Here is a 288,358-nt window from a genome sequence, read left to right on the forward strand (position 1 = left end):
CTTTTAAAAGATCCCCTTCTCTCTTCCCAAAAGTAAGTACATATTTATGATTTATTGTAATATAGCTTTGATTGAAGTTTTTCTGTAATGCAAAATTTTTCTGTAAATGCAGTTTATTTACCTGCTCCTAATACTTTATACAAGTTCTTTTACCACTGGCTGTAAATTCAACATGCCTTCTGTAAAAGTACACAGTGAATTAATCTCACTCAGGATTGGCACCATTTCTTGCATGGTTCTCCCACTTTTACTATATTATTAGATGCAAGAAATCAGAAGTTTTGTTTGCCCCAAATGGGGGTAAAATACAGGAATATTCCTAAATGTGATTCAGAGATTCATCTAGCAAGTTCTGGAGGAAATATATTACTTTCCTCAGCTGTGGAGATAGAATGTTCCCAAACTCATTACTCTTAATTTTCTTGTAGTTATAAATGACAAAAAAAGTAATGCCATTTCTAAGGCTGTGTGGTCATCTGTGGGAACAGTATGTTCAGTTCCTTAACAGTGATGAAAGTACTTAAATAATGACAAATAAAAAAAAAAAGAGTCCTTTAGAGCTCTACCCTATGAAAAGAGCAAAGAAAAGAGTCTGAAAATCTCACTGTATTCAAAAGATATATTTGTTTGCTTGATTGTTTTTGTGTCCCTTTTTAAATACACTTTGCCGTTTTTCAACCTTTCATCCAACTGAATTGTAATTACCAGAAATATTGCTAATAGTTACACAACTTCCTAAAAAAGACAGTCAATGTACTCCTGTTTTTATATGAACATCAATCTAGTACAAAATGAACACTGTTAACAGAGAACATGAAGTCTACAAGGAGCACCAGGAGGAGAAAAAGGTATTTTAAAAGCAGATTTAATCTGTCTGTTCCAAACGCCACTGAAAGGTCACAAGTATTTAGCTTTTATAATCCAACCATGCAACTGAAAAATGCGGACAGAAGGGAAATTTTACAAAGAACAGGACCTTCTTTTTATCTTAATAAAGAGTTTTCCTTGTAGCTACTTTCCAGCCTGTAATTAATTATTTACCTTGTCCTTTACAGTGCAGGAAAAACAACCCCTTGCAATTTTCATTATCTAAAGAAATTACTGAGGTGACACAGTCACCTTGTGCCAGGGCTTCTCTTTCCCTGATACTGCCATACTTTTTCCCTTGAGCTGTGTTCCACTGCAGGGCACAGGAGTGCTAGCTGCTGACAGAGGTCATCATGGCTGCATTAGATAGAAAATCCATGTAGAGGTTTTCACTGTAACACAACTATTCACACAATATTCCTTTATGTATGATTATAGAGTTAAGCTATTGCATGCAACAAATGGACAGTTATGCAGTTTCTTGAGAAAATTTTCCAAATGCTCCTATTGTTTATTCATAGGCAGACAAATGTCTTAAATGTTCATAGAAAACTCCATAAGCACACAGGTGTCCACTTCAGTGAAAAAACAATTTTAGTACTGCAGATAAAATAAATTTTACACCATGCAAGCAGCCCAAACAGCAACTAATATAATCCAAAAAAATCTGATGTGTGAGTAGGCTTCTTCCTAGACCTGTTCCTATTCTTTATTGTAATTCACAGAATGAAAATGACATCCAATACTGTTCTTGCTGTTGAGATATTAGTTAAAAGAGGATTTGAAATGCATTTGATAATACAAAGGGAGGTGAGGGTAGAAAGGCCAGGTCTTCAGAAAGATGTGTAAGAAAATAATGTGGAGAAAATAATGGGGTGTACAAAGAGCAGAAATCAAACCCAGCAAGTTCTGTGATTCTGGTTGAAGTTACTTGCCTTTGGGTTGAAAGCATTGCTTTTGCTTTTTGTGCTACCATGTGCCTTTCAAGGCTAGTTTGCATATATGCAATGTTACAGAAAAAAAGGCTGAAATGGTAAGGATTTAATACTTCTAGTATGAAGCAATCAGAAGTTCATAAAAGGCCAGAACTAAGCTTAAGTTAATGCTTAAGCCTAGGCACCACAAAATCTTATTTTTTAGAAAAGTTTGCAGTTTTCCCACTTGTTTGTTTTTGGATTTGTTTTTCTTTTTCCAGTCAAGCACATAAAAGAGAATGTTTAAAGCGCATTGAATCTAAGGAAATGACCCTTCACATGTGTTCAGCTGTCTATGAGTAGGTATTCCTTTTATCCATAAGGTGCCAGGGAACACATCTACAGTAATTGGACACCTACATATGTCAATAGGTAGAAATTATATTTTCTAAAATGTAGTGAGTTAGATGCCTGACTACTACTGATTTCAAACTGCTGATCAGGCTAGCCCCTAGAGAAGAAGGCCAAAGGGGGGGAGGGAGGGTATGAAAGATTTTTCTTTAACTCCAGGATTAAGAAGAGAAGATGACCTTCAGTGTAAAGAACATGGAAAAATATTCTGGTCATTGCATTTTAGGTTCCCAACAGGAGACCTTTCCTGCAGGTCATTAGTTCATACCTCTCTGTACACAAATAAACCCTACAGACATTTCCTTTTACATTTCTCTCACACATTTCACTGTCAAGAGAAGAGAAAACAAGGTAACACTCTAAGTTTGCCTTTCATCTATCAAATTGTTTTACTATTCAGATCCTTTTTGCTCCTTTGAAAGTTCATATTGAAAAAGAATGGCATATACTGAGGTAAAAGTGTATATAAAAGAATGAGTTTACCAGCCTAGATTAACCTAAATTTTCTACTGATAAGAAACTGCATTTTCATTTTCATTAGAAGCTGGGTACATTTTACCAATCTGGATGTCAGTTAAGTATGTGAGAGAGTGCCACACTGGTCAAAATTGGATAAGACTGAGATGCTTGGTTATACGCAGAATTGAAAAGCAAGTAATATGAAAAGTACTTTGAAGAGGAGAAGAACAAGCTTGGGGAAGCTTTACAAGTAGATCTTTTCTAGAACTGGTCTTGAGGTTAATCTTTTTAATACACTATCTGATGTCCTTGCCACAAAGTGGAGGAGTGGGTTAATGAGATTCTCTGATTAAAAAGAATTGAAGTCATCATCCGTATAGAAAAGAATTGTAAATTCTCTTCCAGATAGGAAAAATTGGATGACCTTGAGAACAGTAATAATAGAAATGAAGTGAAATTCAATAGTTTGTGAACTTAAAGCTAAACAACAGGAATTGATGCCACAATCCAGAGGGTGAGTCTGAAATAGCAGAGGAAAAGAACATGGGTAAATGTATCTGTTACAGGATGACTTGAAATCATTGATGCGAAAAAGTTCTGAAAAACAGTAAACACAATCTAAAACTGCTTCAGACTTTACATTTTTGGGAAAGAAAGAGAATTTTTAATGTCACTATAAAAGACCTAAAGGTCTTACTCTCATCTTCAACACAGTTTATAGCAAGTATGGCCATTCTGGTTCAAGAGGAATTAACTCAAAATAAAACATAAAAAATTCAATCAAGAGTACTACAAAGCCTGTTTTAGGAGCTGGTATTAAATGAGTGCAGTCCTTTTAACCCTGGTAAAATGAAGACTAAAAAAGGGATATGATGGCACTCCTTAAATGCATCAGACAAATAAATAAATTGAAGGCAAGAAGCTACAGGATAATGTTGACACAGCAACAAATTAATATATTAATAATTAATAAAATTAGCATGGAAATTATAAGATCATTTCTAGCCAGAGAACAGTGAAATTATGGAACAAAATTTCAATGGAATTAGCAGGGAAAAAACCAATCTAGGCATTAAAAATTAACTTGATCAGCTTAATTAAAGGTTTTTATTATATGGTTGTCAATGATAGGAAAGGACTCGATTTACACACTCAGAATATCCTTTTCAGTAAACTCCAGTCTGATAAACTACTTGACCACTAGCTGATAATATTTTTTTTTTCAAAATATTGATTCACTACTATAGTCTTTTGGACCTATATAAGAAAATCTGACACCAGTCAAAACATATATTCAAAAGAATCCTAAAAACAACTGAAATTCAAACTAATACTACTAAAACAAACAGAACACTACCGTCCTCAGGGAGGGTATGAGATTACAAAATTGTGGAAAATTGTGATGGGTTGACCTTGGCTGGCTCCCTGGTGCCCATCAAACTGCTCTATCACTCTCCCTCCTTCACTGGACAGGAGCAGAAAAAAAACTATGACCAAAAGCTTGTGGGCTGACATAAGGACAGGAAAATCACTCAGCAATTAGCACCTAGACAAAACAAGGTCAGCTTGGGGAAAATTAACTGAATTTATTACCAGTGAAAATCAGAGTAGGATAATGAGAAGTAATATAAAACTTAAAAAAACCCCTTCCTCTCACCTGCTCCTCCTTCCTGGGCTTAACTTTATTCCCGTTTTGCTAACTCTTCCCCTTGAGCTGCACAGGGGGATGGGCAAGGGGGGTTGTGGTCAGTTCTTCACATATTGTCTCTGCCTCTCCCTCCCCTACAGGGGAGGATTCATCATACTCTTCCCCTGCTCCAGTGTGGGGTCCCTCCATGGCAGACAGTCCTCCACGGACTTCATGAAATCATAGAATCATAAAATGTGCTGAGTTGGAAGAAACGCAGTAGGATCATCGAGCCCAACTTTTGACCCTGTGCAGGATACCCCAAGAGTCACCCCATGTGCCTGCGAGTGTTGTCCAAATGCTTCTTGAACTCAGACAGGCTTGGTGCTGTGACCGCTTCTCTGGGGAGCCTGTTCCAGTGCCCAACCACTCTCGGGGTGGAGAAGCTTTTCCTGATATCCAACCTAAACTGCCACCATATTTGTCCCTCCGGTTCCCCTTGTGAAGATGTTGAAGACCACAGTGAAGTCTCCCTTCAATCTCCTCTTCTCCAAGCTGAACAAACCAAGTGACCTCAGCATCTATTCATAAGGCTTCCTCTAAAGACCCTTCACCATCCTCATGACCCTCCTTTGGATGTTCTCAAATAGCTTTATATCTGTCTTATATTGTGGTGAACAAAACTGCCCCAATATTTAAGGTGAGGCTGCCCCAGTGCAGAGCAGAGTGGGACAATCCCCTCCCTTAACCAGCTGGCGATGCTGTGCCTGATGCCCCCCAGGACACGATTGGTCCTCCCAGCTGCCAGGGTGCTGCTGACTCATATTCAACTTCCATTGACCAAGACCCCAGTTGCCTTTCTGCAGTGCTGCTCTGCAGCCTCTCATTCCCTAGTCTATACACACTTTCGGGATTACCCCTTCTTCTCCAGCTTCTCCAACATGGGTCCATCCCACAGGCTGCATTTCCTCACCAACTGCTCCGCTGTGAGTCCCTTCCGTGGTGTACAGTGTTTCAGGAATAGCCTGCTCCAGCCTGGGTGCCCTGCAGGGTCACAAGCCCTACCAGCAGCAAACCTGTTCCAGTGTGGGCTCTTTTCTCCACAGGCCCACAGGTCCTGCCAGCACCCCACTCCAGTGCTGGCTTCCCACAGGGTCACAGCTTCCTTCGGGTGTCCACCTGTTCTGGCATGGGGTCCATCATGGGCTGCGGGGTCGCAGCTGCCTCACCATGGTCTTCCTCACAGGCTGCAGGAGTATCTCTGCTTTCGCTCCTGGAGCACTTCTTGCCCCTCCTTCTGCGCTGTCCCTTCTGACTTCGGGGCTGTTTCTCTCACATATTCTCACTCCTGCGTGGTAACTTTTACCCTTCTTAGTGAACGATGCCCAGAGGCACCAGCACCGTCACTGATGGGCTCAGCCTTGGCCTATGGCAGGTCTATCTTGGAACCAGGTGGCATTGGCTCTGTTGGACACTGGGGAAGCTTCTGTCAGCTTCTCACAGAAGCTCCCCCTGTAGCTCCCCCCTACCAAAACATTGCCATGTAAACCAAGTACAGACCTATTAATATTTTTGTGTTCAAACACTGGGATCTAATTCCTATGAAATATAAACATGGATTTTTTTTTTTTTCACAGTAACATACAGCAATTAAAGATTGATACATTTCCATGGAAATATTCATAGCATGAATTTCTACTTGAACAGAAACAACTGTTTATGTCATGGCTCTCAAAATAGGTATACCACACATTAAATTGCATAAAGACTGACCAGTCAGCTTCAGAGAAAGTCCTCACTGGAATCCTCACTGACATATATAATAAGGAGGACATCAAATAACCAGATATGCAACACCTTTCAATTTTCACGGGAATAACAACAATCTAGGAGGTGTATTTAATCACCTGTGACAAACAGTAAATTTTACATTAATAATTACACTGACATTTAAGTGTTCACAGTTAGCTTTTAAGTTAATGTTCTCTGAGACATATACATGTATCTCTGTTGTAATTACAGAACATTTGCTTCATTTAATTGATGTTGTTAATCTAAAAGGTTATGTTTTAAAACATTTTCCCCTAAAATACATACTAGGAATGAATTATTGGCAAGATAGCAAAATTACTGTGAGAACTGTAAATCAACAGAGTGCCAAAGATACTGGACATTGATATTTATTTTAAGACAAAGTAACAGAAAGTTACCTCTGATGATGTCTAAGCATTCTAATAAGTGATCTGCTTTCAAAAGGTACATTCATGGAGGTGCTGCAGACAACTCCAAGGAAAACCAGGACTTCAAAGAAAAAAGTTAATTTGCCAGATATTTACTTTACTCAAATAGAATTGGATATAACTGTAATCAAAGCCAACTGTAAAATCATTTCACTATTTTTTCAATCTTACTTAGTTTAGACACTGAGTCATAGAAGGTTGATTTTCATCATGCTTTTTATAAGTCCTGTTCAAATTCAGTGGGATATAATTCCTAAACCAAGACTCAGTTAAAAATAAAATTTTGTAAATGTTGTATCAATAAATAGTACTTCACAGAAGCACAATCTGATAAGGTTGGAAGTGACCTCTGGCATCATTTAGTCCAATCTCTCTGCTGACACAGGGTCAACTAGAGCTTGTTGACCAAGACCATATCAGTTTTTTGCTATCTCCAAGGTGGTAAACTCCACAGCCCCTCAAGGCAACTTGTTCCAGTGCTTGGTCACCCTTAGAGTAAAAAATTGTTTCCTGATGTTCAGACAGAGCCTCCAGCATTTCTCTTTGTGCCCTTTGCCCTTTGTCCCGTCACTGGGCACCAGTGAAAAGAGTCTGGTTCTATCCTCTTTGTACTCTCCCTTACGGCATTTGTATACATTAGTAAGGTTCTCCTGAGCCTTTTGTTCTCTAGGCTGAACAATTCCAGCTAATTCAGTCTTTTTTTGCCTCTTAACTTTATGTGTGACCCTTCATTGGACTCTCTCAAATAAGTCTGTGTGTCTTGTACTGGGGAGCCCAGAACTGGACACAGTACTCCAGGTGTGACCTCACTAGCACCAAATAAAAGGCAATGATCACCCTCCTCAACTTGCTCTCAGTATTTCATTAGCTACTTTTGCTGCAGGGGCACATGCTGGCTTATGCTCAACTAGATGTCCACCGGGAACCCCAGAGCCATTTTCTACAAAGCTGTGTTCCATCTGATCAGCCCCCAGCATGCACTAGTGCCTAAGGTGATTGTTCCTCCCCAGGTGCAGAACTTTGCACTTCCCCTTGTTGAACTGCATGATTGATTATACTAATGCACCTCGGCTGTGTGTTGGATGGATTATATAAGAGATCAATTAAGGGTCAAGGTATGACTATGTCACTGTCACTGTCAGACTCCATTTTCTGTGTTAAGGTACAGAATAGGATACTTATATTACCAGCTATGAAATGAAGAGTTCCAAAATTAATAAACAGGGAAAGATTGTAGAGATTAGAAAGCCATTTCACATGAAGAGGAAGAGATGGATAAATCTCACTCTGTGAGTGAGATTCTCTCACTATGCTAGGCTGCATTTGTAACTTCAATTCAGCAGTAAGATTGTTTATTTCCCCTTATTTAGGCATTATTAACACTTTACAATTAAGATAAATCCTTACTGGATCAGATATTACAGTGTGAATTAAAAAAAAAAAAAAGATTCTGCTTTGTCTACCTAAACTGTGCTACCTTCTAAATGATATTAAATGCTACACATTTTTCTCTCCACAACGATTTAGCAGTGCTCACAAGCAGCCCCACCTACTGCTTACCAGCTTAGCAGATCTATATACTTTTCACTCTTAAACACACCCGAGATGTTTCTAACTTCTTCACTGGATCATTTCAGCAGTAAGGGGATACTGAAGTACAAAATACCTTAGTAGGTGTTCAATGAAGATTATAGGAAGAGCATAAGGCTTTATGCAAACAACACAGAAAAAGAGAACTCTTTTACAAAGAGCATTGAACATTATTATAAAAAATAAAATATTTAGATCGATTAAGTTATAGCACAGTGCTAAGTAAAACCTTGGTTGTTTTTCTGAGAAGGGGTCAGATAGTTAAATAGGAACCTGAATGAATATATAGGTAGAAAGGTTTTGACAAATAAATTCTAGAAACTGAATTGAAGAAAATGAATGAACATTCTATATTTAACTGTACTGTCAAAGCAAGATACTAAAAAAAATCACAAGCCAGGCACAATAAATCTTGATACTCTTTAAAAAAAAAAAAAAAGGAGAACTCATGAATTTTAAGACATCTTATAGATTGAATTATTTTTATTTCCCATCTGATATGAATGTAAGAATGATGATCTTGTTTTTTCTCCACAACCTGAAAGGCAAAGGGCTACATAAAATATTTAGAACAGATAGAATTGTGATCTCTCTACATATAAACTCTATTTTTATTTAAAACCTTAGTTTCCATGAACAAGCTAAGAATTTGGTCCAACAAATTTCTTCTAAGGGATAGAGCTTCGAATAAAACAGTGAAAAGCATGAGACTCAGGATCAAAACATAACAGACAGCACTAAGTAAAAAAAAATCCTTGCCTTTTTTTTGTGTGTGTACCACTACAGTATTAGAGTATTTAAAGGTTCTACTAAAGTCTAGTAAAGAATTTGCACAGAATATTTATTTTGTTCTTAATATCATATGAAAACAGGGGGTTTTTTTGAAAAATGTAACTGCTCTTAACAGCTGTTACAAGGACGAACTGACATAGAGCTTATAGGTAGTTTTTATTGTCCTCCTAGTGGGTTTTGGAGGAAAGGTGCAAGGCTTCTTCTTGGAAAACTACAATATTCAAAAAGATTGTGAGATACCTGTGCTGGGGGAAAAAAAAAAAAAGAAAGAAAAAAAAAAGAGAGAAAAACAGGTTGTTTTACTAAGGTCTTAGCATGCAATCTTTCAATTTTTTTCCTGAATAACCTAGCTCATCAAAGGTTCTGAACGACTTTTTCATCATGCCTTGCTCTTTTCTGGAAATAAAACTCAATGTGAAACAAACCTAGAGTCAAATCCAATTCTTTTTTTGTCTTCACTAGAAAGAGAAATCCATATTGTCAGATGGACATTTTTCCATTCCTTCTCTGTGAGGATTTCAATTTATTAATTAGATAAAACTGCAATGGAGATTATTTATTAATTGAATAACATAATCCTTTGAAAATAAGATACAGCTGACATTTAAAAATAAATAAGCAAAATTCTACTCTGTAAAGTCAAATGGTCTTTTCTTCCTAGTTGTGATGGTAATTGCATTTTTTGCTACGTGATTGTTCAGCATAACCTCTATGTGCACAAGTCCCAAAGAAACTGGTTTACATGCAGATCATCAACAAGTGAAGGAAATTGCTATAAACTCAGGAGATATTTTTCAACTATCCTGGAGAGGGCTCTATAGACGCTGCTGCACTCTTCTGAAACCATAGCCAGTAATTTATTACTCTGAAAAGAAAATGTGCCCTCCTTAAGTCATAGGTTGTCCTTTCACTATCTGTTCCTTGCCAGAAGCATTCATAAATACAGGAGTAGGCTTCACACACTGTGGAGATCTGGCACCAGTCTGATCTCTACAGATGAATTAGAAACAGTTAAGAACTGAGATTTTAGAGCTGTTTGGATTTAGGTATTGAGATAATTTTTTTGTAAACATCCCATTGTTTAGATTTATTTTTTCTTCTGGATAAGTAAGAACACTATAAAAGTGTGTTATTCACCTGAATAAACTTTAAATACTAGTCAAGCTTAAAATGGAAATGACACCTTTCATTTTAGCAAAGTTTTTCAAGTTCTTGACTGACCTTGCTCAGAAAACATGCCCTGTCATTTGATCCTAGTATGCAGCATCTTGGTTTAGATGACATTTATGATTTCTGGATGCTTACTATCAGCCATAGAAGCTCAATAACTATCTGGGTGCATTCTACTCCTGGACAGTGCCTTTCAGAAACAAACTTCAAGGCTAGATGACCTGCCCACATTCTTTGATGAGACTGCCTATAAGAAGGCTATGCTGCTTCTCTTTGTTCCATATCTATATCTTCCCTTTCTCTCCCACATTTTTACACCTAACCTGAAGTGGTATTGCCATATGACACTAATGCAAACAGTTCCGTTTCCCTTTCCTAGGTCTCAGTTTACAAACACAATTTGTTCTTTACTCAGCATATTCTCCTAGATTAAATGGTTTTCCTACTAGTCCTGATCTTTCCAAAGCAGCTGCTACATTTTAAATACCTATTATTGAACAAGCAGTCACTCTACCTTTCATTTTATCAGATGTGTGTTCTCTGGTGAGTTCACCATAGAGACCACACTGAATATGTTAATGTTCAAGATGCAGAGGAAAAGTCAGAAAATGTGGAAGTCTAAAAATGGCATAAACCCCCCTCTGTAGTTCCTTTAAGTACCAATTATCCATTACTGGATAGCTGTGAGGGATTTTGTTTAGGAGAGGTTACCAGTCAGCTGAAAAAGCAAAAGAAATCAGGCACAGTGAGAAGATGAAAAGGTTACAAAGCAAAGATGATGTGTAGAGTCTAAATAAGGAGTAAGAACGAGCTGGAAGTAAACCACATGTGTCAGGAACTGTTCAATCATTGCTGCAGGAAGGTTTTCAGGAAGGTGAAGTGGCTTAACTGTCCAGGTTTGGGCTATAGCTATAGTGCCTTTTTTTTGTTTTCTTTTTTTGTTTTGTTTTGATTTGGTTTGGGGATTTTTGTTTGTTTGTTTGTTCATTTTTTTATTATTTATTTTATTTATTTATTTTTGTTTTGTTTTGTTTTTTTTTCTTGGAAGCAACTTACAGGGATATCATTAAGGGGAGGAGGAAGTAGCATCCATCATGTGGTTCCAATAATTCCACAAATTCTCTCTGACTATTTTTCATACTATGCCTTATGTGACTTCATACATAATCCTTTTTAAAATTAAATTAGATATTTATAATACAAAAAAATGTATCAATAGACAGCATTGCAAAACTTAAGTGTTAAGTAATTTGTGCTAAGTAGGACTCTGTACTTACCAGTTTTAGTGTTCTTCCACAATATTAGAAAATTAATTAGTCATTTTTTCCCTTGAAAATATTGAGTTAATACTGCAAGGAATAATCAACATTTAAGAAAATTAGAGAATCTTTGTAAGTACATAGTGCTAATTTAAAACATCTACCAATAAAGCCTCTCAAAAGCCTTTGAGCACCACTAAATTTAGAATCTCTGAAGCCTTCCAGACTACAGAAATATAATTATTTCTGATTTTAAAACAAATTAAAACAAAGAGATTAATTGACATACCAAAGTCCCGAAGAAGTCTCAGGCTGGCATGGGGAAATTTAGGTCTCTCTTTTTTACTCCCTCTTCTTTGTCTTGGCTCTTGACTATCTTAAGGGTATGCAGTTCCCACATTCACATTTCTTATCTGCCTGAGTAAATTAAATGACTCCCAATTAGTGACACAAAAATGATCTAAGAATTTTCTTAATTGCCCATCCGTAGGATATAAGAGCTTCCCAGAAAATGAGACTTGCATAACTTAAAACCTAAATGAGCTACAGAGTCTTCAGCAATTCTTCCTACTATGCTCATAAGTAACTCTGTCTCGATTTCAGATTTCCTTTTCAGTAATTTCAATGTATGTGACAAAACAGACATTAGAGCATAAGGGCACAATAAAAAAAAACTCATATTGCTACCAGTCTTCATTTGACTTGTCCTCCCAACTGTGGAAATTGCCGTAGCTTTTCCCACTAAAAATACCTCTAAAGATGGTGAATTATTACAGATGATATGTTATATTTAATGCTGTAGCTCATGGCATTTTATGCAAAACCATGTTCTTAAAAGTTTACTGGACTTTGGAACTGTTGGAACCATACCAGTTATATGGATGATTAAGGATTATTTGGTAACTGATTCAGGAATAAAAAAAATATTAAAGTAATAAAATGCTAGATGCAAACCAAATACTATTTTATATAAGTTATGATCAGTTCTAATTAAGATCTCTCTTGGAAACTCACTGTTTTATATTGAAGTATCACAGCCTTTGAGCATCCTAATGCATTTTAATAGCAGTTTTTGCATTCATACTCTTTTTATTCATATATTCATACATAATCAACCTTTCTGCACTTACTCAGCACTTTTTGAGAATGATACTCTTTCATATTTTTTTTAAATGCTTTAAGTTCTTTTATTTTGAAGAACTAGCCTTACTTGCACCACATACTACTGTTTTTCTGCAATTATAATAATTCACAGGAACAGGTATATATTCATACCACTGAATCCCTAATTTAGTTCTGTAAATAGGCCAAGATAATTTGGAACTACAGAATCTTCAGGTTGTTATGAGGTAGCAAAGACCTGACTGGGTGGGTTTTCACTGACAGTACCATGTGTATTGTACAATTGATGTCTGTTCTTTCCAACTCATGTTTAATCAGAAACATTTGCTTGCTGCTAGCCTTCCACTGGAGGAGATGAGTAGTGGGAACTCAATTATTCAAAAGTCTTCAGGTCCCTAAGGACTAGAACCTGAACGCAGAAGTCACGATTTGCTGATCCAAGTCTTCCAGTTCTGGATATGAAGAGGTCAGGAAGGCTTTCTGAAAACACATCAAGTTTTCTACATGGGATCGGAAAGATTTACATGCTCAGACATCCACACAAGAGTTTAACACACAAATAATACATTGAAATTTCTTTTAAAAAGGAGAACAAATCTTTGACTGCACAAAGAAAACAATCATGGCTATATGTTTTATTCCATGCTAGTAGAACTAATTAATTCATACAGATACTATGGACAATGTTTCTCAAACCTTTGATACCCAAGGCACATGATTTTCTGTGTTAAAATTGATGTCATGAGATAGATGTCCCTGAGCAGCTTTGCCTCTGTCCAATACAGCTATGAACAGCTGCTGAATCTGTCATGCATGATATTCCACTCCCCAGGCTCCCTCACTCTTTCCAGGCTATTTAGACTGGTTGCAGGGTAGAATGCACTGACCATCACACTATACCTGTTGGAAATTTTTACCATAAGGCATCAGAAAAATAAATAAGAAAACATATTGAAAAAACTTTAACTTTTTATTTTATTCCCAAACTCAGAGAGAAATTCTGGTCATACTGAAAAGAAAAGGTACATATCTTTTTATCTCTCTTCTCAACTTCTACACAAAATGAGAAAAAAAATATAGCTTGAGCCTTACAGCCTCAAGGGAACATTTTCAATACAGGTCCAAGATTAATATGACATTCATAGTAGCAGAATTCCTGTATCTCTAACAGATACAGTGGGTGATTTATTAGATATAGTGAAGAATGAAGTGTATGCAGGGCAAGAGAAAGAATAGAACTATATGTGCAGATGCCAAAAATTACCAGGGTCTTTAGCTGCCCAGGAACTTCTCTGCAAAGCTGATATGAAAACTTTGTATTATATTCATTATCTGTGGATTTATCAGAGTGTGACTTGCATTCACTTCAGCACAAAATCAAATGTCAGTTTTAAATAACAGCCAGCCAGTCTGGGGTAGCTGCTTAAATAGAAAATGAGAAAAAAATAGCCAATCATTTTAATAACACTTTCCTTATTTTGCCATTTATGTTGCAAGGAAGCTGAAGAAACAATGCCATGAGTCAGTCCTTTCCACAGTCATCCAGCAACCTATTTCTGCAGAGCAGGCCTGTGAACTGCTGCAGTAAGTGGCTGTAACATGGAAAGCTCTGAGGTCCCAGTCTGAGCTTTATTCATGAGTGTGTGTTTGTACAGTACTCCACTGAGCAATGTTAAACAGAACTACTGTTCCCAGGGTTAAGATACAGGTGAACAAATCAAAAGTTATCTTATCTTGCAGTGACATGTCCCATCCATTTTCAAGGAGCATTAGCTGTTAATTTTCTGCTAATAATTCTTGGTGCAGAATTGTAAGGTACCTTGGGGCTGAATGTGGCAATAAAAATATGTGATGACAGAGAATAGAAATAAGGTTAAAAATAGAGAGACGGATAGATAGAAAAGTGTAGAATTAGAAAAGATCCTAATAAAAAAAAATATTACAATTAATAAAATTTAGAACGAAGCCACAGAAACCCACAGAAATACCCTTCTCTCCCCACAAAAAAAAAAAAAAAAAACACACAAGAACAGGAAAAAAACCAAACACATCTGCACCCACTAAACAAACAAACACACTGGGGGAGGAACAAAACAAAAGACCAAATCAATAAACTCCCATCTCTCTGCTATAACAAAGGCACCTGTTCTGCACTGAGCTGAATATAAGACTCCTAAAGCATCTGTGTTGGTGCATAAATCCATTAGAAACCAAATTTGTGATTGTTGACCTAGTCAGAGAGCACAAGGTAAGGTTTCAGGATTTTAGGGTGATCACAACAGAAATACATGATAATATGATAGCACACATTCAGTTTGCTTGCAAATACTGATTTAGGATAAGTGTTAAAGATTAACAACACCACCAATTCCTTTGTCTCCCTTCTAAACAATACTATTTAAAACTCCAAGTCCTTTTGTTCTCTCTGGACCCAGGATCCCTTCTTGCTGCCATAGAAATTGAAAAGGTGAACATTTACTAGCAGCAAAAATAAAACAGGATTTAATCTTAGGCACCTTTTAGAACTTCTGTTCAGTTTTTGGACCAGACCTCAGATTTTAAAACCTGGTTTGCTACTCTTTAAAATCCTTTGGACTTTGAAGAAGTTTAGTTTTAGGATGGAAAGCCTTCAAAATCTAACCTAACCTTTAGACTTGAAATATAATGTAAAGCAATTCAGAGAATATTTGTTTCTGTGTCATTTAATCCAAGAATATAACTTCTTTTATATTATTTTGATGTGAATACATTGTACTGTATGGAGATAGTGAAGGACATGAGGAAGCTACCTGGAGAATTTTTTGCCATCTCACTCCTCTTCAGGCAATTCTTTGGCAATGAGTTTCCTTTACTGTTTCTTGTCAAAGTACTGACAAAAGAACTCTGAACATAAATTGGTGGCAGTAGTTTAGTTAAATTATACTAAACATATTGATTAATGCTTCTGTCTGAGATCCTTGGAACCTTCTGAACCTTCTTTTGAAAGCTCAGCTGTACAGAATGCATTTGTTGCCAAAGTCAAATACACTTGTTTTGGTGCCTAAGTGGAGTGTAAAATTAAAGAAATGGTATTTTGGTCTTTTAAAACCAATACAATTTATAGAGAAGCTGGACTTTCTCTACAGATGTCGGAAGTCAGGAGGGTAGTCTGAGAAAATCCCTAACACATAGCTACACAACTATGGAGTGGGAGTACTCATTTTAAAATCAGTTTCTCTTGAGTTAAGAGTCCACTTATAAGCTGAGTTATTAACACCTTAGCAGCAAAACTAAGAAAACATCTTTTTTTTTTTTTTTTTTAGCAAGGACCACTGTAAACACATTATTCTTATCAATACACTACTATTTCCTACACAGGCTTCTTATTCACTTTGCTGTGTAATCATATGTAACAATCTTTGACTACAGTCTTTCTAGAATGATATAAGTTCTTTGTTCTACATCAAAAGTTTTGAGATGTTAATTTTTATGATAAAAAAATTAAGAGATATTTTAAGATAAATTGTCTTTTTTAAAAAAATTACCTTTAAAAATTCATTTATTTAGATAAAAACAGTAATGTGTTTTCTTAAATGCAAAGTACAGACAGAGAACTATTCATATTTCATTTTTGGTTTTCCAACTGTCTCATTTTGTAGCCTTGGAATTAACATTTAACTTTTCCATGATTGCACAGCATCATCTGTGTAACAAAGATAATGCTCATCAAGCCAGAGCAAGAGGTATTAAAATCTAAAGTGCCTGCTCTAAAGACTTGTTAAATGAATGGATATGTTTCCATCTATTTTAATGACTTTTACATCAATCTATTAATTCAGAGGATTACATTTTCATTAAATTTTAGAGAAAAAAAGTCAATAAATGGAAAACATTCCTTTGATCCACAGTTCCTCATACCATTTGTATTCTAAGCAATGCATCATTGTGATAATGCCTTACAGTGCTACTGCTTAGAAACAGGACTCTACCTGCTTTGCTTTCACCTTTTAGCATGGGAACTGAAAACATTATCTACAGAATAAATGGATAAACAATTATAAAATCTGAATGTTCTTTTTTAATATAAAATGTGTGGTCACTTCCATGGCTATCATGCTGAAGAGAAAATGTCAGTGTCATTATGGCATTTAATTTCATCAACAGTTAAAAGAAAAATCTCTAAGTTCCCAACTCATAACATTTTTTTTGCCTTGGTGATCAGTTGCACATGTCGACAAATATAAGAAACGAAAATGCATTGAAATCAAAACAGCTCACACCAGTGATCAAGTGGAAGTCATCCTCAACTGTCCAAGTGACCTAGTGGACCCTAAACCAGTTTAAACAATCAGTATATTGGATAATGAAAATAATTTTCAATGTGATATTCAATATTATGCCTCAGGGCATAACTTCATTTAGAATACGAATGTGTTTCATATGTCAGAGGGTAAAGCAGATGAGACTGGGAGAAGATTGGTCATTAATTTTGGAATACATGATTCTCCTATATTTGCTAAATTAATGTGGTTGCAATAAATCACAGTCTTGTGGGAAGTGGGATAAAAGTGAGTCAGAAGAGGCATAATTATCAGGCTGAGGTACTGACCAAACCCTCAATCAGATTGAATGATGCCTAAATGTCTTTTGGTTTATTAGTTGTTTAACAGGTTTCACATCCTTTCTAATTTTGTTTTTAATCAAGCTGTAGGAAAGAAAAAAAAAAAATAGATTTTTCATAGTCCAAATCAACTCTTGCCTTTAAAGCTGAAAAAAACCCCAGCAAACATATTCCATTTTCTTAAGAAACTTTTTCTCAAAGGTATCTTATTTAAATTTCTCTAAGTAATTGGCTGTTATAAAAATCACTGTTTAATACAAGTAGAAGAAGTAAATTGCTCTGTTTCATAAGCTGACAGCTGACTGCTGTTGATTCTGCATATTGGGGAACCGTGGTCAATGATGACTCTTAACAGAAAAAGGTCCTTGTAAATAGGCATTTCCAGCAAGAAAAAATTAATATCATGTTAAGCTTTCAGACATTTTACCATTTGGAAATGAGTCACTGAAGCATCTGGCATGAATTTCAGCACCTTTTAACCATTTATGCACTCATAATGTTGATACACACTTCTTTGTTTATGGTAGATATGAATACATTCATTGCTGCCTATGATGGGGAAGAAGGAATGGAGCTATCAGAATTAAATAAAAAAAATTAAAATGAAAAAAAGGCAACTGCAGAGCAACAGGCAAACTTAATGAAAATGCTACATTCATTTTTGGGAACACAGTATCTCAAAGCTTTGCCAAGGTGATGATTCATCATTTTTCAGAATGAAAAGAAGTTGAGGCAGCCAAGAGATGCCTGAAGAAATTACTGTAGTAAGACATTTTCACCTAATTGCTATTTTCCAGACTCCACAGTTTTGCCAATAACGACTTAGAGTCAAAGTTGAATTCATTGTTTGGGTTTAGCATAACCAAAGCACAGGGAGAACAATTTCATTACAAAAAGCTATCCTGATTCAAAAGGGAAGTTAAGTTCTCAGTTGAATTTTCACAGGCTACAAGCAACATGAGCATTTGGGAAGCATTTTGCCTACACTTCCTCCACCCCCACAGGATCCCTCACCCCTTCTGCAACACAAGCTAACTACCATCATCTGTAAATATGAAGAAGAATATATACTTATTAAAAACATTCATTATTTATGAACAAGAAAAAATCCATAAAAAAGTGAAACTGAGAGATCCACAGATAAATATTTTTTTTTAAAAACCACAAACCTTCCTTATTTTATTTTACAGTTATTTTCAATCAGAGCATGCTTGCAGATGTACTAAATAAAAGGGAATTTTGTGGTCCTTGACAATGAAAACATAGACTCCATTTTTTCTGCTTCTCTGTTTACTTCATTAAGGGTTACTGAAGTAATGATGTAAATAAATCCAGGATCAGACCTATTCTTTTGGCACTAACAAAATTTGCATGGCTGAACATTCAGAATTCTTGAACATGCAGTAAGTTTTCTGCAAGTCACATCAATTATTACCTGCTTCCTGACAATTTTATTTGTTGAATCATTTTTAATTTTTTTTTCTAATCAGAAAAACACTGGAGTGATAATCACAGTATTTTAATCACCTGGGAAATAATGAAATAGGAAGATCAAGAAGAATCTGACATGTGCAGACCAATGTAATTGTCTCCTAAAACAGCAGTAGGCCTTGCAGATAGGAAGAAACACTAGGTCTATAATGTATAGAGACCTGTCTTGGAATTATGGAAAAATCTTGTTAGCTTTTAGTATTTCCTTATTAAAATTTAAATTACATCGACCTAGGGTAAACTATGAATATACTGGCAGACAATATTGAAGTCTATTACATTGAAAAGTTTAAAAAAAGTCTTGATATATATATGGAATTCTGTATGTAAATAATGCTGTTTCCTGATTTGAGCAAGCACATGCAGTTAATTAAACACAGGGTGAAGAATGACCAGGCAGGCAGCAGACCAAGATTTGAGGTTATTTTCGATCACAGGTTGCACAAGTCAAATATTATACTACCACATAAATCAGAACAACCTGTAGAGCATTCTTTCCACTTTGCAACTTACCTGCTTCTCCTTGAATAGGACACCCTCAAAGTGGGTACGGTACCTTCTGATCTGTAGAATTCGGAGGAGTGCAACAAAAGATCAGAAGTCCAAGAAAGGATAGGTTAGGCAGTGGGTGTAAGTCTTGGAAAAAAGAGGGACTGAAGAGAACAGAAAAAAATTCAGTTATAGAAAAGGATTGTAAAGAAGGAAAGAATAATGTCCTTTCCCTCTGCTGGGGTTAGGTCTTAATTATCCAACTTTATACATTTCATTAAAACTGTTCCCTTAAACATGGTATATAATATAAAACCAAAAATGTTCCAAACAATGTTAAAATATTAATGTTGGAAAACCTTCTCAGGTATGAGACTTTGAAATGATTGAAGCAATCAGTCAGTAGGTCAGAAGCCAAACCGACCCAACAATTAAACTGCCCATTAAAAGGACATACATGAAAAGAAGATATTACTGAAACAAGGTTTCATCAAATTGAACAGAGATTCTCAAATTCAAAAGGCTGCATTTTCATTCTTTTATTTTTTTTTTTGTTTGTTTTGTTGTTGTTTTGGTTCTACATCTCTAGAACAGAAAAAGCAGTGTGGTTCAGTGACTCCTAATCTGTTTTCTACAGAGTACTTTTTCTCTCACTCTAAGGTAATGAGCAGTGATCAGAATGTGAATCTGTTGAATAAACAAAAAGTACTCTATCAAGATTTTTACTGTAGAAATACAGAAGTATTTTGTCTGCTGTTTTTATACTCTAAGATGGAAGAAACATGCACAGTCTAAAAATAACAGAAAAAAATAATGTCGCTGAAAGTTTGTTCAGTGCGCTAACTGGGAAATATTAGCTCAAGAGGGTTTTTCTGTGCTTGGTCCAGCCTCTCAGGAGGATCCTAAGTAAATAGTTGTGGTTAGCAGTAATTTCTTCAGAAGAGAATACATGTTTTAGTGAAACAAAGACAAAAGATGACACAGTGTGCTGGGCAAACCTGGCATGAACATTACTGAGTGAACAGCAATATTGGATGAAGTACAGACCAGTTCTGTGATTCTGAGTTCTTGTTGGACATCCCACCTGAGGAACAGCTTCAAAGATGTTAAATCACTTAAATAATGATTTATGTTAACAAAATCAACATACCAAGCCAATTTTTAGATTAAGCAGATTCAAAGAATTAAATTAGGATGAGTAAATCAATTTAGGAAAGGCTTTTACATTATCAAAACAAAGTAGCACCTCATTAATCAAATTTACCCTCTAGAAAAGGAATGGGAATATGCAACTCTGTGCATTCCTTTTTCACAGAAAAAAATAGCCTTTAGTCCCTCCCTCTTCTCTTTGTGCTTTAGGAGGGAAGATTGATCTCTGGTAACTCTGTGGGTGACACTATGCAAGTTCTATCATTTTCTGTGTCTGTAGTTATACTGAGAAAAATATAGGGTCATTGTAGTTAAGTATTTACACTATTACTGGAATAGGCAACTTTGATCAGCTGGCAAGTAGTCATAAAAACCATAATATATCAAAAGCCTACTACTACCTCTGAGGTTTTTATGGCCCATATAAGCATATTTAGGTGCATTAAAAATTAAGGAATCATAATATTACATTATTTATTTTTATTGATGAAAAAAATAAATATACTAACTATAATTAGTGCTCATATAATAACTAAATAAACTTAATGTCACAGTTAGAGCAAGTAGCCTGTGATCTAAATGTTATTGTTATATCTTTATAGAATACTACATCTTGGCTTTTGTTTCTTTATTCTTTAATATTTTTTTAGGAAAAAAACAAAACAACTGAAAAAAAGGCTTCAAGTAGCATGTTAAATTACAGCTTGATAGATGTTCATATTCCTATTTCAGAGAAATCCTCAGTCATCTGTTTGCCTTATGTTCAGAGTGATAGCTGAAAAGAAGTAGAGAATACACCTTAAATTAATTTACGCTGCTCTCATTTGCTGCCAGATTCTCTCATAACACCAAAGGTTTGTGACAATCATTAACACACAGCCCAAATGGCTATGCTTGTTTTACTATCCTGGAAAACAGGTCCTGAAAAAGAAAAACAGCATAATTCCCTCTGAAATAAAAACAAAGCATCCTGTCTGTGTTCACAGAATCAAAACGTTAAATGAGAACATGATTGTTCTCTCAACACGTAGCTTTTATGCAGCACATCCTTTTCTCCACCATCACTTATCTATTTCTTGAAGACTGCAACAGAGCAGTAAATGAAATGCCTAATACCAAAATTAGTGTCATGACTACTTTCACCTGTACCCAGAGAAACAGATTCCATTACATGACATTTTCATACACCAGCACCACTGTTTCTGTAGCTCTGGCTCCTGTAGAATTTCAGGCTTTGTTCCCCTTTCAGGGTGAAACTACACAGTCCACTGGAACACTATGTGAGAAGGCCTAGATTTACATCAAAATAAGCAGATAAATCTAATAAATGCACCATTGTACATGGGCCTAGGCTATCCTGTATATTCCACTGCAGATTATATACGTTCCAAATTTTGTTCAGATGTTTGTCAAAGATTTTTTTCTCACATTAAAGAAATATTCAGCCTAATAAATACAGAATTGTAGTGTGTTAGATTTGAAACATGTTTCCAAATAAGTCTGAGGCACCCAAAATTCAAGTATTAATCCTGTCAAAACCTAAATCCATTAAAAACAAATGGAAAAAGTAAAAGAAAATATATATAAGCTTACAGATAGGAGAAAATGCTAGGTGGCCTTTTACTGGTTTGTTTAATATTTTATTGTAAGACCATAAATTATACAAAGACATTTCGATGACAGAGGGAGTTTACATAAGTGCCTGACTACACCAGAGTTGATTTTTAACTTATAGAAGGCACCTGCCAGCATTTTTATGTCTCTAACTTTTTTTTTTTTGTTAAACTATTCATTAGAAGCGGATAAATATATTTAAGAAATGGAAGAATTGGTATGGTCATCTTTGCCTCACGAGCCAATGAATCTTTTTGATTTCCAAATTGAACTCAGCAGCGTCTACCTAATGTGCAACAAGTGTTTTAGAGGACAAACATTTTTACCTAATGATAATAACCTGTGATAGTGATCTCAAATTGTTTAATTGTTCTGATATTTAAACTATAAATGTTTAAATGATATTTAGAGAAAAGAAATTCTCAGATGGCTTACGAATTAGCTATGACCTTTATGCTATGCTAACACTTAAGTCACTATCAACCTGAGCTGAATCTGAAATGCCTCCTGCTAAACGAAGGCTTCTATGAAATTAATATATGTTTTTACAGAAAGGGGATTTAATTTTGCTTTGTTTTATTTTTATGCTAATATGACTGGTACCTTTTTGGGAAGCAAACAGAAGAATAAGAAGACAATCTCAGAGAATAAATTCCTGTAGTTTCACACTGCTTCTTCCAAATTAAAGCAACGCTTAGCTATATAGAATTGCACTATCATCACCAGGCAATATTTGTTCTCTCTACACAACTTCATTTTGAAATGAATAAAATATACCTCAGTACTCTTTTAGTGCTTCATTTGAAGTGGAAAACAATATTTATATGACCTGAAACAGATCTTCAAAGATTTATTAACTATAAACATTATCTTTCATAGACCTTGCAACTTGGATTGTTTGTATAAGACTTTACATCCACACAAATATGCCTTGAGGTAATAATCACAAATAAAAACGTTCTTATCAGAATGCCTTCATTCCCTGAAAAGACTAATTCCTGAGAGCAAAGAGAATGCTCAAGGTTATGTTGAATGCAGAAAACAAACAATACAGTTTCAGTTACAACTTACAATGATGGAATAACATTATTTGTAAGTTGTTCGTTCAGAGGGCTCAATAATAAAACATTTTAAAAGATAAAGATAAAATTGGCAATTATTATAGTATATTTCATATGAAATTCATAAAGTGTTAAAAATTGTCTTCAGAAGTCCCCTGCTGTTTATATTATGTAGATAGTACTTTAAGCATAAAAACAGTAAAAAGAAACTAACTGAAATTTCCACAGTCAACACAGAATTTATACTAAAAATTCTTCAAAGCTGTCAACTCCAAATTCTCCTTCAAAGCTACATACAAACCCCAAAACCAAACATATAAAAATGTGCGTCTAGAATGGGTGCAAGAATATTGTGACTTCAGTCTACAATGACATATTTGATTTTGCTAAACAACAAAACAGTTTGTTAGTTTTTCTAGGCAGGTAAATCCACGAATATGTAATTGAAATTACAATTCTGAATAACTGTGAGCAAACTGTAAGAATAAAACTTGGTATAAATATAATAATAGTAATAACAGTGTCAACAAAAACAACAGCAGAAGCAGCAGCAACAAGAACAACAACAACAACAATAATAATAATAGAACTGCTACTTTCAGATCTAAAATCAGGGTTCTAAGACCAGGATTCATTGGACCAAATTCAGTAGCCCACACCATGATGATCTCCCCATAAGTTAATTGTTTAAGCTGTTTGTACATTCAGCAGAGAGCACAAATATTCTCTAGGACATGATTCATCTAACCTATTTTATATGGCTACTTATCAGATGAGATGAATCATGTCCTTGTTTTTCTTAACCATTTCTAAAGGGCTCTAGGTAGCTCGCTCAGAAGTAGCCAGACGACATCAAACTGTGGACTGTGTCTCTTTCATCGAGTGTGCCCTGTAAAAAGGAATAATCTTTTTGGTCCATGAAGGTTAAAGCAAAACATCAGCACACATATTTGTTAAAAAGAGAGACATATAAAATGGTTGAAGAGGAAAAAAAATCTCACCACTTTGCTTTTGACATATGTTTGAAAATAGTAGTGGTAATAATACTGGAAATAATGACATAATATGACTTTTCCTTTCAACCCTGTCATAATATTCTCCATAAATATCATCATTAAAGAATGTAATTGCCAAATATGTAACTCTGATATGCACCTACACTCTGAGATGTGACATACCCACTGCAGCAGTGATATGATTTACAGGTTGATTATTATGAGTTTAAGTAGTTTTCAAAAGATATGATTGTAACCATATTGCTTTTGGTTTCTTGCATTCACTTCCTATGGTTTTGTGCGAAATGTTAAAAACATTGAAAGGACATTTCAAAAAACCTAAAAAGTCAGATCTCTACGTGGTACTATGTAGTGGATCAGCACTCTGAACACTGGCACAGAAATTGCTGAAATATTGCTTGATTAAAATCTTAGAAGCAGGTTACCTGATTATATAGAAGTAAATGGTACAAGCGCCTTGTTGTAAAAATATATTAGAAAAACATAAAGACATCTAATCAAGTGTACTGTGGCAAGCATTCATCAGGGTTAAATCATTTGCAGTGATCTAACATGTAAGATACCAGTGGCTAAAAAGACTGTACTTGTAAGTTTATTTCTGATGCTGTGGAAATGATATCAAATCAGAACAACCATACAGATGAAACATGAGGAGGTTCCAGCCTTATAAACAAACAAGGGAAGAAACAAACCAACAGCAAAAGCTGGAATCTGCATCATCATTAAAACCTAAAATAATACAAGTTGTGGTGAAGCCAATAAATTTGACAGCACAGTGGGCAAAATTATTCAAGAAAAATATTAAAAACATGGGATGCCTCTAAGATTTATCAAAGAAAGATTAAGGTAGAGACTGCAAGAGAGGTCTTGATGCATATAAAATCTTTTCTAGAAAGTAAAAAAAGTGTTGATAGTGTAAAAATGACACCCCCTAATTAGTTTAGATTGAAATAATACTCCCTAAATCTTCCACATAGTTGAATGGGGCCACTCATTACTACTGGCCTAGGAAAGCTATATAAACACTTCTTTTCCACTCTGACCTGGAATTTCATGTGTATAAACCAAATCATAGTTCAAATACCACATTTAAAAACTTCTGATGTCACTCACATCAAGTCTGGTATGTCCAGAGAAATTAAATCTATCACATTTAATAAGTAGAGAAAACCAATTACCTTATTTAAGAAAGATCACAGAATTACAGAATAATTTAAGTTGGAATGGACCTTTGGAGGTCATCTGTACCGGTTCCAAATCAAAGAACAGCTAACTTCAAAGTCAGAGAATATTCAGAGCTTTGTCCAGTTGAGTTTAAAGTACCTTCATAGATAAAATTATGAAATATTTTTAGAGAAACTGTTCCAATTTCTCATCATTCTTATTACAAAGAATTTATCCTCACATTTTTCTGGTGCACATATCTGCGGTAGTGGGTATAGGTTGCATCTTACTTTTTTCACATGTTCCTTGAAGATGAACTGCCACTTTATTGTTATCCCTTTTAACTTAATATATATGTCTTTGAACACTGCATTAATTTATATTGGGGAGAGCAGACCCAAGTATTTTATTTTCTCTTTACTCTCTTCCTATATAAAATTAGAGTTCTCTTCTTATTATATTTTCTTTTATACACATAGGTATTTTATATTTTCCATTTTCCACTAAAAAGTCAAAATTAATGTGTTTTTAACAAGTTTACTTTATCCCTACAGTATTGAGAGAACTTTGCTATTGAAGATTCCTACATTCCCCAGATAATCTTTATTATTTCCTAAGATCTCTCTGGATGAAGATATTTACCACACTTGTTTAGGAGTGTTTTTTTCCCCCTCTCTCTTATTTAGAATACAGACTTTGTGTAGGTTTAGCTGCTTTGATTTAAACTCAAAGCCTTCTCCACACTGAAGCCTACAACTACTAAATTGGGGTAACTTCATAAAAACACTTAATTAGAATTTACTCTTTTTAAACCGTAAAACATAAAGATCTCCCCTTCTACATTGTGTTAACCACTAATCTACATTCTTCTGCCACAGGCTAAAGGCTAAAGACTCATTTTGATATCAAACTTGTTGCATCTTTATACCAGCAATGCAAGAAATTACATTGTTCTGGTATATCAGTAGCCAAAATTTGGCATGACCATGAAGCAGCCAGAAATCCAAAGTGACTTCATTGATACACGAGTCAAACATGCAAAACCAACTACTGTGATAATCAATAATATTATGGTCATGTTATCCAGTTCTTGTAACTAATTGTTATTTTGGAAAACTAAAAATTGATCTAAACCAGTATCCTAATCTGTACCGCCAAGCATTGAAATTATTAGCTGATACCAGCAACAGCATCACATGCTAAAAGTTCCTTTGCTCTGATTCAAGAATTTTAATCAGCTAACTTAGAGATGTATTTATATGTACATCTCAATTCACATATTTTTCACTTAAATTAATTGAATTGAATAATTAGAATAATCTGATAAAAGTCTATTTCTGACTATTTCTGATAAGCAGATCTCATAATATAACTTCATATTTTACCAGAAACAGCTCTAATCCAATGCTACCTCATGTTGGTTAATGACTATTTAGAAAGAAATGACAGCAATTACTTCTAGTGAGTTATGCCCTACAGCATTAGCAGCCTTTCATTCCAATAAGTATCTCAGATTTCACAATCCCCTTATGACAGAATTTCTGATATGATTTGTTATTCTAATACTATTAGAGAAATCATATGACTAACTAGATCTCAGTCTGACCTCGGGAAGTCTACTGTAAATTTCTGAGCACAAACTCAGTACAATTTCTTATACCCATCCTTTCTCAAAGTAATTTTACTGAAAACTAATTTTTTTAATGCTGAAAGGCACAGACACTCTACCAGCCCTAAGAACGGGACATTTTCCATGACGGTCATGTTCAGTTAATTGACTAAAAACATTTCTAAAAAGTAGACATTCTCTCTCTTTTTGTTCCCAGATTTTTTGTATTTATTTTTATGTTTTGGGTTTGACTTTTTTTTTTTTAAGGGAAGTTGTCCAGATGTTAAGATTAAAGAACTGAAACGGGGGAGATAACTCAAATGCTGCATTTTCCTATGTATTGCACATATTTTATCTGCTTAAATTATACCTGCTTTACCTGTTTTGAATGAATAAACAATAAATCATATTCCCTATTTAATTATTATTTTATTTTTACCTCGAGGTATATTTTATAATGTACGAGAAAGTTGAGACAGAGAGATTATGGGAATATGCCCTTTTTAGCTTTAGAGTCACTTTGGCATGAAGCAACGCTTACTCCCTCTTGAGAGACTCAAGCATTTTACCAATGCAACTACTAAGCAATAAATATGCAAGTTAGAAGGAAGACTTGGATACAAGATCTAAAAAAACCCCCAGCAATATGGTGGCATTTATTTATTTTTTTAGCTGCGTGGGGTAGAATGCATCTTGCATACTTGAACACATATAATCTCAGAATTAAGTAATAAGTGACATCAAAGACTTTGTCATCAGTTAAAGGAAGTCATGCATCTGGAAAATATTTCCTGAGGCCTTGTAAATCTGCCACTAAAGGAAAGTACTCTGCAGATCACGGCCCTGTTTGTAAATTGGGCTTTCCATTCTATTTTTATTTATTCAAACATAGGAGAGAGGCAGAAAAAATACAGATTTTATTAAATGGAGGAGAAGCATATCTATGCCATATCTCTCATGTCAAAGATACAGCATCTTATAGCAGCCATCTAAGAGTTTACCAAGTCAGAGATACTCTTTAATCAGGACCTTCCAAGCACCCGCCCCACACTCAAACCATCTACTCAACACAAGCCGCCACGGCAGCCCTCAGAAACTGCCCTACCTCTATTTCTCTTCTGTATTTTCATTATTCTTTATTTTAAAAGTATGTTGAAGGTACAAGTCCTTAGAAGAAGAGGACACTTAGAGGAAACAAAAGGACAGAAAAGATCTACAGCCCTGGGACCACCTACATGGGCAACAACTCTACAATCTGTAAATGAGCAACTAGGTGCAACACCAAATACTGCTGTAGAAAGAAGGGCTATAGCTGCTGTAGTGGTGAGTTCCCGTCTCACATTCTCTGGATTCACATTTGTCATGGGTAACCTCTGCTGGAATCACACCGTTTTCTGTGTGTGGGATTATGACAGAGTGGATGGTCAATTAATCTGGAATTTTTAAGATATCTCTCTTCAGAGCCAGAACAGGTAAAACAGGATAGTTTTAGGGTCATATACCTAGTTAATTACTGAATACCATGAGTGTGAAGATCCCATAAGCTCACTAGGAAACCTGCTCCAAATTTTCACCCTTTACATTATAAAGAATTTTTCCTTTCTAATTCTAATCAGAATTTACTTTGTTTCACCTTGTATCCTCTGTCACTCATCATTTTGTGGTGTACCTCCGAAAATAATTTTATGATCTCCCAATAGGTAGGTTAAACAGCAATAAGATTCCTCCCTGCCCTTCTCAGACAAAGTGTGACCCATCTCATCTCTCTCACATTATTTTTTTTCATTTGTGGCTTTTTCTCAGAGCATCATTTAGGAAATCTCAAATAAAACTGTGTGTATCAGTCCATCAAAAGAAATGAGAAGACAGACGTGTTTGCTCATGCATGTTCCTTATTATTGCTGTCTATGGCTGGTCATTGCCATAAGGTGTCTTGAGGGGAGGGTTTCTGTCAGAGTTCAGTTTGACATCTGCAGCACAGTCTGATCCTCATGTGATTAGCATCAGGAGGTGGCTATTTTTTCATACAGTAGATGTGAATCCAACATCAGGAAGTGTTCTTTGACTGACAGCAGGTTTGGGCGATCCCTTCCCTCTGAGATGCTCATAATGCTAATGTCACTTTCTAAGCGTGACAGTTTAATCTTGTAGATTGTCACAACTCCACAGAGAAAACCAAATACTTTATTCCTACCGCTGAAAGTATGTGGAAGGGACCTATGCGATGCTACAACCATGCATGCATATGTGTCAGTGATCACTGGAATTATTCATACTTCTATTGTAATATATTAGTTATATCAATTAATATAAAAGTAAAATATCAGTTTCCTATTAGTTTTTTTTTCATTTCCAACACAATGTTTTTGCCTTACTGTACATATATTTAATAGCAACTCTACTTAAACAGTATATTACTGGCAATTATGGATATTAGAAGAAAAACATTATTTTCTAGGATATTTATTACATATTATAGAGGGTATTTTGTGGTTTGGCTTTTTAAACCTTTTCATCTATGTTCAGAATATAAGTTCATGTTTCAGTTGCAAGAAATAAAAAGGTTTATACATCTCTGCAAGGTATAAAGTTGCAGAACCAAACTTTCAAAGGGTATAGCAGTAAGTCAAGTGGTTACAAAAGCAGAGGTTACAATTCCCAGCAGCTGCAAATGAACACAGCACCATCATCACTCTGGGGATTATACTCATGTCTTCCACCAGACCTGGTTGAATAAATGCTGCAGGTTGTATTTCTTGCCCTTTAGTTTCATTTGTTTATTTGTACTAATATGAGGGAGATGGTCATAGAAACAGTATCAGTTTGCATTTAAAGAGTCAGTTTCAAAGCATTTTTGCCTTATCACAGACACAGAGACAGTGAAGAAGTACTTTCGATAAGCATAGTATTCATTAAGCAAAGGAAAAATATCATTGTTATTCAACCCAGAGCAGTGTTGTCGTTTGGAAACTTCAGGGAGATACAGTCAGAAGCACAGGAAGCTGGTAGGCTCAGCCACCTCATATAAAATCAATCCTAAATTATCCAGAAAGTTGTATGTACACTAAGAATGGAAATATGGAAATGGAGTTGTCCAGGAATACAATCTCACAGTTGTACAAGGAGGGACTCTGTAACAGCAGTCGTGCTTGGAAATGACCATCAAACTCAAAATTACAAATCTGATTCCCTACACCAAAGTCTGTGCTCACCTGCCTGTCCCCACCAGCTGAAGTTCAAATGGAGCTGCTGTCTGTCTTGTCCTATGAGTTAAGGACCTGTTGAAGGGCAGAGTACTAACATTACTGTAGTTACCTGTTATCCAGTAGCAAGTATCTCTATTACTATTTCATCAGCTGAAAGACAGAAATACACATTTATTTAAAAACACACCCAGTATTGTGTGCTTTGAAAAGTAAAATCCAACATTGTTACTGTGATTTACACAGGCTCATCAGGTTTAGTGTGAGGGGCTGGGGCTGACTGACACTGCAGTATGTCTTTAAAGAGTTACTTGCATACATGCTGTTCAAATGCACGTTGTTTACACCCAAAAGTTCAGTCAGAAAAGAGTTGTTGCAGGGGGTGAGATGCTGTCGGAGGACAGGGCACTGATGCTGCTGGTTGCACCAGTCAGCAGCCACAAGATAAGGGTGGTGGGGCTGCACCTCGTGGTTCCAGGCGGCTCCAAGACCAGTGAAACAAACTGCAAATGGTGGGTCAGGGGAGCGCAAGGAGGTCCTGCTCAGGTACAATCAGAAAAGTGGCAGCTGCAAGGGCAGAGACACTTCTAAGGGACCAGGGCAGGGACCCTCTGAAGGGCCACAGTGACCCACGTGTGAAACACTTCACCCTCCATGCTCTGGGGTGGGATGTAACTCAGCATAAGTCAGGCTTGCGGGTGACTCAGCTGCTGGCATTGGAAGGGTAGAAGTGAAAAACTGGAGACGTGGACTCGAGGAAAGCTGGTAGCATGAAAGTTACACACAGGAACCAAAACTGAGGAAGACAACCTGTTGATAAGATGATAGATTTGTCGAATAAGAACTGAGAGTAAACAATACTGAAGTAATTAATACAGAAGTGAAGAAAAATGGAACAGTAAAAAGTGTTAAGATGGAAAGTGGAATACTGATGCAACTGCAACAAGCCGTTTATTATCAGACACAAAAGCTGCTTTTAAGTGCTGGGATGATCTCAAAAATGCACGCCACGGATTCCTTTTTAGATATGTATGAGTCACTTTCCCAAAGCTCTTCTGCCCACCATTTTAATGACAGCTGCTGTGGTGCAGAGATACGCCTGTATCTCTGTTCTGTAGGACGCAGGCCCCAGCAGGGAGCGTGTCTGGCTGGTGACAGGCTGCTCCACCCGCCTGAGCGCAGCACCATCTAGTGAGCCTCGGCCGGCCCGCTCCTCTTTCTGCATGAAGGAGAGTTCTAAAAACGATATTCGTTAACCTTCAGCCCACAAAAACCTTTGGGGAGCACAGAGTCCTCTGAAACTTGAATTTAGGTGCAGGAATAAGACCTGTTCCAGGTGAATTCTGAGGATGCAGATCTTCCCTTCTTTCAAAAACACACCTTATCTGGGATAAGGAACAGGGCAGGTGTGTGTGCTATGACATCAGTACGGCTATTGAGATGTTCCTTAGATGTTGTTAAAAATTCTGGCTTGACTCTTATAAGCTAGCTTGAGTGCCTCTTATTAATAATATTGCTAATTGGAATGGTAAATAAAGTAAGTAATATTTAGTTTGCTATTTTTCATAAGATGGTGGTTTTTTAGCCCTTAGAAATTAACCTTTCCAATCTTTCCAATCAAGATGAAAACTAACAAGTTTCCCTGGGAAACATGAATTATTTTGCCCCTTAGACAGTGGTTGCAAAGAGCAGAATCAGAAAATACTATATCATTATCATAATAACAACTATCAGTACAATTACTATGCCCTTCATTCTCCAGTACTTTATGAAGTTAGATGTGTATGAGACATATTTCACATGGATACAAACTAAACTCAGAGAAAAGCTTCATTATTAGTCAAGTACACGTCAGAAAAAAACTTCCAGGTCTTTCAACTATTTACTCTAGATGCCCAATAACCTTTTCAATAATAAAAAGTAGAGTCAAGCAGAGGAAAGATAAAGTTCAGCAGGTAGATGCATAGACTGAATGCAGTAATTTTTTCAAGAATTCCATTAACTGAAGGACAATCAGAGGAAGATTATTGGTGTTATTGAGGCTCTACCTTTCTATAGTGCTTTCTAATAATAAAATTGTTCATTCATTTCCATCTCTTTCTGTCTTCCATTCCCTTCTGTCCTCTTTAAAACATTACATATTCAGTGGGGAGTGGGGAGACCTTTCGAGCATCCAGAGTTTTGTATATTCTTTGAAAATTAAGTGAAAAATTAAAAAATAAACAAAGTAATCCAATCTCCGTATTTGCACACGTTCACATTGACACAATAAATCCTGCACACTAATTCTTTACAGTAGCCCTTAGAACAGGATCTCAGGAGAAGTCCCCACCAAAGTCCTTACAGGTGTATAGAGTCAGGTATTTGAGAAGAATTTCTATGCATTTTCAGCTTTAAAGAAAAAGGGAAAAAAAACGCCTTGATTTATATCGTACTTCTAAAGTAAGAAAGAACTAACAATCTTCATATTGTTCACACAGTTGTATTTTAGAATAATTGATACTTTCTTGACAGAGGAACAATTTTAGAAAAGTACTGTAGAGGCTGCATTTATATCAACTCCTAACCAGTGTGGGTACTTTAAAAAGAAGTTTGAAAAGGAACATAGAATGGTAACAAACTAGAAGTGGTTCAATAAAACAATATTTCAAAGACTTATGTCAGATTTGGTATTAGTGTTTTCAAAAAAAAGGTGGCTGGCATGCATCTTTATGAGGCATTTTGCAGATATTTGACTGTAGTAAATTTGATGCTTATGAAAGCAAGGAAGTTGGTGTTATCAAGGACAGAGAACATGGATCCTAAGTAATCTTTCTCAGTGAGTTTGTCTTTCCAGTACCTGTCAGTGATTGAAGAAAAAATCCTGCACCCTCAGGTTGGTATTTTTGTTTGTGTCTGTATTTTGGTACATTTGAAACTTATTTTTCTCTCTTTTCATATTAATTCATAATTCATAAGACTGGCTATTGATTAGACATTTTCAAAATGTAACAGTGATTTAATTAAGGAAAATAAACTCATTTTGTGTTGACATTATTTCAGGTTGAAACAATTAGTTAGTTGTCCTTCTAGCTGGGTTTATGTACTGTAGTCACACTACCAATCTGCCTTTGAGCTTTAATTCAGGAAGGAAGTGGTGCAATGAAAATATAAAAAAAAAAAAATTCAAGGAGCAAATTCAAGCCTACAGCGTTTAAAGTAGTATCTAGTACTGAGAGATCAGTAATAATCTAGAGGTAACATTTGATGGTTTATGGATACATGAGTATAAACAATACGATATTAATGAAGTTTTCACTGTTTACTAAGGGAAAATAAGACTAATTTCAAGAGATATCTCTCTTTCAAATGAATACTCCAACCATTTATATTTGTGAATGTCCTATTCATTAGTTGCTTAGCATCATCTGACTACATAAATTTAGGTGAAGAAATATTAAATAGAAAACTTGTCCCCAAGGAAATCAGCTGAAGTATGTAATGGACTTGAGGGAAACCAGGATTTAATTTAAAAGCTACCAGACATAGTTTTATCCAAGTCGTATATAGAATTTTAATTTTCTCTTAATGCAGGCACCATTCTACCAGTTTTCCATTGTGAATACCTATGTTTCCCCTGAGGGAAAATGTTAATGCCTGCCACCAGGCCTGTCTCTCATGGAGTTTTCTCCACATAAAAAAGTGGAGTAAATTGGGTATTAAGATAATTCAGCTCTGCCTAACAGGAGTGTTTCTTCTGGTTAAGAACCAATTACCTTTTAAGACCCTTGAGGCCACCTGTAATTGTAATAGATTTAGATGCTGAATTGTAACTTACAATTTTTCTACCACTGCTTTTCTATTTTCTTCAGTTTGTGGACAGTTAAGGTTTAGGTTTCTTTCTTAAACTGGAATAATAGACCACACATTAAACAAGGTTAAGTCATTCAGAGAATTGATAGCCAGGAACTAAACAGCAGAGTTTAGGCAACAAGCCTTGAATAAAATCTCTAGAACTATCTGCTTTCTTTTAAATATAGTTTCAATTCAAAAGGACCTGTTTTCCCTCCCGGAGAGAAAGAAATTTGAAAAAAATACTGCTTCCTATATTTGTAAGAGTATGCTTAATTTTTAGAGCTTCCAGTACTCCTTTAAAAAAGTAGAGCTGCTGAGAATCTGTGATCTTCGTGAATCTTATCAACAAGATAGACAATTTCAAATGGTTTTGAACAAATCTACAACTAAACTTTGAAGTTAGCTTTGATTTATGCCTCTGAGTTAAATACCTAATGTTCCTTAGTCAGTGCCTGGAGGGAATTAAGTACCACAAAATACAATTCACTGTAATTTCCTTAGTAAGTAACGGGAAATCTGATATAATAGAAAAATCAGGGAAGAGTGGAGCAAAGGCAGTCCCCTTGTGGTGACATGGTAACTAACAGGATTACAAGGGGATTCCCGTGTTAGATAAGAGTCATAGCCACATCTACTCTGACTCTCAGGAGTCAATATCAATTTTCAAAAAATGAAGTAGTAGGTTTTTTTCAAAGTTTAAGGGGTTTAAAGCATAAAACCTAGAACCTAACATAACTAATCCACGTGGTCAAGATTTTAAGCACTAATTATTTTTTTTTTAATGAATAATTGTATATATATTTTAATTGACTCTTGGAGAAGAGACTAGGATTTTCTCAGTTCCCTGCTCATGACCTAAGAGCTGCATGAAAAATCAGATGTCTTCTTTCCCTGAACTAAGACGTATCAGAGTCTGGGTAAACAAACCCAACCTCACCACAAAGGCTGAAAGATTTTTGTTAGAATAGAGTGCGTTCCTGAGGGTAGGAGTTGCTGAAAGTAGAGGCAATCTGTTTTCCTCCCTTTAACTCTGGAGCTTTTGTTTTAAGAGATGGATATCAAACATCATCCATATGATCATTATTTGAATAGAAGTGGTTTTGTGTAAAAATTAATAAATCAGCACATAACTCTGAGGACATTTAATGCATTAATCTGCTTAGTAGACAGAGAAGCATCCAGCTGAAAGATCTTGAACTGGATGAAACAAGTGTCAAGCTACTCAGGTTTACCAAAAAGGTACAGCTCTTAACCACTGTCAGAAGTAAAACTGCGGATATCTTTACAAATTTAGTAGAGAAAAGTAGGCTAAATTCACAGCACTTAAGCTGAAAATGTTGACAATTTCCCTAGAGGGTGGTTGGAGAGTTTAGTGTGTTGTGTTTTTTTGAGTCTTTTTTTTTTAATAGAATCATAGAATGTCTTGGGTTGGATAGGATCTTAAAGGTGTGATGTCTATGTTTGATCCTGCAACCACCCTGGTCTCAATAATATCACTTAAACAGTTGTATGATTGTCTCCATGACAATAATGAATTCTGAAAACAGACATTTAGCTTGAAGAGCAAAATGAATGCCCAGGGTTTTCAAGATTAGGACTTACAAAAGGACAAGAGAACATCCAGCTGGAGTAAATATGGCAGAGAAATAAAGTTGCTGTATTACAACATAAGACCTGCAAAATAAAGACAGATGGATAAATGGTCCAACCCACTCAGTCATCCCACCCTATTTCCCATCCTGAGTATGAGTAAAAGGACAAGTACTACCATATCTTCCTCATTTCTCATGGTATTGTATTTATCAAGTGTATTTTATATGTAGCTGTGGGTGTTCTCTACATATGTTAGAGACAAGAAAACTGACTGAGTAATAGGCCAATATGCTAGTTATGAGCATTGCCATTTCAAAATATATTTATGAGAGGTGAAATTCAACATCCTACAAACAAATACAACTGTATTTTACAGCCATATCTCAGCTTGGTTCTGAGACTGGAATTGAAGGTGTGGTTTGTGTTATGTAAAATATTGTTACTGGCAAGAGAGACACACTGCATACATAGAATTAATAAGAATAACTTCAGAATAAAATAATAACATACTAATAAGATTAACAACTAATAACTGATATAATGTGAATTAATGTTTTAACAATCTAATCCTCCAAGTTATCTAACTGAAACAGCAATTTGTATTAACAATACAGTTAAAATCATTACACAGAACACCTCTTCCTATATCCTATAGTCATCCCTTTTCTCTCACATTACCATCCAATGTTCCTCTTGTCCTGAACTTGACAGCTGTAGTTTTCTTCAAGCGGGAGTTGGGGTGGTGATTATGCTGAGTTTTCAGTCTTTGTTTGTCAGCTATGATGAGTTGAAGTAAGAATAGAATAGAATAGAATAGAATAGAATAGAATAGAATAGAATAGAATAGAATAGAATAGTTGGAAGGGACCTACAATGATCATTCAGTCCAACCACCCCAACCCTTCAGGGCTGACCAAAAGTTAAAGCATATTATTTAAGGGCATTGCCTCTTGAACACTGACAGGTTTAAGGCATTGAGCACCTCTCCAGGAACCCTGTTACAGTGTTTGACCATCCCCTTTGTAAAGAAATGCTTCCTAATATTAAGTCTGAAACTCATCTCCTCTGCCTTTGTCTGGGTGATGTTCGTAACGGGTGAGAGTTTCTTCCTCTTCTCTCTTGGGGTCCACTTAGAGTTATATTTACATGTTTTCTTATTGTTATATTTACATGTTTTCTTATTGTAGTTTGCCTCATCAGTTTTTCACTAGGGCAAAGTCTGAAAGTCTAAAAGTTTTCACCCCTAGCCTCAGCTGATGACAAGGGCTGTTTCTTCCAAGGCAGTGCCTCCCCAGGTTTGCCAGATACACCTCTTTGTGAACCATTCTCAGTGTTCACAAAGCTTCAGCTCATACAAATATGAAGCGATAGTCACTTTGCCACCAGATGAATGCTAAAATCAGCTGAAACCACGTCAAGACATAGCCAGACATGTTCTAACACCTTGCAACGTCACTTCACTTCAAGTCTCTTGCTGATTACGGCAAAAATCATATTTCAAGGGTTAAGCAGATTTTTGTTTACTGGTTTTTATGCACATATTTCTGACAATTTTCATGATCAGTATTTTATTTACTCATAAAGATAAAATATCTGACTAGGAGTTTAGTATGCAGTCTTCAAGTTGAGAAAATAGTCTCTCCTACTCAGTAGGCACATCCATGCTACTATTTTATCTCCAGCCCTCAGCTGGAGGTCACTGTGTGTAATAAATTGGATGTGCAAAGAAGAGTGAGTGCGGATGTTGTGTCAATAATGAATACTCAAGATTGAAAATCAAAAGTACATGTGATGGAAGTACACATAATTGCTCTCTGCAAACTGAAAATGTTTTTCAGTTTTTAAGATATAGCTCTTTGTGAGGAGTTTCTAATCAGGAACAAGGAAGCAGATGTACTTGCTTGTAAGTAAATAAGAATGTAAGTTCCATTCACCTTGGTACTAAACAAAATTCTCCTACCACATATAAGAGCCTCTAGATAGCTCAAGTTTTATTGTGGCTGACTCAGATGATATAGTACATTAGCACAGACAGCACTGTACTTATCGTGTTAGACCCTATTCGTTGGGCAGGAAGATCGATATGTTCATATATATTGATTTCCTAATCAGTATACTCATCCTGAATAACGGATAAGCTGGGAACAAATGAGCTTTGTATATCTTATTTCTGCAAGTTTCTAGTTCCACTCTACTTGTAGTAAGGAAGTTATTAAGGATTGAACATTTGTACTTTACAGGAAGCTGTGTCTTACCGTCTTAGGTGTAAAAAGTGTACTTTCATTCCATTTGAGTATTGAGATCACAACTCTTAATGTTTCAAAGACAAATCCTAAGATTTCCAGTTAATCTAGTAGGGTGCTGGGGAGCTGGCAGTTCCCTGGGCTGGGGCTAGGGATGTCAGGAGGTCCCAGGGAAACAGGGTAGGGCCCGGCAGAGAGATAGGGTAGGTGGCAGGCAGCTGCAGCCTTGGGCACCAAGCTCCTCCCTGGGGATACAGAGAGTCTGGGACATCCATTGGGTGGGGATCTGGAACCTGAGGCCCAGGGTTGTACACTCACATGGCTGTGGTACCCCAGGACCTGAATCTCAGGGAGGGCAAAGAGCAGAGGCTGTGTGCTGGACTTGAGACAAACCAGTGGGGCCCTGACGGTCTCTCTCAGTAGTCATCCCTCTTTACAATCTCCACACTGGTATTTTCCTCACAGGTCATAAGGGAGGTAGACAGAGGAGACAAGACTGATGTTTGAAACATCTGTGGAAGTGTCCCTGTCAGAGCTCCACGTCAGAGACAAGCTCTCTCAGCAGAGCTCTGCAGAGGCAGTGTTTGGTCACTGATGTTTGCAGCTCATGTAAATGTACTCCAAGGCTGCTGAGCTCTGAACACCTTCCCTTGCTGACATCAGTAAACAGCTCAAATGAACTCAAAACAACTTATCTGTCTATATGCATCTGAATTAGCATTTGCAGCACTCTGACCAGAGCATGGCAGTAATTCTTATCCTGTAAGTGGAATTGTTACAAGGAACTGTTCATAAATAATATGTTTAAATTTTCAAGCTGTGTGAATTGGACGTAGATCACAAGGCACATCTTTCTTTCGTCCGTTTAGCTGCCAAATGGAGTGTGACTATTTGTAGATATGGAATACACTTTTCACGCACCCTCTAACACAAAATAAGGTGGGATAATTGCAGAAACTTACCTTCTAACAGAATTACAATGTAAATACAGTGAGGAGGAGAATTAATTTGAGAGATTCATTTAAAAGTAACTTTAAGAGATTATTTGCACTAGCCATCATATCTCTCCATTTCTAGAAATGCATTAGTAAGCTCTTTTTTGTGTTGTTCATGCTCAAGTCCTTTATGCTCAGTATCTAATAAAATTAATGAGGCAATTATCTGGCAAGAAAGGGTAACTCAATAGCTTATCCATTAAGAGTAGTCTCATAAATAGTCACAACTTGGACTTAGTTCAGCACAAACTCAGACTGTATTTTTTGTGAAGAAAATTAAGAAACCCAAAAAGAGAACTTCCTGAAGAAGTCAAACCAAAAGTGTTACTCCTGTGCCCCACAACAAAATTCAAAGATGGCTTCAAAGACAAAGTTTTGAAATTGGACTTCAAATGTGTAACACTGTGAATTGATCTAATTTTCTGTGAACCCATTTAGAAGATGGTAAGGAAAATAAAAACTGTAACAGGGTTCGGCAAAAGCTGTGGAAAAGAGTAGCACACAGCAATTAAGTTAAAAATGGAAGATTAAAGTATTCAAAAAATGCAAAAAGACTTCACTGGAATATGTGGTTTCTATTTTTAACATTATTCACTTTACTGGCAGTCAGTGCTACAGTTCTGGTGCAAATGTTGCAGTATGTGGTTGTCCAGAGAGGTTGTTGGAGATGGAGACAGCATTTCCCAGCTGGACACAACTCTGAGCAATCTGCTCTAGCTGAACCTTCTCTTTGCAGGGCAGTTGGATCAGAAATCTCCAGTGGTCTCTGGTAACCTCAAGCTGTTCTAAGACTGGGAAGTATATCAAAATAGGTAAGACTGAAAACTTCAGTGTTTCTTACTAATCCAAATGAACCCTTAGGGAGCACTAAGAATTGTGTTCTTAATGCATGGATGAAAACAGTTGGAGAGACAATGAAGAAACTAAGACTTAAACAGCAGGAGACTAAAGCCATTAATTTATTTTACTCTTCTATTCATTTTTTCTTTTTATTCATTCCTCTCTGTAATTTTATCAGGATAACACATAGAAATCTTTAACATCTCTCTAAAACACACAGTGGATCCCAGGCAGGAGTGGTCAATTATGCTAGGATTCTTGAGCTTGGAAAAATCTATGGAGTGGTATATTATGGACAACCATAGAGTCATGAATGGCATAGTGAAAAATAGGTAGGTATTTGAGGATTCTTCCAGAATGAAAAACAAAGGATTGCAAGAACATTGCCTGAGTAATGTAAGAATGGGTGGAACTTCTACAACTGTTAAGGAGAGGAAGTCGTATGTGCTGCCTCTGTTCTTACGCTCTTTCCTAGACATCTACTTCTGGCCACCAGAGGAAACAAGTCACCAGAACAGTCATTGTTATGAAAAATCCACTAAAAACTTAATCTAAAATTCTGTTAGAGTAACACTGAGCTTATAACTGAATATACAAGTCTGAGTGTAAGGGAGCACAATTTTATGTAACAAAAATTAAGAGACAAAATTCAAAGTTCAAGATTTAGACAAAATTCAGTAGACCTTTGTATCAGTATTCATTAACTAGCACAGACCTCCTGACCAAAGTTTCCTTATATATTTGATTCAGGATAAGAAACATTTCCTTGGATACTGACCTCCAGCTTTAAACAGTTGAGAAGGAGCTGAAATTAATATAACTTGTATTTTACCTGTCCCCTCACTTTACACAATTTATGTCTCTTAAATCTTACTATTACTTTTGTTAAAATTTCTTTAGACTTAGTACAATGAAATTTTTCTTTTCATATCCATAATTTTCTAATTGCATTCAATTCAAATTGAGGAAGATCAGTTGGTTCAGCAATTCCTTATCATCACCAAATACCCCCTCTTCCTCCCCAGTGTGAAATTCATAGTTAAAATAACCCCAAAAAATCATTAAATCATCCCTGTGGTTAGCTGCCAATCTATGTTTATCAAACTTAATATCACTGGGGCTCATAATTTCAGCTACTGGGTACCAACAAGAATATTCACTATTTTGGCACATAAAAAAAATGTGGAGAGAAGTACTACAAAATATACATGATAAGTCTGGGTACCTTAGCTTATAGTCTTAAAGTTGCAGTAACCCAAGGAAGTTAATTCAGGCTGAAAATGCTGTCCTAAAGCCACTTGATATTTTTTTCCCAATGACTTAAGAACAAATCGCCAGCCTCAATCCTGAATTTCTTTTCTGAGTTTGATTCAGCCCCACAGTAAAATTTTTTAGTCGTGTTTCCTGATTAATTTTAAACATTCTGCAATGGAAGAATGAGCTTTGATCTGCTTTCAGGACATTTACATCTTTTATATGTTTGCTCATGGATAAAATGTAAATTGATGTTATGCAAGATAGGCTATGGTAATTGTGATTATTGTAATTGGTTACAAAATATGAAAAGAGGAAAGTGGGAGTGGGAATTAGAAACTAGAGCAAGATGGAGCATCTCAGCTCCTAATGTTATAGGATACAGAATGTGCACTTGGCTTACAGAAACCTCCAGATGCTTGTCAATGAAAGTGAAAACCGGAAACAGAAAATCTGGAAGATTTTAAAGACAGATGTAAAGGGAGAGAATTTTGAAGACTGAAGGGATCAAAACTAAGTAATCCTGAAAATTTTGGCCAGTATGTCTGAAGTTCCTGAACAGAGTATGAGGAGATATATATCCTATAAATAAAAGTTAGAGCCTTCAGAACCTCCAAGGACTAATTGGACTCAGGTCTGAAAATCCAGTCGAAATGCAAGGAATATCTTCTCTTTACTCAAACCACCTTACATACAGACAAATTTCAAGATTAGAGAAAATCATTAAATCATGCTACCTTACACACCTTCACAGACTAAGTCATAAACTTTCAAGTATATTTGTTCCTACACCAGGCTTTAAATCAGTATGCTTTAAAAGTAGTCTTAAAGTATTTTATAATTGAAGCAAACAAGTATATTTTCTATATCAAGGAAGAAAGAAGAAACTATTCTTTCCCTTTTAATTAAAAAACAATTTTGGGGGTTACATTTGGGACTTTGTCATCTTCCATCCTCTACGTAACTGCTGGAGAGAAAAGAGTTCACCACTGACTGTGCTGAGCTCCAACAAATAAGCTGTCTAACTTAGCTGCCAATCAAGGGCTGAATGAAAGTCTTGTCATGGACAACATTTTTGTAACTAATCTAGTCACTAATAGTTTAATAAGAGTTAGAAAACCGCCAATGGGGACACCTTACTATTTTCTGTTTTCCAGTTTTCCTAATATGGTTTAACTATGATAATGGAAATACCAGAAAACCTGTAGTGGCTACTTATTTGTTTATTAAGAAAACTTCACCTCCTGGAGTTTGATTATTGGTCAGGTGATGCATCTGTGGGGAGTAGAACAGTTGCATGCACAGCTCAAGTCTTAAATATAGTGAAAGCAATGAAAATCCTTCACAAAACACAGTGAAAGTAAATCATATTAATTGTCAAGACAAAGGTTTTTTTATGTTTGATAATCTTACTCACAGGGACTTTTATTCCTTTAAGAAAAACCATTACTTGACTAAAGTTCCAATATGAGAACAGGAAGTGGTAAGCTACAATATGAAGATCAACACTGTGATTTCTCAACAAGAATGTTAAGGAGCAGATTTCCCAGACTTTCTTGAATGTACCTTTTTGGTTCAAAGAACTCAATTTATGTCTTATGTATAGAATTTGCTTGACCTGCACCTGATGTTCCTTGAGTGTAGTCAATCATTTAGAACATTGCTGGAGGCTCACCATGAACCAGTTTCTATCACTGCAAGCACTGCAGGCTCTCAAATAATCCAAAACCTAAAGAAAAAGTGTCATCATGAGTTCCTGGAGTGATCGACAATTACATCACCTTTTCCACATATATTGTCAAATTTTTATTGTTGCTATAGGCCTAATTACATTTCAAAACCATCACATTGTAAGAAACACCAGAATGATAAAAAGATTTTTTAAAATGAAGTAGTTGTTGATCTCAGGTAAGAGAACATAAGGTCAAACTAACTTTACATATTTAAGAAATTGTTCGAGTATGTAGATCGTTGCATCAATAAGAAGGTGTACGCTAATGGACCTTAACAATTAGTTGTTTTTGCTGTCTTATGTTATATTTTTTCCATGTTTGCCAAGCAACTTTTCATTGTCCCAGGTCATCAACTGACACAGAAGCTTCTAACAAAGTCACTTTGTGTCCTGAGTCACTACCTGGGGGGTGGTGACATTTTGTCATACCAAATTCCACCGTCTTCAGGAGGATACAAGTATGAATTTGCAAGGTTTTTTCTGTATCAGGCTGCTTTTATGTGTCAGAAACTGTAAGTATAATTTAAGTCAGATTTCTCAATGTGAATTTAATAGAGGTTATGGGGGAGGAAGTAAAACCCTCATGCACTTCTTTGAAAACAGAGTCTGTTAGAGAAGACTCTAAATCAAAGTGTCTGACACATCCTGCCATGCATGTGAAATAATCATCTGCCAGAATGCATTAAGGGAGTGATGAATTATGTACCAGTACCTTTGCTGCAGCTAACATTAGAGTCTGACTTCTATTCTAGTTTCATATATTTTTTGTTACTTCAAGGAAAGGAACAAACCCCTTGTTTTTCCCTTCTCCACAAAACTTCACAAAGCCAAACAAATAAGATGATTTTATATCTGAGTCTGTTTTTTCATTTCTTTTAGGAGTTCTCGTTTCAATTCTAGACTGATGTTTTGATTTTAGATACTAAAACAACTTTTCATTGTAGCTGTTATCTGCACTGAAAGCATTAATTAGGGAGTGTAGGAAAATATGTGAAGGCAATCAAAGTGCCTTTACTTTTAAAATAAATACACATGAGCACATTTTTATGTCAGCTGGTTTCCCTCTCTAAAAGCCCTAGGGTTTTACTTTGAGGTAATTGTGAAACAATTCCATCAAATGGATTTCACAAAAGGCATCTTGATGCAGAGGCCAGTAAATACATTTATCACAGGTCTTTGTTCCATGGCAGAACTTAAAGGCTGAAACTGAGGGCAGGACCCCACTTAGACTATCCACTGTATAGAAAACAAAGTGCTGTCCTGAAGAAATAATAAAACAAGTTATGAAAGGAGATAGAGATACCCAAAGCCACTCGGAAAATTGGTAGTAGATTAATAGATTAGAAACCCAATTTTCTTGCTGTCTCTGACAGACTTTTTCTAGTCTCATGGACAGGAGATTATACAGTCATAAAGGTGATGTCAGTGGCCTGGTTTTGGCACTGGAAGTGTCTGTGCTTCCTGTGATGGAAACAGACACCCCTTCAAATAATGTTGTTGACTGGGCAAAGCATTCACACCACACACAAACAGACACACTCACTGGCAGTCTTACCATACAGAGGTTTGCCACATTAAAATATAAAAAGTGGATTCAAATGTGTGTAGAAACACTTTACTATAACTTGGAGTTCCAGTCTCATTGTCCCAGTGACACAAATAATGTATATTTCTCTCTGCTGTTGTCCCACAGATGCCTAGACATGCAAAAAAGTGAATAATGCCCCTCTTTCTGCTGAGTCACTCTCATTGTAACACTTGCCTACATATTTAATGAATCACAATAATGTGACATGATGGCAGTGCTACGGGGGAGCAGAACGTGCTGGAGATCACTGGAGAGCTGTGTGTGGAAATAATGCTCCTGGGCATCTTCCTGAAGTGAATATTTCAACTCTGACATACCTAGGAAAGGATAGCTTAGCAGACCAAAGAAAAGTTATCCATCTGGTCGTGTGGAAGCAGTTGTGGGCAGAAATGCAGAAGCAAGCTGTGTTTAAATAAGTCTGATCCAAACTATGGGACATACCTGCTGAATTTGGCGTTGCTAGAGAATATGCCACAGGAGAGAGAGCCATGTTTCTGAGTGATATGAATGAGGCTGAATGACCTGACTTATTCTTTGAAGTCTCTAATTTTTTTCCAGAAATATATAGACATCTGTGATGTATATAACAGGATCATAAAAATGACATGCTTGGATTACTGATTTGCCATCCAAATATATCAGGCATATTGCAGTGAACTGCTCATTGGTATCAGGTCTCTGTGAGAGGGTTCATGTTAGCTTCTTGGGCAAGAAGATCCTGTCAACAATATGTATTTGTTTGTCTTGTCCTTCAAAAAGAGACTGTTTTCTCTGCAACTTTTAAACTGTATTATAGTTTTGAAATGCAGAAGAAGCTGTAAACAGTAAAAGTATCTGTATATCCTGCTTTTGCTACTCTCACTGATAATAACAACGCGTTTTAAAAATCACCTGGCTAGTTTTTGTAAGTTTCCCACAAAAGAAATGATATTTCATATCTTTCTTTAATTCCAAACATCAGAAATGAAAGAACAGACATTTCTTGAAAGGGTAACTTGAGTTCAAGTTACCCAGAATAACTTGAAAATCTCAATGTGAAAAAATACATCAATTTTAAAATTACTCTAATGTATTTTTTCGGATAACTGGATGTGACAATAGTCTAGTGGGTAAACAGGGCCACTTTTCAATATTTATTTAGCCTCCACCAAAAAAGTGGAAGCATAACTGCATTCTTCTGGGAGCTCACTAAGGTGATACTGAATTCTGGACTGAATTCACAACTCCATCCTGTATTTGACATTAGCACCGTAATTTTAAAATTTAGAACAAGAATGAGAAAAATAGTCAGCTCAGCTGTGTGTTTTCAATGTTGTAGTGACCATCTATCTAGTGGAATTTTTTCCAGATGGTCTTGCAAACTTTTTTGGATAAACTGCATTAATATGTAAATTGGGAAACACTTAGCAGTAGGAAATGAAATATGGGGAGATGTGAATGTATCTTTTTTTTTTTTTTTGTGAAGCAAACTATTTATTATTTCAGGTATAAAGTCTGAAAAACTTCAAATAGCCCATCTATTTTCCTCTGACAGTTCTTGGATTAGAAGAATGACATTCATAACAAGGACGTTTTAACTGCTGAACATAAACTTCACGGATTTGGTTGTTTGCAGTACAGCTTTTCCAACAAAACAAAACACCAAACAAGGCTGCAACCTAGATGCTGTACCAACCAGAGGGTACACTAGACAGGAAATAAACAGCAGCCAGATAGAATGTAAAGGAGAATTAACCTGACCTGTATTTAAGGAACTTACTTAGTACTAATGAGATGGGGGAACTTAAAAAAAATTGCTTTATATTATACCTCTTTACTTAGTCAATACTCATATCCCATGTATTATTTTCTATTGGCACCACTGTATCAACAGTTTATTAGCATTGGAGGACAGTGTCTTGTACCACTTCCAGTAATTCTAAATTCATAGCCTAGTAACATTTCTGTTTCTGCATTTTCCTACCCCTCTGTAGCACACCTTAGATTCTCAACTTATTTTCCCAAACCTAACTTTTTTTAAAAAAGAAAAATATTTTAATATCATCACTCTCAAGTGCCTTAAATTTATAAGGCAACAAAAAAGCACTGCATACAAATACAAGTTTTGCACAAACCTGGATACAACGATGTTTTAGAGCTATCCTCCACTCAGGACATCGAGGTTCATTCTCTTTTCAGACACCAGATGTTGCAAAGCTCAGATTCCTGCAGGCTGCTGGTATAGACAGACAGGGACTGACAACAGGGTAATACATAACAGGTGCACCATAGAGAGTTATAAATTAACATTAACACCAGTTCCAACCACAAGTGACAAGTATAAGTGTCCTGAGCCCACCTATATGTGTTACAAACTTGATATTTACTTTTGGGGTTAGGAGAGGCAAAGCTTTCTCCAGCTGCAAGATCCAACACTTCCACCTGAGTTTGGTGTTGCTGATTAGATAGTTATATACAGTAGGATTGTCCCATCAAATTGTTTTGATGTGCTTTGTCTTTCTGACGGTCATAGAATCATAGAATTTTTTAGGTTGGAACAGACCTGTAAGATCCTTGAGTCCACCCATTAACAGAGCACTACCAAATCCAACACTAAACCGGGTCCCTAAGTGCCACATCTACACATCTTTCAATTACTTCCAGGGGTTGTAGCTCAAGCACTTATTTGGGCAGACTGATCCAATGTTTAACAAACCTTTTGATGAAGAACTTTTTTCTAATATCCAATCTAACACTCGCCTTGGTGCAACTTAAAGGCCATTTTCTCTTGTCCTGTTGCTTGTTACCTGGGAGAAGGGCTGACACCCACCTGGTTGCAATCTCCTTTCAGGTAGTTGTAGAGAGCAACAAGATCTACCCTGGGCCTCCTTTTCTCAAGGCTAAACAATGTCATTTATTGAATGTGTTGAAGACATAAAAGCATGTTTCTTAAGTGACTTTCATGTGTAAATATACAAAATTGTGCTTATTTAAAGGCAAACCAGCAGGGGAAATGAACCCAACTCAAAAGAGAGATTATAAGTCAGAATAACAATTTAATAGAATAATACAATAAGTATGATTATACAGACAAACAATTGGTTTTAACCCACAAAACCCAAATGTATAACCCAGCACCCTGGGGCATGAACAGAGTGGTGTTCTTTGGGCCCCCTGAGTCCAAAGTAAAAGGAGAGGGGAAAATCTATTGGTGAGAGAGCTGTTGCAGTCTGATCAAGAGTGGTGATTGCAGTCCAGTCAAGAGTGGTGGTCTACAGTCTTCCTCTGGATCCCAGAAGTGGTTAAAAAAGTTCCAAGACTCCAAGATTATATATTCTTCAGTTCAGGCAGGAATGCCCAGTACTTCCCTCAGGGCAGGGAGTTCCACAATGGATATGAGGACAGGGGGCACCCTCCTGTCTGGCAGGCCTCTTAACACCTAGTTTATAGCCTGAGGAGTCAGGCTGCTCTGGGCAGAGGGTGTAAATCATCTATTGATAACAGTTTCTGGGAAATGGCATGGAAAACTATAGAATATACACTTTTGGGTTACACCATCTGGTGATGAACTGGTCCCAGCTGTTCTAACTAGGACAAAAATGCAGGTCAAAAAAAAGGAAAAGAAAATCTCACATCAAGCTCTAGTTAAAGAAATAAAAGTTAATTAGAAATTCATAGGAGAGCCTGGGAACACAACTATTTCAAATGGGCAGTAGTTCACATTGTTTTCTCTGTGATCCATTTTATGACTCCTGTGAGTCTGACATTGCTTTTTCACATCTTACCTAATCAAGTAATACTGAATATCTTTGTGCAGTTTCAATGCCTGAACGATTAAATAAGGGTTTCTGCTTCAAATTTAGATAAGCAGACAGTGAAATTAATATGAATTATTTAACAGTTAGAAACTTGGGATTGACCTCCTACTATCAGAAGAAAGGTAGATAATTTACAAAATTATATAATATGTGCCTGCAGTAGGTTTATTTGAGCATATTACTGACTGCTTGTGTTGCTGCTTCAAGGAAAATCTACCATAATCCTGTGTACATGGAATTAGACTAAACAACATATACTGGATCCTAATTCCTCACCTGTGTTTGGAAGTCTCAACTATAACTCATGTGCCAATGTAAAAGGCAATGGTCCCAGTAATATCCTTGGGGCTGCTTCAAGGTTAGATGAAATTATTTAAAGAAGATCCACCAGCTTCATGAGATTTGATTTCAAGTGACTGGGTTCAAAGAGCAGATTGGATTCAATAGGTAAAATTATCCATCATCATGATATGATATCTAATCAAATATTATGTCATTGTTAGTCCTATAATCGTTACATGTGATTAATCTGGTGATCAAGGCTAATCTGTGCCCATTCATCCAGTGCTGTTTTTCATATTAAAATTCAAGAGCTTCTATATACCAAAAAATCCAGTTAGCTCAGGAGTCCATTGCAGCACTGTAAAATATGAAATCCCAAATTTGTGCAAAAAGGCATATAAGTACATCAGGTAGAGCTTGTGTTTGCTCTCAGTCACCCGAGTGACACAAAATCCTGTTTGAAATACAAGGTTTAAGCCCACCACCAAGGTTAATATGCACAATCACTCCTCACCAGATTTCCACCAGGTTTTGCATGTGACTACCTCTACATACTAAATGATAGGTCCTTTGCATTTTCCAGGCATTACAATCAATCACTTCCAGCTCTGCAGTTGACCTCTGTTTTGCAAGCCTGGTCATTCTTGACTGTTAGCTGTATTGTGTCTTTATTAATCACATCAACTACTAACTCCTTAGGTCAAAATCACATTGATAACTGTGGTAGCAAATTATGATTATTACAGAGAATCAAGAGAGAAAAAAATCATCTCAGAAAGATGGTAAGCTAAACTTTATTAGCCATTATATACAGTTGTCACCAGCTAATGATTTGGGAACTGATCCTGATTCCTAGGCACAATCTCTTCCTGCTACTCACACAGACTTCAACCTTTATGTTTTCCCCCCCTTCCAGAGTGCAAAAAGCCCCATAATTCCTTTATTACATAGTTTGTTTGGTTTTGGTTTTGCTTTGTTTTTGGTTTTTTGTTTGTTTGTTTTGGTGTGTTTTGTTTTTGGTTTTTTTTTGCTGACCCATACTAATTGTCTTTAGTGGAGAGAAAGGATTACTGGTTTTAAAGAAATCACAGCAGCTGTTTCCTGATCCCTGGTTAAATGTCTTCTTTATTATTTGTTTATAGTGGCTCCAAACCAGTTCCTGCCTCTGCCATATTCAGAGAAGCCATGAGTGTTTAATTGTAATGATTTTGTTCTGGCACTACTACTTGAATGGAGAAAACCATTCTTGCCTGCGAACAGAATCATTTAGAAAGTGAATGTGAAAAAGACATATTCTAAACAGATTTCATTTGTGGAGAATATTTTAGGCCACCAGAGATATCATCTGAATTCTAATCATAGTTGAATACAGCCTTTCACAAAAAAAGTCACAACTAAGTGAAATGCTCTGCTTAAGAAAATCAGGAAACTATATAGCTGAATTGTACTACATAACTCAGTAAAAGTATTACTGAATACATGGAATATTTGTAGACATGGAGTAGGTTAGGACAAAACCATTCCATCAGTTTCTATTTAGCTAAACTGCATTTAACACAAGAACTCCCACAGTTTGGATCAGCACTAGGTACAAGGCCAGCAACCAGAAATTCCTGTGTGCCAGTCCTAATTCTAACTCTTGGCAGGTAAATTGCCTGTGATTGAATTAATGGCCACTAATTCAAAAGAGTTGTTTCCTTACCTCCCTGGAGTAAGTCAGTTAAGTATCGGGAAGAGTGATTAGCCTGCTTTTCAGTGAGGAGTGCTGTGACTACAAAAATATTCTGTAAGTGATGTGATTGTTTAATATGAAAGGAATCACAAGCAGATTTAAATAAATTGGGTCCTATGTATCATCAAACATTTGGTGTCTAAGAATTGTAAACACATGAATATGTGAAAAAAGATATTTCTGTGTTTTGGCAAGATCTATAGATGGAGTACTGAGAGAAAAAAACTGGTGATATGATTAGTCAAGATAAAGTTGAGAGAGAAAAGAAAATGTATTAAAGAGACTGCATTAATTAGATGACATTACAAACAAGGAAATTATTGAATACATTATAGGATTGCTGATCTTTTTATTTCAGAACAGCTTTCTTTATGTGATATAAAAGGTTTTCAGATGGTTTTAATAGTTGTATTGGGCCTGGCTAGGATAGAGTTCCTTTTCCCCACAGCAGCCCTCATACTGATGTGATTTGCACTGGTAGCTAGAAAAGTGTCATTAACACACCAGTGTTTTGGTCACTACTGAGCAGTGCCAGTGCTGTCTCTCTAACATTCCCCCCTCACCAGTATGCTGGGGGTGGGCAAGATCTTGGGCTGGGACACAACCAGGACAGCTGAAACAAACTGACCAAAGGGATATTCCATATTGTATGATACCTGCTCAGCAACAAATGCTAAGAGAAAGGAGAAGGAAGGAAGGGCATTCTTTTTTTTATATTTGTCTTCTGGCCAACCCCTGCATGTAATGAAGCCCTCCCTCCCTGGAGGTGTATGGACATCACTTGCTGATGGGAAGTAGAGGATAAAACCTTTTTGTTTTCTTTGCTTCTGTGCACCTGAACTTTGCTTTTAAGATAAACTCTCTTTGTCTTGACCCACATTTTTCTTTTCACCCATCTTATTTTCTGCCCCCTCATCCTGCTGAGGAGGGAAATGGTGTAGATCAGCTTAGTGGATGCTTTATGTCCAGACAAAGTCAATGAATCACAGTCCTTTTTGTCACTCAACTGGGGCTTGAAGAATTTCAGGTAAGGATATAATTGTGAGAGGTAATGGGCAAAACATGGACTGAAAAATGTTGCAGGTTGAAATGATCTTGGGGAATTTCTGTTGCTGTAATTGTGGTAAAGGGATAAGGAGTGGATTGTGTACAAATTTTCCAATTTTTTTCAGTGTTAAAATGATGTTATTTTTATTTTTGTGTGAGTAAATCTTATTTTTGTTCATGAGGAATTTTATAAATATTGTGTGATGAATGTAGATTTTAATGATAATTCACACATAATTCACAGAGGTGAAGGGTGGAATGTGTTGAGTTTGTATAGTAAGATTTTGGTAGTGGCAGTGAGCTATAAGGGTGGCTTCTGTGAGAAGCTACTGAAAGCTTCCCCCATGTCCAACAGAGCCAATGCCAGCTGGCTCCAAGATGAACCCACCAATGACCAAGGCTGAGTTCATCAGAGGTGGTCATAGCACCTCTGGGATAATGTATTTAAGAGGGGAAAACAGTTACCGCGCAACAGAAAATTGCAGCTGGAGAGTAAGTCTGGATTCCTTTCCCCATCCACGGCGTGGGGCCGGCCCGGTTCTAGTTCCGTTTCCATCTGAAGAACCATTGCGACGCTTTGAGGGATAGGGAAAGGGAAACTCCAGGGGTTCTCAGGGGTTTTTTCAGTCCCTGAGCCTGGAGGGGAGAGGTGCTCCCCCCTCCCCCCCCGGCACATGGCCCCATGGCCGGCAGGGAGACAGGTCACAGGACACCGGGTGTGGAGAGGAGGCAAGAGAGTGTTTATTGTGGGGGATGTTACATTTATAGGGTTTAGGAGGATTCACAGAGTAACCAATTAGAAGTCTCAAGGGGCTTACAGGAACACCCAATCACAGGAAGGAGTTAACAAAGGCCAATGGGACACACCTCAGGACACCTTCCCAGGACATTCCTGCATGGATAACGTGGGGGGTGCTGGGAGGAAGAAGCATGTGTTTGCAAAGACACCACCAAAATCCATTTTAAAACCTGTTTAAACCACAGTTTTCCCATATAATGCAGGTTTAATGCTACAAGTAAGAATATGTGAGAGAAACAGCCCTGCAGACACACAGGTCAGTGAAGAAGAAGAGGGAGGAGGTACTCCAGGCGCTGGAGCAGAAATTCCTCTGCAACCTGTGAGGGAGTTTGTGGTGAGGACGGTCACCCTCTGTAGCCCAATTAGGTCCACAGTGGAGCAGCCTGTGGAGGACCTCACCGTGGAGCAGGTGGATGCCCAAAGGAAGCAGTGACCCTGTGGAAAGGCCACGCTGGAGCAGGATCCTGGCACAACCTCTGGACACACAGAGAAAGGAACCTACACTAGAGTAGATTTTGTTTGCAGGACCTGTGACCTCACAAGGGACCCACACTGGAGCGGTTCATGAAGAACTGCAGCCCATGAGAAGGATTGATGTTGGGGAAGTTTGTAGGGGACTGTCTCCTGTGGAAGGAACCCCATGCTGGAGCAGAGGAAGAGCATGAGTAGTCCTCCTTTGCAGAGGAAGGGGGTGCAGAGACATAACCTGATCAACTGACCACAACCTCCATGCCCCATCCCCCTGCACTGCTAGAAGGTAGAAAGTAGAGCAATTGGGAGTGATGTTAAGACTGGGAAGAAGGGAGGGGCAGGTGGAAGGTTGTTTTAAGATTTGGTTTTATTTCTCATTATCCTGTTCCAATTTGATGCAGAATAAATTCAACTAATTTCCCCAAGTCAAGTCTATTTTGTCTGTGACCATAACTGTGGAGTGATCTCTCCCTGTCCTTAACTCATGAGCCTTTTGCCATATTTTCTCTCCCCTGTCCTGCTGAGGAAGGCAGTAACAGAATGGCTTTGTTAGGCACCTGGTACCCAGCCAGGTTTGACCCACCATAACAGTGCATGTAGGGTCACGACCAAAGTCACCCTAAAGTTTAGAGAAAACTGTAGGTTTTCATCAGTTTTCAGTTAATTTCACTCTCCATTTCTCCTGCACCATTCACATTGACATGGTTTCAGGTTGGCAAATACTGCAATGAAGTACTAATTTTTTAGCTATTATTACAGGATATTCACAGAAAGAACATTCTGCATTAATAAGTGCTAGCATTTATTTTAGAAATGTGATTCTGGAACATAAAGTACCTGGAAATCATGGATTTATTCTTAAAATTATTAATTGTTTGAAATATAGAAATATTTAAATATTGGTTACCTGCATTTCCCTCATGCTTTCTAGAAAAAAGTCTTTCACATTGTTTCAGTTATAGGAACTATAAATACAAATTTTCAAAAGAATATTAAAATGTTACAGTCTAAAATAATAACCTGGCTCCATGAGCTTACATTTAAAAATGGCAGGTGGTGGTTCTTGAAACACTTATCAGAGAGTCTCTGAGTTTCTCACAACCAAAACAAATGAAGAACTAGTCTATAACTAATTTGCTCAAATTTATTTTTATTTATTTTTAGAAACAGACCAAGAAATTCTCAGACCTGATCTTACTGCTAAACTGAGTATGAGAAATGACCTCTAATTCCCCTGACTTATGAATTATTGGAGACTTTCTGCCTGTAGCAACATTAATACATCTCAATTTGTGTCAGTATCTACTGTCCATGTACATGTTCCCCCCAGTAAAGTAAAACCTCATAACTCAGTGGTAATGAAAACTGAAGAAACCTACATGATTACAATCCACTATTTTAGACAAAATCTCACATTATTTCTCATTCAGTGCAGCATTTTCTTTGTAGTCATATTTCAACCAATGTTATCAATATCTTTCCTTGGAAAAAAATTTAAAAGTCTGACAGTGAAGGAATAAAGATTGTTAGAAAAAAAAGGAGCCATTAAGATATAAGGACAAAAGGAAAGTTTTTCAAAGCCTTTTCTAAAGAAAGTTAAAGCACAGTTAGAAAATTTTACTTTTTACACTTGCACCTTATTAAATCTACCAGGTACCCAAATCCTATGTCCACCCTTCCTAAATGCAAGAAGTGTGCTACCAACTAACTTGGAAGTTGGGTTTCAGATATTAAGCTTTTTAAGGAAACTTCCCAGTCTGATCATACCTGAGACTCCCTGGCAATCACTCTCCCAAGGCCAGAGATTATTACTGCTTGGACCGAAGCCTCTTCACTCCTGGCTGCTTCAGTGACCCGACAGGAGCCCTACTTGACTCCCCATACACTCCAGTCACAGTCAAAACAGGTTTCCTCACTGGTTTGACCCCACGTTTCCCATGTCTCAGATGTCTTACTCAATTTATTCACAGCTCAGTAACACACAGCTTGAGCTGGTGCCTCCAAGGAGGTAAAACCATGAAAGATTCTAAAAAGTCAGTTATTGACCAACTAGTTGATCTTTCACTACTTACTTGATATGAGACTGGTGTATGCAGTTATTCTTACCCAGAACTTTGAGAGCAAAATAAGAACCCAGTAAGACAGTATATGGTCCTTCCCACTTAGGTTCTACTTTGGAATTTTGTGACAATGTCTTGATTAACACTTTATCCCCCAGTTGTATATCATGTACCTGTATTTCAGGTGGGCTGGGCTAATATTATTGTACATCAACAGTTTACAAGTACATTTTAACAAATCTAATATATAGTGCATCTTGTAGCTAGCCATATCTTAAGGAATTTGAACAGCCATGGTGAGTTTGGTGACATGGATTCCATATTCCAGTCCCAGGACAAATCAATATGGGATGATTGTATTTCCCCTGATACTGTCTCATCCTCCAATTTTTTCCATCTCTAGAATCTTCCTGAACCAGAAGTGTATTTTACAGAATGCAACAAATATATCTTACCTGAACTTTTCCAGTTTGCTCTTGAGCCTGTGTAAGTTTTCACTGTTATTATAAGTTTTCACTTGTTGCATGATGAATCACCTCATTCAGTTTGTTTTGAAGCAAGTCCCTACAAGCTTCATCTGGATCCCTTCAGTCTCATATTGTTTTCAGTCTTCCCTTTTTCTTATTACCTGAAAAGCTTACTGATACTGGGAAACTTCATCACATTACTTTTTCCCGTTCTTTCTATGAGTTTGTTGAACAGCACAAGTCATAGCAGGGATCCCTGAGAAACCCCACAGGTGATTTCGTTCCATTATGAAAGCTCAGCATTTATTCTTTCCTTTAGATGTTAGCAAAATATTGATAATATCATTGTAATAAGACCAGCTATAGTCCATAACTTAGGGACTAGGCAATTAGGTCTGATTCATACAGCCTTCTTAGGCACTTTATTGCATTCTTGTAGCTCTTCCTATCTAACCCTATGCACTTCCAGCATCAGTCACATGGCCATTCCTTCTTTAGTTAGTGTAATTTTTAATTTTAATTACTCGGGAATCACTGATAGGAAAGGAAACATCCTATGTTATAGTCATCAAAAGCCTATGAAATATATTTTGGGATATATTTTCATATAAGCGAAATCAAGCAATGCCTGAAAACATAATTATGGAGAAGATTATTCTGGGAGTTATTGAAAAACATCTGAAGGACAATACAGTTATTGGTCACAGACAGCACGGGTTCATGAGGGGAAAATCCTACCTGACAGACCTAATTTCCTTTTATGACAAGGTCACCCACCTAGTTGACCAAGGAAAACCAATTGATGTAATCTTTTGGATTTCAGTAAAACTTTCGATACTGTCTGGCACAACATCCTTCTGGACACACAGTGGGATAAACACAAAATGCACTGGGTGAGCAACTGGCTCGTGGGTCAGGCCCAAAGGGTTATAGTAAATGGGGTTGCATCAGGCTGGTGACCTGTCACTAGTGGGGTTCTGTGGGGCTCCATCTTAGGCACAGTTCTCTTCAACAACTTCAAAAATTACTTAGATGTAGGACTCGAAGGTACACCGGGTAAGTTTGCCAGTTATAGTAAGTTGATAGTAGCTGTTGACTTCCTTCGAGGCAGAGAGGCCTTGCAGAGAGACCTTGAAAAATCAAAGGACTCGGTAATCACTAACTGTGTAAAGTTTAACAAAGAAAAGTGCCAGATTCTGCTCTGGGGCAACCCCAGATGTACAAACAGACTGGGAATGAGATCCTGGAAAGCAGCATCAGGAAATGGACCTGGGGGTCAATGACAAGTTGAATATGAGTCAGTAGTGCCCTGGTAGCCAGGAGGGCCAACCCTGTCCTGGGGGGCATCAGGCAAAGCATCACCAGCTGGGCAAGGGAGAGGGAATTGTCCTGCTCTGCTCTGTATCGGGGTGGCCTCACCTTGAATATTGTGGCAGTTTTGGGCATCACAATATAAGAAAGATATTTATTAAGCCATTAGAGAGCATCCAAAAGAGGGCGATGAGGATGGTGAAGGGTCTAAAGGGGAAGCTGTGTGAAGGGAGGCTGAGATCACTTGGCTTCTTCAGTCTGGAGAAGAGGAGATTAAGGGAGATCTCATTGTGATCTTCGGCTTCCTCACGAGGACAGGCAGAGGGACAGACACCAATCTCTCTTCACTCTCATGACCAGTGATAGAACCCAAGGGAACAACATGAAGTTGTGTCAGAGAAGGTTTAGGCTGGATATTAGGAAAACCTTCTTCACCCAGGGGGTGAAACAGACTCCCCGGGAAAGGGGTCACAGCACCAAGCCTGACAGAGTTCAAGAAACATTTGGACAATGCTCTCAGACACATGGTGTGACTCTTGGGGCAGTACTAGACTTGATGATCCTTGTGGATCTCTTACAACTCAGGATATGCTATGATTCTATAATATTAACAATGTTAGCTTCTTTGTAGCAAGCTCTCTGGCAGTGAGGGAATAAATGAATGTCAGAGTATCACTGCTGTAAATAAAGTAAGCAGCAGATAAATATAACACAATTATACTGTATTTTTCATTCTGTTGATAAATGTTGTTCTTCTTCCTTTTAGTTCTCCAGTCTTTATTAAGAAAAGCCTAATTGTAATTGTATTTCTGTTTTCCTGCTGTTCTTTATTTTTAATTTTGAAAGAAATAAGCAAAGCTAAAATCCATTGCTATCCTGCTGGAATGTAATTTTCTGTTGCTACAGGCAACAAAGCTCTGCTTACCTAATGGGTTGTTTTGCTACAAAGGGGAAAAATATCCCCTGGGGATCAATACAGATTGTGTCCTGTACTGTCACATGTCTTATGAGTAACAGAGGCAGAGAAGTTTCCAGAGGATTGCAAGCTTCAGTTACCAGAATGGGCTAATTTGTTCTCAGTCCTCTTCTTCCCATCTTCCATTTCCTCACAAGGAGCACGTACAAATTCCTTCTTGTACTGCAAGATGTTTTATCACAATGCTGAGTTGTCACCAAAGTCTTTACTGACTGGTATATTTTTCTATTATGCTATTTTCCTATTATACTTTTCTGTAAGAAAGATCATAATGAGAACAGAGGATGGCACAATATTAATTCGTTTGCATTATAACAGTGGGAATGAGAACAGAAAATCACATTATCTTGACAATATGATGGGTAGAAGGAGACCAAAAATAGCCTGAAATGTCCCATGAAAATCTGATGAGCAGAATGAGCAACAAGAAATTATACATTACACTTCATACTGCTCTTGCAAGCTAGCAATGGCAGTGCTGTGAAGAGGTGACACACCAACCATTTGCTCTTAGGCTATGGTTATGTGACTGTGACTTACAGCAGCTTAGCAACTTTTCACAGCTCTGCTGCCTTTCTGGCTTTTTGTACTTGCTTTTAACTCTCTCATTTATGAAGCAGGATGTGTTTAGACTCTCTGACAGCTTCATGAACTAGCCTGTTTTGTCCCACAACTAGAAGGAATCAGGAGCAAGTACATCAGCTGTGGCATTTAGGTGCTTGTGGTAACTTGGGTTTGTACCTATAGGCTTCATAGTCTTCCAGGCTATGAAGCTTGAGAAGAGAGCCAGTATGGAAAGGTATAGAAGCAGAAGTTACCGGGCACATGTGAGGGCTCTTTTGAACCAAGGAACTAAAACTTAGGACGCATTGTCTCATACCTTAATGCAGAACCATAGAAGTCTGGTATCTTATTGTATCTACAGTCAATGTAACCATAAAATAGCCTGTAACATTCTGTAGACAGATATATAATTTTAATTTTAAAATTTACTTTTTTAGTGTAGAAAAATGAATTTGTGTTATTGCTGTGGTTCTGATAAATTTTCTGGAAGGACTCTCTTTTTTTTTAACACCACCACTTCTTTGCTCAGGATTCCTTGACACCTTGTTTTCTGAAGACTATTAAAACCATCACCTGTTTATTTTTCACAGTAGTCACATGATAGAATTCTCATTATTTTTGTTGTATTTATAATTGTTCATACTTCTTACAGAGTTAATGATTAACTGGCTACTACAGAAAACAGACTGGAGGAAATCAATATTAAATCAGAGGAGTAAAATAACCTGAGTAGCTTACAAAACCTGCAAAGGAAAACAAGCAAACACTCCGATGACACGATGATGAATGCAGTTTATTGGCACAGAATAGAAGACATGGCTTATAGCTCTCTCCCCCACACTCGTATTTGCAGTTTTAAAATGCTGTGGCATTGCCTTCTGAAACTGGAGTACACTGCTGCTGCAAAGGATGATATTCTCAGTGCTTGTCTGAAATAGATGCTTAGTAGTCATTAGTTAGCTGAAAACCAACAGCTCCTCTAACCTCTTTAAAAGAATAGTAATTTCTGCCCTGTGTGTGTCCTCAGACCAGACAAGCTCCTAAAATACATCCAAGCAGTTGTGATTATGTTCGCATCATACTTGACCTCACAATGTGCAATTCAAGAAACTGAAAGCACAAATAATCCAGGTTTGCAGAAGCCAAATCTCTCCTCTTTGTCTTACTCCCCTGCCCCAAAATGGGGAACTGCACGGAGTACCACTATAGCAGACCACAAGAATGCTACACTGTCTTGATATTTTCTCATTTTTAGAAGAATTCACAAACTATATTTTTCTAGATATATGTAGGAACAAAGTAGGCTGGAATATGTCATCAATTAAAAATTTCCTACTGTTTTAGAACCAAAAATACAGCAATTCACACTTACACACATTTCACTGTCCCAACAACTCAGACACAAAAACATGCTGTCGTAATATAATTAAAACAATTTAAAAATATTTAAAAAGCTCAAGTGTAAGAGTGCATGAAAAGAGGTTATTTTAAAAAAGTTTATCAGACTTTCAGGACACAAGAAAGCAATCATAGAAGGATAAAAGTTTTCAGCAAAAACCATATGCATGACCAAGCCCTTCTGATAGGGTTATCACCTGTGACAAAATGTTGCACCACAGTTTTCCAGCTACATTTCAGTAACTTAGTCTTTTTGAGGCTGTTGATAAAGCAAGAAAGATCATAACTCTTTAGACTTTCAAGTGTCCCTGTGATAGACAGGTACTACTGCTTAAAATGTAATGTGGTAGACATGGATGTTCCAATAATAGAAGTGGATTCCTGTTATAGAAAACTGCACACACTGATTTTCACAAAACTGGGTTGAGAACCAAGGCCTCTTTTAAAAGAAAACAGTACTGTCTGACTTCTTCAATCTTTTAAAACTCAGACAGAAGAGTACTTTTTTCTTCTGTTAGACTTGACACTATGTATGGGCCTCTACAATGGTATAAACAGAAGATTTTCCATAAATATTCCAGCAATACCAGACCGTGTTAAGCATTTTAGTCATTGGTTTTGATTTAACCCCTCTTTGTTTCATAATATCAACAACACATAACTATTCTTTCTAATAAATACTGCCCTTAAACTTTTCAGATGCCACGGAACAAGAAAAGGTAGTTACACATATTAAATGCTAACTATCAGGAATGACGTGGTGGCTTATGTTTGCTATTTTCCAAAACATACCTTTTATTATCTCTTCTTATTTCAGGAGTACAAAAATGACTTGAGAATCTAGAGCACTTCCAGCGAGTTTCTCTGAAGTGCGTGCAATCAGGATCCTGCTGCCAAGAGCAGCAGGTACAGAACTTGGTGCTCCAAGGACTCATTGCCAATATAGAGAGGTGCTGGATTTTCCTCTTAGTCCTACCTCGCAGTCCTACCAACTCCACATGTTGTATGGATGTAGGAACTTTTTATAGGTCCTTGCTATGGAGCACGACTCTTCAGTATGTGACACTTTTATTCTAAGGCTTTTGGATAGAAGGAATTGAAAACTATTTCACTTCATGCATTAAATATGAGGCTTGTGATTCTTGCTTCACGAAATTGCAAGAGACTCACGAAAGTTTTGACAATTCATCTGTGTAATGTCTGTTCCTTATGTTTCTATGAGGGCTTCTTACACCTTTAGCTCTGAGGATGAGTCACCACCCGATCACAGCTGGAGTGAGAAAAACGGTTACAACCAGAGGACAAAAAGAATTTAAAAACCAGCTTTTCATTCTTCCCAGCTGCAGGACTCTTCTGTGCTCACATGGTATGCACAGCTACTTGACAGGGCTTTTAATGTGGCACGTGGCTGTGCTGTTCATAACAGATCATGACACACTGTCGCATTAAAGCCAGTGACCTGTATAGCAAGGTCTGTGTCAGGGACCTGAGTGCAGTGACTGCCTGCACACAAGTTTGGTCAGTGATGCTGGAGGTCAGCTTTGATATGGAGCAGCAGTGTAAACTTGCTGACTTTTTTAAGAAGGAGGTTTATTTGCCCTTTCCTCAGGAGGTCCATTTAAGTTTGGACTCTGTCCTGGTCCTTGCCTGAGTAACACCGCAAGTATGCCTTGGACCTGTTGAGCTTGATTCTGGTACTCAGGCTTGACTTGCCAAACAGACTTTGGACTTGCTTCATCACAAGGCTTCATTGCAAGACTTCTCTGGACATCTGGAGTGATCTGAGCCTGGCCACCATGCCCAGCCTACACCACTGACCTTGCTGAGGTGAAGTGGGACTGGCCTTGGTTGGTGAGGTCACTGTCCTGCTGAAAAAGATAGCACATCCCCATCCCTTGCTGCTCCCTGGCAGTCTACCCACTTCCACACGTTGCTCAAAGCTGCAAGGAAAAAACAGGGGAAAAAAAAGGAAAAGGAAAATCTTTTAAAATTGCACACTGAACCACCTGGATTAGAGATAACAGGGACCCGCAATTAAGACTGAGTTCTATACTATTTCTTTAAGGTAGTAAAGAACTCCATAAAAACAAGTATTTTAAATCTTGTCACATGCTGACTTCTTAGCTAATATTCAGAGGTCATGGAATATGTTTGAGATAAAGTGATGCTTCCTGGGAAATGTCCCCAGATTATCAGGAACAGCTAAAAATGATAACATTTATATATACAAATACATATATTTAAGCTTTTCATTAATTCTTTCTTTCAGTAAGAGTGACTTTGACATTTCCTTTGTATTTTTAAAGTGTTAATGACATATGAGAAGTCTTGCAATGAAGTGATAAAATGAATACTCTAAAGCATTTCCAGAATCAACACTGACTTAGGAGGTGAAAGTTGAATTTCTGTTCCAAATCTGATCTAACAAAATATCAGAAGGAAGACTAGTATGAACAGCACAGTATAAGTGTAGATTTTTAATTTTCCTCAGTAAGGAGGACTCATATATTTTATGTATTCCTTTTTGCTACTTTGTAATGTAAAATTTACCATTTATATATTAAAATCAGCAGTTGTGTAACTGATTTTGCTATAACTATTTATCCCATTCTGAACCTGATCCTGAGGATGAGAATCTGTTTGCCAAGATCAAAGAGAGGACTTGTTCTTTCCACTGACTATAGAAGAAAATTATGGAAACTAAATCTCTGGCTGTCAGATGGTTATGTTGGGTTCACCTAGGTTCTCCACAGACACTTTGAATTATTCTCACAGCTTATGTGTTAACATTAATATTCTAGCTTTGTTGTTATTGTGTTATTAGTAATATTATTAGCAATTGAATGCAACTTACAGTGAAAAAAGTGCAGTTAAATCAATTTGAAAAATCAATGGTTTAAAATCCGTTCTGAAAGGCACCTCTAGCAGAGATTCAGTTGCACTAGATCACTTATTGTACAGGAGCAAATAAAAATATTTTAAAGAATGGTAAAATCCTACAAATTTTTCCAAAGTTAAGAAACATCACAAACATTTGTAGCTTTAATTTGACCTTTTAATATACAAACACCCCCTGCAACCTGTAACAAAAGGAAATCATAGCCTTTCAGTAGGATTCTTGCCTTATTCAGGCACCAAATGAACAATAAGTTATTCAATATTTTGCTTTATGCTTGTCCTGGTTGTTCTTGATGCCTTACTATAGTGCCGTTTTTGTATATGAACAGATCTCCAACAAGGGAATTTTCCATTTCTTTGGTGGTCTGGTATCTGAGTGCATAATAAATGCTAAAAGATTCTCAGAAAAGAGCCAAAGTACAGACTCCTCTCCTCCCCTCCCCTTTTTCCTCCCCTCCCGTCCCCTCCCAATCAAACAGAAGAACAACTTAAGTAGCAAGTAAGAAATAGAGAAGAAAATAGTCTAAGACCTGCCCCCAAAGATAGATGTGTTGCTTATGAAATCACCATCTATTTCATTTTTATGATTATAAGAAAATGTCCCCAGCACTGAAGAGTTGATGAATTGGCAAGTAGGTCTTGTTCAAGGGTCAGATAAGGCATCTGTAAAGCACAGAATTGCTTCCTCTATTTTACTATATGGCAGACTGCTCTTCTTGTCCATCACTCACCCAGGGAAATGACTAACTCTCAGCAAAAGGGACCAAACTGCTCATTAGTATAATAAGGAATGTCAGCAGAGCTTCTTAACTCATCTTTTTTTATCATTATTTTTTTATTTTTTCTACCTTGACCTGAATGGAGAAGTTTCAAATGCTTGTTTGACAAAAAATCCTCCGATCTAGTTAAGCTTGTCTAGGCACAGAAGCAAGAGAACTAAGTTTGTCACTATGATCAGTGGTGCAGTGATTTCCAATTCAAGCATTAAGTATGCCTCCCTGCACACTATGGATTACTGCAGACCTATAGCACCCAGCCAGGGTCTGGAGTACATATCCTGCCTTCCAACTTAATTCTAAGCAAAGGCACCAACACTATTCAGTTGATTTTCACTAGTTCATTACCACCTTCTAGAGTTCTTGCTAGATTTTTTTGTTTGCTAGCAGATTTAAAATAATTTTAAAGAAGACTGCCAGGGCACTGAGGATGGTGAAGCTTCCCTCTGTGGAGAAGTAGCTTGCAAGATATTTTGAAAAAAATGAAACGGAGTGTGGACAATAGACTAACCCAGTATTTTACATCTAATTTATAACTTTCAATGCACAGGGTGTTGTTTTTGTAGTGTTTTGGTTTTTTTTAATTAAAATCAAATTAAATTACCATTTATCATAGTCTCCTCTGCACAGAAGATACAACCTAATGTATGTTTTCCACAGATTAATTAAAACTACTGACAGTTCTGGTAGTAATAATTCTTATCCATAAGAATTAATGTCTTTTTTCAGATTCACTGGGGAAATTTATTAAAACCCCTCTTTATGAATATATATATAAATATATTTTATATAACTGTTATCTAAAACTGTATTTATTCATTTATTTATTTATTTATTTATACATATAATAATATGTCTCTGTAGATATAATATTTTCCTTGCACAATCTTCCTCAAATGGTTGCTTACATATAATACCTGTGTTACATATTTCTTTTTGTTTGAACTCTTGTGATATTCCTCAGTGCAAGGCATCATTTTATGGCAGCTGTTCTTCACCTCACTTCTGAAAAATTGTTAAGATGATTATTGTATGAATGTGTTGTGATTTAAGCCAAGAGAGCAACTAATTGCCATGCAGATTGGCAAAAAATGAAAAACCCACAGGTTGAGATAAGAACAGTTTAAGAATTGAAACAGAGTGTATACTACTACTACTACTTATTATTAATAATAAAATAATAATATTAACAATAACAACAACAATGTGAAAGAGGATTAAAACCCAATAAAAAAATGATGCACATTGCAATTGCTTCACCATGCACTGACCAATGCCCATTCCATCCCCGAGCAGCAACTAGCAGCTCCTGGACAATTTCCTTCACTTGCTATTCTGGCCATGATATTCTGTGACCTTTGTGGGTCAGCTCTCCTGGCCATGCTTCTTCCCAGCTTCTCGTGCACCTGCTCACTGGTAGAGTCTGGCAAACTGAAAAGTTCTTGCTTTAGAGTAAGCACTACTGAGCAACTAAAACATCAGGGTGTTAGCAACATTATTGCCAAAGTGAACCTAAAGCACAGCACTGTACCAGCTACTAGGGAGAAAATTGATTCCATCCCAGCCAAAATCACAAAAGAATATAAGTCTCTCTCCTTTCCTCTTTTATAGTTCTGGCTGCTTCAGTGCTAATAGGTTAAGAGCATATTCTTTTATGTTAGGGAAACTACTTAGTTTTAAATCCTCCAATTTAGGTAAAAAATGTAAAAGTACAGACTTCATTTGGCTCACTACATCAATTTCCTTGGAGTACTGTACTGAAAGGTAAAAGATTCATCTTTGTCTAGTGCATGACATTTTGACTTCTGTTAACTTTGCAGCTTAAAGAAAGGGATAAAGTTCTGTATTTGTACATTAAAATGTTTTGACTTTCAGAAAATGGGAAAGAAAGAGGTTTTTTTTTTACCTTTCTTTTTCCCCCCCAAGCAATACCTGTTTCTAGGGAGCTTAAAATTATAAGATTGGTAGACAGATGCTTTTAACTTGCATGGCCATTCCTACTTCCCATGACAATTTTTAGTCCAGCATTCCAACACTGACAGTTTATTCCATTTAACCAGTGACAGTTTTGAAAATTCAAACTGTGAAATTCAGAGATTAAATTGGATTCTTTCTTTTTTGTTTCCCAAATGAAATATAATAATGTTTGGCACATCTTGAATACTGTTTACCAAATGAAAATTATTTCCAAATAGACTACGGAGAGTTCTACAGCTCTTCTTGAAAATCAGGTTGATTTTATTAGTAGTGGTTGTCTCTTTGCTTTCCTAAGATATACAAAAAACAGCAGTTCATGACTTCCATTTCTGTGTCTTTGAAGGATTTTTGAGTGGACATCAACAAACCCTGGAAAAATGCAATTCTTCCTTGCAACCATTTCTTCCAAAATCTCATAAAAAAGGAAGGGGAGAGAGATGTTGATTTCTTTTCCCTGGTATCCAGGGATAGTGTACATGAAAAATGGTTCAAAGCTGCATCAAGGAAGATTCTGACTCGACATTAGGAAGCATTTCCTTACAGAGAGGGTGATTACACACTGGACCAGGTTTCCTTGAGTGGTGGTTGATGGACAGTCAAGACCCCAGGCCTGTCAGTGTTCAAGAGGCATTTGAACAATGCCCTTATGTGATGGACTGATATGTCAGTAATGCCTTAAACACTGTCAAAATCCTAGAAAGACTTTTTGTCAAACTGTGAAGAAGCACCTGCCTGTCTGTGACCACCAAGGTACCCTTCCCTCCCAATGCCTCCTGACTGGAATTTGAACTGTGACTGGAAACTTGGGATTAGACTATTGTCTAATCATCTCAAGTCTGAGAAGAAGTAAACAAGACTCAGGAATGAAGAATGTATCTGTGTTAAGAATCAACCCTGGTTGGGCTCAGGTGGTGGTGGAGGAGGAGGACTTTGGGTGTGTGATGGTGAAATCTCTTCACACCAAACCAAAGGATTAACCTCCTCCCGCCCCCGCTCTGGGAGAACCATGTACATGCAGGACATTCACATGAGAGGCAGCTGAGAAGGATCATAAACTATCAAAGACCCCCAAAGCGCACCCCTGCCTCATTCCTGAGGCCTTCTACCACCAAAGGACTGCACATATTCCAAGTGAAGCAACAAATCCAGAGCCTGTTACAAGAGACTGCGAAGCTTCCCCACTATCACCCAGGGGAGGTGCCTGGCATCTCCCGAATGTATATTAATCCCCTGGACTCTTTCTTGTGGGACCCTCACCACCAAGAAGACCAGAAGAACTGGACCCACGGGACACTGATGGTTTACACGAAGTAGTGATATATTTTCTGTTTTGATCTCTGTCGCTTTCTTTCTCCCCCCCCACTTCCTCTCCCACCTTTTTCCTATTTCTTTCTAACGCTCTTTCTCTGCCTCACATTTACCATTAAATAAAATCCATACTATTGACTTCGGCATCTGGTCTTGTTTGTACCTTAATTCGGGTAGAGGTATTTATAATAATTTTAATAACCCTATCATAACACTTTAATAACATGCTTTAACTTTTGTTCAGCCCTGAATTGGTTAGGCTGCTGGACTAGAGGATCCTTCCAACTGAAATCACCTCTGGACCCCAGCTGTTCCTGCAGTTTGTCAGCTGAAGGTACCATTACTTGTACCCTAGCAATAGATTGTAAATAACTGTAAGACAAAAAATTATGAGCAGGTGAGGTGTCTGCAGACAAGTTGTCAGAGGTAAAAGATTTTGGAGCAGGCAGTGTAAGAATCAGACCAGAGGAGTTTGCGCTTTGAAAAGAGCAGGTGAAAACAGACAGATCAAGTGTCCCATTTTCAGCTGTTGAGGTAAGAGTAGACTTGTATCCTTTTATCAAACATGTGGTAATTTTCATTTTAAATCTATGAATATAAAGTTCTATTTCTGAACGTTTCAGTCCTGTGTCTTCCTCTACTTAGAGACCAAGCTGGAAACACACTCTTTGGTATTTAATTGCTCATAAGTTTCAACTATTACAAATATGAGTTTTCAGTATTTTTAAGACAAAAAGTTATTTGAAAACCATGAAATCTTATTCAGGTTTGTCACGTTTTAGCTGTACCAATAGAGTCTAAAGGGATCATATGTCAGAAGGTTTTCTAAATTCTCAGTTTCTGTACTTAACGTTAGCCAGGTGTTGGAGCTTTTCCATCTATCAGTGAAGCTATTTATGGTGCTCAGTTAATGCACCAGTGAGAGTAACCAGACCAGCTCAAGCAAGTGTTAGATACTTCTAATTATTTAGAGAAGTTATAACTTCTTAGGCTTAGTTTGTACTGTATGGAACACCATGTAGGTCCTGGTTATGAGAATCAAGAATGAATGGGTTCCCCACAATAGTTTCCATGAAACGTTCAAATTTATGTAAACACATATATTCTACACCACTATTTGCTAAGAGGTGTATTTTGTATGTGCATTACACAAGTTTATGTGACTACATATGTCCCCGTCTCATAAGCAGAGGGAGAAACAAGGAAATAATTGAAATAATTCTGGAAAACACATCACTCTCAAGGAAATTTTTGAGTTTTAAAAAAAATATGTTTCTGATGCTAATGAATATATAAAATAGTCATAGATGTTTTTTGCAGTAGGAGATTCAGCTCACACATCAGCTGTTCATCCTGGCTTTTTTTCTGTTCTTACTGTCCCTTGCTCCTCCTGTAGCTCTTGCCCAATTGTATCAGCTTGTGAATTCCCACTGTTGGTCCCCCTTATAAATCCCCGAGCCCCTGTACAGACACAACTGAGATGGCTACACAGGGGAAGTAATGAGAGACCAGGGCTAGTATGGTTCAAAGACAAAAGTTGCTCAAGCTGAGAATATAGTTATGGAATGAACTGGGGTCAAAGTTCAATTCTCATAGAAGTAGCACACTTGATAAATGATGCTGTTCATTTTCCCTCTCTTTCTGATGTGCGTAGCTGGTGCAAGCGTGTTATGTGTTGCAACTATACTAGTCTGGAAAGTCAAGTAACCAAAGTGTCACTTTTAGTTCTTCTCAAGAAGTAGGGCATATGTTACTTATTTGCTAAGCAGCAAAATTTCATCTTCACCAGTAGTCTCAGGTATGTGGGAAGGAATTGAGCTATGCTTCAGAAATGAGACTCTGGAAAAAGTGTACAGTAAAAAAATTATCTCTGAATGTGTTTGTCCACATCTATTTTCCACATAGTTTTATAGCTATTTAAATCTTTGTTATTTTGTTTTAGCCCTGTAGACTAATGAAATACCAAATGATGTATGCATGCAGCCTTTTAGCATGCAGCAAAGCTCAATAAAGAAGATAACTTAGATGTGTGAGCCAGGTTTCAGAATCTCCAATGAATTTTTCCAAAGCCAGTTCACAGTTTGTGTTTGTACATGTCCAGACACATTGCTGTGCAAATCTAATCACTGCTGATGTTCCTCTTTTAAGAATCCTACCAATGCCAAGTGTGCTAATAGATCGGTTTCAAGTTCCTCAAGCTAAATCCTTGATCTGAAGAAGAATCCCCTGCTGAATCCCCTGAAGAATTTTCTACTGAGAAGAAAGTCTGTACCTGGTTTCTGTGCAGTGCCTAGTTATGGTATCTGCATTTAAACTTTTTAAAATACAATAATTAAAAAAAAAAATCTTCACTGCAGAAATAAGGGGAACTCAAAAGACTGCTGATACAAGAAAAGCCACATAGAGATAGTAAGAGATTTGAGAATACAGTCATAGCAGAGACAGATGATCTCCTAGTACAAATCATCATTTTCTGGGAACAGAATCCAGGTTTTCACTCAGAATACACAAATTATAGACTATTTTTTGAAGATAGCAATAAAGGTTTTAAACTCATGATATAAACAGAAATGGCAAGAATAGGAAAACGTCAAGGTACTAATAGAAATAGCAGAAGTTGTCTACAGGCACATTACCATGTGTTGTAATTATCAGTTAATTCAGTAGTTCTCTAAGAGTTAATATATATATAATTACAAATTCTGTCTTTATTTTTATTAGAACTGGGCAACCCTGAACTCTAAAACATTCAGATCATATGGTCTGAAGCAAATTCATATAGTTTTTACTACAAGCATGACCCATATATGTGACTTACACATACAGTAGGACTATGAATTTATAGAATCTTAGCATGATATGATGTGGAAGGGACCTCTAAAGACCATGTAGTCCAACCCCCTTACCAAGGGCAGGGACATCTTTCACTAGATCAGGTTGTTCAAGGCCCTGTCCAACCTGGCCTTGAGCACTTCCAAGGATGAGAAACCACAACTTCCCTGGGCAACCTGTTCCACTGTCTCACTAAAAAAAAAAACCAAAAAACTTCTGCCTTATATTCAAACTAAATAGAAAGACTAAAAAGTCTTTTTCTGTTGTTTTAGGTACCCTTTGTATTTTGAAAGACTCCTTGGAGTCTTCTTTTCTCCTGGCTGAGCCACAACTCTCTGTTCCTCTGCATAGGAGAGGTGCTATACTTCTCTGACCATTTTTGTGACCCATTTCTCAACCTGCTCCAACATGTCCATGTCTTTCTTGTGCTGGGGACCCCACAGCTGGATGATCTACTCCAGGTGCAGCCTCACAAGAGCAGAGTCGAAAAAGGGAGAATCACCTCCCTTGACCTTCTGGCCACACTTCTTGTGATACCAGTTGGCTTTTCTGGCCTGCAAATGAACATGGACAGCTCTCATCCAATTTTTCATTCCCAGGTATCCCCAAGTCTTTCTCCACAGGGCTGGTCCCAACCTATTTGTGCCCCAGACTGTACTTATATGGGGGATTACCCTGACTCGGATGCAGGACCTTGGACTTGGCCTCATTGAACTACAGGAGTTTCACATGAGCCCCCACCAGGTCCCTCTGGATGGCATCCATACCCTCCAGCAAATCACCACTCTTTGGTGTCATTCTCATGCTGAGGGTGCATTCAATCTCGCTGTCATTAATAAAGATATTGAAAAATATCAGTCCCAGTCCCCTGAGGGAGGCCACTTGTTACTGATCTCCTTTTGGACCATGAGCCATTGACTACAACTCTTGGGATGTGGCCATCCATGCAGTTCCTTTTCCATCAAATGTCCAGCTATTAAACCCATATCCCTCCAATATAGCAATAAGAATATTGTCAGGGATCTTGTCAAAGGCCTTTCAGATGTCAAGATAGATGATGTCTGTTGTTCTTCCCTTCTCTACCACCACAGTCATTTCATTATTGAAGGCCATAAAATTGCTCAGTGAATTATGGACTTTATGAAGTCCATAAAGCTTTTAATTTTTATTTCAGATAATGATAGAAAGCAGAAATAATTCCATTATGGGGGTCAGATGGTGAAAACAAAATGAAGAAAATCAGGATAGTGCTAAGCCTGCATTAGACTTGCATGTGAAAAACTAACTTTCTGGTCCCTTGCATGAAAACTGATGAGCCTTCAGCCACCCACCATGTGGGTGGCAGCTAATCTGATAATCATATTTCCATTTCATCTGTTTGGTGAAGTTCACTTAATTTCATTGCATGCTAAACAGCAGGCATTCTAAACTTAATGTTCTTTAATAATGGAATTTTTCCTTGTTCATATTATTCTTAGGTAGATCCATCAGGTGTTGAAGTAGCTATGGGACTTGCTTTCAAGTCTTTTTCGTTGCTATGACTCAGGCCTACCAGGAAGTGAGTTTTTTTTCCTATTATGAATATCATCTGAACTCAAAAGAATTAGTAGTAGAGTGAACAAGTCAGGAGTAACTCTCCAATTAAAACCTATATAATTGTGAAAAAGTGATACATGGCTAAGGCCTAGATGAATCATGTGGATCTCTCAGCAGCTGTAATTGCTGTAACTAATCTGTGTGAATTATTTCTTTTAACTCCATCTTTTTGAAGGATGAAACTTCATTCTATTAACAAGTAAATCTATATGCACATTTTTTTCCCGGTACTCAGTTCTGTAGTGAGGTAAGAAACTGCAGAAACAATTTATTAAACATGAGAAAACCATACAGCATGGAAGTCTTCTTCAGTCTTTAACCTGGACATTAAGAAACATCAAAGAACATGTTGTTTTCACTGAGTACTTTCTCTTAGAGATACCTGTCCCATTTGAGGTATTACATCTCTCTTTGAGGACCAAGTAACAAAAAGATTTTACTGGCACAAAAATCTGAAGCCAAAGAATGAAATAAATAGCTTTAATCTGTGATCAACACATACTAAATGTGTTTCAATTAATTGAACTTTGATGTTCACAGAATCACAAAACCACAGACCAACCTAGGCTGAAGGGGACCTATAAAGATCATCTAGTCCAGCCTTTCATGGAAAATGGAGCCTAGATGATATTATATTTTTGCTTGTGAAAGCAAGCCTGAAAGAATTCCTGGTAGACCCTGTCTGTGATTTAAAATCAGTTTTATTTTGAACAGAAATCTGATTTTTGGAGTAGCATAAATCAAAATATGGAGAGATTTCTGAGCATGGAGATCTGTGTGGTAGCTGTTTGCTCCTCTCATTAAAGAGGAGGCTGGAAATTGGTTGCTACTTCACAAGCTATTGTGGAATAACTTGAAGGCCTTGTCATAAGGATCTAGTGCAATTGCCTTAAATATGTTCTTGGAACTTGGAATAGTTCTTGGAACCATTTATCCTTTTGTTATGTATTTGATAATCCCAACACCGTGCCTCTTACAGTAGTCTCATACCTGTCACACAAAAAAATACACAAGAATAAGAGATGTTGTTTTGTTCCTGCAGCACTTCTCTGATACAATAGAAAAAAACTTTGTGAGAAGTGAACATGGGAGATGTTAACCTCTTCTTAGGACTATAATCATTAAAATTGCCTCTTATTGAGTATCCTCACGCTTGTCATTTTATGAATAACCAACTCTTGCTGAAAGAAACAAAATAGTTTGCCTCCAAAGAAAAAAAGTTGTAAGCAACTTCTTTAAGTCTATTACAAAGTATATACTGATTGCAAATTCAACAGGTCAGTTTTACTTATTTCAAATAAAAGTCTGGTATGCATTAAAGAAAGATACACCATCTGTGCTGCATAAATCACTGTTTTGACTATGTCTTTGATCAGTCAGGCCCTGGTCTCTTTGCCTGTCTAGACCTTATATGAGGGAACAGCCTTTGTTGTGTTGATGACAAGAAAGTTCAGTTTCAGGTAAGAAGATATTTCCCACGGCATTGCTTTTGTTTGTGGTTACAAAAATAGACTATTTGCTTCATTTGATACACTGCTTTAATGTGGCTTAAAATCACTAATTCTTATGTAGAATATGGACTGAATATGGGACAAGAAAGACATCAGTCTGTTTTTCATCTCTCCTACCTTTGAAAGTCTTTTATAGCCTTATGTCTAGTGAGAGGGAAAAAGCCCACTTCCCCTATAGCCTGAATAGAATAGGGACTAAACACGATTACTCTGCAACCTTTGAAAGTTTAGCTCATGTCCATATTCAGCTACTACCGGGCTAATATATTAATATATTTTCTTTTGCTCTGGTCTTTGTGCAATTGCAGTGGTGACAGCCCTCTGTGCAGGCTGCTCTGCTACCGAAAGCTCTGTTGAGCATGTGGCATCTGCTGACCAAATATGGCATTTACTTGATTTTAATTCTGTGAATCCAGCTTTCTAAGAGGGAAAATTCAAACTACAGAAGCTGCTAACAATTATTTCTTTTTTTTCTCCCTTCTCCTGCATTGCACAGTATCACAGACAGTAGAGTGCAAGTAGTTACCGTGAGTGAGAAAGGGTTCCCCACACAGCAGTTTTCCCACAACACCCTTTGCTCCTGCCATAGAGCATTTACAATGTCCCCCCACAAGATTTCACAAGCTGTATATTGTCTACCATCTGGATCAGACCAGAGCTGCACCTGAACACACTGAAAACAGCCAGTGGCACAAGTCATCTCTGTGGGAATATGCTCCCTGGTACAAGATGTGGAAGTGGTAATCCTCTCGTTGGCCTCAGCTCCACCAACAGTTACAGAAGAGGATGAGGAGGCTTGAGTCCATACTGACCCTGCATTCACCACCAAAAACACAGACCAAAGTCAGGACGCACCAAGAAGAACCCAGAAAGGACACTCTTGCAAATTCTCTACTTTCATTTCCTAATTTGCACATTTAATTGATTTGAAAAAGGTGGATGGAAGGGAATTTTTTGTGTTTGTTATTTTTTTGTTTGTTTGGTTTGTTGTTGTTGTTGTTGTTGTTGTTTTTAATAACAAAAAGGTGTTTCTGCCTTTCTGGAGCATATTCTCTTTGCAATTAAAAAATTCTCCACAATTCACAATTGACTCAGGCACAGGAAATATGATAAGGAATCATAATTCAAGGTCTTTTCTAGAGGTTTCTGTGGGTGAGCAGTTCTCATATCATTATAGACAATTTATATACCAATATAAATAACTTACAGCTGAATATTCATCTGCCAGCTCACAGTGCCCTGTGCCTGGTGTAACATTTAATAAAATTCACAAAACAATACCACAAGAGCTGCAGACAAAAAGCCAGAGTGTAGAACAGAAATGGTAGTGTTCTAGGCTGGAAGAGTCATAATTTTATATATTGGAGGTTAAATGATTTTTTCTTCATGTGCACACTCCTAAAAGGTCAGTGCACATTTTAAAAAATTACTTTGGTTTTTAGGTGACAAAACCTCCCATCTCTGGTCTTTTCCAAGATGATTAAAAGGTAGAAATGCAGATATTCCTTGAAAGTCGTATTTCAAGTTTATGAATATCTTTTTTCACAGAAATGTGGTATAAATGTTGCGTTGTGTTGAACACTTAATTTCCCCAGTTTCTAAGCAAATCGAAATAATAATGATTTCTTAAAATTAGTCTCTGATGAAACATTAGCTATGAGAGTACGCTAAAAACAATCCCTCTGCACAAAACTATTCCCCACCATATATTTTCTTCTTGAATGCTATCAATTTCACTCTCCCCACTGACTTTATTCACTTTATTTAGTTCTCTAACGCAAAATTGCTGAGAAGTAGTTATCGTAATTTCATCTATATTGATAGTGCTGATATTTTGGAGTATTTACTTTGAGACAAAAATTAGTTTGGAATGGTTTTTCTGATTACCTGAAAGCATCGTGATGGAGTTAATCTGATGAATCCTCTCATCCTAATGAGCATGTTTTAAAAGAATAGATAGATTCCAATCTAAAAATTTATATTTATTTTCACCAAGAATTAGAAGAAAAAAAGCCTGAACAGCCACAAGTTCTTGTGCTTTAAATATTAGTATAGGCTGTATACTGGACTCAGTCTGACAAGACCATGAATGGACATCACTGTAAAAAGGATTTATATTCCTTGACAGACTTACTAAACTCTGATTTTTCACTTTGACCCTCTTCCAAAAGCTTCCACTCCATAACAGGAATGACTGAGCAGGATGTGTTAGCCTATATTACCACAGACCGAAGCTGCCTGCCTGAAAAAAAAAAATTGATTAATACAAAGATGGCTTTACACCCTGTTTTTGGAGCACAAGCTGAGGTCCCCAAGTGACATTGTACCATGTTGATTTAACTTGCCCACTCACCTGGCACTGCTCTGCATTGCTACAGCACGACACTGCACTGTGTCATGGGGAGCTTTGGCCACAGGCCTTTTCTGCTCCTATAAACAAGAGATTAAGGGATGCAAAAACATGTTTTCATCCCTCTGGTGGCTGTTGTGAAAATAAACCAATTTAAAGCATAAAAAGCACTATCAAATATTCATTATTTTTAATGATTACAGAGTAATAATGTACCAAATAACACATTTAAGCAGAAGAAAATACAGTAAATTAAATACTAATGATCTGTATGCCCGAGTTAAAGCTACAGGTGGAATATTTCCATTACCTTGATTATGATAAGGTCCACTGGGCATTCTTCAAGTTCTGATTAATAGCACTTTTTAATACACCTATCAAATTAAAATACAGAAAATGCTCACAGCATCAATCATACCCATTGGTCTGCAACTTTCATCTCTTATTTTTGGGAGAGGGAGAAGACAGTGAATTACAACTGTTGTGGCTCATGATGGTAATGATAATGATGATGATTATTGACATTATTATGCACCTTCACAGACATGCTTGAAGTACAAGTTGAGGGAACTTGGCAAGTGTGATTCTTCAGAGTGAGAGAACATCATCATGGGCTATGTATATGTATGATGGATATGCTGAAATTCAAATTGACTAGACATATTTTGAGAATTCATAATTTATATACTACAAACGCAGCCACATTAAATGTAATCCTAGACTGTTCTTCAAACGCAGATTTTGAAAGCCGTGCAAAAACATTTCTAAAGACATGAAATTCTGCTGTTGAATTAATTGACATTGCAAGGAAAGAGATGTTTTTGTTTCAAAGGAGTTTTCTGTGTGTTGTCTGCCATTGGGGAAATCTACTGAAACAAGTAATTCACAATGGTTCTTTAGTCTACAGATGTTCTGAAATAGGATTTGTGACTCAGCAAACCATTCATGGATTGAGGCTTCCTCTCATGCAATTAAATCTTCTCTTTTTAGATAGGGATAAGAACCTCAGGAAATCTAGGAATTAGACAGACAAGGCTCCCACACTTCAACTACATTCAACTGTGTTCTGTCCCACACCTCTCACTTCAGCAAATTACGAGCACATGTGCACAAATGCTTAACAAAGTATTTCCTGGTTCAACTTTACATGAGAGGCATATCTCAAAGGAGCAAAACCACTCTGTGAAATGAGATTACAGTGTTGGATTGGGTTGATGTTTGGTAAATTTGTTCTTCAATGTGTGCATCACTGTAGAAAGTTGATTAACTTATAGTGACCAGTAGCTTTACTTGACATTGCTAGCTCTGCCATCTTTCTGTGTACAGTGTTAGTCAGATAACTTATTTCCTCAAAAAATTAAAATTAAAAAAACCCCACCACTCATTGCTAATATAAAAAATAAATACAATCCAAAGGCAAGACTTACCCATCATGGCTCCATTTATGATAAATACTCATATTAACTGGGCATGAATTCTCCATTAAAAACAGCAATTTGGTGAAGTGAACAGGATTCCAAGGCTGATAGGAATTGCAGGCATCCTGCTAGGTCACAGCTGTAGAAAAGCTCACTTTCTGTGCCTCTTATCTGGATAGTGCAGCTTTCAGAGGCATTTGTGTCTTCTAGACCCAGAGAAATTAAGTTGTATAAATAACTCCAGCCTCATTGCTCTGAGGTAGACTAAGGAGATTACTGGACTTTTTTGAAAAGGGAAACTGACTGTCGGCCTTTTAGGGGAAGAGAAAATTGATTTCCCCAACACTGCCTCCTCCCCTCCCCAGTTAAAGGAAAATAAAAGAATAAGAGAAATTCAATAACTCTATAACTACAAAAATTATGCTAATTCAAGCATTTCTTCAAATATGACTGTTACCTTTACTATTCAGGTAGCTGGGTGCAGGGCAATTATTATTCTCTCTTGCCTGCTTAAAGAGATCTGTTTCATGCTACAAAACAGTGCTGTATATCCTAAAAGCCTATTTTGAGATGTACGAGCCAAGAATTTTACAGCAGGTTAGCAATCTGCTACCTTGATGTCCCAACAGATTCTGAAAGCACAGTAGTTTGTACAAGGTGACAATAATCTCCTTGACAACAAAAAAGCAAGAGCAAAGTAAAGAAAGTGTTTAGTCCAAGCGATGTGTCTTTTCCCTCCTCATGAAAGAGAGTAGAGTTCAAAGTTTTATCCAAATTGTTGTTTCTCAATTTCCATCAGTTGGAATCTTCTCAGTTTAAGTGAACATGTTCCACTCTTAAAATCCATTCATGCAGTAGATGATGCTCTAATCATAGTTCCCAAAATCTACCTGGCGCTTATAGACTAAATCTACTCGTTACTCTGTGCCACAGTTTCCCACTTGGTAACTCTATATGAAGATCCTTCCATTCTGATCTGTGTTCTTCACTCAGGAAATAACTGGTGAAAGACATCTGTGAATAACACTGTGTGACTAGTGACCTACATGTAATCATACTGTCTGGGGAAAATAAACACTAAGAAATAATAGAGATTATTTCAGCCAAAAATGGTTCTTAATTGTATTTATAATTTGATCACTCCATGCACATACAAAATACATCAAACTCATAATGAAAAAAAGCAGACAATGCCCCCCAAATATACAAAGAAGCATTTTAAATAACATTGTGTACGAGCACATTTGTGCATATCCTTCCGAAATACATAGTCACGCTTTCTCTTCTTCCATAGATGTCAGAGCACTCTTTGAACAAGACCTTGTAGTTCTGAATTCTCACAGACATTGCAACCATGAAATGAACTAGGTGTAAGCTAAAAATTTGAATTTTAAAAGGTAAACAAAGGCATAATGCAATTTTCCACATGTAACCACTAAAGGGATGGGGAGCTAAAAATACACTCATATTAAATCCTGATCTCCATATCACACAGTTTCCACCTGAAATCTCAGAAAATGAGACACAAAGTTATATTTTTTAAGATGAGACTGGATGTGGCACTTAGTGCCATGGTCTAGTAACCATGGTGATAGTGGATCAAAGGTTGGACTTGTTGATCTTGGAGGTCCTTTTCAACCAGGCGGGTTCTATGATTCTTTGATGTGTTCCATGAGGCTGGGATGCTGTCACTCTTTTCTAATAGTTCATTAATGATACATTTGGCACCAGACACTTGCAAATTAATCAAAAAGTAAAAAATAATTCCTATTGATGTTTAAAAAAAGTGGACTCTATAATTCATCAGAAAATTATTTCAGTAGTGTTTTAAAATTATGTTATTTCCATCAAGGATGTCAGTGAGGATTAAGTATAAATCAGGGATGCTTGTTCTGTACATGTTCCCTGCCACAGCCTTCTGTGACAATACTTTCCATACAGCTGCAAACAAACACAGGATCCTAACTACAACTGAGTTCCATTAAAGTGTCACAGAAAATTGAATTCATCCAGTCTCAGATCAAAGTTAGCAACTGCATGAATTCATGTAAGGATGTGCAGAGTGTCTGGTCCCATCTCTTAGACAGATGTTCTGGATAAACAAAGTGCAAACTCTCAGACCAACTGATTTTCTTAACAGGCTGATGGAAAGATCTAACTGCTGCTATGCCCACACAAGGTGATAGCACTGTTTTCCTCATACTCCAGTTGCTGACAGTGTGCCCATGGGCCCTTTTCAAGCACCGGGACAACCTCTACTCTCAGAGGAGCATGGCAGAGCTCCCTGGTCCTGACAGCAGCTGTGAGCTCCTCTTACAAATAGCCTATTTGGAAAACAACACTGGGTTAGCCCTGATTGCTGCATTTTTTAACACAGTAAACCACAAGCCTCCGTTATCCAGGCTGTTAATTTCCACTATTTCCTGATTAGAAGTTGAAGCTTTTTGGAGCTGATGAATTCCTTGTATATTTTCTTGATGGCCAAAAATCTGTATCAACTTGGCTATTTCCATTACTGGCATCATATTCTCAGTTTAGGAATTAAGTAATTTGTGACTCATTTGTGTTTATAACTTCCCTATTTTTTTTTTTTTTAAATTTCCAATTTAAAAAAATCAGTATACATTTCATATTGTAATATAGATTTCTCAGGTAGTGAAATACTAATTTTTGTGCATTTTCTGCATCTGTTTTTTTGTAGTTAAAGACAGAAAGATTTTTTTTTTTTTAATAGTAAGCCTTGAAAGATTGTAAGCAACTTAGTTCTTTTGTTCTCCCCTGGTATCACTCACAACAGCAGCAAAACAGCCCTTTAGATCAGAGATCACATACCAGAAAAAGATTTAAGTGAAGTAGATCCTGAAACTACAGAAACACAGCTGTATAATGCTGTTCTTGCTTTTAATCTACATTGTAACTTTTTATGACTGCGTTTTACCCCAAAAGCACGTTAACAACATAAAGCATCACTTTAAATGCTGCCTTTCCAGTATAAATGACTTCCAACACTACCTTCTAAATCTGTGGATTTAGCACATGGAGACTAGAAGTGTCTGCTGAAAACAAACCAGCTGCGGATCTCGGTAATACTTCTCTGCTTATACACATTTCTTCAGTAAATGAATTTTAGTATCAGGTTTTGCCTTTTTTTTGCCACAAGAGGGCGATCCTTTAATTCGTGTCATCACTAATGCAATGTACTAGACACAAGATGGACTCGTTTTCTATCTAAACCATTATTTCAACTTCTTATATAGATAAATTGATGAATTTCATTCTGTCTGTGTTCTCAGCATGCATTTGACTTACATCAAGTTACTAGGTAATATTATTTAGCTGTGAGAGCACATTGCACTCCATAAATGATTGATATGAAAAAAAAAATTGTGGGAAGTAAATAGGATTTCCCTTCATTACCTTTAGAAATAGCAATACACTATATTAACATAACTCGTTCTCAGTGATAAACTCAGACAGGTCACAATCAAAAGGAAAGATCTTAAGACGTGCCATTTTCAGAAGCTTGAGAAATTTGTGAAACAAAGAAATGTGTTATACTTTTCATCCATTTGTGAATGCTTAGCTATTCGAATTTGTTAAATATACCATCATGTGCAACAATATACAGCACAAGCACGGTCCACACAGGAGACTGATTCAAGCACTCAAAGTCTGAAGATTGTCACGTCATCCCTAATGCATTGACTTAGAACCAAATAGCTGAGAAGATTTCGTTTAAAATGCTTCTAAACAGTCATCATGTGTACAATATAACTTACCATAGCATTTTTTTCAGTCCCAATATTTTATATATATAAACCTGTGTAATTTACTCAAATCAAGACTGATTTCTCCCTCTTAAGTCCTTTTGCTCAGAAACAGTGGATGGATTTTGTCCATCAAGAGTCAGCTATGTTCCTGGGCAACCGGTAATGCTCTTGTCTGATCTTTGCCTTCTTCTCCTGAGGGTTGGCATATTTCCACTTGGAGGGAGACATTTTCAACTTTTTTCTCTTCTTATCTGTACACCACACTTTTTCACAGTATTCTTCCACCCTCTGGAAGTTGCTGTAACCTATTAGTTGAAGAAATTCCTTGTACCATGGTTTTGATGCCTGAGGTATACTACTCTGCATTGGGCATGGCATTTTGTGAGGTATCTCCTCCTCATAGTCTTTATTGAACATTTCATCTACACGTTCTTCCTCGACTACTTCCAGGGTGGTTTTCCTCACAGTGTGAACAATGCTGTGTTCCACTGTCTGACAAAAATAAGTCCCTGCATCCAGACGATGGAGCTTCAGGAATAAAAGTCCAAGGTCCATTTTGATTATTCTGTCATCTGTCTTCACCTGAAAAAAAAAAAAAATGATGCAGTTATAGAGCACAGGCCTTTGGTATTACATTAAACTAGTGCAGTTATTTCTGAACTGTACTTTCATAAATCTCATATTAAATTTTGAGAGGAAGATTAGAGATCCACAAACCTTTAATTTACAGGGCTTTCTTAAAACAAAAATATTTACTTGAAGTAAAGAAGAGATTGAGCTGTGAAAGGAAAGCAATCTAAAAAATCTGGACATCATGGAAGAACATATAGGGGAGCAGACAGTTTCCTGTTTTCCTAGCATGGTTTAGTCACTTGTGGTTAAATCACAGAGGGAAATAATTTAGAAACATACAAATAATCTACTTAATGGAAAACAAATGGGCATTTGTCAGCTGATCTGTGATAAGTGTTGCTGTGAATTCTCTTATACACTGGTATGGTAGGACCACTGTGATCTTAAGCCTCTACTCTGAGCTTGGTGTTTAAGTTCCCCCTACACCTCCCCAGGGCAGAGTTGTTGACTATGAGGATTTCTCAGATGATGGTGAGTGGGAAGCACTGAGCTGTCTAATCCAGGAGCAGGAGCGTCCAGGAGAATGATATCCTCAGTTTTTTATTTAACAATAAGGTGATGAATTTAAGTAGAAGTACTGGGTGATGGGGGGATCAAGAGAAGCCCCAAAGAGACGGACTTGGGGTACTGGGGGATGAGAAATTGGATAAAAGCCGACCAGGTTCACTTGCAGCCCAGGAAACCAACTGTATCCTGGGCTGCATAACCACAACAGTGTGTCCAGCTCTGAGGTTCCTGGTTAGACATGGACCTGTTAGAGTGGGCCTGAAGGAGGGTCACAAAACTGAACAGAGGAATGGAGCACCTCTTCTATGAAGAAAGACTGAGAGAGCTGGGGTTGTCCATCCTGGAGAAGGAGACTCTGGAGAAACCTTATTGTGATCTTTCAGTACTTTCAGAAAGTTGGGAACATTTGACCAGGCCCTGTAACAGGACAGGGGCAATGGTTTTAAACTGAAGGAGGGTAAAATTTAGATTGGACAAAAACAAAACATTTTTTTACTGTGAGGGTAGTGAGACACTGGCACATGTTGTCCAGAGAGACTGTGGTTGCCCTATTCCTGGAAGTGTTCAAGGTGAAGTTGGATAGGGCTTTGAGTAACCTGGTCTAGTGGAAGATGTCCCTGCCTATGGCAGGGTGTTTGGATTAAACAATCCTTAGAGGTCCCCTCTAACCCAAACCATTCTGTGATTGTATGATTCTACCATTCTACTACTTTTTGCTTTTCTTTGTCTTTTTCTAATAACCATGTAGTTATTCAGGTTAAATGGAATAACTTTCACGGGGAAATACTAAAACAAATGTTTTAATGGGATTAGAAATTAGAGCCTATTCAAATTTACACTTATGATGTCCATTGTCTAGTGGGTCTAAAGGGATGTGTATATAGCAGGACATCCTCACCACCTCACAGTTTTATCACTTTCTGTAAAAGACCTGATTAATAGTTCTGTTGTAAGAATGTTTATGGATAGATAGGGATCTTCCAGCTAAATACATGAGGAATTGCCAAGTGTGAAAAACCATGTAGAGATTAGGGACTTGGACAAAACTGTGGGAAAAAAATGTGCCAGAAATAGGGATGACATTCATTTTCCTTAAATTTAGATATTTAAAGCAGAGCGTGTCATCCTTGGATATTTTTATGTTCAGTGGTTTGCTAGTAACTTTTTACCTGACCAAAAGGTAATACCACTGGCTGTAAGTCCATCATCTAGTCTGACTTCAAAGGCAGCCTACATTGACTAGCTCCTAGGTAGATATCTTTTTCATAAATGTCCATATTTTCTGTCAGGGGAGTCCCATTGCAGAGATCTGCAGATGTCTATGGCTAAGCCTGGGTTGCACATTTGCAGTAGAGCCTAGCTGCTAGGCAGTAAGGCAACTATCCTTATCCTTTGGTAGTCCAAGGCTTTTCTTCCTATGTTCTTCCATATTCTAAGTGGGGATAGATACAGTGATATGTATTAGAGAGGTATTGAGGAGTAAATATATTAACACTTATGGAGCATTTTCATAATAGGAAAATACATGTAAAAGAGGCAGAGAATCCACCAATACTCATTTACAGAAGATTCTGTAATGTAACAGGTGAGGTAGCAGGAATGAATGGATGTTGAGCTACATTAACATTGGAAGTAATATGTTCATATTTCATCCCTGCAATAACATACCAAAAAAAGTGGTGGATTCTCTTTTGTTTTGAGATCTTAAGTAAGCTTCACTACATTTCTAACATCTGCATTCAAGATGCTAAATGCAAACACCAGATGAAGTTCTCAGGTCTATTAATTCAAGAGACCAGATGAACATAATGATTTTCCCTGACACATACATTTCAGCAACTGGTGACAGGCCTTTCAGTGAAGATGTAATATTCCTAACAGCAGACTTTTTTACTGAAATAAAGATTAGTATACAGGAATATTTACCTCTTCCTTCTTAGTTTCATGTGCTCGCTGGACAAACCAGATTACTTTTGCTTGTAAGGTCCGAGGGGTGCACTCCAAAAGGGTGCTGTTGTACTCTATTCCATAAACAAGTCGCTCCTCAGTCTTCTCCAGGACTTCACCTGGAAGGAAAATAAATGCTTCAAAAATGTGTAACTGCAAATACTTGTTACACTCCATATTCAGGATATATTTACTTTTAAGAGTGAAGCTTGATTCAGATCCAATCAGATAGTGACTGAAAAGTAATGTCTAGTGAAGATCTGACTTGCTAAATAAATATTCCCATCATCGCAGACTTTCATAGCATCTGACCAAATTGTGCCATGATTCACCTAAAGTTATACACAGAGAAACAGATTTCAGCCTTTCACACTGTTAATTGCTTGGGCCTGGTTCTTATGAATAGTTAATTTAATTTTCACTCAGTGAAACAGAAAGATTCAATGTATGTTTAAATATAACAAATAATTCAATTTTTTAGGGGTACAAACAGAGCACGAAACCTTTTGCAAAGCGAAACTCTGAAGAACTATAAATACTCTAACCAATATTATACGTATCCATGTTACACATGTGTAAAATGAAAGTATAGTTTTGGCCCAACGGTGCTAATAAAAACAAGGTGAGTGAATTTAATCAAAACTCAATTCTGCTTTTCCATTCAACAAAATATCTGGAGGAAGATTAGCTAGTTGTTACACTGGAGGAAACCAATGGCCTCATTAATGAAATCATCTTATTCCATTGTAGTGAGAAAGATTCTTGAGACCAATTAGTTTTATACCCTAAGAAAATACACTATTCTATATGATTGTGATTTCTCTGTTGTATTTTAAACTTGCTGAATAATTAGTGTTTCATATTGGGATATACTTTTCCAAAATGTACTATATCCTCCAATAGGTTTCAATTTTAACAAAGCTTTCCCACGTAAAATATCTATCTAATATTTAAAATATTGTTTCTCTGGTTATGTTTCGAGAAGAACCTCTTATGGTTTATTTCTTTTCCTCTATCAATGTAATGTGTTATCCTGCCAAATACTAAGGATATCCAGGCACCTGTTTTCTCTCTGTTTTCTTATTCCCAATACCAGTGTTTGAAAACATCACTTTCCAAGGTTTGGACAACAGCATTAGACACAATAATCTATCTTTTTCTCAGTTTTTTTTTTTCTTTCTAGTGTGTGCTTTTTGTTTTTTTGTTTGTTTGTTTGTGTGGGGTCATTTGTTGTTGTTGTATGATTGATTGGTTGGTTTTATTTTTTGTTTTTGTTTTTGGGTTTTTTTCCCCTGTTGTTGTTGTGGTTTGGTTTGGTTTTTGATTTTTGTTTGTCTGTTTGTTTTTAGAGCAGAAATCTTGATAATAATCATAAATACATATTTTTGTCCTAGCATATGATTACTCATGTCTGTGCTATGGAGCTCCTTCAATTCTGGCTAAGTGTCCTGACACTATTTCGTATCCTTTTCAGGATACAGCCCTGTTATTTCTGATACCTGCGCCATCTTTATGCTTTTGTTTCTCTTCGAATCCATTGAGATTCATTATCCACATCTTTAGTCTGAATAGCAGCGCTGCAGGACCACATGAACATTATGGGATGCACCTGAAACAGTAAATTCTTAGACCTGGATGGTGTGGGCTCATCCCCACAACTCTTATAACAGTATTGAAATATGCCAGTAAAAAAGCTCAGGTGAGATTGTGGTCTGGCTCATACACTTGGCAAAATCTGTACTGTCTGTTCCAGGCATTTACTAGCAATTTGTAAGTGTTGAATAGATTACCAATGAACTGCTGGCCAAAGCACTGCTGCGCTGCATTTCCATGCCGAACATCTTGTCTGCGGAAACGTCTGGAGGGAAAAAAATGGAATTGTTTGAGAGAACATGTTTAACTTAAATACTGTTGTGTTATGTTAAAGTGACAATAGTTATAAACATAAGGAGTTAATCCTTACTTGCTATAAAAAATTAACATTGCCGTGAGAAGTACTCATTTATGTATTGGCATTTTCTCTCTACTCAACCTACCAGGAATCATGTCTGAAAAAAACCCCCACATTTATTTGGAGAAGAGGCACAACTGTGTATCCAGTTTATACATAACTACACAGATGTTATAAATAACAAAGCAAGATCCTTTGAACCAACTGGACATCATTCAGTCAAAGGGACCTTTAGCCTGTATTTTGGTTCTCTCTCTCTTTGGAAAACAAGGAAATTTTCCTTTTTTAATTTAGAACAGTTTCCCATGTATGTGACTGGTATTTCTTTTAACCTTCACTCTTGTGTGTTTTTGTTGTTTGTTTTTTTTTTTAATGGGGAATCTCAAAGCAGAGAAAATACTTTATTTTATTTTACCTTTGTAACAGACAGTTACTAAGTTCATTTTTCTCAACAGAGAAAGAGACAGATTCATGATTTACCCATACCTAGAAAGCAAACTAGTGGCAGAACTGTAATCAGAACCTGGGAGCCCTGGTTTCCACGTGGAAATATTACAAGTGCTTTTGAGAGAAAAATCAGTCTGAGTTTTGAGGTTTGTGTTTTTTATAGGTATTTACAGAAAAATTGAAAACCATGATTATATGGTGCATTCCCAGAAGAATTTTGATTTTATATGGCTTTTTTTACCTCTGAGTGTCCTGATAAATAAGATTAAAATTGCTTACTTGGGAAATAAAAGAGCTTATTGGAATGCTATACCTTGCCAGATGTTGCATGTTCTACAACATGAAATTTAGTTTTACTAAGGATACTTTTCCTATATTTGCATAAAGAATAATTCTACACTGTATTGCCAATGCCATACATAACAGATTAAGAAATATGCAGTGCAGCAAATCTCACACAGCAGGCATGTGTACAGTATAAATTATAGATGCTAGAAACAAGTAAAGCCAAAGAGTTCTGTTATTCTTTGCATTTACAACTGAAGTAATTTTTCTCTCCGGTGCTGAGTGAACACAAACACAATTTTTATTTGGTACAAATAGAATTTACTGGAACCATGTAGATTTACACTATTTAAAGATCTTGTCCATAGATGTTACTCATCACATTTCTAACCTGGCAGTAGATACCGATTCTTTTCCAAGTTCTGTCACCCATATGGACTCCTGATCCAGGAGTGCTGGTGGACCAAGAGGACAGCTTTAACCTCTACCGATATTCAGAGAACTAATGTTTTACCATTGTTTTTTTTCAGGGGAATCTCCAAATTCAGTGGAGCCTTTTAAGGAGAAAATCTAACAATACATGCATGTTAATAAACAAAACTGGAGATTCTGAGGTAGCAACTGGGCTTTATCATGGCCTGGGAGTTGTCATTGCAATGTATGGATGTTGCAGCCATGCCTACTGATAACTCTGCAAAGTGTCAGTGCTGAATAATGATGCCACCAAGTTTGTATGTCTGTGTACACAGATTGCTCGAAGGAGACATTGTCTTGCACAGATATACATAAACTCTGTAGGATATGCATTAGCCTTGAAAAAAAACAAGCAAGAAAACCCTGTTACCGTCAGGCCCAGCAGCTCTATCTAGCAGGAACTGGACAGGTGGCAGGCGTGTTCTATTTAGTCTGCAGTTCCTTATGATCCTTGTACAGCTAAAAAAATCCTAGTCTTGTAAAATGGGATTATTTCTCCAGTTGTCAGAACCATTCAAGAAAATAAAATGTTTGTTTGATGGAATTTCGCTGTTGTGAGTGTGAAGACTGGGGAAGATATATTTACCAGTGTCTTCACTTGCTACTTTCCTGAGGAGAACAGAAAAATGGGACGAGGTGCTGCAAAGGAGGGAGATGGTGGGAGATAAACTCATTTCACAAATACTGACATAAGCCTGGTATTTTTTTTTCCTAGAAATAATTTTATTCAGAATTCTGTGAATAACAGACTACCAGGCAATCCCTGAGATAAACTACTATAAGCAATTTTCAGTGATTAGAAAATGTACTGAATGTATGGAAGTTCCTTTTGCAATCTATAATTTTGTGAATTTAGACTTCAGTCTGTAACTCTGTGCTTTCAGGAACTTATTAAAAATTATTTGCAAGAAAGGAATACAGTGGTCATCACCATCATTTTCATGATCCTTTATCATTTCCCAGGAATGGATGAGGCAAAGTTGAAAAGTCTCGAGGAGAAAAGGCACTGCTACAGTTTGCATAAGTTTGCAGACGGTGTACTTGCTGATGGAGTGGTTGATGGAGAAAGAGGCCAGAGAGGGAGAGGAGATGGGGGAGTGACTGTCAGCTTCTAAAAATTAGCTGAAGAATCACACTAGATCCAAGCTCAAAGGCATTTTAAAATTACTTCATCCCTTTTTCAGCCTAGACAGTGAGCTGTCAGAGCAAAGAATCTCACTTGTAGAATTTAGTGCTTATTTAGATCAAAACTGAACCTATCTGAGTCAGACTGCAGAGGTAATAGCTAACTAAAGCATTTCTGGACCTATACTTTCTCAAGTACACTTCATGAAATTTGAATGCAATAGAAATTCCTTCTGGTATCTGAAGTATTTGCAGTATGTAGGAGCCATACATCTGTAATTACAATGGAATTGGGGTGTGTTGTGCTCCGAGGATCAAGATATGGGATTTTGGACTCAGTTTTTATTTGTCTTTAATTAAATCCTACATTTAATTAATTTTATCCAGGCTATGCATGTACAAGGAATTATAAGAAAGACTTTCATGATTTGAAAAATTAGTCCCAGATGTCAAGCAGAGGGTTTTTCTATTTATGCTTCACTTCTCTTTAAATCCTTTGCATGCCTTAGTTTACAGATTTCTATTTAATGTTTCTCTAAACACTTGTTATACCTTGGAGACATTAGGATTTAAAGCATATAGCATTTGAATCAAAGTGGGGAGGACACACTGTACATCCCTGCCTCAGTTCAACTCTTCTCAGTAGAACTGGAATTAAAAAGAGAGCTTTGAGCAGTGCTCTTACTCACCAGCAGCACTGCTCTTACAAGTCAAAAGTCCACCTAAATATACAGTATGAGTGCCACATCTGAGCAAATAGAGGTGGTGTTAAGGCCAGCTCAAGTGTGTTGCAATGTAAGGCACAGCTCCATGAGTCCCAATGAAGGGAGGGATGTCAGGAACATGTGAAATCAGTGGTCTCCTATGCCCATTGCACTCACACTACAAGTACCACCATGTACAGCTTGAGCAGGAATCTGGAGTCCTGGACAAGACCAAATTAATATATGAACACTCTGGGATGTGGCATTAATTCTGTCTGGAGTCCAAGGAGGCCATGGCAGGGTTATCAGCTGCTCAGTGCCACTTGGTATCAGAAAACTCCAAGTCTACCAGGACCTACCTTTTCCAGCAGTGCTCCTCACCTGGTATTTGATGGGAAGCAACTTAAGACAAGTTCCCAACATGCTCCAAGCAGCTCTCCTGTCTCCCCACGTACCAGTTAGTGTAAGCTCTTAAATTTAAAATGCTCTGAGCTTCAGCTATGAGCTAAAGTGAACAAAGTAAATGCCATCTATGCTTCTCAACATTGTTAGTCTTTCTGGCTGTTCCCCAAACTCTTACATGTAAAACAAGTTTTGCAGACTTCAAGAACATTCAATTGAGTGCAAATCCCTTCTCCATCACTGCAGTGCTTATCTCAAGAGAAGGAGGGTGATAGCAACAGCATTTTCTTCTTTTAGAGGCTGACCTGCTGAATGTCGGGGGCACAAGGCACAGGAAGGTGCCTGGGGTACTGCTCGTATCACTCAGCCCTGGATAAATGCGTGTGTCAGGGGACTTAAAGGCTGCTACTCTGGAAATTGTCTTACACAAAAAATATGCTAAACATGTACAACAAAGTTCAGGGTAGAGTGAGTTTCTCTTATCTTTTCTTGGACAATAAGTAGCCTGTAGAACAACGTAAATGGCGATACTGTTAGCAGGCTGGCAGGCTGCTGGGAGATTTTTAAAGCCCTCTTTTCCTCAAATGAATTTTACATCATTAGATGAGTAACCCATATGCTTTATAATTATGATAATTCAATTTCTACATTTACTGTAGGACATTAATCTCCCCAGCCTACTATATAACTGCTCATATTTCTTAATCTGGGGCCTGAAAATTTTAACCAGACTCATCTCACACTAAGCAGACATCTGGAGCCCACTATTTCCCTTTAGGTCTACTTGCAAGAGGCATGAGAAGACTATGCAATCCTGCTTGTAAAAATGATGTACATTTCCTGCTTGGTTTAACCTATGTCTTAGTGCAGTAAATACAAGAGATTCTTAATTATGCTGAGTCATAGACTGTGTTTCTCATTTTTACTTTTTAATTTGCCTTATTCAAAAAGTCATGTTACTCAAGGTAACATGACTGTATTAATTATATTTTAGAAAAATCTACAGAAATGTGTGTTGGGCCTGGCTATTCTCAGCCTGCATTTCTTTGAGTGCGTCCAGGTTCATGGAAAGATAAGATGCACAGAACCAAAAAACAAACAAACAAACAAAACAAAAAACAAATAAAAAAAAACAAAAACAAAACCAACCAAACAAACAAACAAAAACAACCAAAAAAGACATACCTTCCTGGTTTTCCTTAAGAAACAATAACACATTTGGGATACTATAACTTGATTTTGATTTGATCACCTCCACTAGTTTTCAAAACTCTCCCTAGAGGTTACTCAATTCATTATAATCCTTGCAGTCCTTTTAGGTCTAATTTATACTTAAGCATATATTTGCAGAACCAGTAATCGTAAAAAAAAACACAGAAAGAATTATACATTACAAAACTTTTGCTCACTCAGGTTAGAAATTACTCTCTTTAGGTGGCAGAGATGACTAGGTTTTGTGAAATGGTCTGGATTAAAACATGCGTGTTCTAGAAGCTTGATTTGTGTAGCTGAATTGCAGAACCTGGGTTTGAGAGGGAAGAAGACAGGGAAATGACTACAGGAAGGACTGAAGGTTAAGAACCATGAATAAGTGAATGGTGATAGAGAGGAATAGTCTCCCCAAGGGAAGAATTAAAGCACCTAAATTTTGTTTGTGCTTTGAACTGGTCTCTAGAATAACTTACCTTTCAATTCACTGCAAAAAGCCTAACCTAAACCTTAGCTTTTGCTGGTTTGATTTTGGCTGGTAAAGGTATTTGACTATTAACACAGATTCTTCTTAACTTTTTTTTTTTTAGAAATTCTACTATATATGTTAATGCAGTGTTGTATAATACATGTTGTAAAGCATCTTTTCTCTGCACGTGAAAAGATGTATAAGGAAATTAAGGCTTGTTTACAATGTATTGTAAATAATTCCTAAGTGACTTAGCTTTGTTCATAAAAATATTCCTGGTACTGCATTTTATACCATCCTGTGCATTTGTCTACTTGCAATCCCCTAAGGTTATGCTAATAAATTAGCAGCTGACGTCTCACTGTTCAGTTATTTGTATGAGGGGGAGATACGAAGTACTTTGTATTATAGTAGGAACCATTTATGCAGATATTTTGCAAAAAGTGTATCGAAAAACAACAGGTCTCACCTCTTTGCCTGCACTCCTGTGGGATAGTAACGGGAGCAGGAGATCCCATCCCAGGCACAGTAGGGATCTCGGGCGAGGCAGCAGTCGGCGCAGGCTGTGCCATACATGTCACACTGGTGGAACTTCACCTGTGTTATGACTGACTCGGAGCCAACATAGAGCTGTTGCTGTAAAAAATACACAACATAAGATTAAACTCTAGAATTCCCACTAAAACTTCTGTTACCAATGCAGTTATTAAAAAATGTTAGATTTATCCTTGCTTGCCAGTTGTGCATCCAGCCTGTGCCCTGAGGGAGGCACAGTTACTCTGTAGAAGAATATCTGATTACAGATTAAACTCTCCTACATGAGGACAGAGAAACAGAAAGAAAGTAAAATGAACAAGTTTGTTTTGGCATATCCTCGTTTCTGAACTTTCAGCTTTGTAAACTTTGTGTTTGAATAGGTAGGGGTTTACATTTCTTTCTCTTCATCAAGATATTTTCCAGTGCCTCCCTCTTCACTTCTCTGTCACCTAATTGATCTGCAAAAAAATCCCTTAACATAAAAGACTTTCAATGAAGAAGTTCAAATATGCAGGAGTTAAAAGCAAACTCAATTTTAAAATGGGAGTATTCAAGTAAATTTACCTCTTGATGTGGCTACTTAAAATGCGGTCACACATTTGCAAGCACAGTAGTAGCGAGATTTCTTTTTTTTTTCCTGTTGTGCAGTCTTTTCTTACAAATTAACCAGTCACTATCTACTTCTTTAATGTTTATTTGTAATGTTTGAGGTTCTTTTCAGGATTAGTACTAATGAATCTTTTGAGTTCACATGAATGTCCTTTTCAAATCAAATGACAGGTGGTCAAAATATTACTTCAGATGCTAGCACAATAATTCAGAAAAGAATAGTTTATATTTACAAGAATTTGAGAAAAAGTCTTGCAATTGATGAAGGTAAATTACCTGAACACAGAAACATGCAGTGTGGACTGCAATAGAAACTACTCATGTACAGCTCACTTCCACAGTTTTACCAGTCAGAAAAGAGATTCCTAAATTGTGCTTATCCTAATGGCCAAACTTAGTCCGTAATTCCCACTCTTTGACCAAGCTTTCAGAATCTGTTATTTTAAAATTACTTAACTCTGGAAAATACTGACAGCTCATTTAGGTTATGACAAGACACAAATTTTAATCCAGATAGTTCATTCTTGTTCCTAATTACACCTCTTATATCTGTTTAGATCACAAAATTTAACATTCAGAGATGCCAGGGGAAGAAACTAGGAGAGGTTGGTAACAGCAGTGCTTGAAGAATTTTTCTGCTGAGATAAACCAGATGATAGTAGCAGGAACTCAGTCTGCCAACTGGAATGAAGAAGAAACCTAGGATACTTGTTTTAGGGAAATTCTTTTTCTGCAAAGGCTGCATTATGATTGTCCCAGAAGACAGAAACAACACTTTCAATGAGACATATGAGATGGGATTTTCTCTTTCATCTTTTAGCAGAGGTAAAGACATCTCTAAGTCTTGGTTCACTGGAGGAGGGCAAAAAAGCAGCTGATATCTAGCCAACTGAACATCAAAGAAGAACATTCTTTGCCAGTTTCTGCTGGGATAAGTAGCTCAGCCCTGAAATGTGATATTTTATTGTACCATGACTTGGTGAAGACTGGTCAGTGTTATAAGGATATTGAGACATAGCCAGCAAGGAGGTCTCCACAGGCTCAGTCACTCCAAGTTGAAAGGAAACCAGCCCAAACGCTCAAGGTACACAATTTTTTTTCACATATACTCAGCTAAGTTATATTTCTGCTGATTTTAAAGGCAAAATGACTTGGTGCCAGCCCTGTCCCTACATGTATTCCAACATTTAATTGTCCTCAGTATCAGGAAACTGTATTCCATTTCTACATTCAGCAAGCTGAACTTGGTTATTAAATCTTATATTGTTTCTCCATCAATGTTCAAGAATCCCCATGCACACAGTAGGAAGTCACTTCACATGGTAAAATATATATCTGGCTCTCCTGTTCTCACTCAGTTTTTCTTTTTGATATCTTGAGAAAGTTAAGCTACTTTTACTTCTCATAAGAATTTTTTTTCTTCAACCACTGGATTGCTTTGGTGGCTTTCTTACAATTCTCTCCAGATTTTCCAGATATATCTTGAATTTGTGGAGTTAGCAGCCCTCTTGGAAGATGGATATAATAGAAGAATACTACTTCATTTTTTTATAAAGTATCTCCTTTTTAGTCTTGCAACATAATCCTTTTACCATGACAATTGACTGAGAGTTAAAGGTGAGGCAATTATCTGAAATGACACTGGCTCTTTCTCCAAATGATCACTTAGGTGCAGTGTTAGACACTCTAGTCTCCAGAGGTGATTTCACAGTCCATGGAAAAAGATTGATGCAGGAAATAATTCAGAATACTTAGACCCAAGATCCTCCTCTGAATCACCATCAGAGGATTTTTCTTTCTGCATTACCTACAGGAAGAATGTAAATTGGCTAGACACCAAAACTTAAATAATCTTTTGGGGCACACTCACACCTCCTATTAATGCAGTTGTCGTCCTTTGTTACTTCTGCTTCACTGTGTTTATGTGCAGCCATACTACACAGGATGTCTAACGTTAAGATATAACTATCCTTGGGTGTTTATTATGGTTTCATGCTGAGATGATATGATGATATAGTAAGGATAAGAATCTACTCACAAGAGTTATAAACTGGGTGTTTATTTTAGCAGAAACTAGCAGAAACTCAAAAGGGATTCAGATCCAAACAGCTCTACTGGGCACCTGACTATGTGGGCGACCCAGCAAGGTTTTTTTTGCACTGACATCCCCTTGGGCTGAAATCTATCTGCATTTATCAGAAAGGAACTCTTCTGTGAGTTGCCAAGCTAATCCCTACTGTGATTACTACGACAGTAACTCATGAAACAGATTGAGTTTTATGTGCCTTGATATGCATGACAGTGTAAACTAAGGATATTTAACATTAGAAATGAAAAACATGAGTGCTTTATAAAGGAACAGAGCAGATAACCATGTTTGTATTACAGGATTACATGTATCCAACCAGATCTCATTATAAATGACATACATCCATCTATCTATGCATCTATCTATTTCTATACCATTTACAGCTTCATTACATTGAGTCACAATTTTCACATTTCAAACATGTCAAATACTCACCCTTTTTGAAGAGATTTCCATAGAAATAATAGGAACTGGCATCTAAAAAATAGGAAATATTTACTTGCTTAGAAAAAAGAATGTCTTTTTGCTATGAAAATAAATTAGGTAAAATAGCATTGATATTTCCTTATTACATTCAACTTTGCAAGATACTTTTACTTCCTTTAAGGAAAGTGTGAGGAAATTGCGACTTTCAGAAGTATTACTTTAAAAGAGTTTATTTAAAAACAACCAGCCAACACTTAATTCAGGATTATCAGAGCTACAGGAACACTACAATTTCCCTGTCAAACATGACATTAGCTCTTACCACCACTGAATCTCTTTTGTCCTACTTGAGAGTGATAAGTGGAGTGTTCTTTATAACAAAACATTCATTGAAGATAAGATAAAAATAGCAGGAATTCCTTCTTTTACCATTGTCCTCTCTACCCTCTGCTCAGATTTCCTGGAGCAAGACATAGCCCCCAATAGGTCTATTGAAAACGAACTTTATCAAGAGAGGTAAATTCTGTGACTTCCACCCCCCTTCAGGAAACAAGTCAGTAGTTTTTCTGCCTAAATGCAGGTACCAGATTTAAATGTCTAACTTTTGATGTTAGAGTTTCCCTACAGTTTGAAGTAGCTTATCCTCCTGCTTTATGTGGCTATTGTGACCTGACATGAATGCTCACTAAGAGATTTTCATTATATTAGCTTTGTCACATATCAAACACTGAGCTTTAATCAGGTTATCCTTAAGCAGAATGGAGTTTTGCCTCATTGGGACTTAGGTTTGCCCACTGTAGAGACAGATTAACTGATTCAGCCTTTCTGAGGATTGGGCTGTTTCTGTCTGGACCTCATTTAGGTTTCCAAGGTTTTAGCAGGCACATTTTCATGTGTACAGTTATCCTCTTTTAATTACTTATTTGGATGTGAGGGAAAATGAAATAAAATGCAAGAAGTTTCTAATTAAAAGTCACACTACAACTTCCAAGCAAGTAAACAGAAAGACAGTAGTCCTGATTTGCTTCAATATGCTTCAGTACTTGGGCCATAACTCCACATAGAAAAACATCAGTTGAAAATGAAGATTTTCTGTCATATAATAACGATATAATTGACAAAATTTCTTGCACACAGCTATTATAGATTTGACTGCTTTCAGATTTTTTAGACATTTTAATTCTGCAGAAAATTCAAGACTTGTATATACACTTCATATACAGCACAGTTCACCTTGAATACTTGCAGCTCTTCAAGAATCACTTCTTCCATTGATTCTGTCTCTTGATTGTAAATTGTTATGACTTTCAACACAATGCCATTATCTGGAAATAAATTAAAAAGAAAAAAACCAAAACATACCAAGAGGTTATAATTGGAGGAAATATTTATATGTCCTTCAAATACCTTAAATGACTTCTTAAAATTGCTAATGGACAGAAATTTATAAACATGTACAGGTAGTTGTATATTGCTGTAATTAATGAGGATTCTTACTCTGAGAAAATAAAAAAAAAATTACAATTTGACCCCAGAAAAGAATAGTTAACTGAAACATGCCTAGGATACATGATTAATGGTATTTTTCAAATGCTGGGTCATAACCCCTTGGTGAACTGCAAAAGGATCACAAAGGGTGACCATATTTCAGAAAAAGAAATGGGAGTAGGCAGAAACTGAGTCCATTGATTCCATCCCATTGGAGTCCATTGAGGCAAGCAAGTGTAAAGTAGCTTTAATTATAGGATCTGACTGTTTACACTAGATAGGAAACTACTAGTGTCCTTAATTGCTGGCAGTAGCTCTGTTCCTCCAGGTAAGAGTAGGAAAACCTTCAGGGGTTCATTGTGCACAGTTCTCACTCTCCTCTAGGGAAACACTGAGCGGCTGTTGAGGTGAAGGTGTTAGTCAAAGGAAAATGAACTAAAATATCAAAAAGATTAAGGCACATTGGACTTTAGATTTATCAACCTCTCTGTCCCTGCAACTCTCTCAGGAAATTAAAACACATACATAGCATCTGGTCTTCCACTACTTCGGCTTTGCATTACTGGCTATTAATAGAACAGTCTTCCACTCCTTAATCTGAAAATCTGTCATCAACAATGGCAGACATCACTTCCTTTCTTCTGTTACTTTCAGTCACCTTTGATTTACAGGGGAAATATTAAGCAGGCAAGCACTGGGAAAAATGTTCAGCAAAAGATCAAAGGAGCAAACAAAGAGAGGGACCATTAAACTGGGGTCATACATCATTTCTCAAAGAGAATATGTAATCAAAGGCATCAATTTTGTGATGGAACAGTAAAAAGAAATTGTATTCCAAGCTCTGATTTTCATAAGTAAATCTCTCTTCAAATCCTGCTGACAGATATGTGAAAGCTCTGATGTTCAGACTTCTCCTTTGATGAACCTTTCTAACCTGCACTGCTACCCTAAGGAAACTTTTGCTCAGCTGTAAGACGTTGCTTACTTATTGTTACACAGCAGGTTGGATTTGGATTAAGAAAAATATTAACTCTTTCTAACATCATATTGTCCAAAAAAGTAATGAGTTTTCTAATGGGAGCTTTGTCAGAGTAGAGATTGCAGGTTTCATTTCAAAGTTTCCAAAACCCAAATTCTTTCGCTGGAATTTTTTCTCACCTGAGATCAGACAGCACACACTTAAGCCCCTTTGGATTTAACTTTGCTGAACAGAGGTCTTGTATACAAGAACATTTTAAACAATCTCAATCAGAAATGCAAGCAGAAAATATGAAAAATGTAGGCCTCATTGTAAAATATGCTGTACAGAAATAAGTGACACATCGTGCAATGTTTTATAGACTACAGTAAGTTCAATACCAAGACCATACTGCGGTCATTTAAAAGCTTAGAAAAGAACTCTAGTATAATAGCCTTTGCTATTCTACAAGTATATTTTTTTCAATATTCTCAACACTAAAATGTGCTTATCAGAGGAATTTCATTAGTAAAAAATAATTCACTGTAACTGCTTTCCTAGAGAAAATGGTCAAAATGATTTGTGAAACCACTCTTGTTGTTAAATTGATTAAATGTGAATGTAAGAATCCTTGGATTTTTTCCAGACAGATTAGATGTGACTAAAATCTTGCCTAGTTCCAGCCTTTCCTCTTATTTTTTTAAGTTTTCTTATTTTTCAAATACCATTGGGATATCTACTTTTTCTCAGTTTTCTTAGACTTAGTGAAGATCTATGTTATATTTTGCCTTAATTGTGTTTGTTTGGAAGATGTTTAAAAATTCTCTTTAAACAAGCTCTCTGTGTCTTAAGAAAATGGCACAAAAGAAAGACAAGAAAGCTTGGCAGGAAACTCCTAATAACTTTTTAAAAAAAAAACCTTGAGCATTTCCTTCTTCCTTCCTTGAGCTGTATTGTAACCCCAAATCTGGAAGCTGGTAGTTTCTTTTTAATGGTATCAGCTAGACTTGTGGTCTCCAGAACTGGGGAAAATAAACTGTGGAATAAAGCCAGTAACTTGAGCTGATATTTTTGAAAATCATATCACCTTTTTTTCTCTCAGGCCTCCAGGTCTCAGCTCAGATCTATGCTCAGATACAGGATTGTGTTCTGAAGTTTAAAAAATAAGGCTGGTTGTTCAGCAATTTAATTTAAGGTTCTTGTTGGAAAACAAAAGAAATTAAAATGGAATCCTATACTTAAAATTCTCTTCCTAGTCTTTAAATGTTTCCCTACCATTATTTTCCTATATAGTGTTATCATCACAGTGAAGCACAGGTCTAGAATGACCACTACCCTCTGTAAGGTGAAGACTGGCACAGCTGTGCAAAGTAAGATTGTTAAAAAGGCATGTTCCATAGATTTCCTTCATCCTGGAGACAAAAGAAAAATTATTAAATTTTCTTTCTTACTTTCTTTAATTACCTGTGCCAATGAACAAGACATCATACTGCCCATCTTCAGCTTCCACTCTGTCCACTGCTAGTTGTTTAAGATTGTACTTTCCATCTGTTTTAACTAGTATTGGTCTCTTATGAACAGGCCTGATGGGCTGATACATTAGTGGATGACTCCTGGCAAAATGGACAGCTTCATCAGGATAGTCTTTTGTGGTAGTGTACAGACCCCCATTCACCTTACTGGCACACTGAAAAAACAGAAAACAGATTATCCTGAAGATCTGACAAATAAATTGTTAGAAATAGGTCTTGTTTTCACAGGTAAAGACAAATCTACAGAAAACCTCACCTATAAACAAGCAAAGAAGACCACAGTAGGAATTGGGACAGTGAACTCTATGCATGTGTGGATTATTAATCATGAAAAGAAAGGGAATGTTGAACATAACCTTGGCATTATCATATTTAGAAAGAGGGAGTTCCTCCCTCTTTGGCATACTAAGAGAAGAATAAAAAGTACCACTTTTAGATTTTGACAAAAGACATAGTGCTTATGTCTTCCCCAAATTCATACTGAAGATGTAATCAAAATGGCCACTGACAGAGTTAAGAGAAAGGGGTTTCCTGTCCCAACATGCAGAGTCAGCAGAACACTAATACTTGAAATCAATCCCTAGTCTTGTTATTTTTTTGATTGCAAAATATATTGCCATAAGAAACTAAGCACATTTAAAAATTATGCCAGCAGCAACAGTAATTCTTGATTTCAGGCATTCTAACAGTATTATGTTTAATTCTAATTCCTAACTCACAATGACAGTATTATATATCACAGTTTAGCTTCAAATACCAATGTTTGCATTGATCAATCTATCAGTTTGCAAAGCAAATAAACTTTATGTCAATGACTGATTAAAAGAGGCTTACTCCTTCAGTCAAATGTGCAATTAGGGATAATTTAATGCACTAAAGAGAGAAGTTAATTTTAGGATGCTGTGTGAAGGAGATAGTGTTTCCCAACTGAACACAGATTCTACATTTCCAATTTGCTTCATGATGTCTAATTGAAACCATTTATGATCAAGCTGGAAATATCTCAGTAACCATTTACTTTCTCCAAACATTCATAAGACAGTGTGGTTTTAAAAAACATTTCAAGCAAAGCCACAGTAGCAGCCTTTTCTCTATTTAAATTGGATTTTTCAATCAATAAAATGAAATAAAATACTCTTTACGTTTACTGGAAACAGTAATTTTAAACTTGTGGTCAACTGTAATTGACAATAACAAACTCCTGCACTTGTCAAGTGGGGCAATGTTTGTTTCCACTTTCTGGGCTTAGCTACAGGAAAGTATTTGTTCAGTGTTGACTTAAAAGTAACTGTCTAATCAACCTAATGATGGAATTTCGCCGGCTGTTTGCAATAAAGAGACAGAGCTGGAGCATGAAGACAGGCTAAGCCTCTGCTTCTCATGCACTGCACAGTATATCAAGTGAATAGGCATTGCCAGGTTCCCTTTACAAAGTTCTAGTCCTGGAGAGATTTAATAAAAATAATCCTTCACAGGCTTTTCATTTTTAATTAAATAAAATCAAATAGTCTAGAAAGGATGCAGCTGTCTCTGAAGTGTATCAACACCACTTTTGATTTTACTGATGTCAGTTCCAGAAGCAGGACAGCCTAAATGAACTAAAAGAATCAGCAAAACAGGGCAGAGATTATGGCAGAAGTAGTGCAGTGGATTTCAGTCTGTCAGAACCTGTGCGACTCTTAACAATGGTTTTCTGTTTATTTAGCTTTAAGCCCTGCTCTCATTCCTTATAGACTTATTCTTTACTCATTCAATAGCTAAGATCAAAGAGTGCTGACTCTCAGAGATGCCTAATTGAAGGTTATTTTTGGGCTCTTGTCACTGTCATTCCTGAAATGGGAAAGATACTGAGATTCAGTTTACCAATATGCTGAGCTTTTCTTTGGAATTTGAAACCTAACACTTGGCTACAGCCTGAAACACACTTTCTCTTCATGCTTCTGGAAAAACATTGAAAAGACCTCTAAACTGTGCCCTAAATGAGCAGCCAAAAATGAATTAATTAATGCTTTTTTAGCTCGCAGAGCCAGCTAATTCAGCCTTTGATGTGCTCTGCAACATATAGAGAAAAACACAATTAAATCTATTAACACCCCAGAAAGACCTGGTTCCTCAGCTAATTTGTTCCGTGATATGGGGAAAATTACTTTCACTCTTCTGCTACTTTTCAGCTCCTATGCCTTGCCTTTTGGGGAGGCAACAATCCAGTCTGACCCAAAGGTGGCCAAGGGAGAGAAACATCGAAAGCAAGTGGAACTTAGGGCAGCATTTCTGTAAATCATTGTCAACTTTGTTGAAGTGCTGGCTCAGTGTTCTCTCCTTCTTGCCAAAACCCCACCATTTAATCTTCAGTGCTAGGAGATATCAATGTAATAACTGCAGTCATTAATACTGAATTCATGCCTGTGTTTAATGCTAGTCCAAATAACATATGTGAGGTGTTCTACTGCCTGGAAAAAATGAACACCACTTTAAGAACTTGTATCATCATTGTAAAATATACAGCCATTATGCAATCCATGTATGGTACTGTCTCATTATTAGGTAAAACTGCAAAAACTATAAATTCGATATACCAAAACTCAAATAGGAAACTAATAATTCCTTTGAATTCAACCATTTTTCTCAAAATGTGATAACTTATTTATCTGCTTTTCTATCCTCACTCAATACCAGTGACCTTGAAAAATGACAAACAAACAAAAAATTATTTGGTATTGATGTCAACACTTGCTACAATGGTAGTTCATTGGCCAAGATGGTCAAATCATATTCATAATGTTTAAATCCTAGATAATCTCTTTTTTGGAGCATCTGCTTCAACAATTTGACTTAAGTCTCTAAACTCAAGAGAAGTAGAGGAAAACATGAATTTAAAATGATTAATTTAAAATGAGTAAGGACATGTATTTGAAATCATATTACAGGAAGAAAGGCTGTACTGGTATGTAGTAGATAAGTTAATAGGCCTTTTCACCTCTCATTCCTGAGATTCAGTGATAAATTAATTGTATGCAATGCTTATTTCTGGAGATGATTGTGTTCAGTATAAAAGAGAATATTGAGTCAGTTAAGAGAAAGGACTGCTTCAGCAACTGTTTATTCCCCCTTTAAGCTCATGAGACGGAGCCCCCAGCCTGAGAGAAAATTAAGAGGTGAAGTGTGAAAACTGGGGGGGATTTAACCAAACAGCTGTTGCTGTCTTTGCATCTTGCAGAGTCAGAAATCTGCTCAATGCTGGCATGATAAGGGGTGGAGCTTCATGGGTGTAAACAAAAGCAGCTTTGCAACAGATGACAATTGCCATGGGTGGGTAAGTAGTTGTAATCCCCAAAGGTACAGGATAAAGAAGAAATCCTGGATGTGATGTTTCCCTGAGTTAGCCTGTCATTGCCTGCTGTGAGACTCCTCCTGACTGGCAGCAGGAAGGGGAAAGTGAGGAAGGCTCTGGCTCTACCTCTTCCATGAGATGGTGACGGGCCCCTGCAAAGCAAAGGGCACCCTCAACCTGCACCAACAGGCAGAGGAGGAGATGTGAGAGCCCTGGGACAGAAACTTCAAAAACACCTAGAAAGAGAGTGAAACAGGAAAAGGGTTTGAGGTAAAAATTACTTGTGATGCCTTTGAGAAACCGACACAGGAATTAGGAATGCTTTGTAGAAACTAATTACCTGCCTCTAAGCAATGAGTTCGTGATTTCCTCCAGAAATCTAAGTGCCAGACAGGAACAACTCTCTACATGACAGCACCTCTATAGTTGCAGAGTGTGCTACAAAGATTAATCGCAGTTTCAAAATATATTGTTTCTTTCCTTCACTTAATATCCATTGGAAAAAAAAAGAAATTATGTTTATAAAGAAACTTGAGTGAAAATTAACAAAAAGTATGAATGGTTTTGCTGAGTTTGGTTGTTTGCAATATTGTTTTAGTATTTCTGTATTCTTTGTAAAGGGTACAGAAAAAGAATGTTGATAAGATTGGAAACTTAAGGGCAAGCTTAAGGTGATAAGCTTAAGGGCAGTAAAATCTCACTCTGTGATGTCTGAAAGCAAACCAGTGAATTACAAGGGTGACAGACCATTGCTTCCAGAAAGAACCAGTCTTGAGAGAAGGACCTTGAATGATGGAGAATTTGCTCACTATCTACAAAAGCATTTATTCTGATTAGTGACTTTTATTAAAATTTATGTCTTATTTCTAACCTGTGAATTGATCTCAATTATAGAAGTATTCCAATTTGATCCTTTTGGAAAAAGAGGTGGAAAAAAGAAGCCAGAACCACCTGACTTTGAAATAGTGGATTCCTCTTTTGGATTTTCTTTTTTTTTTTTTTTTAATTTCCTTTAGTGCTTGTTAAATGTCCTGGTTTCATCAGGTAAAAGAAACAAAGTGAGGTTCCTTCACAGGTAACATGCTATTTCTGAATGCAATATCTGACCCACCTTCTAGAGGTGCTGCTTTCTATCCCTTTTACCTGAGGTTCTAACTTTGGAATCTTACAACTTTGACACAAGGTTGACAAATTCAAGTCCCAAGAGGATTTTGAAAAACCTTATATACTTAATCCCACTATTTTCCTTTGGAAAACATATGGGTCTAGTACTTGATTAACTTATGGCTGAGCCATTCCAAACTTTTCCAGAAATGCTGGAGTATTCAAGGAAGTATATCCTGGACTGTGAAGTCAGGAGATTTGTCCATTAGCAGCAGTCTGCTTTTTTTTTTCAATTTCATTTACATAGCAAAGCAAGGGAAAATAGACTGTACTTACTGAACCAGGTCTAGGATAAGGTACTTTTCTTTCGTAGAGAGCCCAGTGGTATTCAGGTCCTTCTTTATGAGCATATGGTCCATTGAAAGCTGCTCGAACACTTGCCATGTGGTAAACACATATAGCATAGCCTCTGAATATATTGCTATGAAGTGAAATTTAAAGACATTATTAAAACAATATGTCGAATTCTGCATAAATAATACTGGTTTTACTGTGCAATTAAAAATAAGTCACATTTCAACAGTATTCAGGGATAAAAAACTACCTATTCTTTCCTATATACTTTTCTTCTAAATATTGTGTGCAATGTTCTTTAAATGTCTTTAATGTGTTTATATTTATAACATTTCTCCAAGGAAGCTCTGTGTTGTTATGCCAAAATTTGATAACGGTGAACACAAGCTCTAAATTACTTGTTTAGAAACACAGAGGAAGCACAGTGAACTGAACTCAGGTTTTATATGTCTTTGATTAGTTATTTAAACAGTTTACCATTTTTCTTCTCTAACATTTTTCCTATTGTTTTTGCTTGGAAAGATGCTGACTAAAAGGAACAGAGACTAAAATGAGTCCTTTTTTTTATTGAGTGGGAATATTGGTTGATTTTATCAGTTAGATCAGAAGATCATTTTGTGTAGGTCAATCCACATAAAAGTTTCTATTTTACTTTTAAATTTTATTCACTTATTTCCAGAGAAGCAATTGGGGTTTTTTTGAGGGTTTTTTTTTGAGTTGGTTTTTTTTTTTTTTAAAGAAGAATCAGTGCTCTCTACAAAGAAATTATTTCTGAAGACTCCGGAGGGTGATCCAAATAATTTTAATTAGGTGCCCACTTTTCTCTACTGCCATTGGGAACCAGTAGGAAATGCCAGGTGTCCTCATAGCTAGAGGAGCAGATCTGACTTTGTTTATTAGAAAAAAAATAAATCAAGAGATAGTGGCAAAAGCACAGCTGATCTTTTCTACCAGTTACATCTTAAACTAACAGTTGGATTTCGAGGATGAGAGTACTATGTGCTTGCACTTGAACTAGGCTGCAGCGGAAAAGGAAGAGGAGGCCACCAGCAACATACGGTTGGTGCTTTAGGCTTCAGTAAGAAGTTAGTAGGAATTTAAGCTGCTATCTACTTAACCTTGAAATACAGTGGAGCTCTTAGGGTAAGACAGGTGACTCTGAGATACTGTTCTTACAAGCATGCAGGAGTGCATATACTTCGACACTAGGAAATTTTCGATCTGAGAATCACTTAATTAATTTGTGATCCAGATAGACTGAATCACTGAATGAGACTTCAGCCCCTGAGTGTTACAGAGCAGTTTTTACATTAACAAGGAAGCCCACTGTGACTAGAACGGAGATTAAACTGTTTACTGTATATTTGCTAAGGGATATGCATCATGCAGCTTCTATCTCTTTAATAGACTGTTCAAACATTCCTCCATGGCTGTTATTATTTCTTCTAGTTGTTTACCTTGTAGTGTTGAAAAGGCCAAATATCACTGGATTCTTGTTATCACGAGTTTGCAGCAAAAATACATCCTCTGTAAAATTTAAATGCAACATTATTGATAACAAATTACTTTTCCCAGCCACAAAAGAGAAACTTTATTGATTGTTAAAAGTATAATCCTATTTTACTCATTTATTCTATTTAATTTTATACAGATTTTAAGAACAGTCTTTAAAAACAAGGCAATACATAAAGGAGTAATTGGTGATAGCCAACTCCATACTTATAGAACTTGATATACATTGGAAACAAAACACTAACAATCACCCCCTGTTAATGAATAAAACAAGTACAATACTTAACAGTAAGGTGTGTTACCATGAAAGTGTATGTTTTTTCTTGATAGTTTTGAGTTTGTTGCAGTCTAGGATATTTACCTAATTCATCAAAATGTGTATCGATTCCGTTTCTCCCAGGCACAGAACAAACTAGCCTGGTTTTGAGGAAAGTGGTCCATTTATTGACGAGCATTCTCTGGCCTCCCATATCATTCTGTGTAGAAAGAAAGAAATGCCAATGGTAATTTGAATGAGTAAGTCTGGAAGCACAAACATCTCTGCTGAATTAATTGTTCATTGTGTCTTTTAATGCCAAAAGCATCCCTTTCCAAACCACATATCCATTACTAGTACTATTTCTCTGGAGTCAGTTTTCAAGTAGGATTGCACTGATCAAGTCCAGGTCTCATTAAGAGCTGTGGGTTTATAAGAATTTTTTAATTCTGTACCATATCCCTGGATAGTTTTAACTATACAGCAGTTGTAAAGCTTTCTTTTTATTGCTCATTTTTGTAAATTAGATCTACTAAGTATATTAGTGAAGTTTAACTTTGCTGTAAGAGCTCAGTGTAGGGTTAGTTTGACGCATTTGGAAACTGAAGGCCTGAATCTATCTATAGAGATGGTACAGCTGTGGTAACTATTGGGACTTGCAAGAAAAGGGAGAATTTAGTACTACTTAGCAATCAGATTTTTGTAACCTTCAGGTACCATCTTCAAACCATGGCCTTATATTCAGGTAGTCTGTGTAACTGGCTGTTGAAGGTTCTGCAGCAGGCTTGCAAAACTCCTCTCACAAACAGAAGTCTGTTTTCCTCAGACAAGTAGAAATATGGAGAGTAACTGCCTCTGTGTTACAAAACCTGTTACAGCTCAGAAAAAAAAAAAAGTTGGGAAAAAAAGCCAGTTCCTGAATCACTTGTTATTGTTTGTATTCACTAAATAAAATCTGTATTATAACATACAGCTGTTAAGTTAATGGCCAGATGATACAAGATTTGGAGTTTTGGAGAAGTGGAAGAGAAAGATCTGTGGGATTTTGGGTTAACCCATGGCTAGAGATAAGACTTCCAGGTGGATATATTGCAGACTAGAGGGAACTATTAAAATAATCTATTCAGAACATAAGCCAAAGAATTCTACTTCAGATCTTGATACAGGCTGGAATCCAGAAAGCCAACTGACTTTGTGGACATTAATGTCTGAGGCTTCAATTTGGTACTTTGCATACTTCAGATGTTTTTAAGTTATACGTGAGTACTCAAGAAACTTTAACAGGTAGTATGCTGGTGAGCATATGTGACATATACCCTACGTGGAGGTGTCAGAAGATTTTTAACTTGTACCTTGTTCTTTGCCCAATACTTTCAAGAAGCTATCCCCTACAGTTAGGCAGGGGAATATAATTTTTTTTTAAACAAAATCAAATTTTAAGAAATAACCTTCTCTTTCCTTTCTTTGATCAAGCAGATGTAATCCCCGTTGGAGTGGGAGAGCTCCTCTCATCAGCCTTACAGTGGTCAGTTATTAGAAGAGCAATGCACTCAAAATTCATCAGTTGTTCAGAGAGAACCAATTATGGGCAGCTTGATTTGGGGGATCGTATGTTAACTGTGCTTCTCTTCAGCAACTACCCAATATTTCCATGTGTGTGGGGCCAGGGATCCAAAAAGAGATGCCACCAACACCCCAGGAGCATGGCCTGAGTGGGAAATGGATAATCAGGCAGGGCAGTGGAGGGAAGAAAAGTCTTTCCTCATGACTTTTCTGGTAAAACTTAAGTCTACCTGTGATAATAATTTGCCGGACACTTTGATCATTCTTTCTAGTTTCCTATCTGCACAACTTTTCTTAGTTACTAAGAGGAATGAGAGATGAAATGAAAAATGAAATTAATTGGCTGCTATTTGTAAAGCACTCTAGAGGTTTTTGGCGTTGCACCCTTCCTATCATTCTTGCATCAGAGGTTTTCAAAATTTATGGAAACACAGGTGTCCCTGTTCATGCCAGGGGGGTTGGAACTGGCTGATTTTTAAGGTCCCTTCCAACCCAAATCATTCTATGAAGAGTTGAATTTGGAGATTGTAAAGTCCAACTGTCCTACTCAAAGTAAGTTACTTTGAACAAGTTGTTCAGTAAATTGCTCCGGCCTGTGTCCAGTCAGGATTTAGACGTCTGCAAGGATTGAGGCTCTGGGCAACCTGTCTCAATGCTCAACCATCCTGTCAGGAAAAAAATGTTTTCTTACATTCTAATGTAATTTAATGTGTTTCAATCTGTCCCCATTGCCTCTTGTCCTATCCAACTGTCTGAAAGGAAAGCTACTGACCCTGCACAACCTCAATTCAGTCCTCACTGACAGAATAGGAAAGCAAGAGGGAATATCAGAGAGGACTGGTGGCTGGGCTACTTCTGTCACCTGGAATGTGAAGGGACATTATTTTATGTCAGCTGTGAGAGCTGCAAGAGCCCTTGGACCTACAGCCAGTCTGAAGGATAATAGAGCCCTGATCTGAACTGAGAATGTGGATGGTAAGAGAGTCCTGTGGGCAACTGCAGTTAGTTACCATCTTTCTCAGCTAAACTGAACTTCAAACACAGATTTTGGATGACTTGTGAATGTTATCATGCTTGAGGGTGAGTAGATGTAAGGTTTTCATTCAGACCATCATACCATAACTAACAGATACCATGTTTACCTGGGGGAGAAGGACCAAAAAAAGAATATGCTTCCTTTTTCGTTTAGCTGGGAGTCAGAGAAAGGATCTTACCGCACATACACGTCCCACTCTGGTATATATGGCATGAGTGTTTGTCTCAACCTCTAAAGCTTTTTCAGTAAAGAAGAAATACACTTTGTTATCATCATGGTCTTCATTGTCAGGAATCATGTAGGAGCCAACAAATTTTGGTTCTTTAAAAGAAAACAGAGATGAATTGAGTTCAAGTTATTAAAACGTTCTCTTATTTTTTCAGTCCTTAAAATCAACTGGCAGTAACCAAAAAATAAAATTAAAAAACAGAGATTTGTCAATCACAGAGTTACCTAAGGGCAACCAGGTGATAGAAATAGGGTGTTCATGAACAATTTCATGGAAAAAATCCATAGTTTAATTAAATTCACCTCCAAATGGATATACATATTCACAAATATTATTTTTTTAATTTGTGGTTATACAGAAATTGTCTAGTCATCTGAAACACCTACGGTTCTTCCTTCTTCTGCTTCCCATACCTTTCAAAAGGCGCTCATTGTCAGGTTCAGTTCGGAGATGGGCCATGCGATTCATGGTGCGAAACAGGGCAGCATCTCTTCCCCAGTAGTCACTGTAGAGACCAGCAAAAAGTTCACCACCTGCAGACCATACATGAAAAAAAAAACCACAATGAAACAACTTGGTAATGTTCTAAATACTAATTTTATTGCATGTGATAGGTGCCACATTATAAACGTGGCTCATTAATATTTTATAAGGTAAGAAGGTGAGCTGGTATTATATATATAGTCTGACAAGCACATGGACATTGTTCCTACTAGCAGTGCAATATTTACAATTGGAGTAGCATGAGGACAGGAATTTAAAATTCATGAGTCTTGGTCTTATTTTCAAAACTGACTTAACAGGATAGATTCACAGAGAGAACGTGAGGGCATTAAATTAACATCTATCCACATCTGCCACAATAACATCCGACACATCAGGCACCTAAGTTCAAAAATCTCACTGTGGGCCAGTTAGTACCTGGCTCTAGGGACACCAACCTTTTGTTGGCACCTAAGTTTCATCAGTGCAAAGATTTTGACCAGTGATTTGCTGCTGAGCAGTTCCAGATGTGCCCTGGTCTTGTTAATGAGAGGAAACAAATTGCCTGGTTGAAGAACTGGAAGGGACGTGGTGGGTTTGTGAGGAGACGTAACAGGAGCCAGAAAGTGGGATGAAAGTGTAACAAGTTTTCAGAGAAAGCAATGCTTAGGATAAGAAGAGTGTTAGCTACACCAAACTACTGATTTGGTTACAGCTGAAGGCTAAACCATCCCTGAATCCACAGACTAGAACTCAAACATAACTGAGCACAGTTATGAGATTTGGCTTTGTGCAAAAGATGGCGGAAAAAAAGTCATACTGAAAATACTGGAGGGCTGGATGCGGTTATCTCCCCAGCTGGAGAGATAAGAAGCAGCACCTGCTACCTTAGAAGTGATTTCTATAAACAAGAACATATTTTATTAGGCTGAGGGGATTTTTCCAGTCAGCCTACTGGAGCTGTTCCACTTCCCCTGAAATAACTACAGTTTGGGAATAATTTGCTGGCCAAGGTGCTTCAGTGTTCAGCAGACAGAGAAAAAGGAACTATTTTTCTCTGCTACAGCAATAACTTGCTTTCATATCATTAAAATATTCATCACAGTAGGGACAGGACCTCAGATTTCATCCTTTCTGCACAACTGGTGATGAATATTTCCTGAAAAATTTATGGAAACAGAAACTGTATATAGGTAAAATTGGATTATATACGTTTAAAAATCCAGCCATCTAAAATTGTGATACTGGACATTTTACCTACTAAAATACCAACAATAATTATACCTTTTATTTATGTATGGACACTATTCCCCTTAGCTGACCAAGAATTAACAATAACATATTTCATATCATTGTGGACTTAGAATTTTTTTAGGGCCATTTTAAGAAGCGGGCAGCTATTGTCACTAGGTGGCATCCTTACGTTAGAAAATAACCCAGCAGGAATTAAACTGCACAAAGAGAGGGAAATAAATTATTTCCAGTTCGAGACTAATCTGAGTAGAGGTTTCAGTGACACAGCTTCCTTCCCACTAATCAAAATAAACATGGCTGATCCATCCTAATAACCTTTGCTAGCATTTATAAAGGTTTACAGCAAAAAGAAAGAATTTTGCTTTTTGGTCCCCCTCAAAGTGTGCATTTTGTTTCTAAGAGATACATATAAATTGAATGGTGCCATAAGTACTAATAATTATTCTGAAAAGTTAAGTTTGGTAACTGGGGCTGGTTTAGACACCTCTGCTGATCTGGAGATGAGCATACTTTTGCTTTAGGCTTCATTATATACTGAATGGATATTGCCCTGTAAAATACATGGACGTGATTTTGTGTAAAATATTGGCAAACAAAATAAAAAGTATAAATTATAACATCTGTAGAAGTTAAGGTTACCCAAAACTAATAGGGAGATTTATTTTTTAAACAGCACAGATCTGCTTAAACCACAGAATTTACCAGTGTCTATAAAGTGTTCCAAACAATCTGCACAACCCTAATTAAAGAGTTACATTAGTCATAAATCCCCCTTTAAGAATTCTGTTGGAAAAATATATCAGACTGGCTGGTATTCTTTTTAATTTTGGTGATGTGTAATGCAAAACAGGATGTTTTATCCTTTCAACACTGAAGTGAATCCTGGAAAATGCATCAGCGCAGGATAAATGATTCATCACATATTGCCAGTGATCAGGATTGACATCTGTAAGTCCAGATGTTCAGAAACTTGGATATGAAGTCTATTCCTTCTGTTTGACAAAGGTATAAAATGTTGGTATACATAACCAATCTGCTGGCATGGTAATCTTCCACATAATGAGGAAGTTATGACTGATTGTATCTGTGAGATCCTGAGGGGAGAATATGGAAGTTCCAGTCCTGGATGGATATTTTTCCATGAAAGATATTGTACACATACATAAATTAATTCTGATCTTTATCCTGAATGGTTACTAAGCTAAATACAAGACAAGTATCAAGTGTGAGCAGACAGGTCACTTCGCCCAAGGACAGCAATGGGACAGAACTGACAAGTGTGACTATTAAATATCTCAGCACAATAACATAATTCTGAGATTTTTTTTCACTTTTAACACTAAGAGGATCTTCCCTTGTCCTTTCCAACAGTGTTTTACTTATCCTTTAAATCCAAGTTACAAATTTTGAACGGAATTAGGTTTTTACAGGTGCTGACCAATTCCAGATTCAGTGACAACCTAAGACTGATGTTTGAAAAGTCCTGCAAGATTTCTACTCTTTTCTTCTCCATTGAAAATCTGCTATCAACTCACTCCTGTCTTTCTTGGAGGGCTTTCCACTGCTGCACATCACACTGATTAATCTTTACCTTTTAGTAAAAATCAGCAGAGTAACTTCACAGACCTTCACTACTCTTCCCCTCTTCCATCTAACCTCAGCTTCATGCATGCATGACAAATTAATTGCTAAAATTTAAGTTTTAGCACAGCCTGGTTAATCATGCTAAAACAAGAATAGAAACTTTCTTGTTTCCTTATTTAAGCAAACAAAAAAAAACTCCCATGGACCTCAAATACCAGTTTTAGCTCAAGTGATACATGCATGCATTTTACCTAACATTCTCTTCAAACAAACAAATATGTCAAAATTAATTTGGAACCATTTAAAATAACTTTTATTTTTGCCCTTTTCTCAGGGCAAAATATTAACAAAATCAAATATAAAATTTTTCTTCTAAACCCTTCAGAATTCCTAGAGGATAACCTTTAAAGTAAAATAGATTGAAGCATGTGATTTAATTGAAATAAAATAATATATACAAAAGATTTCTATAAATGGGCTTCTTCCACCTTAAAGGTGAGTTTCCTTCATTCGTTATTGGCATTTTTTGTGTACCTATTTTCAGTCGAAAGGTAATGCAAACACAAGCTATTATTCATCAGTAGTTATTTTTGTGTAAAATGGAAAATTCATGTTATGAATAAAGGATTAGAACATAATGAGTAGAACCTTTCATGTATTTCTTTGACAGTCAGTTATTACTCATATGACAAACAAAATCAGAACACTAATTCACATTTTAGCAAGTGATACTTCTCACAGTAGGAGAACAGCAAACTCAAAAGAAATTACCCATTGCTTAGCTGGTAAACTTCCTCTGTATATTGGTATTTTCTGTCTGTCACTCAAGTATTCTGTCTTTTGAGAGAAAATGTAGAGTAAAAGACACAAATACCTAAAACTATTTTAAAAGTAAAAGCAGAAAATATTATCAGAATGGATTCCATGCATATTAACATATTCAGATGTAGTTGAGGTTTTTCACCACTTGTTCATGATATATTGCAGGTAACAAAACATGGACTTAAACTAATTTCTCAACTTTCAAGAGCTAGTGTGGTCTAAGTTAATGAGTGTGCATGATCTGATATCAAAAATAGTTTTGGCTATTGAAAGCAGATGGTAGAGTTCATTATGAATAGAAGTCCAAAGGTTTAATAATCCTTTTAACTAAACATAGACATTTTATTCAGCTGGTTTACCATCCAATAGCTATTCTTTTTCCTGATACTGACAATAAATTGTTAAAAGTTAATCGTTCATAAATTGAGGAATTCATCACAAGCTATTTTACCACCAGGTCAGATAATCTACAACAAAACTTGCAACAGCACAGATACTTAGTTTTAAAGCCAAGTCACGAACTGTTGTTTTCTTGAAGTGGGTATTTTAAGTGTTGTGTTGAAATACATGAAGAGATGCAGAAGAAGGGATTGTCTTTCTTCCTAAATTAATCCAACTAAATCTGATTCTAATTAGTTATGTTGCAAATGATCTTTCAAGATCAAGAGTTTAAAAGCTTTTAAACTTTTATCAGAGGTATGAAAAGTTTAATTGTTAGCCTAATCCTCATTGTTAGACAATGACCATGTTGGTGTAGGCTGTGTTAATGCGAGTGGCAGAGGTGGGAGCAAGTTTTGAATAGTTTCCTTAGGAAGAAGAGGATGCTGTGTTGTGAAAGCCTTGGCTAACAGGTTTGCATAAAACCTTTTAAGGGACACCCACACTGGCTGAACCTACATGGGAGAGTGGAGACAACTCTGGGGTGCAGCCTCCAAGGGCACCCTGACTTTGTACCAGGAGTGTGGATTCCACTTTCTGAGAAAACTGGAGTGCATGAAGAAAAATTGAACTTCCAAGCACTGGAAGACCAATCCTGGAGGGTGGAAGCAGTAGTTGTCTTCTCCTGTCATGGGGTCATGGTCATCATGAGCTGTGATCAGGGCATGGTTGAATAAAGGAGTACACTTGGCATTAGAAGTCTGTCTCATTTTCAAATTTCAGTTAAAAGATTCTTAATATTCACAGTGTTTACATCTATGTCTTCTACTCTTTTCAACTGACTGCCTAAAGAGACAAAGAACATATATCCTGGAGTCTAAGGAGCAGAATTAATTTTGTTTATTCTGTAAACTGTGTGTCTATGGTTAGCACAAGTTGGTAGAATAAAGTAGAACACATGGAAATTCAAAGTTCATTAAGATATTTTTCCTAAGTGTTGGAAGTGTTTAACTGCAATAGTTAAAAATAGAAAAATATAAATAAAATAATAAACTCTTTGAAGAATTCCATTATGCTTTTAAAATATCATTGCATGATCACTTGAAATTATAGAATTCCCAATGTTTGCCTGGAAAAACAGCCTCTGAATACCTTCCTCAGGTCATATTAGTCTTGATGAAGGGGTGAAAGTTAGTCTGTTTTTTAGTGCTGTATCAGTGATCTGATAAAAATATTATTTCCTCCTCTTAATCTTGTCACATTATAGAATTAACTAGCTTTGTAAGATTGATTTTATGTCTTTGCCAGTGGATGCTCAAGACTCTGCTCAGTATTTATCAGGGAAGGGCTTATTTAATGAATTTCTTCTTCAGATAAAAATATGAGGATCCATAGGACCTCCCATAATTCAGGCAAATTCTTGAAGTGCTCAGTGGGACAATCTGGCTTCCATTTAAGCAAATAAAATTCATATTGATCTCACAGTAGGAACATGATCGAGTTAATTTATTTACTTAGTTCTTTTTGAGGAAAGGTTGGACTTCAAGATTAGACCATGAGGTTTCAGGCCTACAGCAAATTCTGTTGGATGAGTCTTTGTTCCCAGGCTCAGCTAAGATTGGAATCTTTCAAAAACTGTAGAAACAATTTAGGAGTCAGGGTGGGATAAAAGCATAACAATCTGTGCTTCATGGATTTTGGAAGGTCAGTCAAATAACAGCAGTTTTTTCTGATTCTTGCATGACTTCTTAACCCACTAACTCTTAAGAATTAGAGCTCTTTTTTTTTGTTTTTGTTTTTTTTTTTGTTTTTTTTAAATGGCAGTAAAGAATATTTTGATAAATTACTGCATTTGAAAGATTTTGCATTACTCCTGAAGATTCTTCTTCTGATTAATTTATTAATGCAAAGGAGCAAATAAATCTGGCATGTAAAAGTATACCTGTCACTCATGACCAATACTTCCCTTCCACCAAGGGTGAACCATATCACTGTAGTCAATGATCAGAAACTTTATCTGCCTGATTTTAAAATGCAAAGCCAAATGTAAATATCAAAAGGGCCCTAAAATCCTCTAGTTTTTTTATCCTTGAAAAGTAGAAAATTTATTTAATCTTTTGCCTCTTTCTTCTAGCTCTTTCTTTTAATGAATATTCTTTTTGAATTCTCAGGTTTTATTTGTGTTTTCTAAAACCAGAACTCATCATTGTGTTACTCCCTAACTGCATCTAGCTTTTGCTCTTTACCTGCTATTTCAGGCTATCTTTAGTCAATGTACTATAATACTACTAAGAATGCCTTTGCTTGATCTCACAACATGTTTTCAAGAAAACATTATATAGGAAAAAAGATATGGTTTGTTATATCGCAACTTCAAAGATCCCAGTCCTACAGTGATATACTCACCAGCAAGGCACAGAGGAGCACTATCTCAACACAGCTTCCTGGCACTGCAGGACATACTGAATTCTATTTTTATACTTTGAGTATAAGATCAACACTTCTAATATTGAATCACCACTTTGGGAGAGTTTTGTTAGAAGACGACATTGAAAACAAATCTATTTTGTCTCAAAGGTGGTAATTTATGTAAACAATGAATTCTTCATATAATCACAGTTAAATTCAAATTTTTACAAGATGCTTGTAGCTCAGATTCTCAGTAGATGAAAAATAGTAAATTTTGTGTATTTGTCTCAGCAGTGTAAATGTCTAAACTAGGCATATTGTTTTACTTTTAAGGAAAGCAGGAAATTATTAATTCCAAAATTACACAACAATCAATTACTTTCAGGATGGCACATGTCATTCAACATCTCATTTCACTGAGATACCCTTTCTGCAGTTAATAGTACCTGTAATGTAATATTAATGTGGGCAGCACCATGAGGATTAAGTCTGACATATGGAAGGTTGCAAATGGAAGACTGACAACACTTCAGAGTGCTGAAGAAAGAGACTCAGAATGACAGATTGACAGGACCGTGAAGCTTGTGACATAAAGATCATTACCAATTAAGATGGAGGTGAAGGAAGAACTGGGGTCAAAAGGGCACCTGCCTCGTCCTCTCTCAAATTTGTGCGATTCCAGTTGAAACAGATGATCCTTAAAAAAAAAAAAAAAAGAATCACAAAGAACACTGTGAACCCCACAGGCAAAGAAACAAGTCCTGAGAGAAAAGCTTTAACTTGGTTATACCTTTGTAATGGATTGACTTCATTAGGGAGAAAACACAATTATGGTTGCTTACTGATGTACTAGCAAAAAAATCTCTGGGTTTCTACAAATCACCATTGTGTGTGCACTGCCCAAAAAGAACCTGAAAAATATGCACTAGAATTACACTTATTTCATTTCTGTGGGAGTAGGGAGGGAAGTTTCTTCTATCTGTTCTTCAGATTATCTAAACATTAAATAGATATCTAGCCATGGAATGTGTTTTCCCCCTTGAAGCATTTTTTTCCCAGTAGTTGTTAAATATATCATACTATGTTATCTTCTCTTCATAGCTTTGAGATGTTTATAGATCTTCTCCACAGAAGTATGTTTAGGAATGAATCTCCAGTCATGGTTTTCAGAGCACTGTGATTTTTGCAGTGGATTTAACAGAATATCAGTATAAAAAAATATTGGCAGCTTGATTAAATTTGTCTGTATAAGGCTGTAAAGACTGAGAAAGAATTTATAATTTAAATTCTCATTTGCAATGCTATACTTGTCTCAGTTTTCACAAAAAAGTCCGCTAATTTCTGATTAAAATATCAAGTGAGAGCAAAATATTTTTAATTTAGATATTACCAAAACACCATACCACAAAATACAGGGATAGGGGAGAATAGAAGGGCAAATAAAGTATGAAAGCTTGATAAAAAATACACCACACAGCCATCAAATGTGTGACTACCAAATATTTCAATAGTTTAGCAGTTCCAGTTCTGTGTAACAGTTTTACTCAAAAGTCTACTGAAATGCAGAATATATTAATATACTGGATAAATGCAACCTACCAGTGTATTAAACTAAATCTCAAGTTCACATTGATCATATATGAGGCAAATATTTTGTGAGGCATAAAATCACATGCAACAGGAACCCAAATTCCCCAGTATTTTAAGGAGGAACTGCCTGGAGCTCTCCCTTACAGCAAACATTTTCAAAGAGGTCCAAGAGACTTTTTAATCATAAATATCAGGTTTTATTAGACCTAATTTTTCCAGTATTTATTAGAATAACTCAATACTCACACAGAATAAAGCTCGATATATCTAGACCAGACAAAATAATCTCCTGGTATTCTTCATTTGAGTATATATGGTCCATTCAGTCCTTATGTCATTATAGCAAGGGATTTTTTTCTGATATTGGTTACATTCATGTATTTTTGGGGGGTTGTAGTATATGCTGTGTCAGTTCCTAGAAAGTGTTGGTTTTGAGAGGTACAGAAACCTGATTATGTGTCTGCTCTCTGCAATGCTGTATTCTTCACTCTCCTTCAGATCACTCACCTGTATCCTCCCATCCTACTCTACAACTTAAAAATCTTCCCAAGCAAGTGCAATTGCCCTAAAACCTAAAAAAAAATATTCCCCTCAGGTAGCTCCACTCATGACAATTATATTGTCATGAAAAAGAAAAAAAAAAAAAAGCCCAGCATAAAAAGACAGGGAACAAGGAAGTAGAAGGTGGAAAACTGAAAAGATACTAAGAAATAATATTTTAAAAGGTCAGAAGGACAGAAAGAAAAAAAGATATAGGAAAAGTGGGAAAGTTGTAGAGCTCTTAGTTCCTTCTAATTGATAAATAATTTAATATTTCTGTGCATTTCATCTAAAACAGTTAATCTTGGATTTGTCACCAGACCATCCACTTCAAAGCAGTATTCACATCTTAATACCCAGTCAGACAAGCTGATGTACCTGTCTTCCATTCCCAGCTGTCTAATAATACATGTAATTTCGATGGATGTTCTGGTAAAAAAGTAAGATTCCTATTAGTTAGAGAGTTTCTGTAAAAAAATGGGATGCAATTTAGAACGCAGTTCTGAAGAAAAAAGGACATCTGTTTTATGTCTATTTGCAGTGGAAAAAGTCACCCTACAATTAAAAAAAAAAAAATAGAGAAAAGGAAGGAAAAATACCATACAAATTTTAAGTAACGTTCCTAAAACTCATGAGGTAACAAGGTGTTCTTACTCTCATCTCTCCAGAAGCCCTTGTGTTGGCCTAACCCTTGCACAGCAGTTAAAACTGATGTAGCAGAAAATAACCATCCTGAGTGGAGACTGGGGGTGCAGGAATATTGGTTTCTGCTGCATCAGCAGCAACTGCACATCAGTAGTAACTATTGCCCGTCTGCTGTTGGGTAAATGTCAAACAATGAAGAAATATTTCTCTCTGTGTGGAAATCTCAGTCCCATTCCGTACTTTTCAAACATCACATACCATGTATTTTTCAAAACTAAATACCATAACATTTTGAGTGAACAATGGATAAAAAAAGAATAAGATGAACTCAGGAGGGGAAAGAAAAACTTCCTGAAACCATGTAAAGGAAGTTGGGAGTCATAATGACATAACATTTGATGTCAAGGAAATATTTATAAAAACAGTCTGATGTTATTTATTCTTTAATTGGGTATTAAAATTATTCATGTAAAAGATTCACTTTGGGGTTTTCAGTTAAACTATTTGTCAATGAATCAGTAATCACCAGTAATCAATAAAGATGTAGAAGTGGAGAGACAAACTGAGAGTTAAAAGTAGTCTTAATGCTTTCTGCTTAATTTTCCTCACATTAAAATAAAAATAGATGTCTCTAGGAAAGGAAGAAGTAATAAATTTAAAACTGCTTGCAGAAAAAAAAAACACAGGTAAAGTGATCAGCTGTGGGGATAAAATTGTTTTGAAACCATACTTGAAGAAGTTGTAATATCCACACTTTCTGGTTTATAGTGTATGGGTCACATTTTGTCCTGCATAGGGAATAGAAACTGGATTTTGTTCTGTAGGAGAAGACATGATCCCACCAGAGTGTCATAAACTACACTTCATAACTAACTAATGTAGTTCATAACTACTAATGTAGTTAACCATTTCCCTGAGAATCAGATTTAAATCAATGGTAAAGACAAGCCCATCTCTAACGATCGTTACATGAATGTGTTTAAAACAGCTAAAGATATGGTTGTGGAATGAAAATGTTAAGCAACATGTGTAGTATCCTTTCATTATCTACATTTTAAAAGTTGAAATTTATGAAAAAAACACTGTAGCTTAAACACATAATCTAATGTTAACACTGAAAGTAGAAAAAAACTTGGATTTCAGTGCAATTTGGTGGAATTTTTCAGTGGAGCTCACCAGTTTTGATATAAAGCAGGATGTGTTTTTCATAAATGTTTGCAGATGCATGTAACTGAAAAGTCACTGAAAATGTAAGCAATGGCTCCTTCAAGAGAGATTTTCCACCTTCACCTTTTAAGACAACATACCAAATATTCCATGGTTGCAATAAGTTATTCCCATCACTGGAACAAGTAACTGAAGTTCAGGTGTTGGATGTGTCAGCTTACATGGGATGCCAGTTTAAACGAAACAAGCGTTACACATTAATAATCAGCTTTGAAGGCTAATTCCTTAATTCCAACCCTCCTTGCAGTCTGTGACATTGGAATCCCTTGAGAAATGTCAGAATAAAACTGACAGTTTCCTCACAGATTATACAGCACATCAATTCAACATCACAATTTATTTTATGGGCATTTTTCAGTGATTATGGTTAAAACTATGGAAAAGCACATATGGAGGGTTGGGAGTGGAGTTACGTATTTCTGAATGTAGCTTGGGAAAAGAAATGGGGTTCTGGGTTTGATTTATGACACAGTGACTCAGGAAACATAATACACTTTCAACTATTATTAAAATAATAATGCTCTTTTAAAAGAAATAGAAGATATTTCCAATACATCAAGCATTTTTCCATTAACTGGGTATGAATTGATAATTTTAGACAATGAAGAATAATGTAGGCTATAAACAATAGTGAGAGGAAAGGTCAATCAGAGACATTAAAATTTAAAGACTGAATTTAACTTTTGTTGCAGAAAATTGCTTTCACTTATGCCAAGTACTGCTTTGCCCTGGTTCAAGACAACACTTATGCATGTGATTAATTTAAAACATATGCTTGCTTCCATTCCTATCCATCAAAGTACTTAAGCCTATTCTCAACATTAATACAATGACTGTATCTTTTCCCTAAACCAGGGACTTAAAAATGCAGAGGGTTTAGTTGTGTTTTCCTAGAATATTATTTTTATGAGAGAAAAAGAATTTGATTTTTTAAGGGTTTGTGTTTGGGGTTGTTTTTTTTTTCACTTAAAATTTTTATTATTTTTTAAGTAACAAGAAGTAAAATATACTGGCATTTTTTTAAAGGAGATTGAAACCATTTCATAACCTTTAATTGCATCCTAAACTGTGTATGCATGTGCTCCAACAGTACCACCACTCTGCTCTCCAGGAGACTTGTGCATTTTTGTGGTTGGTACTGTTTTCTGGTTGTTTTGATTTTATTTTTTCTTGTGTGTGGTATGTTTTAATTTGTTTTTGCTATTTTTTTTCTAGGGAGTCTACGTTACTTACATTGCTGAATAGTAAATCATATTTAGAGTACTGTGGAGACAGGCTGTACAGATTTTTGTGATAGTTTTAAACACTGGCTATACTCTTCACTATTGCTCTAAGGCACTGGACAAAATTCATTCTTAGCTTTAATGATTTCATAGTTCTTCAACCTTAGAGTAAGAGTGACATACATGCAAGAGCTATTTGTTGCATTTTATTTCTAGGGGCCGTGTAATTTATAACTTTATGAAAAGAATTAGGAATAAGAAGGTTCACATGCAAAGTGAATTGAACAGGAAAGTGTGAAATAGAGATGCATTGCTTTGTGCAAAGCTATGAGAAACTCTCTTCTAAAATTCTTAATAAAGCCATATGGTGCTAGTGTCATATGATGAGCTCTTTTTCAAATTCAATTAATTCTTCAAACATAAAAAAAGGGAGTGTAGACACCAAAGATTCACCATATTTTATCATAGTGTCCTGTTTGAAGTGGAAGACTGTTGGGAAGGATGGGACACAACGGGAGACACTGACTCTGCAGGGAAAGGACATCCCAGTGGACTGGCTTACTGAGAACCCTGGTAAAGTGGGTTTTCAACAAGGGTCATCAGAGCTGGAGACTGAAGCCCAAAGGGAGAGCTGCAAATGGAGAGGGTATGGAAGGGAGAGGACTGTTAAGGAGATGTGCACATCCCTACTCTGAAGACAGTATGTTCAGAAGTTTTCCTCAAACCTCTGTGCAACATCTGTGAGGTTAATTTTCACTTGCATGGTTATATCATCTCACATTGAAGTCTTTTGCAATTTTTCCCTTTATGAGAATGACACTTGTCCCAAAATAGGGTATATTCTTGGATTCACTGGTTCCATGTATGCTTCTTTCTTTTTTTCCTAATAGTATCTTAAAAGCCAAGTTACAAAGGAATAAAGTAACACGTGACAAACTGTGATTAGAAACCCACACTGAGTTAGGTGCACAGGTAGACACAGTTGCAGCTTAATCAATAGCCTTTAGAACCATGGAAATTAATGTAATTTATGAAATCTCTGAGACAGTAATAGACCTTATTTTGTAGAAAATGGAATTTAAAAATATTTAACATGTCAGGTGTGCTGTTTCTAAACAAAGAATACATTTGTTGCTCATATTTACTTTCCCATTTATTCAAATAAATTCTGAGTGTGATTTAACCTTAACAATGCACCTTTAAAGTGACATTTTGCACATCCATGCTGTCACATAGCCTAATGTGAGAAACCAAAAAACTTATTTAAAAATTAATCAAATATAAGATTTGTAAAGCATTTCACTGGCTAACTGGATTATTTTTTTTCTCCTGTGAGAAATTGAATACTGAGTGACTCTAGAGAAAGTTTGTGACCATGACAGACAGTGAAGTGCAATATACAGAATAAACCTCATCTTGATTTCTATTCTCTCCCTATAGAACAATATAATGTTTTAAGTATAAATTCATGTGACACATTTTTGCAAATAATCTTTTGTTCTGTATAGTCTCAAAACAGTATTTTTTATTTCTTTTCTTCTTTCTTGTATACTTACTTATGCTTACATTTTCATTTCAACATAGAAAGACACACTGAATACACTGTGCAGAGGCTTCTTTTAGGAAGGATGAACCCTGACTTCCCATTAAAAAAAAAAAAAAATTGAAAAATCACAGAACATGTCTGTAAATCAGCAAAAAATATAATTCAAATATAAGTCTCCAAAATGAACTTTCAACTCCATGACCTGCCTTAATCTGTACACTTGCCTCATCAAGAAGGCACTTGGTAAAAAAGATATACAGCAAAATATTTTGTCCTTGTATAACAGCAGAAAATAACTTACTGGGTCAGGCCCAAAACAGTGTCTTATATGATTCACCCTTTCGTATTTAAGCAGACTAAATTTTGATGCTAAGAAAAATGTGTATTAGCAGTATCTTATAATTATAGTTCCAAACATTAGTTAGGTATCTAATTAAAACAAAACCAACTAACTAATTAAGAAAATTAAACATCTTAATCCAGTGGAAAATGAATCAATATAATTGAATTTATATGAAGGAATCTGTGCTCCAAATACTTATAAAAATACTAATGGATTACTATTTCAATACACTGTCCTATTTAAATCAACATAGAACAGCCATCGAGGTATATAGGTGAGCAAGACAAGGATGGTCCCACAGTGAAAGAACTTTTCATATAATATCTTCTTTAAATAATCCAAACATTAATTTTAAAAAGGAACTAAGCACTCAACAAAAAATCTCTGCTTGTTTTGAAAATTATTTGACATAATTAAGAGTATTTTGGAGGTAGTATTCCTTCTGAGGATCTGTTTTCAATCCTCTTTACTATCCAGTGACATACTGAAAAGATCAATCATCCTATGGGATGAGAGTGTATAAAATATTACAGACATTAAATCCTCCCTAAAAATTCAGATGCATTTTTCAGGTCTATGCATTTTATTACACAGTTAAATGACTAAGACACATAGGGCTCCAATCTGAAAACGTGTTTAAAATCTGGAGCTATGTCAGACTGCTGTCTGAGTTTGCAAAAGGATTAGCAATTTGTGACTTGTCTCAAAATATCTGGCCTAAAGTGACACAAATGATATATTTTCCTGATTTCATGAATGTAAAAAGAGCCAACCTCACTGCACATAAAAATCACAGGCATTTAGCCTTAGCAGTTCAGAATGTTTCAGCAGCAGTGACTGAATTGGTCAGAGTTTCAGAAGAGACACCTTTGTGTAATGTTAAACTGGACACATAAGCTCATTAGGGTTCTATGGCAAAGAATGGAACCATTAGAAATTATGATTATATTGCATTAATGTGATAGTTAATAAGTATGAAAGTTCCAGGGACCACATAAAGGCTCCCTAGAATTAAAATGTATGATTAGCTGTAAATGGTGATATAGTCTTATGACCAAGTACCAAGATGGTACACAAGTGCTATACAGAAGTGAAGGGATTTCTATGGGGAAGTGCACAGTTTTTACACAGAGCTTCACTAACCAAGACTTTTTGTTTTCCATGATTTTGGCAGGCTAAACTTGTGTTGAGATTGTGAGGGTCACGTCAGAGCAAACTTCAAATAACAACAGTTGGGAATTAAGGTCACAAAAAATAAAAAATAAAAAAAAAAAAAAAAGGAAGGATGAAGGTCAAAGATTTGAGCTTTGATGATGGAAGAAGGAAGAGATGCATTGGGCGTAGAAAGGACAACACTTACATTCAACTGAGAATGGACTTCAGAAGGACTCAGATACCCTGGAGAAGCTCTGTCTGTCTCCACAGTATGGAGCCTTAGACAACCAAGAGCCCTTTTGCAGAGCTTCAACAGGGGATGTCTAAGTTGGCCAGACGAGAACAAAGAGCAGAGGAGTGGATCCACTGTCTCCCGATGACACAGATGAACCGCAAGTAATACTTCTTTTTAGTTCATCTTTTAATCTAAAATAATTTTTCTATATAGATATCAGTGAAATAAGAAAAGATGTCAGTCATAAATCACAGAAGGATCATAGAATATTAAGGGTGCATCTTATAAACCTGCAAAAATGTTAACTAAACACTACCATTGTTCATTTTTTCTGTTTTTAATTATGATGACTAACAGCTTATTGAGCAGCACCTCCAATCTTCAAACAATGACATAAATTTCACCAGGAGCTGTCACTTGGAAAAATACTTTCCTTCATAAATAAGAGTGGGAGAATCTAAAAATCACTATAATGAAAGCTGGAATATTTCAGTTAACCCCACCAAATTACCACACAGGTGGAGGATTTCTTTCTCTTTTCGATAATAGCATTATTCCTCTGTATGGATTCATTCTACCAGAACCATCTGTGTTTAATCTTGCAAAGGGTAGGTCTAATATGATGGAAAATTCATTTCATATGGCTGATCAATTCACATTCTCTACCAATCTTCCAAATTGAACTTACACTTCATGTATGACCTTATTTAGACAATATTCAAAATAATGAATATCATTCACCTCATTTTAAGGATAGAGAGTATTGTCAAAAAAAACTCTTGCCTGTTACAAGACATAAGAATGACTGATAAGAACAACTGTGTGGATACAGAATACTTGGCTTTCTCTAGGGCATTTCACTTAGTACATAGCTATTTGATGAAACAATGTGCATTGTAGAATTGTTAAGAAACACAAACTACTGACATATATCAAAGTACAGTTGTTATGAGGTATCACTGATGAATCCTCTACTAAGGTTTTGCTAAATTTTGGTTTTGCTAGAAAGATGACTTTTTACTTTAGCAGTGATTTAAACAATCATATGATTTCTTTCCTAGTAAAGTTTATAAAAAGCCTGGGGAGGCATAAATAATGAAGAGCTTAATGAGAGATCAAACTATATAATGCTTTGAATATTGAGTTAAATATCAGAGGCTTACTAAGCAGATTTTAATACAACACTATCCAAAGTGTTAAATCCACTTTCACATATAAGACTGAGGTGCCTCATCTAGAGTCTTGGAGATCCCAGGTGCCTTGTTACAGATAATGGTGACAGGAATCCCTAAGAATCTCTTCATTTATCTTTTTGTATGAGACTGATAATTAGGTGGTTCAACCGAGTGTGTAAATTGGGATAACTTTGTGCTCCAGAGAACTTCAGGTCAAGTGAAAAATGCTAAAAAGAGATTTCTCCTTGTGATGCTGTGCCAAGAACTCAGCACTTGACTCCAATAAAGAGGAATCTCAAACAGAGGTAGGGAAGTGACCTTGCGTGTACACACACCATCAAATAGCATGTGTGGTTCTAGTGTCCACACTTCCAGAAGATGTGAAAATGCTGAAGAGAGTTCACAGGAAGGACACAAATGAGATTGAGGAATCCTTATTGATGGGAGGTTTAAGAACCCATATTTATTCAGCTTATCAAGAAAAACTGAAGAGGTGGTTTGATCTTTGTGCATAGGTACTCAGATGTGGAAAAGATGGGGAAAAGATAGTGGGAGACTTTTGAACTTTTGCTGTCAAAGGCATATCAAAGTTAAATGACAGGAAGCTGAAGTCAGAAAAATTTAACCCTGAATAAGTGGCTATTTCCTAACATAGTAGGTAATTAAAGATTAGAACAGCTAATATTTAGAACAGAGAAACAGTGGTGTCACCATTAGCTGAATTCTTTGAAATGACAATATATATTTTCCTGAAAAGCTTTTAATTCAATACCTGGAAAAAATTGTCCACACAATGTGTGATTGACCACATAAAATGTCCTGATGGTCCCTTCTGGCTTTTGTTTCTTCTCACACAATACCCATTTTTCCTTTCCTAGTAAAGTATGGGAAGAACAGAACTGTCCTTTCTTCATTATCCTGACTGACTTTCACTTTTACAGCTGTTCATTAAACTAATTCTTACAGCCAAAACTCATGAACTTTAATTTCTCCCATAATCATATGCGTTGATTCAGAAGGAACTCTTATCCTGCTTCAAAGCAGATGGGGGTTTTGTTGGGTTTTTTTTTGAAGGTTTGGATTTGGTTGCAGAGGTTGCAGAGGTTGGGTTGTTTGAACTGGTGCAGACAATCCCCTTCAGGTGTTGCTTGACTAGAACTTGCCCATTTTCTTGTAAGTACATAGATAAGCCATGAGTTCAGTAAGAAATACTTCTTCAGGTAGAAGTCAATGTGGGTCTTCAGCTTTCTCTTTTTCCCTTTTTCTGTACAGCACCTTTGTTGTTTGCTGTGAGTATAGATGTTATCTTCACCTAATTAATTTTCTTTTCTGTTATGATTTCGGTACCATTTTAATCTCTATTGAAATGTATGCATATTCAACTTCCAAAACCTGAAGTTCTTTAGTCTAAATGAAATTCGGGGCTTTTTGATGTTTTGGTGAAATTCAATAGCCTGTGATGTGGGCATTCAGACTAGGTAATGTAAAAGATCTTCTAGTAAGAGATTTTATGACAGTGTGTTGCTTACTTGACAGAATTTCATATATATTTAGTGGATGGTGTTCTAACTGATGGCTTTTCATCCATGCAGAGGGACACTGTCTCTAAGAAAATATTTTCAGGGGAAGAATTTGTCACATATTCTAAGGACTGACCAACACCCACTTCTATTTGGTCAGTGAAACCAGATGTTCCTCTTCCTTAATCCTCTGCAAACAGAGAGCGGGGATGAGGTAATAGGAACAAGCATGGAGAGGGAGTAACTTGGCAGATCATTGCTTGTTTTGATTATAAAAGTACGTTAGAAAAAATATCCTAAAATAATAGATATAAATACATCCACACATTTTGTTTCTTGACAAAGCTGGAAGAATGATGGCATTGCCAAAGGTTGGTCAAGAGCAGAAGAATCACGTCATGGAAAAATTAAACTGAGATATGACTGGTACATTCTCTCAACTTACATGTGAATTCCCTTCAGTTTGTTAAAGCAAGAGCCGAGGAGTTTGTGTTGCCTGCATTTGGTTGGTGTAGAGAGACAAACGGAAAGCTTATTGCACAATTGGACCTTATTCTGTTTTTGCACTGAAATACAGAATATATAGAAAAAGAAATGCCCTCGTGTACACTCAAAAAATATTAAGGGTAATATAAATTAGAAAGAAGAAGTTCCAACCTGCCTTTAGTGAGCTACAGGTGTATTTGTTTGCTTGGAGGACAGTTTACTCAAGTCCTTTCTAACAGGACTAAAGTCTTAGATTTAGAGCTACTCTTCCCTGATAACCAGAGTCTCAACTGGCTAATGGAAGAACAAATAGCATAATAAGGAATACATCAGATTAGGAACACCTAGGGGAGACTCCCAAAAACCACCAGTGCATTTTGTGGAAAGGGTGACTTAGTCCATCAGCCTCTGAAGTGGAGAAATACAGCTGTAGGCAGTTTACTGAATTAAATGAGGCACTGAAAATGGCACTCTGCCAGCTCCATGTATATATTAAAAATTTACAGGGTGCTCTTGAAGAAAAATTCTTCATGCATTGCATTTTCCCATAAATTTAATTCCCTCAACAGATTTTGTCATGCAGAGATGCCTTCCTGTTCAGGAATCAACTCTTGTCACCATGTAGTTTGCAGAAACTTAGGATATTGTTTCTGTACATGATTTTCTTTTGGAATTTCCACTCATTTTTCAAGTCCTGTGAAGGCAGAATAATTTCTTTAGCTGTCCTTGGTGAAACTGTCATGTGGACTTGTTAAAGGTGTTTTGTAAATTAGGCAAAGGCAGTCTGCATCATCGGAAGGCCTCTAGAGCATCCCTATAACCTATTGTTCTGCTGAACAGATAACTCAGAAAGATAAAATTGTTGCCTGACTGCAGATAGATCACTTGATTTATCTTGGGTTCATCAAAATTCACCTAGGGTATTTTGAGCTATACAGAACAGTAGTTCAGTACTGTTTTACCAGCAGCCAGATGTGGAGAAACATAGACTGAGACAGAAATCGCTTCTTTCAGCAGTTATCGCATGCTGCCAAAACTGAGAAGTTTATGTAAATCCAAAAGAAAGAGACTGAATACAGATGCTTCCCCCTCTCCTCCACTCCACCCAACATCAAAGACAACAGGAGGGGCAAATGTCAGATTGGTGAGAACAGAAGCAAAATAAATTTTTTTTCTGCACTTTTCTTCATCTTCCGTATTTGGTTTGAATACTTATCTCAGTTTTTTTCTCACAGAGCACATGGGAAGGATACATATACAATTCCTCATGAGAAATTTGGGGTGCAGAGTCTCTGACTTTTGCTTTCTCCAAGAAAAATAACATTTATTTTAATGAACTCCCCTTTATTTCTGGATGATAGACAAATAGAAACTGGACGAACTCAACCTTTTCTGACCTGCATGGATGTTTGACATTTAAAAGCATTCCATGAAGTCAGAGATAACGAACTCATTTACTGGCTGGCATTTAACTTGCTTATGTTTTCTTGGACAAAAATTTCCAACATGTCTTTTTCAAACACCAATAGTTGATCTGTCTGCAAAGTCAGCACTCCTATTTTTCCTAATTTGTAATTTATTTCTAAATGGCAGAAAAACATTGGGTATTTTGCTGAAATGTTTAAATTTGGGAAAGCAATGTTCATCAGAGTCAAATTAATTAGAAACAAAAAAGATAAAAAACTGCTGTCAGTTACTATACTTGTATATTTTTAGAAAGATAACTGACAACAGCTTTACAAAAGGGAACAGCCTGAAGTTCCAAAGCTACATCAATTAAACCAATATTGCAATAGAATGACTGCAGTAAACCATTACCTATTTAATCTTTCAAACACATTGTGATAGATAGTGCATCACAAAATATATAAGTAATTTGATTTAGAAAAATATATTTGTTTATGCTGTGGTAGTACAACACAAGCTTATTGTGTTGTATAAGAAAAATATTAAGCTATTAAAGAGTGTTCAAAGGATGGCAACAAAGATAGTGAAGGGCTTTGAGAGGAAGCCGTGTGAGGAGGGGCTGAGGGTGCTTGGTTTGTACAGCCTGGAGAAGAGGAGACCGAGGGGAGACCTCATTGCAGTTACAACTTCCTTGTGAGGGGAAGAGGAGGGGCAGGCACTGATCTCTTCTCTCTAGTGATCAGTGACAGGACCGAGGGAATGGCCTAAAGCTGTGCTGGAGATGTTTAGGTTGTATGTTAGAAAAAGGTTCTTCCCCCAGGGGGTGGTTGGGCACTGGAACAGGCTCCTCAGGGCAGTGGTCACAGCATCAAGCCTGACAGAGTTCAAGAAGCATTTGGATGATACTCTTGGGTACATGGTGTGACTCTTGGGGATGGTCCTGTGCAGGGTTAAGGGTTGGACTAAATGATCCTCATGGCTCCCTTCCAACTCAGCATATTCCATGATTCTATGAAACTAGATGTAGAATTCAATAAAACTAATATTTATTTCTTATTGTTTTCTACAATCAACATGTTAAGACAAAATGCATAGTACCATTAAACTTCTATAAACCATGAAAAGCACAAAAGGAGCAACGGAACCTATATAACATATCATAGCACAATATGCATGTGAAAGATTTCAAAACACACTTTAACTGATGTATAGGAAGATTAGTATTTTCTACAGAGACTAGTTGGGGAATGGATAGTTTTATAGTGTTTTTTGCAAACATTAGTGGTTCTGTTTTTCAGTCAGTTCCAAGAAGTAATGATCTGCCAATGGGGCAATCAAATTCTGCCTATTTTCGGAGACAAAAATCTCCTTTTGACTTCATGATTTGTTGACAAGAGCTCAGTGTTCTGCAAGACACAACTCAAACCTACTTTTGATATGAAAATATGAATTTGTGGTTGCATAAGAATGTAAGACATTATACAGGAGGCTGAATGCTCCTTTTCATAAATTGTATTGCACCTCACAAAACCGTACTAAGTACAGGATCAGAATGCCATACAGTATTATTCTGATCATGGCTCTAGGATACTTTCACTTTTCAAAGTAAAATCAGCAGTGCTTCATTTTCTTACCAAATGGTTATTTAGAAATGGACGACTTTATGTAAACTTTTGTTGCAAATCAACAACAAATGTCCCTGCAAAATCAGACTAGTGATCACCAAGCTCAAGAGCCTTAACTGGACGGTTAGTTCCAAAAGATTGCTTCCCTTTGGCTTGCTCAGTAAATTGGAAGATGTAACGTGGCAGAAAATACAATCCTGTTATTCTGTCATGTGCTTAAATGTCTCTCAAATAGTCTCTAATTTGTATTTATATACAGTTTGTAACTTAAGAGCCCTGAAGTTTTTACTGAGAAGGTCACATCCTCTGTCTGCCATCAGCTCAGGAAGCGCTGTTGAAACTTATAGTTTAGCTCCCTGACCACAGAGCAAGTATTTTTCTGTGTTGGTACTGTTGATTCGTAGTCCCATATGGAAGTGTGAATCTATCTTCACATGCTGGGTTAGCTGGGTGTCTGGATCCACATAAGTCTGTTATAAGGGCTCCCCCCCTTTTTACCTTCCACACTTTATACCTCAACATGTCTGAAAAGTGTCATTGTTCAAATGTGTATAAGCTTCAAACACACCTTGTGCTATTTAAAGAGATTCTGTTCAGAAGCAACTTAGTTTGCATATCAAAGATAAATTTCACTTATCCTGAAGTTCAACATATTTAACAAAAACATGTCAACAACATTTAAAAAATATTCCTTTCAGCCAGTTGCATATTATAGAATCATAGAATCATTTGGGTTGGAAGGGACCTTAATGATCATCTCGTTCCAACCCCTCTGCCATGGGCAGGAACACCTTTCACTAGACCAGGTTGCTCAGAGCTTTATCCAAGCTGTGTTCAACCTGGCCTTGAAAACATCCAGGCATGGGGCATCCACAACTTCTCCGGGAAACCCATTCCAGTGGCTCACCACTATCACAGTAAAGTATTATTATTGTGAACTGCATTGGATTGAATATAAATACATATTATAAATAAGTGTTTACTCTTCAATTTAAATATTTTACTGTTTTTTAAATAAAGATGTTTTTGTCCTGTTTAGAAATTGCTTAGTATAGTGTAATTAATATTTTTAAGACTGTTTCTTTTGCTACTCTCCTTCCTGTGATAGTCAGACAGTGAGAAAATGGCCAGAGAGATGAGGTGGAAGTAATAGGGTACAGTAATCGGAAGTCATTAGATGAGGATTGTCTGATTAGAGAGATCAGCAGAGACTGAACTTCAGTTTTCTGAGGAAGGATCTTCTCCTTTCATTTCCTGCAGTTACATGGTGCAAAGAAAGCAAAGATTACAATTTGCCCACTCAATCATATACCATGAGTTATTTTTAACCTACCATACAAATGGCACCTCTCATTTTTAGTCTTGATGGTCAGCTTTTTAGATAATGGAAACTAGTATAGCTACTTATTAGTGTAGCAAATACATTTCCTGATGGTCTACACAAGCAAAAAAAATGGTAATTTTCCCATGATCTCAGTGTGGGTAAAATTTTAGAACCTCAGTTTGACAAGAGAGAATAACAAACAAAATAAGGGAAGGAAGGACAGTGATAGATAAGGGGATGATCACAGGCCACACATTCTTATATATGTCTTGTTTCTCATTTTTTGTTTATTTGGTTTCTATTTTTATTAGTCTGTTGTTTATACTTTCTAAAATAGTGTTCCTAAATATACAGGCACTACTTCCTTCAAACTTTACCAGGAAGCCTGACAGGAGGTTCATGAGAGGAGCAAAGAAGACATGCAAAGTTGTCTTATTTTAACATTGCTTATCATTTAGTTCCTTCCTTAATTTCAGATGACAATGCGTTTCTGCAATTCATACAACTCCAAATCTAAGTGTTGTGCTGGAGTCTTAACTTCTGAGATGCTTTCCATTTTGACAGCAGTTGGAAGTGCACAGCATGGACCAGATCCTTGGAAATGGTTTCTGGTTATTTTCTAGTTTGTTTTGCCAGAAGAATGCATCTTTATTCAGGAAAGATTATTCAGAAACATTTTACTGAATTAAATACATTAGTTGATTTATATGAGTACACTTTAAAAAGCTTTATGTTTGCAATTCATATTTATTCGAGCCAAGAGCTCCCGGACATATGGGAAAGCAAGAACCTATTGGATGGTCCTTTGGCTTCAGCACCATGACAAGTGCTCAGCTCTACCAGGACACATCATGTGAACCAAATAAGCAAGACCATTGACCAGCAACTCTTCCTGACACTTACTAGTTAAAAGTAATCTTACATTTGGGCTACAGATCATCTCCATCTATTAAGTCCCACCTCACAAAGTTCATTTTCGAGAACTGCAGGGCACATCAGATAACAGTGCAATTCCTTACCAATAATTTTACCTTATAACAGAATTAATTATTTTTTCAACATTACTAGATGTATGACAAGGGATAACTTTCAGTGTCCAATTTTCACTAAGCCTGGACATTCAAGGTCCAGACTTAGCAATGTAATTTATAACTTGTCCACAAATTCAAATATCATAACAGTTGTAGAAATTCAACCCTCTACAAGTTTTTGACTCATTTCAGAAATTTGAAATATATTCCTAAACTCTGTATGTTCTTAAAACTGGCAGTGGGAGTGCAATGAAACAAGGATGCAAGGAAGCAGGATGTAACCAGGATCACCCAGTCAGCATTTGATTTCCATGTAGCAACACATAGGTTGCATATTATCAGGATTAGGTTTAATGCCCAAGGAGTCTTACACAAGAATTTAAAATAAGAGAATGGTATTTCTGCTGATCTAATTTAACTGAGACAGAAGGATCCCAATTTCTGAAAAATCTATACAATTTCTATCTTTGCATAAAAAATATGTTCACAATATTGATTATGTGTTCCACTTACTGATCTTCTCTGTAGTACTATTTTACTCAGTTATAAGCATCATTAGAGAGCTAAAATACACTTACTGAACAGGATCAACATAGACAAGCTGAATTGAACTAAGATTTGTTAAGTAATTCCATCTCACATCAAACTAATACGTATTTTGATATATTACGTATTATTTCATAAAACAAAACCCTGCAAAACGAAAAAACAAAGCCTCCACAGATTTAGCCTAAAACCCTAAAAACATTTATTATTTTGCCTAAGAATTTCTATAAAAGCTTATCTAATTAAAAAAAAAAAATCATAAAATGAAAAAGTCTTTGAATTCTTTGTATAATTTTCCAGAATATGCTTTCAAATATCAGTGTGTTCCTCCAGGAAGAAACTAAATTTTAGAGCAGCATTGAATTTCATCAGCGAAAATATCTATTGTATGGTTAGTATGAGAACTGTTAGCAATTGAATTTAAATACTTATTTTTAACCATAAAGGCTTTACTGGAATCCAGACCAAAAGAGTGAATACTGTAAACTGAATTTCTTACCTCTGATGGATGTCCAGCTCTTATAAAAGTACAGAGGGGATCAAAAGCTCCTGTTCCACAAGCCAGAAGATGCGTTCTGTTATATCGGTGAAGGACACGGACATAATTTGCACATTCATCCTAGATTACATAAGAAATAAACATAGGAAAATATTAGCTTTTTAATTTTACTTTTTTTAATATCTTATGTGCTCTTAGATGATGTTCTCATATTGAATCTTTCTATTCTGTTTCACTTCACGTTAGTAACTCTGGGTCACCAGTTTCACAGATGGACATTTTTACACGAAAAAAAGCAAGTTTAGAATGCTGATTTATCATAATTTACTTTAGATGTTTAACCAGTTATGAGCTACAAAGTTATAAAACACACTTTTGTGCTTCTTTAATCTCAGAGATATTCTGCAAATCTAAATATTTGTTTTACTAAGTATTATTAGATATACTAAATATTAGAGTCAGAACATAAGACGTGAATAGTAAGCAAATGGCTTCTCTCTCAAGTTAAATAAACTTTATCTCAGGAAAAATATCATTTTTTTCTTACTTTTTTTTTATAAGGTCACTGCAATATTAATTTCTTGCATAATTAATTGCTAATCAATATTTTTTTATATTGTATGGCATCATACTTTATCTGTTCCCAGTGTTAAACTCTCCTTTGAAGAAGAAATATTCATTTCCCACAGGACAGTACTCTGGGACTCATTAGTGTATTTGCAGCTTCATAAATATTACAATTAAAACATTTTCAAACATCCCTTTGAGATGTGGGGTCATTATTTTTCCTGTACTAAACTAGAAACAGAGACAGTGAGATAAAAGTATCCATTGATTTTGGGACTCCTGGGACTTGGTTTTACAGAGTTTTACAGAGTTTTACATTTTGCAACTGTTTTTATATTTGAAGAAAAATCCTACTCATTTCCATTCATTGTTCAACATTTCTGCAACTCAGATCCTAGGTTTTAAGACAGTCACATAAAGTTTAAGATTATTATAATTAAATTAATCTTAGATAACTTTAGCTGCTCTAGAGTTTAGACATGTAATTTATGTTATTCTCCTAGGCCTTTTCAGTGAAGATGGCCAAATATCTCCAAAAGGCAATTAGTACAATCCTAAAATCAATGCGTAAAACAGAGTGGAAGAATTTCCTTTTTGAAAATTTGCTGTTCTTCGCTGATGAGTATTGTAGTTTTCAGACTGCTGTATTTGTATGAGAACAATCCTGGATCTTATTAACCATCTGCAAGAACAGAGAACATGAGTCTGCAGTGGGCTCCTGGGCAGAATTCAACACTTGCAAATTCACATTAGGTTCAAAACTAAGAAACCATCTTTCTTCTTTCTTCAAATGGTTATGTCATTCAGTTCAAGTCTTCCAAGTTCTCCAGCAAAAAAATAAGGAAAAAAAAATCTCAGTTGCTACATGATTCTCCTTAATATTCACTGTGAAGATATATCATGCTAATTGAATGAAGTAGGTAACTTACACAGACAGGTAACCTGTTGTGTAATTAAATATTATGCATATACAAATCAGTCTTGCAATACCTTATTTTTGGACTTTCTTGATTTGCAACTAATTTGTTCCTTTTTTAAAAGTGAATAAATAAATAAATACATTCAGACAAATAGAGAAGAATGGGTTGAAATCAGTAAGATGTGATCCTCTATACACGGATCAGTACTCAGCAACAGAGCATGTGCATTTCACAATATTTACTGACTGCTGGTAGCAAAATGGTATTCCATAGGAATTTTGTGAAACCTTATAATTTTTAAATGATGCTTTACTGGGCACTGATGCTGTACCTCATTCTCCCTCTCCTCCAAGTATGACCTTTCTGACTTATTCCCTCTGTTCGCTCTCAGTGGTTCTTTACTCTATAATTTCCTTTTTTATCCATATATGCCTGCACCTCTTCGTCATTGTGCCAAAATCACTGTATTGATTTAGGATTTTTTTTTTTTAAATGGTCAAAACCTACACATTTTTTCTCTTGTGTGCATTTGTAGAAACGCTGGAAAAATTCTGCAGAAAAAAACAGAATGAGGAAGATACCAAATATAGAAAAAAAGTAATTCCAAATGTCTAGATTGATCATTTATAAGCACATGACAAAAGGTGCTGTTCTGGCAAGTGTCAGGCAGCTAGGCATTGCTGCTGACCCTACTTATAATACACTGTCCACACAGCAAGGAAGAGATGCATCATCCAAGGAAACATTAAAATAAGACTTCTTTCTACTATATTAATTAATTAAATGCTGGGTATGTCTTCAGGATGCTCCATATTAATAGATCTGTGGAATTTTTTTCATCTGAAACTTCTCCATGTGGAGGAGTTAATCATCTCTACAGAACTGGATTTCTTTTTCTGAATGATTTCCAATTCTGATAAAGTAATTGAAAGAATGGAAAGCTCTTACACCACAGGCTAACAGGTGTGTTTCCTGGAACACTGGATGACAGCTGAAGGATTTCTTTCCTTGGCTTCACACGAATCAAAAAAGCATGGCCAGGTTTTAAGATTATGCACGTTGTTAAGATAAGGCTTTTTTAACTGTCCTATTAAGTCCATTAAAAGCTCTGAAAGTGTGTTTATTACTACAGTACTTGAAGTTTTACTGCTACAACATGAGCTGATAATTTTAAAGGTTGCAAAAATTGTAAAACTGGCCTGTTCTGTTGTATAGAAAGAGACAGCAGAGCACGCATGAAGTATTTTAATGCTGAGAAGCTGATTACAATATTATCAATTCTACGTAATATTAATTTTACCTTGAGTAACAGATCTTTTACAGAGGAAAATAAAAAGAGAAACAGAATGGAAATAAGAAAAAAGTTTGAAATAACACTGATGAGTAATATTTTTATGAGAGCTTACAGTGTAAAAATTAACATTCAGAACTTAGAACTAGCAAAGAGTTGATGTAAAGATATTATGCTATAAGTTAATATTGGTTTATGGTTACAACAAAATGAAGGTGAGAAGAAAATTAGTAGGAAAGTTTTTGATTCAAATTTAGATTCCTTTTAGGTTGAGCAATCTATCTTACTGAATACTGAGCATGTTGATGGAAAATGCCAAGGTTTCCCTGATATTAATTAGCCTTACTCATTCATACAGTTCATACATAATTAGGTCTTATGGGAGGATCAGAATATCATTTGGAATTACAATATTTCGAGTTTTTAAAATTTTAACATATTTTTCTTAACAATTCCACTTCTGGAATCTTTTAATTCTTCTAAAGATCTGGGTTTTCTATAAAAGTAATAGTTATACCAAACTTTCACAGTGCAGAGAGATGTGGGAAATATAAGAAGTTCTTTAAATGACCATTTTCACTGCAAGGCAAATTTGAAGACTTATAGTAACAAACTGAACTACAAAACTTTGGAGTTTTAGGGAAACTCATGACTCTGAGGGGGATAGCTTTACATTGAAACAACAGTACCTATTTCTGCATTAATTTAACCAAAAGAATATTGTCAAAGTATCAGAAAATATATCCCGTCATGTAGGGGTAAAAGAAAGATGACAGAGCTCTAACTAATTACAGTTTATTCTGAGAGGTGGTATTAAATAAAGCTCAAATAATCAGGGTTTCAGATTCATTTAATATGACCATAAGGTTTGGGTAATGTAGAAAACCACTCTTTTCAATCAAAATCACCTAAAATTGTCAAGGGCACAGAATTATACAGAAAAAAATGCAACGAACTTTTAAGAATCTTCAAAAAGGGTCAGTTCTAGGCCAGGTGAGTGAAAGGACTTGGAATTTTATTATTATTATTATTATTATTATTATTATTATTATTATTATTATTATTACTACTACTACTACTTTCCAATCTTTTTCACTAATTTCTTTAATATGGACAGTTCTCATGCTTGTATTGCAGCAGAAATCTTTAGAGTTTCCCAATCTTACTGGGAATATATTGTTATCACCAGGGTTGCTGTTTGTTGTGTTTGTGGGAAAAGCTTGTATGTGCCCTTCCATGTCTTACATTCCTGTCGCTGTTGCTGTAAAACTATCATCATTTTCAAATCCTCTGGTACAGTGTGAGCTCTCTCAGCTGTGGGATTTATTAGGTGTTGTACTTGTGGTGTGTTTATGAGGTACAGATAATGAACTTGGTGCACTGTAAAATTAAAGAGAGCTCCCATCCAGAAGAACTTTCATCCTGTGCTGCCAACGATATCAGCTGCTATATGTCAATGAGCTTTCAGGTCTTTTCCCACGAACTCATTACAGTCAAGGCACCGAATCACAAGAATAAAACAGTTCTGAGGCTCATTAAAATGGAATATTTTTATTAATATACCATGAAACTTATAAAGCAAAATAAATTAGAGTGCATTCTATAATTACTAATAATTTAACTGCTTTTCTGAAAGCATTCTAGAGAATACGAACTTTAAGCATAAACTGGAATGTGAAAATGGAGAAGGTATCCTACAAGTATGAAAAGAAAGAGAAATATAAATGGAAAAGGAGAATTATTAATGTACCTTCTTTGAGAGCCCAAGGAGAAGAATTAGAAGAAAGTTCAGATGATCAAAAGTGTTCACTGTGTGTTTATGAGCTGGTTTGAAGAGCAATTAAACTAATAAATTTAGTGTGTTAAGAGTAGTTAGATGTTTTTAACCTACAACACTTAGAATTATATCTATGCTTTAATCTCTCTGAAGTTAAGGGTGCCTGAATCCTGTTTTGGACTAGCCACTGGTATAATTAAAGTATACTTTATTCGTAATTAGTGATACTTACAGCATCTCTTCCTTTAATTATGCATTCTTCTGCCTGCTGAGGTGTACTAGGCCAATGGATCTGAGAGGAAAAAGAAGAAAATCATTCAATTGGCAGTCTGATCATGTCAATCCAGCTCTTCCACTATTCTATCTATGTGAAAGATTTGCAGAACAGAAGTATAAAATCATAGAACAGTCCCAGTTGGAAGGGACCTCAAAAAATTGTCTGGTCCAGTCTCTTGTGGGAAAGGGAGCCTAAATGAAATTATCTAGCACTCTGTTTTACATATCTTTTAAACCTCCAGTAACAGAAGCTCCACCATGTCCCTGGGGTGGGTTGTTTCAGTGACTGAATGTTTTCACAATAAAAAGTTTATTATCTGTTGGTATAACTTGTATCCATTGCCTCTTGTCTTCTCCATGAGGATCCTTTTGAAAGGAGAGTCTCTGTCCTCTCTGAGATGCTGTTTAAATACTTAAGTACTAGAATACTCTGAGGAGTTCCCCCTCAGCCTCGACTTCCCCACAGAGAAAAGACCTTCAGTCTTTCCTTTGTTGAAACATAACTGTTTTGATTAGGATGGTTCAGGAAACTTAGTACCAGTCAACAGAATTTAAAGGAAGTTAATGTATGGAACATTTAATATAAATTCAGCTTAGTTGTCAGTGATTTTCAACATAGAATATTAATTTTGAACTACTGATTTCCTGCTTTAAGTGACACTTAGGAAAGAAAAGGTTTAAAGTGAAGTTAATGAGGGTCAGCAATTAACCCCATCGGGAGTAGCATCAACTCTTCACAGTCGCAATCACTAGAAGTGAAGCCAAATTACACAAGTGAGATTTTCTTCAGCTACCTACTATATAACGTTTATGTTTCATTCCAGATGCATGATCTGTTTGGTTGAAAACAATATTAAACAATGACTGAGCAGACTGGAATGGTTACTTAATTTCTTAGAACATTTAAAAGTGAAAACAAAAACATGTGCCCATCAGTGATATCAGGCTTGGCTGAAACCAAGTAAATATTAAAAAATTGATGTCATCATTAAGACATTTTTGTCAATAATCCAATCAAAAATATTTTTCTGTATGGAAAACATTTTAAAATTAAGTTATTCTGCTGGGCTTTTTTTCTTCCTTTTTTTTTTTTTTTTCTGTAATTGAATTGGGTTTCTTGAAATAATTTAATCTGAGAAAATCTGGGGATAAATTATAAGAAAAGTAAATTGTAAGACAAGCAGGGATAAATTATAAATCCTAGATGCCTAGGACTTGAAAATAGAAGGTCGGCTATATGTTATTCTTGCCAATTTCAACAACCTGTCAGCGTTTAGGTCTCACATCACCTAAATCCTACAAGGAATCTAAAGTTAATCAGAATACTTGTTTTCAGTCAGATGGTCTTATAATCATATTTGTATGATCAGAAGTAACTCTCATCTAGTCTCTGCATAGTTGCTCTGTAGTATGGGGAGGTACCTGAACTCTACTGAACTTCCATGAGGACCCTCATCCAATCACCCTGGCCAGCTGATTTCTGGTCCATTCAGTGCAAAACTGAGTCCACAGCCATTTACTTTACTCACTCGTCAGGAACTGAATAGACAACAGCTTGTCCTTAACCCAAAAACCTAGAAGTTAGGAGATCTCGAGGATCTCTCAAGCCTAAAAGTGTGAAGTCACAGCTTTCACTTCACAAAAACTTGTTCTAACTAGCAAACTAAAATGGGGGCTTTTGCTCAGGTGTGGCTGCTGGGAACAGAGAAACCACAGAGGGAATAAAACACTTGACTCTGTAACCTGATATTAAATACAGTGTGTATAGGTGATTATTTTTTTATTTGGAGACTGAGTCCCAGTGCTATTGAAAATACTTTGTATGCACATTTTCCACTTAAGACACACTGAATTAAATGCATACACAGAATTAAGAGAAAAAAGCCAAAGAAGTAGCCCAGTGCTCTTGATTTGTCTGGATTATTGAAAAGCAGCTGCAGTGCGAGCAATGTGAATTGGGTCCTTGGCACAGAATAATAGAATAAATGATAATTATAGAATGGTTTGAGGTAGAAGGGAACCTTAGAGACCAAGTAGTGTAACCACCTGCTATAGTCAGGGACATCTTCCACTAGATCATGTTACTCAAAGCTCCATTCAGCCTGACCTTGAACACTTCCAGGGATGGGGCATTCACAACCTCTATGAGCAACCTGTTCAGTGTCTCACCACTCTCATAGTTAAGAATTTCTTCCTTATACCTAATCTAAATCTACACTCAGTTTAAAACATTTGTCTCTTGTCCTGTCACTGCAGGCCCTGATTAAGCTCCCTTTACAAATTGAAAGGACAGCATAAGGTCTTCCTAGAGCTTTCTCTTCTTCGGGTTTAAAAACCTTTATTCTTTCAGAGATGTTCCAGCCCTCTGACTATTTTTGTGTCCCTCCTCTGGACCTTCTCTAATAGATTCACACCTTTCTTGCACTGGGAAACTCGGAGTTGGACACTCTACTCCAGGTGGGGTCTCAAAAAGGAGTAGTAGAGAGGCAGAATCAGAGGTAGTGCAGCAGTGTAGGAATTTGTCTTAAATGTTCATAGCAAATTATCTACTTCTAAAGGAACTCCATATTAGTTACCTTCAGTACATGGGTCTTAATTATGACTTTAAGGAGTCTCCTGAAGAAGCTTTTCTATCCAGAAATTATTTTTTAAGACTCATAACTCTTATGAGTCTTAACATAAATATGCATTAAGAGTTTAATCTCTTCCAGAGTATTTTAGAATTGAGACTAAAAAAAATCTCTGCATGTCAGATTTTGCTATTATATCAATTTTCAAATTGGCATAACACAGGATGTGTTTGCACTGCATGAAAATTCAGATATTAATCAGCTGCAACTGTAACCTTTAACCTGCTCTGTATTACTTTGTCTGATATTTATGTTTTAGAGTTATGACAACTACCAGATTTAATTTTGAATTAATTCTGTGCCAGGATTACAATTTTTGACAAGCTGTCAATAACTATTTCTGGGAAATCTCCCTGGGTATATAGACTGGCATAGCACCACGCTACCATACATTTCACTGCAAGTTTCACATAACTATTGGACATAATTTTCCAAAATTTTTCACCCCTTCAGGTGAATTAATTTTTTAAACTGCTTATTTAGTGATGTTTTCTCATCTTACACCATAGTATTATCATCCTTGAGACCTGGATGATATAATTTTAATACCATATTTAAAAGACAGGAAAAAGGTACCTTTAAATATATTCCTCATGAGAAAAAAATGGAATTATATGTTAGTATAGCTATGGGGAAAACTTTAATTGGAACTGGAATGTTAATTAGCATCTCCAAACAGCTTCTCTATTCAGACACTAGCCTTAAAAAGCAGGATGGCATCTCCAATGAAAACTAATTTAGAGAAATATGTGACTTTTATAGCACTTCAGGTCAAAATAGACTACTGTGTGATCTACTCTGAACTCTAGCATATGACAGAACAATTAAGCAATTCAACCATCCTGTCCCTGATTTAAGTCAATAAATAGTGCTTAATTAACAGATAACTTGTGTTTTGCTAAAGCCCAAATTCTGTAAAAATACCTGGTGATGACTGGATTTATCAACAAATACACAGACACCTTCTCTCTTGGGAGGTAATTCCAAGGGATATTCAAATTTACCACTAAATTTTGAGCCTCTTATTTCAGTTTGAGTTTATGCACATTCCTACACAGTATTTAAAGGAGGTATCAGCAAGCCCTCCTCTTGCAGACTTGTTCTGTGTTCAGTCAGCTCCGGAGTGGAAGTAGATATTCACCATAGGCAGGATCTGTGATGAGGGCTCTATGGTTTATTGCAGCAGAGACATAAGTCCTGATCTAGAGTTGTCTCATAGTAGATGAAAACAGCACACTGAAATCTGCCTACACAAGCCCATTTACAAAAGTAAGAGGGTTTCTTTTCAGAGCGAGATCTTCATAAGGCCCTTGAAGTAGAAGCTAGAAAGAAAGACTATCTGTAAGGAAATTTTAGGCAAATAAGAAGAGCAGTTTATTTTCATTCCAAGTGACGAAAAGTAGGAACAAAGGTCCCCCTTCTCTATGAGCTGTTAGACCAGTGGTGATGAGCTGCTGGCACTCGTTCAATTTTGCTGTTCAACAAAGATCCTCTCTGGCACCAATTACAATGAATTGAAATGCTTTTAAAAACAAATTTGGCACCAGAGAAAGTTCTCTATCAGTCTGTTAGATCACTACAAGCTTTGGATCAAATCCCAAATATGTGTAAGGGTTGATTCCAAAGGTGGTGTCAAAGAGAATGAGCTCTTAGGGAAAGCAAAGGTTACATGGAGTGTGCCTACAAAGCTTTGACTTTACACAAGGTTTCAAGTGCTTATATGGCTCTAATTCTCTGTAAACACTGATATTCACATTTTATATTCTCCTTCATTCTTGCTACTGTCAGTGTTAGGGCACTCTTCATACAGAAACCAGGGTGTCTATGTAACTGTTTCCAAAACTTATGGTAATATGTGTTTAATACTCTAATTAAGCAAATTATACATCCTTCATCTATTAAATTAAAGGAGAGATACAAAGAGTAAACAAAAAGCAAGTAGTCAAAAGAAACATAATTTGACAATTAGAGAAGTGAGAGCCTGTCTTTATCCAAGAAGACATGGAAGGTCTGTGCCACAGTTGAGAGCTCAACCTGAATGTCTGGATTTTCCCACCAGTGCAAGAATAACAGTGGTAGTATTCTTCCTTGAAAGTTTTTTTTCCATTTTTTAGGTATCTTTTCTTCAGTGAATATGAAAAGCCGTCAGGATAAAATATACCTAAAATAATTTGGTAGGTACATATGTAAACAGTTAATAGCTTACATGAAAAAGCTACAACCTATGCTTCAGAGTGCTGCCTTGTATTGGAAACCTGAGGAGAACTGAACCTTAAAAAAACATGTAACCTATTAAATGCAGATTTATAGGATGCATACCTCATATGCATCAGAAATTTTTTTGGAATTGTTGGATTACTTTGGCAGTCAACAGGTCTCATTGCAAAAGCATTTTATGTCCATTCAGCATTTTGTTGTTTTTCTTTGGTATAACTTCTACTATGCTGGCTAGAATTGAATTATTTTGTTGTTTTATAGCAGAAGGTATAAATCTCTAATTGGGAATGGATTTCATTTTGGCTTTTAGAAAGCATACTCATATTCCAAGTTGTGGAGAAAGGGATGGTCAATGAATTAAAAGACATTAAATGTTTTCTAGAACACAGAAGATGAAGATATATATGAATCTGTCCCAAAACTGAAAACTTTATGAAACATCTCTTTTGCAGCTAGTGACTCATCCTGACTACCAGAGAGAATAAAACACAGGAACTTGCCTGCACTCATATACTTTCACTGGATTATAACTGCTGTTTTAGATTAATTAAAGTCTTCAGTCTGAAAAGAAAGGTCAAAGACTAACCAACACACAGTTAAAAATAGATTAATTAAAAACTTTGGTAATAATTCCTCTCAATTCCAGGAACTTTCCCCAATATAACTCAGTAATTAAGCTTTCCTATAACAGAAATGTCTCATTCCACACTTTTGTTGATAGTGCTGTAGGACAATCACGTTTTCTCTAGCTATCCTTGAATGAGATCTGCACTCAGGGAACATTGCAAAAGAGAAAACGACCATGATATTTGTATTCGAGGGAGCTAGGTCCCAGTGAGGTCATGTTTCCAAACATACCAGGCCAAGCTTCATTTATTCCAGTTTCTCATCTTTTGCACTTCATAAAATCAGGCAAGAAGAGCTTTCATCAATTTGTCATACTCTCTATACAGGTCTCCAGACAGAGAATATGGTTTCAGAGTAAATAGTTGATATTTCACCGCAAAACAACAAGAAGGAGAGTAATGAACTTCAAGTGTGTCCAGATGCAACAATAGTGGTTGGACAGAAGTGTGAGGTGCTCTATCCTGTCATCTTTCCTCACAGATTTACTACCAAAGGGGGAAGAAGAGAGGGGAAAAAACACCTTATTTTATAAAAACAACTGCTTTCTAAAGGTTTTCATATCCCTGAGCTCTAATATCTTGTCACAGAATATTAATAATTTGTATCAAATGGAAAAGGAGTTAACTCATATCTCGCTGTCGAGGACCAAAGCTCAGTATGTAACACTGCTCTCTGAGGAGTTAAATTAGCATTCTTCTTTAAATGTAGATAAATTATCAAATGGCCTCCCTGAATACCTTGATATCCTCATATCTAAGACTAACATTCCCAAATGTTTATACAAGAGTAAAGCATATAATATCAGTTCACAATAGTGGAACATGCTAATTATGCTTGGAGATAAGCAAGGTTGCTTGTGCTAGAGTTGGCCAGAGGGTTGGCATGAGAATAGTGATATTCAATCGAAACAAGGGGGCAGAAAGAAAAGAATCATCAGATATCAGTGCAGCATAAACATCAAGAAAAATATTTCTCCAGAGGAGCTTTATTTTAGTCACTTTTTTGTGCTTTTGTTAATTTGCAAATAAATGAAAATATATAAAAACACGTTGGGAAAATTTAAATGAGTAGATGAGGAAAACACCAAAATATTTCAAGAGATTCTTTATTCACAGTCAAGATGGTTGAGGCAGGAACAATGCTCCTGCCAGCTTCCTCTGCTACTGTATGTTTCCAATCCTAGCTTCCGAGGGCAGAAGTAAGGAAGCAAGGCTCACATCAGCTCAGACTCCAACCTCCCCACTTCAGTTGTCAGTTTGCCAGTCAGTTGTGGTTTCTACGATGTACTGAGCTCTCAGGTAGGATTATGACTTAAACCACCTTTCTCCCACAGACCACTGCGTTGGCTTCAAATGCCACTTTCATTCACTACTTAATAGCACTTCTGGCTCAAACCAATGCAAAATCCAGTTTCTAAAGACTAAAAAATAGCTGCATAGTTTATGCTGCTGTTGAAAACTTCTTATAGTTTGCATGATAATTTTTTTCCTGATTATTTTCTTTTCTGCTGTGATAAGTTCCTAAAAAATACCAGGGAGATTTTATTCCTTGATAATATAGCAGAGATACAGAAAACAGGTGTCTACAAATATGAGTTGCTCTAAACATCCATAATCATACTGAAATTCAGTGAGAAATAGCTATGTGACCCCCCAAGTCTCTTCACCTAGAATGAGCCTTATGGGTTATTATTGGGGAAAAAATATTTCTTAAATACAACATGACATTAAAGCTCGTGCACAAAACATCTACAAAAACTCCATTACCTCATTTCCAGTCATGCAAACTCTGATGTTCTGTGCTACACATTATGACATGAAGTGACTGAAATATATAGCTTTTTACTCCACCTCTCGGTAGTTGTCGCTGATTCGATCCAAACTGAGGGAATACAAGAGGTCTCTTCCTCCCACGAACAGTCGCTCTTGATACTCATCCAGCAGCATTACATGGAGACCAAGATATCCAAACGGGCTACGAAAGACTGACGTCCTGTTTAAATCCCAGAGCTCTGCAATACAATCAGAGTGTGCGTGATAAATACCAAACAGCTTAGCTTGCATGGTTTCATTTTTATATCCTCCTAGGGAACTGGACAAGAAGTTGTGGGACATTAAAATGCTAATCGTGTAATCTTTGAGCAAGAAAGAGACACAAGACACCTGGGAACAATTTTCAAAATGAGCCAGTTCTCCAGGAGGTTTGTGTATGAGTCTTTACATCATAATCTTTATGTTTACAATATCATGAGATAGGGAGGGATGAAAATCGGTTTTCTCCTTGACATTTTCTGAAAAGGAAAAAGTACTGCAAATGGGGAAAAAAAGAAGGAATTGACAGAAATTAAAAGAAAATTACTGGAAAATGTCTCCTTGTCTTTCTCTCAGGCATATCAAAGTACAGATTTTCACTGTATGGACATTTTTTTCTTGGATTTGTTTTTTGGGAAGGATGATGTTGCTTATTTTAAGTCCAGCACTGTCTTCACTCAGTTCACTTAAAATATTGCCTCTAAATTCAGTGAGAACAGTATGAAATCTGTGAAATGCAAATTAATAATTTTCCAATACTGATTTTGTCAAGAAATGTGCTGACCTGATATGGGAAGCTGGAGCTTAGCTGTACATGATCCAGGCTAAAGTCAGTTCCACAGAGAAAAGGAAATTCATCCTGGGTAATGTTGCAGAAACTTGGAATCAGGCCTCAGGAAAGAAAGAAAGAGGCAAGCATGGGGATCTTTCTACACTCTGTGGTGCAGAGCACAACCTGGCTTACAGCAGGTCAGAGATACTGAAAATCATTTTGCTGTTTGGAAGCCTCAAAAGGAGTCAGGACAGAGAGTGGCCTAGGTCTGCCTCCAAAACAGCAGAGTTGTTTGACTGAGGGACTGAGGGGAAAGGAACTATGTTCTTATGTCTGTACTGTGGCAATCTGTTTTATTTTGAAGAAATCAATCTTGATAAAAAAAAATTAAATATGCTTATCCTTACAGCTATCCATAAACCTAAGTTTTCCAATTGTTTGGATTTGTTTAGAGACCACAGTTGATGTTCTGCAAGAGGACTGGTTCAACATATCAGAGAAATTCCCCACACAAATCTACCACTATGACATCCACTTGGGATGCCACGTATGCCATCCATATATGCTGTGATTTTTAGAAACTGATGGGCATATTTAACCTGAGAATTCAGCTTCATAATAGGCAAGCATTAAACCACCAAAATTCATAATCATGATTAAGAAATTTTTTTGTGTTCCCCCAGAAAAAGGTGTTTCACATCATTGTGATTTGAATTCTATATTTGAATTTGAATTTGCCTTGTCCACAAAAAGATTAGCTTGATCAATATGCCTCATGATATACCTTACTTGCATCCAAAACTATAGAAATTTAACATTCAATAAGGATATTAATTTTATCCAACAAATTAACACAATTTCTTTTCATTATAAATTAATAAGTATATTATGTGTGTGATGATAAGTGAATTTAGTAATTGAATAAATTACTAAATAATTTATGTTTTATACCTCCATTTATTCAGTAAGTTTATTTCAGGTCAACAGAACCTAAAAGTAACTACTTTCTGAAACCTGTTTCCCTAGAGGATAAAATTTACATCAAAGGAGTCAAACTGAAAATTCAACCTCACAACTGATGTCTTTCCCGAGTGATCTTCAAACAGAATCTATTGAATAGTTGTACCTGTGTGTGACTGGCCTCATTTAACAAGTGGAAAAACCAAGTTACAGAGAGGAATATCATGATGAGCAGAACAAGAGACTTTTTTGTCTAAGCATTGCATACTGACCAGTGGATAGACACACATTTTTTGACAGTGATACACTCAGCACACAGCTGCACAGCAATGTGGAAATGGCACTTTCAAAGCTTGCTCTTGCCAAGCAAATGAGCAGATTGCTGTTCTGGAAGAACATTTCTTGTTTCTGAACAGATTAGAAATGGAATGAAAGCAGAGATAGAAATACTCTTTTGGTCCTAAATAAAGCCACTTTTTATTTGCAAGAATATGAAACATTCAATATATTTAATTTTCAAGTCAGTCTTCCAGTGAAAAGAATTACATTTTAAATTCTAGTTATATACAAACCACAAAAGGATACTGTGGTAGTTTCCCCTGATTTATTTCCATGTTGTCCCGAAGGCAAATTGTTTGTAAATGAGACAGTATTTCTTTACATAGATTAGAGATATGACTCACGTGTTCTCCATGAGAGCACAAGGAACAATGAACAGTCCTCTACTCGATCACATAAGTTGGTAACTACTCATATAAGACTCAGTCCTGCAAAGCACACCTGCAAATCTTATTGTCTTAAATGAAAGTCGAGAATATTAAACACCTTTCAAGATCAAACTTGTAAAAAGAGATATTTCTAGAACCACCTCCAGCAAACTATACAGACATGGTTTTGCCGTGGGGGTAGAGACAAGAACAGAAGTGAACCTGACATCTGGAAGTGTTGGAAAACAACAAGCAGTGGGATCTGTAGAGTGATTTTGTACTGAAACTCAAATGTAGCAATATTCTGTAACTACTACCTTTGAAAGGTAGTAGAATTACCATACATTTTAGGATATCTGAGATATTGGATAAAGCAGGCAAATAGAATGCAGCACTTCCTGAGTAGCTGGAGAATGGGTGGGATATCTGGGAGTCTAAAATGGTACTAGAAGCCTGTCATTTCTACGCAAGTGAATCTCACCATGATGACTGGATGGAAATGATACAGGTTTTGAGGCAGTAGAACATCATTCATGTAGTGCCGTGACCAATCAGCAAAGATGATGGGCTTCCATGTAGCACTGCAGAGATGTAGCTGTACTGCTTCCAGACTTGAGCTGCTGCAGCCACACATGTGCACAGCCTTCATGCTCATACAGTGAATTGTTAGTTCATAGAATCACAGAATGGTTTGGGTTGGAAGGGACCTTAAAGATCATGTGGTTCCAAACACCCCAATATGGGCTGAGACACATTCCACTCAACCAGCTTTGGATCAAAAACGCATCCAACCTGGCCTTCCAGAGATCAACACCCACAGCTTTTCTGGGCAACATGTACCACTGTCTCACAACTCTCACAGTAAAGAATTTCTTTCTAGCATCTAATCTAAACCTACTCTCTCTTAGTTTAGAACCATTACCCCTTATTCTATTGCTCCATGCCTTTTTAAAAAGTTCCTCTCCAGCTCTCCTGTAGTCTCTTTAGATAATGAAAGGTCTTATGAGTTCTCCCAAAGCCTTTACTTCTCAGGCTGGACAACTCCAGCTCTCTCAGCCTGTCTTCATAGGAGTGGTGCTCCAGTACTCTGATCATCTTTGTCGCCTCCTCTGGACTTGCTCCAACAGGTCCACATCCTTCTTATGTGGGGAACCCCAGAGTTGGACACTTTGCAGTGTTGAGTTGTCCTTGGTCATTGAAATCACACCACAACTGGGAGTGAGGCACTTGAAATCAAAGCTTAAAGCAACTGTCTCCAAAATCTACCTTTAGTTACCTTATGTTCACAAGGGTCACCTTGTAAATATATATTCCTTGAGATGTCAAGAATTATTCTTCTAGTCTTGATTACACCCTTAATTTAAAAAAAATAATAAAAAAATCCACATCTAGCTCATGTTCCTCTACCAAACATTAGGATTTAATAGCTATATTTATTCTGGGCACATCTAACACTGTTACAAGGTCAGGTGTGACTGCAATTTTCTTAGAGAATCTGACCAGAGAAAAAACAGTGCTGCCTAACATTTTTAAAATATTCTAGTGGCTAAATCGGTCACCTGAGAAATAGCAGAGACGAGTTCAATTTCCTTTTCTAAATGGATTGAAACTCAGATCTTTCTCCTTCCATAAAGAACCCTAATCACAAGCTATTAGCTACTCGATTGATGGGGAAGGATGGATGCTTTCTCCATTTCCTGTTGAAACTGTGCAACAAAATACTCATGCTTCAGAAAGAGTGAACAAGAAGTAGCACACTCTAATTTAGTATTAAATTGCTTTTCTGGGAAAGAAGTTCTGGTCCTGCTGCTCAAGATAGTCTACGCATTTTATATTAAACAGTGAATAAACTGTATAAATTGTTCCAGCACACGGACTACAAATCCTCAGCTTCTCCCTCACATGGGAGCGACTAAGGATTTCAGCTGAGTAGAACCCTTTCTTTTACTGAGTTTCTATAGATTTCTGTGACCAGAAAAAAAAAAAAAAAAGTCTTTTTTTCTATAAAGATCTTGTGTAAAGAAATAAAAAGCCAGAGAAAAAGAGGCTGAATTATTCAGGGGAAACATATTGCTATTGCTCAACACACAGGACAAAAGAGAAAAGACCTTTCCTACTCTTAGTAAAAACAAATCTTCTGGAGTAGTGATCCATAAATTTCACAAAATGTTATCTTTCTTACTACAGTGTTTTGCCATTTTAATCTAAATACTCAAGACCATAACTAAATCCACACCATTACAGTACAAACTACAAAGTATTTTACTCAACAAAGGAGAGACTGCTTCAATATTTACATACTCCTATATGGCACTTCACTTACCTGTGAAAGCCTTAAAGCAAGTCTGGGCTGCTAAATTACATTTCATAAGAGAAAAAAATTCACTTGCTGTTTTAAATGCTGAGAACAAACCCTCAGGTTTGCTATCTGTCTGCCAGAGCTTTCTGGCAAATATTCAGACTGATCTTGCTTACCACACTTTCTCCTGCAGCACATCTACTTTGGTGAACATATTCATACTGTATCCTCTCTGACAAGATGGATTCCATTATACATTTGTCTAACAATGTTAATTACATTCATAAAAGCTGATTTCTTGAATGTGTTAATGATCAATATGTAATTCTAACTTCTAAGATTATTTTATAATAGCCATTTCTTCTATAAGGAAAAAAAATGAAGTCACCCTTTTGTTATGTTATTTCAATATTTTTTAAATATAAATGACTGATAACTTAAATATACTTAGAACATTAAATGCCTAAACCTTCCTGCTGCTCCTCAGCCACCAGAGTATAGTGACATTTCACTTATAACTCTGCTCTGTTTTCCGTAGCATTACATAATCACAACTGCGCAAGTCTATTACTTTTGCCCTTTTTTACCCTCATAAAAATCTTTGGTTCCACTTTTAAATTCTTCAGAAATATAGTCTCACCTCCCACATTACTTCATGTTGCAGATCGTTCTTCCAACAAAGATGTTTTCCAGATGCAGGACACTGACAAATGAGTCCACATAAGGTGGACGTCTCAGTACTCCTTTACAGGAAGAGTTAATGACTGGGGTTGCCTTCTGTCCCCATCAATAATGTAAAATTTAGGTAATGAATGATGTCTTATGCTTCAAATTATATACCAAGTCCTGGAATATAGATTCTACAGTGGAACAAGTTTTACAAGAATTTTGTAAACCTTACGTAATTTTAATTAATTTAGCTTTTTGCTGTATTGCTGACAAGTGATAACAAAATCTGCTTACATGTGACAAAAAAGAGACAGAAATAAAAAGTAGGAAAAACCAAAAAGAGACATAGGGAAGAGCCTGAAATATCAGCAATACAGTTTATGAACTACAGGTTAATCATAAGATCAGGCAATATAAGCATCCTTCAGTTTTAAACTACCAGTACTTTAAGGCAAATATATATTCAAGGGTACTCTAAAGAGTCATCCATCACAAGGACAAATATATAAACTTACAAGTGGTTGAATCTTTCTGACAAGGTTAAGACCTCTAACTGGCAGTATTCTGTACAAAATTAGTAACAGGAGGCAGAAGATTTCTTCCCTGGGAAAAAAAATATTAGAGACTAAAACTTGCTCAAAAAAAGCTACGTTGCTGAATATGAGATTAGCAACTTTTACTTTCCTGTGTTCGCAGTCCTCAGTCAACCATATTGCTGTAAAAATAATTATAGAGTCATGATAGTATTGTCAGGTAATGGAAAGATACATTAAGTCAGGTGAACCAGTGAGGAACTGAACGGGCTGAGCATTAGAAAAGGAGGCAGTGTAAACTGACCAGAGGCGGCTGAAGTAAATCCTGTTGCATTAAATACCCTAGCAAAATCAGAGGAAAGAGCTTTAAAAGCAGAGTCAATTGTAAATAATAAACTAACTAAAAAATCTTGGTAGTTTGAATGCTGGAAGATACCACCATAATTTTAAAACACAGTTCTTAAGATCCTCTAGTGTTTTATTGGGGAACATGAAGCAGTAGGAGATAAACTTAAAAGGCTGTGAGGGGGACTGAAGTATGAACTTTCGCTGCTTGAGGTTTTATCTGTGTGGCTACCAGGTAGATGCCTCAGAAACTTGGCAGGGTAGGAAACAGAAAGCAAAGTCTAGCAAAGACAAGTAAAAACTCATTAGTCCATAACAACTCTCACATGATTCAACCTCTGCTCTTAACAGCAGGTGAGTTTGGCTGTCTAGCTTTATTTGGAGAAATGTAATTGGCTTCATGAAGGGAGCTGGTGCAGCAAAGCCCATGAATAATTTTGTTTATTTGGTTCTCTTCCTCTAAATGTGTGGATCTAGTGATGAAGTTTAAATTATAGTGAAAACTTCAAAGATCTTTCCCTGTCAGTCTGTCCAAACTACAGAGGTAAAACTTTCTGAACTTAAAAGGTATGGTTTGAGGAGAAAACAATAATTTCAATCTGTGTGCAAGACGAAACAAACTACTGCCTCTTTTTTTTTAAGAATATTGGAAAAACCTAAAAGCTAAAACTGGAACATATAATGAATCTTAGGAAAGGTTTTTGTTTCCTCTAATTCTACTAAGATTATGGCAGGAAAAAATCCATGTAACTTGGAAGCATTTAACACAACTAATCATGATAGCTCGTGTTCTAATACTTGATATTTCCATTTCAAATTATTAAATGTTACACACACACTGTGACATACATATACCTTGTCACATCTAGCAAAGATTTAGTTTTTCTTCCCTGATGGCAAAATAGCATATCCAGTTAGTAGCACTATAACTGATTTGGTTTTAGTCACCGAACAACAGAAATATGACCTTACAAAATATCCAGGGTTTATAACATTAATATAATACATACTAGTAAAAAAGGAAAGTATATACTTGTACAGTATTTAATAATGTTTCTAATTCTTGCTGGAAACTTCTACAGTGTACATCAATTTAAAAATAATAACACACCATCTTCATACAAACTGGGCTTAGGGTAATTTTAGGATACATTTCTAGAATTACATGCTGATGCAATAAAAAATATCTGATATTCAATTTAATATTACTAATATTTGAAAAGAAATTAAATGCAGTGTAATAAAATCCTGGTATTTTTGGTATTTAATCATACCTACCTGGAAATTATGGAGTATTTATAGACTTAGAAGAAAGTCTTAGAAGAAAACCCCTTTGTAAATCAACTGAAAGCAGTTACAGAACCCTCTTACCAGTCATGTATGTTGAAGTGCTATTTGTTTTCAGACACTGAGACATGGGACCCTACCAATTTCTGAGTCTTACTGATTTTCATTACAGCAGTAGGATACTGTGGTTTCTAATAGAAGGTTTAATCCATAGCCCATCTACCATTTTTCCCAGTTGAGTTCATTAACTTTGAGCTAGGTAATCACACCAATATAGATTAAATAGATGTGAAACAGTAAATGAAAAATAGTTTTCCTTCTGTATTTTATCTGAACCTGAGAAACAACAGAGAATAAACTCAGAATAAGAAGAAATCTTCATAATTTCAATGTTAAACTTTTCTATAAATGATAGCATCTTTTTTTTATTCATTATGCTTTTAATGATAGTATTTAATATTCAACAATAATAATAATTTCAAATATTTTAAATTAAGTTTACTTTATGTATTCCATATCTATTTCCAGTTAGCTGGCTATTTCTTGAAGAATGATGGTTGTGATAGAAAATATTAAAACATATTAATTGCTTGTGCACAATGACATAATACAGTGGCTCTTATAAGTCCCCAGGTCTCAGTGACCAATAGTAAACCAGCATAACGTGGCTGCCTAAAATTCTCTAACAACTGCAAACCTTAAGGATCCTTTATTTCTAGTAAAACATGTTAGGAGGTGATAATAAATTATAATGGTGTGGTTAATAAATATTTGTATCAATGTTATAATTTTTTTTCAAAAGGTAGACTGCATGATAGAAAGCTTCAGAAATATGCTTTTCTATTAAAACATTCCAGTGGAAATATAAATTGGAAATTTTTACTATGAAATTATTCCAGTCTAAGGATGACACAAGCATTCATGAAATGTTCTTTATGAACATTATCCACTTCATCCAATGTACCTCTAAGGAAGTAAGCATAGAAAGAAATGAATGTCCTTTTAAAATTACACTCCCAGAAGATGTTTTACATTATGTTTAATATCTTAATAGTGTTAACAAGTGAAAGAATAGATTTATAAAACTTGAGTTTTAGAAGATACATATGGTTCAAATAATCACAGACAGTGATGAAACACAGACAGTCCAGTCTCTTGAGAACCTGATTTATTAAGGTGTACCAGTTACTATATGCTTATTACCACACCAGTCTGGAAAGAGTAGAATTCTTCCTATGGAGAGACCCAGTGTTTTGACAGAAAGAGAATCTGGTGCTTTCATTTAAAATGAAGATGCCAAAAGTCAGGGGTTTATGCTATTCAAAATGACTGTTAAATTGAATTTCCCTTGTAAAAGATGGATAAAAATGAGCTATCTCATGTGACTTTCAGCAGCATATGCTCTTGGGCAGGATGGCATGTGATTGACAGCGCGTGTAAGGTTATCAGGAATCATCATGATAAAAACCAGAATGGAGGAGAAAGGAGGCATTTTAAGAGAGCACAAGGCAGAGGGAAAAATGGAAAGGCACAAGGTAGAGGGAAATGGAAATAACTAAAAAGATTAAAGGAAACTCAAAGTATTTTTTTTCCTGCCAAATAAATTACTCGCAGTATATGCAGAGTTTGAGATAATATTCCATAGGTGAGTTTAGAAAGATTTGCTACACCTCACACACTGAAATAAACTCAATTAGTACTGAGCATAAGAAGTCTAAATACAGCAGTGGATAGATTTATATAGAAATTAATACATTGCTAGTCCAAAGTCTGTTCTCTTTAATTCACCCTAATAGCTTCTCTGGAAGGATTTAATTCAGAGAAAGGAGGTGTATTCCGCTCCTACATCAGTGTCTTTGGAAGACCTACCTCATTTGAGTTACCTACCACTAATGCATCCATTATTTGATCCTGCTTTTCCTGATACATCTCAAATATTTTTAAATATTAATGAAAACTGAATACATCAAAGCTCTGTTTGTTGGCTTTATTTTAATTATGCTATTTTTTGGTTTTGTTGTTGTTTTGACACAGAGCTTTATGAAAGAATTCAAACTCTTATATTACAGGTGGGATATGTCATATTCAGCTTTTGTTTTGTTCAAAATCAGGTATCTAGTTTAAGGTATTTATCCAGTTGTTTTTTATCAAAACAAAAGAAAGAGACATTTCCAAGTGGCACTTTAAAATTCCTTTATAAATGCATGCAAACAAATATAATCTGAAAGTAGGAATTTCTATACTCCAGATTTTAAGGAAGTCATCTAAGTTTTAGCTACATAATGAAACATAGCTGAATAACACTCCAAAATACATTCTATAAATAAAAAAAGTTCTATTTTATCATTTTTTTTGCAATTTTAATCACTGTAATGATGGGCTACACACAGAAATAGCTGTGTGGGATCTTTATTGTCTCTACTGTTTCTCCTCTAGTATGCCTAATTATCTGTAAAATGCTGTTTAAGTTAAATACCTTGGAAGGAAAAAAATGAAAAAAAGCTTTATTTAAATAACTTGGGACATATTAGAAGCCTTTCAGAATCAGTAATGCTTTGCAAATATTAACAGTCAAAACATGCTTCTGCCATTTGACTTTAAGCTGGTAGAACTCAACACAGTTGATCTTAAGTAGTGTAACTGGAGAATAAAAGCCAATAATAGGCAGCTATTAGTGGTCACATAACTATTATGAATTGTATTATGAACTGTTATATTTGTTTCTGACAGATATTGCAAGTTAGAGAAAAGCCCTACTGCTTGTTTAGAAGTTTATTGTACTTTGACATAAACATTATTTTTTCTCATGTCCTAAATCTTTCAGATGCTTTTAGAAAAATACACAACACTGATGAAAGTCCTGTTAGGTTGCAGAGAAATCTACATGCAGAGGGGAGAAACAATATCCTGGAATTACAAGTAACATTTTTATATCCTCATCTGCCCTGATGGTAACCATAAAAAAACCTTTCTCCCTTCAAAATGGAACAACATCAGTGCAGTTCTGTCCTGATTCATTTTGCATTGTATATAAAACTACCATACATTTATGGGGTGTTCCTCCATTAGTTCTTTCTTCACTGTATATTTAGAAATTCACCTTCATCTTGATGCTTGGTTTATCATCGGTGCTTAACTTCAGATGTCTGGTAGTCAATCTGTCTTTTCTTCTTATAGCTGACTTTACAGCAGGTAGAACATGAGATAATTACATTAATGTCATTTATTTCTCACAGGGGCTACTGATTTTTAGAATTATAGAGATACTATGAAAATGAAGGATTCATTTTTGTAGACTAGAATGTTGTGTAGAATTCCATAAAGATCTAGGGATTAGATCATAGATTCAGAGAGAGTTTAGGGTTGGAAAGGTTGTTCAAGTTTCAAGGATCATCTAGCGTAATTCCCTACCATAGCCATGGAATATTTCACTATACCAGGTTGTTCTAAGCCCCATCTAGCCTGGCCTTGAACACTTCCAGGGATGGGGCATCCACAACTTCTCTAGGCAAACTATTCCAGTGTCTCACCACCTTTACAGTAAAGATTTCTTCTTAAAATCCAATCTAAACCTACACTCTTTCAGTTTAGAATAATTATTCCTTGTCATATCGCTATAGACTCTGGTAAAAAAAATCTTTCTTCATGTTTCTTATAAACTCCCTTTATATATGAAAGGCTCTATTCAAAAATCTTTCCACAGAGTCTTCTCTTATCCAGGCTGAACAGCCCCAACTCTTTCATCCTGTCTTCACTGAAGAGGTGCTCCAGTCCCCTGGTCATTTTTATGGCCCTTCTCTGGACCCACTCTAAAAAGTCCATGTCTTTCTTGCCTTGGGACCCCCAGCAGCACTCCAGACAAGGTCCTATGAGAACAAAGGAGAAGGGGAGAATCACCTCCCTTGACCTACTGGCTGTACTTCTCTTCATGCAGCCCAGGACCTGATAGACTTTCTGGGCTTCAAGTGCACATTGCTGACTCATGTCTAATTTTTCATCCACAAATATCCCCAATGCCAAGTTCTTCTCAGCAGAACTGCTCTCAGTTTTTTATCCCTCAGTCTCTGCTGATTCTGGGGCTTGCCCTGACCCAGTAAGAGGCCTTTGACCCTGGCCTTGTAGATATTCATGGGCTTCTCGCAGGCCTGCTACTCCAACCTGTGAAGGTCCCACTGGATGGCATCCCTTCCTTGCCTCATGTGTATCAACTGCACCACTCAGCTTGGTGGCATCTGCAACCTTTCTGAGGGTGCACTCAATCCCCCTGTATATGTTGCTGTTAAAGATATTAAATAGAACTAGTCCCAGTACAGATCCTTGAGGAACACCACTCGTTACTAGATTATGTTCTGCTCAGCACTTCAAAAATATACCGCCCTGGACAATTGTTTTCTCTAGGAATTTGCAATTTAAGTGGAAGAAAGAAAAAAAGAAAAGAAGAAAGAAAAAAAAGGCAAAATTAAAGAATTCCTTCCAATTATGAAGATGGGGAAATGAGAAAATAATACTTTCAGTTTCAATAAAATTCTCCAGGGTTTGGATTTAGCTCCACACGATTTGCAACGATAACTCAGCAAGTCTGCATGAAACTGTTGGATACTTCATATTTTGAATGCAAGTACAATGGATGACTCACAAGGCTACTATCCTGAGAATTAGCCCTCAGAAAAAAGGGGGCAGAACCCACAGAAGATATTGGAACTGGGAGAGAACATTTTTCTGGGGCTGAAACAATTTTTAAAGATTTTGAAAAATGTTGCCATCATAAATTGGAATTAAAATGTCAAATGCAGAACATTTTCAAATATTTAAAACCCCTGTTATTTTCACATGGATGGAAGTGTTTTGATAATCTTACATATTTTAATTTGATTAACATAGTTTTATCTTTTTATCTTTTTGCAAAAATGGAATCAATGGGAAAAAAAAAATTCTATGATTTCATAATTTATCATAGAGGAAAAAAAAAACCAAACCCAAAACCAGGATCTGTATGGCCAGGAAAGAACTCCTGCACACTTTTAAAATACCTACTATTATGCCTTCTATTAAAAACCCCTGTAGTCTTTAAAAAAATTCAGCTACTTCTAAAAGCAGAAGGGCTTTTGAAAAAGCTGCTATGGATTTTTCAAAGTAGTGGGTAGAGATGGAAAGCTGTAGAGAAAAGAAGACATGTACATTGCAACACTTAAAATCCTTTACAGGATTATGATACAATTTCTAAATATTAACTTTTGAGACATGCCTGGTACTTCCAAAATTATCTTCAATATAAATTCAAAAAATTTGAAGATATTTTATTAGAACAATAGATCCCAAGTACCATATACTCAATCTGACAGCAATGGTTTTGCTTATAATATAATAGAAACAGAAATTTATGTTCTGCACATTATTTATGAGCATGAGATTATCTGAGGACAAGTTAATTTTACAATACATGCTGCATATTGCACTAGTATTTATCCATCAGGATGCAATTCTCCATGCCTGATACTAGGGAAAATATGTAAAAAGAACATAATGAACTGTATGAAATAGCTTGTCACAGATTATTATATCTATCAAACTGTCAGAAGTAAGTACACTTAGGAATGAATAGGTCCACAACATATATTATTTAACTGAGAGCTATTTAATTGTTTATATTATATTTCATTAATACTTTAGAGGAAAATGTTACATTTAAGTAGTTCTGTCACTTGCTTAACTGAAGTTCAAGGGAATTTTATCTCTTTAAGAATTAAAGAATTGGGAATATTTTATTCTATTCTGACCCTGGTAGGATATTACAGAATAGTGTCTGATCTGAAGGCAGTGAGACAGCTTTCTTTACAGAGAAAAATAAAAAGGAGGAAAAAGCATTAGAAAATACTCATATGTGTAAGTGTAAATACAATATATCTTGTTTATTTATACCAGCTTTAGTCACATAAACAACTTCTGATTTCAACAGGCTCTCTGGTAGTGGATGGTAGCCACTGAGGGACCACATAGGTCATGATGTGTGTTATATCACAGGGAAACAAGAAAAAAGAGCAGTCTTTATTGCATCTTTTGAATCTCATTTACTTGTTCAAATTGGGTGTACAATAAGTATAAAACATTCTCTACCCATTTTCCACTGTTGGAAACAACCGAAAATTAAGTTGTTAAACCACAGCACAGTTGCATATACTTATTTTTGAAACAGAAGAAAAGGGAAAAGTAAACAGCAAATACTGCAAGGACAAGACAAGAAATTGTGTTGGGTCATTTAGCAAGAGTGTGGAAGTCAGTTTTATTAGTTTCAGAAGAATCTGCAAAGGCAAGCAGTAGAACTGCTAGTAAACGAGCCAATTAAAAAAAGGGGGAAGCATTTGGCAATCTATTCTAGTTAACAGCCATGCACTAGTGGAAAAAGGATTAGCTTTCTTCCAGGTTATTTCCTCACCTCCATTTTCCATAACACAATTTACACTGAAGAACAAATTTTTCTATATGCACAGGATATTGATACTACATCATTAGTTGGATGTGTCACCCTTCTTAATAAAATATTTCTATGTAACAATAAGATAAAAGAAGAAAATTTACATCCATCTCCTTGGAAGTACAGACATGCAAGGAAAATATTCTGTGACCCACAGAATGTGTGTTTGTGTGCATGTATGTTTATATGTATATATAAAATGTTATTTCACAGAGAGGTCTCATTTTATAAGCAAGGCTGCTCAGCATCTCAATCTATTCTAATAAAGGTTGCAAATATGATAGCTATAATGAGGATCTATATCTTCAAAAGACACCTCAACCTTTTTTTTTTTTCCTGTTTCAACTTCTTTATTTTTTCCTCCTTTTAAAACTAGTCTCAGTGACACCAGTACAAAAATAAAGATCAGAGCTAATTTATACCTAGGCATTTCCTATGCAAGTCTAGCCTGGTTCTGCTATTAATGCCATTTGGCAGTAACTATTTTCTCTGCTATCAGTTCTTTTGTCTGTGTCCATCATCATTATCTGAATAGCTTTAAAAATGCTAAATAGTTATTGGAAACAATTACTTTTTCTTCCCTACAGAATTTAGCATGTTGGTAATTCATAGGTCAGATGGCGAGTGGAATTTGCACTGCTTTCTTTCTTGCTTTTAATGATCAGAAGATAGTTCCTTTGGAAGAATTTATTTCTGTGTATCTGTTGGTGATTTACTGTGATAAGGATCTACATGTGCTGTTGTAGTAGGACAGCAATATATATTCTGTCTGTGCCGAAAACTAGAAGCCATGGTGTTAGCATTATGTTCCACTAAGTCCAACTGCCCCTGTTCTTGCATTTATACCAAAACTATAAGCATCAGCACCTTAACACAAATTATGTGTCTTGAAATACCATCCTCTGCTTCAAGTCAATTGTAGTAAAGACACCTAAGGAATCCCTTAATGTTAAATATTTACCTCATTTTTTCATTCTTATGTCAGAGAGCTTTAAATGAGAAAAAAACAAGTAGAGCAAGTCTCCAGAATATTACTGTAAACAGTCAGAAGGTTTATTACACAAGAGTTCTAGGAAATTTGGATTCATTTATGCTTAATCACCTCCATTTATCTTCCAATACCACCCAATTTGGGCTTTTAGTCGCAAAATTCAACACACTAAATTTCACTTCAAGCTACAAACTCTGTGCAGGTGCAGGACCAATGAGTGTTTTTCAGAGAAATAAAGGAGTAGGAAGATGTGTGTTGAGAGAATAGTGTAACAAATCCTGAAATGGATGCATTTGACACAGGTAGGGATTCAATTTCAAATGCCTCTTGGTGTTTCCAGGCAGCCAAAGAAGACAGCATGAACATTGTGCAAAAGGTAGCATTGTAAGCTGCTATCAGTTTTGTGCTGCTGAACTGAGGCCCAGTCATGGAGAGGTAAAGCTCATTTTGGTTATTTTCACTGGCATAAATGACTTTTTAGTTGTTTATACCTGTGTAGAATTGTGTCCTTGATGCACCTTATTTCTGTTTCTGATTTATTTATACTTTCTGGTGATCTAAACTGCAGAAAGGATTTTCCAGTGTTAGGAACAGGAATGAGAATATGATGCCTATTATTTAAATCTCAAATACTTCTGATTTAAGAAAAAAATTTTAAGATAAATTTAAAAATGTGCATCCAAACCTACTAGTAATGCTTGCATCTCTTTCCTTTATGACTGCAGTGAGCTCTAATGATATTCTACACTGTAATTTTCAACTCAGGTGCTACAGATCCATGTATTTAGACTAAAGATTGCATGTTCCGTCTCCACAGTATTTGGCTCTCCTTACACATTAATCTTGTGTAATAAGTGGCAGAAGCCTTCAAAATGGATTAACACAGGTGGACTTTGGGTAGTTATTTGCAGCCCTGTGGAACAAGCATGCTTCAGGCTGTTTGCACAGATCCAGTAGCAGGGTGAGAGCTTGGGAGTAAGGTTACCTAAACCGTAGCACAACCAAAGAAAGTCAAACCATCCAAGAAAATCAAGGTTGATTTCTACATGTCACATTTAAAATCTAAATATGTGTGTTGCCTGAGGAATGCATTTGAAACAGCCAAGCCTGGTAGGAAAGAATGTTTTAAGAGCACTGTTTCAACAGGGATATTTCTACTGGGAATAAATAAACTGCTGAACATGCCTCATTTTCTAATGCCCCACAGATGTAAACTGTATTTGATTCTATTGGCTATAATTTAATTTAATGCTTGGAATCTTGCAGTAATATACAGTAACTGATATGCCCTTTGATTGAGAAACAGCCAGACAAAAAAGGTTTATATTTTTTCCTTCTCTATAGAACCGTCTTGTTATAAAGAAAAGGTTCATTTTACTATGCATTTCTATTATGAACCTATATTACAAATGACATACAGAACTAAAAGCAAGACAATTCCTGCTTTATGTCTTATTAATTGGAAAGCTTTTCTGTTCTAGACAAATGGGATTTTTCTTTGTGTTGTTAATTGTGAACAATATCTCACAAATTTAAATAGTGTTCAATAGAAGCATTGGCTGACTAGCACCATCATCTGTACTGTGAAATTATTTTTCTTCAATGATAGAATTATTTTTTACACATCCTTATCCCCATTCCTGTTAAATACCTCTAATTTCTTGAGAAACCAGGCTCTTAGTATTCAATACAAGAAAGATGCAAAGGAGTGAAGAAATATTCAAAACTACTTTTCACTTTGAAGTATTTCTAGTCAGAGAATTAACTGAAATATTTACATTAATACATGGCACTACATCCATGTTATTTCAACACTTTTCTAATACATATGGATTAGAAAAATAATATATTCTAACTTGTCAATACTTTGGTTTCTTTTCAAATCTGAATATTTCTATTGTTTTCAAACTGCCAGACACAGGGGTTTTCCATTTTAATTTTTAGAAGGGACTAGTGCAATAGTTATAATGCATGAGTTTTGCTGGATGCATCTAAAGCTTGTGGATGACCAGCAATTTTTTGAACAACTGAAAGAAAATACATTTAATGGTAGTTTCCACCACTGACAGCAAATATGAAAAGTGGGATTTACATTTTTGTTCTGTTTAAAACTTTTTAAAATGGTGAATAAGTGAAGAGACTCATCTCTACACATCAGATGCTTTTTAGCACAAATTAGCTAATAGGAAATCCATATCAAGGTCTAGGATTTGTAAGTATCAGTTTAATGCTGTTATAATATACTATGAGAAAGGAAAGATGGTAGTACTAGAGTGTTTATTTATTTGCTCATACATAAAAATCAATAGAAATAGAATACTGATAATTCATTAGTATTATAAAATAATTTATTTCCACCTGAAGAATTAGAGATGTTGAAGGCTGAATAACCTGCTGATAAGGACACTTTCCAAATATAAATATTTGCATTCCTTGGAGGATATTCTTCTCCAGAGGAACAAGGAACACTTAGCTTTGGCTTTATGCCTAACTACACACTTTTAATGTGCATCTAAAACTCTTGTACAGTGTATTGTACCTAGAGGTTAAGTGTGGCACATTAAGGGGAGACTAATTTCAATTAAAAACGTGATAATGGCATTAAAATACGCACTGCTGTAGTCTCAGTCAAGTCTGTTACTGTCAATAGGAACTTATTGGGGTTTGCTTAGTTCTGTGTGCACAGGGACTGATACAGTTGCTAAAGGTGTGGACAGTGGCTACTTAGCTGCATTTCAAAGTAGGAAAAAACCCAGCAATTTAAAAAAATTATTCACATTTCAGCACTTCAGTCTGTGTTTGGGAGGGCGGCAGATTTTACTTTCAGAGCTGCTGAGAACCTCCAGTTTTGTGCTGACTTACTTGAGGAAAGAGCATTAAAAAACATCAAGAGATATACTTGGTAATCTTTATTTAAGACAAATTAAATAGTGGAAATATGTTTAAATGGACACAAGCAGCACTACCTTGAAAATCAATTAATTTTTCAGGAACAACAGGATTGCTGTGGTAGATAATTAGACAGGCCTACACTGTACTCGGTACGTAGGAATCTGACATTTAGACCTTGTGAGCTAACAAACTCTGAAAAGTATTCCAGCTTATTTAAAAATCTACCTTGAAAATGGAAACTGATCCTATGGTTTGGCAGGTCACTTTCCAGGTCTTTTATTCACCTACAAGTTCAAAAGAGATGAGCCTCTGGGCTTCAAGGCAGGGAGAGTGAAGCTGCATTTGAAAAAGCAAGGGGAATAAGGCAAGAAGAGTACTGAGACTAAAACTTTCTATGCCTCGAAAAGAACATGCACTGACTACTTGGAAAGCATCAATTATTACCACTGTGAGCAATAATTGCTGTTGCTAATGAGCACCCTCACTTCTAGATACAATGACATGTTTTAAGAGACAGATTTGGGAGCAGATTTTTAATGAGCTCTCTTCATAGTTACAAATACTCTCTTGCTCCCCCACAACACAGAAGTGTTTAATGTCTTTTCTCATGAGACTTAGAACAGTTAATTTCCTTACTGTTTCTATAAAGATTTCTTTTTTCCTCTGAACTACTCAGTGAGCCATACATTAATTTTGCCAGTTAAGTTTTATAACAGATTTTGAAAAATTCTTACCCCTTCTTCTTTCAGTATATGAATGTGGCCCACTGCACACCATACAGCAGATTCAGTGGCTCAGTGTTGAAGTGTTTAACATATTTGCCAGCAACATGGCCAGTGGGATTGAGTGCGCCCTCAGAAAGTTTGCTAACACTAAACTATGGGGTGTGGTCAACACACTGGAGAGGCCTTGACAGGCTTGGGAGGTGGGCCTGTGTGAACCTCATTAATTCCAACAAAGCCAAATCCAAGGTGTCGCACGTGGGTCAGGGCAACGCCAAGCACAAGTACAGGCTGGACAGAGAATGGATTGAGAGCAGCCCTGGGATTTGGGGGTGTTGGTGGATGAGAAGCTCAACATGACCTGACAATGTGCACTTGCACCCCAGAAAGCCAACTGTATCCTGGGCTGCATCAACAGCAGTGTGGCTGAGGGAGGTGACTCTGCCCCTCTACCCCACGCTCATGAGACCCCACCTGGAGTACTGTGCCCAGCTCTGGGGCTTCCAACATAAGAAGGACATGGATCTATTGGAGTGAGTCCAGAGGAGGCCATGATGATGATCCATGCAGGAGCATCTCTCCTGTGAAGGTAGACTGAGAGAGTTGAGATTCTTCCACCTGGAGAAAAGAAGGCTTCAGGAAGACCTTCAAGCAACAATAAAGTATCTAAAGAGGCTACAAGAGTACTAGAGAGGGACTTTTTACAAGAGCATGTAGTGATTGCACAAGGGACAATGGTTTTCAACTGAAAGAGGGTAGGTTTAGATTGGATATTTCAGGAAAAAAATTCTTTGCTGTGAAGGTGGTGAGGCACTGGCACAGGTAGCCCAGAGAAACTCTGAATACCCCATCCCTAGAAGCATTCAAGTCTAGGCTGGATGGGGCTCTGAGCAGCCTGATTTCATGGAAGCTCTCCCTGCCCATGGCAGAGGGGTTGAAAGTAGATGATCTTTGACGTCCCTTTCAATCCAAACCATTCTATGATTCTCTTTTGTGTGTGTGCATGTGCAAACACCAGAGACAGTCACAAGGAGCATATTTTGTAATACTGGAATAGGACCAAATTCAAAGGTTGAAGAACCTCGGTGAGAGCTTCAGAGGTGGTCACAGGCCTTCACTGCTTCTTTTATCTCTTCTGCACTTCTCTGTGAGCATGTTTTTTCTTGTGAGATAATCCACAATTGGAATGAAGAAGTAAAACAATGGTTTAAAGATGACCATTTGGCTTCTGCTTAAGCAGATACTCACTGTATTTTAACTGATTTATTTTCACTCTTTATTGCTTCCAGGCATATACTCAAGCCACATACTCTATTGTTGGACACTGAAATTGTTTGTCTAACACAATTATAGGATTCCACCACTGCTATTATTTACCTTTTCCCTTGCACGAACACCATCAGTGCATGTGCGTCAACTCAAATTCAAATTGTTTTCATTATATGTGAAACGGAAAACAGACCAGGAATGGCTTTTTCTGTTAAATACTTACTAACATTAGAACTGAACTCCATAGAAGCTGAAGAATGAAAAAGAGTTTTGCCAAGAGAGATGAAAACTGAGTGTGTGGCGGAGAAACCAAATATTATGGCAGCAAGAGTGTTTAGTGGAAACACTCTGTGAAAAGCCAAGGCTTTTTGGTGTGTAAGCGACAGAAAAGGTGACTAACTGGAAGCATGATTAATCCCCTTCTGTATATAAATGTTGTAAGAAAAATTCTCGTAAAAGAAGTAACTAGCTACAAATGTCAAGTGTGAGATACTATGAATGCACAGATTAATCAAACTAGGCTATATCCCATTAATCATATACCTTAAAATGACATAAAAAGAACTTTACTTTATAACTTTTTTATGCACTGTTGATGAACTTTATGAATTTTTGCAAAGGAGCCAAACTGTCAGCCTGACAAATGCTTTCACGTGATCAAAAACCTCAAAGTGGTGCTATTTCTCTTGCTTGCTGATGACTGCAGGAAACTATAGCATAAAAATTTGTAATGTTTGGTGTCAAGGATGACTTTGATTGTCTTGGTAAAAAAATTTATGATACTTAACAAAAATTTATGGAGAAAAGTCACTCTCAATTATGTCTTCTCCATTCTGCATTCCATTCAATTATGAAATGTAAATGAATAAACCAAAAGAGAGTTTTCAGAGACTGAATTAAAATTTATTTGTACTAAAAAGGGAACATAGTGAACAACTGCGTATTAGCAGTTTTATTATAGGGGAAAACTAATGATGATCCTTGTCAGCATTATCTAAATTGCATTTAGCCACCTATATTCCCAAATAAGATAGCAAATAACATCAACACCAAAAAGCTGCAGCTGATGCAACTGCAACACAACCTGGAAAGCTGTGGAACTGCAACTACCTCTTCTATTTGAAAAATATTAATGCTGTCATTCAGTGTAATTACAGCATAATTTCACTGTATTAATGCTAGTGTGAAAGAATATGGTTTCCTTGGCTGCAGAACTATTCCTAAATAAAACCATTTTATGTCTCAGAGGCCACATGGCATACATCCATGAAGCTAAACTGTTCCGCTGTCATCTCCAAGCAACATAACGTCATCCAACCTCCCTATGTAGAATGGTCCTTGTTGTCCTGTTTCCTGATCCATTCCCAAATATTATTTGGAAGAGTACTATTTTTCACAGTTGCTAAGAAGAACATCAAAAATTTAAATACAAGGAATAATCACAGGTCAGTTCTTCAGTGGGTGTTTGTGCTCTGGATTTACTTTTCAACATTATATTTAACCTTTTCTAAATCTACCCTGCTAGGGTTTTTTTAATGTTTGATAATTTTTTTGGTTTATTGCATGTCTATTCTATTCCAGAATGGATTAATAATTATTTAACTGATATATTAGAGAAGAGGTGAGAGAATTAAGTAAGAAGAGTTTCTGTTGTCCCAGATATATCATGTGTACAATAAAGAACCCAGTTCTTTGCCTTTGAGTTAGAAGAAAGAGTAGGGAAACACTCACTTGCTGCCCCATAGCCAAGGGGCAAGTCATGTTACGACAGTAATGCTAATGAGCAGTGGTAACTTCATTTATCATCAGCAACAGTTTAAGAAAAGCTTACCTATAATCTGTTAATTAAAATCTAGTTAGAAATTGCTTTGACATACTTCATCTTACCACACAGCTCAATAATAATCTTGTTTAATCTAGGAAACACTTGAGCATGGAATGCAAAATTAAGAAATTTCTTTTATTTGAAATAATCCAAATGTCAGTACAGGCGTATAACCAGCCCCCAAGAAATCTGTATCATGGGAAAGTTCCTAGGATGTAACACAACAAGCTACTTCACAGCGACAATACATGAAATAAGTGCTTCAAGTAATGGAAATTGTAATCACATTGAAGGTAGTGAAATAATATAGGTGACTTTTCCCCAGCATGGTCTCCTCGTCAGATAAACACATGTTCTACAGTGTTACATATCTAGATTTATTGACAAATCATAGGATATTGTACTTAGGCACAAACTCTACTCCCTAGGGAAAACAGTGAAGTTGCATGAACAGTATGTTATTTTTTATAGGTAACTTAGCAACTGTGGCTTGTTCTAGAGCCAAAAACAGAATCTAAAGGTTGTATTGAGAATTTTGTTTCAATGTTTTTTCCCTTCTGTCATCAGTGTCCCTATGTCCCAAACTGTCAGGGTTATGTCCTCCTGATGTGGGGATTCCTGCTTAGATTAGAGCTTCAGCTACACTACCCAGCATAGACAGGGAGCTGTATACTATGTCTCCTCAGGAAGTAATCTACAAATGATTGCTATGATTATTAATACATTATTTAGAATTTCAATCTTTTTTGTCATATATATTAATATAATCTATATTATAAACTATAATAATATAACTCTACCAGCCTCTTCCTCAACTAAAGGACGAAAGAGGTTCATTTTCATATGCCTCTACTAACCTTTGGCTTCTCACTTCAACTCTGTGATAAATCACCATCTTGTTTGCAAAAGCCAGCTTTTCTCATTTAACACATGAATAATAAGCTTGAGTGCACCACAGGATCAACCTTGCCGTGCCAATATTTTCTCACTCACTTTTTGCTGTAGGCATAGTGCTACATTTTCCACTCTATAATGTAGACCTGCTGAATTGCGTAATCCAAAATTATACAATCTAAACTACAAAACCACATCAAAATAAAACAAAGGATTTAATTAGCCCTGCAAAAGGATTACAGATATGTTTTCCATCGCCTTAAGTACATTTAGATAATTATTTTGAATTATTTTTTCTGATACTAAAAAGAGAATACAAGATTAATTCTAAGTTATATCATTTGCTAATCCTGACTGGCAATTTTCTGATGATCCTGGCAAAAATCTGATGCTTCTGGAACTATGAATAATTCTAATAATGATCAGGTGACATAGTACATGTGTTGTCCCAGAGACTTCTGATATATAATACACATCTAGAAGCATGAAAATGGATTACTATTATCATTCATGAATAAGTACTAATGTCAATAGCATTAATAACTCATAGCTAATTCAATCAGTACATTCAGTTGTGTAAGTAAAACAATCACTTCTCTAGATTGCCAAAAGCACATAGTCCTTTTAATGTTCTTCCACCTTATGATGTGAATGTTATTTTAAATAATCTTGCATATTCATCTTCATATTCACTTATAGTATTTGAGACTATAAAATCTTCCTCAGCTCTCTGTTGTGTTACATTTAATTATGTCTTTTTTGTAGAAGATAAATACATATATTTGTATGGATAAGGTATGTTAATGTAGTATTTACTTTATTTCTTAATGCAGAATGTACAGTTTTATATTTTTTTAATTGTTCAACGTCCTTGGATTAGAACTGTATAAAAATAGTAAATATAATCAAACAAATAAAATTATCTCCATATGTTTCAACAGTCCCATTGCCCATAAGTTTATTAGAAGGTTGAAAAATTGTTATACCTCTCAGGGAGAGGCATAAATAAGCTAGAAACCTTACATTGGTGTTTCTTTCATTTACTCTAATATATTTGAGGGCCATTCTTTCAGGAAAAAAATATGAATGAAATTAATCACAAAAATACAACATTAAGAATGTAAATGAGATAGTATCCTGTAGAGGTCTGACATTTACCTTTTATTATCTTCACCCACCCTTCATTGTATTAAGCTTTGTTGCCTTGTTTGAAGAACAAAGGAAGCAAAAACACTGATCTAAGATGCTATATGTTTTCCTTTACTTTACACTAACATTTTCCCTTGAGAATGCCTTCAAGCAATTCCATAAAGCAAAAGACAAATTGTAGATATTTAGAAATTTGCATGTTAAGACACTTAAAATTAGGTATACTGTATGGGAGAATTCTATCTAGAAACCAAAGACATTTAATACAAACTATAGAGAACAGCAGCAACACCAAAGAACCCAAACCAAAAAAAAAAAAAAAAAAAAAAAAGAGAGAATTTATCTATTTATCTCATCTGCTGCTCATTAGTGCACAGTAACTCACAGATTAGGTAAGCACATAATAGGACTCCCTGCTGTTTATACCTAACCATTGTTCAATATGCTGTATCAACATGAATGTGGCTATATTTCATTCAGAGGCATATTCATTCTATTTCTTTTATAAGACCTGCTGATGCCACATAGAAAACTCTCAAATTTAGGGAAAACACGGTTGTAATACAACATATTTGCTGTTTCACTTCATTCTGTGCCTTGTCCCTGCATACCTTTGTACAAAAGTAATTTATTTTTCCCCCAAAGTTCACTTTCTTTTACTGTTTCTGATTTTCAGATGAGGTCATATTTTAGAGTTTTGCAGCTGCTTACTACTGTCTTGCTACTACAGAGCTCAAATAGGATTTTCCTATGTTATGTGCTGTGATGAGTGGGAGATCCTCTGTGTGGAAGGAAAGGAGAGGACACTGCGCCACCAACCTGAGACTTCTTTCAAATCATGTTCCTTCAGCTTTTTTCCCTGAGTAAAAGTCGGTAACCCTGGCTCCTGAGCCGGAGCAGGGACACCGTGTGTTCACAGAGCTTTACTCTAGGTTCTGGTATGAGAAGAAGCTGGAGTTTTACAGAGCTGCACAACATTTCTACCTTCTCCCTTGGGAATCCCAGTTCCTGGTCCTGGTGGGTGATGATGAGGCTTGTTTTAAGGCTTGATACAGGAAGAGTTGCTCAACATCCTCACTGGTGCTGGGCTGGCATCTCTTAGCATCTTACCCATACCTTCTCTGATAGTGTTTCCCAGTTCACAGAACTGTTGAATGTATGATTCTGTGACTTCTTACCCATGACTCATATAATAGCATTTCACAATTTCATTGGAAATATTTTGTTAATGGATTTTAGGAGCCCCTCTTTCCTTTCGTGGCCAATCCCACCGCCTAGCTAATAATCTCTCTGGGATCAGCTCTTAGACTTCTGTTTTCTCCTTCCCTGTGGGTCCCAAAAATCTTGGCTGCAGCTTTTAACAGAGTCATTTGTTATGGACCTTTATGTTCATATCCAAACATTCAATACTATTAAAATTTCATTTAGTTTATTTTAGTCTAACACTTCTTTCTTAAGGTCATCTATTTTGTGCATTATCTGCTAATTTCATTAGCAAATTGCTTGGTTTTCTGCCAAGCCTATAAATGAGTCTTTTAAAGAAGATGCATTTCATGAATAACCCTTGTGGAATTCCAAAAAAAGCCCTCTTCAAGATCAGTTACTCTCCTTTTTTATCTTAATTTTATAAGATGTGTGCTAATACCTGTCCAACTCTAACCTTTTAGCTGACTAATAGGATCTTATGGCACTATATTAAATATTTTACTGAAGTCTAGACACATTTGATCTACTACATTTCATCTGTCTGAAGAAATGAATCATATATCAAATAAAAATAAATTAGTACAAGTAAGTGCATTTATGTTTGATGAAGCTGTCTCCAGTGTCATCTTGCTTTCAATTTAATTCTGGTTTAAGGACTGTTTTTTCCTTTAAATTGAAGAGATACTCCACCTAAATATAGCAAAACATAATGTAGGCATCTGGTGTAAAGTAGCCTTTTAGGTTCCGAGTAACAAATAGAAAGAGATAAGCATATGTGAAGAGTAAATCACTTCATACATTTGTACCTACACATATACACAGACATATTTGGAATTGAATGTGATACCTATTTTCTCTCTTGAATGACCTAGGACACATACTTTTAGATAGCTGGTTCAGCTTATAGCTTGGGTTGAAGGAGATTGTGTTTTCTGACTTGAAGTTGTGAAACTCCTTATAATTTTTTTCTAAATCAAAGAAAGACACTTTCTTTTTATAAATCTATTGTTAGTAATAATCTTTTATTCCTAAATTTGATATTATTACCCTTATCAAAAGAAAATTTTCATTTAGCTTTGGCTTATACTTAGATCATGTCTAAATTCTGCCCTTGCTTACTGAAAAGTGATCCCATTGCCTTCTCCTTTATATTATCTCTTTCAGACACCTCAAGATATTACAGCTGCAGCCATTGTGTTGACTAAGCTCCCTAGGTGTTTTAAAATATATATGTTACATAAGCACATTGAACGTGGTGTCAGGAAATAAAAAGGAAAATAACCTGATTTTATTCTGCTTTTGATGGAGACAGACTAGGCATAATAAAGAAAAAGCCCCCTATTGACTTTAATGGGCATGACTTAATGGACTCTAAGAAAAAAACATTGGTGCAGCCAGCAGATATGTGTTGCACCTATTTCCTCCAAGCATTTCCTCCCAGTTCCAGTCTCCCAGCCTCCCCCATCGGGTACAACGGAAGTACTTGACTAAGAACAGTGGCTGAACTGACAGCTCTTTCATTTCATAGGCTTTTGCTGCTGCATTTTAACATGCCCACCACTGATATTTTTTTCTGGAAGCTGGTTGAGGGTGCCAATTCTAAGGATACTACTCTGAAAATAAGGGAAAAAAAGCTACTTCTGTACATATAAACATAACTATATCCTTATGTCAATGTTATTTTTTGTGCTTTTCGATGTCAAATTGGACAGCAGTGACACAAAGCCTGTAATATGAAGTAAAATTAATTCCAGATGGATTGCCCCAGTTTGTTATTTCAGTAGCATGCAGAACAATTTTAATTTATTTTTACTAAAAATTGTAGCTTACAAAGATGTCTTTGATGGTTTAGCTCAAGGGTGTAAATACATAAATACATACTTTTACTTTAAAATGAAGACCACAAAGTCCTTAAATATCAGTAAGTGTAACAGCTAATCAGATGCTGCAACATATGAGATTTGGAAGTTTCAGCAGCAGTCTTCATCAAAATTATTCTATACTTTTAAAATTTTATTCTTTTTTAATATATGTATAAAATGAGGGCGCACACCTAAAATTTAGCTCTGAACTTACTTTATTTGGATGAAGACATCCTTATTTATCATTAATTGTTCATTAGAAAACTTCAGTGAAATCAGTGTGAACTTGTTTGAGACAGGTGTGACTCACTTGGCTACAAAGGTACATCAAGGAAGAGGGTCCTCGTGCAGAAAAATGAGCAAACAAGCATTTGACCCTTGCCTAAAAGTTAGCTCATTGTTTTGGAGAAAAGACTCTAAGGCTGTGATTCCTACTTTCCAGAAAAATTTTACATTTTTAAACTGAAGATTACACATACTTGTCAGGGTATGAGATATAGGATCCAATGACATTTCTTGATCAATTGAGTACACTAATCTCTAATTTACCCTTTGTAATTTAGGTGAGTTATAGGTCTTCAAAGGCCAACATATGTATGGTGAGATGGACTGAGCCTCATTGTAAAAGGCAAAACAACCAGAATGGCTAAATGTTGTTGTTCTTTGACTTGTTGCAAGCACTGAGGTTTCTCTTGCATCAAAAGAAAAGGTGATGGAGATAGGTTGAATATCAATTGAACCCAGTTGTTTCTATAAATTAGAAACTATGCATTATTTAACATATGACTTACCATAAGAGAAGAGTGATTGTTTAATGATAAAACTCAATAATTCAGTTACTAGGAAAAATCAAGTGCTTAACTGTTTGACTGCCTGCAGTTTGTCATACTCAGCACTAATATTGGACTGAATATCAGTGGAAATTCAAGAGAAAAAAAAAAAAGAAATTCAGGGTCCTCCACATCCTATATGTTTTATCATTTCCTTTGCACCCTCCTCAATATTCTTTTTAGTCATGTGGATTCAGAGTCGTTCCATCTTAAGTAAGAACTTACCAGAGACACCCAAGGTATACACCCAGTAATTGAATTTCCTAATAGTAAATGGAGAGAAATATGACGCTCCAAAAAGTGATTTAGCCTACTGTAGATCAGCCTTGACCTCTGGAAAGGCCCCTGCTTTGCCACTCACTGCATGAGCAGCTTAGTAAGATCAAAATATTAATTAAAGCATTAGAGGTGTCTGAATTTAGATAAGATGAAAACATGCTTGGACACCTACAATGAATGTAGTGACACAGATGTGGTTACGACGTGAAAAATGCTGGTGTTTTCAAGCTGTTTCATTTACAAACATCTTGCATTATTGGTGGAGTATGTGATACTTCGATAGTCTTTGAGCCAGGAAAGTTATTTTCAGTCACAATGCCGGTACATTATGTATGGGTGGCAGTATGTGTAGTGGGTAGTGGCAGTAAATATTTTCCTGCCTTTGCTAGTTATTTGTCTTAGCTCTGAACTGCAGAGAACCACCTACTCAACTGCAAGAATAGTTCAGTCCCTATGCCATTGAGTCTTCACTGCAGACTCTGGGACCACCAGGAAGGTCCAAATATCTGAGCTCCAGATTGTCTACCCAGTTTGCCATTTACTATTTATTTGCGAGCCAAGTAATTGCATGCTTCATGTCTTGTATTAATAAAGACATTCAATTTAATTCATTTAAAAAGAAAAAGAACGAAAAGAGAAAAAAGTAGCAGTTAACATTCATGACAATGTTATTAGAATATATGTCAATCAGAGTTTGGTTTTAGGTCAAAGAAAATTAAAGATACACCATTATTTCTATTAATTGCAACTAAAGTACATTTCAAAACCTCACTGAATGCAAAGGAAATTGCCATTAGAAATTGCAGTGGTAACTCAAGCTTTCGTAACAATTGCAATTCACTTGCAATTTCAATTGTTTTCAGTCAAGTACATTAGAAACCGACAGGGTTGTTGTTAAGGCTTCCACGGAAACAGGCATGTGGCAATACTTGCACAGCCAAACAAATCAGAAGACTGGGCTCTGCTTTTGCTTTTGTATCGATAAAATTATTCCTAGCACTTCTCAAATAAGATCTCTGGACCACATTTAGAGGACAGGTTAATGATTTTATCCTTGTGTTATAGCCTAGAAATATTTAACCTTAGAAGCACTATTTTTTCCTCTAAATATGCAGATATATGGCTAATACCTTACAAAATCTGACACTAAAGGTAGTACATCCAGCTTGAGAAATCTGATATTAGATGTGTTCTGCTTGTCTAACCTACAACAGGGAAGTGAGTCATTCTAGGAAGACAGCTGTTCAGCTCCAGTTTATAGAAGCCCAACATTGCTGAGATGACTGGCACTCTAGAGATGCTTACTTCTCTTCACTTGTTTTAAAAGGTTCCCACGTGACAAACTCAGGTATAGCTGCTGGTACAAGAATTTGCTAGTCCCATTTATAGGGATATTATTGATACAATAGATTTCATTACTCCCATCCATCCGATTCACTCGCAGTTCCAAAGTTAAAATCAGACTTTTAAAGACTCTTTATCTAATATTGTTGGCCCATCTATGTTTAATATCTTTGGATTTCAGAATCTACTCACAGTTTTTTGATATCCTAGTATCAATAACCATTGTTATCTTAGTATACAGACTATGTTGTTGATATATTTTTCTCCTTTTACTGTCTGTTAAATACTTTGGTTTTTCTCTCCAGTACTCTCATATTTCTTACATTACAAAGCCAAAATATAAAGAAGCTGTAGAGCATCTAAATAATTGCCAGTACAATTCTATAATAAGTAAACAAAAGTATATTTCTCTGCTGGATATATATTAAACTTCATTATTATGGACATTATCTAAATACCCATTATCACCTATTACTCCATAGCTGAGCTGCAATAGTACCTCCTGTGCAATATTTAAAGCAAAATTTCCAGATTCCTTTGCATTTCTCTGCTAAAACATTTGGCACAATCTGTCTAAGAATGATGTTTTACTTTCATGTTTTCCTGGAAGTTAACTCAAGTTTAACAGGTTATCAGTAGATCAACAGATCTGAAAACATGGAGATTGATATAAAATAATAATTATCTGCTGAAACTAAAACCACAGCTTAAGGAGGTAACATTTAACATTCATGCTCCCAGTCTGAAGTATTCTTTAAAGAAAAAAATATGAAAAAGGACAGTTTCCTAGTTAAAGCTGGTCTGAAAGTTTTTTTGTTCAGTATTTCTTAGCTCTTACTCTTATTATAAGATAGCCTTCAAGGGAGTATTTGAGAGGTTATTAAAGTGTATTTCAAAATTCTCATGACAGAATATTCAGATTAACAATACATCAGTGAACATAACATAACATAGTCTTAGAAGTCCATTGTTGCTGACTCTTCAGATCACCTTTAGCATCTCAAATCTCTTGGTTCAGCAGTTACTAAGGGCAAAAGAAATCACTGAGGCCAAAGCTAAACCTGTCACACAATATTGAAATTCCTTTGACAGCCACAGTTCCTCTAGAAATCACATAGTATCTTGAGGTCTACCCATAGCTGGTCCACAGACAGCAAAGAGTATGTTATTAAAACTGTCAGAAGTTTGACTGATTATGGAAAATAATTGGTTAAAAATCCAGTCTCCCTCAATACCTGTGGAAAATCTAACATCAGTGAAGAACAGATCACAAAGATTCATGCAGCCCTTATGATCTTTGATTACAATTTGCCCAGGTTTCAGAAGTTAGGTAACGTATGAAAATGTTCTTAGATAAGTCAGAATGAGAACCATTGCTTCTGGACCAACTGGAGGATTTCATCTAGCCTGGTTAAACCATCCAAACTGGCCTATGAGAACAGTCTGTAGGAAAGTGTATATTCTGTACTGATGCAGTCTAGGTGTCCCTGCAGGTTTTAAAATAATGAAACCTGCCTTGGAAAAAAAAATAAATTCATGTACATGAAATCTTAAGAAACAAAGAAGCAACAAGCCCAACAACATCCATTCTCATCAAAAATATAGAATATTTACTATTATTACATAACAACACTTCAAGTATCAATTCCAACTATTCTTCTTATTGAACTGGTTCTCTCTGAAATAAATTGATTTTATTTCTTTTTCAACCAAACACCTCCTTAGTTTAAAGATGCCAAAGAGATTCCTCTGATCATAAAATATATATGTAATCATCTAGTAACATTTGAGAATGATTTTTTCAGTGGAATTCATTCTTTGTTAATTTTGTAGATCTGACCAAGAGATTAGTAATTATAAATTGTCTCCATAAGTTCCTAATCAAAATTGAAATAGATGGTTTTTTGCCTTATTCTTGTCAGAATGCTTCAGAAAGAAGCTTTGTTTTGGGGCTTCTTCAAATAGTCTTTTTATATTATTATACTAATCTCAAAACTGGTATCACTGAGGCAGTGTAGTCCACTAATTATTGGTATAGAGATCCTTATGGAAATAAATTTATATAATTTAAATAATACAAAGCTTGTATAGAAATCTCAAGTTTCACTTTATTTTATTTAGTCAAGACCAATAATCTCATAATCCTTAAAAGACTCTGCAAGCACAAACAGAAGCAACCAGCTGTAAACCAGGCTGAAGGAGCAGTGAGGAAACGTCACCCAAATACCAAAATGTTTTCTCCAAAGCCTTCAGGCAATTTCTCCCCTTTCAGCCAACATCTTAGTTTTGAAATGCCTGCTTTGTGCTAAAACTACCATATCACTGAATCAATCTCTTTTTTGGTCTCAGCTACTCCAGTTATTAAAAGATATAATCAACATCTTTGATGGATTAAGTAATGATCCAATAAAACTGCACTCAGCCAGAAAATAGATTTTTTTACCATATAACTTCTGTTTTGAAGAGTTCCTTTATGAGAAAAAGGAATGCAAAAAATACCAATTGGTTCTAATTAGTCTATACCTGTTCCAAAATGCAGTGAGATAATCTCTTTTATCAACTGATGATGAATATTTAAGACTTAAATCCTTCAAAATATAGGCTAATGTAGGTATCACTGTAATCAGAAGCACCTGATGATAGGAAAATCATATCCTTAAACTTAATTAAGTAAAGCCATAACAAAGAAAGATTTATAAAAATAGGGGGGTTTTTTTGGCTTGTAGGTACTAAAATTACAAAAGCAATTGCAATATATACCTGGCAACTGTTTGCTAGTTGGAGCATATCTGTCCCAAATGCTTGACTTTATGTCTAAAGAACAAACTGCCTATTGGACTGCAAATGGGTCTTTAATAAGTGAGATTTTCCTCAAAGGAATAAAATGTTTTGACTCCTTTCTAAAGCATTGAACCACTGTTTATGTTTAATTATCATTCTAGACGCTGAGGAACTGAAAAAAATTAATTAAAATGAAGCAGAGTGTAAAAGCAAATGTGATTAAAACTGTACAAAAATGTCTTTTCAGTTTTCATGATACCAAGGGAGGTTTAAATTACATACAGGCATAGTTCTTTCCATTAATTTTCCTTAATAACTTTTAATCATTATATCTCTTATTAGCTTTAATTTGGAGATAAGTGAAGTTCTATTATAAAAAAAATCAATAACGTATGCATTATGTTTAAGTATATATAGATTTAATGTGATTTAATCCTTTTCAAATCTATAGGCCACTATTTTTCAGTTCAAAATCATCTATAATGATATCTTGAATGTTCACTGCTGAACACATCCATCATCTACATATCTAAGGTAATTCAACCAGTATTCCATAATATGTCAAGGCAAGGGGCAGGGTAACTCAACCTCATCCCTGCCTTTCAGATTTTGGGGAATGAATCATCCTCTCATTATTCCTTGAGAGGGGACAAGAAGGCAACACCGACCTCAGATTCCTTGAGAAGCAACTGGATTTTTCTCCCCCACAGAGATCTGTAGCATGAACAGAAGGAGAAATCTGCTTCTGAAAACCATGAAACGCTATTGCTCAGGAGTCAGACCTTCTGCTCCTGCAGCTGTTGGCCCAGATATATTTTCAATTAAGAAAGTCTTCCCCAATGGTTGATATACAGAAGACTAAATATTACTATTCTACCTGCTCAGGATAAATACACCAAATTAAAAATTGAAATAAAAGAAGAAATACATGTTCTTGCCCATAATAACAAATTTTTTAGTTTAGGTTATTACTTGTCTTCATACTTTTCAAAATATTTTCATACCCTTTAATTTTCCTCCTTTTTATGTCTTTTTAATAATTTTAAATATGACTCCAATATGTGCATATTTTCTCTCTTACTAGATTTTAACATGGGTTTCAAGCAAAAGCCATAATGGGAATAAATCAGCTTTCCTATTTTCATCTCTGTTCTTATACATTTTTTACTGATAAAAGCATGCTAATATTATCAGATGGTGAGTTGATAGAGGCTTATGTCCCTTAATGTTAGCTGTCTAAAATTTAGATGTTCAGCCTAAATAGGTACAGAGGGATCCTACATCTCTATATATTTAACCACAAAAGGGAGTCATTTGGAGATGGAAATTCAACCCACCTCTCACATGAATTACCTTTGGCAGTATTTCTTTTTTTCCATAGTTCATAAGGGAAATCTGAGCTAACTGGACTCTTTAAATAAAGTTAGGTGTGATAACTATGAGCCTTAGTCAAACATAGTTTAAAGCAGGTCTTTTCTCTTCTATGTGTTTCATAATTGCTTTTGGCATGCTTTATTTTCTAAATGACTTTCTTATTATGCTATTGGCAAATTTTTACCATTATCTCTAAATAACATTTTAAAAAAATATGGTTTTATTATAGAAAGTTATTTTCTCCAGCATGCAGACAATGGCACTTTTGTTTTTGAATAAGCTTTTCTTTTTCATATTTTCTAGTTTGTATGGAATGCACAGGGCACAGTCTTCTGATCATAGTAGTACTGCAGATGGTGTAAATCTGAAAAAAATCATCTACAGTATTTAAAAAATAACAGCTATGACTTACAATCACAAGTGTATTAAAGTCTTGTCTATTACTGAAACAGATCCTGACTTGTCTGTGATTTGACTGAGAACATTATCTCACAAATTGGTCATTAATTGCTGTTGAAAATCAATTCACTGAAATAATGGCTTAAAAGTATTGCTGAACGGTTTGTCATGACGGATATATATGAGTGAAGATAAAACGCTTTAATTTCAGCTGCAATTTAAAAGTTATGTCTGGGCTGCCAATCACATCTAACAGTCAGGGCACCTCTTCCAGTGGTAGGAAATCCTGTCAGCATTTTCACAAGTGGAAAGTAATTGAATTAACTGCAAATCGCTAACATTATCCCTTTTCATGTGCACTGAAAAGGTAAAAAAATTACATGTCTTAGAAAGATTGAAATGTTTTAAGACAGAAGCAATTAGGGGGCACAACAGCAGCCTGCCCCCCTCCTCAGATTCTAGATTGCCTAGATCTCTCTACTGCATTATATGAAGGATATAAAAATATAGGTATTAACTTGCAAAAGAAAGAAAAAACAACAGGGACCTAAACCTGTGGATCAGGGAAGTCAAAAAGTTTGATGATTGACTAGAAGAATATGAAGACCTGCTTCTCCTCAGCACACAGTATATACAGTGGGTGCATATTTGGTTATATATACATATATATATATATATACACTGTCATAATAGTATAGTAAATGTTATAGCCCAATATTAAGTAACATCTTAGCAGGTTCATTGGCAGCAGTGTTAGTCATAATGAACTAAGAAAAGGAGGATGAACAGATGCTAAATTTCCATTAGGTCATTCAGCTGTTTATTCAACATGATAACGGGGGGGGGGTGTACTTTTATCTTTTCTACCCCTTAGTAAAAGCTCACAAAAAACAAAAAATATAACTTTTAATGGCCATAGCAAAAACGCAAATAGGCATGTACCATTGTATCCATACCTCATTCTCCTTCATAACACTTGATTACATAATACAATAGATTAAAGATAAATTACCTAAGATACTTTCTGTTTCTGTCTTCACCTAATATAAGTGAAAGATCTGTTCAAAAGTTTATTGGATAAAAACATTCTCCTATTGAAATCAATAGGACTTAGGTCCTATTAAGATTCACTTGACCACAATTTCACCTGCAATTGAGGACCAAAAAGGTTTATTGTGGCCATTTATTTTGACCTCTTTCATTACATGGGGCGTAAAATTTAATGAACTAATTTCTGCATCAAGCCTAATAACTTCCTGATGAGCTTAACTACATGATTTAGAGAAACACTCAGCTCTAGCTGCTCCATCACTTTGGCTAGAAAAGTCTCCCAACAATTAATTATTCTCATTATTAAAAAAAAAAAGTCTTTATATAATTTCCCATCCAAATCTGTCCTATTATGCCTTTGTCTGCTACATTGCCTGTGTTTAAAAAAGATAAATTACTCCATCCTAGCATTTTTGGAAGGATTTCATATGAACTCAAAAAAAACTTTACTGCCTTTTTTTTTTTAACTTTACGTGGCCATTCAGGCATTGTGATGGGCAACATGCCATTAGATATTTTCCTAATTAACACAATTTAGTCTCAGTTGAAGACATAAATGTTCTCTGAAGCAAAGATGATAAAAGCAGGATAAAAGAGCAAATTATACAAATGAACCAAATTAATTCTTAAGGCATAAGACAAGTTGTGTATGTCAAATAAAGTGAGAGGCAGATAAGCCAGAATGGGTCTTTTCAAGAAAAGAAAGAAAAGAAGAATTATGCTTTTTCAAGTAAAAAGGTATCATAAAACACAAATCCAGTATTGCTGCATGGACCAAACAAACTTTACAAAGGTATATCTTAAAATATAAAGGGTAGAATAAATATCAAAATCATCCCTATGATTCATTCAAGTTAACAATATTCAAAGGAGAGTCTGGATTAAAATTTTATATACCTTGTCTTAGTCCCTTAAGAGATGGTAACATTGATAAACAGTTTGCTCATTCAAATTGTCAAATATGTGAAGGTGTTTATAAATTGGTGAGCAAGGAGTTTGATTCAGTATTTTTAACTCAAGACCAGTCTATAAAAACTGTATCTGCATTGAGAAACAGGGAAAAGAGAAGAAAACAGATACTGAGAAGAATAAGCAGGGAAGTCACCCTGTGTTGTGCTGAAGCCAAGCACTGGCGTTCCTTGAGAACAAAACTGATGTGACCTAAGCATACTCTGCATAGTCTAAAGAGATCTGATATTTCTAATATCTTTTTTCATCAGAAATTAGGGGTTTATCTTCCTTGCATATACTTCAGGACAATTTGTCCTTGTCACCTGCTCTTATTTTTCTAAAAAATAAACTCTCTTATAAAGCTGTTTTGGACAGGAGAGATGTGAAGGATTTGTTTACAGGCTTATAATCAGCAGCATATGAACTCTAAAGTGAGGGTAAAGTTACACATAGTAACCTCTTGCCTTATTCATGGAGATCTGAAGTTTGGCCCGTGTTATAAAGTCTCAACATGAATGACCTTGTGAGCCATAATTAAAATTCCTTGAAACAAAGGTTTTTCAAAAGTTCTAATAGTTTGCAGCCCTGGCATGTGTAGCCCACGTTACTGGGACACTGCCTTACACAAACTGATTACAGTTGATATCTCACTGCAGCAAAATGCGGGGTTGAGAAACTAAGTTTTGCTATGGAATAACTGATGCATTTCACCCACTAGTGTCAGTGTTGGTCAGCTGTTTTCTTACATCAAAATAAATAAATAAAAACTGCAATCACAGTTTGCCTTCCTTTCACACCTTGAAGGTCGATGGAAATTAACCTTTGCATAAATATAAATACAAAAATGTAAGCTCGGTAATTTTGTCCTAGTAAATCGTAATATACAAGACTTTCAGAAATTGTTTCTAAATAAATGGGACTATATCTGATCTGATTTCAGGAAGGGTGGAAACTCTTCTCTTTTGGAAACATTTTCATGCGTATTAATACCACAAACAGAAGCACCTTTCTACTTTCTTAAGGAAGCTGAAAGTTACCCTTGAAGCATACAACACGGAATTTAGCCTATGAATGCATGTATTATCTTTCCTGTTTCTACAAAAGAGAAATTTTCTCCCTTAGAGAAGTATGGACAATCAAACCTCAGTGCTGGGGAACAGAACCATGTTTTAATGGAAGACTTCCTTATAGAAATGTAAATTTCTTGCTATGAAGTTTTGATATTAAATATATGAGAAATGTATATACTTTAAATAATGTACATAAAGAAATAACTGATGGTTTTGACACATTAGTTGATTTTTTTTGGCTAAGTGCAAATGTGAATGATAAAAATATACAGTTATAAAAAATTAGAAAGAAAGGGTAAGTAAACATGGAATACCTGTTGTACATTAACTAATGAATGAAAAACTGTACAACTTGTGTGAAAGATTAGAACTCTGAGCAAATGGTACAGTGCTAACCCACAGCACAGGAACAATTACTGCAAGGGTTTTATGAAAAGTGTGTATTTAAAGAAGAATGAAACTTTACAAACCAAAAGTGTGGAGATATGTGTGTATATATACATGTATATGTATGTATATGTGTATAAAGACACACATTAAAGAAATGTGTGTTATGTATACACATTACATCAATATACATATAAACACATTCATACACTGTTATCTTCATCTGAACACTTATTTTCATCTTAATGTTTCAGAAGAACATATGATCACAGGAAAATGAGGCTGCCAGTTAGTTCACCTTTGTCTAGCGCCAAGTTGTTGTTTTTAAAAATGTACACCTAGAGCCCAGTGCCTCACTGGTGCTGGTAAAATTCTCATTAAATTTCAAAGCATCAGATTGAAACCCAACACTGGATTGTAGCAATTCAAGGATACACTTTCCTCATATTTTACTTTACTACTGAATCTTGAGGGGCTTTTATAGAGATTCTTCCCCTAAATCACTGAAGTTCTAATGTCTGAAACTCTGCCTTTTCCCTATCTTGATGTAAACGCAGCAAACCAGGTGCACAGAAAGAACAAACTGCTTTTCAGATTATGAGAATAAGGCATTTGAATGAAGAAGCACAAACTTTTCCATGTTTTGCTTCTTTTACTAAGGCAATTGTTCAGTAAGGCAAGGAAGAAGCTTGCCACTGGTGTCTTGTAGCTGAATGCTCTGATTCTTATGAGCATTCTTATTCAGAACACTAGTCAAGCATAATTACCATTCTAAGGAAGAATGGATTAATATTAAGCTGAAGGGATTTATCATGGATAACTCTGGGAGCAAAGTGTATTTCCTCTGTAGATATATTCTCAGGAATGTTAACACTTTATTAAAACATTCAAACATGAACTTATTTCAACAGACCCTGAAATTCTTCACTAGAGCAGAGTAAAGTTGTAGAAAAAAAAGTATTCCTGACCCTTGGAAACATCCAACTGCTGCACTGTCACTAAATAGGTGTTTCAAATGGTTTCAGCTGTCAGGTGTCCATCAGTGAGGTTGTAAGACTTCTAGAGTAAGAAACCATATCTTAATATTTCTATTGTGATGCAAACAATTTCAGTCATACTTCTCGCTGTGAGATTCGTAATGAACACAATGGAAGGAGTGAAGCAGAATTGTGATCTCAGATTTGCTAATGACCTCACCAGAATTACTTCACATGCCCTCAACGCAAGCCAGTAACATATGAAAACACAAACACTGTTAAGTTGCTCCTTGCAAACCTGTACATCTAAACTCTTGTTCTCCTTACTCACTTTGCTGTTGAATTAGATTATACCCTTATTTTCGCTCCGAGTAGGAGATTGCGTGTAACTCCTGGGTAGTCCAGGGAAACACTGTGAGTCACAGACATCCCTCTGAGTCATAATTCCTCCCTTGCTTCCTCCTGTCACCCTCAGCCTTTCCATTTGCTTATGGTCTTTCCCAGAAATAAATTCCTGTGCCACCTCCATGCCAGCTCAGCTACGTTGGCCAGCAAGTGGAGGAACTGAGCCAAAGACAACGTTAATTCCCTGTCTGTCATCTGGACGTTCCCTGGGCTGGGCAGGCAGCAGAGCCTGCTCATAGTTCCAGATAGCCCTGACAGTCTGAGAGGCTCATGAAGGAATACAAAGTGGCTGTGGGTTGCTCTGTTTTTACCCTTTTGTGTGGGCATTTAGCTCTTATTCTTAACCTAACCATTCTCATTAAGACCAGAGATACAGAGTCCAGAAGAAACTCTAAACTGCATATGGGTTTCAGTGATTCAAGAAGTAAAAACATTACTGATATGTAAATAAACAAATATGACTAGCTACTGGCAGTAAGTCTCCCAGGGACTGACATTGGCTAATAGGGATTGGGATGGAAGAAAAATTTAGTGTCCAGGCATTGTTTGATTAAATCCGTTGTTTTGTTTTCTCATTTGTCAGCAAAAGTAAACTTTCTTTTCCAGAACAAGCCTGTGAAAGCTGAAAATCTTCAAAGGAATTAAAATTCAACTTGTGAATCACCAAATCCCTGTCTGAATCAGTTACAGAGAAGTAGATCTGTCTCTTCCAGACTCATTTTCACTGCAAATGATGATTTTTAAGACTCTGAGAAAAACGTATTAGAACAACTTAATAATACATTAACTTTCTTATATACTTTTAAATTACTTGGCTCCTGTTCAGAGTTTAAAATAGAAATCGATGTGAAAAGCAAGGCAGGGTTACAGCAGTCTAAAAGAAAGTTAAATTCAGTGCTACAGTACAGATGATAAATGTGGGTTTTATTAGCTGTGTAATAAAATTCTGCAGTGAAGATAACATTTAAAGCAATAATTAGAAATTTAGTTTGAAATACTCAAAGTTGATATGCTGACAACTGCTTAAATATATGGAGGACTTCAGCATATACAGAATTTACTTAGCCAGGTCACTGCTGTAGCTTTCAGGTTAACATATGCTAGTCTTACTTTCAACTGTATCTTCTCTTTAATGACCCAAAAATTTTTATGGAAGTGATAACTGCAATGGGAGAAGAGACAAGGGTTCCCCACACAATATTAAAATTCTCCACAGGAGGTAAAGGAAAAAAAGTTGAATCGTCACCAACCAAAGAAGGAAGTTGAGTTCAGACCTCTTACATCTCAAAGACAACATGTTCTGCCTATTAAGTTAGGTGTGAATGAAGATATGTCAAGAGAGAAAAACTGAGATCTCATCTCTTGTTTCAAAAGTAGATGATTAAAAAGTAAAAAGGTTTATAGTTCTGTCTTGTAGATATTTGAAACCCTCAGTTACATGAGGACTGGTAACTCTTGACTAACACATGTCAGTCTTTAAGTTTGTTTCTGACTTTAAATAGTGTATTTGGCAGTGTGCTGGCTGTTCCCAATCTGCTGAGGTACGTAGCTTAGATGTGGAAAGGAAAAGTGAGCTGATATAGGACCTTAGGCTTCGTTACAGAGGACAGGAGTATCTATTAAGTAGTAGAGCCACTGAATTTGTACAGAATCAGTCAATATCTTGAGATGCTTTCTTCTGTTTTCCAGTCCATTCTCTCATATCTCACACTGGGGAGACACCAGCATACATAGTTGATTCCAGTTTTGTTCAGTTTAGATTATAACAGAGAGCCGGGATTTGACTTCTTTTTCTGATATTATATCATATTTGCCTAAACAACTTCTAAAATCAAGCTTCTAGTCATTGCTGACTCTAATGAGACATCTGTTCATGAAAGAGAGGACAGATAGGACATAAGAAAAATCATCCTACAGTTATTTAATGATAGTTCTCCTTACTGTACAATATTTGCTCTTTATTATTTTATAGATAGTTGCTTTCCAAGAATATGATAAAATTTTCCACAGTTTATCTCTCCTCAACTGTAAATTCTTCTTGATTATTATGCAAAATTGATGAAGAGGTAAGGTAATAAACAAACACAAAAATTCAACAAATTGAATATAACCCTACTAAATATTTTCCATGTACATTTGTTATCTAAAATTCCTGACAAAATAAATTGTAAAGAAAGTAGTATGCATTTTGGAATTTTCTTTAACGACACTTTTTGACTTAAAAATGAAATTAAATCAAAGGCTGTCAATGGAATAATAATTTTTAAATTGAAGCTCTTGAAACTGGACAGAGACACCATGAAATGTCTCTCTTCAATACTTTTAATGCATTTCTTGAAGATGCTTTCATTGGCAAAGCCTGTATACCTTGTAAACTGGAAATGTCTCTGTCTCAATAAACGTAGGTCCTCTTCTAGAATTCTATAATAAGAAACATAGAAGCTTAACTTACTATGTCTGGAAGTAACTGGAGCTTGGAGTGATCCATGGACTTGAGGTAACATGGGGTAAGAATTTCATGGGCTGTTAAAGTTGTTTGGTTAGGAAGGGAAGGGGACTGAGATATGTGATCCTCAAGTTCTTGTCCCTTGGTTCTATAAATTAGACAATGGTTAATAATAATATTTCAGGCATGGCACTAGCATGGGGAGCTTAAACTGACTGACTTTTCACAGTTGCCATGCACAAGAATCATGCTGTTGCTTTGAACTCTGTCTTGAAGAGGGTACTAAAAATCATATAAATGCAGAAGACACATGTCGGCTTTCCAAATGAGTAAACCAGGCAGATGGCTGATTAAATGAGAACCATATCTTTAATAAGTGTTGTACATCTTCTAAAGTGCTCTGAGATCTCCAAGGGAAAAGTAAAGTCAAATTATAAATAGTTGTGATATAGAAATTAATAGCTATAATAGCAAAGTATAATTTAAATCAATTTAATCTACACTGTCACTCAAATAATGGTCACAGTATAGTACTATAAAATATTTGATTTTACTTTCAACCATTAAGCACCTCTGTCATTCTGCTAACCAAATATTCAAATCTTTTGCTTGCTTGAGTAAAGTTACTTATGTAAAATTTTAAGCTTTTATTTTATATATACACTTTTCATCCCAACTGTATTTCCATTCCAACTAGCTTTTAGCCACATCAAATAAAGTCTTTTTAAAATCTTCTCCTGTCATGTTGCTTTTTTATTAGGCTGTGTTTCTTTCAGATGTGGGCAGTGGAACTTGAGACATTTTCTAATTAGTAGACAAGACTTATTCCCTTCTCTATTTTCCATATTCCTAACCATTATTTCAGTCAAACAGAAAGAATAACTTTAAAAATAACTTTACAGATCTGATTACAAAGGTAAAAGAAGAAGAGGATATTATTAAAAATGAATGACTCAAAAATTAATGTGGATGATGTCAATTGGCTGTCTTCAAGAAATTTCAGCCATCCATACATGTGATTGTGTTTGGCCTTCTATGGTGTGTAATTACAAATTCATAAACTGGATCTTGAACCCCGTTTTGTCTTTATAAGTCATACAATATAACTCATGTCTCTGCAGTACTATGTGCTGCAGACAATTTAATTGTTTTTCAGAATTATTTAACCAATATAAGTAAGGAACTTGACATTTGCATATAAAAACTGAATTAATTTCTCAGATGAATAACATTATAAAATCAGGTTTCACTAGATTACAAGATCAGAAAAATGAGAGATGTTACATTAAATCCTATGGATAATGCCAGAATAATAATAATTGCTCTAATTGCTTTAATATTTATTTTCCCAGCAAGAACAGGCAGTATGCAACAAAAACTGAGTTTAATACTACAGATATTTTCAGACAAAAGCCAAGCTGTGCTCCCTGGGAACAGAAGAATCTTGCTACAGATTTGTGCAAATGTCACCACATCCATAATAGATAAGGCATTTATAACATAAAAAATGTTAATAACTGAAGACATATAGATATGCCAGAATGTTGTAATTCAACTAATATTAGAAAACCATTGAATTCTTCTTGAAATTGTTATGTTTATGAATATTTGATTAAAAATTTATATACAATTTAAAATATATATAAAGCATTTTAGGGAAAATGATAAATAGAAGTTGTGCTAGATTATATTGCCAGATATAAGAGCAGTCATTTTTATAGATGTCTTTAAAAAATTCATACTTTTCTAATAAGAATATTTTTATACTTTTCTCAAAAGGAGACAAATATGATGTTAAACTTCTTCATGTGTAGACAAAAATTAGAATTATATACCTATATATAGAATTGCATATAATAACAACAAAAAAACTACTTTATTTCAACAGTTAAGAAATATTGTCTAAAAACCACTTGTTCTCCTCCTCATGACGAGTGTATTTCAAAGGGCTACATTACATCATTTGAGAAGTAGATGAATAGTTTCAGAAATAACTCATTAGGAGAATTCAATAGCTAATAATAGGATTTTCAAAGGGATTTAAGTGGATTAGATAAGGACTTGGTCACTGACATCTCTTCATTGAAAATGTCAGCTCGCATGAAATTTCAGTAATAAAGTCACACATGAACACTCAGTGATTTATGGTTAAATAGTATTTGGTTATGATGTACTTGAGCCAAGTAAGAATCAGAGTATTTGAGCAGTCAGCAACAGGAGGTGCAAGATAGTGTTTAACTCAAACTAAAATGGCTGAGATACAGAAAAGTTAATTTTGTTTTCAGGTTGCATTTACCTGAAAAGAAACATGTTGCTTTAGTTCTTCGAGAAAAATATATTTATGATTTCTCATGATCTAAAAAATTTATGTGAAGAATTACACTTCTTAGGTACTTACAACAAAAAATCCTTTCCACCAATACTTACAAAATCAATTCACATTAGTATTTAATTTTTATGAAGCATTAAGTCAGTAGGGATGACCCTGCAAACAGAGAGTTTTCAGTAATTCAAGTGGATTGAGTGGAATCACTAGTTAAAATTCTTTATTCCAGACATTGTATCTTAGGTACTGCATTTGCAATTATGAGTCTGTATATGTAAGATTTTAATGCAGAACATAATTGGGAATGGTGCTAAAAATGTTTAAGTATAGTGGGATGGATCCCACAGAGTTCTTCCATAGTTATATCAAATATCCAGTCATAGTGATGCTTTATGAAAATTGAATGCCTGCAGAGTCCTAAGATATATCCAAACTATTGAAGTGACATCTGCTTCTCTCAGTTTAAAACTAATTGCTCATTATTAAATATCTCTGAGTATGTTAATTAAGCATACTTACATACGCTTCTAAAGAAAATATATCCTGGAAACCTCTTTCTTTCAGAGAAAGGAATACTGCTGGATCTATGCTTCTCTCTGTTCTTTTTTCTAAGGTTTTTTTGCTTTTAATAAAAGCAATGTGATGTGATTTTAGTTGTTAATGTGGAATTTTTTCCATTTCCAATGCTTTCTAAAACAGTGAAATCCATTAAGTCAGAGAAAACATTATGATATACATAACAAAATATCCTTTTCAACTAGAATTACTTTTCTTTCCCTGAGGATGGAAAAAATATGCTGTGGTTAAACAGGATAAAACTTCCTCCATTTTTTTTTTTTTTTTTTGAATTCAGGCATGCAGTAGCAGCTAAAATGATATATTTCATATGTTTGCTTAAAATCCAATGGAAAAAAAAGTGCACCAGCTGAAAAATGAACATTAATGATGAAAGAGTATCAGAACTGCCTTTATAAATTAAGAGTCTATTGACAGTGAAATTGTATTAAGCCTATACATGCCTTTACATTCAAGAGAGCTGGACTGAATTATGTCAAATCAGAAACATCCCAGAAATTTGAAGGATATAAGATAACATTATAACACTCTACCCTGACCCTGTGTGCACAGTACAGGTTTTACTATTTCAATAGTGAGACGTATGAAAAGACTCTTTCTTGCACTAGAGATATTATCATAAGAAATGCCATATTATAGGTGTTGTTAGAAGAATATTTGTATTTATACATATATGTTTATTGAAAAAACTTTACCTTTAACACATATATATAGTAGTAGGTTTGTAATATTATTTAACCAATATATATAATGAGAGCCCACAGACAGAATGATGTCCTCATATCAGTTAACAGAAACTATCATCTCCTTATGCTCTTTAGGTGAAGAGCGACTGGAATATATCGAGAATTTATAGGTAAGAATTAAGGGCCAGGCTAACATGAGTGACAGTGTTGTGGGTGTTTACTGAAGGTCACCTGATCAGACCACCTTGATATCTGCTGAAAAAAAAAACCACACAGCTAGGTATGCATAGCCCAGGAAGCTCAATGCAGACTATTGATTTTTAGTAAATTTAGTGAATGAATCACAGCCTGTTGGATTCATGAGAATTGTTCCCTGTAGGATTCATGAGAGATGCCAAAGATTGAGTGGAAATGACAAGCACAACACGGTACTAGGTAGCCAGGTGTGTTGACTGATTTGGTACGAGAGAGTTTGAATATCCCAAGCAGCTCCCAGCCTTCAGGAGAGGTTGTTACTGGTGATACGCCCCATTCCAGGGAGAGCAAAGGCCTTCACTGGCTCCTACAAAACCTTGTTTCAGCCTATTTAGCTAATCCAGAGCAGCAGTACTGTATGCCTACCACTTCCACTTAATTCTCATCCATCACTACACATGTGGGCTCACTCTACACATCTCTGCAAGCCTAAGAAAGCAATAGATATACTGAACTGCACTGATGTAAAGCAGTGAAATCTTGTAGATCCACTCAAGTTGTAGATGATATACCAGTTTACAGTGAGTTGCAATGTAAACTGCAATGAATTTGGAATTTGAATGCAATTTGATTTGTACTGAGTGGAAAAGACAGTGAGTCTAAGTATACTAAAATTGAGTACTGGGAAACACAAGTACCTGACATAACCAGAGAAAGCATAAGTAAAACTTATGTACGCGTAGCATAGCAAAGACAATTTTAACTCCTGGATTATTCAGTATCTCAAAATGATACTACTCTTTCAGAGAGAGGAAAATTTTGCTGCTGTTGAAATATTTGTTTCATGAATAAGAGTGTAGTCACTCTGGAAAAAAGGTGCTTGAAGTATGATGATTAAAATACCAGGTGTAGACTGGACTCATTTTGCATAAGTGTATTTATTAAGGAATAAAATTATCATTATTATCATCAGCCCTAACTCCTTCTCTGCTATTATGAACTTTACATTGATTTATCACACAGAAGTTGTGAAACTGTTTGTACAAATACTTAAATAGTTAAACCAGATCACACAATTTGTCTTAGACTCTTCAGATTTCTCTTCTGTAGTAACATTATAGAAATGGCCAGGTGTGGACAAAATTTGTTCAGGGGTTATTATTGTACACTTGCCCAAACGTCTTTTTGTAATCTATCACTTCAAGGTGTATAGGTTGAGGCAAGACATACTCTTATCGAAACAATTGTTGCTGCAAACCAGGTTTTGCAATCACCAAAGCAAACTCTTCCAGTATTGATGCTTTCTGCTCTGCTGATCCCACTTTTGGATGGCTGTGTTGGAGGTTGCAGTCATCACAATACCTATTGTAGGAATTCAGCTAGTTAACTGAATAGGCTGAGTAGGAGAAAAGCAAACTGAATAGCTGTTTTTAACTGTGAATATCATGTTCTCTCTCTGAATATATTCAGCTACTTATCACTGAAAGTAAATAGCAGGACTTCCTGCTGGTGAAAGACATAAGTTATTGCAATATATAGGATTAAAAAAATATTGCTCCACAAGATGTGAAGTTATGTGGGTTTTTGGATCTGTAAGAAGGATAAACTCTCTAACTGATCCATAGTGAAGTAGAAAACTCTATCCTTGACTCAGTTAATAGTCCAGGAAACTGGTTATACTCCATGGATCTATTCTCTAATAAGCTGAAACACAAGGGATCTCTACTTCTCAATTACATGTAGTGAACAGCAATTGTTACACTCTGTGCAAGATTTTAGTGTCCCACAGACTACTCAAAACTGAGGTCTTGAAGAGAAAATTGAAAACATGAGATTTGCTGCTTAAGTCTCAGAGTGTTCTGCAGCATCCTTTGAAAGTCTGGATTTACTGATGGGAGAAGGAGAAAGTAGTTGATGGCTTTTCCTGCCAGGAGGAACTACAAAAGTTACTCATCTAAGATATGTTAACCCTCAAATTGTAACAGTTTATCTATTTTCCATACAGTCCCACAGGATAAGGGAATCTGGCTTTAGAACTTCAAGTGGTATTAAAATGACAAGGAAGCCATTTTTGAACACTGAAGTATGGTATTGAAATACTGTATTTAGCTGTATAAGTATTACATATAGCATAGTCTTAAATCTCTTAATATATTCCCCAAATCAATAAGCAATTTATGGAGCCAGAAGAAAACAGCTATCAGGCTTTATAAATAGCAAAATAACAATTTTCAAAATACACTATTTATTAAAGACATAAACAAATATATTTAATTAATTATTAAATCCAGAACAGTACAAGAACCAAATAGTAAATAACAAGGTATTCAAGTCGGGACCTGTACAGTATATAGACTTATCTCTAAAGATCATTCACATAATGTGAAAAGTGACAATGGTTTCTATGAGAAGATTATTTTATATCTTTTTTAGTATTGTTACTTCTTTCAAAAAGAAGTAGTATTAACTTATAACAAAATTTATATTCTCATTTGAGCAAGAGTATATTTTTTCAAGACTGTATGTAAAAAATTTATGCAATCCACCTTGTTGTTTTTCACTGTTATTTTCCATAGGTCAAGTTGTGTATTCACAAAGAGAAAAAATGGTCAGATACATAAACATACACAGAATCTGTTTCATCTACATTCTGTCTACCTGAGATTAGAGTGAAAATTTTCTGCAGCTATTGTAGTTGTTTGAAATAATAATAATAAGTAGAACACAGCAAGTTGAATATGAGTCAGCAGTGCCCTGGCAGCCAGGAGGGCAAATCATGTCCTGGGGGCATCAGGCAAAGCATTGCCAGCTGGTGAAGGCAGGGGATTGCCCCGCTCTGCTCTGCACTGGGGCGGCCTCACCTTGAGTACTGTGGGCAGTTTTTTGGGCACCACAGTACAAGGATATAAAGCTGTTAGAGAGTGTCCAAAGGAGGGTTACAAAGATGGTGAAGAGTCTAGAGCCTGGATAAGAGGAGACTGAGGGGAGTCCTCACAAGGGGCAGTGGAGGGGTAGGTACCAATCTCTTCTCTCTGGTGACCGTTCATAGGACTCTAGGGAATAGCATGAAGCTGTGGCAGGGGAGATTTAAGTTGGATATTAGGAAAAGGTTTTTCACCCAGAGGGTGGTTGGGTTGAAACAGGCTTCCCAGGGAAGTTGTCACAGCACCAAGACTACCAGAGTTCAAGACATGTTTGGACACGTTTACTCTCAGGCACATGCTGTGATTCTTGGGGCTGTCCTGTGCACCACCAGGAGTGGGACTCAATGATCCTTATGGGTGCCTTCCAACTCAAGATATTCTTTGAGCAACAATATGACAATATTTCAAGTAAAGAGAAATCCACATCTCCTTTTCGAATGTTAGGCAGCTTAAAAAAAAAAAAAAAAGGAAAAAAGGGGCCATTTTGAAAAATTACATTTATCATGCCAAGTGAAAACTTGGCATTTAAGGTTGTGTCAAATTCTATCAAACCATATTTCAGAATAATGCAACATAGTTCTTCAGTTTAAATCTCTTTTCAATGTGCTTATGCAAGGCAGCTTGAGATGACCAACTGTAGATGTAGGAAGGTAGCACTGGTTTCCACTCCAGCAGCTCCAAAGAGCCAATTTGTTCTCAAATTGCTTAACTCAAACTATATTCTCAAGTGCAGAACTTACAATGTAAGAAATTCAGAGTTATTTGTCTTATTTAAGATAGGATGAATATAGAAAGAAAATCATATCTGAGGGATTTTTCTGTAATTCTATATCTTCCTCAAGAATATTGTCACAATCCTATTTCTGATCCTAGTTATAACTACAAGGGTAAAAACAAGGCACAAGGGAAATAGCAGAGATATTTAGGTAAATTATCTAAATATTTAATATCTCACAATATTGTCGTTCTTTGTTTTGGTTTTCATCTCAACAAATTGTCATTATACGAATCTTTGCTAGCAACTAGTTTTAAAATAAGTCGGTCACTTCCTATGTTTTATTTGGGGAGTCTGCTTATGATTTTCCTAGAATGTAGATAAGGAAAACAAAGAGGTTACAACTTCTAATGACAAAAGAGTTGGAAAAAGCAACAAGCTTTCAGACATAAGATCTTTTCTGCAGTCTCTCAGATGTTATGTTTCCACACCAAATGTAGTATTGTAATCTCACAGTATGACAATTAGCATTTTAGTTAGATTAAAAGGGTCCTACTGAGGAAGATAATCCAGTTGTTCTACTGATTGCAGATCTGAAAGAGTAGGAAGACCACCTGTTTGTTCAGTGGATATGTATCCCTAACTGCAACATGGGACAGCATTTAAAAATAGAGTAAACACAGGTCAAGACTACGCAGATATCGATATATCAGTTTAGAGGACGCTTTTAGTTTCTCCTCCCTGACTTTCTACTGTGTTGACCTGGATTCTCACCGTGGATTCTCGCAACAAGATGTGAATAATATACTCATTATGATTTCTGGTTGAAGCATGTGGGTGATGGGAGTATGTATAGGCACAAAGCCTGGTGAGGTAATTTTATAAAATCATACCAGAGGAAATGTGGCACAGCCTTACCCAGTTTCAACACATTAATCTGTACCATCTTGAAGCCAACTCCAGCGTTTTCTTTAAAGGTGATTGCTTTTTTTCTAATTTTTGGGAGGTGAAATGGTAGGAGACACCAAGGAATTACTTTATCCTTTTCCTTTCCACCTATAGCCTTGAAATTGTTCCAGAGGTTGTTCACAGAATGTTTCTTTTCTCTTATAGGTCCAGCCATAGAGTCCTAAGAGCACATAACTGCAGGAATCACTCAAAAGGACTGTAGAAATATAACCAGAAACTAGGTGTAGATCCATAAAAATCCAGAAAAAAATATTTAATCATGCTATTTTATGAATCAAAGAGAAATACTCTCCCTGAATATTATTAGTAATCACCAGAACCTTAACTCAGCTTTATTTCCCAAACAGTAAAAACATGAGCAGGCTTCCAATACCTCGAGAATAATTAGTTGGCTATGAACAGAAAGAAAGAACTAATCTTCACTCTTCTACACTACACTGTTAACTTGGATTTTTACAAGGTTCTCATTCACAAAAGAAACCTTAGCTTAAGTTTAGGAGTGCTGCAAACAAAGTGAAAAGCCCAGTTTGGGCTGTGGTATGTGAACTGGTTCTGTTCTAATTTTGCAGTGAGGATGCAGTGAAAACAAAACTAATTGAACTTCCAAAAACACAAGTTTGGAAATCTTGAAACACAATCTTGAAAAGATCACAAGAGTCTCAGCCAACTGAAGCACTAAAACGTCAGAGGATATGTTCACAGAAGTCCCAAACACATGTTCAGAGGATATGCTGAACTTGAGCTTCCTCATGTGATATATAGCTCCAATGTTGTCCAACTGATCTTAATGTGCACAAGAATTAATACAAATGTGATATATATTTAAGTAGGGAGGTCTTGTCCTTTCTCTTCCCTTTTTCTTGTAGAATACTTTTCTATAACTATTTGGTCAACATCTGAAAAACAAGTTAATCTTAAAATTACATAGAATACAATGTATTATTCATCAGATATTTCTGCATTCAGTATGCACTGATTTTTACATCTCAGAAGAAATCCCACATATTCTTATATCATCAGTCATCATTATAAAATCCTTATCCAAAGGAATCATGCTTTTAGCACAGAAACCAGACACAAAAGAGTATTCAATTTAGAGATGCTCAGCTTGGGAAAACAAAAACATGCCACTTATTCAGTAGTCATGAATGATCTATTGTGCTGTTCAATTATGTTACCCTCTTTCCAGATTACCCAAGGAAAGAAAAAAAGTTTCATCTATTATTAAACTCTGGATAGCTTGAACAGTACATCAGAAACACAGTCTATCAACTTTGCCAAACAAATTTGACCCAAGAATTTATTGCATATTGAGAGCTTACATTTGTCTTAGATCAAAAGTTGAATCATTTTAACTACAATTCAGTTGGTGTTTGCCCATGTCTCAGAGTTAACACACAACTTGCTGCTACTGGAATTCTTTAGACTTTTTCCATGTTCCAGTGGAAGTTTAAAGGAACAGATTAAAAAAGTAAAGCTCATCTTTGAAATAAACTGACCACTTTGGAAGCCAAAAGTAAACCTACTCCTTATCCAGATATTAAATAAAAATTACCCTAAACAAAAAGTGATAGTTTCTTGAAGTTTTAAGCATGTGCAACTAAAATGTAATAACTCATTGAAATTAACTAAATTGCCCTCAATTAGTTTAGTAAGTCAAAGTAAATCCTGTGCCTTGAGCTGAAAAGTTAACTGCTCCTTTCTGTATTTTCAAATTTGTATTCAACTTTAAAAAAAAGGAGACATGACAGCAACTCTTCTGTTCTAAGCTCTAAGCTTTTCTTCATTCAGACTCCCCAAAACTGAGCAAGAGGCATATGCCACAAAAGAATGTGTAGAAACACTTCTATATTATACAAGAAAGAAGCTATACATAATACAACTGTTGAAACAAAGTGTGTATATTCTAAAATATAAGAAGTGCATTTATTTCTTGAACTGATATCTATAGAGAACATGGAGAGAACCATAAGGACATGGTACTAATTCTACTGGAGAGAATGTTAATAACACAGTCTTGGCTGAGATCAGTGAGGCTACAGAAAAGAATAATATTATATTAAAAACATATATTGAACATCTCTTTTGTGAACTGACTATCTGGCATAATAAAGAAAATATTTAAAGAAATTCTATTTTGCATGTGAAATGATTCCTTCTTGGAATGGCTTGTTCTGGAACATGTCTGAGGAAATGTTAGTCAAAACCTGAAAAATTAGTTATACTTGAGACATTAAGTAATAGTGACCACAACAGAATTTGATTTAGTTCTCTTAGAGGAGGAATAATATCTAAAAAGTAAAAAAAAGAAAAAAGTTAACCTTATGATCTGATATTTCAAAAGACATTCAAAACCAAAAGCAAAACTTCTACAAAAAATACAGTAAAAGGACTGACATAACTTAATTTAAATCCTTCTATTACTAGCTGGAAGCTACTTAAACACATGATACCAATCATATGTATTTCTGGACCTTAAAGAATCAGGAAAATGAATTTTAAAAACTCCAGTGGTAAAACAATGAGTCTTCAACTTTTTTTTTTTTTTTTTTATCAAGCAGAAATGTTTTCAAAAGAAAGAAACAGCCTACTGAAGGCAACAGAAGAGAACAAACCATGAACATGAACTGATGGGGATTTGATGCATGACCAAGCTATGACGGGATGACAAGTTAACATACATCAGCTGACTTGTGACAAATGGATGCGTCCAAATCAAGTAATTTTGGCCTCAAATTAACAATTATCCTGTGAAGTTTCTTTAATTTATATTCACAGCACTCTGTAAATGTGCACCCTGATGACACGTGACTTGTTAAACCATTGTAAACTCTGTTCCTGAGTCCTGCATTTATGATTTGCAAATCTACAGTAAAATCTGAACAACATGTAGCCAAATTCAAAACCAGGTAAGTTGTCTGCAGGACGTGTGTCACCCACACTACCTTGGAGTAAACGAGCAACTGAACATTTGCTTGCAGTTGTTCTTCACCACAATAATTCAAGGAAATACTTGTTCAAGACATAGCTGTTTCAAACAATAAGGATGAGCCTCTGTCCTAGAGAAAAAACATCACTTAAACTCATTGATAATATATTAAATTTTCAGCACTTATTAACATTCATCAAAAAAATGGAATTTTGCCAAGCTTGGGAACTCTTCTAATGGTGGATCAGAGTTTCCAAAACAGCATGTAATATTTCCAGAAATAGATGCAAAGCTCTTTCAGTTTACTGTCCATAATTGTTTCTAAGAATTTTTTGCAATGTTGAAGACTATAATTTTTAAATTCTTTAAAAAGTAATACTTATTCTTAAACTTCAAAAACTAGGACTTCAAAGAAAAATGCTGTATCTCAATTTATTAATATGACAGTCATTGCTAAGATAGTTCACATGAAATCTTTGAATTAAATATCTAACTGTGAGCAAAACAAAGCATTCTTGTGGAGACTAGAACTGAGGAAAAACACCCATCATTTACCCTTTCGAAGTGTTGTTACTGTTTCTGACAACTGAAAGACAACAAGCCTTGTTTTAACATTCCTAAACTATCTGCAAAATTGAAGTTAATTAACAATATCTAGATAAACATTACAAAAGAATAAATGGCAGCAGTTTAAGGAGAAATTTAGTTTCATCAGCACAGCAGAATTTTTGGAATGCATTTCCAGCACAATCAATGAAAGGAAAAAGGTTAGTTTATCTAACTTTGTATCTCAAACCACTTTAAATAAAATGCTGTACTTAAGTACTTTGGAGGTTACTGATAAATAAAATTGCTTGTTAGCACAGCACATAACAATTTATTACTAGTTTATCACTCAGAGCTGTGAATGACACCATCTAAGATAATACAAAATAAATAGAGAATGGGTTTTAGTTATTAGAGTGTGCTCAGATACCCATAGATTTTCTTTTTTATCTTGCTTGTCTACACACTTGTCAGCTGCTAGCCTGAGCAGCTTGATTTTTTAACTGTTCATGTTAACAAGTCTTTTGGTAAAAACTTACTGATACTGATATAGTGGGTTTGATTTAGGGTAGATGAAGCCTTGTCTCACTAGCCCAGCTATCCAATCTTCTCTGAAAGTTCCAGCCCATAGTTTATCTAGTGGGGACTCTTTCATCTTCCACAGTTATACAGATCTTACATGGTCTTTTTTCCCCAGATGTTGTTTTCCTTTAACACTGTGTTGATCTGGGCAGCCTTCTTCATTCTTTGGCTTCTTGCTTTAATATTCTGTCTGCAGAAAGCTCCAGATGTATGTACATCTCCAAGGCTCCCCTGGGAATAAGATCATTCCAAAATCCTGCAGGGGAGGGCTAGGACAATGATCTTAACCTGTCTGAAAGCAAGGAGTAGCACAGAAAATGTCTTCCAAATACTCACTTATGGCACTATTCCCAGTTATCGTTAAAGGACAAACTTCAGAACCAAACCACATGTTTTTATTAATATTAATTCTTTTAACCCTTAAGAACACAGATTTGGTGCCTTTAGCTCATGAAATAAGAAAATACCTTCAGTCTAAATCATGCTTGGATATCACCTGGATTTCCTAGGAACCTACATGACAACTACTTGCAACACAGGAGACTGAAATTCCCATAAAAACTATTGGAAAAGATAATTTCATCATCACTAAAATGACAGTAGTTATCTGACTTTGCTACAGAATTACTAGTTTGGAACAACCAAAGGATATAAATGATCTATCATAGTAAAGGTTATTTGATTCTCTTGTGATGAAAACAAGTCTAATTTCCTAAGAAAATGAGGTGTTCTGGAACACTCTACGAATTGGTGACACAATCCGTGTTCCCTATGACACATGAGATCCCACTGATCAATTTCAAATTTTATGGGAAAAGGTTGAGGAGTAAGGTCAGTCTTCAAAACATTAAGTTTTTCCAAGTTTCATGAAAATCACCAGTTAAGAAATAGAAATACTCCGTTAGTCCCTTAACCGAAAAGGAGAACAAACTCATAATCCAATTAATACAATTAGCAGACAACTGTTCAGTTAGCACACGCAAACTGACCGATCAACAAGCACATGCAGAAACAATTATATCTCTGCTACTTTGGGCCCACCTATGGAACAAAAAAAGTGGTTAATAAGTAAAAAGTGTTGAAGAAATAATGTTGAAGGTTACCTGAGAGGGAGATGCTAAAAGGGAGACTTCAGTGCCTGGGATAAAATTATGTGTGCTGCAGTAGGAAAATATTACGGATAAGGAAAGGTGAGTATGACTTTGGAAGAATTAAGAGTTTTGTTAAGAAGTGAAGATACTAAAAAAGCTAGTGATAAAGAAAAGATCTCAGACTACTTCAGTAGAGGAAAGAAAAGGAGAAGCCCGAGGGACATGTGGTATAAGGGTATAGGAGGCTGGAATATATTTTTTTCACTTTTCAAGTTTATCTTCTGCTTTAATTTTTGCCTGCTATTGAGACGTCCTAGTTCATATTTCTTATTGTTGGTGCCAAGCTACTCAAAGGCACTTCAGTCTCACTAGGCACAATAGGTAGATGGAAGGAAGTTTTATTCTCACACATAGGTTGTATAATTCTACTGGGAAAAAAAGTTATGAGATTTAGCAAGACAAATACTAGAGGATCCCAGGAGCTTGTTGAAATTTCATCATAAAATTTCAAAATGCATCCAGATTTCTCAAATCTAATAGATTATTAACACATAATTGGTGATCCAATCAACCCAACAGAAAAATCCTCAATGAAAGAAAGGTTTTCATCTTTCCTAAGAGAAATAATTTAATTTTAAAAGGATTTGTTTTAAAGACATGTTTTATGGGTACCATAACTTTGATAAACATCATATCAGATCTTTGGAGTTCACCATCCAAGCTAGCTACCAGCAGTTGTAAGGTCTTTATAAGGGTTAAAAATCAGTAAATGCTTAGGGTTAGGAACTGATTGGTTAATCTTGTCCAATCAACAGAATTAAGGTCAGCCTGAGGGCTTTCTAATCCAATTATGCAACCTGCTCTTGGGGTCTACCTTCACCCTTTAGTGCTCTCAGATGTATTTTTAAAAGTCTGTAAAAAATTCTGTAGTGAATAAGTGGTACCAGCAATATTACAATCCCCGCGAAAGCAACTGCAGAACTCCAAGATGTCAACAGAAACGCATTATTACCCTGTGCTACTGTAATGCACTTGCAAGCATAATTATGGGGCTCAGGTGGATGCTGTCATGCCTAACCTCTGCCATCAAAATTACAATGCCTGCAAGAGCAGACCTTACAGACTGAAGGACCAAACACTTATAAAGCAAAATCACTCCAGCAAAATTTGCACAGAAATCAACATCCGTAGAAACTTACCATCATGTCGTGAACAGTTAAAAACAGAGGTAACAATGTTAAAGCAGGGCTACAGTCACTCATATGACGTATTACTAATTCAGAAAGGCTCTGAAGCACCTTTTCATCATAGACTAGAAATACACTTTCTGTGCGTTAATTTATAGTTTACACCATTTAAAATATAAAACATGCTAGGACATGACAAGTTTAACTTTCAGATATTCCCCATGGGTCCCTGCAACACTCCCAGGCAATAGTATCAGATATCAGTAGATGTCAGTATGTCTGTTACCTTTCAACAATCCCAAGGTAGAGCATTTCTATGCTGCTATCAACTTCACAGCACAATTCGGGAGTTGTTTCACAAGAATGTATAAACATTAGTTACTATTATTTTCAAATCTCCATGCTGTAAGTTTTTTGTTTTGTTTTACTTTTAAATTAAGAGTACAAGGAGTTTTCAACAGCCCAGAGATCTAATTTTACAGCTCAAGGGTTTTAGTGCTATTACACATTAAAGCAGTAAATGTGAAACCACAAAAAAAATTCCAATCCATTAACCTGATATTATGAAGTAATTTGTTACATTTTCTAAGAAAGTAAGGGGTTGTTCCGTGTCAAGAAAATTACAGAGACCACATATAGCACTTCTAGTATCTATTTCACAATCCTAAATGACATGTACCCACACATATTAATGTCTCTATAAAATCATCAAAGAAGCATCTTCTAAAAATACCATCTTCTTGATAACAAAAGAACATGGTAAGTTGTATCAAGTTTTTCATAAGTTTTTAACCATAGAATAAAATGGAAAGTGAAATTATACACATTAATCCAAATTATCAGTGTTTCATGTTGCTTGGTAATGCCTGGGCTATGGGTAAAGTAGAACAACTTTTGTCATGATTGACTTTAATCAATCACACTACAGGGATTGCCTCAAAGAATCTGTGCCTTAGACTTCGGTCTTGCAAAAAAGCCCAACTTTTAATCAATGGACTAATTTGTCTAATTAAAGGTACACACCCATGACCAAATATTTATAGAATCAAAGTTTTAGGATATAGCCTATAAGGCCACTTTGTGTGCAGTGGCAATAACTTAAACAGCTTATAAATAACCTGGTTTTTTACTGCTTCTTGGCCAAAGAGTAGCTGAGCTCTGACAGGAAGCTGTGAGTGGCTCACCTATTTCAACATGCTAGGCCATCAATTTAGTGTAAACTATAGCTGCTTAACCTAAGCATATCAAGCTTAATCTAAATCAGCATACTGAACACAAAAGCAGATGCAGAGCACACCAGAGTCACTACTGTGGTCCAGAGACAGCTGTGTCCAGCAGTCGTGGGAGCCACTTATGTCAGGTCACTAAAGTGACTACACCTCCATCCTCATCTTCCAGACCATTATTAGATCAAAGAAATATTACTTAGTAATAATATCTTCACTTATACTTCATCAGGGCAATAGTGCTGTTGCTTGGAAACTGCAGTAAGTCATTCCCAGCCAAAGGGTTTTATTCTCGAATGTGCAACGTGCCAGACTTACCATCAGACATTCATCTCAAATCGATCTTACCTACTTTTATCACTGTAAGCAAGGCCTCTGCTTTAAAATGGTCATTGTCTTCCTAAACTCAGGAGAGACAGAAACACGCTTTTACATGTAGTGCAGCAAACAAATGGATCACCTCTTTCAGAAAGTAAAGTCAGGAACAAGGAGTATCTTGTCAACTTTTTCATCACAAAAGTTTGTAGGAGGTTTGCTATTGTCTTTAGTAACAACGAAATCAGGCCTCTCTCCTAGTTTTGTATTAAAGGGTTCATATATTTAGCAGTAGACTTTCAGGACAGTGTACTACATTCAGAGCTATAGTTGGAAAACCACTCTTTACTGTAACTTTGTCTTCTAAATGTTAAGTGTTTATTTACAAAAATTCAAGTATTTTAGAAATTAAATAACCCATTGCAGTGCTTGAGTGTTAACCCACAAAAGCTGCAGTCACTCAAGAAGGAATAATATGGAATCAGTAAAGAGCTTGGGATTGTTTACAGGCTGGTTCTGAACTATAATAAATGCTCAACCTGCTGAATACTTTAACACCGTCTCAGTAGTATGTTTAGAAATGTCTATTATCCCAGATGCTTGTGTAATCTGAAAATATGCAGGAGGACATGGCCATGCCTAAGATAAGCAGAGAAGAGAAAATAATGACTTACTGCATGTAAACACAGGCATGTAAAGACAAGACATTTTTTCAGCAAGAACATTAATAAGAACAAGATCTCTTAGACAGCTTACGTCTTTCTGGGCTCCCAGACAACACATATTTTCAAGCTTTGCATCATACTATTCTCAATCAACTGAGATGACATATTTAATATATAAAGGAATGGGTTTATTTTCCTTTACTCTTGGCTTTTACCATATATCCACAGGAAAGCACTTGGCTTAATCATAACTAAAGAGTTGCAGGAGCTCATGGAATTGAGCAATGCTTGCTAACCTTTAGCTTTCTGGATGAAAAATGACCTTCAATGATGACCCCAGTGAATAGTGCTATCTGGAATAGTTCCCTCACATCAAGTAACCTATTATTTTACTATTATTAAGTTTTAGTAACACTGCTGGGAGAAACCATCTGTTAAAAGAGAAACAAGGTACTAACCCCTAGGTATGTGGGGACTGTTGTTTTCTGCAATCAGTTTAAGGCACTTTTCATTCATTTTATACAATTTCCTTTCAGCAGTGCCAGAAAGATCAGAATAAGAAAAGGCCAACATCCCTGTGATGTTTATTGCACATCAACAAATAAAAGATATATTTACAGCTGCATTCAACATTTTACTAGGCCTATTAAACAAATGTGTTGTAAGAAAAAGCCTATAAAGCGAACTTAGCAACAGTAAAAAGCCCATTGTTTGACTCCCCACAGAAGCTTCAATTGCTTCACAGTATGAAGTCAGGAATCCTTTAGATAAAAATAAACACAGAAGAAGTAGAGAATAGATACATTAAGGATGTTAAGAAGAGTGAAATCTTTCACTGAATGCCTATCTTCGAAGCACTGGTTCCTTGGTTTACACAGTTAGTTTGCAAACAGTTTGAAAAAAAAAATTCCCAAAAAACATCATCATACTGGAAGGATCTGGTTGAGAACCTTTTATATTTGTATGTAAATATAGTTTGGGGGATTTAGAAAAAAATAGAAAGAGAAGGTAAGTTGCAAATGCTGAACTGAACAAGTGAATTTCCCAAAATATGAAATTCTTCATTACTGATGAAGTAAAAATGTTAGCAACATGATTTCACAAGGATCATTAACAACTTTTTTTCTTAGCTGTTCCTGGCAAATCACAGTATGAAGAGTACTATATATTGCTTGTCATCAAGTTCTTATAAATAATGGGCACCTTCTGCTCAGGCCAAAGAGATAAAAGAAGTCATCAGTGACATTTTTTAGTTTCTCCCAGTTTTGGTTAACAGGCTTTGTTTAGTTGAGTTTGGTTTCCTTTTTTTTTGATTTTTCATAAATGAAACTTTTGGCCTGTAATTTATTTCTGTATTTTGACATTAGGTATTCATAGGGATCTTTTGAACTATACCGTAATAGATTGCACAAAGCAGACAAGTCTCATATTTGTCATATAATCTTCCTTGACTAGAAATATGTCCTTCACAACTAGGTTTCTGATATAAAAACTTGTGTCAAGCAAATAGTTGTCAACTAAGAATGTTAATATAATTTTTGAATGTTACGTGTCTATGACAAACTAATCTTTGCCATTAGACCATTACAGGGTTTCCTTGGTGTTGACTTCTTAACCCGCAGAAGCATTCAAAATTTTAGTTTTTAATCTATTCCTTGATACTGGAGATATAAGTACCAGGAGTCAATCAGTAACAGGCAGATGAGTTACAGGAAGTGCTACTGTACCATGTTTCTCCATGGAAGGCAAAGAGGCAACATGACAGACTATTTCTGCTTCCTGGCAAACATAGTTGATTTCGGATTGCGGATTTTACAAGGTAAAAGGATGGCACTTCCATAGGGCAAATAAAGTTTCAGTCTGAAACACAGCACTGCATTCAGGAACAAATCATAGATCACTACATGTAACTGGATGACTCTTGTTGACTTTTAATAAGAACTGAGCAGATTCTGATTGACAGAAGAGGTAATAAAACATGCCGAGTACTCTACTGAGACAAGGTAGGAAGAGTTGACAGAAACAACAGCCAATTATGTGCTTTCACCTGAGACTAGTAAAAAGTAATTTAAAGATGAGATCCAACTTTTATTCCACCAAAAATTATTTTTCAGCTACACGAGCGATCCAAGTTTTGCAGCTATTGGCTACACACACAGACTGGGTGTCATGCCAGGGCCAAGATGTTTGGCAGGCATCCCTTCGTTGACAACTTTGTGGTTGCAGACCTCCTGTACATACTTGCACAGAAATTGTAAAAGAAACCTTTGACATGCCATTGCACTCTGGAAGTCCTATAATTTGCAGGTGAAATAAGAATGAATAGACTAGAAGAGGAACAAAGATTTGTCACTAAGATTATATATTCACCAAGAGCAGTGCAGCTAAACTGTGTATTTGAATGCTCGATTGTAATGTGCTGCAATTTACAAATTCTTTGAAAGGGACATCAAAATGTCACCAAGAAACCCTGAGAAAAAAAACAGAGAAACCATTCCCTGTGTTTGCAATGTTGTTTCTTCAAAAGAAAACCCCAAAAATCTATCTCTTGGGTGATTTTTATAGGCATGAAAATCATCACAAAGTAAGAAAAAACCCTGAATACATAATGATACATTCCTGCTTTACATTGTTTCAAAAGGGAAAAAAATAGTCTTTTGACTGCTATAAAACAGTTTGCCAAAAGGATGCAGCATAAGGGAAAGCATATCAATTTATAGCTGAAACTAACAGAAGATGCTTAGAGGAGAAGCACATTGAAGTCAGCCTTCAACTGAATTCTTTAAGAGGGAGAAATCTCTCTTCCAAAATAAGAATTTGTAGCCTTGAGGATGATCAGAAGAATTGAGATCAAGGGAAATAGGAATTTGTCAATGTGAGATGATAAAAGTGGGGAAACAATAAGTTGGTAATATTTGTTTTTGAAGCTGTGCTCTGAGAGAATCCTGATTGTTTCATTTGTTTTAATGTATGCAGCAACCGCAGTAGATTCAGTTCCTCAAACTGAATCTTGGTGATGGCTATTTAAATTTTTCACCAATTTAAAGATGGAGTTTATTTTTAAAACTTCTCAAATATTGTTTCTTCAAAGTTAATTATGTCCTTTCTTTACAGAGTTTGAAATTACAGCTGAAGTGCACTACAGCCGTTTATAATGCAACATTTTCATTCTTTTTCTCTTTTAACATGTTCTTTCATGTTTAATCCTGAATTCTTAACTGATTTAAACAAATGCCAAACATTAACTAACCAATACAAAACATTTTAAATAGTATACTCAAGAGGGCTTTTTTTTTCCCCTGTAAAATGAAGATTATTATCTTTATCCCTTCCGGCTATGAATTTTTTAAAGAAATTATAATTTTTCTAATTAATGCTGTCTGCATGCTATAACTGCATCATATTTGCCTGGCTACATGAAGAAAACCAAGACAGTAGTTTTAATAATATATAATATTTCCATTGCACACTTTTAGAATATTTACTGACCAAAAGTTTCTCAAAAGGCCTGAGACAGATGCTCACCCTTGCACATCATCCCGTAAATCATGTAAACAGCATTAATCTTGTTTTTATTTCAGTAAAAGATAACACTTGTTTTCAGTGAAATAATGATGAGTACGATATCTGATGAAGAGTTTAAAATAGCAGATGGTGTTATCACTTTGAAAGCAGGGAGTTAGCTGCAGAGAAGCAGCAGCACGCAGGATATTCTGGTCTTGCACCTTCAGATGGTACTTAGTTCTTTAAAGCAAAAACAGGCAAGTGATTGATGTTAGGCAGCAAACCGTCTGCTTCTTGCATCCCCGGCGGCGGTGCTTATCGCTTCAGAGTTCTGCTGCAGCAATACTTACAGAAGCCTTTGTCAACAAAATGCAGTTATGAAAGGAACTAGCAGGAATTCTCTGCCAAAAATATTCCTGTCTCAGTGAACAAGTCACTCCAGTGCTTACACTCAGTGTAAGCACTGAACTTCCCAGCAGTCACCTCTTGTGATATGGATCAATAATAAACCTAAATCTTGTCCTAAGTGTTGGCGAACAATCAGTTGCCTCTCAGGTGGGAGATGGGATGTAAAAGCCCTTCTCTCTGCCCCAGAAGTGGCCTAGAGTGCATATTTCTCTAGGCCATTTCTAAACTGAGGTTGAATTCTATGTGGCCTCGAGTATTTGGGTAAAAAGACATTACTTGTCATTTGGTTTTTCCAAACACTCATAATTCTGGCTATCGGCCCTTATAGCCAGACACATTTAGATGTGGAGCCATAATACAGGTCTTTACTTCTTACACCCTTGGAATGATACTGCTCTTTAATTCACTGTAAGAAATATAAAAACTTCAATCTGTTATATATATATGCACACACGTTTTAAAGATACATACACAATATCATATATCTTTTTCAGACGTAGACTTCTCTGAACTATATGTAAGCAAAGACCACAAGTCAAATCCTTATTCAGGTACAAATTCAAAGTGATTTACATCTAGCATGAATTAACAACTTTCTTGAACTTGAATTTGCTTTGGTAGGAAAACTAATCTTTCCGAGTCATTCAAAACCAAAATTCTATAAGAGGGAAAGCTGTTAAAAATAGAAAACATTTTCATGCATGAAATTGAATCAGTCATGATTCAGTTATAGGTTATGTGGCTAGTCATTAATTAACCATGATTTGTGTGGCCAGTTGATTACTAATTGAAAATACCATACTTGTATTAAATATATTTGCTACTTCAGAATTCAGAAATGCCTATCTAAAAAAGCCCTACATTTTTTGTTACTCAATTTAGTTGTTAGCCTCTGAGTAAATTTTACTGCCACCTAGCTAAAGAACAGCGAGAGTAAGATACCATGGATAAGCATAGTGAAACTCTTAGTGTTAGTTAAAATAAAATCTAAATTGCAAATATCAAGAAAGCTAAAGCAGGTGTGCTGAAACTCTGGTCCCTGCAAATGACAATGAAACATTTTTTCTGCTGTAACAGATCTCAGCAGCCCTCAAAGATTATTACTCAGCCCTAAGAAACCTAAATTCTTCTACATTAAATATTTTATATTATACATTTTACGTACTAAAATCTGAATACATGGGAAATATCACTTTTTGTCTGCAAAATTTCAGCTCTCCCTTCTTTAGCTATCTGCTGCTTTTGTTTGAAGTATTTATGCTTAGAGAATAAATTTTTTAACCCAGACGAATTCCTTTTAAGTTCAGTCTTCTCCTTCTGCCTGCTGCAGCTTGACTCTACTGTAGAAAGTTACAATCAAGTAAAAGAGAGATATTTGGATGGGCGAGACAGGCACAACTGCTTCTTAATCATACCTTTTCCAGCCAAGAGCATTGTCCAGTTCTTAACTACACAACCTGAGATCAGGTAATTCCAAAATTTGTGAAGTCACTCAAGAGCAATGTACTGGGTAAAACAGAAAACATATCCCTCAAGATCTGCAAATCGCTGGACATAACTGACTGCACCAGATCCCATTCTGGCAATAAAATTGTATAGAGAACACTCATCTCATTTTCATACTATATTACCTTTGTTCCTTACCGTATTCATGAACTAGAGAAAAAAAATAATCCAAAACCAGTTAGAAATACACAGTACACCATGCATAATACTTGAATTATACAATTACATCTTTCATGAGCCTTTTAGGTCGTCATGCTTCCAGTTCAGCTCTATGAGGCTTATATAAATATATCCCTCCTGTCCTCTGGAAACCCAATCCATTTCAATCTGTAATGTAAATAGTTTCTTTTTAACACGCAGTGTGTGCTGATTTCACCTTAATTGTATATTTCCCATTGCGAGAACTCAAACTGTGGGATACTCAGAAAGAATTTAACCAGCAGCCCATAAAGAATAGAGGTTGAGGCTTGGCTTCAATTAGCACCTAATTAGCCAGAGTCTGTACTGTATGTAAAATGAGCTAATGATTTTAAAGGTAGTTGCCAACCTATAACTTAAAAATCTAGTTCTCTGTAATATTTTTATCTCTACAAATCAACATGAAGCTAGTAGAGCACACAGATCTTAGTTGGTCATCATCAAACACTGACCTTTAGTGCAATCATACCACTAATACCACAAGTGCTACTAATTGCAGTGTAAAATTTCTAATAGACACAAACTGATTGTTTGAGGAAAACATCTTCAAGTCCTGGGTATAAACACAGTTCAACTTACTAAAAATGAAGTTAGAACTGTAAAATGACTGCAAGGTGGTTATAGGATTAAGTTCTAATCTCATATAAAGGAATGACAAAATCCATGTTTGCGTTTACTGTGAATGAAGACCATCTTCTACTTTACCTAAAATCACCATTACCATTTTGCATTGACTTAACAGGTTTAACAGTAGTTCAAGAATGCAAGACTTTCATTAACTCCCACTGAAGCAGAGTAAATGGCCATAGAGTCAAACAGGGGTTGCACAATAATTGTCAAGGGGATTGTGGTATTCCTATCCATCAGGTGACCCCTCTGCACCAGGGTTAGGATCTGATCTTATTGCTGTGGGTTTGGAGACACGTGTGCACTGCAGGTGAAGGTCTGGTTCGCAGCAAGAGCAAAAGGTTCTCATTCACTGTCAGATCACTACCTCACTTTCACTGAACATCACTTTTAAAGAAGAAAAAAAAGAGAAATTTGTGAATTTATAAAAACCAAATGAGTCTCTAATTTGTAGAAGCCTTATTCTGGCTCCTTAAAGAAACAAGACTTTAAAGTAGATTAATTAAGTACTCTTTCATAACAAAAAAATCTCATGTCCATATGTCATACTCATCACAGAGCCTTTAACTTTCCAGTCAGTACTAGCAGATCTTGCAATGGCCTGAATCCCAATTAGCCATGAGCACCTGCAGTTCCAAGGCAGCGAACAGATCTGCTCATTTTCAGGTTTCAAGGTTTTTGCAGCAAAATTTTTAACTGAGTTTACAGCTATTGAAAATGTACGCAAGTGGGTTTCATCCTCTGTAGCAGCAACTCACAGGACAGGCTGAAACAACTCTGTGCACAGAGGTTGCATGACGACTTCTTTGTAACTACCCTGCACCTCACTGGTACCCACAGCAGCCTTTTGATGGAGTAAAAGCAATTAAGATGAGGGACCCTCCTGCTGTTCCTCTTTGATTAGTGAATACAACAGCGACATTTACTCATTGTCTTCATGCTTGGTCGCTACATTCTTTTGGCTGGGAGGATTGCAGGAGCTGTTCCCAGGGTGGCAGGCAGGTATGCCACTTCCAGCTTTTGGCTGGGGATAGGTGGTCAGGCGCTCACTGACTGCAACACAGCTTGTAAAATCAGTCACATTTCATAAGTGTGAAAAATGAGATGGGGTACTGTACAAGGTGAAATATGTGTTTTCATGGGAGGGAATTTATGAGGACAAATCTTCCTGTGTCATTGGATCTGAGTGAACTGCCATCAGGCAGGGCCCTCATTTGGCCCTCTGTGACAAATGGATGTTTTAAGATCGCTCTGAAAATATTAGACTTATGATGTCAGAGTTATGATGTGCTATGGCCAAATTGCTGGCTCACTGCTGAAAAGAGAAGTAGTATGTAGTGTGTACACTGATTCCAACCATCAGAAAAGCAATTAGTACTACAAGTGAGCAGAGAAGCAGCTAACAGTTGCAGCACCATAGTGGGGAGCTTGCCAAAATTGGCAGTTAAGCCAAAGTCCTGAACCAACATAACATTAGGTCTATTTGTCTCATCTATTGTGCTTTTCTCATCTCTCTTCCTCATCACAAGCAAACAAATATCAATAATAATTATAGCCCTTGTAATTACAGCTAGAAATAAACCAGTGTTCAAATGCACATTTTCAACAGCAAAAGATGTGAAAGGATTATATAATCAGCATTCCTACTGTACTCTGAAATCATGTGTTAAAGCATGAGTGGTTTATATATTGAGAGGTCATATCATTTATTTCATTTAGAGCAGTTAATTGTTTACTTACAAGAAAGCTTTTCATGACAAATATTTATTTTTTTAAAATGTGTTTCACTGCCCTATAAAAGCAAACCCCATTTCTTATAGCTTCCTAGCAAGACATTCGGACCAATTATCCTATTCAACTTCTCCCTTCCTTATGACTGGTAATTTAGCTTGCTATATAAAACACAATTAAACCTTGTTTATAGTAAACCTGTCAACACATGGAGCTCTGGTTGATGTTAATTCTGAAATTTTATCCATACTTATAATAGGTGTTCTAAAGTATTTCACACTGATGCAGCTTAGTTATCAATTGCATAACCACTGAAATGTTCTTGAGTAAATTAGAATTTGCTCATTCCCAACAATGTCAGAAGAAAAGCATTTTCTTTTCATCTATGCATAAGAGTTAATATCAAAACATTATTAATTGGCCAATCATCAGTTTATCTTGTACACATATTTTTTGCTCCTACTGCAATAGTTATCTGTCATACATCTCTAAATATATAATCTACGAATGTATGTACTGCCGCAGAGAACTGAAATGCCATGGTTGTGCACAGGTATTTATATATATATATATATATATATATACAGGATTAAACCCAAACCATAGTGAAGAGTTTAAATCACATGCAATCCAGAACTGAATAAGGACACTCTGAATTGGCTAAGGAAGAATGGTTCAGGCTTCAGGTAACTGAAACTTAAATAATTTAAAACAAACAAACAAACAAGTTGTAAGTATTCTACATACATATGTCAGAAAAAATAACACTTTTTTCTTTGGGTAACTCAGTTAAACTGCAAACAGACTTACATTGGCAGTTAGTCATTTTAATTATAGTGTGATGACACTTGCTAGTTTAGAAAATGAATCATATGGTTCACAGGAATTCAGTCTTTTTGCCTTAGCTATATTTGTAGACAGATAGAATTCTAAAAGTGAAACAGACATTTAATTGTTTAAAGGTTACATGATGCACAAGAGTGCATTTATTCAGCAATAATTTCAGGTTATCTTCTCCATTTCTTTCCCTCTTATTAAGAGACCTGGCAGCCTCCTTACAGCATGGAGAATAACTGAGAATGACATGCAAATCTAACACACTTTTTGTTAGAGTATTTCAGTAGGATAAAATCATCACTTGTAAGTATCTTAAGTCTTCCAGAATTCGGTAAACTTGTTCAAGGATGCAGTTTAGTACAAGGAAACAATTCACAAGATTCCTTAACAGGAACATTTTACTCTGACAGAGGACCATAATTTAACCCCTATGCAGTACATTCGGTGAAGTCATTGAACCTGTATTAGCATAAAGTCTTTAAAAACCTGACACACTGACCTACCTTTATGTGACAGACGTAACCTTGGCTGCCTCGTATCCGCTGCGTGACATCCAGCCGGTAACTCTAGTAACAAGCCATATAGTGCCAGGATTAAAAGGTCCTGGGCAGATGCCATCCTGCCCAAGATAAATTTCTTGCTCTCTTCTCTTAAATGCTGCTGTTTGTTAGTTGTTTTGGTGGGGCGTTTTTAAGGCTCCAACTTCCACTTCTACTTTCCCAGTGCAGTTAGATCGCTCTCTTTGGTCAGTTTGTGGGGTATCTCTGTATAATATTCAACGTTCATCAGAGCAGCACACAGCCTCAGCTAGCCATTTGTCAAGCTGTGCAAATGTCATGTAAAAATATTCCCTCCCTAGGACAATTGTTTATAAAGTGCGAGGACATTCCAAGGCGTTACTCTGCAGTGTTGTGTCTTGAGCTGTCTCTAGTAACTCTGCCACTGGATTCAGGAAGAAGCTGTATTTTCAGTCCCTCCTGCAAGGCAATTCATTCAGAGAAGGAGGGAGGGAAAAAAAAAAAAAAAGGAAAAAAGGAGAAAGCACCCTCCTCCTTGGTGCTCTTCAGAATTCAGCCCCTTGCTCTGACTTGCCAAACAGCTAGTTTTAATTCACCTTTCACCTTTGCTAATTAAAAACAAGAAGTGCCATTCCCTCCTGGAGTTGCAGGATCCACCCAGCGGGAAGCCAGGCTGTCAGGCTGCTGTATTCACTGAGAAAGTTCAGGGAGGGTTGAGGCAATGTACAGTACTAGCTGCTTCTAGGAAGCGTTTTAATCCACATACCGTGAGTTGATTCCTCAATTGCTTTGCGGTTTCACGTTGTAAAGCGCCGGGAGAAGGGTCAGAATTCCTCCCGTCCCTCCCTTACCAAAAGTCATTTCAGCTTTTGTTCCCAGCTCAGTTTTAGAGGAGGATCAACCCTTGCATTAACCATTTAAGTACATTATCACTTAGAGTCATTAAACAGCATGCTACCAAGTGGATCAGAATAAAAGATTCCAGTTGCATATCCTTTCCTACTTTAAGGAAAAAGGTTCTGCTTTTAAATCTTATTTCTGCCCCCCCCCCCCCCAAATGTGCTTTTAGACAGTAGCTTCTCCCCTTTACATTTTAAATATCTGTAAGTCTCAAACCATAAATCATCTATACGTGTCAGTAAAATTACTTATCTGACTAGATGCCTGTGGGATTGGTCAGTATTTAAAAAAAAAAAAAAACTGATCAAACTGTTGTGATGATAAACAGCATCAGATTTACAAGTGCCAAGTAGCCACCTTGGTATTTGCAACTAACAAATACCAGAAAACTTCATCTCTTTTTTGCATCATGTGTCACTTAAAAATATACCCATGGCAAGAACTAGATTTTTATAAATGAAAACTACAGATGTCCGGAATACATTAATTAAAGAATAAAGTTCTCTCTAATTAAGATCTCATTCATATAATCATTTAGGATTATGCAAGGTGCATTTTAGACACTAATAATTGCCCTTTTTTTAAATGGGATGGAACATTAAATCCATGTTAAGTCTTTATACTTTACACTGTTTTATACAGAAAAAGAATCACAAAGAAAGGCAAGTGAAAACTAATATATGCATTGACAATAATGCACTAAAACAAATTTGGTAGTCAACCAAAGATAATGATATTTGGAGAGAAAGACTTAATAAGAAATTACTGTATGCCAGCAAACTGAAAAGAACCCAGAATAATACTACAATGAAATGGTATTAAATGTAATAGTAGGATACATGGATGAGAGCAGACATATCTGTTCAAGAAGAACAAAACACATGAACTACTAGGACAGAGGAAAAATACAGCTTCAGTGAAAGGGTAGAAGTAAATCATCAGAGTGCCCAAGGACTCCTGGAGGCTGCTGCATAATCAGGAGCAGGGAGGAGGTCATGTCTACCTGTTAGTTCTCCAAGAGCAGGTCATGTTCACATACCTGGGCTTGCTTTGAATCAGCTGGAAACTGTGCTAGCAGCAGTTAAACCACAGGAGCACAGGCTAAATCACACAGCTATTTGCTCCATTTCTTGCACACAACTGCAGGTTGCAGTGGATTTTATGCTGATGTGCCAGCTGTCTGGCGGTAGCTCAGCATGAGTATTTGAGATACTGTCAGTGGAGAAGGCAATGCAGGCTCTGTCTCCAAGCACAGACCCCAGCATAGATGAGTTTATCATCTACCCAGTGGGACTGCTATTATTGGCACCTTTCTGTAATACTGAGGTATACAAGTGTTCTGCATTTGACCATTAAGATCTGCTGTAAAGGGGCATGATCTGGTGCCTGTTAAGGTTAGTGAAGATTCTCCTTTGGTTGTGATTCTGTGATTCTTGTATTTTTCCTAAAAAAAACCAGGTACAATTAATAAATTTCTCAAAAACTCATTCTCTCTCATCATAAGTCTACAAAATGTAAACACTTCTGATTCTGAGATATTCCAAATGGATTTTTTTCTTTGAAGGATCTTGTTATGGAAAATTTAATACTCTTTCTAATTTATGGTATGTATTTTCAAACAGGACACAAAAATCAAAATGTGGGCTTACACTATGAAAGCTAAAATCATATTCAGTGAGTAAAGCAAACATAAGTGCAAACTCTCAAATCTCACCTCTCTCTAAAACTCCCCTCCAAGTTGTTGTAGGATGTTATTTATTAATTTTCTCAGGCTTCAGCTGGGATCTTAGATGCTCAACAGATTGAATACGTATACTTTGGGTATCCTGAGGTGGTATCAATAAGTTAGTGTGACAAGTTCAAAACAATTTCCCCAGTTTTAAAGATCTGTTTTCATTTTCAGGCTGGTTAAAGCGAACTGGAGGAGGGAAGGCATAAGGGAGCTGCTTGAAACTGTGGGCCTTATTTTGTATTTAGATAAGATGTAGGGTGCAGCAGGTCTATTCAAACAAGACATATATACAAACAAGGGCAATTCCCCCACCAGCCTGAGCTTACATGCACTCACATGCATTTCTAACCCCCACACATCCCAGCCATTACACAACTCCTTGGCTCCCTACAAACACATGACCCAGGCTGGAGCTCCAGGAGAGCCAGAAATACCCAAACAAGCTGATTTTCATATCTGTGCCCAAGGACAAAGCTTTTTTGTCTGAAACCTGATTCTCAAGCAGGGTGGGCTGTGAGGGTGCCTCAGGCTCCTTCCCTGCCTGCCGAGGGAAGGGCTGGGGCAAAGGCACAGAAGGAGAAGCTGGAACTGCTGCTTGATATTCTGGCTTTGGCAGCAAGAGGTGCTGGCATAGGAAAGCTGGGAATGGCTGCTGGGCATGGTGAAAGATGCCTGCACTGGAAAGAAACCTAACAGAATAGAGGAGAAAGGGAAAGTTCACATATCAGTATATGCAGGAGTTTGATTTTTTTCCCTAGTTTAATGTTCTCGCAGGGTGAATCTTCTCATTACAGTGCTCAGATTGCTGTGTAAGGGTTGCAAGTCTTACACCCTTACACAACAAGTTTTGTAGCAAAGCAAGTAGTGGAAAGGTACACACAACTTCAACTCAAGAGAAATGCGTGGCCTCAGGCAAGGCAGTCAATCTCTCTGCCTCAGCATCTTTTCAGTTGGATAGGTACATGTTCTTACCTCAAGGGGTGTTTTAGGAGACTTCTTATAAGGTTTTAAACAGTGGGTGGAAGGATGGCAACACAGATGTTCAAATATTAGGATTCAGTCTTAGATGAGTACAAACACAGATGCCCCAGGACTTTGGAGTCCTCATGTAGTACAGTGCTGGGTCTCTGCAGAGTAAACAAGGTGGGTTTACTGCTTATTTTCTGTTAATAAGGCAAATACAACAGATCTCTGTCAAACCTGGGTTTGTTTCAGCAGTAAAATCTCCAGTTAAGTAAATGCTGACAGATAAATAAAAAAACAATGCCTGGAAACCTATAAGTAAAGAGTATTTGAAAATTGAAGTGCAAATCCTGTATTTGATTGCTGGGGTAGAATATCTATAATTATTGTTCTAGAGAGAAAGACAATGAGTTTTCTTAATAGGAAAAAAAAAAAAAGGGTTCCGTGTACATTTGCACTCTTTATGTACAGTAAGGAAGTCCATTAAAAGAATTCCAAATTAATTGTGAGTTGCTATGTAAAGTCTGTGAACCATAGTTTGATTTGCTACAGCTGCTGCAGATCCAGAGCAATTGTAATGAAATCATTGAGCCTGTAAATCTAAGAACTCTAACACAAAATACTTCTGACATATTGTGTGAACTGGTTTAAGTTTAACTGATAGAGTGAAATGTAAACTCAGGAGCATGATATAAATAAGTAGATCTGCAGCTACTAGAACCAGTAACAAATTCTAAACATTATAACCATAAAGCAAAATGAAATGTTTAGAAAATTTAAAGCTGGGGTGGTCCAAGAATTGCCATAACCATAACTTAAAACCGGTTCTAAAGGCTGCCTCTTTCTTCTGGTGACAATACACTGAACCACAGCAGGAATTCTCTCTTTCTTTCTGTCTCTTTCTAACTATGTTTGCAGATCTGAAGAAGGTGAGCAACCACAAAAGGAGCTATGTGGCCTTCACTGAAGTTAATGAAACCTGTATCTTCATTAGTACTGTAACATGCAGCAGACACAGGGCACAGATAATCATATCTTCATTTATTTAATAGAAAAAGCTTCAAAAAACACTTAAATAACAACTTGCATTATAGTGCTTCATCTGTAAAACTTTTTTTTTATGTCACTACCTGTCCACTTGGCATTGCAGTTCATATAGATAAGTCAACTTTCAAATTCTGTCATACAGAAATTCTTACAACAGCTATAGGAGATGAAGGAAAGATCTGTATATCATGTGGCTGCTAACTCTGCTTTATGTCTGCACCTTTTTGAGGCGGGAATTCATGTCTGCTCTGGTCTCCATTAGGCCAGAACGGTTTTGTTCGTTTGTTTGTTTTTGGTTCACCTGCAGCTACTGCCCAGGCTCAGTATGTTCTGGATATATTTGTTACATCCTGAAAGGGCGGTCAGGACAAAGGGTTGTTCCTGGGTATTTCCTTGGGATTGAATATAGATAGGTGGTAGAAAAATAAGAAGTGAAAGACTTGTCCTAATCGTTTTAATAGTAATGTAGCCTGTGTACCCCTATGTGACTGCGAGCTATGCTGGCGATGGTACGTGCCTTGGTAGGGTTGCCCACCCCAGACAGGTCAAAACCGTAGGGTCAGATACAATACATCCTCGGGCAGGATGAGCTCGTTAGCCTTCTGGTAGTCATCCTAGGAGAAGGACAACTCTAATCCCAGACCGGGGCAGATGGAGCTTGCTTAGCCCTGTAAGGCCATCCATCTAAGAGAAGGACAATCTAATCAAACCTACGTCCTGAGGACCTCACTGCCACCGTCCAAGCTCGCTCGGCCCTGGCAGATGAACCTTAGGATTAAAGGGTGGGCCCAGTTCCACGCATATTGCATCTCACCTAAAAAATCCACTGGACAGGCTCGAAGGTCTCCATTACAAACTAGCCTTGGCTCTCTTACCTCAGCAGTACTGGAAGGAATGGTTACACCAAACTACATGTTAGGTAGTGCAGCATATTAGGTGAGAGTGCTGACAGGACACAACAAGAAAGTGAAAAAACTACTCCAGCAGGTGAGTAATCACTCAATAATATCTTCTGGAATCTCAACGAAAGTAGCACAAGCACCACTTGGATGACCCCACTGACACTCAGGAGGATATGCTAAGTGATGGCAGAAGAATGTTGCCAAATCCTGTTTGTTACAAGGAAATAAGAGGAAATAATAATAAAACTTGGTCCTCTATGGAATTTTCAGATTAGAAGTATTTTAGGTCTTTTCTTTTGTTATCAGGAATTGGATCATAACCCTGTGTGAAACTAAATGTAATGTCTCCAGGACAGGGAAGTGTTATTTCTCTTGTTTTATACACAGTGAGTTCTCTTTGATCCAAGATCACATTTAGACAATATTCATTAAGCAAAAGAGTTTGACTGAACATGAACTTGTACTTCAAACTAGCCACAAAATTACATGATAAATTAATGCTCTGGAGGAAGAAAAAGAATTTCAATTAAATTGCAATGCTCTTAATTCCAGAAGGGTTTTGACAAATAAATATGGAAACATATTGTCCTCAGAACATTGTTGTTTGCAGTAGCATTATTTCTATGACTAATTACAGGTGAATGTCAATACTGCTTGGGATATATATTGGTACTTTGGCTAACCTATAAAAAATAGGTGAAATAAATGTTTCTTTCTTCAAATGCATACTTCTTAAAGGATTTCTTTATAGGTTGCACTAAAAAGAACAGACATATTGCTGTATCTTATTCCTGAAATGAACTCCATGTGCCTGACTTACGATTAGTACATGGGTCACAGCAATCTGTACAGTTAGTTATGGATGAAAATCAAACTACTGATTTCCCTAGGGGAATGTATTTTTGATCATATTTTTGCTACTAAATAATTACTAAAGTCTCTCAAATGAAAAAAATAAATGAAACTGTTAGCTGTTTGTTGAAGATGAAGATGAAGATGAAGATGAAATATGGCATGACAGATTTTCCACTGATCACTGAGGAGGAAATAAAAATGTAGTGGTCAAAAGTTTAATATTATGGCTATCAGATACTTCCTAATGACTCAGAATGAGGAATACATTTTATTAAAAGTTAATGATGCTATTTTATCCCATATTATCAGTGTGAATACCTTTCAGTTCTCCCTTTACATGATTTTGCTTCCAGTCGATTGCTTCTTGGTTCTTCATTATTTAGAAAAGAGACAAAACAACAAACAAATATCCAGTTAAGGAAGAATATTTTATGCCTTAAAGGTGTCATTTAGTTACCGCAGTTCTTAGCTAATAGTTTCTTATGCAAGAATAAGAGGTTTGACCATCTTCAGAGACAGCTGTAAATAAAAATTTCCTTTCCTTGATCAGACACGCAAAATTATAACCTACACATTTTCTATCTGAAGCCTATGACCATCATTTGATGCAATTATCATCTTAAGGTGAAATGAAAAGCATTTGTGAAAAATAAACCATTTTGTCCACAAATCAGTTGCAGGTTTTAAAGCTGCAAATGCATTTTGATGTAAAGTATTTAGAAAACAGTTCCAGTTTTATTGCCCGTTAATGGATTCCACATTCCTACTTGAGCAAGGTGATGACATCATCAGTCTGGACACCAGTCCTGGGCTACACTTATTTTGTATTTTTACTTACACCTATTAGTGAAATATGCATGCCATGACACATCTCAAAAGCAGAGGGCTCGTACACACTGTAATTTGCATCAGGGGGACGTAATCTGCTTTCAGGAGTGAATTAGATTTCTCGTGACAGCCGTGTGGGTCCAAAACCTGAAGGAAAGATGAAGGAAATCTACAGACGCTCTTCTGGCATTTAACATGGAGCCTGCTTGGAAGTGAGCTGTCTGTGTTCAACCTCAGTACGGAAAGAAGCTTAGCGGATATGGTTCTGTGTCACGGTGGTTAAAGCATTAATTCTCCCCTTGGCTTAAAGATGTCAATAGGTAAATATCCTCCTTCGAATCCCTTTACAGCTGTCAGGCAGCTAACATTCAGGTGCTGTGATGCTGAGTACTGAAGCACACAAATCCCCAGTGTTCTTCAGCAATTCCTGGTGAGCAGTGGCTGATCTCACTGTAGCCACGGGGAGCTTTGGGAAGCACAGGAGATCTCAAACCTTTCAGGCTCTGTACAAAACCTCCCAAAGGAAAGGGACCAGTGTGGTGGGAACTGAACAATCTATTTCCCTTAGGGTCTTCAGAAATCCCAGCATTAACCAGATCATAACTTTCAAAGGAGAAAACCACAAAATCCACTGCTACATTTCTAACCGCTTTCCTGCACGTGCACACACCCCCCTCACCCACGCTGCCTCACAGAGAATAATATCTCCCTCTAAGAGAACTTCTGGTCTGATTGACTGATTGCCCTTTGCTGGGTGGTAGCTGAAACAAAAAGATCTGGCTCTGCATTCAGAACTTGGGTGTTCTTTACACCACAAATAATTTTTTTTTACCCTCTGCTTTATTATTATCATGAAGAAAGTCTTTATCATTGGATTTCACTTTTGACATCTGTCTAGACAGATATTTATTTGAACCACCAACACATTCACTTAAAGAAAAAGAGAAAAAAAGGAAGAAAAAACCCCCGAAACCAAAGGCTTTAATATATTTTCTTTATTGAAGAGCCAACAACTTCAGCTTTCAAGAAGTCTCTGAACAGGGTATCAAACAGCATTAAGTTAATCCTTTAAATTACAACCTTGAGGAAATGAGAGAGGAGTGTCAGTCTACTTTGCAACTAGATAAGTGAATACTTTATCTCAGAGAAATCTGTTATCTTCCCGTTAAGATCATTTATATCATTATTAAGGATGTACAAGTATTACCCCCATCAGCTAAGATACTACCCTGGTATTGTTCCAGTAGCAAAATCTATGGTTACATTGCAATAACTACTCAGGAACCCATTGTTACAGCTGCGTAGAGAAAGTGCAGTAGTATTGCCAGATGTGAGAAAAACATAAAAAATCAAATCCTAAGGCTCTGTTGTCTGACACAGAAATTTCATCTACACAAATTTACTCAACTCAAAAGAACTATAATGAGAGAGAACATAAACAGGAGGTGAGCAACTATATGTGAAAGGCTGTCCTCAGGCAAGGGAGGTTTGCTCCCTCACCATAGCTGAGTTGAATTCAAAGTTAGAGGCTGGGGCTGTGGAACAGAGTATCAAGAAAATCAAGGAAAGCATCACGGCAGCAGGATGAATTAGGCAGTGGACTGGCTGGCTCAGGATGTGGTCAAAGCCATGTTATTTGAGGCATTTTTAACTAGGCTACCCTGCCCTGCTGGGGAGGTGTACTGGATGATGTATTAGTTGTTTTTCATCCCTAGATGCCATGATCTTATAAATGTTGTGGCTCAAGACTATGTCTATTTTGAATTTACAAAACCACTTTGTATGTAGTGGGCAAGGCAAGGATTAGAGAGCCAATTAATTAGACCAGTACAAGACTATTTATATAGGGACTTTGTACACTGGGTGAGGACACAGTGAAAACCACATTTCTCTGGTTAATCTCTCTGTAGGGATTCTCTGAATCATAATTTGTTTTTATAAGTGACCATCTTCCTCCAAGACCAAAGAAGGGCACGACCCAAAAGGCAAAGTCACCATACAACTGTAGTTTAGTCTGCTATGACTTCCCTGCTCTAACACAAAGCACATGTGTAGTCCCTAAAATAGAAAAGTTAAAGTAGACAAAACCAGAAGGACAGACAAATTATGGCTGCCTGGGGGAATCCCTGATTTACAATACAGCAAGTTATACAGTCCGGTGTTGCTGTGCTAGTTGATGCTCAACATAATTACCACAGTAGTTGCTACGATAAAGTTTTAAAAATAACAATAATTAAAATATTAGTTGTTAAATCATCTGGAATACAAATGTGCTCTGTAGAATGCAGAACCCTCTCATTTTGGTTTCTATGTATGACTTCTGCAGTCTGTGTAGCTCTTATTCCTTCAGTTAAATTTTCCTAAGATTTCAGAGCCAAATCATTGCATCATCAAAAATGCCAGAATCAGGATGGCCTCATTTTCTGGTTGTGTAAAATGACTTTATTCAATTTCTATTAATAGAGACAGCTAGGAACGGCAAATATCCTGAAATTATAACTATTGATGGGAAATGTGAATATGCTAAACATATTGATTTAAAAGAAAAAACAAACCCTATTTTATGCATTACATTCACAACACAGAATTTTTGGGGTTGCGTCAAGTTATTTGCAGCACTCTTTATGAAAATTGAAAACACTATAAATATAATAAACTTTTTCTGTTCTAGTAATCCAAGGCAACACTTCAGACTTATCCTTCTGACTACAAGCAGTTGCACTGATTTCAACAGTGGTATTCATGTGAGTTAAGCACATGGTTTGGTGATTTGCTAGTTGGGGTTCAAAATCCTGAATTTCTTTAGTAACAGAAAAATAGGAAATTAAGCAAAAAATGTTTGTTCCCAGTGATAAAAAAGAACAAGGTACTCCATAGTTTTAGACCTGTTTATCCCATTTGGGAAATTCCCCCAAAGAAGATGATAATCTCTTTGAAACTGATTCCACATAAAGATCACATTTTTGCATCTGTACAGTAAAAAAAAAAGGTTCTGAGATGGTGGGAAACTGAGGTTTTAGTTGGGCAGAACCAGTTCCAGAGATGTGAGGGCAGGCAAAGGGGGGCCAGGGGTGGAAGTGGGATTGGAAGGTATGTTTCCAGTACTAAGACAATTGTGGGATGCTTTCTGAATAAGGAGTGAGTGGAACAAACTGACCTGTTTCCATACAGCTTAGGGTTAATGCACTATAATGCAGATTGGCCACATCCACTTACATAAAGCGTGAATCAAAGGTTTCCCTGCAATCATGAATTCTTGAGATGTTTTACTAATTTCAAACTGTCTGATAAGGCCTCATAGGTTATGTCGCAGTTCACTAGTTTGGTGATTTTATGAAGCAAAATTAATTTTCTGTGATTGCACGCCACCATGTGAGTTATGAGGGCTTGTGAGCTTTTCTGAGGATTCAAAGCCTACAGAAATAGTGTTAAAGGCCTCTGCAGGAAGAAGACTGATGCGGCCTTTTTGTGCCAGCTACAAAGAGGCATTCCTGGAGTAACTGGAGTGAACTGGTTGGAAGAGTCCAAAAGGAGTCAAGGAAGAAAAAATATTAATTAGTCCTGAGCTGGTGCAGTGCTAAGAGGCTAAGATGGGCTCCAAGAGATTTTAGAGGCACAGGAGGGAGGGCAGAGACATTTATCTTTGTTCTCCCTTTTCGTCTGTGGGGCAGGAGCCATTCCCTCCTCCACATATGTGCAGACCCCTCTGCCTTCCCTGCTGCAGCCTTTGCCTGCCTTCAGTGTTCCCACTGCAGGGTAAGCACTCTCCCTTTTTCCTTGCTACTGATACTTCTCTTATACATCTTTCTTTGTGTCTTAGACTGACATGAAGGCTGAGCTTCTTCTGCATGGAATGAGGATGGATCGGTTCCTTCCTCTCCAAAATGACAAAGTCAGCATGGAATCTAGAAACTTGAGCAGCTGTAAAAGTGTTCCTACCTCCCCCAGCCTGTGAACGGATAGTTACAAAACATTCAGTATCAAAGACTATTCCCTATCCCAGCTGCAGATGAAGGGGATTGTCTGTTGCCTCTTGCAAGGCATGTAGGCAATTGCCTATCTCTGTTTATGCTGTGCAAGATTTTAACAGTCAGATACTATTCTGTGAGAACAAATTCTAATCAGTGCCTAGCAGTTATTTCACTTTGCTGGAAATAAATATTATTTAGGAGGCTAGGTTAGCCACTTCTGTCACCACATAGTTCTAACTAGTCATCAGTTTCTGACCAAATCTTTGTGCTATGAATTTGGAGTGAATTTTCTGATTCACATACCATACCTCAGTTTGCATTGCACTGCAGTGGATGAAGATGCAAACTGGATTCCTTTGTGATGAAACTAAAACAAAATACATTCCAGGATTGCACCCAACATGCCCCTGCTGTTGCTGGGGACCAATCCATGGTATCAAACTACAACTAGTCCAAAATAAAGTTCCTGGAATTCCTATAACATAGATGTCAGGTCTTGTTAATGTTATAAAAACTAATCAAAATGACTGTTGTCTCCTGGCTGCTGACAAATTCAGATTGAATTGGTTGAGTGATTTCAGATACATCTACTTTTCATGGAAATAGCTAGGAGGTGATTAGGCTCATAAAAATGATAAAGCAAGAGTGTGAATCTTACCTATGCTAATCCAATACACCTGTGATTAGATGCCTAGATGTGAGTGATCCAAGTTGAAATTATGTCAAAATTAGATTTAAAATCATGAATTTAAACTGCTCTTGGGATTTTTTGTCTTTTATTTTAGTACAGAAGTGCATTAAGTTGACCTGTGGTCCAGTATTTTTGCATGGCCATCTCAGACAAGATTATCTGCATAGATCTTCTTGTACCTTTCCTCTGAGGTTCACTATGAATATAAACTTTCATTCAACAAAAACACTTTTTTTTTTTTTTTTGAGAAAAAGAATTTTGCATTTATTCGACTTGAGACTTAATTTTCCCTTTTGAAATACCGAAACCTCATTTTCACTTTTAAAGTACTCAAGTACAATTATTCACATAGCACTATTCACAGGACCTCACCACATCTGGCACTCAGTTCCCATGTTCAGATCATCAGACTAAAACACTCAGCAGAATGGAAGGCTGTCTGAGAAAGATTACTATTACTTGTCACTTTCATGGAAATGTACCATTTTCTTCTAAAAAGGGGTGTGCTTGATCAAGAAAGCCTGCCAACTAAAATTATATATTTATAAATACATAAATCTTCATCAGCCATTACTGGGAGTTTATTTCTCTGTGGACTGAACACCCAACAAATGACCAATTGACTTCTGTGTTTGAATAGCTGTAAGATGGGAGGAATTATTTGGTACTGGAGGTCATATTTTATTTACTTCAGTTCAAGGGCCAGTAATTTTCCACAGCTAATATCCTGTTTTTAAAATATCTTTAAATTATCTCCCTAAAAATAAAATTGCATACTCACACATGTCATTCACTGGCACTTAACTTTTAGAAAGACTTAATTCAAAGCTTGTGTCATTGAACTAGTTCTTTCCACAGATATTCTAAGGAATTTGTCTTAGGGTAAAGATTTCCTTGACTATTTTCCCCCAGATTTTAAGGCTGTCATGATATTATGATTGTTCTCTTATAATTTCTGTAGGAAAACCACAAGCTCAACCTCCAAATCCATGACCTAAGAAATGTATTTCACTGAACTATTATTCACCAGCACAACTTTCTCAGTTGTTTGGTGAGTTTTTTTGTTTGCTTTATTGGGGTATTTTTTGGTGGGAAATTAATACTTATGAGGAGTACAGTCCTATTTGAAAGAAACAAGAAATGCATATAGTATTCACCAGAAATTGATGTACATTCCTGTAGAAAAAGAAAGGAAAGAGAATGCCTTGGTGCCAAAAAACTGCTTGCAAGCTGTATGTCAAAGCTGTATACAAAGAGATGAAGGTAGATGCATAGTGAAAAATGTCATTTCAGGTAGCTATGTTTTTAGGATAGGATGTGAAAACAGTGAAGGTAAAACTAAAAGAGAGGGTTTCAAAGCAGCTACAAAGAACAGAGAGTCTGTCATAGTATTAAGGTCTTGATGACTATGGTTATGGAATGGGTACAGATGGTTCATTTCTATAGACCACTTCAACTTTGCCTCCACAGGCACAGCAGTGGGAGAAACCATCAGTTCAAAAAGGATTTGCTTTGTCAGCATTTGGGCCTAAGTATCTGTATTTAATTTTAGAAGAAACGTCACAGAGAGAGAGACACTGTGTACATTTTGGTGCTCAAGTGTACTTCAGTATTGACAAGGGGAAAAACACACCATCAATCTTGCTCACAAAAACCATGATTCTGTGCAATCAAATCTATCTTTGCACATTTTTGCTGAGGCCATGATAAATTGTCACATGTCATTTTAGGGTATTAAACCTAGCTGAAAATGGAACTCAGCCTAAATACGTCATGCTGACCACTGGTCAACAAAACTAGAAATTAGCCTCTTGTAGCTGCTAATGTTCTGGCCTGAAACATTAAAATTCTTGGTACTCTTCAAGTTGTAAATTTGAATCAGAAATTATATTCTGTATACTGTATTCATTTTGGAATTGTAGTCTTCATAAATTTGTAATTTCATTCTGTGTTATATGAAACAGAGAATACAAAGAATTTAGGAAGAATAAAAAATAATAATCAGTAACAGTTTTGTGAACTGGTTTTAATTTGGAGATCCTCCTTAACTCAAGCTGCCCTTCATCCCTGTGGGATTTCTACAGCCATCCAAATTTAATTGACTCTTTGGTATCGAAATGCTCATTTAAATTTCCTGCTACTGTAAAGACTCATAGCAGCATTTGTGATGCTTCATTAATCAAAATGCCCAAAAAACCAGCTTTTTTCAGGTTGAAATTCCTCAACATTTGATGTATGAGTTCCTTCTATAAAAGATAAGATTTTTATTATCACCAGATAGCAGAACGTTATTACAACCCTCACTGGATATTTTGGGTTTAATTCCCACATAATAAAAAAATAATAAAAATAAAATGTAATGTGTTTGGACTAATTAATAATTATTTCCCTTTTATTATACATAACTTGCTTTTAGGCATATATTTTAGTCTCCCTCAGACCTCCCTCACAATTTTCTTCCCTTTTTATAATTACTTCCATACCGTTTCTTCATACGGATAATTTCTACAGGTAGATAATCATCAAATTTAAAAGCAAAAATTGGAAAGGGATTTTATTTGTAAAATTTATTTATATTTCGGAGAGTAGGCTTATTATTTTGAATCTTTGGTGTGAAGAGCATGAGATATTGGTACAATGTTTCCTTCTGCCAAAATTTCACTGGCAGCAACAAGAGCTGTATTTAAATTGACAGTGGTCACTACAAAAACATTGACTCCACCTAGAAACCCAGGAAAACTGTACAAACACTGATGCTGTTCTATGAGCTTAATTCTAACCTGAAGAAAAAGGCTTAACAAACCTTATTTAACAATCATGAGTTTCATCCAAGGAAATAAAAATTACACTTAAACAGGTAGATAAACAGAACAACATATACAAAATTCCTTGAGGATACATAAAAATGCTTAGCAGCCTTTTTGTCCAGGGGTGCAGGTCTTTTTAAAATAACCACCTCTTAAATGTAACAGAGGCAAAACCAAGTATGTCTTAGATCTCTCTGTTTGCCCTTTCCATTTTTTTCACCTCTTTGTTACACTCAGTGACAAAATACATCTTTCTCTTGTGGCTTCCTCTCCCCTCTGGAGTTCTTAAGAGGGAAGTACTGTGGTGATCATGAAGCTTAAATAGGCCTTGAATGAACACTAAACGCAGAGTTCTTTTCACCATCGTATTTGTCAACTGTGTTAAGTCTCAGAAACCTATCTCAGGTTATATTGTAGGTACATCTCTTTATTGACTGTAGTGGACGTTTAGATGCCTGTGCTCTATAGCACAGTTTAGATGTTTATACTTATTTAAGCAGCTAAATTTATCTGAGATAAAATCTACCCGAGTGTCTCACGGTTATCAAGAATGCAGTTGGTCTCCCTAAAATACTGACTATATATGTTGTGTTGTTCAACAGAAAATGTGGTTCCTAATTACAAGCCCATTTCTTCCAATCCACAGCCATTACGTAGCACCATGGATCACACACATCTGTTTTGTTACTTCCTTGTCTGGATACAAAACTTAGTTTCAAGGTCTGGAAAAATGGAATTACCATTTAGGAGATTCAGATTCAATTCCTGGCTCTGCTTTTGTGATGTTTGTTCAGGTCATTTAATTTCTTCATGCCTGAGGTTCCCCATAATTAAAAACAGAGATATTACTTTTCATGTTAAAAGTATACAGTAAGGATATTTTTTTGAATATTTATGAAGTCTAAACATACCAAGTCTGGAATACAAACACCTTTTGGATAGACAATCATCTTCTAAAAATGTATACATTTTAAACTTCAAAATACTTTACACATCACACTGTAAGACTAATTGTTCTTATTCATATATTCTCTGCTTAAGCAGCCACAAGAGAAGCAAGCTGAATTTTAAATAAACCATGTTCTTTCAGGTTCAAAAGCTAAGATAATCTGCTCTCCCAGATGCTTGAAGCCCTTTAGAAAAGTGCCCAAAACTAAGTGTTTTAAAACTTTTCCTTAAAGTCTCATGCAAAACTTGTGAAAATGAAAGAACTTCAGTTTAAGAAACAACTTCAGTTTCAGAAACATCATTTGTCATGTAAAGGAAGCAGATGTTATTAATTATCAAATAGAGATCATGCTCATACCGCACAAAAGCATAAAAATGCAGTAGCACTGTAAGTGAACCAGAAAATTACAATGTGTTATTTTTGCTAGAGCTGGTAAAAGTAATATCGTATTCAGTAAGAAGGAATGTTGCTTTTCCTTTTAAAGAAAATGTTACAGGAGGAACCTCTGTGTGATTACATCTGTCAGTACTAAAAGACTTTTTCTGTTGCATCGATTTCTGGTTTTATAATGGTACAAAAGGATAAAGTTTGCACTGGAACAGAGTGACAAATTGTGGCACAGTCCAACAAGTCAGTGTGATGTGGTTCTGCTTCACTGACTTCCTGTGCGAGTCTGAATGACCTGAAAAGGTCATTTTTCTCTCCTTCCTTCCTTTCCTCTTTCAACTGATTGATGGAACATTTTTTATTACACACCTGAGTGTGGACTAGAACTATAGACCCCAATCTCAAATGCTGGCATATCAGTAGACAGAAGCTATTTTTTCTTACTTTATTTTACTCTTTATTGTATCCAGAATGCCCAAGATATCAAATGCATTGAAATAAAATTGTGTTACTCCTTCTCCCAGCATCTGTTATAAGCCAAGGAAGATATATTTTTGATCCCAAGTTCCCAACTCCTTTATACTTGCATTTCCTTACAAATGTGATGAAATATATTTTTATACTTACTTTTGTATCAAATTTTGACCCTTACTGCAAGGATGCTACAAGATTTAAAATTGGGTAGATATATCACAGTAATAATTACAATAATAAACCATAGAATTATAGAATCATTAAGGTTGAAAAAGACCATTTTAACACAGCACAGAATTTGTGTGGCTTTTTTTAAAAATTCACTTCTATAGAAAACCCAACCGTTTTCTGATAAATACAGAGCAAAGCAATTAAAGCAACTAAATATTAGAATCAAACAAATACAACATATTTTATTGCTAACATTGCTTTTGATTTGTCACAGAATTTGCTTTCTAAAATTGGAAACTCTCACTCTTTAGCTGAGAGTTACGCATATTTGGAATAAATTATATGACCATATGTTTTATTTTTTCTTAATGATTCCCTCATAACGCTATTTACTTTTTTTTTCTTCAAGACCATTTAGTTCAAAGCTGATTTTTCTTCATTAGTCATTGAAAATTGAAATCTAAAATTATCACATGAGGAATGATAATCCAGATGAGTAGATTCATTAACTTCTTTAATACTGTACCCATGTTTTAACAACGCTCACATGAATCTTTAGTCATGAGTCCTCTAGTTGCAATCTCCATGGAATATTCTGCTTGTCATTAGGTAGATGGGTAAGAAGCTAATGACCAATATTGGTTAATTATTTCATTCAAAAACTTTTAATTTTCTGAAATATCTTTTCAACTGAAGCTAGACATTGAAAGTAATTTTAAAGCATTTAAACAGTGAGGAGACAAAATGCAGACCCTTTACCCAATAAACCCATGAAATATTACAGACTTGGGAGATGAAATTTCACACATTTCAAATTCCTTATTGGTAATTTAAAAAAAAAAATATAAGTTTTCATGATATATTCTTTTCCTCTGGAGATGTGAAATATGCTTTTTCCTGATTACATAGATGGACCATTTAAAAATGAAAAATAAGAAATACTCTTAAAAATCTATATCTGAATTTACATTATATTTGCAATTTTCCTAAGATATTTCATACACTCTTTGTACAGGAAACTGCAACATCGGAAGATCTTTTATATAAAGAGTGTAATCAACCAGCTTGGGACTAAATTTTCCAAGTTACCTTGTGCTGGGCTCTTTTCTGAGGACCTGCCAGACCCAGTGGCTGACTTGATAGGACTTTTGAGAGCTCCTTTACTGTGGAGAAAGTGTGATATCACAGTGCCTATTGGAGCTTCAAGTAGCAAGAACTCTGCTTGGTAAAGTTGACTCCTTTTCACATAATCTGTAGTGGGGAGTTGAATGTGTGGCAGACGTGGTTTAGTAATAGCCCTGTACACACTCTTTTCTTATACCATGCCAAAGTAGATACCTTCTACCCTGGAATGAAGGATGAAGTTAATAAGAAAAGCCTGAAAAACAAACTATGAAAAAAAGTTCGAAAATAGGTTTTTCTTGGTTATGGACCAGTGTTGCTCACAATAAAAAATATTTAACTTTCTTTTATTTCTGATCATTTCCATGTATAGAAAGTTGAAAAACTGAGTTTCCAAACAGTCAGAAAATTTCCACATGGCTTTTCAAGATTTCTCAACTTTCTTGTTGAAGACCATTGAAAGCAAAATGTTTAGTTTCATTTCCATCTTTCTGGACCATGACTTTTAGCTCAGATGGACTCCAGATTTTTGGTCTACATGTGTTAGCTCTTGACATTTATATGAAATTGCAGTCCAATATTTTATTAGGTTATTGGAATAACTTTCTAAAAATGTATTTAGAGTTATATGGAATATGTTACCCTTTTTTAATATACAAATGACACTCTGCTATTTAGTCAGTGACATAACATTTTCTGTTTCTCAGTTCTGCTTCATCAGTGTCAGTTAATATTACTTTGATGATTTCCTTGCTTTTTATGCTGTATAAAATACTAAGAGCAATACCTTGTTGCCTTCCCTCTCTCTACCTAGGTTGGCATTTTAATCAGCACCACAAAAGTAGGGAGGTGTCGTGCAGGTCTTGCCAATAGAGAGGTTATTTCTTCTGTAATGTAGATTCTCTCACCACCTTCTCAACCAACCTTCCAGAAACTTTACAAAGTTGTTAAACAGGGGAAAGAGAGAAGTAAGAGGAGGAATTAATGACTATTTGCAGATGGAAACTACTGGGCATTTAGAGGCAGTGGAGTCTTGATTTGTCAAGGCATTTCTCCCTACCTCAGTGAACAAACACTTCTTGACTTAGGTGCAACAGCCTAACTTAATGCTCTCACTTCCATATGTCTATGGAAGGCTCAGAAAATAGGAGTGAACATAAAGACCAGTGTAGTGGATGCAACTGGTAAGTAGTAGGACCTGTATATTCTATAATGACACTCATTAGACTTTTTGAACAAAAAAATTCAGCTTTTTAAACTACTCATAGAGAAGTAAAATATGTTCAGTGTATGACTGGATTACTTGGGTCTTCAGAACAGCCTGACTATTTGTTTCAGGTACAGGAATACGAAGGGAACTTTTAAGGAAATAGTTAGGCAAAGACAAAATCACATTGCTGCCCCTTGAAGATACAGTGACATGATTCTGATCCGTCTACTCTGGAATTTTCTGATAAAGTGATTAAGTAGCACCCTGAACTTGTTTAGGAATAATGTGCTTTGTAGAGAATGCAAAAGCATGGTTGCACGAGATTTTTTTTTTCAGTGACTAATATCCTTCCTAAAATACAACAGCTATTATGGTGAATCACAGTTGTCAAACCCAGGATTTTTTCCTCAGCAGAACCAGATAACTGAGAGAAAGACGCAAAAAAACTAATGGGATGCATGGAGTAACTTTTCACACAATAATATCTCTGGTTCCTTGTTTGACAAGCCAGAATAATCATAACAATAATAATAAAAAATAACACTTGAAATGTATATTCTCATAACAATAAGAAAAAACTCAGTCAGAAGCTGGTAGTCCTGTCTATGTTACATATATCCAAAAGATTAAAATTGCTTTTTCTTTATAGTGCACTCTCAAATAGCTCAAATGTACTGATAATTCCTTATTCTGTTAAAATCAGGAAAGAGATGTTTTAGAGAGCAAAGGTAAAAGATGAACTGATTGCTGATAAGAAAGATATTTATATTTATTGTGATTATAGTAATGATTTTACTTGACTGTTAGTTCACATTCTTAGGCAATTTTGGTCTGTTGATCAGTCTCAGAAAAAACTGCACAATCTTTGGGTAAAGGTAGAGGAAATTTTTTTAACTTTCCAAAAAACCTAGTCCAAAAATATATGTCCTGCTAAATCTGACCAAGTGTCAAGCTGTGTCACCTCCCCTTGACCTAAATTAGATCCTTAGTTCATAAGTAGTCCCATTAATTTCTCTGAGACTATTCCTGGATACAGGTGATACTCATTCAACTTAAAGACATTCATCTGTTTTTAACAAAATCCAAATAAAAAGAGCCTGAAATGGTATGCACAGATTGCACACATCTTATATTAGAAAACAGATACTGAAAGGTGTCCCACTGGCTACATGATTCTTCAGTTCTTCAGTCTATACTGGGAAAGTTGAATCAAGTGCTACTAATTCAAGGAGAGAGAGTCCCAACATTTGCTTTGATACTTGCAACGTTAAGATGTCTGTAAGGGTGGTGTATTTCTCTAATATCATCACAGACAATGAGTGAAAACAGGACAAAAAGAGAGAGTCATATAAATTATGGCTGTTTATTAATAGGTTTTCCAATGCTATTATTAAGATCTTACAAAATGAGAACAAAAGTATCAAGGATACTTTAATCTTGTTGTGAGAACACAACAAGAATCCATGACAGCAAATTTTACAGAGAAAAATGAATAAAGGTAAGGTCCCTATTCTTTCCTAACACAATTGTGTTATAGTGTAGGAGGACATGTTGGATGCCCCAATTTTTAATCCTCAAAATAAAACTAAGTGTATTTTGAAAACTGTGCTTTAGTCACATGTATTTATCAGATTTCATACATGAAAAACTAGATTATGTTTTGCGTTGAGTTACCATTGAATTAGATATACTCTGAATTATGCAGGAGGTCAGACTATGCAGGTTAATGATGCCTAAGGTATTTATGAATGACATTTCCATAAGAGACCTGTGACAGGGTCTGATATAGCTTAAGTTTGTCCCTTTCTAGGAACACGTAAATACTTAACAACCTGGAGGCAGACTTTTATGCAGAGGTTGATGTCAGACCTCCTATTCTTCAAGTATTTTCCAGGATGTTACTTCCTTTTGATGATACCCGTGAGATATAAATAAATTTACTTTTTCCTCTTAATCACCACGGATGATTTCAGCTAAGGCTCTGTTATGTCTAACAGTGAACATTATCCACTGCAATGTTTCTGATATTTGCAATGACAGTTGACTTTGGCTTATCTGACATAATCTTTCATTGCTATAGCTACTTTTCAGGAGACTTGGGTGGACTTGGCAAGCATCGTGCATTATAATTATCAGATCCCCTAGAAACAGTTGTGGAGGCACTCAGGACAGGCTGGCACTTCCTCGCATGTGGCTGGAAAAAGCTGTTTGTTCCTCATGGATAACATACCCCCAAAGAGAACACACTTACAATGGTCCTTTTATTAAGACTGACTTACGTAAAATCTGATTTATGTAACAATCAGCCATCATTCTGAGTGGCTTAACTTCCAAAGGGATTGTGGAATACAAAGCCATTCTTTGGCTTTAAGGTTGCTACCAGCAACATGTAATAATAGACTGTAAGTCAATAGAAAATAGAAAAAAAGTTATTACATACTCAAGGCACATCACTACTCCAGACAATTTTTTTTTTAATTTTTATTGATATTAATCCTAATGACTCTAAATCATATTATAATTGTAAAATCAGAAACAAGGTTCATTATCAGGACTTCAAAATAAAAAATGTACAAGGATATGTATTCAAACAGACAGCATTCAAAATGTGCATTGGTTTATTTTTAGGACTGTGCATACTGAATATCAATCACAAAGTTACCAGTGTTGTGGCAGTTGGAAGACAGCAGATTTTTTCCACTTGTGCATACATGAGTATTTCAGATTTTTCTTATTTCCTTTCTCAAGTAACTGTTCTACTCTTTTTTCCTCTAAAAGCTCCCTCAAAATCTAGGAATAAAAATCTTTTGTGACACTTGCACTTCGCTCTAAGTCCCATCAAACCAGTGAACAACCACTCTCTGTGGAAGGCTCCCCAACATCCTGTTCAGCATCAGTTAGATTACTTTCGACATGAAAAAAGGTTTCACAAGGAAAGCATTATAGCAACACTCCATGGAGGACCACGTAGTCACCTTCTTCTTTCATTTAGGTGTCTTGGTTTTGTCCCATTTAAGTTCCGTACTAAAAGCATTAAGCGAAATCGCTATTTGCCACCATTAACTCACGAACTAGAACCAAAGAAGTTAGTAAGTGTTGACATATGGGTGTGATAATCATAGCCAAGGTTACTTGTGTTATTAGACAACTGAAAATATTTTATTCAGTATTTAAGAAACTGAAAGTTTGTTCTAATAGTACCAGTTTAGCATTAAGACTGTGATTTACTGACTGAGTTAATTCAAGTTTTTCTTCAGTAATAAAACTAGCCAGTGACTGGCTAAAGTTCTTGCTGTGTGAAGATATAAACTGTGTCCCAATATAATCTTTCAATAAAAAAAAAAAAGAGAATGTAAGTAGAGAGCCAAGATCCATAAATATTTTATAATAAGGTCTGTTCATTTATTCTTTGAAAATCTATTTTAAAAAAAAATTAAACTCCAGATCTGGAAAGGAAATGCTGCAATGCATCAGACACAAAAATGTCCTCTTTGTTCTGATTGAGTCTGGGCACTGATTCCTGCTTGTCAGTGTTAATACCCACTTGTTCCTACCTTAAAAACTTTCTGATTGAACTTCTTCAATCATTCTCTAACAATTGGATTGATTCAACACATTCATTCATTCAAAGATGAGAGAAGACATGACAAGAAAAAACAAGCATTTATTTTTGTATTTCAATGAGACACAGCAAGTAGTATCGGATATTCAATGCAAGGCCTTTTGGGTAAAACACAAAACACCACCTTTTCTACACTGGAATAAGTGAACTTGTAAAACATTTCCTACCTCCAATGTACAACCATCATTTCCATTTGACAGGTTCAGCTACAATCACATTTCTTCTGCAAGGAACTGGGAACAGGTGAGGAGGCTGACGGAATTTATTGTACTGTGACTGAAAGCAGGACTTTTGATACTCTGAACATACTGTTTCCATGAATTCAGTGGAAAACATTGTACCATATTTTGTTCGTGCATAATATGTATTTCATCTTTACTGCAAGATATTCCTTTAGATCTGTGCAAGAGGGAAAGAAAATATACTAAAGTTCCTCCAATAACCCTGCTTATTCTTGGGTAAGTTACTATTACTAAAAAAAAAATAAAATGTCCTGAGTATTTTAGACAAAGAGTAATCTAAAGTAGGCTTCTAGAAAACTGAATTGTAAGGATCCTCATTTTTTGCCCATTCCATAATAGACTGTTGTAGGCTGAATAGAAGTGGCTGATTTTCACATTATAAGTTGGAGAAATCCATACACTCAGCTACAGAGTGGCAACCATAGTGGTAACTATCCAAATAATCAGTGTTGTAGCTCTTTTCTCAAATGCCAGAACTGAGGCTTTTTCTACAGGAAGAGTTCAATGGGAATTGCAAAAGCCATGATCATTTTTATTATAAAAATAAGATCAGACGTAATTTTAAGTTTTTCAAGTATTGATAAACAAGGTCATCTCTAGGAAAATATGTCTGTTTATCTGTTGTAGGAATGTGAATATGCAGTGTGTTATTGCTTTAAAGGGAGGAAAGGAGAGGAGAGAAAAGCAAGAGGGAAAGAGTAAAGCAGAACAGAATAAAATATTTTCTCTTTTTAAGTTATAGCATCTTTTTATTTCCTCGTGTAGGTGATTGTGACTGTGATGCAAAAGCTCAGTTAGGCATGAACTATGGTTCTTTGGGGTGCTGTACTGATGTTAAACTGAGATTAAGTTCTCTCCCACACAAATCTATTTCACTTTAGAATTTAATATGGATGAAGTAGCTTTTATAAACCTTCCAACTGGAGAAACATAATAAGATTCTGACAACTTTACTAGCAAGTGTCACTTTGCAAATATATAAAGCTAGGAATTGATTTTCTTTCTCTAATCTTCTAGAACCAAGATGTAGCTGAGAATTCTAGGGATCAGATCCATAATGGAATAAGAAATGAAGGATATAGGCTCTTTTCTTGATATCAGCAGCAACTGGAATTACCAGACAAGATGTAGTCCTTCTCATGCTACATGTTCTATAGATATTTAGTGAAATATTATCCCTGTAATGACTGAAATCTGCGAAAGAACTAAAAGAAGGAAAATATCACAAATTTTGAATTTACATCTACTTACTTATTTACAGTTTGAACTTACATGGAGAAAGATAAGCATAACGAAGAAAAGGATTTAGTAAGGGCAGAGGAGTTCTAGCATTGTTGCAAACAGAAACTAGAGATAACCTGTTTTTCCATGTAAAAGTTAGACCTCCAGTTTGAAATTCCAAGATGTCTGTTGAACACTGACAAGTTCAACAAGGAAAAGTTAAAAATCACACACAATCAGCACTCAAAATGATCCATTATTTCTTTTTTCTGTTAAGTCTTAAAATATTTTATTTGTTTTAGCATTTTGCAGTAATAAATATTTTATAAATAAATAAAATATAAATAAATATAGCTTTGTTGTCTAACATTTGCAAAGAATCATGCTATGAATTTTCAGCACAATTTATTACTGAAGAGAATTGTTTATAGGATTTTTTAAAATATACTTTGTAGAACTCATGCCTAAAAGGGCTCAGAATACCTTACAAGTTAGGCAAAATAAAAATGTTTCAAGGTACTTGTGACTTCTTGAATAAAGTCAGTGAAGTAGTCTCAGAAATGCAAATAAATAATATTTAAACTTTGCCTACTTTCAAACTAGAACCTTTCCTTTAAACTAGTTTATATCTTAACACTTTTTGAGGAAACAATAAATGTCAGAACCATAACGGATGTGATTCTGACAGTGGCTTCCTACCCTACCCTGAGTTAGCTTATTGGATCCAGGGGTACTAATTTCAAATCTGGGGAAAGAAATGTGCTGTTGAGCACATACATTGAGTATGACTGCCAGGTTGTGCAACTCATATTCAAAACACATGTACTGAGTAACACTGATTTTCACTTTCCTGTCTTACTGTTAAACCTTGATATTTGAGAAACTTCCCATGAAATCAGGCCACTGTATGAGGGTGTATAGCACACCGAAGCCTCTGTTCTCTGCTTGTAGGCTACAAGCACCAAAACTGTTCCTTTGGGGCAGCAATTATGAAAGAAAAAGCTATGTTAATGGATGAAAGTGTACCAGGATTTAAATTCTTTTTCATTTCCTATAAAGCCAATCAGAGAGTCAGACCAGTATGGTTTTTTATATCCCTAAAGACACAACTACTGTGTTTCTAACATTGGTAAAAATCTTAGCATTTGTAACCTAAAAAAGCTCTATTTGTTGAAAATTCCGTAACGTTCAAAGAATTTTCTTTTTCAGTCAAACAGGGCTGGCTACACTGGGCTGAGTGTTTATTACCACTATTTTTCACCACTGCCAATTAGCACCTACCAGTGAACACAAAGCCAGATGGTCATTGCCACTGAGGGCTTGCTGTCAAGAATTTCCCTTTCCTAAATATGGGAGTGTGGAGGGGGATGGTTGAGTGGGTGAGGGAGTGGTGTGTAAGGAAGAGAAGTTGCATAAAACGTGCTTTGTGTTTTTACATAAAGGGACCCAGCAAGAAATTTTATGATGTTATCACAGTTAGTTCTAAAATAAGAATTCCACTTAAACAGAATAAGAGTCCCATTCTTCATCTTAGTTTTGAAACTTTGTATAGTATGAGCCCAAACAGATTTAGCTCAGGTACCCTGGAAAACAAGGAGATGACAACATTGTTTTGGACTCCTTTATGAGAATAAGATGTTCATAAAAATCTTATTTTTTTTATTTAGGAATGAAACTATTGGCCATTCAAAAACTTCACAAATCATTCAGTTGCAAGTAAAAGTCTGACCCACTCATATCAGGGAATTTATCTGCAGTAATTAGTTACTATTAATAATAATTACATAAAAAACCCAAAAGTATATGGTACTAAATAGAAGTACAATATTGTATTATGACAGAAATTCTGAGGACTATTATTCTTTCTGTAAGATGTAAGTGTAATAAAGCTAGATTGAAGTGGCATAAAGCCATAGTTTTTGGATTTTTACTAAATTTCACTTGACTAATTGCTCCTATATCTATATTTCTTACAGTAATATGATATTTCTTACTGATATGAATATTCCTTATTACTCTCCTACTTTCTGTACCATCTGATATATGTTCACAAGGATGTTGGATTTTTTCTTCAGCCATAGCTGAATTTCAAGAATGGTTACAATGACCTAACATATTGGCTGCAAAATTTGAGTCTTGAGCTCAAAGCTCTCGGGTCTTTGGACAAGAACTCTTATATGCAAGACTGTCAACTAAATTAAACACCTCTCACTCTGTTCTGCAGCTCAGCATTTTTTCTTCCAAATATTATGTCTTACTAGTTTTGCCTTATCTGCCAGCACGGATAGTTGGTCATAAAACAATTGCATAAATTAGAAATTAAACCCTTGCCTGGTGGTGGAGGTTAATGGGACACAAAATACAGATCATATTGATGGAGGAAATTAATAAGTACCATGTGTATTATTTTAATATATCCCTTTTTATTACGGTTTAGAAATCCTTCATTATAGAAGAGTCAATGTTGCAATGTTGCTGAATTCATCAAGATGTAGAAGGAATGTTGATTTCTGTTTGTGTTTGATAAGTCATCTATGGTAAATGTAAATATTTAGAGCAATCTAAATTATGTACTGATTGTTAAGAGGGTGGAGGCTTGTACTGTTTGCATTTGAGTGGGTTATTTTTCCGTAGTGTCACTAAATAAGTACTTAAATTTAAAATTATAGAAAATCATTTTTAATGAATAATGTCTTTATAAAACAAGGCACAGTTAGAAAAAAAGTCTAAAAGGTATCTCAAAAGCAGGTACCTCTTTTATTAGGAGTGGTCCTCATTGAGTCTTCCTCTAAAAACTGAAATCCCTGCTGAATTAGTTATGAGATTAGAGCATGAATTCCAAAAATGAAAATGTCGTTCAGTATATATTTCAGTCTTGGGATACTATGGAAGGGTGGGTGCTAAGACTAGGACTGTGTTAATGCCATTAGGTAGTTAGTAGCTATTTCAATCCTTAATTATGCTCACGTATTTACATAGGGTGACATGTAGACATTCAATTCACAAAATATTTTTCCTCTGAGTAAAGAATTTCAGGTTTTAGTTAGGTGAGAGATAATGCATAATCACCCCTTGCGAAGCAGACTAGCTTGAACTGTGTTCTGGAGTTGTTTTTTAGCACTGACACATAAGTACTTCTGGAAGCAAATGGCATGCTTTGATATTTTACATTTTTTCCCATTTGTATGTTGAAGACAGAAATTCCTTAGCTTAGTTTATTTTGTATTCCTTCTCTTGTCCTTATTGTATGTCTTTTTTACCCCCTTCATTATTTTCAAGACATCTTTGAGAGCTTCTGGTCCTTCAGTGAAATATTCCAGTCTTGGAAATTTGACCTTTTATGTGAACATTGTGGAAAAGGAGTAGATTCATAGCTTTTAAGTCCAGAAGGGACCATTCGATCATCAAATCTGACCTGTATAACACAGGCAAAAGAATTTCACCTCTATTGAGTCCCATAATTTGTCTGTAAACCATCTAGTAACAGGGTATTTTAAGAGTAGTTTAAAACTGTACTGGTCTCATTTTAATTTTTCATCAGTGGTTATAGCATGTAATTCAAATAATATTTATAACAGAGAATATCTGTATGAATATTGCTAGCACTTTATATAGCTGTTTGGTTAAGCCTTAATTTAGTTTATTAATCCATTGGTGAAACATATGTTGCTTTGCATTTCAGTGGTTGCAAATCCAAGTCTTAAAATTCTCTGAATAAGAGACTGTGCTGCCATTAGATCAAATAATTTCATCTCACTCACAGGCATCCACTTGCACCCACATAAATTACCAAATTTAAATTCAAGACTTCCTTGTTACTTGTGAACAGTGCACAGTTTCTGCCAGATTTGGCTTTCACAATCCTATACAGTATGGAAAAATGCAAGAGCACTATTAAATTGCCAGTTCACATCTATTTACATCACACGTAACAGTCTTTATCTGAGCTTTATTTAGCTCTGGCTCCTCAGCTGCTTACAAGTTGATGGGAAACTTACATTATGAAAGAACTGAGAGGCATGCTGTGGAAACAGGCTCAGCACAAAAGACCAGCAATGGCAACCATGTTCAAAGTATACAGGGTTTGTTTTTTTTTCCAAAGTGTGAACACACACCAAGCGCTCTTCTGAGTTACTGTGCAAAATAGTTTCTCTGAGAACAGGAATAAAAGACTATCATAGAGGTTTGGGCTAAATCAAACCCAACTCAAACCTCTTACCCAGTAAAAAAAATTGTGAAGGAAGAGTGCAATTCCCATCCACAGCTACTGTTGAGTTGAAGAAGACTTTTTCATTTTCACTGAAATGAGTAGCACTCAGACTCAACTACTTGTAAATGCTACAGAGTATTGTATGTGGAATTACAGAGAGACATTAATTTTTAAGACCTCATCATAGTTATAAAACAGATCAATAGCAACAACTACATGGAATATAATGTAAGAGACGTAATAGAGAAAGACACAAATCAGACTCCTCAAAGCTGACACATAGTTAACTACTGCAAACACTACTGTTATCTGAATGTGATACAAACCAGGGAAAGTCATCCTTGGACACTTTTACAGCCTTAAGTCAGGAAACCACAATTTACCGTTTTGTCAGAGTTTACTGAGAGACTTGCTATTTGTCAAGAAAGAGTACTTATGTATGCAATTAAACTTCTGAAGAGTGAATGGACATTGACTGGAACCAGCATGTTAGGGATGTTCAAATGCATTGGAGTCAAAGTCTCCAAAGGAAGGGAAGTGTGAATATGTTAAACAGGTCACTATTAAGAGCTAACTTCCTGAGGGATTGGAGAGGCCTCCACTTTTTTAATGGGAATCACCATCATGCATTACCAAGTTAACTATCAGTAATGTTGACATATCAAATCGCTATTGGCATGAGCAGGGAGGCAAGACAAGGACCAAGATCATAAAGAATCTGTTAATACAGTCCTTTGTAAGCACAATGTGCTGGTTTCAGCTGGGGTGGAGTTAAATTTCTTCACAGTGGCTAGTACAGGGCTATGTTTTGGATTTGTGCTGAACACGGGGTTGATAATATGGAGACGTTTTTGTTAGTGCTGAGCAGAGCTCACACAGAGCCAAGGCCTTTTCTGCTTTTCTTGCTGCCACACTGGCGAGGAAGTTGGGCGTGAGAAGCTGGGAGGACACACAGCTGGAACAGGTGATCCAAACCGACCAAAGGGATACTCCATACCATGTGATATCATGCTCAGTATATAAGGTGGAGGGAAGAAGAAGGACAGGGAAGTTTGAAGTGATGGCTTTTGTCTTCCCAAGTAAACATTACATGTGATGGGGCCCTGCTTTCCTGAACATGGCTGCCCATGGGAAGCAGTGAATTAATTCTTTGTTTTTCTTTGTTTGTGTGCACAGCTTTTGCTTTTCCTATTAACCTGTCTTTATCTCAACCCATGAGTTTTCCAGCTTTAACCCTTCTGATTCCTTCCCCTATTCTGCTGGTGGGGGACCAAGCTGTGTGGGGTTTGACTACTGGTTGGGGTTAAACCGCAACAGAGGCATAGAGAGACCTGCTCATACACATAGTCAAAGGGGAAACATGGGAGTGTAGTTAAATTCTCTCCAGCTTGAGCTCGTGCATCCTGTCTTTTGGCATGTTGGATTTTGCACATGAGCTGGCTTGAAGCACAGCCCCAGAGACAGAGTTTGTTTGCCCCTGCCACTTAGAACTAAATGCCATCTAGACATGTGTAGCAAATACCATCTAATTATGCTCATCATGGCCTTTGAAGCCTCTGGCAAGATATGTTAGAAACCAAACTGAATCCAACCGTGAAAGAAGAATATTTTTGAAAACTGCATGATCAAAAGATCAGCTGAAAACTGTTCCACAGCATCCACAAACCACACAAACCTCTAGGAGATGAAGAAACTACTAATCAGGAAAAAGAAACAGAAACTGGCAAAATCCTCTCACTACCATTCAGTGATTAGGTCATAATTGGCAGACAATTCTGCACTTTTCAGATTATAAACAAGGGGAAAAGAAAACATAGTTATGGAACTCAGCAGGGTAATACTCAAAGTTATGAAAAAGATTCATAGTACTGGACTACTTGTTCTGCATTTCTTTTTCTGTTCATGAGATGTTTTTTCAGATCATAATTAGAAGTAGAAAGAGTTAAGAGGGAAGAAGAACCTGCATGGATAGCAAGAAATTCTTATTTAAGTGCATTTTATATTTCCTTGAATTTTGTTAATTTCCCTGGTAACAAATGTCTACCAAATATCCAAAGTAAAATATAGTCTACAGTGTTTGAAGTTCATTTCTGAACCACAAAAAGCCTAGATATGCAAATAAGGAAAAACATAGTGAAAGGCTACTGAAATAGAAGGGTAACCTTATGCATTATTTATATTTTAAATAACAGAACAGATAAGCAAGACACTGAAAATTAGGAAGAAAGGATTCAAGGAGTCTAAAAAAAACAATTTTGGGAAAGTGTGTATGTAGGCACAGCACAAAGTATTTCTTCTAAAAATATATACAGAAACAAAACAGAAGTTTTAATAATAGCTATGCTATTAATATTTAGTGAATAGTAAACATTAAATGCTTATGAAAAATGAACAGGAAATGAATGCAGAAAATACTTTCCAGGATATAAATATTTGTGACTTGTATCTGCTGCCTCTCACAGAGACACTGCTTCTCCAAGAGTTGTAAACTCCTTGACAGATCTGAGAGCATCTGGGAGCCAGTCTGCGAGCCATGGCCTTACATAGGGGCAAGATGTAACAGAACAGAGTCACTGGTGCTTTGCCTTTGTGAGAAACAGTGATTCTCCAGCTCACCCTTTCTGTAGCATCTACAGGAACACAATGGGAACAAAAGCAGGTGCCTCATGAGGCAGGTAATTGAATAATAGAGTATTCTGAGTTGGAAGGGACCCATAAAGATCATTGAGTCCAACTCCTGACCCTGCACAGGACAGCCCCAAGAATCACGCCATGTACCTGAACGCTTCTTGAACTCTGTCAGGTTTGGTGCTGTGACCACTTCCCTGGGGAGCCTGTTCCAGTGCCCAACCAACCTCTGGGGAAGATAATTTTTCTGATATCCAACCTAAATCTCCCCTGACGCAACTTCAGGCCATTCTCTCAGGTTCTGTCGCTGGTCACCAGTAAAGAGATCAGTGTCTACCCCTCTGCTTCCCTCCATGAGGAAGCTGTAGACTGCAGTGAGGTGTGAATTTGGCAGCTGAATTTTAGTATGTGGCTCCTTGTACCCAAGGAAAAGATAGGAACAATTCCTTTCCTGAGCAGTGGAATGTAAAATGGCAATTCTTACTAGACATTGTCAAGTAACTGAAGGTAGGGAATCTGAAATCTGGATTCTCATTAACATCCATGTTCATGTGCAGGGAACATGTATTAAAGCCTGAGAGATTTAATACATGGCACGCAGGAGAATAAACCCTTTTCACACTTCTCTGTGCACTGTGAATGTTCTAGAGAAAAGAGACAATTAAGAAATATGACAAATTTACATAAAACTTTAGAAGTTTTAATGCCTACAGACACAAGGTCAAATGAGAAGATCAGGCAATGACAATCAGCAGAATGCAAAGAGGTAATTAACATGGAGAATTGATCATCTGAGATGACACCAGAAACCACAGCTCTGATCATTCAAAAAAGTGTGAGACAAGGACTTTGAAGCAATGAAAACAGTAGCAAAGTGTTACTGGAAACAACCGCAGTGGCCTACATGGCCTCCTTCTGTCCTGTAGCATTACTGTAAAGACTTTCCAGCTGAAATAAAAGGGAAAAAAGGTTAGTAATGCTGTGTTGTTAGACAAACATCACATACTAGAAAATATATACAAAGTTGCTGCCCTATTCATTAAAGGTTCCTGTACAACTGCTCCAGCGAATTGTTTGTACAACACACGTGTAGAAATGTTGCAGTAAAATCATAGAAACATAGAATCCTGGTATGGTTTGGGTTGAAAGGGATCTAAACCATCATCTCGTTCCACACCCTCACCCCTCTCCTCCACAGGCAGGGACACCTTCCATGAGACAAGGTTTTTCAAAAAGTCCTGTCTGACTTGGCCTCGAACACTTCCAGGGATGGGCCATCCACAGCTTCTCTAGGCAACCTGTGCTAGTGCCTCACGTCCCTCACAGTGAAGAGTTTCTTCCTTCTGTCCAGTCTAAATCTACTCTCTTTCAGTTTAGAACCATGACCCTTCATCCTGTGGCTATAGTGCTCTCTATTGTTCTTTTAAATTCTTGGAAATATTGGAAGGTGCTCTAAGTTCTCCCTGGAGCCTTCTTTTCTACAGGCTGAACATCCCCAGCTCTCTCAGCTTTTCTTTGTAGGAGAGGTTCTCCAGTCCCCCCCCCCACGAGATATTTTTATGCTGATTATCCAAGATGTGGCTAAAATCAATACATGCACTTACGAGACATATTTTCCTTTTTTTACCAGCTGCTTGCAATGCCTGCTGATTTCATGAATACTGAGCTCAAAAAGTCACCTTCTTTTTAATTACAAAGCCAAGAACAAAACTAAGCTTAGCAAAATATAAAAATAGAAATCTCTGCAGACAAGATACTATTACTCAATGTCTTGTTAGTATTTCATTTCTTTTAAAAGGAATTGGCAAGAACAAGTCACAGTTAATTGTATAGCAGGTTCTATTTACCTTTCACAAGCATGTCTGATGGAACTGAATTTTCAAAGCCCTTTTTACAAGTAAATCTCAAAATACAGTCTTGTCTAAAAAGAGAAGTTAGTGTTCAGTAAAATAGGATGTGATTTTCTGGAACACAGTTTATCCCACATTACCTTCCAATGAGAACAGTCCAGCTCGAGAAGTAGGCAGTGTGTCAGGTATTTCTGTATTAGCTTTACACAGAAAAACTGTACTGTGAAGACAAGGTCTCAGACACCTTCAACAGACTCCTTCCATTTTTTTCATCAAAGCCTTATTTTCTTTACTGTGAGGGTGATGAGGCACTGGAACACGTCCAGAAAAGTTCTGGATGCTTCATACCTGGAAGTGTTCAAGGCCAGGTTGGATGGGACTTTGAGCAACCCTTCCAACCCAAGCCATTCCGCAATTCTATGATTTATGACTTTCTAAATTGTGCCTGATGAAATTCATGTATGCAAGAGTTTTCACTGACTATATCCCAAAATATCTAGGTCAAATTTTGGCACTGAGGAAATTGAATAAGGTTTACATGGATTTTTTGTTCTAAAACATTTCAAAAAACCAACCAAACAAATTAACCCAAACCAAAACAAAAAACCAACCAACCAACCAAAAACCTCAAAAAAAACAAAACAAAAAAAATACCCAAAACCTAGAAATGGGTAACTTCTGGGTTTGTTTTTCATTTAATTGAAAGGAAGAAAATCTCCCATATGAAGCCTGGAGGCTTAAATATGTTAAAAGTATTTTTCATACATCTCTCATAAAGCTGTATTAGGGTCAAAATGATTCATTCACAGGTTGCAAGAATAAAAATCGATAGGAAATGAAAACACCAAAATTAAATTAATAACCAAGTTGGTGAACTATTTATTTGCTTTGTACATTCTACTTTATTACCTTTTCCATAGCACATGACAGAAATATGAAATATAGGTTTCACAACATAAGATGATACCTTTAGTAAAAACTACAGACAGCAGTGTATTACAACATATTGAGGTGTATGCAACGGGAAAGTAAACTCAAACTGAACAAATAAGAAACTAAAAACAACTCGAGAGTAAAAGATTTCCAAGATAGGAGGCAGTTGAGACCTTTGGTTTAAATCACTTGTGTTCAGGTAAAATGAGCACTCTGTTGATTTTACAAACTTTTTTTATCCCCTGTTCAGAGCAACTGGGAAATCCATCTTCTTACATGTATTTTAGCATAAGTACATTCAAAAGGTTTATTACAAGTAAAGTTTGTATGTAAATCAAATTTGGCTCCATGCATTTATTTTTTGTTGTTACTAAGTCTACTGTACTTGGTTTAAAGAGATGAAGAAATCACACCTTTTTTTTTTCTTCTTTGGCTTTGCAAATCATTATTCAGCTGACAGCGACGAAAGATTGAAAATTGGCCTGTTCCTAAAATACAGCATGAGTCATTGGCCCATGCAGATGTAAGCAAAAGCCTGTCTGTTTTCCTACAGAGAAATGTATTGTTTAGTGACACTAAAATGTGAACTACAATCAAGATGTATATAGTCTCTTACAATGCAAGGGCAACAATGTTGGTTCCTAAAAACAGCAGCAAATACTTCCCATAGGATTTGTCACTGCATAGGAAGCTTGGACACTTGTATAACTTCCACCCAGTACAGAGTATTCTGCATGAATACTGAACCTACCAAATCAGGTGAACTTTAGTGCCAATGCAGTGTGAAACACAGAGGCTCATTCCTTTCTTCTTATTCACTTGAACCCCATTCAAATGACATGGTAACATACACAGCATAGTTGATGCTGTTCAAATTCGATCACCTACTGTAGTAAAACCTCCAGGAACAGCATGAAAAGTTATTATAAAAGAAACATTGTCATTCCTTACGCCAAAATTAGTCTTTGCACAGCTTATCCCAGATCCAGCTGCTTGTAGTCCACATCTAGCTATGGGATTTCTACCAAGTCATGGCTCTGAGTTCATGCTCAAATTCCCAACACAGAACTTTAGCTCCATGCTGGGTTGCCCTCTGCCTGTGGTTTGGAAGGAGCCAACTTTTTCTGTAGGATGGAAAGCCTGAGCTTATGGGACAATTATTCATACTCAAACTTTACCAGAAGCAGAATTAACAGTATTTCCCAATTTCTTTTTTTGTTTTACAAAATATAACTATCTTAAGAATGTTAATATTTTTTCAACACTTAATTAGACTTGTTATATTCCCATAAAAGCCAATCAAAATCAATACGTGGCAATTCGAGGACAACTGAAAAATCAAAAACCACTTCTCTAAAAACAGATCAGATGTGCAAAGGTTTGGTGGCTAGTGAATATCCAGTTAAAAACCCCTTAACAACTAAAACTTATTTGAATGGGACAAAAAACACTCTTTGAACCTAAAACCAAAATTCAATCCAGAATTAAGATGTTCAGCTACATGTGTCAATGAAAATTATTTACATTTAAGCCATTTAGATTTGTTCAGAGTTTGATTAGGAAATATGTACTGAAACATTTTCATTTTGATGGAGTAATTTGATGGTATGCTATTATCAGAATTATTTTTCCCCAAAACAGTTTTACCTTAAAGAAATGTTATCTACTTTCTCAGACATTGACATTTTCAGGTGCTGTTATGCACTATACTTAATATTAAAGGCTGTATTCCAGAAATATCCAGCTGACACACAGAAAAAGAAAATAGGGGTCATTTGAAAAAGGGCCACTTCCCAGTAGGAGTTCTTATAAATCTCTTGTGAAATGAGATTTATATTGTCTTGCCTGATACTAATAAGACATAATGAATAGAATTTCTGAAAGAGCTATTGTAGTCTATCTGCCAAGTGGAAAACTGTATGTCCAAAGAACTAATTAGACCGTTATCATAACTTACACAAATTGTGAATCTAAGCTGAAGGAATCCACTGGGGCTAGTAGACTGTTCCTGGTCTCCTGCTCACATAAATTTAAACCTAATGACTATGTTAACAGAACTCATTTGCTGAAACAGAGGTCTACTCCACATGTGCAATTTTAACTTCAGAAGGTAATTCCAAAAACAGGGATGAAATGGTAGGAAAGAAATTCTATTCGTAGAGACTGAGATCAATTAACTGGCTTTGTTCTTGCCAAATCAGTGTGATATGCCTTTACACATCAAATGCATTTTTCAATAATATTTTGCAAATAAAAATTAATTAAAATGAAACTTTCTTTAGGAATTTTTCTTTATTGAGGTAATAGAATTACTGAAGAATACATCAATATCTCTTTCTTCATCTATATTTACATATATATAATTATACATGTTTATGTGCACGCAAACAAACATTTAGCTGTGCTTGTTGGATATGTGTGTGTATGCATACAGACACACAAACACAGAAAGAAAGACAGAGAAAGACGAAAGTGATAGTTTTAAAATCAATAAAAGTTACATTTTTATAAGAAAGAAAACTAGAATTTACAAGTTCTTTTTGTACAGAGGAATATTTTAGAACTTTTTTTATCAGTGGATCATAGAAAAAAAAGAAATATTTTTGAACCAACTTCCCCTCTTCCCATGAGCCCTTGCAAGTAGAACTCTGCTTTCATGTGATGTTGCAATTAACTCAATGATCTTTGGAACTTTGCACACGCTCTAATCCCTAGGGAGTCTCTCATCTGTTTCATCAAAACCTTGGCTGATCAGTCCTTGTTTTTCATAGCAACTTCATCATGTCTGAGCTGCATTTCCCCAGTCCCACATTTAAAAGTTTTTACCTGTCACCTCCTGAAGTCTCTAAGAATTTCCATCTTTGCCACCAGGTGATTCCATCTCACTTAATCTTGAAAGAGGAAAATGCATGTTCAAGAACAAATATGACACACATCTCACCCATCACAAAGACTAAAACACGTGAAAGACTGAGGTTTGGAGGGTAGAGTTTGGGGAAGACAGGAAAGGGCTTAAGTGAGTTGAAAATATTCAGAAGCACAACCAATCAAGTTCTGAAATAAATCATTGTATCCACCCAAAAGAAGATATTCTCACTTACACATTAACAAATGCAAATCTTCTTCCAGACAGTTTTTTCGAAGACAGTTAAATAGAGTTATTTCCAGGCACCAAGTTTAGCTTAAATTAGATAATGTGGTGAATAGACTTCACAATAAGCCTTCTGTAGTAGAGATCTGTGTTGATTTTTTATTCCTCATGAGGAACTGTTACTGCTGTTACATATAATTTCAGAGTTTACTTCAGTAGAATATGGACCACAGGTTAGTTCAGGAGTCATGTACCTTATGGATCTTAGCATTCCTGTGTTTTTAAGCAATCAGAGGGATCATACTGCAAGATTTTCACTGAGTGATGCTGGGACATTTGTAAGGAAATAATAGTGAACTTGCTTTCATTAAAGCTGGCTTATTGTAATTTTTAAAAACCCACCTTTTTTTTTTTTTTCTGGAGCATAAAAGCTATGTATATACTTCCCAGAAAAGTTGCGGATGCTTCATGTTTGGAAGTGTTCAAGGCCAAGTTTGAGCAACCTGGGACTCTGAGCAACCTGGTCTAACAGAAGGTTGGTTTGGCAGGGGATTTTTAACTAGATGATCTTTAAGATCCCTTCTAACCCAATCCATTCTATGTTTCTATGATACTACCATTAAAATGCTACAAAACTTAGCACCTGACAACCTTTTTCTCCTGAGTCAAAATAATTGACAGTCTGTTGGAAGAAGAAAAACTGTAATTGATTATGCTGGTGCTCTGACCAAGCAATAATGATCTCAGTTTCTCTTCCCAGTGTCAAACTCCATTCTGATATTTTATGGGAAAAAAAAAAACAAAAACAAAAAACCCAACCAAACCAACCACAACTAAAAAATATTTATTCCCCACAAATCAAAATAGAAACACAAGGTATGTGGGAGTAATGATTTAAAAATCACAGTGACCATACTAAAACTCAGAAGCTGCTGCAGATGCATTGCTAGAATTTTTCTCTTGTCTCAAGATTTGTTATTAGATACAATCATAAACTTATCAGATAAATGATTATTGTTTGGAATAACACTATGTTAATAAAGAATAGTGATGGAGAACTGGCTAACCTCCAACATTTCAACTTTATTTTCATGGAAAGAAATTTTCCAAATGTTAGTTGCTTATCAGAATATGCAAGCTTCTGGAATCTATGAGTGATGATTGGAAAGCTAACTCTTTCAAGACTTGGGATTTCTTTTTTTACTTTCTCAGGCCAGCTATACCTTAGGGCTCGGCTTTCCTGAGTTATTGCAAAGCTATAAAACCAGTATTGATTTTATCTTTAGGTTAGACATGGGAGTAAGGCTCAAAAAATGTAGATTTAGTGTTTGACACAGAAAGTCAGCCTGGGTCTCAAGTCACAGACACATGGAAAGCCATGGTGCCATGAGTTGCCCAATATAGCTGATCTGCAACAACGTTTATCTCCAATCTCTTAGCTTGTGACAAGTGTGAAGCGATTTACATTTCTTTGGTCCTCAACAAAATATGTGATGAAAGAGGATGAGGATTATTTGAATTACTTCACATTTGCCACAAACCAAGAGAATACAAAAGGACAGTTAAAACAAGTTGGTTGCTCTTCAGTAGCTTGTTATCTCTGTGGGAACTTGTCTGTCTGTCTAAGCCCATAACTCTACCTCTTGAAAAGAGATAGCAGTGCTTCTTCCTCTTCCCTTTATATCTTAGATGATTGTAAATTCATCAGGCGTAAGGGAGTATCATAATAAGTGACTTTTTTTTTGTTGAAACTACTTCTATGTTAATAAAAAAAATTCAATAAATAATACCTACTTTCTACTTTTCTTGGCTCACTCACAGATAAAAACACAGGGATGTTGCCAAGTAAAGATGTTTCCATTAGCAAATATTATCATGTGATAAATGACATCATGAACGTGGGGTATACCATCTGCAGCACTTGTTTAAATATCTAACTTCTTCATGGTCACCCTGAAGAAAAACTAAAACACAGAAATGAAAAATTTCTTCCTAAAATTATCTAGCAACTCAAAGGTAGAGCTGGAGATAAGTAAAATTTTCAGCCCAGTTTGCTGAATAGCAGATAATTCTGCCCTGTTATGTGTTGGTCATGTGTAAACAAAATTTTTGTGAAAGGAATGTATTTGTTCTCTGAATACTTTTAAAAGCATTACATTTTGCCTTTTACAATAGCAAACTAAAGTTTCACAACTTGCTTATTCACTGCTGAAGTATGTCAAGAGCACATTGGAAGCGTAAGTGTACTTTCTTTATAATGTGTGTAACTGTATTTGAAGATTGGACCTAATGATCCACTGTGGTCCCTTCCAACCTTACCCATTGTGTGATTCTGTGGAAACAGTCTCTTTGTGCTATTTTTGTAAGCTCCACTTGGTAATAAACCATTAAGAATGGAACAAGTTTTCGGACTGAAGTCTGTCAGAGGAAAATGGCATCAGGACAATTCACATCTCAAGAGTAGAATCTTTCTGCAGAGGCCACTTATGCCAGTCCAAAATGGCAGAAGCAGTGAGACCAGACAGGAAGCTTGCCCCATGCTGTGTGTTATTCTTGGTGGAAGAACACCTTCCTGGGCTTGGCATCAAAATCTCACAGCAGTAAATCTCAACTCATGTGAGGCCAGAGAGTCCTGGCTGCAGGATTAGTGTGTTTTGGGAAGTGAGGTGAAAGGAAACATGGATGTTGGAAACCTGTCAGAGCAATTTCAGAACCAAAGAAAGCAGAGGAGGGCTGGATGACCTGAGAACAAATTTGTTTCACAGTTACTTCAGGAACTGTACTTGCAAAGTATAAATATAGTTCACCTACTTTCGTATTCTAGGGTGGTGTATAACTTCTTGTTAATAAGAGCACCCAGTAACTTTCATCATGAAACCTTGCATTTAGTTGATTGCAGTTTTGACAAAGCTGGTATTTTAGAGTGAACTTCCACAAGTCTGCCATAGGTTTCATCTTTTCTCTGAAGGTTTTGGTCATACCAAAATGTTCACATTAATGAAATAAAAAACCCCAACTGTAACAAGTGAGAGTAAGTCTGAGAATAACACTATGTGACTATGTTAAATTCTTATCTTTGCTTTCTTCGGGAAGGTCTTGCCTTAAGCATTCAAAATGGTAGGAAACAAAATGGAATATGACCTTTGTGTTTGGTGCAGAAACAGTTGCAGGAACAAAGCCACCAAACCTACATACAGGGAAAATCTGACTCAAACAGAAAGAGGCAGGGAGCTCTCTGGTCAGAATTAAAATTGGGAAGAGATAAAGTGGAATTAAAAGGATCTGAAAGGTGCAACTTGAATCTTAAAAGAGATAAGAAGGTTTGAGACAGAACGAGGAGTATAGTTTGAACCCTGTATTTGTCTTCACAATTTTTTCAGTGAATCTCAGGGGCAAATGTATTCATTTATCTCACCCACATAAAGAATCACAACCTGTGATTGCAGACAGTTAATAAGGTTTTACCTATGCTGGTCCACATGTCTGAACAATGTATCTAAAGTTCAAACTTGTTAGCGGTCAAGAGAGTGGTAATTTAATAGAGTTGTTATTTTAATCAGTCTCATTTTTAAAATGTTGATAATAGGCATCAAAAAATCTGTGTAAATCATGAACTCTCAAATTAGGAAATAGGAGACATTCCTTTTCATTTGATATATGATGCAGTCTAATTTATAAGCTCAATATGGCTTATAAATTAGCCATGAATATATGGGTAATTTTTTCTTCTGCCATAGGGCATATAACCACAAGATAATTATTTATCTTTACACAAGTAAACTTAACCTTTTTAATTCCTTAATTGTCAGAGGCTGTTTGAATAATCTTATTTTAACATAGACATGCATTCAGTAAACATATAATGCTGAAATGACCATTATGTTTACCTCTTAAGAATGTGTTTCCATTTACTGGTTCTCAGTGGTTGACACTGGTGGAAGGTCTGGAAAGCCATAGTAAGTAAGGAGGGGCTGTTTGATGTCCCCACAAGTACAAAGCAGTTTCTGTGTTGTTTCAGACAGGGTTTCAAACAGCAAGGTGTCCTGTTTGCTGCCTCTAAGTCTGGTGGTGAACTATCCTGTCCTTACACTTGGCAGAGTGTGGAAAAAACAAGTTATCTTTTTAGTTTTCCCAGAAGCCCATGCTAAACATGATATAAAGAATTCAGTAAATTTTTGAGATAAATCTCATTGAACTATCATAATCCTTGACCAGGATCCTCCAGCACTGAGAGGTAAGGAAGAAGGTACTACCAGACTAAAATGGGGGGTTGTTTCACTCAGACTCCTGTTTCAGAACTGGAAGAATCAGCCTTGGAATGGCTCAATGACAGACCCCAGTAAATGGTTGGCCTTAGAGGACTCCTATGTTTCAGTTTTACAGATACAGGGCTCAGAGACAGTGCTGAAGAAAAACAATGCAAATCCTTTCACAAACATAAGGTGAGGCATTTTGACTTAAATATTTTAAGCATATTGATCTTCATGTTCACCATGAGTATACAGTATGTTAAGAGTCAGTAGCTCTTGTTTGTGATAGACATTAGTTCAGTAAACTTTAACGAAACGTTTAGATCTCGTTCATAGTCTGCTGCATAGCAGACTGCTACACAGTGTAACATAATCATAGTACTAAAAGCTTATAAGTCTTCTAAAACCAAAAATTATGTACTTTAGAAAATTTGGTCTTGAGTTAAATTTCTCATTCACAAAAAATTCTTCTCTGTAATAGTAATTCTCATATCTGTGTTTTTCCAAATTTGTTCTTTACTCTCTCCTTTTCATAATGAAATGTTGACTACAAAATATCACCACAGGCATTGTTGATACTTTTATTTAAATGTGCATTTTTATTTGTAATTTCTGAGATATTAGTCACTGAGAATGGGAGAGAACACACAGAGATGTTAAAAACCTATCCACTCCAAAACTGTTCTTTTCCACAGAGAACACCTTCTAACTAATCTCACTATAGCATGGATCCCAACCATTTTTTCTTTCAAACCCTGCATAATTTTGGCTTTTCTTTATGTTTTCACAACTTTTGCTGGAACTATTCAACTAACAGTATTTTTAATTTATTCTATGTTTCTACACACCTCTCTGTAGCTCTCTAATGAAGTCTGGGCAAGCCTGTCTCTTTCAACAGTTTGGCCAACAAAGGTAATTAGAGATGCTGTTCTTGACAGCTCTCCAGGGGAAATATTAAAGAAAATAAGCAAGAATAGAACAGTAAATATTTTTTCTAGCTGACAAAATTTCAAAAAGGCACCTGCACAATAATTCATCTTTTTCCAAATTTATGATCACAGAATTCAAGAATTTTGGCAGTGTTTAGTTTCAAGTGGAGGGTATTTCTGCATCACTCAGATAAAATTAATCTTGGTCTTCTCAGAAGCAGGAATTTTAAGCTCAGAAGCTTCCTTCTAAATCTGTCTATGTACAGTAGTATATTGGAAAATCATGTAGACTTAAATTTTATCTGCTTAATCAACCTTCTCTCCAGGTTTACTTCTTGTTTAGCTATTAACTTTTTCTTTGATACTGTGTAGAGATAGAGTTTTATTTCTTCATTTAATTAATTTTCTTTTCTATATTTACCTGCTCTTGTAAATTATCTGTAACTTTCCAAGTCCTTTCCATCGACAGTTGCCTTACTATCTTTCTTTTGTTTCATACATTTCTTTATTTCAGGAATTCCTTCACTTCTCATAATATCACAAATATTTCTGATTCCTCTTTTGCTCTGAGGACATTCCTATTCTCTTTCTGTTTTTAATTATCTACTCCAAAATCATTTATTCATATGCTCAGCTCGTATTTTAGACCAACACTTTATAGGTGCTGTTATTTTTCTAGCTTCTCCTCTGCCTCTGTTGCAGGTCTTTATTAGGACGCACTACAGCCTTTACATCAGTATAGAATCTCCTTGAGTAGGAAAATTGTCATTTTAGCAACCCTTAACCGGGTTCTGTCATTTTGACCTCTTTAATGGAAGAAAAAAAGGGACACAATTACAAATGAGAACACTGTATCTTCTTCTTAATTAAGCACAAAATGGATTTGTGTAATGAAGTTTCTACATACTCTCTAGAAAGCATCTGGCTTCTAGTGTTTTCTGTTTCTTAGGCTTATGAGGTGCTACTTGGTTTATAATTCATGTTCTAGCACAAAGTACACTGAAACCACACATTTTTTAAATGAAACATTACTCCATGATATACAGTAATACTTAGGCTGGATGCTACACAATGAAAAATGATTTACCAAAACACAAATTCTCCATAAAATGTTTAAAATAACACATAGTGATCCCCTATTTCTGTACACTACTTTGAAACGAAAATGTTAATTCTGTAGTTCATGTCAAAATAACCTATGTTAGAAAGTCTACTGTTTAATAACTGTGTTGTGGATGCTGAAATGCAAGAAGAAAGCTAATGAGATGATGTTCAGGGATTGCATTGTATAGACTGGTGGTCCTACCATTGTACCTACACCACAAGACAGTGAATTTGTTTTCAGGATTTTCTTCCTGTCCAGAGTTTATTAAGACCGATACGATCTCATGAAATTCCTCCATCACAAGAAAAAGTCATTTCCATATGGGGAAAAAAAATAAATTAAAAACTGTCTCCTCCTTCAAAGAATAAATTATAATTTTAATTCTTACATACAGTGAAATCAGTCATTCTCCCATGTATTTTAGTCATACTGGATTCATAGCATTTCATAGAACTTCATTATATGTGGTGAAAGGAGGATATTTCTCTGTGGGAAGTTAACTTATTGTTGTAGGGTGTATGGGTTGTGATTTGAAGATCTGGTTGCAGTTGAAAAGAAGACTCTGGGGTAAGTAAGTCCCCTCTGAGGCCCATTTACCTTGCTACCAAATTCTGTCTTCTCTTGGACCAGAGAGAAAATTCTTCAAAAATCAATTCAGATAATTATCCTGCAGTATTCAAATGAAATCAAACCTTAATTTTTTTTTTTTTTTTTTTGCTAAAACTCAAGATTCAGAATTAATATTACCCTTTTAAAAAAGCATGAACTAAGAATGTGAAAACTCTGTGTTCATTTTCTGATACTAAACTTCTGAGGTATGGTCAATATAAAATAAATCTCTCCCCCCCACCTTTCTCAATGGATATGAATCTCCTAGCAAAGGTATTTAAGATGAATGTCCCAATATGATATAATTCATCATCACAAAGGTCAAAACTAGATGCTATCATGTAACAGCTATACAGCAGAAAATCAGCAGGACGTGAAACCTTCAGCTTGTAAGACTAGTGAAAATAGTTTCAAAAGCTGAAATATATTTCCTGAGTAAGAGACTACCAGGAGTATATTAAATTAATTCACTTTCCAATCTGGTATCCTAACAGACTATCGGATAATATTCTTCGGCCCAGATATTACTTTTATGTCATTCAACACTGTCAGTCAAATTAGTCTAAAAGACCTTGTAGTGGTACATGATAAATCTGTTGGTAAAATGTCCATTACTCAAGCTCAAAAGTAAGAATTTTACCCTTAGAACATTGGGGTTGAGCAAAGGATAAATCACAAATTATGGAGCAAATCCTACATCTTCATCATTTATCTCTTACATCAAGTCAAAAGAAAAAAACAATCTCCTTATGCTCTAACATAAAGCTATATCAGCATGACTATACATAAATAGAATTAAATAAACCCTGGCATTCATAAGTGGAACATAGGAATGAGAAGATTATAACAGACAAGAGCAATGTATTTTTGGATATAAAGGTTGTGAAGAAATTAGATGAAATTCTCTTTGATATACAGTTTTTACTTTGAGCATAGGAATTTAATAAGATATCTAATAAATTATGAAATATATGTTTGAGGCCAAGGTACAGTTGTGGTGAGAACCACCATTACGAACTTCCTGACTTTGGTGAAAGTAAAACCAATACGGGAATATATCATCTGCATTTTTAAAGTTTCAAGTTTTAACTCACAAAAAAATTGGAAGGCAAAAACCACTACTAATGATTAATTTCTTAATTAAAGCCACACTATCTTAAAGACCTCTCCAAAAGATTTTTTAACATAACTTTTTAAAGCAATGAATTGTCCTTGATCAACAAGAACCAGTGTATCACATTTAATGAGCGATATTTGAGTTAATATAATTTAAAAATATTTATTAACGTCAAAAAGAGGATGTTGAAAATAGAGAAAAGATAATCTTTAATTTAGTCCAGCAGTAAAGGTCTGAACCAAAGCATATTTACCTACCACCAACATTTGAGATGCTTGGAACAAGTTAATGAAATATAAAAAAATCCAGGTCTTATTTTCTCTTCTATGCTTTAGAGCTGGACCATCTCTTGACTTTGGGCCTAAGTTAGGTTAGCTGTCAAAAAAAAGAAACTTTCAAGAGGCAGTGGAAAATTGTCAGAAACGGGAAAACTGCCAAAGCAAATAATAACCTACATGAAAACACACTACAGTTATTCTGCATTGGCAAAGAATTATGTATAGTCTGTGTGTAAATGCATTTTTTTTACTCTTGTAGTAACAGTTCAAGACTGACTGAAAGCAGAAACTAATTGAGGAACAGATTCACGATAAAATGTATAAGGAAAATTCCATTCTTGGGGTCTCAACCAATACCAAACCTTTATTTTCCTACATATTCTGTTTTACTTTATGCAATATTCTTCACATTAACCTCTCTGTTCTCACTATGTTCAATAATAGCACTAAAAATCTTGTTATTATTTTAAGTCTAATACTATATCAAAACATTTATAGCATTGAATATAGCAAGCCAAATGCTTTATTAAAACTTCTGATAAGCTGTAAATCTGGAAAATAGCATAAGTGAAAGCATAAGAGTGATGACAGCCACACTTACTGGCTCCCTTTAAAATGAAGGACTTAGAGTGAGGAAGTTTAGTCTACTAACTATGTGAGCTAAGCAAAACCTTAAGGGACTGTTTCACTCCCTTAGGTTGTTTGCTCCAGACAGCAAAAGAAGGGAGCAGAGAGTACTGAGTTCATATGGCACTCAGTTTTCTAGTTCCCAAATTAAGTGCTTTGGCTCAGATACTCAGGATCAAGAAAAATCCAGAAAACACCCAGGGCAAATCTCATTGATTTCAAGAATAACCTGTTATCAACTTACAAACAAACAAACAAACAAACCCATCAAAACCCCACAAAAGTAAATATATAGGGACCTTAAATTGTTGCATATAAATATCTTCTATGCTTTCTGTTTCTTTTAGGCGTTTTATGGAAACTATCTTCCAAATGTATAATGTTCAGGTTAAAAAAATTCATTTTATTCCCATTTTATGCCTTCATCTGTTTTTGTTTCATGACATTATGAAATTTACAATAATTTCTTACCTCTTTCTTACAATCTAGAAAAGTGAGCAGTAACATTTAGAAAACAAGTTGAATCCTAAAAGTGGTGACCAAAAGTGGTGACCAAAAGTATGTACCAATTTGTCAAAGTATCTCGACTTCTGTTAAGCAGTGTCTTCCATGGAACAATTATCAAATATAAAAATAGGTTGAAGCTTCAGCTGTAAATGTACTCATTGCAAATTTTGGCAATGACTTGAAACAGTACAGGATTTTATGGACAGGAATGTGAAAGGACTGGAACATTGAATAAAATTACACTTTTAGGAAACCTTTAGAGGTCTGAAGTATTCAGTAGATTTTGGGATTGTATTAATAAAAGGAAATTGAGTTCATTTAATGAGCATGAAGGAGGAGACACCATTCTTAGAATAGAATCATAGAATCATAGAATTGATTGGGTTGGAAAAGACCTCCGAGATCATCGAGTCCAACCCTTGGTCCAAATCCAGTCCATTTACTAGATCATGGCACTCAGTACCACGTCCAATCTGCGTTTAAAAATCTCCAGGGATGGTGAATCCACCACCTCTCTGGGCAGCCCATTCCAATGCCTGATTACTCTCTCTGTAAAGAATTTTCTCCTGATATCCAACTTAAATTTCCCCTGGTGGAGCTTAAGCCTGTGCCCCCTTGTCCTATTGCTGAGTGCCTGAGAGAAGAGACCAACCCCCACCTGGCTAGAACTTCCCTTCAGGTAGTTATAGACAGTGATGAGGTCACCTCTGAGCCTCCTCTTCTCCAGGCTAAACAACCCCAGCTCCCTCAGCCTCTCCCCATAGGACTTATGCTCCAGTCCCTTCATCAGCCTTGTTGCTCTTCTCTGGACCCGCTCCAGCACCTCAATATCCTTTCTGAACTGAGGAGCCCAGAACTGAACACAATACTCAAGGTGTGGCCTCACCAACGCAGAGTACAGGGGAAGGATCACTTCCCTGCTCCTGCTGGCCATGTTATTTTTGATACAGGACAAGATCCCATTGGCCTTCTTGGCCACCTGGGCACACTGTTGGCTCATGTTGAGCTTCCTGTCAATTAGTACTCCCAGGTCCCTTTCTACTTGGTTGCTTTCCAGCCACTCTGTCCCCAACCTGTAGCGCTGCATGGGGTTGTTGTGGCCAAAGTGCAGGACCCAGTACTTGGCTTTATTGAACTTCATCCTATTAAAAAAAAAAAAGAGGCGCGGCAGGCGCTGTTCCCCCGCGGCCCCGAACGCCGCTCCCCGATAAACGCAGCACCCAGTGCGGTCCCGGCGGAGCCTCAGCATGGCCCGCGCCCCGCGGCTCCCAACATGGCCACCGCTTTCGCCTCTTTAAAGGATGGAAAATATGGGGAAGATTCAAGGCCTGCAGAAATATGATTACTTTACGTGTTATGCTTCCATCTTCCTCTGTGTCAATCTGGGCAGGACACACTGACAGACACAAATATTGAAATAACACAAAGTTGTTGTGCCTGGATTCACAGTACTGAAGGAATGTTGTGGAGTTTTCATAACAAAGGACTTATAGATTTTCAGGTTAGAAACAACAAGTAAAAAAAACAAATATGAAAGTTTACTAAATGATTTAATTATTTTATAGAGTGAAAAAAAATGATGAATTTTATTATTTGAAGAAATAGAGAGGATTTAAATTTCCTACACTGGGGGTAAAAGTAACACTGGCTTACAAACACTGTTTGTTTTTTTATTACTTCTTACATATTTTTAAAGACTAATGACTATTATAGGAAGGAATTGACATGATCTTTCCATATTTATAGAGGCAAGCTCTCCCACTGCCTTTGGCACAGGCTATTTGCAGAGGAAGGATGCTGAGTTGGGTCCACAACAGCTTGGTTTTATTTAAGCTATGATTTTCATTACTGCAGCTCATGTTTGTCATCTACGGAGTAGTTTGTTCCTAATCTTTTTCAATAGGATATACTTAGGATATGTCTGTTCTGTGGCTTGGATGTGTGTTGAAACACATGTAAAACTACCTCTAATTGATTTTATCATACACCTAGAATGTGGAATACTGTGCCCTTAGACCTGCAGCATTTGTTGCACCATGAAATTCTTTTGATATTTTGTGCTGCTTACCAGGAAGTGGCTTTTACTACCTGGGGCAGCTGGTCCATAGCACTCCTAATATTTCTTCGTGTCCTGCAGTTACACATTTGACCCCAGCATAGACAGGTCAAAAGGAAAGTGCTGACATTTGGCTCAACTTGATGGTTATATTAGTAGAGACCATTTAGATGAAACACTGAGGGGTGTAAAGAAGACCTTGGCTAAAGCAGAAAGTGTTAATTATCTCTCCGTCTGTAAAAGCCTAAAAGATAAGGGGGCTAATGTGGATGTCTCAAACATCGATATCTGGATGGTTATGGAACCAACAAAGGTTTGTTGTTAATAACACACTGTGAGAAAGAACATCATGTGGTTTGAGAAGGGGATCATATGGAGGTAGAGAAACATTTTTCTGGGACAAACGTCCTTGTTCTGGCTCCTGGAGATAAGAACAACATAGTCCAGCACAGGTGCATGGATGAGGTTGGAAACAGGCATGGGCTGTAGGGGAGGAATAAGACTGCCCAAGACCCATTTCCAGACAGACCTAGACAAATGGACTGTACATGATAACTAATTTGCATAGAAAGCAAGAGACTTACCTACAGGACAGGGAAAACTTATCTATAAAAAGGTACACCCACAAAGTACGTGTGTGTGTGCACCCCAAGACCCTGGACACCACATCAGATGGATCCATACTGGAACCACCACTGGTGATGTCTCTTCCTTTCTTTCTCTCTCCTCTTTAATACATCTTTCTCTTCCCTTTCACCCTGCTCATTTATCCAAAAGTCACTACAGTGTGCTTATACTTGGAGATTAGGGACCAGCTTATACTAATTTCCAAGTGTGTTTATTTACTAATAAAATTTTATATGGTTTTGTGAACTCTATGACTTTCATCATTGCTTTTGATCACAAGCATCTACGAATCTTGGGTGCTCCCTTCCCCCTAAGGGTGGGACACCACATCATCTGTGGGCACTTATGATGGTACAAAGACTTTGTTGGACCACTGTTCACCATCACTGCAGGTGTAGACTGAAGGATGATGATAAATCACTTCATGCTACCTGATAATCCATTTCCAGTTTAACAAAGCATAATAGTAAACTGGCTTACTTTGAAACATTTGCTTAACACTGTTATGCTTATAGTTGGGGTTTGATTAGGTGCTTTGATGCCTTTAAAGTCTAACTAGAAAATAAAAAGAAATGACAAAGTGTTAAAGTCAAAACTACCTCAATTTTTTTTCTAATTTATTGACATATAAGAACTTTTCAAGACTTCATGATACAAAGTTACACACTAGAAAGTCAAAGGTGCATTTTCCAGGTCATACATCATGCTTACATTGATTTTCATTAGATTCTTAATGTTGGATCAGCCATTATCTACTATGTCAACATGCATTAAGAGCTACCATTAAATAGCTTTTTATTTATTTAACTTCAGCTTGAGAGGTGGAGAGGCCTGCTTTACTGAGGGCTTTCTTACCAAGAATGTTAAAGAAAAATTTAAAGTGTTACACCTGCTACAGACAAAAATATCTAACCAGAGTTTATACAGATCTTAAACTTTTTTTCCCTTTGATTTGTTTATACAAGGTAGTAGTGTTTTTAGTCAGTGTTGATCTGCACACCGAAACTGTATTTATCCCTTTATTCCACAGTCCTGACTATAATACCAGAAATTTCTTTCTTTTTTCTTTTTAGGAAGACGTTAAATATGGTCAAAAAACATAAAAGAACTCAAGACAATAGGCCAGGTGGATACTAAGTGAAAACAGATTAGAATAGGTGGAATCTTACAGAGCAGAAGAACTGTCACTGTGTTCTATTTATATTGTCCTTTCATCTGCAGTTAGCTGTGAATGATTTTGCTTAGAATATCTTCCTGAAGAACACTTATGAGAAGATAGGAAGATAAGAATTGTAGCTTTGCTTCCTTTTAGTCAAGTAAGTTGCTGTAGGCTTAACTGACAAAAGATATGCTAAACACAGACAGCTTCCATTTGGGATTTTTATTTTTTTTTAACCTTCCACCTTCATAGTTCCTTTTTATTTTTTGGGAGAGTAGGGTAGCATTTTTCAGAAAGTAGACAAAAATAATCTTGTTGGTGGGTGGATTAATTTATTGTTTACTTGGTTTTCCTGCTGTTTTCAAGGTATTCAGGAGTATTTCAAACTTTTAAAGAAACACACAAAGACAGTTACACAGAAGAGTTCAGTGGTCTGGATCTTGAGAATTATTTACATTCTTCAGTTTCAGTTGCAAAGATTTCAGGTCCCCAGTCTGTAACATGTGAAACCTACTTGACAGAATGATAAAAATAAAACTATGTCTTTTTAACTCATGTTAACTTAGCAAAAGAAACAAAATAGTGAAATGAATTCAGTCTTTCCTTACAAGTCATCAGGAAAATCACTCCTTTATTTAGTTCTTAGTTTTAACAAAGAATAGTGGTGCATTGATTTATTTGTGCAATGGGATAAAAATCTTCATTTTGCAGCCAGGCTAAGAGATAACAAGGTAAGTTCTTTTGGTCAGAAAAAATAATGGGAAATATCAATAATTAATTAATAATAAACTCATGGCAGTGATTTGGGATTTTTCAGTTGTTTTATGTAAAACTACATTATTTGCTGAAGTATTCTTTGAGGATTTCAGCACAGTAACCTCAGCAGACAAATGCTACTACCTATTAGTTGCATAAAGACAACAAATGAATTAGTTAAATAATTGTGTACAGTGCTTGGATTTGTAATGGACTACCCAGTCCAAATAATCCACCAAATAGGAATATCAGTGAAGGAATAAAAATACTAAAAATAGCTTAATTCTATTTTAGAGATTCAAAAAATACACTTGGCTATTCTTACCAGGGACAGCAAAGTGGTGAAAAGTGAGTCTCCTTTAAGGTGTGTGAGAACTCTCTTGGAACTCAGGGGGCTTTACTGTTTGCTTTAAGTTACAGAGGTATTTAAGTGCTTTGCTGTAGTGCCTGCCATTGCACTGGACGGGGCTTGTATTCCTCAGTTCCTCCATCAAGAAACTGCATTTCAGGGAGCACTTGTCCCCAGAGCTTGCTTTAATAACCTGGCCTGTTTGGAGATACTGGCATGTGACAGCTATAACCCATTACAGGATCATGTGTTTTGGGATGAGACTGACTTGGTGACACATGAATGTACCAAAGGCTCAGTTCGTCTCTATTATACTCACATTAATATGAACAAGTTATTTTGGAAAAAAACTATCCTCAGCCGTATATACTTAACATCACAATTTTGTTTGACTTCCAACATAGATTATTTTCATTCATAAGTTTTCTTTAAATTCAACCAAAGGAAGTGGAACCACATATGAAGTCGAAGGAAACCCGATACTAAAGATACCTTGTTGAAATTGCAACAGATTCTTGAAGTTTTACTCACTCATAAAAATCTTCTCATCCATGTGTTCTTACATAACTATACAAATTATGCCTGCTCAAAATCTCCTCTGAATCCTTTATCTGTATTTTTCACCCTCTGACTAAACTTTGGTATGACTAAGAGAAAAAAAAAATCATTTCTACTTGACAATCCTTGATAGAAACTTAATCTCTCTATCAGCACTGGCATGTGCATTGCACTGTATACATCACACCTACTCTGAAGCAGCTCTCCCATTCCTTCAGGATAATTCCTTTATGACTGTCTGAGCACTGAACTGAACATGTATAAATCAACAGGAAGATGTTCTTAGTAAGTCGTTGAGAGGCTCCCATTAAAAATTAGCCACCTGCATATTTATCTGTTCTTTTCTAAGTATCAATAAATTATTTAGAACACCAAAATGTCTGTTTGAATTTATCAGTATATTCTTGTTCAGAGGTATTTCTATTTCAGTTACTCAGGAATCAAAACATAGGAGAACTCTTTAAATATAATTTTTAATTTATGGCAAGCAGCATATTTGTTGGGTAAAGTAACTCAATTCCTGCCCACCCCACCCCCCCAAAAAAACCAACCAAAAGTCAAAAAAAAAATCAAACCAAGCCAACAACAACAAAACCGAACAACACTTTAAAAGACATAAGGTATTCAAGTTTCATCAGTTTTAGTACTTACTTTTAGGGTCAAAATAACTAACACCATCCTTCAGATATGCAGGTCCAAAGCATTCCTAGTGTAGTCCTTCTCTTTGGGGACAGAGAGCATGAAATTTGCTACCTACTAATTCTAATAGGTTCCATCTTACTTTCAAAAGTGGTCCATTGACAATAGCAACACAAAACCGCCCCTTTTTTATTTGTGCTTAGGTGCAGTGAGAGAATTATGCCGACAGATTCTGCTGTTAAGAATCTTTTTAGACAACTGAAATTCGATAACATTTAAATCTATTGTCTGCTTTTGGTTTTGTCCTCCTGATTCTTGTCACCATGGTATAATTTAGCTAACTGAAAGGTGTGTGGGTTTTTGGTCTCTGCCCAAGTTCAGTAAAGCTCTAGATAGAAACTATGAAATTAACAATTTCTGAATATGTGCACATGTGGAGATCAAACAAATGGTCAGAGCACTGGCATTTATTTGAAATCTGGCATTAGGTGGTAGTTCTTAAAGTTCTTAAAATTTAAAGCAGTTCCATCTGCAACTAATCAGCTGCCTCAGGATTGTACATGTGAGACAGGGGATCAAATAATAGCTTGAAGATCACCTGGACCTCATAAAAGCCTACTAGGAGTTGGGTTGAGGGGGAGAGGTGAATAGTCAGGTTGGCTCTGGCAAGAGGATTTGGATTGACAGAAAGACAATAATTGATACCTTGAGCTTCTGCTGAACTATTTTGTTCTGAACCAGTCATACTATGTGTTTCATGGAAAAGCACTACAATTTTGTATTAGGAAGTATTTCACATGATTATAGTTTGATAGGGCACTTACAGTTAGGGATTTTTTCCTTTCATGAGCTTGATTTTTCTTACAGATTCCAAAATTTCTGCAAATAACTAGGTCAATATGTAACTAGGTTCTTGTTCTGATTCATCCTGTCTTTTTCACAGTAAAAGCTGCTTAGTGAAGTTGGATAATAAAAATACTATACGTGGTAGCATTTTCCCTTTTAATAAAGGATTTCAGCTTCACTATCAGAAGGTTCTCTTAACACTCAGTATAAGAAGAAAATCATATTTTGTCAAGGATTTGATCTTTAGTTTTTTTCTTTTGGAAAAAGAAAGCTTTTTCATGGCTTTGAATTCTAAGCTGACACAGGTATCTGCCAAATTGTCAGAAGGGTAAATGAGAAACCACAGTATGCTTCTATATAATTTCTGACTGTTCTGTTCTTAAACATGGAACTACCCAGAAATTCCCCACTGTAGTAGCCTCATGCACCAGCTAATGAGACCTGATGCCTACCCTGAGTACAAAAGTGTCCAGGGAGGGGGATATCAAAAAATTTAGCTGAGATCTTGCTATTATCATGTTACACATCTTAATGTTCATGCATATCTTGAAAGCTCTGCTCCACTGCTAAGGTTAGGAGAGGATAATAATGTATTGACACAAAAAGGGAACTCAAGTTGAGAGTGGAAATAAAATGCACCTCTAAAAATCAGCTTGCTCTTGATTGATGTTACTGAAGAAAGTTACACAAGAGTGTTGTAAAGAGTGAAATGGAGATGTTGAGCTTCGGATGTAAAATAAACCAATTAAACCACACTTTGATATCAGATGAAGTCACACATGATGACCTGGTCAGACCAACAGCATTAGTGAATAAAAGCAGAAACTTCATCAAAACCAGATGCTACATCAGGATTTAAGTATCATAAGCATAATATATTTGGAAGTCAGTACCGTGAACAAGGTATTGTGAACTCATCCTCTATTTTGAATATAAGCAAAATGCCCTGAAGGAAGCACACAACTTAAACCACAGTCTTAAAAAAAGATGAATAGGGCTATATAAATAGAGAAAAAAAGAGGAAAGGAATCCAACCCTTGTTGCTATGCTACTAGTCTTTGGAGAAAGATCATTCACACATAGGAATCAATGTCAGTTCTGTTTTTTTTTTTAGTTTTCCTCCTGTGTCATAACTCTCATAGTTCCTGGCTGGGAAACATATGATAACAGGGCCAAATCTTAATAAATTCTGAGTGGGGTACTCCAGCTGAACAGAGCATATTTTGAGCAGAGATTCAGTAATTGCTCATAGCAGGAATTGTAGACTTTTATTAATTGTATGCTGAGGCTGGGGAGCGCATTAAGGCACTTGGAATGTGTGGCATGGAAGCCAGAAGAGCTCCAGGAGACACCGTGGCTGAGAGGACACATTACTGGGGCATTACTTAATTCTACCTCTGCAACTAGGGACAAGGGGGGAGGGAAAGCAGTGCCACAGCATCAAGGTCAGTATTGCCAGAGCAAGGTTTTGTTATTCTAAATGCTGCTGAAACACAATTAAACAGTCCTGATCCAAGAGAGTTGCAGTCCAAGTGAAAAAGCACAAGAAATACACAGACTCACAAACAGGAAGATGTTGGGAATCATGTTTTTGTTTAGAGTAGCAGACAGAAATCTCACCACAACCAGCATCTCTTTGCTTCCATCTCATGGAAGTTCTTAAATCTCCAACTAGGGAAAGAAAGCAGATATATTGAAATTAAAACCTGTGTAATGAAGAAATCTTCCGCAACAAGTTTACATCTAAGAAACAGTGAAAGTAGTAAATTAATCTTTCATTTATTTTCTTTACGCTTTCACTTAAAAGAGTCTAGGGTCAGGCCAGAAGACGGTCAGGGGGCTGAAGCATGTGATATCCAAGCAGAAGTCAGAAAACTGCCCTCCATATAGTAAAAGAGAAGGCAGAGAGGACATCTTATTGCTACCTTGAGCTATTGTAGTTTAAAATTAGCCCTGCTGTGAGTGCTGGGGTTGATCAGACGACCTCAGAAGGCCTTTTCCAACCTTTTATTATATGGTTGTAGGAACAAGGTCCGTAAACTGTCAAAAATGAGTATTCTTCAAAAAATATTTCCCCCAATGAACTTAACATACAGCATCATGATATTGTGAAAATCAGAACAATTATAAACACTGCTATGACACATTTTGGGACTGAAGATGAAAATAGATGAGGGATCAAAACATTCTTAGCTAATCTGTGACAATGCAGCTAATGCAGCTTAAAGACAAGAAAAAGCCAGCTGTATGGCTTCAAACAGACACAAATATTAGTATAGCTAGTTCCCCAAAGGGAAGCTCTTCCCCCTTCTTTCCAAATAAAATACCCCTCGCTGCTATTGCATAAGCATTTTGTTCCATTTATTTGTCTTTCTAGCAGGTAACCTCAAAGCTCGTCTCTGCAATATATTCAGAAAACTTCTTAAACTCCTAAAAGATTAGGGCAGTACCCAAAGTATAAGCAAAGTGTTTTCTTTATTTTCCCAAATGGAAATTCTGAAGGCATTCCTCAAATATATATTTTAATATGCATATACCTGTCTGGCTGGACATGACTGTAATAATTAATAGTGATATTTTCTCTTTTGCATGGGTCAAGCCAAATAATTTCCAGTGGATATCCTAGTAGATATCTTCATGATATGCAGAATATCCACTAGGAGTGGATATCCTCCTCTTCTTCACAGTCTTTTGTCTGAGCATCTTTTTTTAAAAATCATATTTACAAAGGTAGTAGGAGGAAAGAAAATCTCTCTTTCTCTACCTAATTATGCTGTAGTACTGAAGCACTCCATCATCTCTACCCAAACTGGTTATCACCATTTTGGGTAGATATCTTGGATTTACTTAATATTTTTTCATATTTTACAATGAAAATTATGTGTCCATATAGGTCTACTCTCTATAAACAGAGCAATGATGACTAGATCATACATCTACAATAAAGAAATCTACATTTATTCACTGAATCCCACTATTTTTTCTTGAAATCACTATAAAAATGTATCAAGATGGATTCATTGTATTTTGGCCATAATCCAGTTTGTGTAATGACATTCTTTCCACTAAAACTTCCATGTCAGTACTACAAAGACATCTAAGGGCATGGCTTAGTCCTCAACTGTGTGCTATGCTGCTATTTTAATCAGTATCTTCTGTATATAAGGAAACACTATTTTTTTCCCCCTTAAGCCAAAAGAGCTTAAATTCATTATATTTTTCTCAAATATTTATTTAATTTCATTTTCTGGCAGCTTTCATTTGGAAAAAAGTCTATATATGAGTCAACATTTTCCCTCAAAAGACATTCTTTGAAGCAATTTTATTAAATGTAGATATATGTATTAATAAATAGTCTTTCTTATAGTAGAATTTGTACACCACATCAATACTTGGAACTCTGCTCTCTCAGATACATGTTTTAATGGGGTTGATTTAATTTAGAAGACCTTTGAAAGAATAAATGGGTTTTAGAAAACATTGGTCTTACGAAATTAATATATTTTGGAAGAGATAATTTTTAATTAATTACCAAGGTCTTTCTTCTATTTTTAAGGAAAAGCCCAGTTCAGCAATTTAAATGCTAACACAGATATTAAGGGAGGTCTTCTTACATATGGAGCTGTAACTCCTGTAAGGCAGCCGAGATCTTGTGAGGGAGCACACTTTTTAAAAGTGTCTGAAGCAATTTAAATATAATCCATGAATGACTTCTCAGTGGATTAGCCCCTAACCTTTAACTTTCCTGACATTAGTCACATCTCATCTTGACATCTATAATGGAATATTCTCCTATTCAATTGCTTTAAAAATGTCCGGTTTGACTTCCAATTGACCTCTGATGAGAGCTTAGCTCTTTAAAAAGTTTTAACAGTTGTGGCTTCATTCTTCTTTCTGTAAGAGACTAATGATAGGTGGAAATTATTTCTATAAAGTAGAAAAAAATACAGCAGAAAGTATTTCCTGGTATTAAAAATAATTAAATAAATTATTCTGGGTTTACTTCCTTCTATCAAATCTGTAGAAGTTTCTTATCCCAAGCAACCATAAAATAATTCTTAGGTGTTCCTCTGATCTACAGGTGAAACAAATACAATAGACATTATAACAGGGAAAACCCCAGCAAATTTAAAGGAAGAATACATTTGAACTGAGCACCACACTGGTAATGAAATATGTGTATTTCTTGTAAAAAAATTATCTGAAATGGTATTTCAAAACACACCTCTGAAATCTCGCTAAGTAAAGTATTTAGAAGGATACCTTAAGTATCTTAAAGACACTTTAAGATTCACATTTTCATTTACATTTACACTGGTAAATGGTAGTTCTAGATCCTTGGATGGCCAATGATGAAAGTTTTCATTAAAGAAAAAGACATAAAAATTTTTCATAGCATTTCCATGAAGTCTTTAAGTGAGATTCTGGATTCAGAAGTCAAAATAGGATCAGTACCTTGATCTAAGACTTGTACTGATGAGAAAGGTCCTAAAAAATTTACCCTAATTTGTCCCTTAGGACAACAATTTTTCTCCCTTTCATGTAACGGAAAATATTAATTAACTTTAATGGCTTATGTAGAGGATATTTATTGTCATCCCATTAGCCTTTGCTCCCTCACAGCTGGTAGGATTCATGTCAATTCAACTACATTAAAATATGAGGGCACTACAAAACTGCTGAAAGAGATGCTTTATTAAAAAATCAAATACAAATGAAAATACACATACGTAATATAGTTGGAGAACATTGAGCTTATTCTCATGGATTATCAAGTCTAATGAATGATTTGAAAATTGAGTGGCATTGGCATGTGTCATCAGGACCAAAATTCATCTGCAAAACCATTTTTTTTTATGATGAGAACAGAGGATTTTTTAAATTATTAGAAGTGGTTACTTATTCAAATGAAAGATTATTTTATATATCTTGGTGTTTGGGTGTCAAATATGATACCATCTGTTGGGCTAGAGGTCCAGCATTTGGAAAATTGCAAGACAGAAAATCCAGGAAATTCTAAAGTTTGTTCTGTATTACATGGGACGAATTCCTTAAAGATACAGTGCCAGCTACCAACACTGACTACACACAGACACTCTGTGTTCCTTGGGTGTCTATTTGACAGGAGTTTTGAAACAGTGGTCTAATTAATAATGTTTTAATATGTTAATTTTAAATTAGAAAATGCTACTTAGAAGCAGTCTACTATTATTCTCTTTTGGCAAGAAAATCCAAACCAGGAACATTCCTAATCCATCACCCCAGCAGAGCTTCTTCTTCTCATGGTGCACAGATACTCATAGGGACTGACAAGATGCTAAAACTTGATCAGCTTTTCTAATGATCATATATGGCAACAGATTCTGATCTCCTCTATACTTTTATTGTATTTCAACAATCACATGGAATCCGGGATACCACAGGGAAATTGTGCCAACTAACCAGGGTTATAAAATGAATAATGAGAAAGAATGTACCAGCCCCCCACTCCTGAATATGAAAGTATTTTCTGGTTTGAATCTTTGAGTCTAAAGCAAAGTGTTATAATCAACATCAGCTATTTTTGTTCGCTGCACGAACAGGAGAAAACATTCCTATCTACAGTTTTGGAAATGTTTTCCAAAAGTCTATGACTGGAAACTAAAAGAGGAATGCTATTTCTCAACAACTGTGAAACCATGAAGACAACAAACAGATACATACTTTCCAGCCTGCATTTTATTAGAAAGATTATATATTATATTACTGCAGCACAGTTTTTAGCTAACTGAACACACCCAGTATTTTGAAGGGTCAGAAACTTTTCAGCATAAGCTGAGATGAAACTTATATTTACTATGCCTGACAATTATCTTATTTTATCAAACAAAGTATGAAAACTGATTTCAGTAATATGCTACAGTGTTTAGTTAATAAGATACAGAAACCACCAAGACATTAGGAAATGACTGACAGAAAGCAAAGGACAAGACCAACAAATACAGAAGCTAGCCTCTATATTCTAACTTCATTACAGACAATTTATTAGTCATTCCTGTGTAAGTAAAACTGAAAAAAAAAAAAAAAAAGAAAAAATGGAGTACAAATAAAAAAGTCACTTTTTACAAATAGGTTCATGGGCAATATGCTATGTGCACCAGCTACACTGATCAAAATACGTGTAGTAAAGTTTTAATTAAATGACTAAGACTTCTGTCTTATAAATGTCTAAGACATTTTAACAGTCTAAAGGTAGTAGTCACCTTAATTTTAAGATGGGCAAGTCACCGATATGATTTAGGAGCCTCTGTCCCATGGCCACCTAAATGTGAGGAGCTCAAGGGTAGTTGCCTCAGGTTACTCTACTAAACTTGTTTTCAGCATATAAGATCAGTAAACGACCTTCTATGGGAAAAAAAATATTATCCCTCCAAATGATTCCAACTCTAGAGGTTCTCTAGGGCTTCTCACAGAGAAGAAAATGTATGGAAGTTGTCTGCTTGTATATTGCTACTGTGTCCCACTATCCATTTTTCTTCATATAGTTGTGTACATTAGGGACTCTGCAGGATGAAAAGTACTAACTTCAGCTGGGTTTTCTTTCTGAGGAATCTGTATGGATCAAAACTTCATTATCCAGGCTATACACCACCAGATCAAAGCAATCCTATATTTTGATCCCTGGAAGCCACTTTCCTAGGGAGAGATGATTTCCCTCCCTCACCACATATCTACTTGGTAAAGATGACTCTATGTTGATATTACTGTTAAACTCCTAACATTTATGATTTTTGAATTCTTATTCATGTGCAAGACAATATCATTGTATGAGGATTTTTGCTCTATATTCTAGAAACTGCACTTATTTCCTGTCTGTCTTTAGGTGTTTGTCTTGCTAATCGTCTACTTCAACATGTCTTGCATGATCTGAAGGGGATAAATTTTGGGTTTTCTCTAATCTTATGAAAGACTGACAATTCTGTTGTCATTTTTGAGCTGCTGCTGTTTCCCCGGGAAACAAGGTGTGTGCATTTGCATTGGCTGCCTCCTTATCCATCTGTTAATTTGTCTCCCTGTGTTCTCTTCCTAATCACCTTTGAACACTTCACACAAATTTGAAAGGACAAAGTCTAAAAAAAATTCAGTTCCTGCAAGTTTTGCGAAAACAGTCATCTACCTATCGGAAAGAGATTTGAATTGGCAGCCCCATTGTGGGAAAGACAGATCAAATTCAGACAGATAAGACTCCTAGATCAGACAGACAGAACTATATATTGCACTCAGACAGATGGCTGGCCTGTCAGCATGGCAATAAAGAGTGTGTGTACTTCAGGATTATCAGCAGCACACGTTAAATATTTCCCAATTGTTGCCTATGTCTTGCCATGGTTACTGCTGCAGGAAGTTTTGGGTCATAAAGAACACAAATCCATAAGAGATCAGCCTTCATTAGCTTCACAGTACCTCAGCAAATTCAAAATGCCTTTTGGTCTTTCTCCTTTTATGTTTGCATCAGGGACTTACAATATCAAATCAGAATAAGTTTTTATTGTTTTTCTTTTCTTAAACCAAACAACCTTACAAAAAGTGTTTAAGACATAAAAGCATCTGAAATCTTACTATGTGTCTTCTCCTTTATTTGAATTGAGACCAAACAAAAAGGACAACTTATTTCCAGAAATGTATCAACTAAGAATGCCAGTCATAGTGCCTTCAGGAAAAAGTAGATACAAAAGACATACTGATAAAGATTCTATTTATAACACAAGAATTGCATCTCCAAAGTGTGATGAATCACTTAATAAGTCAGCAATATATTTACTGAGTTTGTACTTCCTAAACTATTGCAACCTCAAGACAGCAAAATCTTTCTTATAAGAAATTTGAAATTATATTTTTGCTTTACCTAATGTAAAGAGTGATGGTTTTCAAGAACATTGCACACCTGTTGAGATAACAGAATTTGAGCTTCAGGTTCTTTTTATTGCTCACTGTAAGTTAGTGTAACTGCAACACTTAGAAGCCATTGTGTGACAAGTGAAGACATGGAAGTTAAATTCCTCAGTTGAGAGAATTGAGGTGGAACAGAAAAGGTCTGTTTGCCACCATCTCACCTCTCAAACCCGGAGCTCACTTAGATCTGCTCAGCCTTCTCTTCTTAGTCTTTCCTTTAGGTGTTTCACTGGAAAAGAAGGATCACAGATCTGTCTATGCTGACTTTATACAGCAGATAAGGAATTCCCAATGTCCTCCTGAAGACAAGTTTTCATCCTTCTTTTCTTCACAGAGTGGAATAGACAACTTTGTGCAGCGCAGGCTCTGCCTGACACCAGAGGCTCTGCCTGACACTGGGACAAGCTCTTATGCTCCTAGGGATGCTGCCCACACCTCCAATGGTAGAATGGTAGAATATGGACTGACAGGGTGTAGTACATACATGATATAATGATCAGTTAGAGTATGCAGCGCATAATGGTTGGCTATACTAAATTAAATGTTCATTAAACATGACTTTATGAAAACTTTTGATGAAAATACTAACGATTTATAAACTGTTTAAACAGCTTTGCTTAACTTTACTATCATTTGAATTGACCCCCTGTGGCTACAAAACAGAGAAAAGTTTAAAATGTAAGATACTGCTTTTGTTTTCAGCTCTGCCACAGATTTCTCGAGTCTATATAAATTACCTTTCTTATGTGCCATATCACCCACCTCCAAATTTCAAGATCTGTTTTAAGGATACATTCATTAATGTTTGTAGGGTGCCAGAGATGCCTAACTGATCCCGAGGGAATTAATTATACCTACTAAGAGCAAAATAGAGTCAGAAAAGTAACCAACTGACAAATATTAAGTGTTAGCTCATTATTTATACTGTACAGAGTTTATACTAGACTAATTATTGAACTTCCTTTCTTTTCCTACTTCTTGTTATATAAATCACACCACTCCTTTCAGTTTCCTTCCAGAATAAATCTAAACTGTAGAGGTACAAAGTCCGGGCCCACAAGTAAATCATTCACAAAGGTTAGTTTATTAAGAAGCATTTAAAATGGACTTACATTTAGACTTTGGCTTCCTCAGGAATGATGAAACAGTGTTATTCAAGGGAAATTTTGTTGTCAATCCTGTGTGGTCCACCCCAAGATAAAAACCTACTTACTGCTGCTACAAAGACCTGGGTGAGGCATGGGGTAACAAATACATCATTTGAATTCCTCTCAGCACTAACAAGTCAAGTCTCCAACCCAATGCACACAAGTGGCATAGTGAAAATTCATAGAAAATTTGGGAATGAAAAGTCCTGGCTATTATTAGGTCAATTTTCAAAAGGTCATGTTTCTACAGCTAAAAGTTTATATTTAAATGTGGGAGTTCTGTGCTAGGTCTAGTGTAGATAATATGCTGTTTCTATGGAGGAGAATCACTGTAATTCAGCATGCAGAGGGGGATGGAGAGGAAAGGGGAATTAGAGAAATCCTTGTTGCCTAACTTGTGTACAGAGGGCCCTCTGGCTGTAAGGTGTGTGTCACCAACACAGAGAGGAGCTTGTATCAGGCTGAATGAAAGAAAGAAGTCATGGATTTCAATAACCGCAAAATAAAAATACAAACCAAAAATCAGTGATACAAATAGGAAACAATAGCTCTCTTCATGTATCTAGCCCTACCTAATGCTAAATTACTGGAAAGATCTAGGAGTGGAAAAAGAGAAATGTAGTTGTGAAGTTTTAATGAAATAACATCATTGTAGTTCCAGGTTTCATTCTGCTAATTTATTTCCATGAATACCTAAAATTTTTTAAAGTAAAAACCTACAAAGAACAGGAAAGAACTTTTCCTAGTGGAATGAAAAAGCTTCTCTGGTGAAAAATAAATCCAAATTACAGTGAATCTTTTAGTCTGGTAACTATTTTTTAATCACTTGTCAGGTATTGTTATCTCACTTCTTAAGCTTTGTAGCTGTTCACACTAGAATAGTAAAGTTGGTCTCACAGACCAAGACCAAAGAAATATCAACCAGATCTTGACAACGAATTTTGGAAAAATTAAAATGAGGACTAAAGAAAGCCAAAGGTGGGACTGAAATGGGAATACATCAGAGGTTAAACGAACCTCTGACTTGTTCGTTTAACTCAGAATTTCAAAGGAGAGGATAACATAGAAGAATACAGCACAAAAGGCATAAAATACCAAAAGAGATAAACATCTATGAAACATTAAACAGATTTTTCGTCTAAAACATTAAATGCATTACATTTAAATTTTATTCCTGTATTTTCAAGATCTTGCTATGGTTTCAGTGAAACTATTGCTTTTGCAAACTTACCACAGTCGGACAATCAGTTTTCTAGTTTTTCATTATGAGTTTTAAAAACATATTTTAATCTTTACTAGACTGAACCCTAGTCCAATATCTAAAATTTCCTGGAAAATATTTGCTAAAAATTTTGATTAATATTATTTAAATGCATAATTTCAAAGAAGCTTTGCCAAGTTCTTTTCTAGTATTTGAGAAACTTGTATATAAGATATAAGCTTATAATGGATGTATTATGTCTGATCAAAGTCTATTTAGCCCAAGAAATTTTGTTCGATAAAGTCTAGATGTGAATGGCTAACGAAAACATAATGAGAGAGTAAAAATAAAACTATACAACATCATAACAATTTGATTCTGGGTTTTCTGAGTTTAAAATTATGTCCCTGATGGCTTTCACTTCCAGGAACTTCCTCAGCCTTGCTCTGTATTTAGTCAGAATTCACCATCGATAAGCTGTGGCAAGAAGTTCCTTATGTAAGGTCCTTCAGTTTTATTGAAGTGGCAACACATGTTTATTTGTTTGTTCCTTTTTTTTCTGGAAGGTTTTTTTGTTCCCTAGTTTTCTTAGTGGAAGAGAAGATGAACAACAGTCAGTATTAACCCTCTTGTTGCCACATTTTAAGGGTGAAAATACCATTACTTAGACATTAAATCGATAGATTAAAATATTATTTATTCCAAACTAAAAGTTTTATAGTGTTTCTTTTTCATTTTGTCATAGCTATATTTTAAGCGCAGATTCTAAAAAAGCCTGAAATTTCCAATCTCTTTACATGATATATATAAGAAAATAAAATGCTATAAGTTCTCAAGCTATTTAAAAGTTTTTCTCAACATCAAAGGAACTGCAGAATAACAATTTTTATCTTGATGAAGAAATTATTCTCTTTCTTTCTTGAGTACTTTTTCTTTCTCACAATGGCCAATTAGGCCTGTGGAGAAATGTTAGTTCCTTGATAATCTCTGGAGTGTAGGGATTCAATCCTGATGTGTACTTACAGAATAAAAAATAGCCAAACACAAATCAATGACTAGATGCAAAATCCTTGGGTTTTGGCATTTTTTATTAGAGTGTCTGAATTTGGAGAAGATGGGAAGTTCTACTTCATGAAGGAGTAGGATCATCTTCAGATACAAGGTGTGTAGCTTCTCATTAGTCAAACGGAAATGAAGCAAGTAAAGAACTAGGAACACACCTGCTGTCTAATCCACTCCACATGTTACAAAATGCGTGTTATCACATGGAAGTGAATTATGGATATTTTTATCAGGAAGCATTGGGAACTGTTTCCTTTCAGTGTCTTTCTTGAATATTATGAAGCTTTTAATGAATGTCATGTTCAGAAAAGGAATAAATTTGAATCTGCTGGACAGTGTAGCATTTAACTTTAAATATTACCAGGGAAAGCAAATAATTGTATGTATTTTTGCCAAATAAAAGCCTTCACATCCAATCCTTAGCACAGTGTAAAGCTAAGAACTTTGATTTTTTTCTCCATCCAGCTTTAAATCTTTGCAAGCTCTGATTTCAAACATTGTATTTCTATTTTTAAAAGTGGACATATTTTTTTTTCCTAACCAAGTACTGGTAACTTTATAACAACTGTAAAGGTTGGAAAAGATTTTTTATGGTAATGATCAGTAAATTGTCATTTAGTGTCAAGTCCATTAGCCTTTAAATCAACACTATAGTAGGTTTCAGTTTTAGTCTCAATAACAAGTTCTGAATATTCATGGAAAATAAAAAGTTAAACCTAGCTCATATAAAATTTAGTCAACATAACTATTGCATTACAAAATAATTAAATTATGAGATATTATCCTTATTCTTTAAAAATGTAGAAGGATTTTTTCACATTGATTTGTGAATAATATCTTATTGTAAGTTGAGAATGTTTCCATTTATTTCAATGAATTTTGCACTATCCAGTAACAGTATAATAGTTTCCTTCACATCACTAGAAATTATCATAATTCTCTTACTTGTCTATATTTTTAAATATATATATCAACTCTTTTGTCCTTTTGCTTTTCCCCAGCCCCACGTGTTGCTCACCATTACACATGCAATAGAACTCAGACTATACTACAACACATGTTGGGGGGGTCGGATCATATTCTTCATGTTATTTAATTCACTATGTGTGACTATGATTTAGAAAGGTGGCAGGGTCCCTGAGCAGGAGTAATGGAAAAGGCTGTTAAGGTGGGAAAGCAGGGAAAAAAAACCAAATCTTGGAAGAAAATAGTCAACAGTTTCAGAGAACCTGAGGGGAAAAAAGTTAACACAGGCCCAGGATAAACCTCTTGGTTCCAAATAACTCCAAGAGATATAACTTTTGTGACTTACACTTACCCTGTTGCTAAACTATTATATTCTCAATACAAAGACATTGAAGTCACTGTGAATCTTTCTGTTTATTTGAAATAATTTTGCATCAGCCGGTGGCAGGGCATCACACCATGGGCTGATCATGATCCATCCATTTTGGAATGTGTTAAAAATGGGCAGGATAAATATTTTCTTGTCTTTGTGCATTCCTAATTGCTTTAATAGCAAATATTTTTGTATACATTTATAGTCTAACAAATCCATTAATGCTTTCTGACCCAAAATTTGCCCCAGTCCTGAACACAGTACTAGACATAGATGGCTTCTTGCTGTTTCAGTCCCTATTACTCTTAGTCTACTTTCAAATATTTCTTATTTAGAAGATAATTTTCTACCTAAACAACAGTTAAAAAGAGCTGTAGAGAAAGTGAAACAAGAAAATTTCATAAAATATATAGAATAATTTATTTTTTAAAAGTCAATTTGTTCAAACAATTGAATGTGTAAAAGAGATCACATATATCACAATGGAAGTCCAAAATGAATGAAATAGGATGACATAGTGAAAACAGTAATGCTGGATATTTAAAGTAACTTATTTCTTCACAGGATACTTTTTCAACTGATGGTATTTTACCCTAAAACCCAGTCACAATCTCTAAAATTCCTAATCTCTTTCTACAAATACTTGTCACTAATCTGAGGTTTTAAAGAGAAAAAAAAAGATAAACAGACAATTTTAATTACGTTGGTCAACTCTTTTATTAAGAAACATGTAATTTTAAATGGTTAGAGAATTAGATCAACTTCATAACCTTTTCTGTAGCTGTCTAAATACACAGGAAGGACAAGACTGTCTTGAGGAAATGGTTGGATTACACAGAAGGCTCTACAGGTGAGGTAGAATTTGTGGAACTTCCATAACTCGAATGTTAGTAGTTGTCATTAAAGCTGTGGGCCTTTCCATGGGACCTAAATACACATGCATCCTGAAGGAACATCTGCTACCAATTCTGCTTAGTTACTCCCCATACCCTTAAGCATCAGATATTTAAGGGCTTACCATATGCCTGTACCTTTCATACTTGACAGTATGTATCTAATGCCAAGTCTGCAATGCCAAGTCCTCAATGCCAAGTTTAAGCAACTTGTCACAGCCTTCAAAGAGCCAAGGATGTAAATGCTTCTGCAAATTGAAGGTCTTTGGTCTTCTCTACCCACCAGTGCTGCAATCATCCCTACTCCCTTTAGCTATTGGAAAAACATCCTCATTCAGTGCCACCACCAGTGAATTACCTTTAAAGTGTACACACACTTCAACTCACAGCAGCTGTTGGTTCAGCTGAGTGTTTTGTGAATGTAATGAACAAACATTTGCAGGGGATTTAGGAGAAAATAATAAAAAGTTAAAAGGGTATGTTTTTCAACTGGCTTCAGCCAGTTTGGAGACCAGATGTTTATTTGTTGTGCAAACACTGGAAATTTTTGCTCCATGGATCAAGTCCATACATATTTGCATAACTAATAACTACCTGGTTACACATTTGGTTTGCCCCATTCTATATAAAGATAAACACTAAAAATTTTCTTGTGTGGTGCTAAAAGCCACATCTTGTGGTTTACACAAGTAATGGTTAACATAATTCAAAGAAATAGTTAGCATAGTTCAAAGATTTAAATAGACTTTGGTGGCATTAGATGTCTCCTTCCAGTTATTAACAACTAAGAGATTTAAAATTATATTTATTGTTGAAAATTCACATTTCCTGACTTTTGAATTATACAAGAGATTAATTCTACCCCGAAATGCAATTTATTCTGTACTAAATAGAAGCCTCTTACTTCAGCTTCAATCAAAATCATAGCTTCAAATATAATGACCTGGTCTCAGGTCAGACTGTGACAGTTCCCATACACTTCCAGTGACAAATAAGGCTCATTACACCAAATATTGGCATAAATGTTTTAAGATTCTTTCAAGTTTCTTGACTTCAGGTAAAGTTCCAAAGCCTAAATTAGGATCACAAATCTGTCAGGAACGCATCATTTAGGTACTTTCTAAACCAAGAGAGACAGTGAGCCTTCAAAGAGAGACAGAGGAACATGAACACAGGAATTACTGTCTGTTCAAACCTTCCTATGTTCAGAGAATCGAACCAGCATCCATTCTCTGTAGAATAATATATCAGATCTAGATGTTCCTATTATTACTTTCCCTTTCAAAATAAACTTGGTCTTTTCTGTTGTTTCATCATTTTCCTTCATCTTCCAAATAGCTGCATTAATTACCATCAAAAACTGCTGACATTTCAAGCTAGAAATTTATGAAAATTTTACAGGCTGGAAGCTGATCAATCCAAACATCATTTCCTGTTACATTATTCAAACATTCTCAAAATGAAAGATCAGATTGTAAAACCTTCTAAAATTCACTGTTGTTCTTATAAAATAAATACAATTTGTCAAAAATTTGCTCCCAGTTTCTTGATAGTTGATGTACTTGCAGCTGGGTTGCCTAAAAACACAGGCTTAAGTATCCTCTTACACTGGACTAAAGATTTAAGAAGCAGCAGACATATCTTCATTTAAGAAGAGCATCTTTGAATTTACTGTAAATTTACTGACACGATTATTAAAATCAATACAATCTGGTAATTATTGTTTATTGTCCTAATAATTTCTTGGGTGAATAGACACAACTCCAATAGCACAACTCCAATGATAAGAGCAAGGATCATTGTTCTTTGAGAAGTCTGGAAATCAGTAAAGTAGGAAAATCTCCTGGAAATCAACAAAATGTGAAGATTTTTCTTTGGACGAAGATATATCATGTCCATATTGCACTCTGTTTTCATTTTGGATAGTTACTTCAGTGAACTCTGATGCTCTGGGAGTAACATGGAAAGAAAGTTCTCCACAGAAGCACTGTGGGAGACTTCAGCTACCTCTATGTTCCCTATGCTTGGGGAACAGAAACAGGCACCTCGAGAAGGTAGTATGGCTAATATGTGGATTTAATGACCTCACAGAGATTCAGTTTATATTACCAGGAATGGGTTTGCATCTCTCCACTGACTATAGAAACAGCTTTGAGACACTTGACTCCTAACGTAAATGTCTCAGAAGGCTATGCTTAATTAGAACAAATAACTAAACAGTTATTAATATTGAGGGGGATGTAATCAGGTTACCTACTCCTGGTACCCATCTCGTAGCCTTATTGCTATTCCAGTGTAAAGTTTACACCTGTAAACTGAGGGAAACTTGTAGTCCTGTGAATGTACTGGGCATTGGTGGCAGGTTAACAACAAGACCATGAAACAGGGCAGTTTTTTTGAGAGACAGCTATTTTTGTGTAGTTCCCTATCTGGTCATTCACTAACCTTTGTGAGAGTCATATCATCAGTTTTTGACCATTTCTCATTGTTTTGTCTTCTTGATTTGCTTTTCTGATAGAAAAGTAATAATTTTTAGAAAAAAGATATTTGCATAGAAAATAAAGTAAATGAGTAGCTAACGGGACACTCCATCATTCCTAAAAATTAAACTGGCTATCAAGATACTTTAAAAAATCTGGTTTGACATTTTCTAAAGAAATATCTGTTCAAATTAATTGTCACTACAGTGATTAATTGCTTTTCAGGTGGATGCTGTGATTAGAAAATACAAAACTTTCGCTATGTACACTTATCCTATAACACTAACAAAAATGTAGACAAGAATATCCTTAATCTCATTAGAAAAAGATGTGCAACCACAGACCCTCCCATGACCCACAGTCAAATCTGAATAGATTGTTATCTGTAATGCTAAGGAAAAGACTACAAGGGTATTCACATCCCTTTGCCTTTCTCAAAGTTATCTGATTAGAAATAATCCTCATTAAAATGCAATAAGGTGGTGATATTCATGGCATATACTGGAGGTAAGCCACTAGTATCACTGTTTCCTGGGTCATTGTATAAAGCCAGTATAAAACTGCCATCATTATCAATACTACTATAAAATACTCATAAAGACACAATGAACTAACATAAAAATTAAAAGAAATATTTTATATATTCATTGAAGATTTAAAGGAAACATTATTGATGACTTTGGGTGGGATGCCTTTGAGTGGAAAAGGTATATCATTTGTGACTCAGCTGTGGATTTTTTTTCTGTGTGTGCTAGATAAATTCCACCTATAATCCTTGAAATGTATGGAATGTTTTGTAAGTGTGTTTTAAGAATTCCTTCCTCAAATTGTGTTCTGCTCTGTAGTTTGTTTTTTTGCAGAGTGTTTGGAAGGCTTTTTTTGCAGTTACTATGTAAAGTCCTAATGCTACAAGTATTTAGGATAATGTTTACCTTCATAGATAAGTGAATACCTTAGTTTGAAGGCTAGCAAGACCTATTTGGAATAACTCAGTACAAACATACATTTATCCTGCAGTTTAAGCTTTCCTACTTTAGATGCTTTCTTATCTTCATCTTAACATATTAAAGTGTCATTAAAACTAAATGCTGCTTTCCAAGGCAGTTATGAATATTACTGGTTCTATACATAATTAATTATTATTATTATTATTATTGAGGGTTCTGGGAGGTAGGGGGTTTGTTGATTTCTTTTGTTTGTTTTTTTTCCCCCAGCTAAAAACTTTGAAGTCAAGTGTGAGGACTTCATTCTGGAGTGGAAGTTCATTTCTATTCGTAAAATGGAATCAAGTTAAAATAATTCTTGGACTATGAGCAATATCTGTGGTATTTGATACTCATGGAATAATATTGATTCACATCTCATTGCTGAGGACAAGTTAGTAGCTTATGAGGTACAGAAATCACTTTCGTACTTGCGTATTTCATTAAGTTCCAATTCTTAAAGTTATTTAAACAATTTATCCTTAAGTTACCACAGTAAAAACCACATAAAGTTAAAACTCTATCTTATATTTCCCATCTCTTTGGTATAATTAATGACCGTTTGCCAAATTATGGAAAATTGTTCCCACTTGTTTTCCTAGCAGAGAACATGACTCTTTTTAATAGTTAAGTTGTTGGATCCCATTACCAATTCCTTCCAGATCTCTCTTTTTGCTATTGCTTGAGCAATTCTCAAGTCTTTTGTTTTAATAACAGTTCAGTTATCTCTCTAACCTCTAAGTAAATTAATGAGCCGCAGGGGATGTTGCACAACCATAATGGCCACTTGAGACCAACATCTGAGACTGTAAGGGTAATAGTGATTCCAAACCATATGGCAAAAGGATTAGCTTCCCATCTTACATTCAGACAGAACTCAGATCTATTCCAATTTATCAGTATGAATAATCAAAGCTTATTCCACTCAGGCTACCTGTGTATTCTTTACAGTTCCAATGGAACACATGCTTAAAGAGTAATAATAGTGGATTACGAAATTCAAGTGTGAGATGCAGCACTTTTCATACATTTGACAGTTTATTTTTTTAACCAGTTTGCTGAGTCTGGATATGTCCATAGTGATGGTCTTGGCAGAATGAACAAACCTCTATTCATATAATCTTCTACGACTTTTTACAAAATTATATAATAATAATACAATATAATAATATAATATATAATAATAATATATTGCCCATATTCACTTGAATAAATAAGTTCATAATCATGCATTATTTCTTTCTTATTGCACTTTATCTGTAAATCCTAATTCACTTTACAGAGAAATCCTTTTCATTATCCTCATGTTAGAGAGGAACAAGTGGCGAGCCATTGCTTAAGATAACACAGTGTTTTATTCTAGCAAGACTTTGTTTCTTGAACTGTATTCTGCTATTTAATTTGCCAAACTGCAAAGCTTTTTGCTGAGGTTTTTTATTTTGTATAGTGCTAATATAGATGATTTTTTTTATAACTCAAGAAAAACCATAATAATATGTATCAAAGATAAACAGCTAAATGAAAGCTGAAATAATTATTATCCCAGACAATTAACTTGACAGTACTGATAGATTTAGTTCTTCTCTAAGTGTGGTGTGGGTGGTAAACGGGGACTTTATTTTAAATTAGACATTCAACTTCTTCAGAAATTTTTCTTACCATTTTCCCCTGACCATCACATTTCTGATATAACATACGTTGCTATCTACTCAAACATTTTTCACAGATAGGTCACTAATTTTGGAATAAAAGAGAAAGTTTCTAAAGAAACTGAAGAAAGAGTTCTCTATGTCTGTCTGCCTATATGCCCTCTAAATAGCTCTGGAATACAATGCCTAATTTTAACTGAATATGACAGATTGATAAATGTTTTGAAGTAGTGCTATGGGCCTCATACCAAAAGATAGTCTGGTAAATCCTAAAATCTTTACAACGAAACCCAGAAAAAGGATTCAGCTTTTTAGAGATATGGTAAAGCTAAAGATGAAATTATTACTATTGTCACCAGCTATTTTATCCCTGTTATCTGTGTTGTTGGAAGGTGAGATAAAAAAAAGAGAAAGAGAATAAGAATAAGAAAAAGAGAAAAGTCAGGAAATCGGGTGTCTAATACAGATTTGCTAGAAATAGCAGGAGTCACTTTCAGGGTACATTAACGTTTAGATACTTTCTGACAGAATATGTCAGGAAGTAAAAAGTTTTAACGATGGAATATAACATGGAATGACTAATCACAGAGTTTCATGAAGAACTGCAGTCAAACCAAAATTGAGAAACAAAATAATTGGTTTACCCAATCCCAAATGGTTAAGCTTTTCCAGAGAGCAAACATCTGCTCTTCTACTTTGATTTAATCATTTTGCCAACGTTTTTGTTTTACATCACAGTATATAGTGACACTTTTTAAAAATATCCAGTCAAGAGCTGGAGAATGGCAAGAAGAATCACCAGTGCAGATGACACTAGAGGTAACTTATGTAGGAATGAAATGGAAGTTGTTTGATTATAAAATATACAAGAAATATTGACTGGAAATTACTGGCTTTCTTAGCAATAAGATAACCTGTAAAACACTGCTGGACAGAGATGGGATCCACGCAATATTTTTTGCTACAGAAAGAAAATTCTACATTAACTTTACGCAGGTTTTGATTTTTTTTGTTCATAAAATCTTTTAAATTTTTATCAAGAAAGTTCAGACATAAAATAATATTATAGTAATTTTAAAACTACCTATTTAGCCCAATATGAGGAATAGTCTCTGTTCTGTCTGCATAAATCAAATCCTGCAATAATAATAAATATTTTAGAATACTAAGGAAAGAGAATTTACCTCTGTGGAAAACCTGGGCCAAAAAATACCTATGACCACAGAGAAAACCCTCTGAGACTCACAAAAAAAATCATATATAACTAAATACCATCACACTTTCAAGTATTTGAGTAAACTACACTATCCTTATTCATAATCTCTGGTGGACTGTTTAGGAGGATAAGATTGTTAGCTGATATCATAATACTACCAAACTCAGTGTTTTTATATTTCAGAATCACAGACTTTTAATACTGTAAAATATTAATTCAAATATAATCAATTAACTTTAGTTAAAAATATAATCCATTGAATTTCACAGAATCATAGAATGGTTTGGGTTGGAAGAGACCTTAAAGGTCATTCAGTTCCAAACCCCCCTGCCATGGGCGCATATATTGGGTTTGTGCTGCAATGTTTTAACAGTGACAGGGTTACAGGAGTGTCTTCTGTGAGAAGCTGCCAGAAGCTTCCCCATGTCTAAGGGAGCCAGTGCCAGTCAACTCCAGGGTGGACCAGTCACTGACCAAGGTCCAACCCATAAACGCTGATACTAATGCCTGCGTGATAACATGTTTAAGAAGAATAAAAAGAAGAAAAAAAAATGATTGTACAGAAGTAATTGCAGCCAGAGAAGAAGGGAATAAGAATATATGAGATTTGTTTTACTTCTCATTATCCTACTCTGATTTGATCGGTAATAAATTCAGCTAATTTTCCTAAGTCTGTTTTGCCTGTCATGGTGATTGGTGAGTGATGTCTCCCCATCCCTATCTTAACACATGAGCCTTTTGTTATATTTTCTCTCCCCTTTCCAGTTGAGGAGAGGATTGACCGATGGAATGGCTTGGTGGGCACTTGGCATCCAGCCAGGGGCAACTCAGAACATCAGAGAACAGCTTCCACTAGACCAGGTTGCTCAAAAACCAATCCAACCTGGACTTGAAGACTTCTAGGGATGGGACATCCACAACAGTAGTTTGCTGCCCAACACTGTTGCAGTGTTTCACCATCCTCACAGTAATGAGTTTCTTCTTAATCTACCCTCTTTCAGTTTAAAGCCATTCCTCCTGGTGTTATCACTACATGCCCTTGTAAAAAGACCCTCTCCAGCTCTCTTGTTGGCTCCCTTTAGGCACTGGAAGGTGTTATAAGGTCTCCCCAGAGCATTTAGACTCCCCAGAGTCCAAACAACCCCAACTGTCTCTGCCTTTCCTCACAGGAGAGGTACTCCAGCCCTCTGATCAACTATGTGGCCCTCCTCTGGATCCACTCAAGCCAGTCCATATTCTTTTATTTGCTTGGAGCCCCAGAGCTGGATGCAGCACTCCAGGGGGTTTCTCACATGCTTCTTGTGATGCAGCCCAGGATGTGGATTTACATGTTGTAATTACACTTTGGAGGAGCCCGGGTTCGATTCCCAGTCAGGGAACTCCTCCGGGCAGATGGAGCTCGTCAGCCCTGTAAGGCCATCCATCTAAGAGAAGGTCACTCTAAACAAACCTACGTCCTGAGGACCTCACTGCCACTGTCCAAGCTCGCTCGGCCCTGGCAGTTGAACCTTAGGATTAAAGGGTGGGCTCAGTTCAGCGCACACTGTGTCTCACCTAAAAAATCCACTGTGCAGGCTTGAAGGGTAATGACCTTTCCCAAATCTTCGTTCGCGAAGACTGGCCATGAATTACACTTTGATTTGTTCAGTATTTACAGGGACTTTGGACACTGCTCTGTGAGATTACGGTATGAATTGCATATTCTACAAACTAACTTTCAGAAGCAAAAGGTCAATAACTATGTCTTCGACATAAAAATAAAATCCACTTGGTAGACTGAACTATTTATGTTCCTCTTAACATTTAATAAAAAGCCTGAAAGTCACAGAATGGCTAGTTTTTGCTCCAGAATGCCTGAGAACCCAAGGGACCTAAGCACAGAATCTATATGCAACTTCCTGACAGTGTATGTAACCTTGACTTAATTGAAGGTTACATACCAGCTTGGAATACATTTTTTTTATAAAAAATAAAAAGTTTTTATCCTACTTGGACCACTCTCTTCACTGTTTGCCAGTTATTGCCTCAGGCTATTCTGTGGGGCTTCTGAGTAGTTATAACTTCTCCTCTGGATACTGTTGTGTTAGATTAACCTTTGGTTCTCAAAAGGTCATGTTTTTATTCATTCTCTGAATCAAACTACCAACACATTCTCTTAGGAGATCCCAAACACAACCCTCTGCATTAAACAAAGGAAATTGTTCATATGTCTTCCACAAGTTTTCTTTTCCAAATATATGTGTATTGACCTTATAGCACTATCTAGCCTGAACACAGTTTCATTGTAAAGCATATGTGAAAGGAAAGAGCTTTTCTTCAGTGGCAAACTGAAAATAAAGAGCCCCATGAGCTCTTTCTGTCAGCGGGACTGCATTTCCAGTTTATTTATAGCTGTCTAAAATGGGTGCTTTCATTTCAGTTTTCTGACCATGTTACTGGAATTTAGAAATGAATACAAGTGAGTACGTTACCTGATTTTCTCATTTTCCAAGTATATTTTTCTCTTAATGACTCCAGTAGTTTCAAATCAAAATTATTTCCTACTGAATCTAGACATCCAAACTAAAAAGTCACTTGCAGGATCCACTAATTGGTGATAATGACTCTTCATCCTTGAAGAGATAGATATTTGTTTTTAACATTTTATGAGGAAATGTTTCCGACTTCTGTATCATTCTTAGAGGAAAGAACCCATTTAGAGGATTTACTTACCCAGATGTTATAAAAATATGAATCCAATTAGTGGAGAGGGGGGGAAAAGACAAAACCTTTTGTTTGCTTTACTTTAGAGGACTATTCTGAACCAGTTCATAAACATCTTCTAACCTGATAGGAGAACTGGCTTCATGGTCAGACCACTCAGTTTTGTCCTCTTGTTACCTACTACAGTTGTAAAGCTTTGATAGGAAGTAGAATAGAACAGGCAGTTGGCCACATACTGTAATGGATCGACCTCAAAGGTGGAATTCAGAGGACCTGGATTTATTTCTACTTCTCCACTATAGACTGTTGTGTCCTTGGAAATGGATCTCAAGCCTCTGTACTTCAGTCTCCACTTCTTCAAAGTGGGAACAATTCTGCCATATTCCCTGTAAAGTGCTCTCACATATGCTGATGAAAAGTGTTATAAAAAGAGTAATTTAATAATTGGTACAAACTGCTATATGTCACCTTTATATTGATTAGAGTGCTTTATGCTTGCTTAAAAGCAAGCTATGGCTTAAATTAAACAAAATCAAGAGAGAAATTGTGTAAGTTTGTCCCTACATCCTTTCAGCTTAATTCCACTTGTTTAAAGTCTTGTAGTTGCCTCCATTCCTGAGCTGTGGAGGTTTGCTGAGTATTGAGACCCCCCACCCCCCCTCCATTCATGAACTCTGGCTCATTATGTCCTTTCCTATGTGGCTGTGGGCTGCCAGAAATTATAGATGGAAGTTATTCCTTTATACAGCAGGGCAGCAGAGGGGCTGTTTGGCCTGGAATAATCACCAGGTTGTTCCAGAGCTACAGGGTGGCATAGTAAAAAAGGTGCAAAATGTTCAGTAGTTTTGGAAGACAAAGAGGGCAGTCAGAAAAGGAGAGCTGGCAGGCTGCAGAGAGAGGAAGAGGTGAGGAGGGCAGTGTGCAACCAGGAGTGGACCTGTGAAGTGTTTTGAGAGTAAGGAAGAGACGCTTAAACTTAATATGTAAGGAAGCAAGGAAAGAACAAGATAGAAAATCTTTTCAGTTGCACTTTAGGTGGAAGGAAAGGAGGCCAAGAAGCTGAGAGCAATGGATGCTGCTCATCCAGATTTGGAATTTTATCTACAAGATTCCCACACCCTAGCCCAACATCCTTTGATCTTTATCTTTTTCAAGTACTCCCCTTTGGTCAAATCTCCAAGAGAACTGCAGCTGTCGCATTGAAATTGCATTCCACTGCCAGATACTGGAAGTAACTCACCTATGCTCAGTCTAATCATTTTGTCATATCATCATTTAAAACATCAGTTAGCCATTCTTCTCTGAAATTACATAAGGATGTTCTTTCTACTCCTGTGAATATCTTTACTGTTCGGTTCTCATGCCAGAGTGCTCAGGCAACTAGATAGTTGAGGTGAATTTAAGGACTTTTGTTGATTGCACAACTTGATCTTTGAAAATATTTGCCTTGCACCACATAGATTTTACCCACTAATCTTTGTTGCATAATGCAGCAAATGCAGCAAGGTCCTAAATGTATT

At 36.0% G+C, this 288,358-nt stretch overlaps 1 protein-coding gene across 1 annotated transcript; it reads right to left on the reverse strand.

Annotated features, from left to right (window-relative positions):
• Positions 1 to 78,077: 78,077 nt before the first annotated feature.
• Positions 78,078 to 211,515, reverse strand: SEMA3E (semaphorin 3E). The gene is made up of 17 exons (XM_027639928.1): positions 211,000 to 211,515; positions 143,646 to 143,806; positions 136,278 to 136,337; positions 131,491 to 131,610; positions 113,977 to 114,070; positions 106,857 to 106,976; positions 106,393 to 106,535; positions 103,721 to 103,835; positions 103,305 to 103,374; positions 101,830 to 101,974; positions 96,991 to 97,213; positions 94,314 to 94,405; positions 93,090 to 93,131; positions 89,889 to 90,055; positions 84,144 to 84,211; positions 82,333 to 82,472; positions 78,078 to 79,848 (listed from the first exon to the last, which is right to left on the reverse strand). The coding sequence occupies exons 1-17, from the start codon at positions 211,112 to 211,114 to the stop codon at positions 79,396 to 79,398; spliced, it is 2,328 nt and encodes a 775-aa protein (XP_027495729.1). The 5' UTR covers positions 211,115 to 211,515; the 3' UTR covers positions 78,078 to 79,395.
• Between the last annotated feature and the right edge of the window lie 76,843 nt (positions 211,516 to 288,358).

This window comes from Corapipo altera, unplaced genomic scaffold, assembly GCF_003945725.1.
Source record: "Corapipo altera isolate COAL_440 unplaced genomic scaffold, ASM394572v1 1b, whole genome shotgun sequence".
NCBI classification, from domain to species: domain Eukaryota; kingdom Metazoa; phylum Chordata; class Aves; order Passeriformes; family Pipridae; genus Corapipo; species Corapipo altera.

What these genes read in the sequence shown, in the direction of transcription:
- SEMA3E (XM_027639928.1), bottom strand. Translation starts at nt 211,114, where the DNA reads ATGGCATCTGCCCAGGACCTTTTAATCCTGGCACTATATGGCTTGTTA. An exon ending in GGCCTTTTCAACACTACAAG is followed by an intron (nt 101,975 to 103,304) that starts GTAAACAACTAG and finishes TTCACTTCATAG; the next exon opens with CAATATATTCAGAGGCTATG. An exon ending in ACAGGAGTGCAGGCAAAGAG is followed by an intron (nt 84,212 to 89,888) that starts GTGAGACCTGTT and finishes TTTTCCCTCCAG; the next exon opens with ACGTTTCCGCAGACAAGATG.